Source organism: Macrotis lagotis, chromosome 2 (assembly GCF_037893015.1).
Source record: "Macrotis lagotis isolate mMagLag1 chromosome 2, bilby.v1.9.chrom.fasta, whole genome shotgun sequence".
NCBI lineage: Eukaryota > Metazoa > Chordata > Mammalia > Peramelemorphia > Peramelidae > Macrotis > Macrotis lagotis.
The window spans coordinates 183,595,815-183,884,172 of NC_133659.1; the positions used below are offsets into that span (position 1 = coordinate 183,595,815).

The 288,358-nt window shown below is 37.5% G+C and overlaps 1 protein-coding gene and 1 pseudogene across 6 annotated transcripts; one reads left to right on the forward strand and one right to left on the reverse strand.

The window, feature by feature from the left end:
- Positions 1-4,268: 4,268 nt before the first annotated feature.
- LOC141511320 (large ribosomal subunit protein uL10 pseudogene) lies at positions 4,269-5,239 on the reverse strand (annotated as a pseudogene).
- A 35,697-nt stretch (positions 5,240-40,936) lies between these two features.
- Positions 40,937-209,585, forward strand: SPAG9 (sperm associated antigen 9). Of its 6 annotated transcripts, XM_074223706.1 has the most exons (30): positions 40,937-41,348; positions 78,869-78,989; positions 104,651-104,721; positions 128,901-128,995; positions 144,478-144,631; positions 158,675-158,873; positions 159,328-159,427; positions 161,098-161,219; positions 164,669-164,726; positions 167,041-167,193; positions 167,424-167,475; positions 169,994-170,124; positions 175,833-175,889; positions 176,927-177,100; positions 177,705-177,834; positions 182,316-182,405; positions 182,669-182,836; positions 183,036-183,207; positions 184,354-184,572; positions 185,174-185,366; positions 192,800-192,925; positions 193,847-193,927; positions 194,408-194,475; positions 195,695-195,843; positions 200,030-200,201; positions 202,232-202,345; positions 203,965-204,003; positions 204,901-205,077; positions 205,573-205,773; positions 208,821-209,585. In XM_074223706.1, exons 1-30 carry the CDS (start codon positions 41,046-41,048, stop codon positions 208,934-208,936), a joined length of 4,005 nt encoding a protein of 1,334 aa, XP_074079807.1. In that variant the 5' UTR covers positions 40,937-41,045; the 3' UTR covers positions 208,937-209,585. The 6 variants fall into 6 exon arrangements, with proteins under 6 accessions (XP_074079807.1, XP_074079808.1, XP_074079811.1 ...); XM_074223707.1 differs by lacking the exon at positions 203,965-204,003 and having other exon boundaries at positions 40,938-41,348; XM_074223710.1 differs by lacking the exons at positions 40,937-41,348; positions 128,901-128,995 and having other exon boundaries at positions 78,900-78,989.
- Positions 209,586-288,358: the final 78,773 nt, after the last annotated feature.

Genomic DNA, 288,358 nt, shown 5'->3' on the forward strand with positions numbered 1-288,358 from the left:
GATTTAAAGCACATTAGAGGTCATCTGGTCCAAATTTTTCACTTGAAACTAAGGCTCAGAAAGATGAAATGCCTTGCCTAAACTATATAGGTAATTGTTGGCAGTTAGAATCCAAATCTGGATTCTGTGGTTCCAAATCCAATTGGCTTTCCATTGCACTGTCACTTTCTCACTTAGGAAATCTCTCAACATTCTCACAATCCCTATTCCTTGTGACTGATAAGGGAACCAAACCAGGTATTGCACTCCTGTTCCTACTAGTTCTAAACCCCAGAAACAATCAATTTGGAAATTGTTTCTACAGGACCCAGTAACATTGCATTGTTCATGTATGAGTCTGCCATGGGAACATTCATTCAAGACCTAACAATGATTATGTCATGGATCAGTCCACTTATGATTTGTATGTATATAAACTCTTCCTTTTCCCCAGCAAGATAAGCCCTCTTCCTAGGGAGGACTTTTGTTTGCAAGCTTCCTTTTCCCTTACTCTGAAATTAATTAAAATTCTGTTTGATTCCTGATTTTCTGTCTCTAGCCTAGTTTGATTCTAGCTATTCCACAAAGGCTGGTTCTAGTCCAGTTGACAGGTCCAATACTGAAACTAAATTAAATACTCATATATCATTAAGGAAATTAAATAAAAGGAAGTTATTAAATAAAAGGAAGTTTACTTAGCTGTAGCTTGGAAAATATATTCAACAAAGACACAATTTTCAAATCAGGAAAAGTGTCCTTTCCTTTTTTCCATATGGAAACTTGTCAGGAGCAAGATGTGGGGAGTTGGAACATCCACCAAGTCTGAAGCCCCCTGAATCCATGTGGGAAGACTTTTTTATGCCCTTAATTAAATGGGAAGCCTGAGTCCACAGAAAAATACATCACCAACTAGGTAACTTGAACATTAGCCTCTTGAGCCAATCAAGTTTGGGAGACATCTTTGGCTTTTAGGAGAAAAAATAGGCCTTATCTACATAAGAGAATGGGGGAAGGGTGGAGAGTAAGGAGGAAAGCCTGCCTATCACATATGCCTTCTATAACTTAACCCAAAACACTGATAAAAATGATAAACAACACAAGGCAAGGACAGATACCTGGAGCATTATACTTAATACTTCCCTTCAAGTCAACAATGAACCATCTTTGGGTCAGTATTTTAAAGAGTTCTGAATCTACCAATTATACTATGATCTAGCTCTTATCCCTCCATCTTTTTAATAAAGATAATCTGAGTGACTATGAAATGACTTAAGCATGCTATATATATGCATATATATGTATATATGCATATATATATATAGTAGACCCTTGATCTACCAATCCAATAAACCTGCCAAAAGAAAAAAGGACAAGATTTGCTATTATTCTATAGCTACTTCCCTTACCAAAACTCAAATCCTAGATAATTCCTACCATCTACCTTTTTTGATTCTATTCTGTGCAATGTAATAGGGGTACAAAACAAAAAAAAGCTAGAGTCCCTGCCTTAAAGAACTTACAATCTAATGGAGGAGATGGCATGCAAACAAATATATATATATAAAAAGTAAGTTATATACAGGTTAAATGGGAAATCATTAATAGAGGGAAGTCACTAAAATTAAGAGGGTTTGGGGAAGGCTTTCTATAGAAAGGAAGGTTTTAGTTGGGACTTGAGAAGGTGAGGGAGATCAGTAGGCAGAGCAGAGGAGGAAGCATTCTAGACATGGGGGAACAGCCAAAAAGAATATCTGGAGATGGAGAGTCTTGTTCATATAATAGCCAGGAGACCAGTTTTATTGGATTGAAGAGTATATGATGGGGAGTAAAATAGGAGAAGATTGGTAAAATAGGGATGGCTCTGGCAATTTTTAAAAATAAGACAAAAAAAATGAAATCTGCCTTATCGATTGACTCTTCCTTTCACTAGAACAATCAGATGCCATTGTAGGGTAACTTCAATAATGTTATATCTCAGGGAATAGGAAAGGGAGGGGGGAACTGCTAATGGGTGGGGCACACAACATTTATTAAGTTTCATTCCATCATCATGAGTCCTTTGTCTTAAATTACTGTATTGCTAAGAAGAACTAAATCATTCATAGTTGATCATCACAGAATATTGTTGTTACTGTGCACAATGTTCTCCTGGTTCTGTTCATTTCATTTTGTATCATTCTTACAAGATTTTCCTGCTCATCATTTCTTTTTTGGGGGAGGGGAGAGAGGTTTTGCAAGGCAATGAATGGGGTTAAGTGACTTGCCCAGGGTCACATAGCTAGGTAATTATTAAATGTCTGAGGCTGGATTTGAACTTATATCCTCTTGATTCCAGGGCCAGTGCTCTATCCACTTGACACCTAGCTGTCCCCTACTCATCATTTCTTCTTGCACAACAATATCTCATTATATTTGTATACCACAATTCTTCAGCCATCCCTTAATCTTCAATATTTGCTACTAGAGCTGCTATAAATATCTTTGCACATGTGGCTCTTTCCCTCCTTTTTATGATCTCTTTGGAATACAGACCTGGTAATGGTATTGCAGGATCAAAGATTATGCACAGTTTGTTTGCCCTTTGGGCAAGTTCCAAATTGCTCTTCAGGAGCTGGATCAGTTCACAACTTATTAACAATGCATTAATATCCCAATTTTCTCACATCTTCTCCAACATTTATCATTTCCCTTTTCTGTTTTATCAGTCAAGTTGATAAGTGTGAGTTGTACTTCAGAGTTGCTTCTGGAAGAATTGAGGTATAGGCTATTTGACCTTCTGTCTGGAATACCACCTCTATAAAGCATTCCTGCATTAGAAAAGAAGTTGGACTGGATGACCTCTAAGATTCCTTCTAACTTTAGTCTAGAAACAAAGTACCTAAATAATAAATTTTTTTTTAAATCTTATTTTGCCACTGAAACAGTTCTTACTAGATTTTTCTGAATTCTCCTCTTCCATCATTTCTTAAGGTACAATAGCATCCCATATATTCATATAACATAATTTGTCTAGCTATTCTTTGTTTCCACTTTGTTTCCAATTCTTTACTACAACAAAATTACTGCTATGTTTTCTATGTATGGATCTTTTTACTATGTCTTTGATGTCATTAAAGTATACAACTATTTGTGATATCATTGGGTTAAGGGGTATACACAGTTTAGTGACTTTCGGTGTCATTAAAAAGATGTTTCAGAAAGGATTGAAGAATTCACAATTCCATCAATAGTTTGCTTATCTTTTTCTTGTTCTGACAACAACTGTCATTTTTGCTAATCCAATGAGTATGGGATTTAACCTCAGTTACTTTAATTTATATTTTTCATATTCTTAATGATATGGAACACTTTTATGTGGTTGCTAATAGTTTGTATTTTCTTTTGAAAATTGCTTGTTCATATCATTTTACCATTTATTTACTATTCTTATTCTTAAATATTTTATATGTTCCCCATATATTTTATTAGAAACATTTGCTGTAAAGATTTTTTCCCATCTAAATGTTTCCTTTCTAATTCTGGGCTGTGTTTGTGAAAAAGCTTTGCAATTGTATTTATTTTTAATTTAAATATTTTATTTATTTTTCAATTACATGCAACAATAGTTTGGTTTTTTTTTTAGGTTTTTGCAAGGCAAATGGGGTTAAGTGGCTTGCCCAAGGCCACACAGCTAGGTAATTATTAAGTGTCTGAGACCAGATTTGAACCCAGGTACTCCTGACTCCAAGGCAGGTGCTTTATCCACTACGCCACCTAGCTGCCCCACAACAATAGTTTTCAACAATTTTTTTTTGCAGGATTTTGAGTTTTGCATTTTTCTCCCTCTCTCTCCCAGCTCCCTCTGACAGAAAGCAATCTAATATAGGCTCTACATGTATACTTATGGTAAACATAGAGTCATATTAATCATGTTGTGAGAGGAGAATCAAATCCAAATAGAAAAAAACATTAGAGAGAAAAAAATGTCATACTACATAAGACAACTTTTAAAATTTGAATAGTATAAGTTTTGGTCCCTATTTAAACTCCATAGTTCCTTCTCTAAATATGGGTGGTATTTTCCATCACAAGTCTTTTAGAGTTGTCTTTGATTATTGTACTGCTGAAATGAGCATGTCCATCATAATTGATCATCACACAATGTTTCTATTAGTGTATATAACGTTCTTCTGGTTCTGCTCATTTCATTTAGCATCAGTTCATGCAAGTCTTTCTTTTTTTTCAGAGATAATAAGCATTTTTATTACTTTGTTCCACAAATAAACTGGCAAAATAGTTGTATCCCATGGGCTAATCAAACAGACCAAATCCCATATCTTCATCAGACTCTTCCGACTCTTCCTTGGCTTCTACTTTGGCTGGAGCGGCAGCAGCTGGTGCAGCAGCTGGAGCTGCAGCCACAGGGGCAGCCACTGCAAAGTCTGAAGGGGTCAGCCAGAAAGGCCTTCACCTTTTCAGCAAGCGGGAAACTGTACTCAGTCTCCACAGCTACAGCCAAGACCCGCTTGTACCCATTGATGATAGAATGGGGCACTGATGCAACAGTTGGGTAGCCAATCTGCAGACAGACGCTGGCAACATTACGGACACTCTCTAAGAAGCGAAGGTGCAAGGTCTCCTCTGTGATGTTCAGCACTTCAGGGTTATAGATGCTGCCATTGTCAAACACCTGCTGAATGATCAGCCCAAAGGAAAACGGGGAGATATTCAGCATGTTCAACAAGGTGGCCTCGCTGGCGCCCACTTTATCTCTAGTCTTAATCAGCTGCACATCACTCAAAATTTCGATGGTGCCCCTGGGAAATCTCGGTGGTGATACCCAGAGCTTGGAAGAAGGAAGTCTTCTCAGGACCCAGGCCAGTGTTCTGGGCTGGCACCGTGACATCACATGGGGCGATGGCGCCAGCACAGGCAGCAGCTGGTACCTTATTGGCCAGAAGCATATCCCTAATCTCAGTCAGATCTTCCTTGGTGAACACAAAACCCACATTCCCGTGGATATGAGGCAGCAGTTTCTCCAGGGCAGAGTTATTCTCCAGATGCCCATAAATGGCTTTGCGCATCATAGTGTTTTTTCCCATCAGCACTATGGCCTTCCCATGGAGGGACATCCGGATCTGCTGCATCTGCTTGGAGCCCACATTGTCTGCTCCCACAATGAAGCATTTTGGATAATCATCCAAAAGTTGGATGATCTTGAGGAAATAATTGGATTTCCAGGTAGCCCTGTCTTCCCTGGGCATCTTGAAGGTGCTTCAGGGATTGCTACTTGGGGTTTAAAGACAATGTCACTTGCACGAGGACGCTGGGAGAGAGCTCATGCAAGTCTTTCTAGGCTATTCTGAAGTCCCATCTCTCATGATTTCTCATAGAATAAATGTTCTATCACATTCAAATACCATAATTTGTTCAACTATTCCCCAATTGATGGGCATCTCAATTTTCAGTTCTTTGCCACTAGGAATATAACTGCTATGAATATTTTTGTGAATGTGGGATTTTTTTCCTCTTTTTTGTGATCTGTTTGGGATACAGACCCAGTAGTGGTATTGTTGGATCAAAGAGTATGCACAGTTTTATTGCTCTTTGGTCATAATTACACATTTTTCAATTGTTTTTAAATCAAAATTGTTCATTTAATTTTTTAATTTTCATTTCTATCACTTTTTTTAAACACTGCTCCCTAGACATATTCTGACCAGGAACTTTCCCTGATACCTTGAGCTGTTTGCTTTATTCTTCCAATTTCTCAGGCTTAGAATTTATTGGATTTTTTTCTTCTTTCCTAGGCATCTAACCTAAATCAGCTTTTCCAGATTTCTCTTTTTAGCAGCTATTCTATTTAACTTCATCCTTTCATCTCTTTTCTCACCTTAGTTTGGATTTTCAGTTCTTTCTTTTGTACTTCCTTGATACTTCCTAACCTCTATCAGGTCTCAGCATAGCTATGCTCATTCTTATTCTATCTCCCAACACACCACTTTGGGACTGTCACAAAATAACCATTTTCAAAACCTACATCATCATCAATCTTTTGTAAGATAGGTCTTCAGAGCAGAACAAGCAAAACAAAAGACAATGAGTGAATTCAAAACTTATTACTTACCTATATAGATGTAAAGCTAGGTGCTGGGGATTTGAGGATGAACATTGACTGTCTAAGAATGGACTGGGGGGGGCAGTTAGGGGACTAACCAGGGAAGAATATAAGGATGGTGATGTTGTGAGTGCAGAGGCAGGGAGAGATGAAACAGATATTACTTAAACAAAAGAGACAGAGAATTTTTGAGAATTCACTTGCAATAGAATTGATCCTATTGGAGGATGTCAATAGTCAATGGTCAATAAGCATTTTTTTTAAGGTTTTTGCAAAGCAGATGGGGTTAAGTGGCTTGCCCAAGGCCATACAGCTAGGTAATTAAGTGTCTGAGGGTGGATTTGAACTCAGGTACTCTTGACTCCAGGGCCAATGCTCTATCCACTGTGCCACGGAGCTGCCCCATCAATAAGCATTTATTTAGCAGCTACTCTGTACCATGCACTAAGTATTTAGATATAAAGAAATGTAAAAGTTAATCCCCAGTCTTAAGGAACTCACAGTCTAATGGGGGTGACAACATGCAAACAACTATGTACTAACAATTTGAGGATAGTATAAACTAGAAATAATTACCAGAGAGAAACACTAGAATTAGGGGGATTTGAAAAAGTCTTTCTTTGTGATCATGGATGCAACAAGGATTTTGACCCTTTGTTAGAGGATGTACAACCTCTTGGGCCTCTTGATGAGATACTTCTTCCAAAAAAAAGGTTGGCCAGAAAGAAATATTCAGTAGATTTTAAAAGGATTGATTGCATCCCCTGATGTCTTCTCTCTCCTCTTTTGAGTATTCTATGATCCTTTCTCTTGGACTTTTGGAGGGAGGGGGAAGAGTTCCTCTACTTACCAATCCTGACAGCTATGGCAGATGCTGGAATATGACTGCAGTTATACATACTGCCCAATTGAAAAAACCTGGACCTTAGGCCCTTGACTACCTTTTAAGTTTTATTTTCCTGAGCACACATAACCAAACAACAATCATAAGATGGATTTTAGGTGAATGCTCTCTTAAATGTTTGGGAGTCGGGGGTGGGGAGTAAAAGATATGAAAGTCAAAGGTGTCTGGCAGCAGACAGAGGTGACCAGTAGTGAAAAGAGTATTGGCAACAATGCCCTTCTCAGATAAGACAACCAGTGCCAAGAAGATAATACAAGACATACTCAAGATTGCCAGAATATTTGAATGCTGGGGAAACTGTTCAATCTGTGAAGAATTGAGGTGAAGATGAAATTATTTTCAGTAGTCCATTAAAATGTTTCATGTTTCAATATTTTAACTGTCAACCTCTAGAAAGAAGATCATGTTTTAAGATTTTGTGTATATATACTCATGAGTCTTTTGTGTTTTGAAGGAAAGATACAAAAACAGCAAGGGAGAGACACAGCACAGTATAATCCTGGTTAATTAAATTTATATTCCATATGGGGACCCCGCCCTTATCCTTAGACACCTTTATATCTGGATAGAGAACTGTTCTCCCTCTCCTCATTACTATCACAATTTATCACCTGGAAATCCAAAGCTTAAGAAGTCATCTCAAAGAAGCCTCTTCTCTGATCAAACACAACACCCCATCTCCTCTCTGCGAGGATGGGTTGTTGATCAACGGTCTTTCACTATATTCTAAAGTGCCACAAAGTCCTTTAAGAGCTGGGTCACAAGGCTGGAATAGCCAGAAAGTCTGTCACTCTCAAGGCCCAAATAATAAGTCATCTTATCTTTGAAGTTTCTGGAGGAAATGGAGATAACAAGGGAATGACATAAACCAGTTCTCCAAAGTCACTGTATCCTAGATATCCTGTTCCTAAGGCCATGACAGGAGAAAGAATTGGTTTTAGTGATTGTTGTTGTTTGTCCTTCATTCCTGAAGCGGACCAATGATATTGGAAGAGTGACATCTTGACTTGCAAGTGAATTGGACTTAAGTGAGATAGGACCATGCAAAGTCATAAGCCTCACTCTCTCCTCCATGGTCATCAGAGTCTGTCAACAAGACAGATCAGAATACTGGAGGTGGCTTTGAATGCAATGGGGAACTTCAACCTTTTTAAGCTAAGATATTTCACAGGTCTCAGTTTGTATGAGGCAACACCCATTCAGTAATTTAAGGATAGGTAAGAAATAAAGCAAAAGCTGTCCTGGCTTGCCTGCTTAATAGAATCTGTCTGGGAGGGAATCCAAAGAAGTAAAAAAAGATAGATTGAGGTCAAGGTGTGCTATAGAGAAGGGCCTGCTGAAGTTGGACAACATGATTTCAATATCTCACACAGTTGTGAAACTTGAACATGGTTTGGAGAGGATAGGAAGGAGTCCAGTTCCTGATAAAGGAGGGAAATGATCCAGGGATTGGTATGTAACAATCACCATGATTTGTATCAGATAGACAAACTGAGTTTATTTTAAAGGTGGAGAAGCTACTGATCAATTAATATAAAGGGAGAGTCTGAAAGTAACATTGAAAAGAAATGAGTAAGGGGTGGCTAGGTGGCGTAGTGGATAAAGCACTGGCCCTGGAGTCAGGAGTACCTGGGTTCAAATCTGGTCTCAGACACTTAATAATTACCTAGCTGTGTGGCCTTGGGCAAGCCACTTAACCCTGTTTGCCTTACAAAAAAACCTAAAAAAAAAAAGAAAAGAAATGAGTGAATACTTGTGATGTGTGGCAGAGCATATGAGAAAAGTAACAACTAATACCTTCTAGACAATACCTTCATCAGAAGGGAGATAGGTTTCAGGGATATCTACTAGAGGATTGTAAGAATGAAAGGTCCAGGAACAAGTGGTTTGTTCTTTATGGATCTCAAGTTTCAGAGGGCACAGTGAAAGAAGTGGGTAGTGTTGGCATGAGGATATGGATGGTGTAAAAACAGAGGAGGATAAGGACCAGAAAAAAAATGGGATGGGAAGTTGAGACTTGTTTTTTCTTATATGGATGGTAACTGAAACAAGAAAGGGTAGCAGATGAATAGTGGTCTCCAAGGAGTGTTACAGAGGGTACTGTTCCTGAGTAAATCTGGTATAGGGGTTTAGTGTTGACTTTTGGCAAGGAGGCTACTCCTCAGGCTCATGATGTTTAATTCAGTGAAACTCTCCAAAATTCATCCTTACTGATATGTGATTATAATTACAACATGGTATCTCTCTGAGGCAACCAAAGGTCATGGGCTTTATATAAAATGAGTGAGTTCTTGATCTGCAGCATTTGATTGTTCTTCCTTACTCTCACCCAACATAACCAATAATTTCCAAAATGTTGTCATTTCTATATTCACAAAGGCTCTGTTTCCTTTCCTCAGTCTCCATGTGAATACCAATATCACTGGGTGCAGTGATGAAAGGTATTAGTCTTACCTTGACTCTTCTCATTTATCTGAATAAGGTATTTTCTGAAATCTTCCTAGTTCTATTTTGAGTGGAGAGCAAGGTGGATGGGGGTGGAAGGGGTGGGATATATGTTGACAGATGTGAGTGACAGTTTTTTTTTAACAGATCCTAAGTTACATTTTATATAAAACACATAACTCTGAAGTGATTAAATTCTATTATGGCCTTCTCACCTTCCTCTGCTAAGGTTACCTAAGACAGTATCTAGGGCACTATTTACAGCCTAAATCATATTTTCCCCACAGTCGAAGTCTTTCTCTGTGACTCTTCAGGTCTGGGCTCATTCTGAGAATGTGGAAACAAGGTGAAGAAGGGAGGTGAGAATGGATATCATGGAAACCTAAACAGCCCATGTTGGAGTAGAAACTCAGGTCAACTTTATTTAACTTTCTGCACTTTGCCATTGTAAAAGAAATACCTCAATGCCTAGAGGTCATAAGCCTTTGACTTGGTCCCATGGCAAATGGAAGAACTGAAATTTCTCAAGAGACAAGAACTATACAAGTCTGATGAAGAGTAGTTGTCAAGATCTCTAGAAGTATGAGGAGGCCACAATGGTTTGTCAAGGCATGGTGGCTACCACCTGCTCCTGCCACAGACCTCTTTGCCAAAGTGATTTCAATTGTGATGCCACCACCTCCACATAGTGAACAGATGGGATCAGAGGTTGACCAAGCTAGAAGCATTTCCATTATCACTGTCGCCACCTCAACTAGTCTGAGATATTGAGAAAAGATTTTAACTGAAGCATGACTGATGCACCCCCTGTTGAAAGAGACTGAAAACCTTTCTAGGGTTCTCATGCTGATCCTACATCTCAACGTTTTGTGTCTTTAAGAGTTTGCTTGCTCTCTATATTAGTATTTGTTTTTAAAAGAACTTAGTTTCTATCATTCATTGTGTATTGATGTCCCTGTAGGATTCTTTCTCTAATTGCTGAAACTAGCAGCTGGGGGCTCAAGCTCAAGAGATTCTATTGATATAAATTATCATAGCTCCCTTAATACAAAGAATAAATGAATTTGAACTATTCTGGTCATACAATGAGTTTTCTGGAAGGAGACTATTTGATTTGATAAGTGATTAATTGGAAGTCTTCCTCTTTGAGACTAATCTTTCTCAGTTCAAATCTAGCCTCAGAACTTACTAAACTTACTAGCTGTGTGACCTTGGGCAAGTAATTCAACCTTGCTTGATTCAGTTTCCTCATCTATAAAATGAGCTGGAGAAGAAAATGGCTAACCACTACATAATCTTTTTCAAGAAAACCCTAAATGAGTCATGACAGAACAACAATCTGTTTGAAGCAAAAGCTTCCTATTGTTACTCCCCAGATCCACTTGTTGTCTTTGTTTTCAAAGAGGATCTACAACATCATGGGGTGATGTCTTGACTTGCTCTTAGACTGGATTTAATTGAGACAGTAGCACTAGGATCAACCTCACTTTCTCTTCCACAATCATCAAAGACCAGTGGCAAGACAAAAGTCAGGATGATTGGTGATGGCCCATGCCCAACCAAACTCTTGAGCACTCCATAGCTTTTGCTTCAACCCCTTTCATGACCATTAGAACAATTTGTTCTTAATCTGCCCATTCTCAAAGGGGTAAATCTTCTCATGCTTGGAGCAGACATACCCCTAACTCTCCAATAGATTTGAGACCTGTTAGTTACCCTCAAGGTGGATTAGCCCATTCACCAAAATGATTTTACTGGGTGTGGCCACTGGATATGCTAGAGATTCTGAGAGGTGGGTAGACATCAAAAGTGGATGAGTAGCCCTGAAAAGGGCTTGGAAAACCTTCACATCCCATATTCCCTAAGTGACAGAGAGCCCCTAGCTACCTTAAATGAGGTTAAGTCACCAGGCCCTAAGGGGTTGAGCAAAGGTGTTGACTAAAGGGAAAGTAAAGTCCACAGGGATGCCTGAAAGAAGCTAGGAAAGAGTAGCTCCACCCAGAACAGGTAGTAGCAAAGTCTCCTCTTCAGCCAAACATCTTTTAATTTCCATTGTTGAAAAAGAAAAGGAACAAAAATTATATTTTTCATAATATACAAAAAAGATAAGTAAAAAAATTAGAAAGAGGACGTAGCAGAGTAGAATTGGATGCTAATCAGAGATATTTTTCTGTGGAAATTCAGAAACCTCACAATAAGAATTCATGAGAAAGAAAATAAAATAAGGGAGAGACATTAAGGCTACTGAGTGGTAACAAACTGGACTTTGTTTACTGTGTCTGGGTTTCAAAAACATTGTTTATTTTATCTTTCAAATATACCTAGATAGGTATAAGATTTTGGATGATTGGCCCCTGTGAATCTGAGGATTCATCTAAGCTATAAGTAGAAGTGGCATGGTTAAGACTTAACTATCATTTATTTTGCTGAGAGAAAAGAAGGAACTACGAAAAAAACAGCTGTCATTACTAGTGGAAATGGATTGTAGTGGGGGACAAAAGAAGAGAGATGTTAGCATAGGATTTAAGGCAAAAACTAACAAATGTGAACTTTGTACTAAGTTCTGTTGAGGTAAGAACACCACTTGCTTGAATTCCTACCACATAGATTAGGCTTGTTTTTTCATAGGGAAAAGTTCCTGAAATTTGGTTTGTTCAGAGGCATAGAGCTCAATTTATTTATTTATTTATTTATTCATTCATCCATTTATTTATTTATTTATTTGTTTGTTTGTTTGTTTGTTTATTTTTAGGTTTTTGCAAGGCAATGGGATTAAGTGGCTTGCCCAAGGTCACACAGCTAGGTAATTATTAAGTATCTGAGGCTGCATTTGAACTCAGGTCCTCCTGACTCCGGGGCTAGTGCTCTATCCATTGTGCCACCTAGCTGCCCCTGGATATTTTCTTTTTGAACATATATTCTTGGTGAATATCTTTCCTATGCTATTGTTAAATATACTTACCTTTTTGGTAAATGTTAGTTCTTCTACTGGTGGTTCATTTTGATCTACTCCAGAACCTGATTCACTAGACTAGAGTGAGTCAAGCCTGGTTCATAACAAGGGGATTATTTTATTATCTCAAAATACAACTTCTTTAGTGTTGACTCACTTCTTCAGTGTTGTGTCATCCCAAGTGGCCAGGGAAATTCAGCTCAGCAACCAGAATGTTCCATAGGATGTCCCCTGAAACACATTTCCCCATTTAAAATTTGCTTTCCTCAATAAATCACCTGGGGTGCATTTGACACATTGTGTATATCCCCAAATCTGGAAAGTTCTCTGGGGACCTGGTTCAAGCATTGCCATTTTTAGTGCTTTCCCCCAGTACCTTTTATTAAAGGATTTCAACAAACTAAATATGGCACAATTCCTAATAACTTTCTAAATGGCATGCAAAGTATACCAGTGGTCTATTCAACACAGTTCTTGTTAGATAATCTTACAATTATCAGTTGTTTTGTGAATGGTCAGATGTATTCCATTACTTGGTAGACCTGGAGATGAGTCATTCACAATTATAGTTTTGCATATTCAACATATGGAGCTTTGTATAGTTAATCATAGATTATCAATATTTATAAGAATCTGTTTCAACCCAAGCATCACAGAAACAACAAAAATTGAAAGTAAAACAAAGAAAATAACTAACATATGTGAAAAATAGAGAAAAGGAAAAGGATCATAACAATCTTTACCTCTCATAAGGCAAATCTATTCAAATCTATTCTCAAATGAGTTCGACCAGCATGTGAAGCTCCCCTACTATGGATTTAGGACTGGAAATTGCCCTCTCACCCTCAGATGAGAAACTTCTGTCCTGAGTAAAAATTCCTCTATAAGTCCCTGCAATATGAAAGGCAACCCATATAACCTCCCCCAACAGAACCTCTGCCAATGCAGTCGGACAGAAGTCTGAAATAAGATTTCTCCAAGTGTTCCTAATATAGGAAAAAATCAAGAAAACAAACTCAGAGGAGACCAAACATTCATGGAACTCCCTAAAAAGGTCTAAGTACTCAGTATTGGTTTAGAATTAACCCCTCAGATTCTGGACAAGGTCCCCACATAATTAAAGTCTAGTGCTGGACCAATGGGAGCTAGGACACTTGCTCTCTTTTATTAAGGGGTCTCTAGCTCTGCACTCAGGCACATGAACTAGATCCAGTCTTTGAACAGCCAGGCCACTAAAGAAAAGGGTCAGGATATTTTTTTACAACCAAGAGAAGGATTGCTTTGTCATTTCCAAATGCAAAGTCTTTAAAACTGAACTATGCTACTGGTGGCCCACCCGAAATAGCCCTGGGGGGTTAGAGAAGCTGTATTTGTATTTGTGAGTATTTGGGATGGGCCTTGCTACAATAAGATTTAATGATGTCTGTTTATATATAATTCTAAAAATATATATATATATTCTAATATATAATATAATTCTAAATATAACTCCCAGTCTTTCCATAACACCCTTCCCCCTCCCCAGTGAGCCTTTCTTGTATCTCTACAATAACCCATGTCTGACAATGTATGCCACATTCCACATTCATAGTCTCACTTTTTCAGTGAGAGAAGGGTAGCAAATTCATCAACCATTCTCCAAGACAGAAATACAATTACTCAGATTTTTACTGCCTTTTAATGATCTCTTGAATTATGTTATTGTAGCCATTGTCTTTGCTGTTCTCGCTTAACTTACATTTACTTCACTCTGTCCTCTGTTCATACAGGTCTTCACATGTTTCTTGAATTCTTTACTCTTGTCATTTCTTATAATCTGATAATATTCTGGTGTATTCACATACCACAGTTTGTTTGATTCTTCTCCAACTGACATGTACTCACTTTATTTCCAATATTTTTGCTACCACAAAAATTGCTGCTTCCAAGTGAAGGAAAACTTGGCTTAATTGATAGTTGAGGAGTACAGTGGATGATATGCTAATCTTAGAGTCAGAAAGACATAAATTCAAATCTAAAGTCTACACTTACCAGTTGTGTGAAGTCATGTAACCACTCTCAGCCTCAGTTTCTTCATCTGTAATAATAATAATAATAGCACATACTTTTCAGGGTTGTTGTAAGTATAAAATGAGATATCTGTAAAGCACTCCGAAAACCTTAAAGTATTATATAAATGCTAGTTATGATGACAATGGCTAGTCTAGAACTCAAGACTGCCTTGATTTATGGCCAGCCTCTTGACACTTACTTAGGCAAATTGTTTAATCTCTAAGTTCACAGGCAACACTTACTACAATTACAGAATATATGAAAATCAACATTGTCAAAAGTTGTTTCCTCTTTGGAAGCTCCCTATACCAATGAAATCACAGATCTAGGCTAACAAAAGAGGAAGCAAGTATATTATTTTCTTACCACTAGTAGCTGAAAGACTTCTACTAGTAGACCTGAATATGCATGAAAAAAGTTGAGAATGTAGTGGAGATAGGGTGAGGTATATACTATGGAGCTTGACATATACTCTTGCCCTTTTCTGGGGGACATGTGTTCTGACTACTTATTAAAGGGCATGAGAAACCCAGAAACTCCTGATTTGCTTATTAATAATCTGAGTGAGGTTGCTTCAAAAATGATTGGCAACTGAGCCAAAAGGAATCATTTACTCATTAGGCAAAAGCTTCTTGCTGTAAATCTGGAGGAGAGGCTGGCAGAATCCCATAGCTACACGCTCAAAACAAGGTAGAGAGAGAAAGATCTGTTTCTTCTAAACTCTTCTTATAGACTATTTGTGTGAGTGTATCTTTCTGATTCAGGCCCCAATCATCTTTTTTTTTTAATTATTTAATTTATTTTCCAATTACAGGCAAAGATAGTTTTCAACATTCATCCTTTTGCATGCTTTTGAGTTCCACATTTTTCTACCACCCTCTGTTTCCACCCCTCTCCCCATGGCAGCTAACAATTTGATATAGTTAAAATTGATTTTAACATTTCTATCTTAGTTAAGCTGTGAAAGAAGAACTAGAAGAAGGTGGGGGAAATGTGAAAAAGAAAAAAACAAAAGAAAATTTTAAAAAGTGAACATAGCATGTTTTCATCTGCATTCAGAATCTCTATTTTTTCTTTGGATGTAGATTACATTTTTCATAACAGGTCTCTCAGGATTGTCCTTGATCACTAAACTGGTGAGATGAATTATATCCATCATAGATGATCAACTCATGATGTTGTTAGTGTGTACAATGTTCTCCTGATTCTGCTCACTTCAGTCAGCATCAGTTCATGTAAGACTTTCCAGGTTTTTCTGGTCAGACCAATCATGATGTCATACTGAACAATAGTACTCCATAATATCCATATATCATAGTTTGTTCAGTCAATCACCAATGAATGGGCATTCCCTCAGTTTTCAAATTTTTGCCACTAAAAGAATTACTATAAATATTTTTGTACAACATATGAGTATTTTCTCTTTTTTTTATCTCTTTGGGATATAGACCTAGTGGTATTGCTGGATCAAAGGGTATGCACAATTTTATTACCCTTTGAGACCCCAATCATCTTTGACACAACCCAAGTCTCAGGGACTAATGGATCACTCAGGAGTTGCTGGGTTGTGTATCTTTAAGTGAGATGCCAAGGAAGGAAATAAATGTTTAGTAAGCACTTATTCTATTTCAAACACTGTGCTAAGCTGTGAAAATACAAATACAAGCAAAAAGAAAGATAGCCCCTGCCCTCCAGGAGCATACATTCTAACAGGGAAAGACAACATCCAAAAGGGAAATGAAAAGCTGAGGGAAGGGAAAGGGAAGGAGGAGGATGATACCTACATTGTGGTATCATGGTTTGAAGCCCAGAAAGTGAAGAACAGGGTGGGGAGAAGAATGAAGGAAAGCTGATTTGGATCATTTCACAAAATGGAAGCTTCAGGAAAGATCTATCAATGGTAGAAGGGGCACAGGCCTTGGGAAGGAATATTCCAGAGTGAACAGACAGCAGAAGTGGTAGGTTCCAGAGCAAGGAAGCCCTAGACACTCAGGGGAAGTTTCCAGATATGCCAGCAGTAGAGGAGATTTGGTTTTAAAGTCCAGAAAATACCAGGACTGGGAGAATATATCCCAGAGCATGTTCCTCAGAAAGGGGCTAGGGAACTTTCTAGCACCATTGGAAATGCCCCAGTCTACTACCAAAGTGTTAAGAAAACCCAGATTTAAAAGGGAAACAGTTTATGACCAAGGAAGAGATAGAGAACATCATTCAAAACAAACTAGATAATTTTGACTACATTAAATTAAAAAGCTTTTGCACAGACAAAACCACTGTAACCAAGATCAAAACAAATGTAGTAAATTGGGAAATGATTTTTTGCAACTAGTATTTCTGACAAAGGACTCATTTCTAAAATATACAGAGAAAACTGAGTCAAATTTTCCAAAAAACAAGCCATTCCCCAATTGACAAATGGTCAAAGGATATGCAAAGGCAATTTACAGCTGAGGAAATCAAAGCAATCCATAGTCATATGATAAATTGCTCCAAATCATTACTTATTAGAGAAATGAAAATTAAAGCATCTCTGAGATACCACCTCACACCTCTCAGATTGACCAATATGACCAGAAAGGACAATGATCAATATTGGAAGGGATGTGGGAAATCTGGGACTAATACATTGTTGGTGGAGCTGTGAACTCATCCAACCTTTCTGGAGAGCAATTTGGGATTATGCCCTAAGGGCAACAAAAATGTGCATACCCTTTGATCCAGTAATACCACTACTGGGTCTATACCCTGAAGAGATGATAAAAAAGGGTAAAAACATCACTTGTACAAAAATATTTATAGCAGCCCTGTTTGTGGTGGCAAAAAATTGGAAATTAAGTGAATGTCCTTCAATTGGGGAATGGCTTAACAAACTGTGGTATATGTATGTCATGGGACGCTATTGTTCTATTAGAAACCAGGAGGGATGGGAATTTGGGGAAGCCTGGAGAGATTTGCATGAACTGGTGCTGAGTGAGATGAGTAGAACCAGAAAAACATTGTACACCCTAACAGCAACATGTGGGTGATGATCAACCCTAATGGACTTGCTCATCCCTTCAGTGCAACAATCAGGGATAATTTGAGCTGTCTGCAATGGAGAATACCATCTTTATCCAGAGAAGAATTATGGACTTTGAGCAAAGACCAAAGACTATTACTGTCAAATTAGGAAAAAAAAAGCATTATATTATAATGTAATTTTACTATCTCATACTTTATATTTCTTCCTTAAGGATATGATTTCTCTGTCATCACATTCAACTGAGATCAATGTATAACATGGAACCAATGTAAACACTAACAGAATGCCTTCTGTGGGGGGTGGGAGGAAGGAAGCAAAAATGGGGGGAAAACTGTAAAACTCAAAATAAATAAAATCTTTCTTTAAAAAAAAAAGAAAACCCAGATTTATCTGTTCAGTTGAGCAAAGTTAGATTGCTCCTATGCAGTGTAGTTAGAATAAGACTCCTTTTAATCAAGATTCCTCACTGACTCAGACACTTTCATCAACCCTTTTTTCCCATTAGGGTGGGTATTCTCTCCCCCAAGGTGACCACCATTCTTTCATTTACATACACCTTCTTGCATATATAGGGGATAGCTAGGTGGATAGTAAATAAAGCATTGAATTTGGAGGAAAAACAACCTCAGATAGGGTTGCTGTCATGGACTAGAGCTTCAGAAAGTTACCATTCTTACTTTATTCCTTTTGGTTCAGTTTTTAATCTGTAAAATCTGGAGAAGGGCAAACAACTTTAATGCTCTTGTTACTTTTTTTTTTTGCAAGGCAATAGGGTTAAGTGAGTTGCCCAAGGTCACACAGCTAGTACATTTTAAGTGTCTGAGGCCACATTTGAACTTAGGTGCTCCTGATTTCAGGGCTGGTGCTCTATCCTTTGTGCCACCTAGTTGACCCCTACTTTAGCACTCTTGCCAAGAAAATCCCAAATAAGATCACAAAGATTCAGATATGCCTGAAACAACTCAACAACAACTTAAAAATTTCATGGTTAGTGGCAATAGAAATGGCTAGTAGGAAAGGCAGAGAGTCCATTGTTTGGATTTGTCTCTTGATGCTTCATCTAGGGCTAGAAGTAAGGACTAGATTAAGGTTCATCTCTTCTGTCTTAACATTTTTTTAACTTTGAGAAAATATACTATTTCAGTCTTTGTTCCATTACAGAAATCCCCCCAGAATACCTACTCAGGAAGTAGCATTTGGGTTAAATTCTCAAAAGTGCCTTCACAAGACCTTCTAATTCTGGGTACCATTGATTGACTTGGAGCCTAAAGAGGAGGATTTTTTCCTAATAGTATTTTAATTTTTCCAATTACATATTAATATAGTTTTCAACATTCATTTTTGTAAGAACTTGAGTTTCAAATTTTTCTTCCTTCCTCCCTCCTTTCCCCTTCAAGACAGCAATTAATGTGATATAGCTTAGATATGTACAATCAAGTCAAACATGTGTCCATATTAGTCATGTTGTGAACAAAGAATCAGAACAAAAGGGAAAAACCACAAAAAAAGAAAAATGAAAATAATATGCTTCAATCTGCATTCCAACTCCATAGTTCTTTCTCTGGGGGTGGATGGCATTTTCCATCATAAGTCTTCTAGAATTATCTTTAATCATTGTATTGCTGAGAAGAGTTAAATCTACCATAGTTGATCTTCACACAGTGTTGTTACTGTGTTCAGTGTTCTCCTGGTTCTGCTCACTTCACTCAGCATCAGTGCATGTAAGTCTTTCTAGTTTTTTCTGAAAGCTGCCTGATCATGGTTTCTTATAGAACAATAGTATTCTATTATATTCATATATCACAACTTGTTCAGCCATTTCTCAATAGATGGATATGCCCTCAATTTCCAATTCTTTGCCACCACAAAAAAAGCTGCTATAAATATTTTTGTACTTGTAGGTAACTTTTCCAAGGGTTTTTTTCTGTGAAACTCTATTCAGCCCAGCAAATAGGGCAGGTAATGATTCTGAGAAGACAGTGCAGAAAAAAACAAAAGCCTTAAGGCTCATTTCATTCAGATCTTAACCTTTGGCATCACCTATTTCTTCCCTCTTCTCTCTGGAGATAAGGGATCAGATGAGATATGAGTTTAGATTCTATTCTGCCATTGACAATATGATATTAGAGGTGGCTAGGTGGTGCAGTGTATAGAGCACCTGACCTGTAGTCAGGAGTACCTGAGTTCAAACCCGACCTTAGATACTTAATAATTACCTAGCTGTGCGGCCTTGGGCAAGCCACCTAACCCCATTTGCTTTGCAAAAACCTAAAAAAAAAAATGAAGGATATGATATTAGTCAAACATTTTCACCTCTCTCAGTCTCAGTTTTCTCATTTGTTTAAAAGGGAAAATAATGCTTGTACTTTTCTTCACAGAGTTTTCATGAGACAAGTCTTTTATAACCATAAGAAAAACTATAAAAATGTGAATTACTACAAAAGGGTAAGATTTTCCCTCCATCTTTACACACACTCCTCAGGCTGCCTCTTTGCAACCTTTTTTTTTCCTTTAAAATTGTTCTCATAATTCATTTTAACCTGGTATAAAAATTTCAATAGGGAAAACACAGTGTGATTCTGCCATAGGTTTTCACCTTCATCCCACTAGGGGAACCTCATGTAGGATAATACACAACACTACAACCCTCTAGGATTTCCCTAATCCTTCAGTTATCACTCTATGATCCATTCTTTACCTTAGATAAAAATTTAACTTTCTGTAATGCTTCCACATCCTCTTTTCTGCTACTAATGAGAAGTTGATGTATTAATGTTCTAACCTCAGAGAGTACAATTTTTATTTTTAACACAGGCTTCTGGAAGTGATGCCTACAGTTAAAGGAAGAGCTCTGATGCTGGCTTTGAGCATAGTTTCAATCAGAAAAGTCAGATCTCTGCTCTCATCAGTCCCTATTCTACCTATGCCTCAGATCAGCCCTGCTTTGTCCAGGTAGATAAGACAAGAGCTATTCGGATAGCTGTCATGTGTTCCAATGTTTGGGCAGGCAAAGTGGCAAAAATCACAGAGTCTGAGCAGACTCAACATCTTGTTTCCAATTATTTGTTTTTTCCCCTTACTTCCACCTTCAAGGTTATAGGATAATAGAGCCCATACCCGAGTGAGGTGACTGAGACTTTTCCCCATGGCAAAAATTTGTAGGGTCTTTAAAGAGATCCATTGCTGGGCAAAACATCTCCTCACTAAATTGACTCATCAACTTCTCATCCCCCTTATCTCAAGAACAAAATCTTTTGGATTCATAAGCACTTTTGTTATGTCTTACAGTATTTAATTCAAATCTGATCCCCAGATAATTACAGACATTAAAATTTCTTAACAATTAATCAATCAATCATCAGTTTCACATCACAAAAGCAAAATAAAATGTTTAAAGCAGGGGTCTGTTAGAACTAAGTTCATTTAAGATATAACTTTTGTATATATTACCTCAGGTATAACTTCATAATTTTCATAACCATAAATCACCACATAAAACATTTCTATATCTGAAAAGGGATTTTAATTCTCTTCCCCCTTTGTTGAGGAGTGTTTGTAATGATGGGGGGGAGGGGGTCCTGTTCTATCATCTTTTTCCTATTCCTTAATCAACTGTCCTTCAAAGAACCCCTCCCTTATATACCTCTCCCCATTAATCTATGTACCCTTCTATATCCCCCCATTAATCTATATACCCTTCCATATATCCTCTTATTCTATTTTCTTTACCCTCTAGCTTATTACCCTCTCCATTGTCTCCTCTCATTTCTTTCTAAATTTAGAAGACTTTCATAGCTATATATATATATATAATTATATATATATATATATATCTATGTATAATATAGATACATATATATAATTGCATATATAAGTATCTATGTATAACATATAGATACTTATATATGTTCCCTCTTTAACTCATTCCCAATGAGGGTAGTTTTCCAGAACTACCAGTTTTCCTCCCCTATCTAAATTCTTTGTATCATTTCTTCTTCTCACATCTCATTTGTATAAGATGGTAACTTTTAAAAAAAAATCTTTTCCTAGACCATTCATTTGTAAGAATCTCATCCTACTCAATTCTACCCCCATTTTTCCTTTTAACTACCCAATCTTGGGCATATGGCTTACATTTCCATGTATAGATAGTTAACAGTTTGTCTAATTGAGTCCCTTGTAGTTAGTCTTTGATGTTTAACTTATTTGCATATCAAATTTTCTAAGTTCAGGTCTTTTTACAGCAAAATCCTGAAAATCTGGCAATTTGTTGAATGTCCATTACTTTTCATTCAGGATTATGCTGAATTTTGCTGGGCATGATATTTTTGGCCACAACTTCAGTTCTTTTTCTTTTTGATATGTTGTGTTCCAAGACTTGTGGTCTTTAGATGTATATGCTGCTAGGTCTCATGTAATTCTAATTGTGATTTTGCCACATTTCATTCATTTTTTCTTGTTGATCTTAATATTTTCTTCTTAACCTGGGGTTTTTAGAATTTAGCTTTAGCTTGGTGAATTTTTTTCTATTTCTACTTTTCCCTCTTGTTCTAACATGTCAGGACAATTTTCTTTAATTATTTCTTGTATTATTGTATTGATTCTTTTTTTAGGTTTTTGCAAGGCAAATTGGGTTAAGTGGCTTGCCCAAGGCCACACAGCTAGGTAATTCTTAAGTATCTGAGACCGGATTTGAACCCAGGTACTCCTGACTCCAAGGCCTGTGCTTTATCCACTACACCACCTAGCCCCCTAGAATATTCTTTTTTTTTTTTAAGGTTTTTGCAAGGCAAATGGGGTTAAGTGGGTTGCCCAAGGCCACACAGCTAGGTAATTATTAAGTGACAGGTTGTATTTGAACTCAGGTACTCCTGACTCCAGGGACGGTGTTCTATCCACTGTGCTACCTAGCCACCCCTAGTCCAATTATTCTTATATTTTCCTGTCTTGATCTATTCTCCAAATCTGTTGTTTTTCATAATTTTAAGGTTTTAAAGAATATTTTGGAAGGGATTCAAATCCTGCCTCAGACACTTAAGAATTACCTAGCTGTGTGGCCTTGGGCAAGCCACTTAACTCCATTGCCTTACAAAAAAAAAAAGAATATTTTGGAAGAGAGCTCCTGGGAAATCCTGTCCTCATGCTACCATCTTGGCTCCACTCAAAACTACTGTTTTTTCATTTGAGATGTTTCACCTTCTCTTCTATTTTTTCATTCTTTATATTTTGTTTTTAGTATTTCTTCATTTCTTATAACTTCACTGACTTGTCCTTACTCTATTCTAATTTTCAAAGATTCATTTTCTTCCTTAAGATTCTGGATTTCCTTTTCCAGTTGATTAAACTTTCTTTTCATAATTTTCTTGTTTTTTTGGATTCTCCTTATTTTCCTTTTTTAGATTTCTCTCAATCTCTCTTATTTGATTTTAAAACTCTCTTTTTGAGTTCCTCTATGGATTTTTTTGAGTAAACTACTTCACTTATATGGGAAAAATAGTTTAGCACTTAGCAAAAATGATTAAAACAGGAAGCTGCAATATGTCAAACTACAGAGATCTCCTCAACTCTCTTTGTGAGGCATTCTCCCTTCTATCAATTGAGGGAGATCTGATGGGCAATTGTCTCAGCCTGTAATCTACTATTTTCCTAGGAGGTAAAGAAAACTAGGGTTTAAATTCTTCCTCTACTCTTGCAGAATGCATGACTATGTATAATTCTTTCCCCCTATTTATTACTCAATTTCATAATCTGTAAAATAGAGATAATAGTCTCTATAGTACCTGTAGCCCTTAGCTGTAGGGATGCTCAAATAAAATAATGTTTGTTAAACACCTGGCAAAACCATAAAGTACTATGTAAATAATGGTCAGCAGCTACTAACAAGACACAAATAGTCCCTCTTATTAAGATGCCCACAATCAAATGTGGACACCACATGCAAACAACTATATGCTATATCTATATATCTATATATCTATATAATATCTATATATATATGATATATATATATATATATATATATGATAATTTGGGAATAGACTCAGATGGAAAACATTGGGAAAGGCTTTTTATTTTTATTTTCCAAAAGATAGGAGTTTAGCTGAAACTTAAAGGAATCCAGGGAAGCCAAAAGGTGGAGATGTGGATAGAGAAAATTCCTGACCATGCCCAGAGATAGAGAGGCAGTGCATTGTGTCCAAGGAAAAGCAAAGGAGACTAGTTGATTGTAATTTTTTTGGCAAGACAATGGGGTTAAGTGACTTGCCCAAGGCCACACAGCTAGGTAATTATTCAGTGTCTGAGGCCACATTTGAATTCAGGTCCTCCTGACTCCAGAGCTGGTGCTCTATTCACTGCACCACCTAGCTGTCCCTAGTTGATTGTAAACTGAGGGGAGTAATGTATTAAAAAATCTGGAGAGGTGGGAAGCAGCTAATTTAGGAAGAGCCTTAAAAGACAGAGGATTTACTTGTACAAAAATATTTATAGCAGTTCTGTTTGTGGTGGCAAAGAATTGGAAATTGAGTGAGTATCCATCAATTGGGGAATGACTGAACAAGTTATGGTATATGAATGTTTTGGAACACTGTTGTTCTATTAAATACCAGGAAGGATGGGATTTCAGAAAAGCCTGGAAAGACTTGCATGAATTAATGCGATGAACAAAAGATGAACAAAACCAGAAGTATATTGTACACCCTAACAGCAACATGGGGGTGATGATCAACCTTAATGGATTTGCTCATTCCACCAGTGCAATAATTAGGGACAATATCTGTGATGGAGAATGCCATCTGTATCCAGAGAAAGAACTGTAGAGTTTATACAGAAATCGAAGATTATTACCTTCAATTTATTTATTTTTTATTTTTTTAGGTTTTTGCAAGGCAATGGAGTTAAGTGGCTTGCCCAAGGCCACACAGCTAGATAATTATTAAGTGTCTGAGGCTGGATTTGAACTCAGGTACTCCTGACTCCAGGGTCAGTGCTCTATCCACTGCACCACCTAGCTGCCCCTATTACCTTTAATTTAAAAAAGTTGTCTTATATACTACCTAAGTTTGCTATCTCTAATATTTTATTTCTTCCTGAAGGATCTTTTTTTCTCTTAACACATTCAATTTTGATCATTACATAGCATGGAAACAATGTAAAGATTATCACACTGCCTTCTGTGGGGAGGAAGGGGGAGAGAAGGTAAGGTGGGGGAAAAATTGTAGAATTCAAAATCTTATCAAAAAACTGATAGCTAGAAACTACTATTATATATAATTGGAAAACAAATAAAATATTTATATAATTAAAAAAAGACAGAGGATTTTATATTTGACCCTGGAGTTGAATGGAAACAAGTGGAGTTTACTGAGGATGGTGAGGGGGTGGCAGTATTTTGGGGGGTGTCTTAGAATGGAAGACATGGTCAGAATGGGACAAAAGGTCACAGATGTGATCACCAGATCAAGTAGAAAACTTTTTGAAGACAGCAACTATTTCCCTTTAGTCTATATACACAGCTCTTGATTTGATGTTTGGCACTCAGTAGGTGCTTTATAAATCTTGTTTTACTGAAATATATAACTCATATATTTCATCTAGTCATCTGGTCAAACCCTTCATTTCAGAGTTGAGGACCTAGAAAGAAGACATAATTACTGAGCACACCAAAGACAACAAATGTGATTTAGTTTACTCTTCTCCTGTCCTTTGCTTCTTCATTAGCTTTTTGCTGGATCCCAGAAAATTGAATTCTTTCAAAGGGCAATTGAGTGCTTGGGGCCTATAAGGCAGCTCTGCTTTTCCACTTTTTCCCAAAAGGGAGAAAATAGTGATTTTGGTGGATGATACTATGCTTTGTAGCAGACATAAAGATACCACTGGCTAGTTAAAGAGAAGTCAATGGATCAATAAAAGCTTATAAGGACAGGAGTCTCTTCCTGGGCAAAATTATAATTTATAAAACAACAATTCTTTGGTTGGCCAATGAACCCAGTCTTTATATTCACAAGGACAGCTTACTTGATTGATACATTCCCCCCATGAACTTTGTAGCATGATCTGACCTTCTGCAACTGGTTCCAGGCTGCTGATCATGTGGTGAAGAGGAGCCTTTTTTGACTGCAATCCAAGTCAGAATAGGAATGTTGCCAGCCAGGGCAAGTTCATTGGCTCTGTCTCCTTCTGGCTTGGCTGGTATAGGGAAGGAAGAGAAGCTGCTATGAGCCCCCAAATTGGTGAAGGGCCTCATGACCCTCTCTTATCTCCAAGAGGCAAGAAGCACACTTCTCTGTTGTGACTATTAGTTTCTGTTTTTAGGTGAAGGAGATTTCAGGTGGCTATGACCTTGTAAACATCTGAAGATTTGGCTGGTGATCTACCAGAAGTCTGGGAACTAGAGTCCATGCCAGGATTTTCCAGATGGTGAGGATTGAAGTCCTTTGGGACTTGCGTGAATCTGGCCCAGCAGTAGGTAGAAATGAAAACTCATTGATTCCTCAGACATGCATTTGGAAGTAAGCTTGGTGGGGTGAATGCTATGTAGAAATTGAGATCAGTTTAAACCCATTGTCAACAAAGATTCGTGGTGTAGGGTCAAAGGTACACCTTTATCAAAGTTAATCAGTGTTAATCATTTAAATGGACCTTGGGCAGTAATTACCACTGGTTAACAGAGGGAAGATATACCAGTATGAAGCTTGAGTCAATAATACTCAGATACAGCTGAGTGATATAGCTAGAACCCTGAGCCAATACTGTAGCCAGATTGACTCTAAGATGGTGAGACCAGAGAATCACTAGAGTCATATAATTTGTCTGGAGTTTTCCCATGTTTTGGGGGGGGCTCTTCTCACTTTTTTTGGTATCTCAGATGAGATAATATTTGTAAGGTGTTCAACATAGTGTCTGGCATATATTAGGGCTTCATAAAATACTTAGTCCCTTCCTTCCTTTACAACTTGGCCCCTATCCTTCTCCTCCCAGGTGCACAGTGCCCTCATCCTGCTTTTTCACCTACTATGTGATTTTTTTGGAGTACTGTGTGATTAATAGGGCAACTAGATGATGAAGTGCACAGAGTGCCAGACCTAGAATCAAGAAGACTCATTTTTCCAGGGCCTCAAAAACTTATTAGATGCATGATCTTGGACAAGTCACCCAACTTTGTTTGCCTTGGTTTCCTTTATCTGTAAATTGAGCTAGATAAGGAAATGGCAAACCACTGGAGTATCTTTACCAAGAAAACTTCAAATGGGATCTTGATGAGTAGGACACAATTGAAATGACAACAATAATGTGTGATTAGTATTCCTACTCAGTGCCTTTTACCCCAAAATTATCCCTTTCCTCTTCTCAGTCAAATTTCTTTCAAATCACACTATACAGGCAATCCCTCATTTGTTCCAGTGTACCCCACCCACCCACCCATGTGGATTGGATTGGTCTTGCTGTTTACAATTCATTGGAGGTGAACAGAGGAGGGGGCAGTATATGAGGGGAGAGTAATGGACAGTTAATCTCTCTATCCCTTTACAGCTATGCTGTGTGTACTTCGTTTTCAAAGAGGATCAATGACATGACAAATGATGTCTTGACCTGTTTGTAAATTGAATTGAAGTGAGCCAGAGATGCACAAATCATCAAGTCTCACTTTCTTTTTCAGAGTCATAAAAGTCCAATGGCAAGGCACAACTGACAACCTCTAAGCATCCCACTGCTACAGCAGGGGAGTGTGGTGTCTACACCAAGTATGTGGCCATTGGAACAAATTGTTCTCATCTGTCCATTCTGCCAGGGGAAGTCTTCACATACTTAGTGTAGACACCACACACCCCTAATTCACCTACAAGTTTGAGGCAGGTCAGTTACCTTCAATCTAGTTTAGCTCATCTACCAAGATGGTTTTATTACTCATACTATAGCTTCTTGAAGCTAAAGGAGAAAATTGAATGAAAAGTGGACATCAAAGGTGGATGAGCATCCTGAAAAGGGTTCAGCAAACCCTCACACCAGAGATATTAGTCCTCCCTTAACACCCCATATGCTAGAGTTAGGTGCTGTAGTAGGTAGAACACTTAGCCTGGACAGGAAGACTTAACACTGTGTGAACTTGGGCTAGTCATGTAACCTCTTCCTATCTGTTTCTCCCATTGTAAAAGGTAGATAGTAGCACATACCTCCCAGGATTGTTACAAGGGATTAACTGAAGTGCTTAGCATATGTTAAGAGATATATATATGAAATATTAATGACCATGATTTATTAATGAGTTTGCAAAAATGTGCATAAACATTATTTAATAATATAATAATAAGATAATGTTTTTTAAATTAAAGGTAATAATCTGATCTTTGTTCAAACTCCACAATTCTTTTTCTGGATACAGATGATATTCTCCATTGCAAATACCCCAAGATTGTCCCTGATTATTGCACTGATGAAATGAGCAAGTCCATTAAGGTTGATCATCACCCCCATGTTGCTATTGGGGTATACAATGTTCTTCTGGCTCTGCTCATCTCACTCAGCATCAGTTCATACAAATCATTCCAGGTTTCCCTGAATTCCTGTCTCTACAGGAGAAACCATATCTAGAATGGATTGGTAGCTTCTGTTCTTAATGGAGGCACCTTTAAAGATCCCTCTGAAAAGTTAAACTATCTTGTACAATGATGGTTTCTGAATGACAAATCTGTGGTTTGGCTGAAAAGCAGTTGCTGCTGATAAAAATTCCAACTCAGAGATTCCTATATTCATAGGAAGAGTCCTTGATGAGACATCCAAGTCAATCAGAGACCATAATAATTCTATGAGCACAGAATTCCATTTATTTTAATTCAATAAGAATTAATTAATGCATCTATTATGCCCATGGAATTCTTCTTGATGTTGAAGATACAAAAAGTAAAAAGGGCCCACACTCAAGGATCTTCAGTTCTATGAAATAAACAGAAATAACCATTTCATTTTCTCTTAAAGAACACCAAAAAGTTGAACACTCAGTGAAGAATTTTTCTGGTTCAAAATAAAACATGAAAATAAGTTAACAACTAAACTGTGTGTTTGGGAGGGGGTGAGGGGTTCAAGGTGGAGTACAGTCATTGTAGAGGCTACAATCTTCCCCACCCCCAATGAAATCACAGACTTGGAAGTCTTGTCTCCCACGGACAGCTCAAAGACTAGTAATCATACCAAAATGAGTACATAGAAACATAGTATTTTAGCCCAACTTTTGGAATTCTACCAAATATGCATGGTTGTGGACCCAAGGGAAGATGGGGTGGGATAACCTGAGGTTTGGCCATCAATTCCAGGTTTTTCTAAGCAAAGAGAGGATTTCAGGCTTCCTTTTAGGAACAAACTATTCATGTGATCTCTGGTAATGATTGTGAAAAGGGACAAGAGAACAAAAGTCAGAAGAGAGATTGGGAAGAGCAAAGGATAGAAGATGGTGGAGAACAGTGAAGGTTGGAGCCAGACTTGCATCTGAATCAGCATCTATATGATGAACTCTGTCATTTTGGCATAACAGCTCTCCAATAATGGGGCAAATGACTATTTGAACAGGTGATAGAACCCCAGGAATGTCTATTGATCATCTGAGATGTAGGAAATAAGGGCTTTGGAGGAGAAGATCTTCAAGACTTACTTCCTCTCCTTTACTGGGGAATGGTGATACAAGACTTTAGTCTCTGTTATATTTAACCCTTCCTATACTTTACTTAGAAATACTGCCCCCGATGGAGGCAAAGCACTTTTCTTTTTTTTTTTCCCCAAGGCCATGGGGTTAAGTGGCCAAGGTCACACAGCTTAGGTAATTATTAAGTGTCTGAGGTCAGAGTTGAATTCAGGTACTCCTGACTCCAGGGCCGGTGCTCTATCCACTGAGCTACCTAGCTGCCTGACAAAGTACTTTTCATTCCACCATTATCCATGACAGTAGCCATGGCTTTAAGAGGGGCTATTTCTACAAACTATATCATTTTAAGCATTTTTCTATTTGTAGAAAATATTAAAATCTGAATAATCTCTGAAATCTGTCTCAATTCTGTTTATTTGAATGTTAGTGGTGAGATTGGAAGTAAAGGAAAACATCTAGAAAAAATGATTTTGAAGTTTTTATGAAAGTAATTTTATGAAAGCATTTTTATCAGCAGCTTTTTAGCCAAACCACAGATTTGCCATTCAGAAACCATCATTGTACAACATGAGAGGGAACAGCTTTCCATTGGATGTGAAGCTAGAGCAGGTTGTGCCTTTATAACTATCAGACATGTGTCAGCTAGGTGGTGCAGTGGACAGAGCACCAGCCTTGGAGTTAAGAGAACTGGAGTTTAAATCTGTCCCTAGACACTGAATAAAATTGAATAACCTAGTAGACTGTTGGTGTAAACAGGCTATGGGTTCAAGCTGCATGTTTAATTGAGTGAATTAGAGGAAGAAATAAAATAAAATAAAAACCATAATAATAAAGATCAGAGACCTCCTGAGATAGAGCTGAGTGGTTTACTTCCACTTTCAAATCTGGTTTCCATTCTTGGCTTTGGGGAAAGGTGGGAGGGGAGGAGGAAAGGACTTAGACCCGTCTTCAGAAGGGGAACTATTCCCTTGAAGTAACTAAAAGAAATTCACAGCCCAAGAGGAAGTGAGAGAGAAGCAAGTTTTACAGGCATGATTAGTCACTCCAATGGCTCAGTGGATGACTGACAGTTCAGTCTGTCTGGCTTGATATTGCCTCCAGCTGCTTCGAGGATCACAGATTTAGAACAAGGAGGGACCTCTGAGGTCATGAGTCCTAGGCACCTGAATCAGATTAAAATGTGAAAGGGATATTTAACAAAATAAATAAAAATACAATAGAACACAGGTAATTCTCTGCCAATATGTGGCTGGCAGGGTCCAATTCTATTTGTTTGACACCACTGATCTAACCAAATATCATTTGACAAATGAGAAAACAGATGCCTAGAGAGGTTAAGTGACTTTCCTAATGTCATATAGGATATTTCCTTTTTTCTGAAAGTCTAGACTATAAGAGAATCCTTCCAGTAAATCTGAGCTACCCCCCTCCCACCAAAAAGCCCCCTAAACACAACACTTTGTTTTAAATCTTTTAATTGTACTTATTTTGTTTATATGGGGTAGAATGTAAACTCAGTGATAAGAATTAATTTTCGTCTTTCTGTATCCTCATTGACCAACAGAATGTCTACTTAACTAATGCTTATTGATTGGATTTCTGGTGTCATATGTCCAAGCTCTGTGATGGGTGGGACCCTATCTACCTGCACACCTAGAAGGTAGTTATTATTTATTGAATTCCATTGAATCTTTTGGATTTGGAGTTTGGGGACCAGAACTAGAAATCTGATTTTTGCTATTTTGTAACCTTAAGAGAAGTCTTATGGCCTCATTTCCTCATTTGAACTATAGAACTAGATTATTATCTTTAAGGTCACACCCTAGTCCTAAAGTCTAAGTCTTTCTCCTATCAAGTTTCTTGACTTTGCTTTAGATTACTCTAGATATACCAGAATTAGGATTTATGGACCTGTATTCATTCCTCAGTGGGAATGGGAAGGTTAGGACCATAAATGTATCCAGTGGCTCTTGGATCCCATAGAAATAGTCTAAAATACTAGAATCTCAAACTCCATACCATATCGAAATTCTCTCCCAAGCCTTTTCAGTCTTACCAGAGCTCAAAGTAGACAAGGCTGCCAGGAGGCTGTCTTTCCATCTCCAGCTCCATCTGCTCCTTTACATACTTTGTCCCTTCCCCTTGGCACCTCAACAATTCCTGCAATAGAAGGATTGAGAAGGACTCATTCCTATCACTTCTTTGAAAGGCCTCAGGCCACAGTCAACCCCTAGAAGGGCTTCCATATTTAGCTATGGTCATAGAGGGGCTCAGCATCATCCTGTGCTTTTTAGGTAGCTCCCCAGGAACACTCCTTTCTTTGCAGAAAGAAACAAGACTGGAGTTCTAATCTGGCCTCAGACACTTAATAATTGCCTAGCTGTGTGATCTTAGGCAAGTCATTTAACTCCATTGCCTTAAATAGATAAAATTAAAAAAAAAGAAACAGGTCTGGAAATTGTAGAAAGAAAATTCATTGAAATGATTGATAAGGTTCCAAGAATGTGAGAAATTCTTATCTGTAAAATGATGAGGTTAGACATGATGGCTTCTAAGGAGGCTTCTACTTTGTAATGTTTGCTGCTATGAGTGATTCCTGTCTTTATCTAATTATAATTATTGTGCTCACTAATCTAGCAATATGTACTTTGATGTTGATGCACACCTAGATCACTCAAGTTAGACAAAACACTCACATGGCAGATACCAGGGACCTGCTTCTGGGCAAAGACAGTCTGAGTTTCCCTACTACATGGGTGGGAACAGCTTTCCATTGGATGTGAAGCTAGAGCAGGTTGTGCCTTTATAACTATCAGTCATGGGGTAGCTAGGTGGTGCAGTGCACAGAGCACCAGCCTTGGAGTCAAGAGGACCTGAGTTCAAATGTGACCTTAGACATTTAATAATTACCTAGCTGTGTGACCTTGGCCAAGTCACTTAATCTCATTTCCTTGCAAAAATCAAAATAAATAAATAAACAAAACTGGACTAGACAGATTCACCACAGCTTGGGCACTATGAACAAAGCTTGGCATTCATTAAGGCCCCATGGCCTCAAAAAGTGGATTTGGGATTTTGGTCTATTTTGTTTGTCTTTTTTAATTCTAGGTGCGGGTGGTGAAGTCTTCTGTCCCAATAGTGCTAGCCATGGTGACCTTAGAGGTAGAATTCCTTAATGGATGTTGCCGCAGTCCTGAGAAACAAGTGTACTAGGAATACAAACCCAAAGAACTATGGAGTTGGAATTTGGTGGAACTATGCTACACAGGAATTAGGTGGGCCCTTTTCTCCTTTTTTAAAAAAATTTATTTAAGGCAATGGGGTTAAGTGACTTACCCAAGGTCACATGGCTAGGCAATCATTAAATTTGAACTCAGGTCCTCTTGACTCCAGGACCAGTGCTCTATCCACTATACCATCTAGCCGTCCCTTCTCTTCTCCTTCTATGCAACGTCAATGGTGATGTCATCAGCTCCCATGAATTTAATTATCATCAGTTTGCTGGGGATGCCCCAATCTCTCTATTGACCTCTAATCTGGCATTGCCAAATGTCTTTCTGACATCTCAAACTAGACATCTGATAGATAATATATAGTACATTCTATTTTGTATATATATATACAAAATAGAATGTACTATTTTACCCTCTAACCCTCATTCTTTTTTGATTTCCCTGTTACTGTTGAGATAATACCACAATATCTCTCTAATAAGCTGCTTCTTATCTTCTGATTTTATCATTACTCTAGTTCAGGCCCTCTTCAACTCATGTCTAAATTATTGTCTGATGACTGATCTGCTTGCCACAAGTCTCTCCTCACTTCAATCAATTCTACATTCAGCCACTAAAGTGAGTTTCCTAAATTACAAGTTTGCCTCCCTACTCCTTATTGCCTCTAGGATCAAATGTAAAATCCTTTTGGCATTGGAAGACCTTTATAACCTAGCTCTCTCCTACCTTCCACTCTCCTTATACTTTACTCCTCAACATCAATGCACTTTTCAATCAAATGACAATGGTATCTTTGTTGTTATATAAACTATACACTCTGCCTTTTGACTTTGGTACTTTCTTTGATTGTCTTCTATACCTAGAATATTCTTCCTCTCCATCTACACCTATTTGTTTCCCCTGACTTCCTTTAAGTTCAACTAAAATCCTTTCTTCTACAGGAAGCCTTTCCCAATCCTTCTTAATACTAATGCTATCTCTCTTTTAATTATTTCCTACTTATTCTGTAATATAGCTTATTTGTAAAATTTATTTTTTTCTCCATTAGATTTTGTACTACTTAAGGAGAGAGAGAGAGAGAGAGAGAGAGAGAGAGAGAGAGAGAGAGAGAGAGAGAGAGAGAGAGAGAGAGAGAGATGAGTTTTTTGGTCTCTTTTAGTATCCCCAGGGCTTAGCGTAGTGCTAAGGAGCACATTTAGCACATTATAGGTGCTTATAAATGTTTCTTGGTTAACTGAGTTTTAGCAGTGAATCTATTCCCCTTCTTCTACAGAAACTGAATTGCTATAAGGATTGATTTGCCCCTATATGTTGGGAGGGGAATTTTTGTATATTTGTTCTCATTACATATTTGGGGTAAATATTCCTTTGTAAAAGCTAACATAAGTGATTTAAAGGAGCTGGAGGTACAGAGGACTCCTAAAATTGGAGAGATACCATAAGTGTAGTGTGTGAACCAATACGAGAGACTAGGTACTCTCCAATCACCTTAAGTGTATTGGAGAACTTTGGGGGAGGGATGATATGTAACATACCTGGTCTTTGGGCATTAGAAGCCATGGAAGTCATATTTATTAATTAATTTATTATTTACATTTATTAAACATCAATCCTTTTAGGTGCTAGAGATAGAGACAAAACCCAAATGGCCTCTGATCTCAAGGTATATACATATATGTATGTTACAACATGTATATAAATAAGAAATACAAACTATGCACAAATCAAATACTGAATTTTTAGCTTAGGTTTGGAGTGAACATTAACAAGCTGGAAGCTCAGAAGTTAAACTTGAAGGAGGGAACACTTTAGATTTAGACTTAGAAAGGACAATCTTTCCGTTTGCCATTCTAAATAGGCTAAGTAGTGGAGATCAGAATTTGAATCCAGGTCTTTCTGACTACAAGTTGGGTGTCTTTTTTTTTTTTTTAAGGTTTTTGCAAGGCAAATGGAGTTAAGTGGCTTGCCCAAGGCCACACAGCTAGGTAATTATTAAGTGTCTGAGGCTGACTTCAGGGCCAGTGCTCTATCCACTTTGCCACCTAGCCGCCTAAATTGAGTGTCTTTTACAAATGGCTATGCTGACTCATTTTATAATTTTTAAAGGAAACTAGAAATTCTAAGAGGTAGATGTGAGGATGAAGCATATTTCAAGCACTAAGAGGGGAAACAGAAAACAACAATTGTGAAAATGAGAAACAACAGAATGGCAGCTTTGATGACATGAAGTTCTGACCTTGGAGATGGGAAGACCTGAGTTTATTTCCTGTCTTAGACACTTAATGGCTGTGACTTTAGGCAAGTCACTTAATCTCTCTCTCTCTCTCTCTCTCTCTCTCTCTCTCTCTCTCAGTCTCAGTTTCCTCATCTGTAAAATGGGTAAAATAATAATATCCACATCCCAAGGTTTTTTCTAGCATCAGATGAGATTATATAAATAACGGGTTTTGCAAACCCAAAAGTGCTTTATAAATGTCAAATACAATCATCAAATATGCCAGCTTGCCCACAATATGGGTGGTTAAGACAAGTAACATGTGATAAGACTAGATAGGTAGGAAATACTGTAGAAAACTTTAAATGCCAAATATGGGATTTTATATTTGATTCTAGTGACAAGAGGAAGTAGGAAGGAAACTGGTGGATAAGGAATTGAAAATGAGTGGTGTTTGGGGGTGGACAGCTAGGTGATGCAGTGGATAGAGCACCAGCCCTAGAGTCAGGAAGAACAGAATTAAAATCTGGCCTCAATTATTTACTTGTTGGTTTGGAGTAGAGAGCAGCTTCCATTTTTTTTTTTCCCTTTAAAAGTATTGGGAAAGTCCTCTGATGAGAGGGAGGGGTGATGATGGGGTAAGGAAGGTGACTGGAGAAGAGAAGATTCTGAACAACTACAGTGAGAAGTGGGATAGATAATTAATCAGGGAAGTGCCAGAGGATAGGTCTGTGACAGAACCTGCCCTGTAATCCTTCCTACCTGACTTTGTCAGGGAGCCCCACCCATAGAATTGTGGTCCTGAATATCTCAATCCTGTGAGGATGGGGTGGCCAGGAGTGGAGGAAGGAAAGAATCAAGGTAATTAAGAGGCAAAGACAGATGTCTGGCTTCCTGAGTTTGAAAGTTTAGCTTTTCCCTTCTCAGTATCCTTCCATCCCCCCACCCTTAGTTGAGAAAAACTACACATTCCAGTAGCTCCTGCTGCTCGTAGAGGTTACAAGAGGCTTGCTCTTATGACCAGGAACTGACCTGTATCTCCTCAATGGCATTTAACCCAATATTTGTCTAGCTGAGTCACCTCCCTTCTAATTATGAGCTTACTAAATAGCAGCCACAAACCCTTATGTCCTTCCCCTATTCCCTAACCATAACTTGTCCCTATACTGTATAACACAAGAAATTTTTCTTCCATTTTTGTTTACTCCTAGGGAAACTGAGGCACAGAAAGGGAAGTTGGCTGAAGACTACTAAAAGAGGTCAAGCTAGGTAGGGTAATATCTTTGGATCTTTTTATTGACAGAGACTGGGAAATCAGAGAGTGGGTACCTGAGACATGACACCAGACCAGTTGATCAGCATTTCTAACATTTACACACACACACACATACTCACTCTTATCCTATATTTACTTATTATCTATTATGTACAAGTCGTTGTATTAGGTGCTGGGGCAGCAAAGGTGAGATGAGCCTCTGTCTTGATTCTCGAAGAGCATAGAGCATATAATATAATAGGAAGGGCAAGCCATGGATACATCTAAGGATGATACTTCTAAGTGCAGAAGAGTGGGTAAAAGTGATATTCAAAATTTGAGAGGAGGTCACTTTCAGCCAGACAGAGGGCTTTATCAGGAGATAGCCCTTGGTTTGGACTTTAAAGGAAGGGAGGGGAGTGCAACAGATGGTAGGGATGGAGGTGTTATGGGAGTCCAACTACTGCCAGTTTGTCTGAATATGACTGAAGGGAAGAAAAGGTAAGATGACGTGAGAAAGGAACAGAATTTTGTACATAGAATGCAATAAATGTTTGAATTGGAAGGCAGGTTAGAACCAGATTGTGACAGGTCTTTTGGAGGTAAGGGTGATGATTGGAGGAGTCCTCAAACAATTTAAATGAGTTCCTTAATCACCTAAAATAGGTTATAGGTGATAAGACCTTTGCTTGAAGGCATCAAAAGAATATTTTCTCCAAAGATTTTACAGCAAATAATAAGCCAGCATCCCTCCAAGCTTCTGGGGTCATAAGGAATGCTTCTAATCCTAGGACTGTCTCCCAAAGGTCATTTTTTTTTCTGGTTTATTACTCTTAGCTGGAGTTACTTTAAACTAAGAAAATTGAGAATGGTCATGGTATTCCTTTTTATCTAGGAGTCCCCAATTGTGGGAAATAGAGTCTTCCAGAATCACAGAATTTGAGAAGATCTCCAACTCATACATGAAAGGAAATCTCCCCCCTCACCCCAACTAAAATACTGGACAAAAGATCATTGGGTCATTGCTTAAAAACTTCCAAGGGCAGAGCTGGGTGGAAACATGCTGCTTCTTGAAATAGCATTCCATTTTTTGAAGAGTTGGGAACTTAAGTTTTTTCAGATACCAAGTCTAAACTTGCTTTCAAAATTTTTTCCTCCTGCTCCTGGAGCTGCCCTCAAGGACCAGATAAAAAAAAAGGCTAACTCTTTCCATTGCAATTGTCTTTTAGCAAGTTTTCTGACCTTCTCTTCTGTACTCGTATCATACTTGTGAGTGTCTTTTTTTTTTTTTTTTTTTATTTAGGTTTTTGCAAGGCAAATGGGGTTAAGTGGCCTGCCCAAGGCCACACAGCTAGGTAATTATTAAGTGTCTGAGACCAGATTTGAAACCCAGGTACTCCTGACTCTAGACTGGTGCTTTATCCACTGTGCCACCTAGCCGCCCCTGGGTTTATGTCTTTTGACTCTTGTTAGGTTGTGTTTTGAGAACAGGGACTGTAGCTTATTTCATCATTCTTGTTCCAGTATTTAGTACAGTCTCTTGTTCATAACAAATTTAGCAAATATTTAATTTTTTTAAATGTATGATTGTTAGGAATGTTGATGTCTGAATGTCAAGTCCCAAAATTCCCTCCCATGCCTTTCAAGTTCTTAGCATAAAGATCTAAGATATTATTTTGGCTTCTGCTAACTTTCATCCAGTCACTTCCCTCACTGTACCTAAGTTGCCCAAAAGAAGTCTGAAGAGGAGGAAAAAAATCCCTATATCCCCTTGTTCTACACAGTCCCACACTCAGGGTACAATGCTGTGGTTTAGACTTGCCTCACCCCACTCTCAAGTAAACATACATGGTGAAGTTACTTAACAAGCAAAACCCTGCCTGAAGGACCTGACTGCACTAAGTCACTGGTTGATTCTCCAAGCAAAATGCTGTACAGGTACTATGTAAATTATCCTCTTTTTTTTTTCTTTGAGGAGTATGATGCATCAAGAAATTCCCTTCTCTTTCACTTGAATCCCCCGAAACCCCTAGCTTGGAAATGCCCACACTTGGGATTGAATGGTCATATATTTAATCTCTGCCATATTATATTCTTTAGCACGAAATTGCTCAATACACTAGTTGCTTCCATCTCTTAAGCTGGGGAAGTCCACTGTCAGGTTTCTGGATTCAGAAAAGAAAAGAGAAAGCAGGTGATCAAGAACTCAAGGTCCAGGTACTCCTCTTTGCATGGGCACAGGTTCTCTATTTCTTTCCCCCTGACTTGCCAGTCGCAGAAAGTAGGTACATGATGCTGTACTCAGGTAGAAAAGAGTAGGGATGAAGAAGTGTGGGGGATGGGAGGGCTAGGTGGCGCAGTGGATATAGCACCGGCCTTGGAGTCAGGAGTACCTGAGTTCAAATCCTGTCTCAGACACTTAATAATTACCTAGCTGCCTGGCCTTGGGCAAGCCACTTAATCCCGTTGCCTTGCAAAAAGTGTGGGGGTTGAGGAGAGGAGGACAGAGAAATAGTGACACACAGAGAGACAGATCCGAGCAATCTATCTTCATCCCAGTGTCTTAACAAAGTCACAGAATTCTCATTAGATAGAGGTCATAAGGTTCTTGGTCCAGAAACTCCCTGATATCTAAAACTTCTTCCTTTTCACTGTAGGAGTCTTGCACAGGAGCCCAGCATCCAAATTTCTTCCTTTTCTCTCTAGGAAGCTGAGTTCAGGAATCTCTAGGATTATTGCCCCCAAATTCCCTTATTGCCAAGTCCATCCCTCCCACAGTAATTCAAAGTCCCAGACTAAGGCCTTTTTTTTTTTTTTTTTTTTTGCAAGGCAACGGGGTTAAGTGGCTTGCCCAAGGTCAGGCAGCTAGGTAATTATTAAGTGTCTGAGGTCGGATTTGAACTCAGGTACTCCTGACTCCAGGGCCGGTGCTCTATCTACTGTGTCACCTAGCTATCCCAAGGCCTCTTCTTTTAACTTAACAATGCTGCCCTCAATTACCCCTGGTTACATTTTGTATGTTTAAATTATAGTAATATATGTATACATCAATTTCTCTCTTCATATTCTCACTAGAATGTAAACTTCTTGAATTAAGAATTTTTATCTTTTATTTTTGTATCTCCATGACCTTGAACATTTTTTAAAACTGAAACTGTAAATTATACAGGTATGAGCAACTCCTAATGAAGAAACTCTATTTTCCAGTGAATCTCAACAACTCAGCTTTAGAGTTATTGGGGGCACTGAGAGATTCAGAGATTTTGCTTCGGATCCCACAGATGGTACTTGTGAGAGATAAGACTTGTATCAGATAGTCCTGACTGGAGACCATTTTTTTATCTGTCAATGCCATATTTCCTCTCAGATTTCCATGCGGTAAGAATTTAATTTGAATTGAGGTAGCTGGGTCATGACCAGAGAGGAGAGGTTGAGGTGCCAAGGTCATCATCTTGCAATATATTAGAGATGACTGGAGGAGAGCCCTATCTTCTGCAGATACGAGAGGAAAAGTAAAAAAGAAAAAGTAAAAGGTAAAAAAAACCCTCAAATCAACTTAAGAAGCATTTATTAAGGTTTTTTTGGGGGAATACAAGGCAAAGCAAATAGCTACCACACTCAAGGAACTCACTGCATAATGGAGAAAAGAACAAACATGCAAACAACTGTCTAGTTAAAAGAGAAAGCCAGGGAACAACACTGACTTTGCACTTGCTCCGTGTAAGGGTGCTTGACAAATCTATAAAGACATAAAGCAGGATAAACTGAGATAATCACGGGGGGGGGGGGGGATATGTACAGGATAAATTAACATAATCATGGGGGGGTACATATACAGGATAAATTGAGATCATGGGGGGCATATAGAGGATAAACTGACATAATCACGGGGGGACATATACAGGATAAATTGAGATCATGGGGGGCATATAGAGGATAAACTGACATAATCACGGGGGGGACATATACAGGATAAATTGAGATCATGGGGGGCATATAGAGGATAAACTGACATAATCACGGGGGGGACATATACAGGATAAATTGAGATCGTGGGGGGACATGCAGGATACATTGACAATCACGGGGAGGGGCGTGGAATTAAAGAGGCTCGCGTAAGGCTTCTAGAAGAAAGTGGCGAGTGTGGACGGAGTCCTGCCAGGCCTCGGAAGAGATGGCCGGCAGGGAGGGCGGCAGTCCCAGGGGAGGGCGCGGGGCCCCTCCACTTTGGGCGTCTGGGAGGGCGCGGGGCCCGCGAGGCCGCCGCCCGGGCCACTCCCGGGCTTTGTGCGGGCCGGGTGACCTTTGAGGTCTCTTTCCAGTCGGGTTGCATCATCCCCGGGCCGGGCCGCAGTCCCAGCCGGGAGCCTCGGGCCTCAGGGCTGCTCGGTCCCGTTCTCCCCCGGCGGGCCTCTTCCTCTGAGGGGCCCCTCCAGGGAGCCCCCGAGACGCCCTTTCCTCCGGAGCGTTACAGGAAAGGGCGGAACGGAGGGCGCGGGGGCGAGGAAGCGGCACGGCCCTCCCGGGGCGGAGGGGATTCACCCACTCAGCGGGTCACCATTTCCGAAGGAGGCCAGACGGGGTGTCACCCTCCCCGCCCACCTCCGGGGCAGCCGGGGCCTTCCCCACACACCCCGCTCCCCTCCCCCGGGGCGCCCAAGCCCCGCCCCTGCGGCCGTCCCTCCCGCCTCTGCCCCGCCCTCTCCGGGAGCCCCGCCCCCTCCCCCGTGGAATTTCCCCCTCCTCCTAGTCGACCTTCCCGACTCCGCCGGCCCTCCGCCTCAGCCCCGCCCCTCCCCCAACCCCGCCCACGAACGCGGTCGTGTGACTCCTCTTCTGCAGACCTCGGCGCCGTCCAAGTCCCTCCCACGTGCCCCGAGCCGGGCGGGGGCGGGGGGGGGGGGACGGCTTAGGACCGCCCCCTGCCCCCGGCCCCTCCTCCTTCCTTCGCTTTCCCGATGACGTCAGGCCATTTCCGCCCCGCCCCTCTCGCCTCCCGGGAAAGCCCCGCCTGGCGCGGCCGCTGCGGAGGACCGGGGCCCCGCCCCCCGCCCCCCCCCCCGTGACGCGGCCCGGAGCCCCGCCCTCCGCCGGTGACGCGGCGCCGCGCCGGGGGCCGGACGGCTCGGGCAGTTGGCGGCGCTGCGGCGGAGGCGGCGGCCGGCGGCGGAGCGAGCGCCTTCCCTCCCCCCCTCTCCCCTCCCCTGCCGGGACCGGGCGGGCTCCCCGGAGTCGGGCTGGGCCGCGCCGGCACCATGGAGCTGGAAGACGGCGTGGTGTATCAGGAGGAGCCCGGCGGCTCCGGGGCCGTGATGTCGGAGCGGGTGTCCGGCCTGGCGGGCTCCATCTACCGCGAGTTCGAGCGCCTGATCGGGCGCTACGACGAGGAGGTGGTGAAGGAGCTGATGCCGCTGGTGGTGGCCGTGCTGGAGAACCTGGACTCGGTGTTCGCGCAGGACCAGGAGCACCAGGTGGAGCTGGAGCTGCTGCGGGACGACAACGAGCAGCTCATCACCCAGTACGAGCGCGAGAAGGCGCTGCGCAAGCACGCCGAGGAGGTGAGCCAGCCGGCCGGCCGGGGAGGGAGCGCCCCGCGGGGCGAGGCCCGGCCGGGGCCGCGGGGAGGCGAGCCAGGCCCGAGGCGCGCGCCCCGCCCGGCCGCGCCCGCCCCGCGGCGCCCCCCGCCCGGCTCGGGCCTGCTGGCGGCTCGAGTGGGCAGCCCGCGGGGCGCCCCGGGCGCCGGGCTGGTCTCCGGGCGGCGCTGGCGCCGGGGCAGGGCGGGCGGGCTTTTTGTCAACTCCTGTGCGGAGTTGCGGGTGCCGCGCCGTGCAGCCCCCGGGGGCAGGGGGTCACCTTGGACAGTTCCCCGCTCCACCTGTTGTGGATCCCGAGAGGCTGGGGCAGGGCCGGCCGACCCGTGCCCTGCCTGCCCCGCGCCTTCTGCAGCCTCCAGCTGAGCCGGCCCGGGCATCTGCCTCCGCGGCCTTTTGTGTAACTTAGCGGGGCAGCTAAACGCAGCGAGTGCTAAGCGCCTGCTGCATGCTGCCCTTGGCCCGCCGGCCCCCGGAGCTCCCCGTCTGAAGGAGCAAATAACGAGAAAACAACCCCGTACGAGCAACACGTAACCGGAATAAATCCAGGGAAGTCTCCAAGGGGAGGCTTTAGGGTTGTAAGGATGTCTGGGAAAGGCTGCTTACCTTTGGGAATGAAGTTAACTTGCAGGAGGAAAGAGCCTCAGCCTGGGCTCCTGAGCTAACACATTAAGAGCTGGAAAGGACCTTACAGATCATTGACACCAGATTGCATGGGTCAAGCCATAGTGGCAGTGACTCAGACTCTTGTTTTCATGTGGATTCATGGTATACAAGGCTTTGAATCTTTGTTTTTTTTTTATTTTTTATTTTTTAAAGGTTTTGAATCTTTAATTGAACACTCAAATGTATTGAGCATGGGCAAGTCTGAACCTTTCCTAGCCTCACCTTTCTCATCTGTAAAATGGAGATATTTGTACTGCCTACTTTGTAGAATGTTTCCAGAATGTGTACGTTTTTTGTAAACCTTAAAGTACATTAGAACTCCTCTGCTCTGTCCTCAGTTCTGTGAACCTTCAATAACGATTAATTGAATTTCAGGGAGTCTTGAAATGTTTGGAAATAATTTGTATAATACTTTGAGATTAGGACCGTTTCTCCTCTTTTCAGAAGTATAATGATTGCATCCTTGTACCAGCTCAACTTAGGTTAAACTTCTTATTTTACTTTACAAGAGCTTTTATTTCCAGTTTTGGTTTTATTACAGTCATTACTTTTTTTTTAGGTTTTTTTTTTTTTTGCAAGGCAATGGGGTTAAGTGGCTTGCCCAAGGCCAGATTTGAATCCAGGTACTCCTGACTTTCAAGGCTGGTGCTTCATCCACTACACCACCTAGCCACCCCAGTCATTACTTTTTAAAAAATTTTTTTATTAGTCATTTCTAGGAGTGTCATGAATACATCAAAACTAGATTAATTTTAGTTCACTTTTAAAATTTTAAAATAAGAATATCACCTAGCATCTGGGGGTTGGGGGGAGGAAAGGCAGGTAAAATGAATTCAAAGAAGAAAAGAATGCTTCGAATGACAAGACTTAGTTGCTGCTGTCTAGAGAAGGGATAAGCATCATTTTCAAACTCATGCCAGCTCCTTGGAGAGGGTTGATAATTGATGAGTCTGGGCAAGTCTTGGGAAGGAGGTGAAATTAGTAAGGAGGAAGATTTCAGAGTCCACACTATGTATCTAAGATTTCTAACCAAGTCCTGAAAGAAAAGTGTTTCTGGAGATTGTTTGTTTATAGAAGCACTGTTAAAGGCAGACATCCTGTGCAATTGCTGCCCTTAGCTTCAGGTTTATCACAGTGTTTACTGTTATTCATATATGTCCAACTTGACCTGTATGGATCATTACAGTCCACAGTTTTCTTGACAAAGATAATGGAGTGGTTTGCCATTTTCCTCTTCAGTGGAAGTAACTTGCCTAGAGTCAGAAACTTAGTGTCTTAGGCTGAATTTGAATTCAGATCTTCCAGGTTTTACAGACTTAGTGCTCCATCCACTGAACCATCTAACCATAACAAAGGGAGAAGAGGAAGAGGTTGGGAGTATACCCACCTTTCCTTTAAGAACTCAATTGTGTCCTACTTTCCTCTTAGAAACTTTTGTGCTCTATTATGAAAAAATAATTTTACTCACCCTAGGATGTAGAATGTAGTCTAGGAAATAGATGTAGGGTTCCAAAACAAAATTTTACATAGGCTCACTCCTCACTGAAACTTTCTTTTATGACAGGTTCAGTATATGTCTGTCACTGCCCAGAGTCTGTTACACTTTATAATTTGAAAAACAAATGCATATAATGACCCTTCTATGAAAATCATTGAACAACATAAGGTTCAGAATGGTCACAAAGCAGTACACATTGATAAAATGTCAACTGAACTAATTTCTAGTTCTTAAACAAGATTTTGTTGATTCTACTTCCTCATGCAATCTAATTCAGGGCCCTTATCACTTCTCTTCTGTACTAATTGCTAGAGCCTCTTACTTAAGACTCCATGATCCCATTCTTAACATCTTCAAATTCATTCTCCACATTCCATCATGCTTTTTTCCAAGAAACTTCCATGGTACTTTATTGCCTCTAGCATAAAATGTAGACCTCTCCATGTGGCATTTAAAGTCCCTTTTTTACCTTTCTACCTAAATTTCATGTTATTCCCCTTCATATATCTGTTTCCACATCGGTTTATTTGCTTTCTTCCCTGGGGATTTAAGCATGCCATTTCTCACTTCTCAGCTTTTGCACAGGCTGCCCCTTCTGTCAGGAATGAACTCTTTTCTTACTGTCACTACCTAAAATACTTGGTCTCCTTCAGCCTTCACATTTCATAGGTCACAATCTGGAATAAATCTCTTGCCAGTTGTTAATGTTGTCAACTTTTAAATAATAAATTGTGCATATGTCTATCTGTTTATATGTTGTATTCTCTCAACCTTCATTTCCCTGCTCTTTTCCAGAATGTAAGAGCCTTGAAGAAAGCTTCATTTCTCTGTGTTGTCTTTGTACCCCACAGGGTACGCACATAATGGGTATTCACTATATTGATTTCTGAAATAAATTTGGTTGTTTTCTTTACCCCATTGTGATGGGGTAAATTCTGTATGATTCCTAGGGGATACTGTATCTGTACTAGCAGGATTCAGATTAAGGGGCCACTGTGCCACTAGGAATGCTTGGGTGGACTTTGGCGTGTCACCTTTTTTTCAGCCTGAAAAAGTATATTCAGTTCCTTTACTGGAAGTCACAAATCCTCGGCCTGACTTTGGGCCTCAACACGGACTTGTCACTTTGCCTATCCAATTCTCAATTTTCTTGCGTGTGCTTCTGAAGAAAGTACTACGTTTAATATTTCTGATAGTGTGATTTGAGTTAGAACGATGAAGGAATTCTGCTTCTGACCCTTTCTAGCTTATTTGCTTTGACCAAGTCACTAAACCTCTCTAAGAAAGTAGGTATCATACTACCTATAAGTACTTTCCTTAAAGGGAATCTCAAGTGAAATAGCTTGCCTTGCCAACTATTGATAGAAAAAGTAAATTGCTATATGTGTCAGCTCACATTTTATGTATGGCATTTTAAGATGTACAATTATTATTTTTGTTTATACTCACATTATAGGTAAAAAATGGAAACTCAGAAATACTAAATGATATGCTCAGGGTCATATATACTCAATGTCAGATATTGTTCAAATTCAGATATCCTGATTCTGAATTGCCTGCCTCTTTGATTAGTAGGATTCAATAAGATTTCATGAATGAGTCAGGTTGTTAGAACTTTTCCTCTCATAATTCTTACTTAGCAAGGATTTGAAATATTATCTCTATTACAATAATAATTTGACTTTATTTGAACACATTTTCTGCCTGTTGCTCTTATTTTTAAATTCAAGTGGGACTAATTCCCTTTTGTAATGATTGATCCTGAAAATTGTAAATGAGCTGTTTACAGATGATTATTATTCAGAATCCTAGTTTTATCTTTTAATTCTTTCTCACAGAAAACTTGAGAAATTTTTTGAATCATTTGTTTAGAAAAGAGTTAGGTACTTTATACAACCAGAAAATATGTTTCTTGTAATTGTGGTAATTTAGTCTTGTTTCATATCACCGGTCTTACTGAGTAAATATTCTTAGGTATGGGTAAAAAATAAGCATTTTCACTGTTGGTCATAAAAATAATGAGGACATGAAGAAATAATTGATAGGTCTTTTCTGTAGAGTTTAAGGGCTATGGAAGACAGGTAGAATCTAAATTTATATAGTTGTGAATACCTCCCATTTTATGACTATTCTTTTAAAGATTTATATTCTGTGTGATTGAATGTGGTAGTAATAGAATACCTGGGAATTTTTTTTAAAATAATTTATTTATTTTCTTTTTAGGTTTTTGCAAGGCATTGGGGTTAAGTGGCCTTAGGGCCACACAACTAGGTAATTATTAAGTGTCTGAGTCCGGATTTAAACTCAGGTACTCCTGACTCCAGGACCAGTGCTCTAGCCACTGTGTACCACCTAGCCACGCCCAAAATTTATTTTTTTTTAAATGTTTCTTCTATATACTATACTGACTTGAATAAGTTTCTCTGCCGTTTACAAGTATGAATATGGAAGAAATAAGGCAAGTGTGCTGGAAAGCAGAACTTGACACAATTCACATTTGCTCTTCTATATTTGAAATTCATTGATGAAGGTTTTTTTTAAAAATAGAAAACTTAATTAAGGAAGTTGATTTTTTATTAAAAATTTTTTGTTTTTGTTTTCTGAGTCATTAAAAATATAAATATGACAGTGCTTCCATAATGCTGTTCTGCTCAGACTGAATTTGGAATATTGTATTCAGTTCTAGAAATTAATAAATTAATAAACTGGAAGAAGTACAGAAGAGGGCACTTGGTCCTTTCCTGAGTCCATGCCATTGAAGTTGGTTGAAGAACCTGGGGATATTTAGTCTAGAGAAGACCTGAGAGTATATGGGGAGGAATTTTAAATTTTAGCTTTTTTCCAGTGTTGAAATCAAAGTGGGATTAGACTTCATTTGACTTTAGTAGTAGTTGCCAAGAAGCACATGTAGGTTTGATATAGAAATAACTTTTTAACAACTAGAGCTGTACCTGTGGAATGGGCTGCCTGGGGGGATGTAACAAACAGGATCATGGTATCATAGAGATGATTTCCCCCTCATTGAAGGGTCTTCAAAGTCTGGATAAAACTACTCGTCCCAAATATCGTCATGAGAATTTCTTTTGGACATGGGTTGGACTTGTTATGGAAGGTTCCTTTCAACCCTGGGATACGTGATTTTGTGATAAACATAGACACAGAGAGTAGAGATTAATATCTTAATCAAAGATCCTTAAGAAATACAAAACAGACATTCAATCCTAGGAAACTTTTTACAGAGCTGCTACCTATATACCAAGGGTATTCAAATGAGTGGTTCAGATGATAAACATTGCTGATGGTAAACAGATGGTATTATGCATTAAACGTGTTTTCCTTATCACTTACATAAAGCTTTAAAATTGATATTTTAAGTCATATATTCTGAAAATCACTGCCTTTGGAAATTATTTTCCATTTGATGATTTAAAAGCTGACTTTTTTTTCTTATCCCAAGTCTTCCTATATGTTTTCTGTACCTCTTATTTTATGTCACATCCACACAGAGTTAACATCTTGTGTGCTATATTATACTTAAGGCTAGCCTGATAAAATCACAAATCTGGAGGGATCAGATTGATAGATATATCTATAGCTATTCAGATAAAGATACACATACCTATGTATATAAAATCACAGATGAATTAACATTTTTGAGTGACCAAAAGAATTCATCACCTGATAGCTAGCTTTCTGATGTTGAGCCTCTCAGAATTTGTCTAACTCCATGGATAATTGTCATATGCTTGTGACATAATGCTTATTTGAATGGGTCTGGACCTAAGCATTTTCAGCTTGATAGAGGAAGCGGCAGAGTATGTGTTTTGATGGCTTTGAGAACTCTTCCTTTTAATGAGGCATCATAGTAGAACTTCAATAAGAAGAATGCTTTGTATTTTTAACTTTGTCATAGCTTCTTATTATGATGGCATTTTCCTTTGGACCTTTGTTCTGAGGTTTTGACAAAGGTCCCTTAAAAAGGGGTATATATTTATGGACTTTTCTCCAATGAGAGAATAGGCTTATATTGCAGCATGAAAGTGTCAGATATTTTTTCAGTATAAAGTGAAATTTGGTGAAGAAAAGAATTACATTAAGATTTAATTTATTTTCCTGCCTTTAAAAAACTTTTCCTATAGCTCTAGATTTGTTAAGCCATTAATTGTACTTGATCATTTAATTATAATTTTTAGTTAATTTCTCTGGGTATTTTTTGTTAGTGAATAGAATCCTAAATAAGTTATTTAATAGTTTCATGTACATTTCATTCAATTAAAATGAGATAACAGTTGAAGGGAAGATGTGAATATTATCTCATGAATATTTTAGTATTTTAGACCAATAGCAGATAATCTTAACTTGGATACCACAGACATTTGATTTGGGGATAGATGACCCAGGCCTAAATTTTGCTTCTGCTACTTATTCATTACTTGTTTGACATTGGGCAGATCACTTCATATCTTTGTATCTCCAAGTTTCAACTGAATTTAATTTATCTTGAAGGTGTTAGACTTTAAATTTTCAAATCTATATAACTTTTCAACAAAAATGGCATTAGATTTACGAGGCCCCAAATTAGACTTAAACTTTAGTATTATCCTTGACTTCCCTTTCATATTCATTCGACAGATCCTGTCTATTGCCAAATCTTATTGCTTTTACCTTCACAACTTCTCTCATACAAATCTCCTTAATACTCAAACAGTTGTGAAACCTGGGTTATTTCCTCATCACCTCTTGGACTTCTTGTTGGTTTCTCTCTCCCCTTCAGTTCATGGTCATTCAGCTGCCAAAGTGATTTTTCCTAAAGCACAGATCCGATCATGTCACAAAAGTGATTCACCATGACCTGCAGGTTCAAATATAAACTACTGTTTGGCATTTTACAACTTGACCCCTTCCTGCTTTTCCAATCGCCTTACTGTTTACTCTCCTTGATGTGCTTTTAAAATTAAGCAACACTGGCTTTCTTGCACTTCTTTCTTTCTTTCTTTCTTTCTTTCTTTCTTTCTTTCTTTCTTTCTTTCTTTCTTTCTTCTTTCTTCCCTCCCTCTTTTCTTTTCTTTTCTTTTCTTTTTTTCTTTTCCTTTCTTTTTTTTTTCTTTTTTCTTAAAACTTATTTACACATTACTAAAATAGACTTGTAACAGTAAACATAATCCCCCCCCCCCCCCATAAGTAGAGCATTCCATCTTCCAGGGTTTGTTTTTATTTTTGTTTTTGTATTTGCACTGGCTATCTCTAAAGCTTGGAATGTTCTTTCTCCTCACCCTCTGTTTCCTGGCCTCTTTTAAGACTCAGCTCCGGTATCATTTTCCTGCTCATCCTCCCCCACTCCCTTCACTCTGGGATTACCTCGTATATGAATTGTATGTTAAATGTTCTTTTCCATTAGAATGTGAGCTACTTGAGGGAAGGGACATTGTTTTTGCCTTTCTTTTTACTGCAAGCTTGGCACATAATAAGCACTTAATAGATGTTTGTTGACTTGATTGACATGACAAATTGCTATTTTCATTATGATCGAGTATTATTATTTATGTTCTGACTTGCAGGGAAGATTGACATCATTTAAGTTACTAATAGTTGTACTTCGTATTACACTTTTTGCAGCTGTTTACTTATCTGTGACCAGAGTTCTCATTTGGTTAAATTAGAATAGAGATCAGCAGACTTTCAGAAGAGGCATACCATTCATTCAAGTTTAAGGTTTTGTAGAGAGATCTTTAATGCTAAATAAACAAGAGTATATAGTGTTTATATATAAAACTGTATTTACTATTAAATTTAAATGCATCCCTCCCTAAAAGAAAAGAAAGTTAAGATTCACAATAAGTATTTAATGAAATGCACAGAAGGGAAAAGATAGATGTCTAGAAGGAGATGATGCAGCCAAGCAGGAAAGCTTTGGAATTAACAATGCATTAAGTGTGTGTGTGTGTGTGTGTGTGTGTGTATGTACAAACACATATATATTATACATATAAAATACATATATATGGGGCACTAGGTGGCGCAGTGGATAGAGCACTGACCCTGGAGTCAGTAGGACCTGAGTTCAAATTTGGACTCAGACACTTTTTTACCTAGTTATGTGACTTTGGGCACACCCCACTGCCTTGCAAAAAAAAAAAAAGGCAGGATGTATATAATAGACCTGTGTTTTGATATATGAACTTTTTCTGTTCCAACAAAACAAATCTTTAAATGCTGAAAAAAATTTAAATGCCATACACACTAGTATTTATTTAGTAGGACTCTTGTCTCTTGCTTTGCTGGGTTTTCTGAAGTCTATGTATTTGTATACTTGAAGTCAAAAGACATTAAGTGTCTCCCACTATGTTAACTGTAAACTTGAAAAGGGGGTGCTGACACTAGAGCCCAATAGTATGAGATGATCCATTGGGATGGTGTTTTGAGACAAACCAACCAGAAGTAGGTCACATATTCTTTCTGGGATAGCCAGTTGCAAAATGTTTCTAACATATCCATGTCAGCCCCTTCACTAAGGGTGTAACATTCCATTTTTTCCCCTCATTTTCATAGGTGTATGTTTGTTTGATTATTTATTGTCTTTATTTTTTTTTATTTTTTTTGCAAGGCATTGGGGTTAAGCGGGTTGCCCAAGGCCACACAGCTAGGTAATTATTAAGTGTCTGAGGCCAGATTTGAACTCAGGTGCTCCTGACTCCAGGGCCAGTGCTCTAATCCACTGTGCCACCTAGTCACCCCTTCTTTCTCTTTTTTAAAACTTATTTACACATTACTGAAATAATCTTGTAACAGTAAACATAATTCTCTCCCCCCCAAAAATAAAAAGCCTCACAAAAAACAAAGTGAGAGAAAAAGAAAAAAATTGTACTTCTATTTGTGTTTCTATACCAACAGCTTTGTCTCTGGGGTGGATCGCATTCTTTATCATATGAGTCCATCAGAGAAGTTGCTTCCATATTTTTCCTCACAGTTACTATTGCTGGTTGTATTTCCCTCCATCCATTCCTCCCCACTCCCATTTATTCTATTCTCTTTCTCTTTTCACTTTGTCCCTCCTCAAAAGTGTGTTATGGGGCAGCTGAATGGTACAGTGGACAGAACACTGACCCTGGGGTCAGTGGGATCCGAGCCCAAATTCCACATTAGACACCCAACAACCATCCAGTTGCTTGGGCCCAGGCAGGCTACACAATCCCACCACCTTGTAAAAAATAAAAATAGTGTATTGTATGTGACTACCCTCTCTCACCATCTACCCTCTCCTCTGTCACCTCCCCTCCGCCATCCCCTTTTTCTCCTTTTTCCTCTAGGGTAAGATAGATTTCTTTTTTTTTAAGATTTTATTTATTTTGAGTTTTACAATTTTCCCCCAATCTTCCTTGCCTCCCCCCCAACAGAAGGCAGTCTGTTAGTCTTTACAATGTTTCCATGGTATACATTGATCTAAGTTGAATGTGTTGAGAGAGAAATCATATCCTTTTATTTGCTTACATTTTAAGAGAGAGTTTATCTCATTCACATTCAAAGTTATAATTACTCTTTATTGCCCTCCATGCTATCTTCTCTCTGTTTGTATTTTCCCCCCCTTTTCCCCCTTTATCCATATTCCCCAGTATTTTGCTTCTGGATACCACCACCTTCAGTGTATTTGTCCTTCAATGTCAACCCCCCCCTCCCCTTTCTTTCCTCTTCCCCTTTTCCTCTTCTTCCCTCCCTTCTGTTAGTTCCCCTTTTTCTCCCCCTCCCCATCTCTTCCCTCCCCTTTTCCCCTTTTAATACTTGAAAGGTAAGATAAGTTTCTTAATTTAACTGAGTGTATAAATTTAAGCCAAGTGTAATGAGAGGAAGATTCAGGTGGTTCTCAGCTTCTCCCTTCTTCCCGTCTATTACAATAGGTCTTTTGTACCTCTTAATGTAATGAGATTTACCCCATTCAGTCTATTTCCTCTTCTGTCTCCTTACTGTCCCCCTTTTGAAGGAGGTGTTATTTTTTATTTTATTTTTATTAAAGATGTTATTTGAGTTTTACAATTTTCCCCCCAATATTATTTCCCTCCCCCCACCCCCCCATGGAAAGCAATCTGTCAGTCTTTAATTTGTTTCCATGTCATACATTGATCCAAATTGAGTGTGATGAGAGAGAAATCATATCTTTAAGGAAGAGACAAAAAGTCTAAGAGATAACAAGATCAGACAATAAGGTATGTTTTTTTTTCTAAATTAAAGGGAATAGTCCTTGAACTTTGTTCAAACTCCACAGCTCTTTATCTGGATATAGATGGCAGTCTCCTTTGCAGATAGCCCAAAATTGTTCCTGATTGTTGCACTGATGGAATGAGTGAGTCCATCAAGGTTGATCATCACCCCCATGTTGCTGTTAGGGTATACAGTGTTTTTCTAGTTCTGCTCATCTCACTCAGTATCAGTTCATGCAAATCCCTCCAGGCTTCTCTGAAATCCCATCTCTCCTGGTCTCTAATAGAACAATAGTGTTCCATGACATCCATATACCACAGTTTGCTAAGCCATTCCCCAATTGAAGGACATTTACTTGATTTCCAATTCTTTGCCACTACAAACAGGGCTGCTATAAATATTTTTGTATAAGTGATATTTTTACCCTTTTTCATCATCTCTTCAGGGTATAGACCCAGTAGTGGTATTGCTGAGACAAAGGGGGTATGGCTCATTTTTGTTGCCCTTTGGGCGTAGTTCCAAATTTCGCTCCAGAAAGATTGGATGAGTTCACAGCGGAGGTGTTGTTTTTAAATCATTCTATCTGAGTCACAGAAAAGTCATGAGTGTCCATTACTTCTGGTTAAGTATATTTTCTCTAATAGAGTTACAGTTCTCAAGAGTTATGAGAACCTTTCTCCCAAGTGGGTATATAGCCAGTTTCATATTATTGGATAGCAGTTTTTTTTCTTTTACACCCCCCCCCTTTTAAACTTTTCATGTGTCTCTTGAGCCTCCTCTTTGATGTCCATATTTTCTATTAAGCTCTGGTCTTTTCATCAGGAAATGTTGGAAGTCTCCCATTTTGTTAAATGTCCATCTTTTCCCCTGGAAGAGATGGCTCAGCTGTGCTGGGTAGTGGATTCTTGACTGCATTCCAAGCTCTCTGGAATATCTCATTCCAGGTCCCTTAATATTGATGCAGCCAGGTCCTGTGTAATCCTTACTGTGATTTCTTGGTATCTAAAATTGTTTCTTTCTGACTGCTTGCAAGATTTTCTCTTTTATCTGATAGTTCTGGAATTTGGCCACAATAATCCTTGGTGTTTTCAGTGTTTTCATTTTAGGATCTCTTTCTGGAGGGGATTAATATATTCTTTCTTTTTTTTTTAATGTTTTTTTTTTTTGGTAAGGCAATTGGGTTAAGTGGCTTGCCCAAGGCCACACAGCTAGGTAATTATTAAGTGTCTGAGACCAGATTTGAACTCATGTACTCTTGACTCCAGGGCTGGTGCTCTATCCACTGCACCACCTAGCCTCCCCCGATGTATTCTTTCAATAAAAATTTTGCCCTCTGGTTCCATGCTATCAGGGCCGTTTTCCATCACTAAATCCTTTAATATTAATTCCAGGCTTTTTTTCTATTTAATGTTTTCAGGAAGACCTATATTTCTCAGCTTGTCCCTTCTTGATTGGTTGTCAAGGTTTTGCTGATGAGATATTTTCTTCTATTTTTTTATTTTTTGGTTTTGTTTAACAGGCTCTTGCTGTCTCATGAAGTCATTAATTTCCACAGGCTCCATTCTTTTTTTTTTGGAGAAGAATTTTCTTCATTTACCTTTTGCAACTCCCTTTCCAATTGATCAATTCTATTTTTGAAAGAGTTTTCCATTTGACCAATTGAGGTTTTTGTTTTTGTTTTTTTATTGCAAGGCAATAGGGTTAAATGGCTTGCCCAAGGCCACACAGCTAGGTAATTAAGTGTTTGAGGCCAGATTTGAACTCAGGTACTCCTGACTCTAGGGCCAGTGCTCTATCCATTGCGCCACTTAGCTGTCCCCCAATTGAGGTTTTGAGAGAATTATTTTTTTTTTGCATTTGTCCAGTTGTATTTTCCAATGATTTGTTTTCTTGTTGCAAGGTGTTGTCTCTCCCAAATCTTTCAGCTGATTTTTAAACTCCTTCCTGATTTCTTCAAGGAAGTCTTTCTGTGCTGGAGACCAGATCATATTTTCCTCAGAGGTTCTAGGTCTCTCCCAGTTAGGGTCTTTTCCTTCTAGGAATTTTTCTGTTGCCCCTCCCCCCATCTTCTGGCCTTTCTTTATTTTACTAAGACCTTATGTTGGCAAGGGGCTGGTTCACAGAGGCTTGGTGTTGAGATCCCTAGAGGCTATACTCACTGGGTTTAGTAACTCCAAGTGGCCAGGCCAGAAGGCTGTATTGGTTGATTTCTCTGGAGTGTCTGTGACCTTAATTTGAGGCCTTCTCCCTTAAATTGGAGTGAAGTTGTTGAGTATTTTTATTTTTGATCAGTGGTGGATTTTTCCCTAGAGCAAGGTAATTGCTCTCCCTTATTCACAACTGAGGGAGGTCTTCTGCTCACATGCCTGGGGCAGAGGTGGGCTGTAATTGTGTTTGTTCTGGGAAGAGGATTCAGCTGAAATGAAGCACTGGAACTCTCCCTCCAGCTCTGCAGGCAAGTTCCAGACCTTCAGTGCCACAACCAATGCCTCTGCTCCCTAGTTGACCAATCAGGCTTGCCCTGCTTTTAGGCTTTCAGGCTCTAGTACACCCAGCTGTTCAGACTATTGGAGCTCTCAGACTCCCACCCTGTCTCCGATCAGACTGGTTGCACTTTCAGGGTCTCAGGATCTCGCCTGCCCCACTGATCAAGCTAGTTGAGTTCTTTGGGTAGTGGATTCTTGGACCCTGTCCTATGCTCTTGGCAGAGTCAGCCCCTCTGTGCCCAGCTCACCCACAATCCTGGAGGACAAGCCTTGAGGTAGATCTTCTCCTAGTTTCTCTTTCTGGGTTTTGTGGATCGAATTTCTGTTAAGAGGTTTGTTTCATATTATTTATAAAGGAAGATCAGGAGATTAGCACTGTGCCTGTCTTCTCTGCTGCCATCTTGGCCATACTTCTGACCAAGATAGATTTCTATTCTATTAAGTGTGTATGTTGTTTCTTCTCTGAGTCATTTCCGATGAAAATGAAGACTCACTCATTGCAAAAGTTATTGCAAAAGCTTTTTCTTGACTTCTTTACATGAAATATCTTAGCATTGTACCTCTCCTTTCCCTTTCTCCCAGTACATTCCTTTTTCACCCATTTACTCCATCTTTATAATATATAATACTTTCATATTCAGCCCTCTCCTGTACCTTGTCTAAATATGCTCCTTCTAACTTTAAATGAGAAGGGTCATGTGAGTTATTAGTATTTTCTTCCCATGCAGGAATACTCAGTTCAACATCATTAAATACCTCCTAATTAGCCCTTCCTGTCCACCCTCTCAATACTTCACCTGAGTCCTGTACTTGGAGATCAAACTTTCCGTTCAGCTCTGGTCATTTCAATAGGAAAGTTTGAAATGCCCCAATTTCATTGAATGTCCATTTTTTTTTCCCCCTGGAAGAGGCTGTTCAGTTTTGCTGGGTAGTTGATTCTCAGTTGTATTCCAAGCTCTTTTGCCTTCCTGAATATTATATTCCAAGCCCTGTGATCCTTGGAGTAGATGCTGCAAATCCTTTGTTATCCTGACTTCAGTTTCCCGATATTTGAATTATTTTTTCTGGCTGCTTGTAATATTTTCTCTTTGACTTGGGAGTTTTGGAATTTGGCTCTAACATTCCTGGGAATTATTTTGTTTGGATCTGTTTCAGGAGGAGATTGATGGATTTCCTCAATTTCTATTTTACTCTTTGCTTCTAGGATATCAGGCTAGTTTTCCTGTAGAAATTCTTTTAAAATGAAATCAAGACTCTTTTCTTGATCATGACTTTCTGATAGTCCAATAATTTTTACAGTGTCTCCTCTAGATCTTTTCCAAGTCAGTTGTTTTTCCAGTGAGAGATTTCAGATTTTCTGCTAGTTTTTCATTCTTTTGGTTTTGTTTTATGGTTTCTTGATTCCTCACAAAGTCATTGGCTTCCTTCAGCTCTATTCTACATTTGAAGGAGTTGTTTTCTTCAAAGAACTTTCTTATCTCCTTTTCTGTCTTGCCAATTCTGCTTTTTAAGATATTCTTCTCCTCATTAGCTTTTTGGACTGCTTTTTCCATTTGACGTATACTGGTTTTTAGCATGTTGTTTTCTTGGGCTTTTTTTGGTATCTCCTTGACCAAGGTGCTGGCTTGGTTTTCATGTTTTCTTCCTGCATATTTCTCATTTCTCTTCGCAGTTTTTCCTTTCTTCCATATTTGATTTTCAAATTCTTTTTTGAATTCTTCCATAGCCTGAGAGCAATTCCTATTTTTCTTGGAGGCTTTGGATACAGAAGCTTTGACTTTGTCATCTTCTGAATGTGTGTTGTGATCATCCTCCATGAGACCAAAGTAATTATCTATGGTCTGAATCTTTTTTTCCCGTTTATTCATTTCCTCAGCCTATGCCTCATTTTGAGGTGCTTCCCAAGTTTTTGAGTGTTATTGGGGCACCCCTGTGAGGATCTCAGTTCCTTCAAAGTCTTATTCCCTGTGCTCTGGTCTGTGGTTGACCACAAGCATACCCCTCTGCCCTGGAGCTGTGAGGAGGATCCCTGTTCTGCTATGGAAATATGGGGGCCCCAGACTGTGACCAGGGTTGGCATATGATTAAAGCACAAGATTCTTGTTTCAGGGATAGTGGAGAAACCTTGACAGTCTCCCCTCACCCCCTTAACTTCCATGGGCTGAGCTCTCTGGTAGCTGCTGTAGTGTCTGGGCTGCGGGCCTCACTGGCCTGGGCTCCACTCTCACTCTGGCAGTTTTTTCCCTTGTTGATCTTTCAAGTTGTGCTTGATGATTCCTTGATTGAGAGGTTTGGAAACTGCTTTTGCTGTAATGAGCCACTGCCCACAGGGACCCAGGCATCCTGTGGGCTGTTCTTAGAAGGCTGGTTCATCCGGAGCTTGAGCAGGACCCTGGCTGCACTGCCTTTGCACTGCTGTGCCATCTGACCCCAGTGGAACAGAACCTTCCAACTGATCTCCCACGTTATTTTGGACTGGAGAGTTGTTTCACTGGGTCTTTCTGTGGGTTTTGCCTCTCTAAAATTTAAAGTAATTTTAAGGTTTTTGGAGTATTTTGGAAGAGAGCTTCTGGGAAATCCTACCCTCATACTGCCATTTTGACTCTACCATGGTACTTCCTTTTTTTCTGGGTCAATTAGGCTTAGGTTGTGTATATTTGGGGTGTTGGGGGAATCCTAATGGTGCCTGAGTAACTGTTGGAGGTGCTTAGATCATTGTTGTAACCAACCCAAGCACCTTGTCAACACCTGGAGCAGGAGGGGAGTGACTGGCATTGAAACCTGTGGACTTCCACTTCCTACAGTAGCCCTTGCTACCATTGTGACTATTCTACCTTCACCTCTAGTACTGCCAGAACAGAAGTTCTCTTGGTTTCTCAACTGTCATTTTTATAAGAGTGGTTGCCTCTGCAACTCTTGATACTGTAGCTGTCATCCTTGCCATGGACTAAAGTCATCCTGTCCTCGCTTTCCACCATTCTTGGATGCCAGGAATTTATTAATTTTTAAGTATGTACCCAAAGCAATATTTTTGGGTTTACCTTACCCTCATAACCTGGATCTAGTTCCCAACTTCCCTATCCTTTACTTGCAGGCAGCTTAGTCTCAGACTCTAGTCTTATGCAATAGAAAACCTTATTCTTGAACTGTGTGGGATAAAAATGCATTTAAAAATAGAGAGAGTCCTCTGGGCAAAAAAAAAAGTTTATTTTGGCTTTTCTCAAGAAAAGGGCACACTCCAAGTCTGAAAAAGGTAGTGAAGATCAAGACGCTGCGCAGATCCAAGGTATAGTCAAGCCTAAGGTGATCCTCCTCCCTAGCCCCCTCTCATCCAATCCAATTGGTTGAGTTTTCAGAGTTGTAGTCTTTATGCAAAAAAATCTACCCGGTAACAAAGAGGAGAAAAGAATGGTTTCATTTAACTAAATGAAATAATGTCTGAGTATGCAAGGTCTTCTAAGAAAATCTACTATCCTTTTATTCAGTACTTAGCATCAGACAAGAGGAGGTTTATGAGCTTCTTTGGACTGCAAGGTTTTTCCATGGGAATAGATTACTATTCTCCCAGCTAGTAAAAAATAGTTTAATCATAAGATAGGTGGCTAACTTAGAATGTGAGGTCTTTCTAGGAGTAGTCTAAGAATAAGTTTGTTCTTGTCTTAATGTTTCTTAACCCTGAGAGGACTTCACTAGGAAAATTAACCCTAAGAAGGTTTTATTGGGGATATTCCACTCAATTCCTCCTTTCTTTTTCTTTTTTCTTTTTTTTTTTTTCAGGATTTTGCAAGGCAAAATGGTGTTAAGTGACTTGCCCAAGGCCACACAACTAGGTAATTATTAAGTGTCTGAGGCCGGATTGAACTCAGGTACTCCTGACTCCAGGGCTGGTGCTCTATCCACTGCTCCACCTAGCCACCCCCTCTTTTTTTCTTAATACATATACATATATATATTTTGCATCTGAAGTCCTCTCACCCTTTCCTTTATATCCCCCTCAAGTTCTATTCTCTCTCTCTGTCCACTTGGGACCTATCTTCTTCTTGGAACCCCCCCCCCCCCCCAAACACCCCATACACATATAGACACAATGGAGGAAGATGAACTCATCCAGTCCCTCTCTTTTTCCCCTGGAGACATTCAATATCTGCAGAATCCATTCCAATCTCCAATTTGGATGACTTGTTGAGATCTTCTCTTCTGATAAAGGAACTTCTTAACACAACATCTTATCTTACTTAGACTCGTTGTTTTCATCATTAGACCATAAAATCCTAGAGCTATTACAATTCACATTTTGACTTACTCACTGTCACAATGATATACATACTTCACTTTAACAAAAATAAAACTTCCATAATTGTTCCCTTCACAAGATAATTTTCAACACATTCACAAAGTTAACTTGAGGTTATAACATTTACATCATCTTAGTACAAGGAGTGTCTAGCAGGTGATATACAAACAGCCTTCGTCTCTTGCTCTTCATTAAAATAATAAGCCAAGCATTCTTAACAAAATAAATTCTTTTCTTCCCAAAATGTTTCTAAGTAAACTATAGGTTATTCTTCTCCTGATATACTGTTGACTTTCCTTCCCTTCCTAAAATAGAACTTGAAACTACTAGTGCACAGAAGTATATCTTGAAATTAAATAGTTTTTTCTTTTATTCTCCTTATCTAAATATCCTTTTTTCCTAGCATAAAATAAAATTAAGGGATCTTAATTCTTCTCAAAACATATAGCTAACAGCAGAGGTTAAAACTACAATGCTGGCCTATTTAGTTGTTAAACTCCAGTTGACCTAAAATTTCTATAACAGAATGACTTTCAGTGATTTATTATAAAGATCTGGGACATCAAAGGAAAATTCCTTTATAGATATAATTTTGAGTTTCAGTTTTCAGGCAGAGGTCATACCGATAGTCAAATGTCTTAACCTAAATTTTAGATTTATCTGGTGAGACATTATTCAAATATCAACATTTGGGGAAGTCAAGTCAAAAGGGTCCAACCTCAGGATGTACTGAAAAATTGCCCCTTCAACTTTTTATCCCAGTACACTTGTTACCTGTGTAGCTTCCAAACCTTCTTTGGGCTTCCAGGCTTCAAGAGAGCTTTGACTCAACAGCACTTAACTTTGCTAATCATAAGTGATATCAGACACAAAACAAAGGCCAATTAAAAATCCCATGATCTAAAATAGTAATTCCATCTAATTAGAACTCCAAGTGAATTCAGTTCTCATGGACTAAATGCTAATTATAATTTGTATGGGGGGGTCACTATCAATCAGCCCCTTTCCCTACACATGTATCACATATATCTACTCTTGAGTGTCTCTGTCATCAGAATACATTAAATCGGATTACTTTCTAAACTTATTCAAAAAGCAGTCAAGTTCTGGAGTATTCCTTGACATACAAAAATACTCTTTGCTGTTGTGTTCCATAATTTAACTGGACAGGCTGTCCTTCTGGAGGTACTAACTTCTCTCTGACACACATCCCTTTGTCTGAAATCATATCTGTTTTATTTCTGGATAAAGATGGTATGTTAGAGCCCTCTTGGTTAGGATCTCTTCCTTCTAGCCTGCTGTATTACACAATAAATAAATACCTCCTTTGGCTAGGAGATTATTCTCAGAATTCTCATATAACAATTAGCCAGGGATTGTCAAAGAAAAAAATCACAAGTTAATATCATTATTGTCTTTCCCGTGTTGTTTAGGTGCTTTTCAAAGCAACAACCATAATTTTGATATGTGTGTGTGTGTGTGTGTGTATGTATTATATATACACACATACACATATAACCACAAAATTCCAATTTACATATACAATTGGCAAGTTCTTATGTGAATAATTCTCTATAATAAACCTGTTTAATTATTAGCCCTGTTTGAAATACATATCATTACTTTCAGAATTCTTTCAATCCCACATTAAATACTAGATTTCACAAAACAATCTTTCCATTATGATATTTATAACTGGATATACAAATTTAGAGCAAGATCCCACACATTATTTAAAAATTTCAGGGAACCCAAAGGATCATGACCTTTGATAATTTCCCTCATTATCCCTACAAAACAATCAATCATTAATTTCAGGTTTTGACATCCTGGAAATAGTCTACTGTTCTCTCAGTAAAAATAGTGTTATTATAAGATAGGTGACTAACTTAGAATGCAAGGTCTTTCTAGGAGTAGTCTAAGAATAATAGTCTATTCCTAATGTTTCTTAACCCTGAGAGGACTTCACTAGGAATATTAACCCTAAGAAGGTTTTATTTGGAATATTCCACTCATGAACCCATCCAAATTTCTTAGTCAGCTCTTTTATTCTTTTTTACTTATTTAAGGCAATGGGGTTTAAGAGTGACTTGCCCAAGATCACACAGCTAGGTAATGTGTCTGAGGCCTCTCCATTGTGCCACCTAGTTACCTCCTATTATTCTTTTAAAAATTAATTCTTTTTTTTTTCAAACAGAAAGTTTTGAGGATTTATTATACAGGTGTGTTACACTTTACCCACAAGGAACACAACCAGTCCAGAATGACAGGAGTTCCATTAGTGCACGGGGATCTGCATTAAAAGATGGTATGTCCTTTTTTGCCAGGGAGGTGTGTCAAAATAATCCTTTATTGGATGGTAGAGCTTGCAGAGTCTTTCGTAGGGTGGACAATGTCTGTCTCCTGAAGCATTCTGCCTTCCCGAGGATATCACCAAGGGTCATTCCATCTCTGCTTCTGTGGCCTGTGGTCAGCACCGTCTGGTTACTTGGACCTCTGCCTCATCTTTCTCCTTTTGCGTTTCAGCCTATGCATTCGCTTCTTCCTCCACTTGGCTCTCATGGTGCAATGGAAGTCAACAAAATGGCACTAAGAAGAAGCAAAAATTAATTCTTAATGACATTTTCTCTTATTACACTATCCACATTTACTTACATACCTTTTCCCTTGCATCTATCTCTTAAAAAAAAGAGCAAAAAAAAGTTCAGCGAAACTAGCCAATACATAGAAAAGTCTGTTTTACTCAATTTCATATCCTTCCCCCCAACCTCTGCAAAAAGATGATTATTTAATTAATTCTTTAGATGAGTTAGTATGGAATAAAAAGATAGTTAAAAACAAGTGGATTGCAAATCTACCTCCCATTTGTAAAAAAAAAAAGATTGAGCTATTTTTCCTATAAAAGAATTTAAAGAAGAATAAAATTGTTTTGAAATAATCTGGAAAAAAGCTTTGAAATCATTATCAAACTTTATATACCCCTCTTCTCTCCTATCACAGGATATTTAACTTGTGTAAACACTTGTACTTTAGAAAGTGATTCTATTCTCAGTTGGATGTTTTCCTCCAGCATATCTTATTGTCCCTATTAATTCTGTAGATTCTGAGAAGAGTTATGGAATTTTATATGTTCAAAGTCATCTAGATAGAATACAAGCATTCTACTCCAGTTTTTCTTGAAATGTTGTTTTTTTGTTGTTGTCACTGTGCTTATAATTCATCTGCAAGAATTGTTCAAGGTGAGATCAAAGCAATCCATAGCCATATGAAAAAAATGCTCTAAATCATTAATTATTAGAGAAGTGCAAATTAAAGCTTCTCTTGAGGTACCACCTCACACCTCTCAGATTGGCCAATATGACCAGAAAGGATAATGATCATTGTTGGAAGGGTTTTGGGAAATCTGGGATACTATTATTACACTGTTGGTGGATCTGTGAACTCATCCAACCTTTCTGGGGAGCTATTTGGAACTATGCCCAAAGGGCAACAAAAATGTGCATGCCCTTTGACCCAGCAATACCACTACTGGGTCTATATCCTGAAGAGATGATGAAAAAGGGTAAAAACATTACTTGTACAAAAATATTTACAGCAGCCCTGTTTGTGGTGACAAAGAATTGGAAATCAAGTAAATGTCCTTCAATTGGGGAATGGCTTAGCAAACTGTGATATATGGATGTCATGGAACACTATTGTTCTATTAGAAACCAGGAGGGACAGGATTTCAGGGAAACCTGGAGGGATTTGCATGAACTGATGCTGAGTGAGATGAGCAGAACCAGAAAAACACTGTACACCCTAACAGCAACATGGGAGTGATGATCAACCTTGAAGGACTTGTTTCCAGTAGTTTTTTGGATGATTTCTTGGGATTCTCTAGGTAGACTATCATGTCATCTGCAAAGAGTGAGAGTTTTGTCTCTTCCTTCCCAATTCTAATTCCTTCAATTTCTTTTTCTTTAATTGCTGATGCTAACATTTCTAATACAATAGTATTAGAATAGTAGTGGTGATAATGAACATCCTTGTTTCACCCCTGATCTTATTGGGAATGGCTCTATCCTCTCCCCATTGAATATAATGCTAGTTGATGGTTTCAGATAGATACTGCTATTTATTTTAAGGAACAGTCTATTCCTACACTCTGTAGTGTTTTTAATAGGAATGGATGCTGTATTTTGTCAAAAGCTTTTTCAGCATCTATTGATATGATCATATATTTTTTTTTTATTTTAGGTTTTTGCAAGGCAAATGGGGTTAAGTCGCTTTTTAAGGCCACACAGCTAGGTAATTATTAAGTGTCTGAGACCGGACTTGAACCCAGGTACTCCTGACTCCAGGGCCGGTGCTTTATCCACTATGCCACCTAGCTGCCCCTGATCATATGATTTCTGATAGGTTTGTTGTTGATATAATTGAGTATACTAACAGTTTTCCTAATATTGAACCAACCCTGCATTCCTGGAATAAATCCTTTCTTGATCATAATGTATTATCCTAGTGATAACTTGTTGTAATCATTTTGCTAAGATTTTATTTAGGATTTTTGCATCTATATTCAGGGAAATAGGTCTATAATTTTCTCTGTTTTAACTCTTCCTGGTTTAGGTAACAGCACCATATTGGTTTCATAGAAAGTTAGGCAGAGTTCCATCTTTCCCTATTTTTCCAAAGAGTTTATATAGAATTGGCACCAATTGTTCCTTGAAAGTTTGGTAGAATTCATTTGTGAATCCATCAGGCTTTGGAGATTTTTTTTTTTTAGGGAGTTCAATGATGGCTTGTTGAATTTCTTTTTGTGAGATAGGGTTGTTTAGGTATCGAATCTCTTCTTCATTTAACCTGGGCAACTTATATTTTTGTAAATATTCATCCATTTCACTTAGATTGTTAAAATTTATTGGCATAGAGTTGGGCAAAATAATTTCGAATTGTTACTTTAATTTCCTCCTCATTGGTAGTGAGTTCACCTTTTTCATTAATGATACTAGCAATTTGTTTTTTTTTAATCAAATTGACCAGAAGTTTATCAATTTTATTGTTTTTTTTCATAATATCAACTTTTGGTTTTATTTATTAATTCAATAGTTTTTTTTGCTTTCAATTTTATTAATTTCTCCTTTAATTTTTAGAATTTCTAATTTGGTATTTAATGGGGATTTTTGATTTGTTCTTTTAGTTGCATGTTTAGTTCATTGATTTCCTCTTTTTCCAATTTATTCTTGTAAGCATTTAGAGCTATAATATATCCCCTGAAAGTTGCGTTGAATGAATCCCATAGGTTTTGGTATATTGTTTCATTATTATCATTATCTAGGATAAAATGGTTAATTCTTTCTATAATTTGTTTTTTGGTTCACTCATTTTTTAAAATGAGGTTATTCAGTTTCCAATTTGTTCTGGGTCTATATATCTCCTCGGCCCAGTATTGCATATGATTTTATTGCATTGTGATCTGAGAAAGATGTATTCACTATTCCTGCCTTTGTGCAGTTGATCATTAGGTTTTCATGTCCCAGTACATGGTCAATTTTTGTATAAGTTCCATGTACTACAGAGAAAAAGGTATATTCCTTTCTATCCCTGTTCAGTTTCCCCCATAAGTCTACCATATCTAATTTTTCTAACAATCTATCTCCTTAACTTCTTTCTTGTTTATTTTATGATTCGATTTATCTAGATCTGATAGCGGGAGGTTGAGGTCTCCCACTAAGTAGAGTTTTGCTATCTATGTCTTCCTGTAGTTCTTTCAGCTTCTCCTCTAAGAATTTGGGTGCTGTCCCACTGGGTGCATATATATTCAATATTGAAATGACTTTATTGTCTATGGTACCTTTTAGGAGGATAAAGTTTCCTTCCTTATCTCTTTTAATGCTATCTCTTTTTGCTGCTGCTTTGTCTGAGATAAAGATTGCTACCCCTCCTTTTTTACTTCAGCTGAAGCAAAATATACTTTGCTTCAACCTTTTACCTTTACTCTATATGTATCTCTCTGCTTTAAATGAGTTTCTTGTAAGCAGCATATTGTAGGATTCTGGTTTTTAATCCACTCTGCTATTCGCTTACGTTTTTAAGGGAGAGTTCATCCCATTCACATTCAAGGTTATGATTACTAATTCTTTATGGCCCCCCCATGCTATCTTCCCTCTGTTTGTATTTTTCCCCCTCCCCGCCTTTATCCATATTCTCCAGTATTTTGTTTCTGAATACCACCCCCTTCAGTGTGTTTGCCCTCCTATATCACATCCTCCCCTTTCTTTCCCCTTTCCCTTTTTCCCTTCCCTTCCTTTTGTTATTTCCCCTTTTTCCCCCACTCCCCTTCCCTTTCTCTGCCCTCCCTTCCCCTTTTAATACTTGAAAGGTTAGATGTTTTATAAGTTAACTGAGTATGTGTAGGTTGACTTTAAGCCAAGTCTGATGAGAAGAAGATTCAGGTGTTTCTCATCTTCTCCCTTCTTCCCCTTTACTACCATAGGTTTTTTGTACCTCTTAGTGTAATAAGATTTACCCCATTCAATCCCCTCCCTCCTCACATCTCTTTCCTGTCCCCCTTTTTAAGGAGGTAGTGTTTTTTAGATCATTCTATCTGTCATAGAAAATTCTGAGTGTCTGTCCCTTCTAGTTCAGTATATTCTATTGAATAGAGTCAAAATTCCTGATTGGTCGTGAATGTCCATCATTTCTGGCTAGGTATATTCTCTCTGTTAGAGTTATTGTTTTTTCCCCCCCATGCTGGGATATAGCCAGTTTCAACTTAACTGGATTGAATTTTTTTCCCTTTTACCCCCCCCCCCCTTATTTTTACCTTTTCATGTGTCTCTTGAACCTCCCGTTTGATGTCCAAATTTTCTGTTCAGCTCTGGTCTTTTCATCAGAAATTTTTGGAATTCTTCCATTTTGTTAAATGTTCATCTTTTTCCCTGGAAGACAAGGCTCAGTTTTGCGGGAAAGTAGATTTTTGGCTGCATTCCAAGCTCCCTTGCTCTTCGAAATATCTCGTTCCAGGCCCTTCGATCCCTTAATGTTGATGCAGCCAGGTCCTGCATATCCTTACTGTGGCTCCTTGATATTTATATTGTTTCCTTTCTGGTTGCTTGCAGGATTTTCTCTTTTATCTGATAGTTATGGAGTTTGGCTACAACATTCTTTGGTGTTTTCATTTTAGGGTCTTTTTCTGGTGGGGATCAATGTACTCTTTCAATAACTACTTTGCCCTCCGATTCCATGATATCAGGGCAGTTTTCCATCACTAGATCCTGTAATATTAAGTCCAGGCTTTTTTTCTCTTCAATGTTTTCAGAAAGTCCTGTAATTTTCAGGTTGCCCCTCCTTGATCTATTCTCGAGGTCAGTGGTTTTGTTGATGAGGTATTTTACATTTGCTTCTATTTTTTTCTATTTTTTGATTTTGTTTAACTGTCTTTTGCTGTCTCATGGAGTCATTAGTTTCCGTAGGTGCCATTCTTTTTTTGGGGGAGGAGTTTTCTTCATTAACCTTTTGCAACTCATTTTCTAATTGCTCAATTCTACTTTTGAAAGAGCTTTCCATTTGACTAATTGAGGTTTTGAGAGAATTAATTTCTTTTTGCATTTGCCCATTTGCGAATCTGAGAGAATTATTCTCCTTTTGTATTGGTCCAATTGATGATGTGAGAGATTTATTCTCTTTTTGCATTTGTCCAATTGCACTTTCTAAGGTTTTGTTTTCTTGTTGCAGGGTATTAATTGTCTCTCCCAAATTTTTATGCTCCTTCCTTATTTCTTCAAGAAAGTCTTTCTGTGCTGGAGACCAGATTGTATTCTCCTCAGAGGTTCCAGGTCTCTCTGAGTTAGGGTCTTTCCCTTCTAAGAATTTTTCTATGGATCCACCTTTCCACTGACCCTTCTTCATTTTGCTAAGACATTGAGCTGGGGTTCACAGGGGCTTGGGATCTCTAAAGGCTTTACTCACTGTTTGCAGTTCCTCTGGCTGGCCAGTAGGAGGTGCTGGTTGCTTTCTCTGGAGTGTCTGTGACCTTGGTTGAGGCCTTCTGCCTTTGCTTGAAGGGAGGAGGTGGAGCTATTGAATTCTTTTGCCTTCAATCAATGGTGGGCTTTACCCTGGCCTGAGGTCATTCCTCAGCTGGGCTGGTTCTTCTGGTCACACACCTGGGCCTGAGGCTGAATTAGTTTGCATATGTTTGCTCTGGGAAGTCTGAGCTGTAATGGGCCTCAGAGTTCCTCAGACCAGAGGAGCCCAGGCATGGTGTTGGCAGCTCTCCTGTACCAGAACTCTCCCCCAGCCCTGTCCGCAAGCTCCTGGGGGACAGCACCACCACCAGCGCCTCTACTCCCTAGTTGCCTCAAGCCCCTGCCATCCAGTCCCACCACTGATCCAGCAGGTCCAGCTCTTGGGCCCACAGACTCCTGGCTCCAGTACAACTGTTAATCTGGGCTGATCCGGGGCTGATCCTCCCTCTGAGCCCAGACTCATGGGCCCTCATTCGGCCAAAGCTGCTGCAGGAGACAAATCCTGAGGTAGATGTTCTTTCACCTGGCTTTTCTTTCTGGGTTTTGTGGGTCGGATTTTTTTAAGAGGTTTGTTTCATGTGATAGATGGGGAAAGAAAGATCAGGAGACTTTACAACTGTGCCTGTCTTCTCTCCGCCATCTTGGCCGGAAGTCCGCTTTTGCCTTTTTTTAGGGAACTTAGGAGGAACACACTGCTGCTTCTTATGAAGAGGAAAGAGGATCAGAGGATTGGGTGTAGGGCTAGATAGAGAAAGTGTTTTCTTTGGCCTTTTGACTGTTTGACTTCCAGAGGGATCATCTTTGATATCTGTCAGGGGAAAGAGCAGCACTGTCAGTGGCTATATGCATCCTGATAACTCTGCTGTTTTCTACAGTTCACATATTTTCTTTGTTGGCTCTAGTACAGTCCACCCTCCAACTTAGTGACAACTAACCATCCAGAAGTAGTTCATTTATGTGACTGACCACATGCTTGTTTAACTAATCCTATTGTTGAATAGCACTCAGTATCTTCAGATAGCTAGGATCCTTTCTTTATGATTACAGAAAATTGTGCTTAGCTTTTCTAAATGGAATCATATCCTTGTTAAACAAAGTACGATTGCAAGAATATCTAAGCTAGGGGTGGCTATGTGGCATAGTGGATAAAGCACCGGTACTGGAGTCAGGAGTACCAGACTTCAAATCTGATCTCAGACCCTTAATAATTACCTAGCTGTGTGGCCTTGGGCAAGCCACTTAACCCCATTTGCCTTGCAAAAAAAAAAAAAGAAAGCATATCTAAGCCAAACAAACTGACACTTTTTATTTTTATTTCATAATCAGGAAAAATTCAGTTGTGTGTATATCAATGTTATTATATGTTTGTTCTTATATGTTGAAGATGTTTTCTTTTTTTAATTGATAAATTTTGTTCAAACTTTCATCAAGTTATATGTGTACACACCTGTGAATCAGAACCAAAAAATACAGTCCTAGCAAAAACCTAAGAATAATAATAGAATCAAACCAACTGTAGACTTCATAAAATCTCAATTAAAACAATATTAAAAATGTTATCAAATGATTTGCCATGGAAACTTACCATTCTTCAAAAAAAAAGGCTGATCACATGTGTGAATTTTTAAATTAAACATTTAAAATATTCATTTAAATATCAATATTTTGTGTAAATCACCTTCTTTCCCATGCTTCCTTTACCAGTAATGGAATTTCTGGGGCAAAGGGGTTTGAAAATTTTTATTAACCTTTTAATTTTTAACAGATATAGAAACTTAGATCCATAAAGGTAAAATAACTTGCCCTCCATGTCTGTTCTTTTGTTCTAGTTCATGTTTCTTTGTTCTCTCTAGTGGGTCATGTCTTCTATACTGTACTTTCTTATAACATTTTTATTGATGCCTTTTTTTATATCATCACAGTTATCCCCAACATCGTCTCTTTCCTCTCTGAGAGCCATCCCAAATAACCAATAGTATTAAAGAAAATTTTTTTACCCCAGTTGCAAAAGCAAGTTTTTTTTAAGATTTTATATATTTTGTTTTACAATTTTGCCCCCCCATTCTTGCTTCCCTTCCCCCACCCCCACAGAAGGCATTATGTTAGTCTTTACATTGGTTCCATGTTATTATACCTTGATCTCAGTTGAATGTGATGAGAGAAATCATATCCTTAAGGAAGAAAAATAAAGTATGAGACAGAAAAAAACCCCATTATCTTATGTAAATTTTACTAATTTGAACGTAATGCTTCTTGGTCTTTGTTCAAAGTCCATAATTCTTTCTTTGGATACAGATGGTATTCTCCATTGCAGACAGCCCAAAATTGTCCCCTTGCTTGTTGCACTGATGGAATGAACAAGTCCATTAAGGTAGATCATCACCCTCATGTTGCTGTTAGGGCATACAATGTTTTTCTGATTCTGCTCATCTCACTCAGCATCAGTTCATGCAAATCCTTTCAGGCATAAGCAATTTTCAACATTTACTTCTAAAACCTTGAATTTCAAATTCTTTTCCTTCTTCCCACTCTATTCTCCCCATTGAGAAAGTAAGTTACTTGGTGTAGGTTAAAAATATGTAGCCATTACAATAGTCATAATCCCCTTCCTCCCACCCCACAAAAAAAAGAAACCTCAATAAAAATAAAGTGAGGGAAAAAATGTCCTTCAGTCTGTATTCAGACACCATCTACTCTGATTTTGTATGGTTATCAATCTTTATAAGTTCATCAGAGAAACTGCTTCAGTATTTTTTCCTACAGTTGCTGTTGCTAGCTATATTTCCCTTCATGCTATTCTCCCCCACCCCCATTTATTCTATTCTCTCTCCTTTCACCCTGTCCCCCCCTCAAAAGTATTGTATCTGATCACTCTCCTCATGATCTTCCACCTCTTCTGTCACCCACACCATCCTCTTTCTTCCCCTTTCCCCTTTCCCCTTTCTCACATCCCTTTCCAATATTTAGACACGTGACAAACTGCTAACTATCATCTAACATAATGATTCTTCACCTCTCCCCAAAAAATACATCTGAAAAAATGGATTTCATTTATATTGAATAACTCATTGAGAAATTCTATTAAATTTATAATGTGTTTGGTTTTGTTCATAAATCTCCATTTCTTTTAGGCTAGGAATAAGTAAGTCCCACCCTGAGCTAAGCACTTTTACAAATGTTATCTCATTTGATTCTGATAACAATCCTGAGAAGTAGGTGCTGTAATTTCTCTCCTTTTACAGTGGAGAAAAGTATCTGAGGTCAGAGTCCAGCTCAATTCTTTATGACTTCAGAATCAGTGCTCTTAGAGGCAGCTAGGTATCACAATGGATAGAGCACCAGCTCTGGAGTCAGAAGGACCTGATTTCAAATCTAGCTTCAGTCATTTAATAATCACCTTGGACAAGTCACTTAACCCCATTGCCTTAAATATAAAAAAGGAAAAAAAAACTGTTCTTTTTCCTGTACAGTGTATCTGACTTCCTCTGATTAGGAAGCCCCTTCATATCCTAGGACTCCTTCCCCCCTTCTTTTCTTGTTTAATTGCACATTACTCCTTGTCACATTCTCTTTGAATTAGGGACACTGGTCTTCTTGTCCCACAAACAAGACTCTCCATCTGGGCAACCCTGACTGGCCCTGTTTTTGGCACCCTCCTCAATTCTCACTACTGACCTCCCTGGTTTCATTAAGTCCCAACCTCCTCCCCCTCCTCTTAATTCAATGCCTCTATTCCATTAAAAATTTTTTCCAGTTTGTCCTGTATATAACTTATTTTTTTATTTTATTTATTTGTTTATTTTGGTTTTTGCAAGGTGATGGGGTTAAATGACTTGCCCAAGATCACACAGCCAGGTAATTATTTAGTGTCTGAGTTTAGATTTGAACTCAGGTTCTCCTGACTCCAGGGCCAGTGCTTTATCCACTGCACCACCTAGCTGCCCCTATAGTTTATTTTTGTATTATATTTGTGTTCAAATTGTTTCTCCCATTAGATTGTAATCTATGAGGGCAGGCACTATAAGCTTATATTGCAGTGCAATATAAATGTTGGCTACTAAAATCATATCTAGACTACTTGCATCTCCCAGTGGACAGACAAAATAGCTTGCCAGAAAAAGATTTTTTTTTTAGGTTTTTTACAAGGCAGTGGAGTTAAGTGGCTTGCCCAAGGTCACACAGCTAGGTCATTATTGTGTCTGAAGCCGGATTTGAACTCAGGTACTCCTGACTCCAGGGCCGGTGCTCTATCCACTGCGCCACCTAGCGGCCCCCAGAAAAAGATTTGAAATGAAGCAATTAGCTTTTAAAAATTTTCCTCCCTGGGGGCGGCTAGGTGGCGATAGATAAAGCACTGGCCCTGGAGTCAGGAGTACCTGGGCTCAAATCTGGTCTCAGACACTTAATAATGACCTAGCTGTGTGTGGCCTTGGGCAAGCCACTTAACTCCTTTTGCCTTGCAAAAAAAAAAAACCTAAAAAAATTTTTCTCCCCATATTTTGGTTTCCAGGATTTTTTCCATTTCAGAATTGTGTTCTTTAATTTGCAGAACAATTAATCAAAAAGCATTTATTAAGTCCAGGCAGGTATGTTTCAGGCATGATTCTAGGGATAATTAAGACAAAAAGAAAACTAGTTTTGCCCTGGGGAGCCTGGTTGAATTAGACAGTACGGGAATGGGATCTAAGCAATAGATACAAGATAGTTATGGGGATCGTGGGGGTAGCAGCAATGCGTGTGTGTGTGTGTGTGTGTGTGTGTGTGTGTGTGTGTGTGTGTGTAAAACTGGAAACGAGTTGATGACATTTGATCTGGGGATAGTTAAACAAATTGGTTCATGAGGAAAAGGAGTGTTTTTGTTTTATAAAAATTGATGAATATAACAGTGACTAATGAATGAAAAGAACAATTCAGGGCGGCTAGGTGGTGCAGTGAATAGAGCACAGGCCTTGGAGTCAGGAGTACATGGGTTCAAATCCAGTCTCAGACACTTAATAATTACCTAGCCGTGTGGCCTCGGGCAAGCCACTTAACCCCATTGCCTCGCAAAAAAAAAACCAAACAAAAAAAGAAAAGAACAATTCAAAAATGAAATGGAATGCTTTATAATCATTTTTCCCTTGGGATAAGAAAATGCACCTCTTTGCAGAGATGGGGGAACTTTAGGTTTAGGACATTGCATATACTGTAAAATTTAACTTGGTTGATGTTTTGGTTAGTTTTACTGAATTGTTTTTTTCCTTAGGTGGGAGGGGAAGAGAGGGATCTATTTAGAAATAAAAGTTATGTAAAAGAAAATAAATATAAAAGGAGGCACAGAAAAGTGAATTTAGATTTAAAGAAATTTTTTTTGAATTTAAACTTTCTTTCAAAGGAGTTGTATTAGAAAAATTTTGTGTAGTTCAGCACAAAAGCTTACAGTGACTCAGATGATCATAATAAATGTCCTTTGCTCCCCCTCCCTTTTTTTTTTCAAGGCAGTGGGGTTAAGTGACTTGCCCGAGGTCACACGGCTAGGTATTTATTAAGTGTCTGAGACTGGATTTGAACTCAGGTACTCCTGACTCCAGAGCCAGTGCTCTATCCACTGCACCACCTAGTTGCCCTCCCCCCAGCTGCACCCTCCTAGCTGCCCCCCCGCTTTGTTTCCTGTGTCTTATTCTTTTGCATTAGTCCTTCCGTGATTGAATTTTTTTAAGTAAGAAAAGCTTATAAAACTTTTTAGCATAAACATTCAAGGCAGGCACACTTTTTTTTGAGAATTTCATTTTGATCCCATCTGAAACACAAAAGAGAGGTTTGGCTTGGACAGACTGAACTATATGAACTCTCAGGCTTAGTTACCTTGTTTAGGTTCACTTTTGTACTTTTTAAAAAATTTTCTTTATGTACAAAATTCTGGTGTGTAACACTTTGTGATGGGTGTTATTCTAGTATAAAGTATATATGATAAAGGTTTTTTTGCTTTTAAACTAGTAAAAACTATTACTTTTGTTCTAACCATTTAAGGGAATGATGTAATAAAAAAATAATTTTTTTCCTGCTCCTTTAAGAATTCGATCTAATCTACTTTAGAAGGAAACAATGTTGTTGTCATTTATAAAAATATTTTAGGGGGAAAATACTCAATAATGTGATAGATAGACTTTTACTGCTTAAGAAGTTTCAGAATAAAACAAGATGAAACATTTTGCTGAATATATCATACATTAAAGTATACAAAAAATCCTGAAATAAATATACTGTCCATCTGTAGCTGAATAATTCTAATCTATTGTTATACAGGTATCAGTATATCCAAAATTTTATAAATAAACAAAGGTTTATTCATCTATTTTTTTTTGGATGAAAGATCTTGATGCTGGTTAAGGTTTTGCCTCAAGATGATCACATGAACATTATTTAGGAGATCTCATGATAACTCTCCATTAGCCTTTTGAAAGCACTGTTGTTTAGTTTGTGGTATGAACAAAAACCAAAGCACATTACAAATTTATTAGAATTTCTCAATGAGTTATTCGGTATAAATGAAATCCATTTTTTCAAATGTATTCTTTTTGGGGGAGGTTAAGCAGCATTATGTTAGGTGATATTTAGCAGTTTGTCACATGCCTAATATTGAATTTAGAATAGTAGCTTGTATTTCTTTTTAAACTTATGACTTTTAAAATGAATTAATCTTTGATGTGTAAAAAGAAAAAAAAACATACATATATTTCCAATATCTTCTAAAGGTTTGTCTCTGCAAAAAAAAAAAATCTTTGGGATGTTTTTCCTTAATTAAAGGAGTTGTATATTGAAAACTGTGTGTGTATGTGTGACTGTGTCTGTGCCTGTCCGTCTGTCTGTGTCTGTGTGGGTTTTTTTCCCCCCTCCAGTATAGTAGGACCAAACATCCCTTATATGTCATCTGGATTTTTCAGGTCTTTTGCTTCTTCACAAGGCTTGTTCTTTTTAAAATCTTGACATCAGAGTGCATTGTTCTGTTCTGCTGTGCTCTTTTTACAGTATCTAGTTACTTTTATTGAAATGCCTTTGAAGAAATGTTAGTATTGCCATCTTGTCATGTGTTCTTTTTGTTAGTGATAAGAGAAAGAGGTAGTTATTAAAAACATTTATTATAATTACTATTACTTGAAAAAGTTATTCTCAAGTCCCTATAGAGTATACATTTTAAGTGTATGGTCACATATTTTTAGTGTTCATTTTTATTAAGTAACAAAGTTTATTTTATCCCATTTATCACAAAATGCGGGATGTGAAGTGCATAAAGAAAAGATTGCCTAAGGGACTCCATGGCTCCAGGGCCTAGGTTTGAGCCTTTTTGTAGGTTTGTGTCTTCCTTTTTTTGGAATTTGAGATAGAAAATTTAGTTGGGTAGAAACCTGTCTTCTTGTCATTGTGATCTTTAAAAATCTATTGAAGAATAGTATGTAAGAAAATAAGTTTTGTAGGAGGTTTTTTTTTTTGGTAAGGTAATGGGTTGTGACTTGCCCAAGAGTCAAACAGCTAAGTCAAGTATTAAGTGTCTGAGGCCAAATTTGAACTCAGTTCCTCCTGTCTCTCACCACATGACCTAGTTGCCCTTGTAGAGGGTATGCTTGAAAATTTCATTTTCTTTTTAAGTTTTTTGCAAGGCAGTGGGTGTTAAGTGGCTTGCCCAAGGCCACACAGCTAATTATTAAATATCTGAGGCAGAATTTGAACTCAGCTACTCCTGATTCCATGGTCAGTACTCTCTCCATTGCACCACCTAGCTGCCCCCATTTTAACTTTTTATGCTAGTCCATTCCTTCTTAGGTTTCAGTTTACTTTTGTGTTCCAACTCTGGAGACATCAGCAAATCAGTTTGAACAAATAGCATAGCATGAGTTTCAGAAAATCTAAAATGGAAGCATTTCTGCTATCCTCAAATCTTTGCATCATGATTCAGATTTAGAATCCAGCTTGAATATACTAGGAGAATGATCCATAAAATTTTTTGATTATGTACATATGAAACATTAAATTTCATGAAACAAATTTATATCACAGTGAAAGGTATTCATAATGGAAGCATTAGTCAGTTTCCTCATTGATAGGATAAGTCAATCTCTATACATGGAAAGTGATGGAAACAGGTCAGAAGTAAGATAAAACAGGATCATCAGTTTTGATATTACTTGGTTTAGCAATCTTACTGTGATGAGATTTGGGAATATAATTCATTTTTAAATCTGTAAGGGATCATTAAAAAATTCCAGTATCTTGGCTAGCATGTCTTCTTTTAACTAATGTAATATTCTTATTTAGAATTTTAAATTATAAAAGTTTTAAGATATCATTTGTGAGGTCTAATTGTGTAAATTAAAAAAAATATTAGTTGTATCACATTTCAAATTTTATTGTACTTAGTATACTATCTTTTTTTTTTTTTTAGGTTTTTGCAAGGCAAATGGGTTTAAGTGGCTTGCCCAAGGCCACACAGCTAGGTAATTATTAAGTGTCTGAGATCGGATTTGAACCCAGGTACTCCTGACTCCAGGGCCGGTGCTCTATCCAATGTGCCAACTAGCCTTTTTTTTCCCCCAAATGTTATGTGGGAAACTTTTAAGTCAGTTTTTCAAGAACTCTTTTTTCTTTCACAGAAAGTGAATTTTTGCAAATTGAATTCTTTTTTTTCTCATTGATTTCATTACAAAATCACAGATTTATTGTTATGGAAAACATTTTTGACTCCTAGACATTAAGGAAGTTAGAGATTTCATTTAATCTCCTATTTATATAGAGTTTCTATTGCTGTATGCCTTTGAGGATTGCCATAACCACAAAAAACTTTCTGGTACCGAAAACATAGCCATTCCTGAGCTATGTGGGGTCATAGTAGCATTTGAGCCAAGGTGGGTGGAATTTCTGAGTTCTTGCTTTGTGGTCCTTGAGGCTATCTATCTTCTTAAGTATTGGAGTTACTGGAGAAATTGCTTTGGCTAGAAATTTATGTCTGGTCTTGTTTTCACATACTGGTGGATCACTTGAGTTCACATCTAGCAAGAGGCCTAAAACCAGTCCAGTTAATTGTCTTCATAAAGTATATCACTAACAAGGTGAACCCCAGGAAGAGGAGGGCCACCAGGCTGTCTAAAGAGAGATGAATTGGGTGAGGCTAGGTGGCGCAGTGGATAGAGCAACGGCCCTGGAGTCAGGAGTATCTGAGTTCAAATTTGGCCTCTGAAATGCTTAATAATTACCTAGCTGTGCGGCCTTGAACAAGCCACTTAACCCTGTTACCTTGCCAAAAGAGAGAGAGAGAGAGAGAGAGAGAGAGAGAGAGAGAGAGGTGAATTGACCCAGGGTTGAATAATGGAACAGATGAAAAATTTCATTGCCAATGAGTTTTGAGAACAGTCCTTGAGTTGCCTTCCAATTTGAGAGAGATAGAGAAATCTCCTTCTACCAGCCACCCTTGTTAAAAAAAAAAAGAAGAAAAAAAAGAAAAGGAAAAAGGAAGAAAGGAATTTTATTTATTTTTTTATTTTTTAGGATTTTTGCAAGGCAGCCCCAAGAAAGGAATTTTAAAAGGGGGAAAATCCCAGCATTAGCACTCTCTTAATTCTTTCCCTCAATCTGTTTTCCTTTATAACAACTGACACTCTTCAGTAACAAGTTTACTTTGCTAATTAGTGTGTTATTGTTCTCTCATTATTGATAACAAATATTTTCACAATATTGATAACTTCATATTTTATGACACACTCTACAAAGCACTTTTCTCAAAATATCCTTCTGTGCTAAGTAGTACAAATACCATTTCCCTATTTTTACAGATTAAATGATTTGCCCAATGCCACAGCAGATCTGGAATTGGTCTCCATCAGTTTCTGCTACTTCTCCCAATATTTGAAAAACAGCAGATTTAAATCGGCCTTAAAAATACAGAATCTTTCGATGATTAGATAATAGGTAGGGTTTATTATTTTTAGATAATTCAATCTGTATTTTAATATCATCTAGAATTAAAGAAAACGGGGGGGGGGCAGCTAGGTGGTGCAGTGGATAGAGCCTTGACCTTGGAGTCAGGAGTACCTGAGTTCAAATCCACCCTCAGACACTTAATAATTACCTAGTTGTGTGACCTTAAGTCACTTAATGCAATTGCCTTCCAAGTCCCCCCCAAAAGAAAAAAAATGAAAGTAAACAACATTTGTTTAAATTAACTAAGAATGTTTTTGCTTAACCATTTGAGGGGGTAATATACTTTTATGGGGTTGAAAGGTGTAGTGGGGAGTGGAGGATCCCTTCATCTTGTTTGGAAAGTATCTCTGGTAAAACAAAATATGTTTCTGTCTTTAATAAAGTAAAATTGGAAAATAAGAACATAGATGGCAGAGGCTAATGAGAAGCCCACAGACATAGTTAGGAACAGGGAAAGCAAGAAAAGCAACTAACTAATAGAATTATGACACTTTTTAATCAGAAAACACCATTGCAAAAGGAGAGTGAGAAAGATCATATTTGTATTTTGTACTTTTTCTTTATTTAAATCACTGGTGAGAAAACCTGAATTTTTAAAGAAATATTAAATCAATTCATTTCCTTCAACTTGTGTAGCTAATATTTTTAAGGTTAATACCATTTATTCTTGCTTTATGGAAAGACTTATGAAAATGTCTTTACTTTGGAATTTTTTTTTATAACACACCTTTTCTTTGAAGGGAAATATGAAAATGCTATTTTGGGAAAAAAGTAAATTACTCATGGTCCTATTGTCTTATTTTAGCTTTTTTTAAACTAATCTATTTTCCTTTTGGAATCATTTAAGATGATTCAAATACTGACTCCTAGGAATTATATTCATGTTAAATTTAGAAAAAGAAAAATTTAGGGATTCTTTATGTTCTTCATTAGATTTCAGTATTATGAACTTAAAAAATAGCATAGATGGAAAGGATTATAGAGTACTCATAGTTTTTATTTTTTAATTGGGACAGAGCATTATAAAGCCAGTAGACAGATACAAGCCTGTATTTACTTAATGTTTTCTCTTTTATCAGATGGGAGGATAATATAAAAGTTGAAGAGGGTAATACATCCGTGAAAGGGTATTTGGAAGTAGCAGAGCCATTATAAATACTACTGCCCACATCCAGCCCTTTGTGACATACCATTTCTTAAATGACATTTTTGTAACAAAACAAAATCTAAAATGCAAGTTATTTTTAATTGGCTAAGCTCGATCTTATATCTTCTGATTTTCTAAGGAAAAATAACAAGGAATACTATTTTTTAAAAAAGTTAGATTTTTTGGGGGGAGGGGATATTGTGTAAAAGGAAAGCCAGACTCAAAGATTTCTCTATGTGTGTGATCTTAAGGACCAGCAGGATGATTTTTATCACAATGCCAGTTTTATATTTGATGTTACTTTTAAATATTGTGCATGGCTTGATTTATACATAGTTTGCATTGTCTCAGTTTCAGCAAGAAAACTAAAACTTAGAATTAGATTGTTCTTTTCCAGTGTAGAAATTGAGAATAAGTTAATAGAATATTTTGTGACAAATAGGTTTTGACCTTCAAGCAATTCAATTGAATTCTCCTGTAGTATCACTTTCTTTATATTTTGGTATTAAGCATCTTTGCTCATTAAAAAGTAAATAACTGAATTCTTTGAGCTCAAGTTGTTTTAAGCCAAAGTCTGAAAATAAATTCATTTCATTACTAGTGTATTCTTCATGAAAGTGTAAGCCATTATGTATAATTCTAGATCTTGACAATATAAGATATAAAACTTTTAGGCTTCTAGGTAGATTGTTAACCAGAGTTTTAATTCCACAGCATTATTCCTTAACATGAACTTTAATTCCGTGTTTCAGAATTTCCCATTATTTTAGGTATAAATTTGTCAATTATAATATTTATTTATTTAGTAAAATTTATTTAGTAAAATTCATTGCACAACCAATCCCACTCTTTTGTGGGATGCATTCAAAATTCTAGTCTGTTTTGAATATGGCTCAATGTTCAGATATCCTTCTGGGTTCATGGTAGTTGCTGAATTTGGAGCAGGATATGTTTACTTATTTTGATTTTACTTTTATATAGAAAGTTTGGTGATGTCAGCAAAACACTCAACTTTTTTGTCTTACACTTAAATATTCAGGTTATGAGTGTACTTTGGTGAAATTTATTTTAAATGAATTTTGAAAGAAACTAAAAAATTAGCAAATTCATAGTAATAAAATTTATCTCCTTAGAGTTCAGTCTTATTCTTGGTCCCTGATTCCAAGGGTCTCAGGAGTTGAAAAGTCTAAATAACATTCAGTACCTTTAGTAAAAATAATATATGTTCTCTTTTTATTAGAAATTTATTGAATTTGAAGATTCCCAGGAACAGGAAAAAAAGGACTTACAAACTCGAGTGGAATCCTTAGAGTCCCAAACAAGACAACTTGAACTCAAAGCAAAAAACTATGCTGACCAGAGTAAGTAAAAATACCACTCCTCATAAGTACATTGTCAAAAGTGAGTTCTAATGTTTTTAAATATATGCTTCAAATTAACAATTCGTCTTCAAGAGCAGAAAACCAAGTGTAGCTTCTACTTCATATTTTAATCTTGTACTCATGGCGGCATTTGTGTTAAGATTGAAGAGACTGGGCCTTTTCAGCAGTTTTGTCCAGAAATGTTGACTTTTTGTTGCAAAATCAAATTATGGTATTCTCATCACTTGGTATTCTTTTGAATTTTTCAAGATTTCATGAATGAGAAAAATGGCATGGATTATTTCTTCCAAGATAGGTTTAAATTCAAAGGTTTTGCTTCATTTGAAATCTCCTTGAAACTATAAAAAGAACACCATTGGGTTTTGAGATTTTGACCTATTTCCCAGACATCCACAATACAGAATTTCAACTCCTGAATTGTTTTTATTTCCTTTTAATGTACAGATTTCCAAAGGTAAATGTCAATAGGGAACAGAATTAATTGGTGACTTAAGAATTTTATTTCAGATGTCATAATGATATATGTAGCAGATAAATAATTTTTCTCTCTTTGAAGCAGTAGAACTTGCAGAAAATTTTACAAATATGTCTGAAATAGATGGTCAGAAGTTAAGACAAAACTGCAGAATCCTGAATCATAACATTTCTCTTTACCTTTTTTTTTTTTTAACAAGGCAAATGGGGTTAAGTGGCTTGCCCAAGGCCACACAGCTAGGCAATTATTAAGTGTTTGAGACTGGATTTGAACCCAGGTGCTCCTGACTCCAAGGCTTTACCTTTCTTTTTGAGACTTTTTCCTTCAGTGCCTGTTTGTTTTCTCCTTTCTCTACCCCTTAACTGGTTATAGTGGGAAATACATATATTTCACAGTACTTGGTGATACCCACCTCGTCGCACTAGTTGCTCTGGTCAGGCGGTACAAGGGAAAACAAGAAGCATGGTCTATTTATGCTATAATGTAAGTTCCTTCTCCCTAGCCCCCTTCCCCTTATCCCATTGACTGGGCTTCAGGGGGCACAAGCTATCCATGGAAATCTTCCCCAGTTACAGGAACAACAAGAAAAAGAAAATAACAAAGGTGATTTCATGTGCATATTAACAAGATCTGGGCAGAGGAAGGTGGAGCACAGTATATAATGTGTTGCAAAAATATATTTTTTGTAAGTTTAGCTAGCTGCAGGTGTTGTTTTTGCAGGGACAAGTGCATTCCAATGGGACAACAACAATAATGTTGATAACAGCAACCAATGACAATAACAACCATAATAATAATAATAATAATAATAATAATAATAATAATAATAATAATAATAATAATAGTAATAATACTATTAACCCTTTTGAGGAGACCTCACCTTTGGGAAATCACCTCTCATAATTCCCCCCCTCTTATTTCTTACCAATTGAAGTTTCCTCACACCATTGCTGGAATACTTCCTCTACTAAATTTTCCATTGGATTATCATCAGAGTGGTCTCGGATTGATACCCAACCCTGATTCTTTAGAATCATCAGTTTGAATATCTTTCTTAACCAAGCAGGATAGGGAGTCTTGGACTACTTAATGGGAGTAGGATAATTCCACTAAGAGGTATCGGTAACATTTTTCTTGGAGGCCACCGCCTACCATATCATTGGTACTGTTCCATTTGTTAGCATATGATACACAGTCTAACTGGGGTACTTGATCTTCCTTGAGTAAGTCCATTCACATTCATTCTCTGCAAACCACCTCCTTTTCCCTTCTCAGGAATGGGCAGTCAACAAACAAAAGATTTAAATATGGGGGGGGTGCATATATAGGGGTGACACATTTATAGAATCAAGAGGAAAGTTAGATAGCAAAGGGCAGATCCCCTGACCAAAGAACCCATACACATAGCTGCAAGATGGAGAAGATAAACTTTAGATCCTATTTTTTCCCCTGGAAATATCCAATATATTTTTGTATGTTCTGAATGTGTCCCAAAAAGTCCGCTCCAGTTCAGGTGACTTGTTGAGATCTTCTTGTCTGGTAAAGAAACTTCTTAACATGACATCTTATCAGACAAAGACTCATATTTTGATCATTAGACAGTAAAATTCTAGATTTATTACAGTTTATATTTTGACTTGCTGTCATGTTGATTTATATGTATATAATATATATGTATATATATATAAAAATATATATATATAAACTTCTATAATTGTTTTTACTGCACAAATGAATTTGCTGATAACTGTCAGATTAATTTGAACTTTTAACATATACATTAGATGATCATCTTAGTACTAAGGGTGTCCAGCAAGTGACATACAAGCAGTCTTAGCCTTTCTATAGGTGATTCTTTTCCTTATATACTCAACTGACTTAAATTCTTTTCCTTAAGGTAGAACTTGAAATTACTATTGCACAGAATTATGTCCTGAGATTACAAAAATCTTGTATTTTTTTAACCTTAAGTCTCTTATCTGACAAAACCCAAGGAATCTTAATTCTTGTCAGAACATATAGATAGCAGCAGATATCAGAACACACATTATTAGCCCATCTATTAAACTTTGATTGACCTAAATTTTCTATATCAGATTTGCTTATAATGGTTCACTAAAGATCCAAGACATCAAAGGAAAATTCCTTTATAGATACATTTTTGAAAGTCATCTTCCAGGCAGAGGTCATGTGTATAAGTCAAATTTTAAATCTATCTGGTGAGACATTATTCAGATGTCATATTCAGAAAATCAAGTCAGAAAGAGTCCAACCTCAGACTTCACTGAAAAACTGCCCCTTCAATTTTTCATACCAATGCACACACATTCCATGTAGTCTCCAAACCTCCCATGGACTTCCTAGTTGATCATATTTAGTATTAGACAAAGAACAGAAATCAATTAAAAGTCCAATAATCTAAAATAGTAATTCCATTTAATTAGACTTTCAAGTAAATCCAGTTCACAAGGACTAAATACCACTTATAATCATGATGGGGTTCCAATCAATGAGCCCTCTCCCCAATATATACATCTACTCTGAGCGTCCCTCCTGGGTCCCTGTCATCAGAATACACTAAATAGGGTTATTTTCCAAACCCATGGAAAAAGCAGTCAAATTCCCCCAGATCTGGAATATATTCCCTGACATAAAAATCCTCACCACCGATATATTCCATAACTCAATTAGAGGGTCTGTCCCTCTGGGAACTCTAACTTTTAGTCTCCAGACCCATATCCCCTTGTCTAAAATTATATCTGCTCTATTCCTGTATAAAGATGGTATGTCAGATTCCTCTTGGCTAGAGACACCCCTCCTTCTAGCCTATTGTATGACATAAACACCTCCTTTTTGCTAGGAGATTGCCCATAATTTCCAGAGTTCTTAATTAACTAGAGATTGTCACAGAAAAATCTCAAATTATTATTGTTTTTATCTTTCCTATTTTACTCAGGTGCTTTCACTTCAAAGCAAACAATCATGGTTTTGATATATATATATATATATATATATATATATATATATATATATATATAACCACAATAATCCCAATTTATATATGTACCGGAAAAATTCTTAGGGTAAGCACTTCTTTAAAATAAGCCTGTTTAATTATTAACCATGTTTAAAATATAAATCATTACTTTCAGAATTTTTTCAATGTTAGAAGATATTAGAGGACTTTAAATCTTCAATATGTGTTATTAATTCCAAATGTAACAAAACATTAATAAGAGCAACACATTAATTACTAGATTTTACAAAATAATCTTTCCATTATTGCATTCCTACATGAACCTACAGCTCTAAAACAAGTTCCGATGCATTATTTAAAAATTTTAGGGACGCCAGAGGGTCATGACTTTTGATGTTTTCCCTCATTATCTCTACAAAGCAATCAGTTATTAATTTCAGGCTTTGGTGTCATCACAGTAAATTAGCTTATATTTATGAAAGCAGATCACAAAACTGATAAACTCTTCAACATCTTATCAATAAGTCATCTAACTAGAGGCTGCATAATTTTACTTTCTCAATTATTTTTCAGAACCCCTCACACTTATACAATATTATTGGAGGGGTATCTTACAGTCAGAATATGTTTTCCAGTTTTCTATCTACCTTCTGAGTTTGCAATTAACATGGAAAATCCACAATCTTGACTTCTTTAATGTTGTACATTTAATTATTAATCTACATGAAACATAAAGTTTCTCACTGGCACCTTTTTTTAAGGGTTTTTTTTTTTTGCAAGGCAAATGGGGTTAGGTAATTGTTAAGTGTCTGAGACCAGATTAGAACCCAGGTACTCCTGATTCCAGGGCCAGTGCTTTATCCACTCTGCCACCTAGCTGCCCTAGCACCTTATTTTCTAATAACAAAACCAAACAACAAAAATGTTCTCTTAAAGTTCACCTTATAACAAAATTTCTTATACATTTTGTTTTACAAGCTTATTTACCTCTTATCCCAAATAGACTTCTATTTTTCAAAAAGAAAATGAGATTCTCCAAGAATTTAATCTTAAATAGGTAATTTCAAAATCCTAACACAAACTTGTACCTATGCCAGTGTTATATTTACATAGAACAAGATCTCAAATGGATACATTTTATTATTTTCTTTCTTTTCTTTTTTGCAAGGCAATGGGGTTAAGTGCCTTGCCAAAGGTCACACAGCTAGGAAATTATTGTGTCTGAGGCTGGATTTGAACTCAGGTACTCCTGACTCCAGGGCTTGTGCTCTATCCGCTGGGCCATCTAGCTGTCCCTGTTTTCTTATTTTCAGATGACATGTTAAGTAAGCTACTTCGGTTTTATACATATATATATATATATATATATATATATATATATATATATATATGTAAATGTATTATCTTCCATAAACACGAGGTAGAAAGCAAAGTTTCTCACAAGCTTTCTGTGCTGCAAAGACCTTGCGAGACTGTTAACAATGTATTATCTGGTTTTTATATAGCAAAGCTGTACAATTGTGATAGTAAATGAACATTAGATGAAACCTCAAATCATTCAATTTGTTTTATATTACAACACAATTTTAAATTCTCAGAAAGTTTAGTTTGAATTTCTTCTACAAAAGTTTACCTATTACACATAACACATTTTAATTTTATGTATATTTCCCTTTACTCCCTAGAACTTTTGCAACACAAAGAATTCCATTTTTTTTTAACTTAAGGACTCATTTATCCTTGGAGACCTTTAACAATTCCATGGCCTGCCTCTCATAAGGGGTAAGCTCACATGCCTTCTGGATCATATCTCTCACAACTTTGGTGTGTTTGGTCAAACCACCAGGTCCACCTCCACAGGCTTCCCCATAAATGGGAGGAGACTGGATAAAGTGGCCCTAAGGTTTGCTGTCCTCCACCACCTAAAGACCATGGTCTCCCCCCCACCCTTGCCCCAAGTCTGCCCCCAGTCAGGGCCTGGTGCCTCAAGGCCATATGCCCCTGGCAAGTCCCAGGCTCCAGCAAGGAGATCCTGTGTGCATACTAGCACTGGCCCCACTCCCACCCTCTCTAGTTATCCAACACAGAAAATTCTTGCGATCAGATGTTTCTGAAAATTCATTTTCATGATTACAAAATATAAAAAATAAATTCTTTATAAATTCCAAAATAACCTTAAATTATTTTCCTTCAAAGCTTAAAACTTTGGTAGTTCTTATTTTTTATTGTAGCAATTCTAGTTTCTTAATGCTCCAACTTATAAAAGTTTTTTATCCTCACTGACCAATATTTGTTAATATTTAGGAACATTCTTAACATTTAGCAATATCCTAACATCATAATCAAAGTTTTACACTTTTTTGTGCATTTTTTTACAAACCCCTTAATTCAGTTACATGTATTTTTAAATTACTAAAAGACAGAAGATCAGCTCATATAGAATTATCTAATTGAAGAAACAATAGTAAATAAATAAATAAATAAATAAAATTCCTATCCCCCCACCTTGAGTGAGGGGAACCTCTCTCAAGGGAAAAGACTTAGTAATCCCAGGGAATGGGAAATTCTCTTGCTCTTTAATTACTTGCTTCAGTTCTCTCTGCAGCCAGGCATGCAGAGTGGCCCTGGCTCAGGGAGGTTAATCAGTTCTCCATTGTCTGACACTCCTAGTGGGATGGAAGAGGGTGCAGAAGCCAAGTCAAAGGTGGAGCCAGGTGGTACTGGCTGAGGAACATAAGAAAGAGGAATGGCAAGAAGAGAATCCCATGGAGTTGGGGGACCCCCCTTCCCTCTTTTTTCCCTTTGTCTTCTCAAGAAAAAAATTGCCCTACATCCATCAGCCAAAGGGCTGCATATGGACTCTCTTCCTTGTTCTGAGGCCTCCCCCCCCCCCTTGCCTTCACATTCAAGTTTAAATTTTGACAAACCCAGTCTTTGGAAGACCTGCACTCTGGCCAGATGTTTCTTCTGAAATGAGTGCTTTCCCAAATCAAACAATATTTTATCTTTACAAAAACTTTTTATTCTTTCCTTTATAAGTTGGTAAAGCCAATCAGCAAGTTTGGCCCCTAATGGACTATTTTCTGGGACATTTGGAACTATGTTGCTAACCACCACTTTTGACTGGGACTTCCCCATGGTTCACCATATCTTGCCTTCCTCTGGAAAGGAGGATGACTAGATCTTGCTAAGGGCTCATCAGTTCTTGCTTTCTTCCAGAAAGCTTACTGTTTCTTGCCTTCTCCCTTCACTAAGCTCAACCTTGCTCCCCCCTGCTCCAGTCACCCAGTTCTTGCTCCAGTAAAGGGCTTATCCTTGGAGACCTTTAACAATTCCATGGGCTTCCCCTCATAAGGGGTAAACTTCACAAACTTTCTGGATCATATCTCTCACAACTTTGGTGTTTCTGGTCAAACCACCAGGCTTCTCTGTAAACGGATTCAGGGCTCTTTGTATCTTGTCCTCCTTGGTCTGTGCACAAAAACTTATGTGACTGATTAAAATTCTTCAGTGGGTGGTGGTGGTTGTTCCCCTTCGAGGTTTCTGCTTTCAGGCATCTGTCTTTCTTCAGGTCCCTTCCTTAAAAGTTAGAAGGAATTCCCAATCCATTCCAAGTGACCTGTAGGCGCCTGTCTTAGGATTTGTTGGGAGGCCCTTTCCCTCATAAAGGTGTTTCTGGGCCAATGCATCAGTTCTATGGGGTACACAAAGCACTACTCAAAACTCAAAGACTTAGATACCTTGAAAGCAGAAAGCAGTTTATTGCATTCTCCTGAGAAGGCAGTATCCCTATCATTGCACTAGTTAAGAAGCAAGGTGTTTTTGCCCTAATGCAAGTTTCTTCTCCCTCCCTCTCTTCTTCTTATCCTATTGACTGGGCTTCAGGGGGCCTAATCTATTCATGGAAATCTTCCCAGCAACATGAACCAAAAAAAAAAAAAAAGAAAATAACAGAGGTAATTTCATATGCTTATTATTAACAAGATGGGAGGAGGGGAGGGTGGAGCACAGTACATAGATTGTTACAAAATGTTTTTTGTAAGTTCAGCTAGCTGGACAACAACAGTGATGATAACAGCAATCAATGACAGTAACAATAATCATTATAATAATACCAGTAATAATACAGTTAACCCTTTTGAGGAGACCTCACCTCTGGGGAACCACTTCTCACATGATGAAATAAACATTTAATACAACTTTCCTACCCTGTGAGTAGTAGGGTAGTTGGGCAATATCTCCATTTTGTAAACTTGAAATCAAAGGCTCAGAAATGATTTGCCTACTGTTGACATAGTTTAAAAAATTTTCTGCCTCAAAAGTTTAGTTTTCTATATTTAACTGCTTCTCTTCTACCCCATTTTTTAATGAAGGACTCTAATTTCTATATGTAGATAAATAAATAGATAGGTGATAGATAATAGATATTAAGGCTATAGTAAAAGAGATGATAGATACAGATAGATAAATGATAAATAGATAAATATACACACTCATGCAAAATTTCTTCTCAAAACCTGATCTGCACTGCACAACATCAGGGCTCATATCCTTTTTTTTTTTTTTTTAAGGTTTTTTTACAAGGCAAATGGGGTTAAGTGGCTTGCCCAAGGCCACACAGCTAGGTAATTAAGTGTCTTAGACCAGATTTGAACCCAGGTACTCCTGACTCCAGGGCCGGTGCTTTATCCACTGCGCCACCTAGCCAACCCCGCTCATGTCCTTTTAAGAGAGTAGTTTCTCACTCCTCTGATGCATTCTTCACATGCTACCAAAATAATTTTTCTGTAACATAGATCTGGTTGTGACTTTCCCTTCCTTAAGAATGGCATCAGTTACCTCCTGGATAAAATGAAAAAGCTTCAGCTCGGTATTTAAAGCTCTGTGTCATCTTATTCCAGCCTAGCTCACTCTAGCCCCCAGTCCCAATATGTGGGACAATTTTTTTTTCTTTTATTAAAGATTTTATTTGAGTTTTACAATTTTCCCCAATCTTAGTGTCCCCCCCCAGAAAGCAATCTGTCACTCTTTATTTTGTTTCCATGTTGTACATTGAGCCAAATTGAGTGTGATGAGAGAGAAATCATATCCTTAAGGAAGAAACAAAAAGTATAAGAGATAACAAGATCAGACAATAAGATATCTTTTTTTTCCCCCTAAATTAAAGGGAATAGTCCTTGAACTTTGTTCAAACTCCACAGCTCTTTATCTGGATACAGATGGTATTCTCCATTGCAGACAGCCCAAAATTGTCCCTGATTGTTGGGACAATTATTAATTTTCTCTTCTGCAAAAGATATGCTTATGGCAAAAAAGACTAGCAATTATACAGTGACAAATATTTGAAGCATCATGCATTATTCTGATTATATTCTTCTGAGAGATTTATACTTAAAATACTAAACCTTGGAACAGTAAGCTCCACATTACTAAGCAAATCAATATCCATATTTTTTTTTGCAAGGCTAGGTTATCACTTGGGTTCATCCTTCATGAGGCTGTCATCTTTTCTTCTGAAAAGACTTATCAGAAGTAATCTGCATTGCACCTATGCTTTTTTTACCTTTCAAACACTTTGAGATTTCTGCTAAGGCTGAAATCTCTGTTGGGGCATCTCTGTTCGAGGAAAAACAAAAAAGACTAGTTTTGGTTGTGTCTAGATCAGCACTTGTGTACACATTTGTTGTTTCTTTTAGGGGAGAGAGAGAAGAACTGCATTTTTCTTCACCCTATTCTCCAAAATAAGAGCAGAAAAGGGAGCTTGAGAATCTAGATGTGTTTGACAGATAAGAGAGTGCTCAGTCTACCTTTGCTGATTTAATTCATATTACTTCCTTTCCTGTCTTTGGTTACAGTCAAATTGGTTTACCTTCTTGCCTCTAACTCTAGTGCACCATACATATATGTCTCTGTGCCTTGAACCAGACTATTGCTCATGGCTGCAATGCCCTGACTCCTCACTTCTCCCTCCTAGACTCCTGGCTTCCTTCATAGTGCTGCTCAGGTGTCTCCTCCTGTATGACTTTTTCTAGTTAGTATTCTATTTTCCAATTGTAATTACTTATCTGTTTATGTGAAAGATCCTCCCACAAGAATATAAACTCCTTGAAGGGCAGGTACTGTGTCTTCGTTTCCTCATATATTATAGATGGCAAGTACTTAATAAATATTTATTGAATTCATTTATCATTATAACCACTCTTTTCCTTTCACATGATCATCAATATTTACATTTGTATATATCCCTATTAGCCCTTAATCGTGAAAGACTTATATTCTCAATAAAATATCTTATGGCACATTTCTTTTTTGAAAAGTCCTTTAAGCCACCCAAAATGGAATTTCTTTCAAATTCTTGTCTAGAGGATTTATCTGCATTCACAAAGGAGAAATCTAGGTTCAGGTGTTGATTATTTGAGACAAAGATAAGACTGTAATATAAATTGAATTAGATGTATTTGACACGATTTGATGATTTGATATAGATATTGATAAGATGACTTCACAATATATCTATTAGAATTCATGTGTGCTACAGGGGGAGTTAAATTTCAGATTTGATTGCCGCAGTTTCCATTTTAGCTGATTGGGTGGGATAGGTGGGTTTGGGTCTTGACTTGAATCATAGGAAACTGTCTTATATCATTGCTTCATATTTCTTGAAAATTTCTATTAGTAGCTAACATCCATTAAATCTTGAGGAAGTCTTTATCTCTGTTTTAAGGTAGAATGAGGAAATTGGTTGAAAACTCACTTCATTATATCATTTTTACTGGAACCAAAGAGGCTATTTTATTAGACTATAATGTTTCTTTTCTTTAGTGGTTTGAATATGAATGAGTTCTGATTTTTAAGGTTAAATTCTGCCCCAAATCAGACCAAAACAGTATTTGTTTTAATTCAGTTCCTGTGTACTGCTAATGTGCCTAGGTGCCTATAGGGATACAAAATAAATATATATCTGCTTTTTATAGCTCTTAGTCTGTTGAGTAGACAAGAAATACATACACGAAACTTTTCAATTTTCCTATATCTCTGCTGATACTTAAGTACTTAAGTTACCTGAAAAAAATTAGAACATTTTCTCCTAAGCAGTAGACAAATACAAAAGAAATCTGTGATTTTTGTTTTTGTTTTTGTTTGTTTTTGTAGGTTTTTGCAAGGCAAATGGAGTTAAGTGGCTTGCCCAAGGCCACGCAACTAGGTAATTATTAAGTGTCTGAGGTCAGATTTGAGCTTAGGTATTCTTGATTCCAGGGCTGGTGCTCTATCCACTGTGCCACTTAGCCACCCCATGATTGTTTTTTTAACTTTAAGTTGACCAGATTTTATTTCCTTTCCCTCCAGCCTCCCTCAATTAAAAGGAAAAAAAATAAAAGAGCAAAAGTCCTTGTTAGGAAACATGAATAGTTAAAATAAATTCTATTTTATAAAAAATATTTGTCTCATTTTGCATTTTGATTGAATAACCACTATTAGGTTAGTTCTCTTGGTCATTGCATTGATTAAAGTTATTGGTTCTTTTCAAATTGTTTATCTTTATAATGTTTTTACTATTGTATAAATTATTCTCCTGGTTTTTTCACTTCACTCTGTATCAGTTCACTGAAGTCTTCCTAGTCTTTTTTTGTTGTTGTTTTTTTTTTAGATTTTTCAAGGTAATGGGGTTAAGTGGCTTGCCCAAGGCCACACGGCTAGGTAATTATTAAGTGTCTGAGACCAGATTTGAACTCAGGTACTCCTGACTCCAAGGCTAGTACTCTATCCACTGCGCCACCTAGCCGCCCCCCTAGTCTTTTTTGAAAGCATTTCTGTCATCAGTTTTTTTGTAGCACAGTAACATTCTTTTAAATTCATGGATCATAATTTGTTCAAACCATGATTTATTCTTTCGTGTTTGAGTTACCTCTTCGTTTTCCAGTTCTTTTGTCAAAGCACAAAAAAAAGTTGCTATAGGCATTTTTATACTTATGGATCCTTTTTCTCTTTTTTTTGAATCTCTTGGGGGCATAAACCTAGGAGGGGTATTCCTGAGTTAAGAGTTATGTACAGTTTAATAGCAATTTGGTCCAGATTGCTTTCCAGAATGGCAGTACTAATTATCAGCTCTTCCAGTAGGACATTTAATGTACTTGTGATTCACTCTGGTAAAAAGATCTATTGGTTTTTGTGTAAGAAGGTGTTGTATTTAAATTTTGCCCAAGTTTTGCCTTCCATTTATTTCAGTGAGAAGTCATTATTAGAATCAAGTACTTGGTAGAAAAAATTCTTAAAAGTTTAAAATGATTTATAATTGAATTTTAAAAGAAATTTATTTTCTTGTACCTTGTCCTTCCTTTCTTACCCATCTCCCATTCTGCATTAATTTGCTTTGGAAATAATATATTTTATCTTCAATGTCCAATTTTTTAGTATAATGGTCCCATTTTTATTATGATTAAGACAGTAGTAGCATATTGTAACATGCAGGGGGCAATATCATTCCTAGACAGAGCAAAAACTGATGATTGGTTCTGTGCATATAATTTGTACTCTTAACATTTCGGAGAGAAGTATTTTTAATTTTTAAAACTCAATCACTTACAGCCTCCACCATGAATGAGAATTACATTAATCTACTCCCACCTTCCTTTGAACCCACTAAAAGGTCATTGAAAAATTTAAAAAAGGAACAAGAATATTGTATCTGTCATGGATGTGTCTAATAAGTTGACTTGAAGGGATAGTTTGTACCTCAGGGAAAAATGACTCAGTTAAGGAAATTGTTTTATATTGGAATTTATTCTTAAGGTCTGAAAGCTTTAACTTAAATGTTTCTTGCCAATATCTGTCTTTTAAATACTTAAGTTAATTCAACTCCCTTACTTTTGGTCTTTATAAATTTTTACCTGCTCTTTTATAGTATTTAAGAGATTCTATGGGTGGCTGCTCAGATAAGGATTTAATTGTGCATTTAGCACCTCAGTAGGGTTACTAGGGTCTGTCTGGTGCTCAAATTTGCAAGGTCAGAAACTTATGAAGTTTGTCTGGACTCTGGGAGGTATCTTTACACTAACTTAACTAACTTGCAGAAGACAGTTTGTTGAATCAGAATGACTGTTTATCAGTTTACATAGAGTTTACATAGAGCAGGTAGCTTTGAATACATATTTCATTTGAGCAGAGTATTTTTTTTTTCCAGGAAGACTTTAGGACAGGTTCATGGATAAATTAGCATTTGCTGTCCTATAATTAATTAGACTTTACCTTAATTTATATTTAAACTTTAGGTAAGTTTGGGGTATGCCCTAATTATATTTGCAGATTTCTTTTAGTGTGTGAAGTTAACCTTATTCAATTTCTTTTAGTGTGTGAAGTTAACTTTATTCAATTACTTTATTTATACATTTTTTTCAAGTTTCAAATGGTGACTTTACAATTTTTTTTAAAGTTATTTAAAATTTTATTTTATTTTCTTCCTGGTTACATTAAAAATAAGTTTAAACATTCACTTTTTTTTTTAAAGTTTTTTTGTGGGGCAATGGTGCTTAAATGACTTGCCCTCACACAGCTAGTATGTATGAAGTGTTTGAGGTTGAATTTGAAATCAGGTCCTCCTGACTCCATGACTGGTGCTCTTTCTACTGGACTACCTAGTTGTACCTCCTAACATTTCACTTTTAAAGCCTTGACTTCTGTATTCTCTTCCTTTTCCCCACTCTAATCCCCCCTCATTGAGAAAGCATTTGACATAGTTTAAAAATGTGTTGTCATGTAAAACATTACCATAGCAGGCATGTTGTAAACATAACTCTCCCTTCATCTCAAAAAAGAGAAACCTTATGAAAAATAAAGTTAATAAAAAGTATGCTTCAATCTGTTATCCAGACACCATTAGCTCTATCTTTGGGTTGGATAATATTCTTTTTTTTGTTTGTTTTTTGTTTGTTTTTTGTACGGCAGTGGGGTTAAGTGACTTGCCCGAGGTCACACAGCTAGGTAATTTTTAAGTGTTTAAGGTCTGATTTAAACTCAGGTCCTCCAGTCTCCAAGGCTGGTGCTCTATTCACTGCACTACCTAGCTGCCCCCATTGGATAGTATTCTTTTTTCCTAAATCCTTTAGGGTTCTCTTAGGTTCCAGCATTGCTGAGAAAAGGTAGGTCCTTCACAGCTGATCATCCTACAACATTGCTGTTACTTTGTATATAGTACATCTGCTCATGTAAGTTTTTTTGAGAGCATTCTGTTCATCACTTCTTATAAGAAAATAGCCTCTCATCTTAATCACATGACAGTTCATTCAGTCATTCCCTAACTGATGGGCAACCCCTTAATTCTACTTCCTTGCTTCCAGAAAAGAGCTGCTATAAATACCCTTATACATAGAGGTCCTTTTCCTTCCTGTTTTTCATCTCTTCTGGAATATAGACCTAGCCGTGCCACTGCTAGTTCCAAATTGCACTAAAGATTTGTTGAATCAATTAACAACTCCTCCAAAAGTATATTAATTCTCATTTTTCCTACATGTTTTCCAACATATATCATTTTCTTTTTTGGTCCTATAAACCATCCAATTAAGAGAGAATCTCAGAAAATTCTAACCTGCATTTTTAAATTAGCATTACATGGTGATTTTTTTAAAAAAACTTTTTCAAAAATTAAAATTTATAAATACAATGGTATACCTTATTTGTGTCCTATAAGACATAAGCACTTATTAATATTATAGTTTACATTTTCTGTTTTAATTGAAATTCTTGTTCATGGCTATTTAATAAAAATTAGTTTTATAAAAGACAACCTTAGGACTGTTAAGAATGTATACCCTGATTTAAAATATATATTGGAGGAACAGAATGGGCAGATGTTTTATAGCCATTTTCTTTTTTTTTTAATCTTGAGCTGAATATATGTGTATGTCTACATGTGTATATATATATATATATATATATATATATATATATATTTGTATTTATGTATGTGTGTATGATAGAAATTATGTTGATACGTGAGACCAGATTTTATTCCTTTTTTCCCCATTGGATATCATATATGTTGGCAGAGATGATAATTATTTTTGCATATGATGGTTTTGCATTTTATAATCTATATAATTTTGATTAAATTTCATTTTTTAATTTTTCTATATTTAGTGGTTTTTCAATGTTAAGACTTCATTGTTTTTCCTGTATATGCTGATCATTGAAGATTGGTGGCAAAGATTTCAGAATTCTGAAGACATTTATCTAATTGTTAGCTTTCTGACTGCCTGTTAATATTTGGATATTTAAATCTTTATGCCTTAAATGGGGAGGGAAAGCCTTGATTTTTAAAGAGAACTTAAAGCCAGAGTTTTTTTGGTATGGAAAGTTGTCTTTTGAGATCACTTTGAATGTATTGTGGTTGTGTAGCCTTGAATAGATTTAGTTACTGCAAATAGATGAAGGTTTTGGAAGAGAAGGATGCCATGCAGTTGTTCTGTATGTTTGTGTAAGACTTATAGATAGATAAGAGGACTTCCGGTGTAAAGCAACGGAGAGTATATGGTTGGTCATAAAAAAGGTGATTTTTAAAAACTGAACTGTGCTACTGAAGAAGGTTGTAGAATATTCAGAGACCTTCAAGAAGGAAAGTTCAGTCCACCTTCCATCTTAGATAGTTTGAACTATTCTAAAAGCAAAGGGTCTGGATCACATGTTCTCTAGAAGTTCCTCTCAGCTTTTTTCCAATAATCTGATTTGTTAATCTGTGCAGTCATTTCTTGAGTATTTATTGTTTCTAAGGTTGCATCATTAGGTTCCTACTTTATAAAGTCAAATCACTTTTCCTTAGGCTTACAGACTGTGTAAAGGACTTGTGTCTGAGTTTTTAATTACTGTTTTGTTTTGGTCAGAGTTTTCCTTAATCTTTAGGGCATTTGATGCTAAATTGTTGAAGGAGAAACTTTCAAAGACTTGTGTCAATCCTTTGAGGCTTAGTAACAGCTGGATTGTCTGCCTTCCTTAAATAGTAAGAACTGAAGATTCTTTGTGAGAAGGCATATGAGTTGGATTTGGCTTTCTAGCAGGTCTGTTTCTCTTTCTTCCCCCATAGGCCTATCAGCAGTCTGATTGGGTGGAAGACAACAGAGAAGGAAGGTGTTCCAAACTTGGCAAAGGCCATCAATCTAAGGAGGTAAGCTCTGATTTTGTGTAGGCAGAGCAGGTAGCTCTTCCTGCCTTAATTTGATCCATCTGTTCTTGGAAAGATGAAACCTTCCCCCAACTATTAGCCATTGCCCTCATTGTCACACATTGTTGTGGCAGGCTAATTTAGAAGAGAGACAAAATTTTCTCTTGTGGCTCTGTTCTGATGGGGGAATGTATTAGTTTCTATTTTCTACCCACTGTCTTCCCTATTCCTGTAAAAAATGTTTTTAAATGAATTGGTTTGTTCTGTTCTTCAGAAAATTGTGGGTATTTTATAAACAATAAGTTAGGTTAAATGAAGCTATCATTTGGTTTCTGCTTAATCTTAGGTTGTAGCTTATTTTGAAGAATAAGGTAGTGACAATCTTTAGGTCTTTGGATGAGATTCTTTAGGGGTTTGAGTTTGTGTGTGAATTATTGTTAGAAATCCTTTGTTTTTACTGCTTTTAGTTATAATATATTAATATAATGAAGCAAGTAGTACTTCTATATTGTATGTATATTCAACAGAAATTAATTTCTTTGAGATTTTTCTGTATTTTTGTATTACCTTTGATATCCATCTCTGCGCCTGATTATATGGAAGAGGGGAGAAGGTGGGAGCTGGAGGAAAGAGCTTTTTATCTTAAATCTTAGAATTATCTTTATTGGTACAATCATAGTACCTCAATTCAAATACTTTTGATATTTAGATTAAAGAATAACTTCTGGGTGATCTAAATTGTGATGTTTAGTGATATTTTTATATTCTTTAACCTGAAACCTAGTGACAACCAGAATTGGACCCACTTTTCTGGAAAATTTATTCTAGATAATCTACTGGGAGTAAAATAGACATTAAAGGGCAAATCTGGGAGAGAATTAGAGATTTTCTGATTTTTCTTCTTTGTGAGTTAACTGAATTCTTTTTATCTCAGTCTTCATAGTAAGGGAGAACTACTTTTTACTGTTGTCCTATTAAAAAATTGAATAGTAATATGCTATCATATTCAATCTCACCAAAATCTTTTTAGCCAAGTGATAATTGTCTACTTATAATTAAATTTAGGGTGAGTATAAAGTTGGTAGTTAGCTTTGAATGCTAAACTGTGCAATCTGACCTGGTGTTGTTGATACAAGCATTGGAATGTTGATCTTGAGTTCTAAAGTTTAATACACTCTTTTTTTTTTTTTTGCAAGGCAAATGGGCTTAAGTGCCTAGCCCAAGGCCACACAGCTAGGTAATTATTAAGTGTCTGAGGCTGGATTTGAACTCAGGTACTCCTGACTCCAGGGCCGGTGCCTTATCCACTGTGCCACCTAGCTGCCCCTTTAATACACTCCTGAGAACACTTGCATGGGGGAAAAAAGTTATATAACATGCCAATAACATTGAGGTGTCAATTTTTTTTTTTTACTGAAAGTGAATTCTGAATTTTAGTGACCTGTGTATTTCTAAACAGCTATTTGTAACTATAAAGGGAAGCCCTTGGAATAATTAATAAATGGGCAGAATTTTTTTGGCCCTAATTTCAAGTCTCTTTCCAGGTTTCTTTTCTTAGAGAAGGTTGGCACTAGGAAAGAACAGTGATTATTCATACTTTTTTTTTTTTAAGGTTTTTGCTAGGTAATAGGGTTAAGTGGCTTGCCCAAAGCCACACAGCTAGGTAATTATTAAGTGTCTGAGGCTGGATTTGAACTCAGGTACTCCTGACTGTAGGGCCGGTGCTCTATCCACTGTTCCACCTAACCTCCCCCATACATTTTTGTTATATGTTTTGTGACTAATGTAGGTAAATGAGAAGCCTTTTGGTTCCATAAACATAGGACTATGTGAAGAACATTTAAAAAAAAACCACCCCAAAACATGGTATCATTGTAGATTTGACAAATAAACTTAACAAATTAAGTACAATCCAAAATTTATCATTTCGTAAGAAAGTAGCTATTAAGCAGCTGTGTGACAGTAGGTCACCTGATCATTCTACGCCTCAAATTTTTCATCTATAAAATTGGGAAGGGTGACTTAGGTGATTTCGCAGACTTTCTACAATCAGAATTCCATAATTGAACAAAAAATATCTCCTTTCTCCTGTAGATAACTAAAATAAGAGAAACTAAGTTGTTGTAACTTATCTAGATTAGAAGTTTTTTCCTAGACATTAAAAGCTTCATTGCTTCAATCTCCTATTTCACACAACTGACTTTGTTAGCTACCATCTGTTTTAAAGCAGTTGGCACTGAGTAGGAAAACTTGGAGAATTCAGATTTTTAATTTGGTTGTATAGAGTGGGTGGAGTCAAAATTGAATCAAAGGCATTTTTAGTTTCCCTTTCTTTAAGATAGCAGATTTGAATACAGAATTTCTGTCCTAAGGATGTTTGGAACTAGCTTAAGCCAGGGCAGTGATTCAATTACAGTCTTGGAATGTAATGGAACACTCATATACCACAAAATTTAATAAAAATAAATTTATTTGGAAGGTGATTAAAAGGGGCAATTGAACAGACTCTGTTCACTTCTGCCTCTCATTTGTCAGTCTGGCATTTCTGGATCAGAGAACTGTCCCAAAGAGTCTTAGAAATTTTGTTAAAATTTCAGCACCTTGGCTCTCCATAGTCTGGAATTTTTATGCTTAAGGTATTAAGGATACAACATCAATGGCTCCACCTCTATTCCTTAAGACCAACCAAATCCAACAAAAAAAACTCTTGAAAGGGATACCATCCCAGCTACCTTCCAGTGACAATACATCTGACAGGTACTGAGACCTACCTTCCCATTCCCATCCCTATCCTCATTATCAGATTTGTCTGTAGCAAAGAGGTCATACGTTCCATATGCAACTTATTTTGAGACCCAAGTTGATAATGGGACTCTTTACTTCCTTAGCTACCTTTTTGAGTGCTCTATGTTCCACCAACCAAAACCTTGCTTTCTATAGGACAGTAAGGGGGATATGACAAATCTTTGTTCCTTTAGATGCTTCAATTTAGGGACTGCCACTTTTTTTCTTTGGAGGATAGATAAATGACTCCACCCTCTCACCTTTATCCAGGTACTTGATTGCCACCAAGTCCCCTTTGTTCCAGTTGAATATCTATTTCCCTGTAATTATTTAACCACAGCAAAATCTAGAACCTTTTCAGAAAATAGGGTACCTTCATCAGAGGTAATAAATACAAGGAACTCTTAAAGTAGAAGGGTTCATTCTGTGAGAGCATTGGTAGTGGCAGATACAGTCTACCAAATCTATTTCTTTTAGAAAATTTGCCCCTACCATTATTGGTCTCTAGTTAAGATAATAAAGGCCAAAGGAATTATTTTTTTTGGGACCAGATTCTCAAAACACTTTTTAGCCTTCTAAAAAGGTACAATACAGGGTTTCTAACTAATTTATCTTGCTTTGCAAAAGGAAATCTGTGATCCTACAAATTGAGAGAACTTTGCAGCCTGGAGAAGCTATGAGGTTGGACTGAGTTGACCAACTTTTGTTGTAAAAACTTATTAGGTTGTTTGTTTCAGCTTCAGTGGTGAGATAGCCCCCTCTCTTATTACCCCTTCAAGATTTCTGATTCTCACTTTCATTTCCACTTCCATTATATTCTCCTAATGCTCTAATCTCAGAATGAGCCTACAGAATCTTCCAGTAGGAAGATACCAGTCAGTCAGGGCTTGTTATTGAGCATTGTGCCAGGCATTGTGCTAAAAAGGTGGGGCTATACTTAAAGGTCAAATAAACCTGCTCCTCTCTGAGGGAGTTTTTTGTCTTTACTTTACCTGTCAGACTTGAGATCCATGGGACTAATCCTCTATACTTTTATCATTGAGAAGACTCACTCCTGGTATACTAATTTGCATTGTAAAGAGAGTTTCTATACCAGTTAAATTATAGATTTAGTTAAAAAATTTATGAAACATAGTAGACATAGTCTGGTTCCATTTAACTTTATTAAGCTGATCTTAAGTCTGTATGAAGTGATAGTGTTGAGATCAGTAGTAAGCTGAGTTGGTTGACACCATGCTTCTAAATAAGTAAGTAGCTGTTGAGTCCCGTTCCACCTGTCCTGAACTTGTGGACCATATTGTCTATGGGCTCTTCTTGGTAAAGATACTGGAGTGGTTTGCCATTTCCTTCCCCAGGGGATTAAAGCAAACAGTTGTTAAATGATTTGCCCAAGATCACATGGCTAGTAAGTTTCTGAAGCTAGATATGGATTGAAGTCTGTGCCCAGTATTCTATCCACTTCATTATCTAAAGCCATTATCTGTAATTATGTAAAATGTATGCAAATGCCAATGACAAGTATAGATTGTTTTTTTAGATCAGTGTACATTTTGAAAAAGGAAGAAAAAGAATGGATAGGTGTTTCATCATTTATCACTCTGAGGTGATTGGGTTTGTTTTTTTTGTTTTTGTCTTTCATTCTCAAAGAAGACCTCTAAACCAGGGAGATGATGCCATGATAAGCATATGAATTGGATTTGAATGAGAGGGTGCTGTGCTAAGTCACCAATCTCACTTTCTCCTCCACAGTCCTCTGGGTCCATTGACCAGATATAAATCAGTAAGACTGAAGATAACCCTGGATGTGAGGCAGTCGGGGTTAACTTAAGACTTGCCCAAGGTCACACAGCTAGTAAGAGTGAAGCTTCTGAGTCCAGATTCAAGCTCCTGTCCTTATGACTCCAAGGCCAGTGCTCTATGTGCTGCATCACCTAATTATCCTTGAGGTGATTATAAGACAATTCAAGATTAACCAAGTTAGTTATCACTCTTTCAAATTTCTTTATCTTGGTAGATCATTTACTCAGCAATCCTTCAATCAGTTTCTTATTGACCAGTTGACTTACTGCTAACATTCTCATTAAGACACAATTTCCCAACAGTTTTTACAATATAAAGAATTCACTCAAATTTATAATAATGTTATTCCCCAACTGATAAATGATTAAAAGATAACAGATAATTTTCTGATGAAGAAACTAAAGACATCTATCATCATATGAAAAAAATGCTCTAAATCATTATTATTTTTTTAAGAAATGTTTTATTTTGAATTTTACAATTTCTTCCCCAATCTTGTTTCCCTCCCCCCACTCCCATAGAAGGCAGTTTGCTAGTCTTTACATCATTCCCATAGTATGCATTGGTCTAAGTTGAATGTGATGAGAGAGAAATCATATCCTTAAGGAAGAAACATATAGTATGAAATATAACAGAATTGCTTAATAAGACATTTTTTTTTTTAAGTTAAAGATAATAATCCTTGGTCTTTGTTCAAACTCCACAATTCTTTCTCAGGATACAGATGGCATTGTCTAGCACAGATACCCCAAAATTGTCCCTGATTGTTGCACTTATGAAATGAGCAAGTCCATTAAGGTTGATCATCAACCTCATGTTGCTGTTAGGATGTACAGTGTTCTTCTGGTTCTGCTTATCTTGCTCAGCATCAGTTCATGTAAATCCCTCCAGTCTTCTCTGAATTCCCATCCTTTGTGGTTTCTAATATAACAATAGCATTCCATGAGGTACATATACCACAATTTATTCAGCCATTCCTCAAATGATGGATATTCACTCAATTTCCAATTCTTTGCTACCACAAATAGAGCTGCTATGAATATTTTGTCTTTAACCCTCTTCATCATCTCTTCAGGGTATAGACCTGGCAGTGGTATCACTGGATCAAAAGGTATACAATATATTTATTGGCATAATTCCAGATTGTTCTCCAGAAAGATTGGATGAGTTCACAGCTCCACCAGTAATGTAATGGTGTTCTAGATTTCCCACATCCTTTCCAACATTGATCATTGTCCTTTCTGGTCAAATTGAGCAGTCTGAGAGGTGTGAGGTGGTACCTCAGAGATGTTTTAATTTGCATTTCTCTAATAATTAGTGATCTAATAATTTTTGATTAGAGAAATAGAAATTAAAAGAACTCTGAGGTATTACCTCATACCTATCAGTTTAGACAATATGACAAAAATGTAAAATGATCAATCTTAGAGAGGATAAGGGGAAACTGGGACACTCTTGCATTATTGGTGAATTTATGCACTGATATAGGCATTCTGGAGAGCAATTGCAATCTTTTTTTTTTTTAGGTGTTTTTTTTTTTTGCAAGGCAAACGGGGTTAAGTGGCTTGCCCAAGGCCACACAGCTAGGTAATTATTAAGTATCTGAGACCATATTTGAACCCAGGTACTCCTGACTCCAAGGCTGGTGCTTTATCCACTACGCCACCTAGCTGCCCCTCATTGCAATCATTTTTGTAGTGGCCAAGAATTGGAATTGTGGTATATGAATGTGTTGGAGTACTAATGTTCTTTAAGATTGAGTGAATATCCATCAATTGGGGGAATGACTGAACAAACTGTGTTATATGTACCTTATGGGAACACTTTTGTTCTATTAGAAACCATAGGGGCAGCTAGGTGGTTCAGTGAATAGAGTACCGACACTGGAGTCAGGAGTACCTGGGTTCACATCTGACCTCAGACACTTAATAATTACCTAGCTGTGTGGCCTTGGGCAAGCCACTTAACCCCATTGCCTTGCAAAAACTAAAAAAACAAACAAACAAACAAACCCTGAAGGATGGGAATTCAGAGCAGACTGGAGGAATTTGCATGAACTGATGCTGAGCGAGATGAGCAGAACCAGAAGAATTATTGTATACCATAAGAGTAACATGGGGTTAATGATCAACCTTAATAATAGACTTGCTCATTTCATAAGAGCAACAATCAGGGACAATTTTGAGGTATCTGGGATGGAGAATACCATCTGTATCCAGAGAAACAATTGTGGAGTTTGAACAAAGACCAAAGACTATTACCTTTAATTAAAAAAAAATATTTTATTATGTAATTTTGCTATCTCTTATATTGTTTTTTTTTTCTTAAGGATAGGATTTCTCTCTCAACACATTCAATTTAGATCAATGTATAACATGGAAACAATGTAAAGACTAAGAGACTGCCATCTGTTGGAGGGGGTGAGGTGAGGGAAGTGAGATTAGGGGAAAAACTGTAAAATTCAAAAATAAATAAATTTTTTTAAAAAAGAAAAGAGCAAAGAAGAGAAGACTGAAAATATTCTATGATGTTAATACATTTACCTAATAGAAACTAGAATTGAATTTTATAGAATGGAATTATTTGCATAAAACATAATAAAAATTCTTTCTTTGAAGGATCATTCTGATCTTCCAGTGAGGGATACAATAAAAAATACCATCAAGTATACAATTTTCACATTAGGAGAGCCTCATGGGCCACAGAAGAGGGTAAGAATGTAAGATTACCACCATAAATCTCAGTGCATCTTCTAATTTGAGTTACTGGCAGTTAACGGCCCACAGGAAAATTGTGATTTTGTATGATACCATTTGTAATTGTAAATCCAGATTTGATTTGATTTTTGTCCTAAAACTAAATTATAATACAGTCTCACTTAAAGTGAAATATGTTCTGTTAGGATAATAGTGACATTTTATTCTCTATAAGTAGATCAGACAATAATGTAAAACATACTTGATATTAGGCATGAAGGTAATATGCTTAGAAACTGCATGAATAAGAAAAATTTAATTCCTTCAAAATTTCTTTTCAACTAAGTTTTAAAATTTAATTACTATAGAACTGATAGATTCTACAAGTTGATATATTTTTATTATTGTTAGGCTTTTAAATTTTCTTATTATGTGATTTTTGGGGAACTTGTTCGTCAAAAAAATGTTGTGAATTTGAAAAATGATACATACTACAGAGTGAAATAATAAAATTCTTAGAAAGTTAAACAAAAAAAATGAAGGACAAACATTAAACATCTGCTATTTTATATGCTTTGTTTTTTCCATGTCTTAGTCTTTCAATTCTTCACTTCAAAGAGTTCATCTAATCTTTATCAGCTACTACTTGTTATGTCAGATTCATAGAACCTGACTTATCTATGTAAATATAATACCATAATTTTAGCTACTTATAGTACTTTTTTTTTTTTTTTTTTAGTTTTTGCAAGGCAATGGGGTTAAGTGGCTTGCCCAAGGCCACACAGCTAGGTAATTATTAAGTGTCTGAGGTTGGATTTGAACTCAGGTACTCCTGACTACAAGGCCAGTGTTAGATCCACTGTGCCACCTAGCCGCCCCTGATATAGTACATTTCTAATTAGATTTCCCATCATCTCCTTAAACTTTAGCATATGTAAAATTGAACTTGAAACCTCTTTGTCTTCCTTATTGGTTTCCTTTCTCATCTTCATTTGTTTCAATGTTATTACCATTCTTCCAGTCTCAGACACCATTCCCTGCACACCCCCGCCCTAAATTCAACACATATTTATCAGGTGCCTATTCTGAGGGCTTTGCCACTCAAATGCTTTTCAGATTTGTATCCTTTTCATTTCCACTGCTATCATCCTTATTCAGGCTCCCATTATCATGTTTGAGTTACCACTACTAATTGTTTTCTTGGTTCAAGTTTCTTCTCCAATCCATCTATCATATTGTTGCCAGGTTATTCTTCTATCTTATCCTCTTAACTTTTTAAACTGCTCTCCCACTCTACCCTCCAGCATTTACCCCTGTCCTCCTGCCAAGTCTTTGTACTGCTCTCTATATATCATACTTCCTTTTTCTTCTATTTTTGTGCTTATGTAATCTGCCACCTTGAAAACTCTTCTTACCTGCTTGGTTTCTTAAGGTACTGTTTGATCCCCTTCTTGATCATACAAATCTTTTCTGATTGACCTGCTTGGATTAAATTCCCCATCTGAGCTTTCTTTTAGCATTTGGCTTATTACGGGTATCTTGTATAATGAATTATTTACAAATTATAAATATATGATGTTTATGTATAGATTATATTTTGCACTAGCTTGTGTTTTATATTAATTGTTTTGTCTGAGTACATCTTCTCTTTCTAACTATTTATTGTTTCTCTTTTATGTCCCCCAAAGTTCCTGGTATAATGCTGTGTGTACACAGTTGTCTAATCCATTCTTGTTGACTCCACCTGGCACATTCCATTTTAGGAAAGGGTACCTAATCATTTTAGACAAGAACGTTTTTTCTTATTGAAAATAAATGAAATAAAGTTAAACATTCTGCCAGGATATTTATTTTCTATTTATTCATTTATTCATTCATTTATTTTTCTATTCATTCATTCATTCATTTGCATACTCCTTCCCTCCCTCCCTCCCTCCCTCCCTCCCTCCTTCCTTCCTTCCTTCCTTCCTTCCTTCCTTTCATTTTTCAAGGCAGTGAGGTTAAGTGGCTTGCCCAGGGTCACATGGCTAGGTAATTATTAAGTGTCTGAGGTCGGATTTGAACCCAGGTACTTCCGACTCCAAGGTCAGTGCCCTTTCCACTGTGCCACCTATCCGCCCCCTATTTATTTTCTTTATAGGTCTTTCTCTGTAGAGTGCAAATGCTTATTAGAAAATTTCTGTGGTTTATTTTTTTTTAACTTTGTTTTTAGAGAAACATTCTGTAGTAACAAAGGACTGACCCAAAGTATAATGCATTTACCAAGAAGCATCAGCAGAGGGAGCCAAATTTGCAGGAAGATAAATTGAGAGTGTAAAAGCATGAGAAGAAAAAACTTATAAAAAATAAATTTTGTTACTTTCATGTGTCATTACATACTGAAAAAAGGTGACTTTCTCGTGTTTATATATTTTTTGGTCTTCGAGTTATAGCATAGGGAGATCTCCATCAGAATTTTTAAGAATGGTTTGATAAAACAGATGATTTTTTTCAGAGGCATTAAGTATATGACAAAGTCAATAAGTTATTTTATCCTAAATTACATTAAGTAATAATTTTTTAAAAGGTTTTTTCCTCAAATTTTGGATGAAGAAATTAGATCATTCAATCCTTGCTGGAAATCAAGTAGAATATTGGGTCTTAGACATGATGAGGAGTTGGTAAACCTGATTTCTGACTTCAAAATTGACTTTTTTCCCCAGGTAAATTTTATATAATTTGGTGATAGTGATCTGTCTCTACCTTTCTCCATTTTAGTTAGCAGACTTGAGGAGCGAGAATCTGAGTTGAAGAAAGAATACAATGCATTACATCAAAGACACACAGAGGTAAGTCTCTAGATTCCTTTGATGTTATTATTTAAACAAAGAAATTTACCCTAGTTCATATTAAAGCCCCTCTGGGAAACAGTTGAATCTTAATGTTTTTTATCTATTAACATATGCCATTTCTTCAGATGTTTGGAATTAACTTAGCATGCACTGAGTTTTGTATGCCACTGGTTCATAGCACTTACTTTAAAAAGTACGACTTGCTTGGTTAGGCAGGGTAAGTAAAAATTTATATTGGGAAGCATATGTCAAAAATTGTATTTATGAAAGAGTAGGATGGACTGATAAAGTTTGATGTGAACTCATTTATGATATTAATTTTTATGTCTAATAAATTTGGTCTGCTAAGTGAAGAAGTCTCCAAAGCAGGTTGTTTAGAATTAGTATATAGAATTAGAAATAGTATGTTTTGTTTCTTAGCTTATAGAGTCCTTTATGTTGTCAGGATTATGAGACATTGTAGAATTTGGTGTTCATTGCTTTATGTGAGAAAGAGAAGCAGTAAGCTCAGCTACATTTTAAAGCAAGGGAATAAGTGTTTATTTCAGCCTCTTTAGGCATGTGGCACTCTGCTAAGTGCTTTTAGAAATATCTCATTTGATCCTCACAACAACCTTGTGACAAAAGTACTGTTATACATTTTACAGTTGAGGAAACTGTTGAAAGGGAGATTTGCACTCAGGTCTTTCTGACTCTGGGGCAATTAGAAAAATTGCCTAGAATCAGGGAGACTCTTCTGAGTTCACATCTGACCTCAGACACTTACTAACTCTGTGATCCTTGGCAAACCATTTCCACATGCTTTGCCTCTGTTTCTTCATCTATAAAATGAGCTGGATATGTAAATGACACAGGATCTCTTCCAAGAAAACCCAAAATGGGGTTATGAAAAGTCAAATATAAAAGAAATGATTGAACAGCAACTGAACTTTCTGACTCAAAGCCCAGGGCGGTATGTTATGATGCCCATATTTTTATAATGAACTTTTTGGTGAGTAATCAAGGCTCCTGAATTCATTGTTCTTGCCTCATACTGATTTTAGTGCCTGTCCCAGGGTAAAACATTTAGTAATGTGTATTGATGCTAGATTTGGGGGCCTGAGGACTGGTCCTTTAATCTCATTGTTTGAGGAAACTGTTAGGTGAGGACATGTAGGTTGGGACCTTTTCTGCAACTTGTGACCTTGGAGAACTACCCAGATCACAGTGAGCCTATGTGACTTGGCCAGGGTCGAACTGCCAGTCTGGGTGGTATGGGAGTTCCTTCTTCTTGGCTTTAGGCCAGCCTCACTACACTGCTCTGTTTTATTGAAAAATTCATTGGAGAAATATGTTAACATAGTGGGGCAAATTAAAATTGACTACCTAGTACTTGCATGTTTTGGGCAAGTCAGCTTAGCCTCTCAGAGTCTCAGTTTCCTCATCTGTACAACAAATAAGTTGGATTAAATGACTGATACTATGGCCTAATGTAACTTATTCATGTGTTGTCATTGCATTTCTGTAATATACTAAAAAGGGTGGATTGTTTCCTTTTAGTATTTATAAAATAGATGTATTGTTGAAATGTTTTCTGAAAAGTGTGATATAATATATTTAATCCCATTTGTCCATTGATTTGCACATTGAAATTGAAGTTATGACCCTACCTCTATCTCTACTCCTCTCTTCTTCCATTTACCTTCCCTCCATATCTCAAGTATCTTGCCATTCTTTAGCATTGTTTTACAGTAAGATGTTATATTATAGGGAAAAAAAAGCTATATAGAAATTTAATCCTACTCTAGTTCTAATTCTTTTGTTCTAGAGTAGCTAGTTAGCAGGAATAAAAGCTTCCTGATTTTAAAGAACAATGGCATTTAATTCCTAAACTCTAGAAAATTTTTGGTGAAGCCTTCATTAACTCTTCAAATCATTTTACATATACTAGCTTGTTGTTTAAGGGAATTCTGGTTATAGATATAATCATCTTTGATGAAGACATTGGAGAGGTTCCACTGTGCAGGCTACTATATGAAACACAATGGTCTAGAATAACCTGAATCAGGGTGCTGTGTACACAGTAGGTACTTGGTAAATAACTGGTGAATGAAAGGGGAAAAAGAAATCCTCAGAAATGGAAACCAGCAAGATAACAGACAAACTAGTTTTTGACCTAAGTGCTCTTAATTTTGGTTTTTTTTTTTGTTTTTTTTTTTAGGTTTTTGCTAGGCAATGGGGTTAAGTGGTTTGCCCAAGGCCACAAAGCTAGGTAATTATTAAGTGTCTGAGACCAGATTTGAACCCAGGTACTCCTGACTCCAGGGCCAGTGCTTTATCCACTGCGCCACCTAGCTGCCCCAGTGCTCTTAATTTTTAAGGATTAATTTATTATTATCTTCATTTTCCAGTATCATCTCAAACTGTTCTTTTATTTATATTTATATTTACTAGATAATTAAAAAAAAACCTTTAGTGGCAGGTGGACCTTACCAAAGAAAGTAAAGAAATTGGGGCAGAGGAGGGAGTTGGGAGTGATGAAGCATTAGTGAATGGGTAAAAGGGAAATGAGTTGATGGTGACCAAAAATAAAAAAAAAATGATGCCATATCCATGGTTCTCCTAGAAGAGGTTGGGGAGGAAGAATTAAAGTCACAGGAATGTTTTAGGCCTTGGATAGGGAAGAAGGAAGTCAAAATTGGAAAATCAAAGCTATTCTTTTAAATGAAGGCTATCTGTTCCCTTCTGAGATTTCCTCCATAGGACCAAAATGTCTCCTAATTTCATTTCATTTTCCTTGGGGAGGAAGGATATGGGGCAGTGGGGTTTGGTTCGGGTGGCTTGCATGTCACATGGCTGGGTGATTGTTGGGTTTACCAGGCTGGATATGGACTCAGGTGCTTGTGGCTCCAGGGCTGGTGCTTTGTCCATTGCGCCACCTGGCCACATCTATAATTATTACTATTAATTTTTTTAATTTTAATTTTTTTTCTCTCCCCTTTACTTTTTTCGCCCAAGCCAGTCTATCTGTATTCATGGGGGGAGGGGTATTTTGTTTACTTGTAAACAAGAATATTTTATTAATGTAAAAAACATTTGTATAAAATGAGAATAAAAAATAAATTAAAAAATAATGTGAGAAAACAGCTTGAAATCACTGGTAATGAGAAGAATGTAAATCAGGTAACTCAGAGTTTTCACTTCATATCATTCACAGATGAATAAAATGAGAATAAATCAGTTGGCAGAACTGAAGAAAGACAGGCACATTAACATTGTTTTTGATGTGATTGGAGAATAATATGGAATTACACTAAAAAAGTGACTATGTCCATTTCCTTTGAGACCTAGAGATTATATGAAGTTCAAAGACAAAAAGGGAGGGTTTCATAAAACAGCATCTTTTGTTTCATAGCAAAGAATTGGGAAAGAGTAGATACCCATGAATTAGGGAATGGCTACACAAATTATAGTACAATTGTGTTATGAAATACACAAGAAACTATAAGAAATAGTGACTATGAGAACTATGGAGAAACTTAGAGAAACATGACCCAAAGCAAAGAGAAATAGAACCAGGAAACAACTGTAATATTTTTAACCAATGTAAATTATAATGAACAAATTTGGCCCCACAAAAGAAATATTAGTGTCTGTGGATATAGAGCTTCAATATGTGACACATTGCATTGGAATGACATACAGTTTTGATTTGTTGAGTTTTGTCAAACTTTTTCTCTGCTTTTCTTTCTATATTGCATGGTTCTGGGAAAGATAGATTGGAGCCAGGTTACAAAGGACTTTAAATGCCAAATAGCAGTGTTTTTATTTGAAGGTTCTAGAGAGTAACCAATAGAACATGCAGTAAACATTTATTAATCACCTCCTTTTGGCCAGGCACTGTATTGAGTGCTTGGATATTAAGGTGTTGTCTAAAAATCATTTAGGATGCTGTGCAGAGTAATAGGTAGGAGAGGGAAAAGAGTGGAGTCAGGGAGACTAATTAGGAGGCTGAGCTTGACCATATGAATTAAGTGAAGGATTGGAAGAGGAGGTATATTGGAGAAAGAAATAATACAATTCAGCAACAGGTTAGGTATGTAGGGAGAGTGAGGTGTTGAAGGTGACATTGAAATTTTAAGCCTAAATAACTAGAAGGTGCCTTTGATAACAATAAGGCACTTCAGAAGAAAAGTAGGTAGTCTCGGATAGATAATAGGTCTGTTTTGAAAATACTGAGTTTGAAATATTTTATTAGACATTGTGTTTAAAATAATCAATATTTGGTTAGTCACATGACCAACAAGATAGACTTTTTTTGTAGTCCTTACTAAATCCCAGAAACTCTCCCTAAAGACTTATGAATCAGGGGAAAATCAATTACAGCTATCTCTAAAAGCCAAGATAGCAAAGAAGCCTAACCAAGGTAGCAACAGTCTTATAAATTAATATTGGAGAACATTAATTTCTAGTACTTCCCATTTCCTGTTAGTCTCAATTTGCTCTATCTATTGGCCTACTGTCTAGGATCCAACATTTTCTTTGCTATTGTTATAGAGACTCTGCCTTTTCATCTTGTCCTCACCTCTACCATTTGTGACACTGCATCACTTCTACTCTTGCCACCTAACTTATGGAAGAGGAAGAGGTTTAGGAAGGGGGGGGGCTTAATTTTTCCAATGGTGGTAGCTTTTAGCCAGAGAATTAAGGAACAGAGGAAAGTGGACCACAGTGTTAGTATGTATCATATTTTCCTGAAAAAACGACCTAATCAGAAAATAAACCCTAGCATGATTTTTTTTTAAGGATGCTTATAATATAAGCCCTACCTTAAAAATAAGCCCCAGTTAAAATCATCAGCCAGATGGACTTGTTTAGTACATCCATTGTAACACACAGTGGACATATTGAACTATAAAATAGCAATATATAATTAAATATAAATAAATAATATTGCCATTAATACTTAATAAATGATAATATAAATTATAAGTATTTGTAAATACCCAAGTGGGAAGAGAGGTAACTGCCTATGTAAACAGATGAATTTATTGCTGAATGGCCAGCTGGAGCACAGACATAAAATCCCACCTGTAATCTTCACTCAAGGCAAGAAAGATAAGATTCAGGCATTTATGTTCTTGAAACAAAAAAGCCTGGCACACAGAAGCAGTTATAAAGAAATAGGTTGATTTAATGCAGCCACTTCTTTTGCACAGTGACCAAAGAGGTCTAGGATTCAGCCAATACTCAGAGCACTAAAGACATGAAGAGGTTCCTTGTAGAGAAAAGAATAAATCAAATAATAATTCCCACAGGAAGAATCCCCTGAAAATAAGCCCTAATGCTTCTTTTGGAGCAAAAATTAATGTAAAACCTGGTCTTATTTTTGGGGAAATATGTGAAAAAGGAGAATCTTCAAGGCAAAGTCTACCAGTCAATGCCAGGAATCACCTAGAGGAGAGAATTGATATCTTAATAGATTTTGTGAGGAATACAGAGAAAAGAGAGTGAACAAATAATTATAGAGGTCATGAATGAAAGGATGACAGTCTGGAGTAGACAGAGGTTGTATAATGAAGAGAGTGAGAGAACTTCTTTTGGAAAGGGGCACAAATGAAATTTGAAAAACTGACTAGTCCATGGGATGGTTAGGAAGAGGTGGTGGTGGGGGAATCTACTTGATTTAGAAGGAAAAAAGATGAAGAATTATATAATCACATAAAACCTAGAGAGAAGAAAGGAACTAATAATCAAAACCTCAAAAGGAAAGGAATAACAAATGAGGAAAGGGTTTGAGGTTAGAAGAGAGCCATTGGAAGAAGATCACTTTAAATAAATATTAAAGTAAAGTAACTGAAGCAACATAGTACTATACATGTAGCAGAACAGAGAGAAAAAAATCATAATGCGGGGAAAAAAAACAAATTCAATATTGGAAGAAGGTGGAAGAAAATATAAACCAAACTAACTTTAAATTGAATAAAAACAGACAGATTACTTACAAGGAACATACTTAAAAACAAAGATAAAAGCAAAATAAAACTGAGGAATGGAAATTTTTTTTTTGTATATCAAGAGAATTCAAAAAAGCAGAAGTTGCATTCTTACTGACAAAGTAAAACAAATCTTTGTTTTTATTTTATTTTATTTTATTTTTAGGTTTTTTGCAAGGCAAGTGGGGTTAAGTGGCTTGCCCAAGGCCACACAGCTAGGTATTTATTAAGTGTCTGAGACTGGATTTGAACCCAGGTGCTCCTGACTTCAGGGCCGGTGCTTTATCCACTGCGCCACCTAGTCACCCCCAAATCTTTGGATAATAACAAGGGATAAACAGGGAACCCATATGATGCTGAAAGGAACTACAAATAGCAAAGTAATAATAAACACATTTTCCTAATGCCTTAATGTCCAAATTTGTAAAGGAAATCTCTGAACTACAAGAAGACATAGATAGCAATACAACAGTGACAGGAAACTTCAATATCTAACAGAAAGATTAAAAAGAAAAATATGGAACTGAGCAAATTGCTGGAAAGACTAGAGACTTACGGCATCTTTTAAATGGGACCACAAAAGAATATATATTATATATTATACACACACACACATATTTCTCAGGACTGCATATTACTTCAACAAAAACAGTAGTAACAGTATTCTAGGGCACAGAGATATTGCAAATAAATATAAAAAGGAACAAAAAGTTAATATATCCTTTGTGGATCAAAGTACAATAAAAATAGAAATCAATGCAGGGGTCACAAATAAAAGATACGTTCTTAACCCAAATATTACAGTGTATACCAAGATAAGGTCAAAATGGGTACCTGATAACCAAAAGCAGATTAGGAGAGCATAAAATGGTTTATCTGTCAGTTCTATGGATAAGGGTAACTAAAGGAATTTAGAAAGATAAAGAGGAGTTAAACTGTCCCTGTTGGCTGATCATATGGTGTTTTATTCAGGAAAATCCTAGGGAAATATTAAAGATACTAATTGAAATAGCTTCAACAAAGTTATAAACTACAAAATAAATCCTCAAAAATCAACAGCAATTCTAAATGAAAATAGCAGAACACAAGAAGCAATAATTGAAAAGGAGTGTCATTCCAAATAGTTGAAAAATGCATAAAATATCTGGGGATTGACCCACCAGAATATTACTGTGCTATACAAAATTGTATGTGCAATGAATATAGAGAAATATGCTAAGATATATATGAACTGATGCAGAATGAAATAAGGAGACAAGAAAATATACTCAATAACTACAACAGAATAACTATATGAAAATTTAAAAGTAAATATAACAAAATTATGAATATTAAGAGGATACAAATGAAAAGTTATTCGAAGACATCTCCAGCTGACTCCTCCATGGAGGTCCACAGGTATTATACTTAGCACATGTTCCCATACTTTTTCAATGTATTGATCAGTTGTGCTGATTTTTCCCCCCCTTTCTCCAAAAAAATACTACTTGTCATATGGATAGGCTTTCTAGGAAGAGGAAGGAGAAGGATACTTGGAATGACTATGGTTCTATAAGAAACAGAAAATATCAATTAAAAATTAGTTTAAAGAAAATAACAAATCGGTAGGGAAAATATAAAAACAGAAGAGATAATGGCTACATAGCTATCTAAATTAGGGCATATATCTCTAAATTATTATTTCAAGACAAAGGAAATTGAACCAATACCTGAAAAACAGAGGGCCCTGTGATCCAAGAAAATTTGAAATCTCAGCAGAATGTTTCTCTGAAAAAAGAAGCTGAAAGGAACAAATGGTAGAATTTATGGCCTTGACATCAGAAATAATTAGCCAAAGAGAAAAACTCAAATCCATTTTGAATCCAATGGAATTTAAAGATGTAAAAGAAAAAAATTACCAAATGCTAATGAAAATATTCTAGGTGAAGGAAAATTTGGAAGAAATGGAAAGTCCAAAAAAACAATTATACTGTAGAGCAGAAGACAGATTGCATAGAGTGAAGATTGAATCATGAGATAAAATTATAAGAGAGAGCTAATTGAAAGAGAAGTGAACAGTGACCAGGACAGAGTTCTAGTTATGGAACATTATTTGGAAAATGATTAAGTAAAGGAGAGGTACAGTCAGACAGATAATTAGGATAACCAAGAGGAATAGTAGTGTTATGAAAATCAAGAAGGAAAAGATTATCCAGGACAGGAGGATGATCAACAAGGTCATATGCTGTGGAATGGTCAAGAATGATGAGATTTGAGAAAATGCCATCAGATTTGTCAATTAGGAGATGATTGGTAATTTTGTAGAGATATTGTACACCCTAACAGCAACATGGGGGGTGATGATCAACCTTAATAGACTTGTTCATTCCATCAATGCAACAATCAGGCACAATTTTGGGTTATCTGTGATGGAGAATACCATCTGTATTCCAGAGAAAGAATTCTGGAGTCCGAACAAAGATCAAAGACTGTTACCTTTAATTTAAAAAAAAAAGGATGTTATCTTATTATATAATTTTGCTATCTTTTTACTTTATTTTTCTTAAGGATATTTCTCTCAACACATTCAATTTAGATCAGTGTGTGCAATGGAAACAATGTAAAGACTAATATACTGCCTTCTTGGGGAGCAAGATTAAGGGGAAAATTGTAAAATTCAAAATAAATTAAAAAAAAAGATGGACTTTTATGTCAGGGAACAAGGAAATAAGTAATAAAATGCTATATTGTCGTCCCCCCCCCCCCCAAACATTTTAGACTACCTCTGTAGTAACCTTATCCATAGTTGTGATACTTTCTTCCTTGGATACAAAGGTATTCAGTTGATTTAGTCCTGATACAATGGCACGCTATAGTAGTCTTTTAGAAAAATTTTCCCTCTTTACTCATGTATGAATCTAAGTGAGCAAAGATCAGAAACTATAAGCAGTGCATCAATCTTTATGAGTATTTTAAAGTTTATGTTATAAGCTAATTTACATTATTTCTCATGGCAAGAATTTGAACATATTCTAGTGGTTTTTTCCTTCCTTTTATGTAGTCTCAAAGAAACTCTACTTTGTCTTCTTAAAGTGCTGGAATAACACCTATTCACCTTCCTGTTTTAGAATACCTATTAATTTCTCAATGATTTCTCTTCTTTGATTCACTTCTTCTTTTTCTTCCCCCTTACCCCCATGACTTAGTAAAGATAATCAGCAATGGTTCCATGATTTTACTTGCTAATATTTGCAGGTATAATTTTTTTGGATTTGACGACCTGAACTTAATTAAAGAACCTAAAGTTTTATTTTTGTTTTAAAAATTATTTTCATAACTATTTTAGCTTCTTCTGTTTGGCAATTAGAGTTCTTCACAAGCTCACCCCTCCGCCCCCGGCTATTCTATAGTTCACATATTGATCTACTTTTTGTCCCCTTACATGTGCCCCATCTCCTTTGCACTACTTTTCCCCTACTACTAGTGACCTACCTTTACAACTTAACTGGTATTTATTTGGTATGTATTCTTTATGTATTTGTATTTGTACATATTGTCTCTCCAAAGAATGTTACCCCTTTCGGGGCAGGCACTTTTTCAATTTTGTCTTTGTATCTGCAGGATTTAATGTGGTACTTGGCCCATACTAGGCATTTAATAAGTGTTGTTCCTTTTGATTATTTCATTGTTTTTTGCTAGTGTTCATTCTGCTCTTTACATTTGGAAAATTCTTCATGAAAATATCCTGTAAAGAGTTGGAAATATGAAGCTGGAGCTTTGATGAGAGCACAGAGATGAGTATGATTTTAGATTCATAAACAAGAAGTCTTACTTCAGAAAGTCTTGTTCTGTTGCCTCCATCTGCTCCATGGAGATGATCCTGGGTTCCTGGAGACAATGTAAGTGGAATGCATGTCCTGGCAAGTTCTTCAATCCTAGAAGACTTTGTGTTTGGCCTTAGAAGCAGACTGCATATGCTTTTCAAGGATCATCCTAACTAAGTGTAAAGAATCTCATTATCATGTAGACTGGCTGTTTTTTATTTTTTATTTTTTATTTTTATTTTTAACGATTTTATTTGAGTTTTGCAATTTTTCTCCCAATTTTACTTTCTTCCCCACCCCCACCCCCCACAGAAAGCAGTCTTGTTAGTTTTTTATTTTGTTTCCATGTTGTACATTGATCCAAATTGAGTGTGATGAGAGAGAATCACATCCTTAAGAAATAAACAAAAAGCATTAGAGATAACAAGATCAGACAATAAGATATCTGTTTTTTTTTCTAAATTAAAGGGAATAGTCCTTGAACTTTGTTCAAACTCCACAGCTCCTTATCTGGATACAGATGGCACTCTCCTTTGCAGACAGCCCAAAATTGTTCCCGATTGTTGCACTGATGGAATGAGCAAGTCCTTCAAGGTTGAACATCACCCCTATTTTGCTGTTAGGGTATACAGTGTTTTTCTGGTTCTGCTCATCTCAGCATCAGTTCGTGCAGATCCCTCCAGGCTTCCCTGAAATCCCATCCCTCCTGGTTTCTAATAGAACAATAATGTTCCATGCCATACATATACCACAGTTTGCTAAGCCATTCCCCAATTGAAGGACATTTACTTGATTTCCAATTCTTTGCCACCACAAACAGGGCTGCTATGAATATTTTTGTACAAGTGATGTTTTTACCCTTTTTCATCATCTCTTCAGGGTATAGACCCAGTAGTGGTATTGCTGGATCAAAGGGTATGCTCATTTTTGTTGCCCTTTGGGCGTAGTTCCAAATTTCTCTCCAGAAAGGTTGTATGAGTTCACAGCTCCACCAACAGTGTAATAGTGTCTCTGATTTCCCACAACCCTTCCAACAATGATCATTATCCTTTCTGGTCATATTGGTCAGTCTGAGAGGTGTGAGTTGGTACCTCAGAGAAGCTTTGATTTGCATTTCTCTAATAATTAATGATTCAGAGCAATTTTACATATGACTATGGATTGCTTTGATTTCCTCATCTGTAAATTGCCTTTGCATATCCTTTGTCAATTGGGGAATGGCTTTTTTTTTTTTTAAATATGGCTCAGTTCTCTGTATATTTTAGAAATGAGTCCTTTTTCAGAATCATTAGTTGTAAATGTTGTTTCCCAATTTACTGCATTTATTTTGATCTTGGTTACAGTGGTTTTATCTGTGCAAAAGCTTTTTAATTTAATGTAATCCAAATCATCTAGTTTGTTTTTAGTGATGTTCTCCATCTCTTCCTTAGACATAAACTGCTCCCCTTTCCATAGATCTGACAGGTAAACTAGTCCTTGATCTTCTAATTTGCTTATAGCATTTTTTTTATGTCTAAATCCTGTAACCATTTGGATCTTATCTTGGTAAAGGGTGTGAGGTGTTGGTCTAATCTAGGTTTCTTCCATACTAACTTCCAATTTTCCCAGCAGTCTTTATCAAAGGGAGTTTTTAATCCCATTAGCTGGACTCTTTGGATTTATCAATTTATAATCGTCTCCTGCTTTTGCACCTAGTCCATTCCACTGATCCACCACTCTATTTGTTAGCCAATACCAAAAAATTTTGATGATTGATGCTTTATAATATAGTTTTAGATCAGGTAGGGCTAAGCCCCTTTCTTTTGCATTTTTTTTCACTAAGTTCCTGGAAATTCTTGACTTTTTATTTCTCCATATGAATTTACCTACAATTTTTTCTAGCTCATTAAAGTAAATTTTTGGAATTTTGATTGGTAGGGCACTAAACAGGTAGTTTAGTTTTGGTAGAATTGTCCTTTTTATTATATTAGCTCAACCTATCCATGAGCAATTGATATTTGCCCAGTTATTTAAATCTGATTTACTTTATGTGAGAAGTTTTTTATAATTGTTTTCAAAAAGTTTCTGAGTCTGTCTTGGCAAATAGACTCCCAGGTATTTTATATTGTCTGAAGTTACTTTGAATGGGATTTCTCTTTCTAGCTTTTCCTGCTGTATCTTGTTAGACATATATAGAAAAGTTGAGGATTTATGAGGGTTTATTTTATAACCTGCAACTTTGCTAAAATTGCTAATTGTTTCCAGTAGTTTTTTGGATGATTTCTTGGGATTCTCTAGGTATACCATGATGCCATCTGCAAAGAGTGAGAGTTTTTAGTCTGGCTATTTTGGTAACAAATTTCTTGGCTCTGACAATCCACAAAACAAAATTAGGAAATGGTCTTCAGCATGTTTGGCTTCTTTTGCTTCAGACTTCAGAGCCAAAGAAGTAGGAAAGGGTTCGGAGCGTGCTAAGAATCCCATAGTTTTTAGGCTATAAATGTTTATTTTTGGCCCTCTAAATGTGGGATCTTGGTCTAGTAAAGAAGTGGACAGACTGCTGGAGTTGCATATTGTCATGCATATTTGTTCTTAATGACACCAGAAGGAAGAAAGAATGGATCACATATGTCTAAAGGCAGCACAGAACAATATATAATATAAAATGTGGTCATCTTGTTTTGCTTTATTGATGATAGATATTTGCAGAAAGACCATTGTGAAAATAGTGCAGTTTATGCACCAGTGATAGTGATAGAAAAATGTAATGATATGATAACATCTCCAATTTACTTCAGTAAACATCAATCAGACAGAAGTTGGGGAAAAGACAAGAATGGTGAGAAAAGCATTTGGGAAAGAGGACGAAAGATGGAGGAGAATAAAAATTTATAGATTTCAAAGAAGTTTCACACCTTTATATTATGAACACAATTCATGAAAGATATTGATAGACTCTACAAATGACAAGGAACAAATATTTTTACAAAAATATAAAACTTGATTATATTTTTGATAGTCTGGAAATTTCTAAATCACTTAACAGTTTACAATCAGACCATTGTTTTGCCAGGACAAAGGACTGAAATTAGTAAAAGAGCAAGAAGAAAGAATAATGAGAAAAAGATGGTTTATCATTGAAACAACTCAGTCCTGAATTGTTTAAGTAAGTAATCAGCAAATGAAAATGGAAAATGAACTTAGAATGATATAAACTTGTTTTTAAAACTCTTCAAAGAGTGATTATGGACAATCAGGAATAGCATTATTTCATAAGTAGAAACAGTACAGGCTAGAATATTTTAAAGAAAACTTGATGTGATATATATAATCAGTAGAGTTATTCTAATGATACCAAAATGGAAGGAATGCAGAATAAAAATGAAAAAATTTCAGAAAAATTGATATGACAGATATGTTTTCACCATGAAGGTCAGTGGAACTATTGCAATTGAATCCTGATATCAAAACTACAGATGTAGTTATCTGGGTGGTAGAAATAACACTAAAAAAGAACAAAGATGGGAAAAATAGCCAGTTTATATCAATAGAGGAGTTGCTCTAGATGGTAAGGTTTCTAGATGCTTCAGTTTGATGACATTGCACTAGTTTTATTATGTCTGTGATCATTAGAGAGCCATTTAAGAAGCCAGAATGACAACTAACCACTGAGGAAAGATCAAACTGGTTAAGAAGGTCTATTGCCCAGACTAGGACATGGCATCTATCAGTTAGGTATACTCGGCACAGACAATACTGAAGAATGATGGGTTAGGCTTGTAATTGAACCAGAATAGGAGAACAGGCTTTATTGCTTTGGAGAAATTAATAAATTTCTTTAACCCCAAGATTTCAGTGAAATTAAAAGCCTATCTTTTTAACTTGACCATTTTCCCTGTGTTGTATCAAGGTAGAGTAAAACTATCTCCAGATAATTAAGAATGATTATCATATAGACAGCAATGGAGAGGCACAAGATGGATGTGAACAAGCTGCAATATATAATGAATGAAGAACTTTGAAACTTAGAAATAGGAGGTGTGACTAAGGAATAGATGATGACCAGGCAGCCAAAGTAATCCTTGGAATATCAGGAAAAATCAAGGCAGTCCTTTAGGACAATGGATAGAACCTCACAAACTCGTGAAATACATGAATAAGAGTTGCATGGGATACGCAGTAATGGATTATGAAATGCATTATTAGAGGGCTTTCCCAAATTGGTGAGATGACAGATGTTTGATTATTTTTTTTTGTTTTTTTGTCAAGCAATTGGGATTACGTGACTTGCCCAGGGTCACATAGGTAGTATGTCAGGTGTCTGAAGGCATATCTGAACTTACGTCCTCCTGCTTCAGAGCTGATGCTCCATCCTCTGCCCTGATCTGTTTGATTTTTGAGTACATAAGTAGATGAATTCTTGTAGGGGATGGCCATGAAGGCAAGAACGAACTTTGAGTTCCAATTATCAATTAGAACCTTGAGACAGTTGGGATCAGTGACTTGTTTGAGTGATTGATGACTTGTAGCTAGGAGAGCACTGAGCTGTGAAGAAGTTACAAGTCTTGAAGTGGTGTCCTCGATGTGTGCCCTCCCCCACACCTTGGAGCAAGTTCATTTAAAGGAGGGATTTGAATTAAAAGATCTCGTAATGTAGCTTTCAGTTCTCATGTAGTGTGAATAAAATACTGTGAATCTGTTTTACAAGGTGAAGAATTCTTTTATAAAGCAATTATCCCTTAATTTATTGTTAGTGTAAATAATAGCTCACATTTACATGACATGTGAGGGTTTACAGAAAACTTCATATATTTTATCTCATTTGAATCTTCACAGCAATTTATGGTTAGTAATACTTTTTATCTTCCTTCTACATATGAAGAGACTACTTTGCCTGGGTAATTATGTGTGAGTCACTTCACCTCCTTGGATCTCATTTTCCTTATTTGTAAAATGAAAGGGAGGATTAAGAGAGTTCTAATGTCCCATTTCTACTCTTATTTCATCATCCCTTGAGGCTCAGAAGGCCCAGAATGACACATGTAGTAGATAGGTTTTAGGATTTGGAATCAGGACTGCTTAACTTGAATTCAGAATTTCATTTATGGGTAAGTTTTTAGTATAGTCACATTTATTTTAGGCAGAATGTTTAAATAAGGACTTATATCTAAGTACACCTCCTTTTCATCCCAAAATTGCAAGAAATACCTCAAATAAAGTAAAAGAATGAGAAAAACAGAAAAAGGGAGAAATCCTCAGAAGGACATTTCCATGGTAAAACAAGTAGAGGAAGTGAAGAAATGAGTAGATATAAAGAGTTCAAAATAGATACGAATTATAGAAGGATGAAAGGAGAAGTTATTGAAAGTTCTATAATCATTACAGCCAAGCCCCAGAAAAATGAGAAGGGAACAGGAAGGACATAGACAAGCACACAAGCATTTATACTTACTTACACTGCACCAGCCAGTTTGCTAAGTGCATTATCTTATTTAATCCTCATAACAACCCTAGGAGGCTGGTGCTATTATTATCCTCATTTTATGGTTGAGGAAACCGAGACAAACAGATTAAAGTAAGTAACTTGTCCAGGGTCATACAGCTACCTAGTACCTCAGACAGGATTTAAAATTTAGATCTGTGCCACTTAACTGATACCATTTGCAAGTGGAGGGGGGGATTGGAGAGACCTATTGCTGAGGTTTGAAATGTTTTCAAAGGAAATCAGGGAAACTTTAGAAGCAGAGCTAAGGGGGTAGACTATTCTAAGCTTGGGAGATAGCTAGTTCAAAGGCAGAGATATGAGGGATGGAGTTGTCATATCCTTAGACCAGCCAGTAGACCATACTATCTGAATCATGATGGAGGCATGCAAGTCCCCTTTTATCCTAGTCCCCAACAATCACATCCCCCTGGCCCGTTACCTATTGGCTAGATAGCTGGGCTCACAATCTTTCTTTGAGTATCTAGCTACTAAGTAAAGCCCTGTTTGCATAATTATTCAGATCCAGTTTTATGCTATCAGAGAGATAATTCTATCTTTCCATATGTGGGGTCAATCAGCTCAGTGCTGTATAATCTTTTTTTTTATCACGTGACCTTGGGGAAGTGGAAAGCAACTCCTGCTGACATGACCTTGGGGAAAAGGGAGGGTCATCAAAACCAGGAGGGAGGCTTCACTCAGTTGTAGCCTCACTCAATGATTTTTGTCCTTCTTTCTAGACAAAGATCCTGACATCAGGGAGATGATGCTATGATAACATAAAGATTGGATTTTAGTGAGGGGGTGCTATGCTACACCAGCAGCCTCACTGACTTTCCTCTAGAGCTATCTGGATGGGAGGCAGTCAGGGTTAAGTGACTTGCCCAAAGTCATCCAGCTTTGTGAAGAACTTTAAATATCAAAGGGAACATTTCATATTTGATTCATTCTCATTTTGTACAAATGGGTTTTTTTTACATTAATAAAATATTCTTGTTTAAGAGTAAATGAAATACCCCCCCCCCATGAATATAGACTTGCTTGAGTGATAGAGTAAAGGGGAGAGAAAAAAAATTAAAATAAAAAAATAATAATAATTGTAGGTATGGCCAGGTCAGGTGGCGCAATGGACGAAGCACGAGCCCTGGCACCACGAGCACCTGAGCCCACATCCAGCCCCATAGACCCAACAATCACCCAGCCATGTGACATGCAAGCCACCTGATCCCCACTGTCCTGCAAAAACCAAAAAGAAGAAAAAAAAAGACCCAAAATAAAATAAAATAGTAATAATAGTAGGGGTGGCTGGGTGGCAGACAGAGCATTCGTCCTTGAGCCAGGAGCACCCGAGTCCAAATCCGGCCTCAGACACCCAAAGATCACCCTGCTATGTGGCCCCAGGCAGGCCACCCAGACCCATTTGCCCCGCACTCCCCCCCCCCCAAATAATAATAATAAAAAATGAGCTTCAGTCTTTGTTCCAACACCAACAACTCTGTTGCGGGTGGATCACATTCTTTATGGTAAGTCCATCGCAAAAGTTACTTCCATATTTTTCCAACGTTGCCATTGCTGATCGTAACTCCCTCCTTTCTTATTTCTCCACTACCATGTACTATATTTTCTCTCTCCTTTCACTCTGACTCTGCTGTAGGGTATCTGAGTTGCGCAGCAGACAGATCCCTGGTCCTGGGGCCAAGAGGCCCCGAGCCCCCCTAACACCCCTTAGGCCCAGAATCCACCTGGTCCTATGGTCCTGGACAGGCCTTCCAATCCCAGCCCCTTGCAAGAAGTAAAAAAGAAAATGTGTTATTTCTGACCACTCTCCCCCCATGGTCCATCCTCTCCTCCTTCATTCACATCCCCACCCCTTCCCCCTGCTCCCCCCTCCTTCTTACTCCAGATGTCTTTACCCCATTGAGTGTATATACTGTTTCCTCTCCTAGCCACCTCTGATGAGAGCAAAGGCTCCCTCATTCCCCCTTGCCTCTCCCCTTCCATATCATTGCAATAGCTCATTGTAATAAAGAAAAATCTTATTATATGAAATATCTTGGCCTATTCCCCCTCTCCTTTTTCTTTCTCCCATTACATTCCCCTTTTTTTTCCTATTGACTCCATTTTTACACTATATTTTATCTTCGAATTCAGCTTTCTCCTGTGCTTCAACTATAAAAGCTCCCTCTACCTGCTCTATTAACTGAGAAGGTTCATATGAGTATTATCAGTGTCATTTTTCTATGCAGGAATACATGCAGTTCATCATCATTAAGTCCCTCATATTTCCCCCCCCCCTCTCCTTCAATCTCCTTCACCTGAGTCCTGTATCTGAAGATCAAACCTTCTGTTCAGCTCTGGCCATTCCAACAGGAACATTTGAAATTCCCCTGGTTCATTGAAAGTCCATCTTTTTCCCTGGAAGAGGACATTCAGCATTGCTGAGTTGTTGATTCTTGGCTGCATTCTAAGCTCTTTTGCCTTCCGGTATATTATATTCCAAGCCCTACGAGCTTCCAATGTAGTTGCTGCTAAGTCCTGTGTGATCCTGACTGCAGCTCCACGATATTTGAACTGTGTCCTTCTGGCTGCTTGTAATATTTTTTTTGACTTGGGAGTTCTGGAACTTGGCTATAATATTCCTAGGGGTTGGCTTTTTGGTATCTCTTTCTCGGGGGGATCGGTGAATTCTCTCCATTTCTATTTTGCCCTCTGCTTCTAGAATATCAGGGTAATTTTCCTGTAGTAATTCTTTGAAAATGATGTCAAGGCTCTTTTCCTGATCATGACTTTCAGGTATTCCAATAATTTTTAAATTATCTTTCCTAAGTCTGTTTTCCATATCAGTTGTTTTTTCAGTGCGATTATTTCACATTTTCTTCTAATTTTTCAATTTTTTGGTTTTGAAGTATTGATTCCTGATTTCTGATAAATTCATCAGTCACCCTGAATTCTATTCTTTGTCTGAAGGATTTGTTTTCCTCAGAGAGCTTTCTTATCTGTTTTTCCATCTGGCCAATTTTTCTTTTTAAAGCATTCTTCTCCTTAATAACTTTTTGAACTGTTCTAACCATTTGACCTAAGCTGGTTTTTAGCATGCTATTTTCTTCAGCATTTTTTTGGATTTCCTTGACTAGGCTGCTGACTTCATTTTCTTGTTTTTCCTGCATCTCTCTCCTTTCTTTTCCCAGTTTTTCTTCTAACTCCCTCATTTGATTTTCAAAGTCTTTTTTGAGCTCTGTCATAGCCTGATCCCAGTTTCTGTTTTTCTTAGAGTCTTTAGATGCAGGAGCTTGTGTTTCCTCATCTTCAGACTGAGTATATTGATCCTTCTTGGGATCACAGATAATGTATTTCTCAATGGTGTTCTTCTTTTTTCTCTGCTTGCTCATTTTCCCAGCCTAAGCCTGTTTTGGGGGTACTTCCTGAGCTTTTGGGGCACTCCCTCAAGGGTCTCAGTGTGTGAGGCTCTGTCCTCCCTCCTGATCTGTGAATAACCATATATGCTCCGTCTGCCACGGGCCTGAGATGGCAGGGGCCCTGCTGTTCTATTGGGGGGGCCTAGACTGTGATCAGGTTCTGAATGTGTTCAGAGCTCCAGAGTCCTGTTCCAGGGGCAGAGGACAGAGCTCAGAAGTCTCTCTCTCTTCTCTGCCCTCCCTCAGCTCAATGGGCTCATGCCCTGGGGGCTCCTGCTTACCAGCTCTGCCTGCTTCTGTTCCTGGATCTGGGCTGGAAAGACCAAGCTGATTGCTGTGTGCCCTGAGGGCTGGGCTCCATGTGCTGGCTCTGGCAGAGGTCCCCCACTTTGTGCTTGGTGCTCCCCGGGGTATAGCTCAGGAGACTCCCCCTCTGTGATATTTCACATTTTCTTCTAATTTTTCAGTGCCCTGGGGCTGCCTCCTGGAGGCTGAAGTTAATTTGCTGTGGTGGGCCACTCGTCTGCCAGGCTGCCCCTCCGACCCTGGGGAGCAGAGCCTTTCTGCTCTTTTCCAGGTTACCTTGAGTAGGAGAACTGCCTCACTGGGTCCCTTTGTGGGTTCTGTCTCTCCTTAGTTCAGAAGTTTTATAAGAGAGCGCCTAAGACTAGATCCTTTCTTGTCACCATCTTGGCTCCACCCCCTAAGATTTGTTAAGATAACAAGATTTACCATTATACTGAGTAGGATGAGTAAGGAGGAGAAGTCAAGGGTGACATTGAGGTTGGTCTTCAAACCTTGGGTACTCTTGACTACTAGGAAAATTTTGTAAAGGGATATATTTGAAGGGAAAGATAAGTTCTGTTTTGGAAATGTGCCTCTGGGATTGCCATTTTGAGATGTTCAAAAGAGACCTAGGTGATGCATGATTGTGGCTCAAGAAAGAGAATAAAGATCAATCATGGAAGCTCAGTATATTGTCAATTAATAATCATATGGAGCAAAAAGAAAAGAGAAACAGGAGAGACTTTGAGGGACTTACTATTAGTAGATGTGGTATGATTGAAGAACTATCAAAGAAGATTGGGGAAGAGTATTTGGGCAGATAGAAAACCAGGAGAGATCAGTATATTTAAAAAAACAACACTATCCAGAAGATCTCCTGTGAGATTGAATTAGCTTTGATACTCTCACCATATCAGTACCTTCTGCCTCTTTTATTGGAGGGTGGAACAAAGAACTTTTTTCCTAAAGCCTCTCTATAAAGAGGGCTCCCAATAACTATTGTTCTGTAAGAAATGTTGAACAGGCAGATTTCAGAAAAAACTGGAAAGACTTAAATGAACTGGTGTGAGTGAAGTGAGAACATCATTATACACAGAAAATTGTACAGCAACATTGTGTGATGATCAACTATGATACTTTACTCTTCTCAACAATAACAGTGATCAGACTTTTTTTTTTTTAGGTTTTTGCAAGGCAAATGGGCTTAAGTGGCTTGCCCAAGGCCACACAGCTAGGTAATTATTAAATGTCTGAGACCAGATTTGAACCCAGGTACTCCTGACTTGGTGCTTTATCCACTGTACCACCTAGCCGCTTATCCACTGTGCCACCTAGCCGCCCCATTTGCCACCTAGCCGCCCTGTGATCAGACATTTCTAAAAGAATTGTGATATAAAATGCCATCCACATCCAGAGAAAGAACTATGGAGTCTTAATGCATACCAAAGCATACTATTTTCACTTTTAAAAAATTGTTTTCCTTTCTTGTGGTTTTCCTCTTTTCTTCTTTTTCTTTTTTCACAGTGTGACTAATATGAAGATATGTGTAACATGATTGCACATGTATAACCTTTATCAGATGACTTATTTTGGGATGAAAGGAGACAGAAAAATTTTACAAAAAAGGTTGAGAATTATCTTTACATGTAATTCAAAGACCAACCATCTCTTCATTCCCTGTAGACTTTGGACTAGATTCTTAGCAAGCTTCCTTCATCATTTCCTCCCCCTTCCCCCCCCCCCCCCCCAAGCTTCCTTTTGCATGTTGTCCTCCTCCATTAGATTTTTAAGTTCCTTGAGAGCAGGGCTCTTTCTTTTTTCTATATGTATTCCCAGGGCAGCAGATACTGAAATGGGTTGACTTGCAAGTCAGAAAGACCTGAATTCAAATGTGACCTCAGACACTTGTGAGTGGTGTAACCTGGGACAAGTCACATAACTCTGACTGCCTCACATCCAGGGCCATGTCTAGTCATCCTGATTCATATTTGGCCTGGATGGCTCTGGAGGAGAAAGTGAGGCCAGTGACTTAGCACAGTACTCCCTCACTCAAATCCAGTTCATGTTCTTGTCTTGGCATCACCTCCCTAATGTCATGGTCTTCTTTGAAAATGGACAACATTATTATTTGTATTCCCAGTGCTTTGAACAGTACCTGGCACAGTGCCTGGCATGTGGTAAATGCTTAATAAATATTTATTGACTTGACCAACAAGGTGATCAGTCTTAAATGTTTTTGATAGGTTAAGAATGAGAATTGAGAACTGAGGCCTTTACATTTGACTATTGAGAGAGTTGGGGGGCAGCTAGGTGGCATAGTGGATAGAGTACCTGCCCTGGAGTCAGGAGTACCTGAGTTCAAATCTGGCCTCAGACACTTAATAATTATCTAGCTCTGTGGCCTTAGGCAAGCCACTTAACCCCATTGCCTTGCAAAAAAAACTAAAAAACAAAAAAGAACGAGAATTGAGAACTGAGGCCTTTACATTTGACTATTAAGAGAGAGTTGGGGGGCAGCTAGGTGGCATAGTGGATAGAGCACCGGCCCTGGAGTCAGGAGTACCTGAGTTCAAATTCGGCCTCAGACACTTAATAATTACCTAGCTGTGTGGCCTTAGGCAAGCCACTTAACCCCATTTACCTTGTAAAAAAACCTAAAAAAAAAGACTTGGTAAATTTGGAGAAGGAAATTTAATTTAAATGATGTAAGCAAGGTTGCAAAGACTGTCTCCTTATAAAGTCTTCAAGAATTTCTGAATGACTTCTTGCGAGTACATTTAGTGATAATTCCTTTCAGGTGTAGGTTGGACTTGCAATGCCCATTGACATGGTCTTTCAGCTCTCAAATTTTGTGATTCTCTGATAATTTGGAAGCCAAACTGGATATAACATTGTGGATAAGTTATTTTAAATGAGACCTTGAGAGTAACTGTTTGAAAATAACATTTTGGAATTCCCCATTTTGCAGTTGCTTTTGTTTTAAATTTCAACCAGGAGCTTTTCTGATTTCACAGATGAGCAGCTAAGAACTTTGATGTCATAATTGTAAAGAAGATTCTTCTCTCTTCACTTAAGATGTGCATAAACTTTAACAGTGCCTGGGATGCTTCCCTCCTCATTGTCACTTATTTGATTCCTTAGTTCCCTCGGAAGACCTACCTTAAGAGTTACCTCCCGGGCTGCTAGGTGGTGCAGTGGATAGAGCACCAGCCCTGGAGTCAGGAGTACCTGGGTTCAAATCCAGTCTCAGACACTTAATTACCTAGCTGTGTGGCCTTGGGCAAGTCACTTAACCCCATTGCCTAGCAAAAACCTTAAAAAAAAAAGAGTTACTTCCTATCAGAGACTTATTTTGATTTTTTTTTTTTAAGAAACTGTTAGGTAGTCTGTATTTCCTTATTTGGAACATAACACATACTCCTTGAAAGAAGACACTTGTCTCTGTTTTCATTTTCCTATCTCTAGTGCTTATCGGTGCTCAGCTCAGAGGCAGTTAACAAATGTTTTTTGCATGACTACTGTATTTTTAGAAAATAGTTATTAATAATGAAAGAGGCAGGAAATTCCTTCTTCATTTTTTTAATAGTTAAAGAAATCCAATTTTTTTTTCCATTTGGATTCATCTATGAAGCTTAGAAATGGTTGACTAATATAGCTGACTGAGTTAAATTTGCTTTATTTTTAAAGAAGCTTTACAATTTTTTGTATTTCATATCCATTCAAGCACTGAATAACAACCCTTAATCTTTATATTGGTTTATGTGTTGACTGTTACTGATAGTGTATTTTGGTGATGATGGAACAGTATAGTACCACAGTAGATTTAGATAGGAATAGTTACAACTTTTACCCAATCTAAACTGAGATATAAATTATAACCCATTTTCTTAGGGTCTCAAAAGGTTTTCTATTTAGAAGAAAACGACTAAATTACTCCTAAGACTATCTGGACACAAAGTTGTCAAAAAACCCTTGTGACCATAAACACTGCCTTTTTAAACTTAAATACTATAGCTTTATTCTAATATTTTTAATGTATTCCCTCTACTCCTGTTGGTTCCCCATCCCTTTCTTCTATTTAGAAATAGCATCATGGATTTTTTGATAATTTTTGTGCTATTTTTTGACATGTCAGAAAAATAAGGACATATTATTGGTTGGGAAGAAAATATAATTTGATCAGTAAATTGCTCTTAGTGAAGTATTTGGGATGTGTCTTAATTGTGAGCATATTTTCTATAATTTTTTCTTTAATAAATATTTGGGTTTTTTTTGAGCATTTAAAAATTAGTTGTCCATTTTCATTTTCTTAAACTATATAGTTTTCTTTCAGTATAGTCAAAAGATGTGATGCATATTACTAAATACTTACAGCAGTGTCCACATTTACATCATTTCCTTCAAATAAGTAAGGGAATGCTCCACTTCGAAGAATATACTCAGAGTTTGTTTCAAAATAATTTATCTACTTTTTAAAGTACCTTGTAATATAAAGCATATAATATGTGACTGCTTGCTTCCTATACAAATGTCCTAACATGGACTTGAGTCATGGTCCACTCTTTTTCTAACTAACACTTTTCAATATGAGTCTTTTAGATTCTAATTTTTTTAAATGTGTAATTGAAATACATGTTGAATTATGTGTCAGATGAGAAATGTTTTCCATCCCTATTGTTATTTAAGATCTTAATGAAATTTTTTCCTTTCAGAATTGGAAATAAAAAAAATTTTCATTTTCTACAGAACTGAATTAAAATTACATATAATGATTCTTTGTATATACTAAATTGGAAATTATTTTTACACTTCCAAACTATTGGCTGAATAAAAAATCACAGCAGGATATTGGCTCCTTTCAGGTTTCACATGTTTCTTTCATTTTTTTTTCTTGATTTATGTTATGGGTTTCCAAAAATGTTAGCTTCTGCTCTAACCAGTGACCTTTTGTTTTCCCTCTCATTCTTATTTTTCTGAACTACTTAACTAAAGTTAGTTGTAGTAGTGATAACAGTTATGAAAAATGTTTTGGTATGTAAAATAAAATGTTGGTTTCACTAAGTGCCATTCCTAAACTTGTATGCTTGTAATATTCTTTTGCATGTCACTGAGTTCTTAGAAATAAAGATATAAATATGCAACTTATATTGAAATGAAATATTCCTATATGTAAATACTTTAATTCTGAGTAATGTTCATTTTAATTCATGTTTTTTCTTTCTTTTTTTTTAAATAGATGATCCATAATTATATGGAACACTTAGAAAAAACAAAACTTCATCAGCTATCAGGGAGTGATCAACTAGAATCCACAACTCATAGTAGAATTAGGTAAGCTTTGTTATACATTTTGCCTTGAAAATGGGCAAAAAAAGTCTATTTCGGTGTTGCTGTGTTCTTCAATCCTAGAACAACAGTCAGGCTGATTCAGAAAAGTTCTATTCTATGCTTGGAATGTTGTGGGAGAGAATAGAGTAGAAAAGAATGGAAGCAGCCTTGACTATTAAAACTTAAAAGGCTAAAGGAGATAGCCAGATAGGCAGCTTTGAGGTATTTGTGATTGTTAAAAAATTTGATAAAAGTGTTTGAGTTTGGGGTTTTTTCTAATTATCAGAATTTGTGGGAGTTTGAAAATAACTTTCATTTCTCTCTATCATCGTTAGTCTAATTTTTGTTGCCCCAACTTATTGGATTGAAAGGATTTTTAACTGGATTTCTATTTGTTGTGGAATTGTGAATAAATTATGTAAATCATCAGGCTTTGTGACCAATGAGCTAAGCCAGGACAATTCGGGGAGGGAGAAAAACAGTTAATAAGCTTCCTGTCTCCTGAGGTTGCTGCACAGATGCTAAGAGCGGCAGCTCTATGGTTGTGAGGTGGGGAAAGAGTAGGGTGATGTCATTGACTGGGAGTCGCTGCCGCCGCTACCACCGCTGCTGCTGCAGAGCCTAGTGGAGAGCTGCTGATGGCATTGTTTTTGTGGTGCTGGCCGCTGAATGACAGACTTGCACTACACAGATCCCGCCGTGGTCCCTGTTCCATAGCCTTCTCGCTCCTCTCAGCGGCGGGTCACCATGCCAGCACAGCGCCATGAGTCCTGGATGCATGCTGCTATTTGTGTTTGGCTTCGTTGGCGGGGCGGTGGTCATTAATTCAGCTATCTTGGTGTCGCTCTCTGTTCTGCTTCTTGTGCACTTTTCTATTTCTACCGGTGTGCCAGCTCTGACGCAGAACCTGCCCAGGATACTCAGGTACTCATCTCCGGCTGCTGCTCCTCCTTTGCCTGCTTCCACCCCCACCCCCTCGGGCATCTTTCTCTCCCTCCCACCTTGCCTCCCTACCTCTGTACTTCTTCCACTGGCCCTTAGCTAGGGAGGCAGTGGGCAGCGTAGAGGGAGAAGCTACCCCACCCCCTCCTCCTGCTAGCTTGCTCTCTGTTGTGTTTCTTAGCTTGCAAAATGAAACAATGGGGGATGGCTCGAAGCTAGGCGCTCTGATTGTGGTTAAAGTGATTGTGGAGCTAGGACCTGGGGAGAGGAAGCTTTATGGGGGGTCCCCTGTTCACTTTGGACAAGGACAGCGTGGTCTTTGAAGGAAGCTTATGGCAAAGTGAATGAATAAGAGGACAGTTATGGAGCCCGGCAACCCAAGTTTATCCTGTCTCAGTTCATTAAGTGCCCAAGCCTTTACCTAAGCTTTTAGATTCTAGATTTTGAAGCTTACATTCCAAGAGTGAGGAGCGTTTTGTTTGGATTGATGAACATTCTTAATACATTATTTCTTACTACATTATTTCGTACTACAATTCATAAGAACTGGCAGATCTATTCTTTTCTTCTTTCTTTTTTTTAAAAAAAGGAGCCCTTTAAATCAAAGGGGTTTTGAAAAAAAATTTTGGGGACTGTGAGCTCATTTTTTCCATTATTTAGGCATTAAAGCTGTGAAAGCTTTATAAAGCCTATTCACTATTGTTTTGTCAGATGTTACCCTTTCTTTTCTTTGTAGAGACTTGGGTGGCAAATAAATGTTCATGCTTGTTGGGGGTTGGGGTGGCGCTGGAACAGCATTTGTTAATCTCCTTACTTTGGTTGCAATTCAGTTAGGAGTTGAAAAAAAATTAACTCCCCATATTTTGCTCTGGACAACTTTAATAGTTAAATTTTGTTTCAAACAAGTTTACAGAAAGTACCCTAACAGTGAATTTAATCCATTGAAAAAGAAGTAATCAGAAGTACCAGTTAGTTGAGGGCACTTGCATTATATATATCCGCGGTACAAATTATTCAAAGCTATCTTAAAACTAAAACGTAAAAACATTAAAAGAATTTACATTTATATTAAATATTCATGGCAGTGATGTTTTTTCTTTGTTTCAGTCTGATACTAAGATTTTATAGAACGTGTTGTTTTTGAAATTTAACATTTAAAGACTTTTAGCCCATGAACAGAGACTACTGTTTTGTGTTCTCCATATTTTAAAACACCTTCTAAACCTCCTACTATGTCTATGCAAACTCTCAGAAAACATGCTGAATGTTAGATAAATTACTTTGGTATTTTAGTTTTTTAAAAACCCTATTTTTAAAATTTTAATTCAGTTGAATAAAAAAGTTACTGATCTCTGCTTTGGTCTCCAGTAAAATTTTAGACTCCTTAGACTTTTTTGAAGCAGGCTTCTTGTAACTGTCAAAAATATAGATATAAGAATTGCTTGTTAACGATTTCATTTAAGAATTAACTTTATAAGTCTACTTCAAAAATGTCAACATTATTATTTGCCACATGATAGGAGAAATGGCATTGTTTTAGGACTCAGAAGTTCTGGGTTTAAGTCTCAACTCTCACTGGCCATGTGACAATGGGAAGCCATTAACTCCTTATCTCACTTTTTTTCATTGGTAAAATGGTATTAATAATGCCTATATTTCTCAAATGGTTGTTGTGATGGACAACTGAGATAATGAGTATGAAAATACTTTTAAAATGAAAATGTTTCATAAGCTTAAAGTAATATTATAATTATTGTACCTTTCTAATTAGACCTTTCTAATCTTCTCTATATTTAATTTTAAAATAAACATATTTTAAACTCATTGAATTATTTATATAATAAATTTTAGCTTCAAGGAGTTACCATAATTTTCTTATCTTGAGAGTAACTTAAGTTGGAATTTAATTTTTTTAATGTTATGTTATTAGATTTAAATTCTAAGATTGAATGCATTTTATAAAGAAGAAGATAATCTGGTTTATCTAATTATCTAGCTTAAAATTATCAGTTTTATATGCTTTAGACATAGTTTAAAAAAACTTTTATAAGAAACTGGTTAGTTTCTCTAAATTTTCTGCATTTAAATAATCATAAAGCATGTAAAAGATGAAATTAAAATCTATTGGAATTTTATTAGTTCTGACCTTTTAAAATGAAGTTACTAAACCATTTCTGCATTATAAGGAATTGTGAAGGGAGATAATTTTATTAGGCTTTCAATTGAAATTTTCTAAATAGCTTTATATAGTGCATGAAAATGAAACTAAATATGAACTATATCTTTAAAAATTGGTATTTTAGGTCAGGTCCTTTATTTAAATAATGATACTTTAAGCAAGTTTCACTTGAATATATTATATTTCATCTTTTAACCTTTTTGAGTTCTTTAATTCTGCTAAGGAAGCCATTTTGTTTCAAGGAAACCACAATGCTTCAAATATGCACAATCTTTGGGCTTTGAATTTTTATTCCAAAGTGTAGGACAATATAAAGAGAGGGTGAATATTTAGTAATATTATTTTGATGGGGTTGTAGTAATAGAAAGTGAATCATAATTCCCTCTTTGGCATTCAGATATTATCATTAACCAAGTCTCTATCAGAGCATAGCTTTTGCAGGTTTGATAATAGTGAAAAAGCTAAATAGTATATATCTTAAAATATTCTTTCCCTAATTAATGTAAAAATAATTTTTGACTTTTTAAAATTTTTGAGCATAATCTCAAATTGATCTGAAGAATGTTTAAATCATTTTACAACTCAACAAAGGCACTTTAATGTTCCAGTTTTCTCATATCTTCTCCAACCTTTGTCATTTTCCCTTTGTCATTATTAACCAGTCTAATAGGTGTAAGGTGATATTTTAAGAGTTTAATTTGCATTTATTTAATCAGTAGTGGTTTGGAGCAATTTCTTCATATACCCAGAGATAACTTTTATTTCTTTTTCTGAAAACTGCCTGCTCATATCCTTTGATCATTTATCATTTAGGGAATGACTTTGTATTCTTATAAATTTGAGTCAGTTCTCAACATATTTGAAAAAATGATGTCTTTGTCAAAGAAACTTGCCGTAAAAATTTTTCCACAGTTATGACCACTGTTTATTTCCCCTCCATCCTATCTTTTCCTTTATTGATCTCTTCTCCCCTTTTCCCTTCCTCTCACCCCTTCTCTCCCTCCCTTTCTTGCCCCCTTTTCCCTCTCCCTCTCTCCTTTTGTCACATCCATCATCCTGTCTTTCTTCAAAAGTGTTTTGTTTCTTTCCATTATCTCCTCCAGTTTGCCCTTTCTTCTGTCAGCTCCCCCATTCTCTTTTCTTCTTCCTTTCCTACTTCCTTGTACAGTAAGATAGAGTTCTATAGCCAACTGAGTGCATTATTCCCTTTTTTTTAAAAGTTTTTGCAAGGCAAACAGGATTAAGTGGCTTGCCCAAGGCCACACGGCTAGGTAATTAAGTGTCTGAGATCGGATTTGAACCCAGGTACTCCTGACTCCAGGGCAGGTGCTTTATCCACTATGCCACCTAGCTTCCCTATTATTATTCCCTTTTTGAACTAATTGTAATGAGAGTGTGGAGTATCTGCTACCACTTCCCCCATCTTTCCCTCTACTGTAGAAGCTCTTTAACACTTAGAATGTTTTTTTTTAAATTTTTTGGCTTTTTGCAAGGCCATGGGTTACGTTACTTGCCCAAGGTCACACAGCTAAGTAAATATCACATTTCTTTTAATATGAGATTACATTCTGACTCTTCTTCCTCCCCTTTCCCAGTGGATCTCTCTTGTCCCTTAATTTTTTTTTTAACTATACCCTCATAGTCAAATCAAAAGCATTCCCTCTGTCTATTTTTCTTAACTGTCCGAATAATGATAAAAATTCTTAGGACTTGCAAGTATCATCTTCACATGTAGTAATGGAAACAATTTAACCTTATTGAATCCCTTATACATTTTCTTTCCTATTTACTTTTTTATGATTTTCTATTCAGAGCTGTTCTTTTCAGCAGGGATGCTTGAAAGTCCTTTATTTCATTAAATGCCCAATTTTCCCTGTGATGGATTATACTCAGTTTTACTGGGTAGGTTTTTCTTGATTGTAATTCTAGCTTCTTTGCCCTCTGGGCTATCATATTTCAAGCCCTCTGATTCTTTAATTAGAAACTAATAGATCTTGTCTTATATTGATGTGACTTCATATGTTTGATTTCTTTCTTTCTGTCTACTTGGAATATTTTGCTCTGGAATTTGACTGTAATTCTGGATGTTTTCATTTTGGGAACTCTGGTGAGGTAATCAGTGAATTCCTTCAATTTCTATTTTACCCTTTGGCTCTAGGATATCAGAATAGTTTTCCTTGATAATTTCTTGAAAGATGATGTCTCAGCTTTTCTTTTTTGAATGAATGATCTCTCCTCTGTTTCCAGCTCATTTTTTTTTTTTTAGGCTTTTGCAAGGCAACCAGGGTTAAGTGGCTTGCCCAAGGCCACACAGCTAGGTGACATTATTAAGTGCCTGAGGCCAGATTTGAACTCAGATTCTCCTGACTCCAGGTCTGGTGCTCTATCCACTGTACCACCTAGCCACCCCTCATTTGTTTTCTAAAAATATATTTCACATTTTCTTCTGTTTCGTTTCATTCTTTAAATTTTGTTGTATTGATTTTTTTTATTTCTTGTTGAGTCAATTCTAAATTTTATGAGATTATTTTCCAATGAACTTGTGGTTCTTCATTTTCTTTAGCCAAGTTTGTTATTTAAGGAGTTCTTTTCAGTAGATTTTTGTGCTGCTTTTACCATTTGGTCTATTCTGTTTTTTTAAGGTATTGTTTTCTTATGTATTTTTTGTATGCTTTTTTTTACTAAACTGTTGATTCTTTTTTTCTATGATTTTTCCCCCCCTCTATTTCTTTTAACAATTTTTCTCTATGTCTCTTATTTGAGTTTTAAAATTCTTTTTGGGTCTGAGAGAAATTCATATTTTACTTTGGGACTTTGTATGTAGCAGTTTTGATTTTATTGCTGCCTTAGTTTGTTTTGATCTTCCCTGTCTCTACAGTAATTTTCCATGGTCAGGTTCTTTTTTTGTTGCTTGCTCATTTTTCCAGCCTGTTTCTTGATTTGTGACTGTTAAAATTGGGCTCTTTGGGTAGCTTAGTGGTTCAGTGGATAGAGTAAGGAGGACCTGAGTTCAGATCCGTCCTTAGATACTTAGTATTTAACTGTGTCATCTTGGGCTAGTTCTGGGATTCTACAGGTTTTCAGTTCTTGCAAGGTGTTGTCTAAAGAGAGGTGTCATTGCTTTCCTGGCCTGTGCTCTGATGTGTTCCACATTTTAGAGCTGTGACCAGCCCCTTGTAGCCCTGCGGCTACACCTTCTGGTGCACTTGTGCTCCTTTTCACCCTGGGACTGTGACCCAGAACTGAGTATAGGCAAAACAACAGAGTGCAGTGCTTGCAAAGTAGTCGTTGTAAGCTCCTTTTGACCAATTGCTGATGCCCTTATTGTTTGTGTACTTTGGATGACATGCTGCCAATTCGGTGGCCCCTGAGACCTGTTGCTGGCTTGCTGTGGGCAGACCTGCACTGAAGCAGGCAGCTCTGGATTCTGCTTTCTCACCCCAGTGAGACAGATCTTTTCTTCTGACCTTCTAAGTTGGTTTAGACTGGAAAATTGCTTCACCCTGACAATGGTTCTGCCATGCCAGTATTTGTATTTTATTACAGAATACAAATTATTGAGGCATTATTTTAAATTTGTTTGGATGGGAGTTTGAGAGTGCTCAGATGAGTTCTTGCCTTTATTTTATTTTTTAGGTTTTTGCAAGGCAATGGGGTTAGGTGGCTTGCCCAAGGCCACACGGCTAGGTAATTATTAAGTGTCTGAGACCGGATTTGAACCCAGGTACTCCTGACTCCAGGGCTGGTGCTTTATCCACTGCACCACCTAGCCACCCCTTGCCTTTACTTTCTTGACTCCCTGGTGTATAATTTCACCAGTTTCTTCAGATTAGTAGTATTTAAGTGTAGTTTCAGAATGATAAGGAACTTTTAAATTTTTCAGTGTGAAATACATATATTTTAAGTTCTTTATCTTTTTATTTTAAACATTTTGCTCTAGTTTTACATACGAGTTTAGGAAAACAAGAAACTTAACAGCACCTGAAAAACTGAAGGGAGGATTCAGAAGCCAACCCTGAACCTCAGTCAGTCAAATGATAGTTTATTAGAATGAATCTTCAGTGTTCCAGGCACTATGCACAATGCTGGGGATATAAAGGTACCAAAAAAATGAAACAACCTTCCTTCTCAAGGTTCTTACATTCTATCCTGGGAGACTGCATCTGTACATAATAAATAAATATGAAAAGGAGAGATAGGTAAAAGAACTGGATTTGTAATTTCATTTTTAGGGATTAGGTATATTCACATACAAAGCAAATATAACAGAATTAAGTGAAGAAAGTTGGAGGCTAGATGTTATGAGGATCAGAAAAAACTTTACCAAGAAAGTTATACTTACTTATACTTTAGAGAAATTCTACAAAGAGGAAGTGAATGCCAGGGTTGGGGGGATGATGGCCAGGGCAGAGGCTCAGAGGTGAGGGAGATGAAGGCCAATATGTGAAATATGGAGAGGCCAGATTGAATGAACTATTGAAGGAAGAAAGGGAAGTAGTTATATAATATCTCTAAAAAGATAAATTCCAGTTAGGTTGTGAAGGGCTTTGAAATACCAAGAGGAGTTTACAGTTTATATCTAAGGGGTGAAAGGGAGGTCTTTGGAATTTACTGAGTAGTGGAAGTGTCAGGGTCACTTCTGCAGTTAAGGAAATCACTTTGGCAGCTCTTTGAAAGATGGACTGGATCTCGGAGAGATTTGAAAAAGACTCTTGAGGGAAGCCATTGTAGTAGTCCAGGCAAGAGTTGATGAGGAATTAGATGGAAGGGATGTTGAAATAGAAACAGCAAGATCTGGTGGTTAATTGGAAATGTAGAGTGAAGGAGAATAAGGATTTGAGGAGAAATGTCATGGATACAAACTTGGGAGAGATAGGAAAAATGGTTATGCCCTTGACAGAAGTATAGAAGGATCAATTGGGAGATGGGTTTAAGAGCATAAGATAATGAGACAATATCAATAGCACAGTCATTTCCATGGCACATTATTGGTCATCCAACCTTTCTTTGAAGATCTTTTAATGAAGGGCAACCTACTTCCTTCCAAGTTATTCTATCTTTGGATCGCTGTAATAGTTTAGGAAGATTTTTCCTTAAATTTTTGTTTAACTTCTACTTGTTATTCTTTTTTAAAATTTTGTTTGTTTAAGGCAATGGGATTAAATGACTTGCCCAAGGTCACACAGCTAAGAAATTATTAAGTGTCTGAGGCTGGATTTGAACTCCTGACTCCAGGGCCGGTGTTATATCCGCTGTGCCATCTAGCTGTTCTACCTTGTTATTTTTAATTCTGTTCTGTGATGCCAAACAAAACAAAACAAATCCTTCACTATACTTTTGAAGACATATTTTTTTTTAGGTTTTTGCAAGGCAAATGGGGTTAAGTGGCTTGCCCAAGGCCACACTGCTAGGTAATTATTAAGTGTCTGAGACTGGATTTGAACCCAGGTACTCCTGACTCCAGGGCCAGTGCTTTATCTACTGTGCCACCTAGCCACCCCTTTGAAGACATATCTTAAACTATTTCCAATTTCTTTGACTTTTGATCATGTATGATTGCTTCAAGATATCCATATAGTCTGGTTTCCTTGCTTTGGACTCTGTTGAATTTAGCATTGATAATATACAAAGCCTGAAATTCCCTCTACAGACCTCAACTAATCTGGTTAGGCCTCTTAGCTGTAATACAGGGAGGAATTAGAAAAGAAATCAAGTGAGAAATACTCAGGTGTCACAGAATCTTTGACTCTTCCATTATATCCCAGGCAAATGATTAAGCAGCTTCTGCTTCAGAATCTTCAATGAGAGGGAATCCCATTGCTGCTGCTGCTTCTATTACTCCTCATCCTCCACCCCCTTTATTTTTTTAAATTCAGTTTTATTTTCAACTCCAAATTCTTTCCCTCTCACCTTTCCTTCTCCCTGCTCTAAACTGAAAAAAGCAAAAATATCCAAAATCCATTACAAATAAATCCCCACATTGACCATTTCCAGAAATTTAAAAAAAAATTTATACTCATTTTGTACCCTGAGTTGATCACCTCTATCTGGAGGTGGATAGCATGGTTCACATTGAATCCTCTGAAATTGTGACTGGCTATTGTATTGATTAGCAATCTTAAGTTTTTAGAAATTGTTTATCTTTATAATGTCATTGTATTAACTGTTTACCTAGTTCAGCTCACTTCTGATATATATATATAATATATTATATATATATATATCTACTCACTTACAATGTTCATACAAGTTTTTTCATGTTTCTTCTGAAACTTGTCTCCATTTTTTCATAGCCCAATAGTATTATATCACATTCATGTGCCATAACTTGTTCCTCTATTGATAGATACCACTTCAGATTATGATTTCATGGTACCATTATTAAAAGATCTGAGATAAACATTTTTGTACTCATAGGTCATTGTTTTTGTTTGATCTCTTTGAAATATAGCCCTAGTAGTAGTATTACTGAGTCAAAGGAAATGTACAGTTTTAGTAGTTCTGGGAAATAGTTCCAAAATGCTTTCCAGAATGACTAGACTGGTTAGCTCACAGCTCTATCAGTAATACATTAATGTACCTGTTTTCCCACAGCTTTGGAGCATTTGTCGTTTTTTAAAAATTTGAAAAAAACTTTTCTTTTTAAAAAACTTTGCCAATCTGATAGATTAGGGATGGTACCTGATAATTGTTTCATTTGCATTTCTAATTATTAGTGATTTAAAGTACCTTTTAAAAATAAGGCTATTGATAGTTTGGATTTCTTCTGAAAACTGCCTAATTTGTATTTGTTGAGTTTTTATTCATTGGGGGAATGGTTCTTACTTTTCCCTATGTATCTAATAACTGAGATCTTTATCAGAAATTTGCATCAAAGATTTGTCCCCAATTTCCAGCTTTTCTTCTAATTATTGCAGTATTTACTTTATTTGTGCAACATTTTAAATTTTTATGTGACCAAATTATCCATTTTATGTGAACTTCTCTGTCCCTTGTTTTATAACATCTGACATGTAATTTTTTTCCATATTCTTACAATTTGTGAATTTGTGTCTAAATCATGTATACATTTGGAGATTGTGGAGAAGGGTGTGTGTGTGTGTGTGTAGTGTGAAATGTGGGTTTATATATCTAGTTTTCACCAGACTGCCTTTTTGATTTTATCAACACAGTATAGTGACAATAGTCTCATTGTCTTCTGTATATAGTTTTCAGAATCTTTTTTTTTTTTTTTGCAAGGCAGTGGGGTTAAGTGGCTTGCCCAAGGCCACACAGCTAGGCAATTACTTAGTGTCTGAGGCTGGATTTGAATTCAGGTACTCCTGACTCTAGGGCCGGTGCTCTATATACTGTGCCACCTAGCTGCCCCTGTATATAGTTTTGTATGTATGTATTTGCTTCTGTATATGGTAATTTGCTTAGCCTAGCCATAAGCGATCAATATTTATTCAATTATTTAGTTATTTTGTAATTGTATTCCTCTGTGTATAGTAGTCAGTTGAAATCTCCTTTATTTTAGTTTATTTTATATCCTATAACTTTCTTGAATCTGTTAATTGTTTCATTTAGTTTTTTAGTTAACTCTAGAAATTCAGTGCTGCTTGAGGCAGCCAGTGCTTGTAATTTTTTAGAAGCTGTTATTGTTTAAAGGATTTCCCCTATATATGTATGTTATGGAACACTATTGTTCTGTTAGAAACCAGGAAGGGTGGGAATTTAAGGAAGCCTGGAAGGATTTGCATGAACTGATGCTGAGCGAGATGAGCAGAACCTGAAAAAAAACATTGTACACCCTAACAGTAACATAGGGGTGATGATCAACCTTAATGGACTTGCTTATTCCATTAGTGCAATAGTCAGACACAATTTTGGGATATCTGTGATGGAGAATACCATCTGTATCTGGAGAAAGAATTGTGGAGTTTGAACAAAGACCAAAGTGTATTACCTTCAATTTAAAAAAACCCAAACAAAATTATCTTATTATGTAATTTTGCTCTCTTATACTTTATTTTTTTCCCCTTAAAGGACATGGTTTCTCTCTCATCGCATTCAACTTAGATCAGTGTGTACCATGGAAACAATGTAAAGGCTAATAGACTGCCTTCTGGGGGGGGGGGGAAGGGAAGCAAGATTAGGGGGAAAATTGTAAAACTCAAAATCTTTAAAAAAGGGGGGGGCAGCTAGGTGACGCAGTGAATAGAGCACTGGCCCTGGAGTCAGGAGTACCTGAGTTCAAATCCAGCTTCAAAATACTTTATAATTACCTAGTTTGCAAGCCACTTTAACCCCAGTGCCTTGCAAAAACCTTAAAAAAAGAAAAAGCAAATTTACCTTATATCAAGCCTATCTTTTTGCCTTCTAGACTGAAACCAAAAAACCCCACAAAAAAACCGAACCCTCAAATATTTAAAGATAGATTGGCTTTTCCTTCTTACTCTTCCCTCAGGTAAACATTCTGCATTCAGTCTATCTAATTCCCTTATTGCCATCCTGGTCATTCTTTTCTGGAAATGCCATAATTTGTCAGCATTTTTCTAAAAAGATGAGACCTAGAACTGAATAATATCTTACCAATGTGCAGAGTATAGTGGAATTACTTCCTACTTTAATTTGGATGATTTACTTCTCAGTGCAACCTATGATCATGTATACATTTTTGAGTCTGCAGTTCACCTACTTTTTTTACATAAACCATTGTCTAATTGTACTTTCAACCCCTATTTGTGATTAATTTTTTAACTGAATTCCATAATTTTACATTTATTCATATTAAATTTTATCTTATTAGTTAAAACTATAGTTAGCACATTAAGATATTTTTAAGTTCTAGTGTCACATTAAGTGTGCAGCTTCCCCAACTTCTTGTCAACTGAATATTTGATAAGCATGGCATCTACTCCTGTATTGAAGTCAGTGATAAATGGTAAAGAGCAGATCCTTTGGGTCCTATACTTGAAACTTTTCTCCAAGTTGACCTGAACCGATAATGATTACTTTGGGTCAAAACATTCAACTATTTCTGAATCTAATTTTGCTATCATGTAAATCATGATTCTCTATCTTCTCCACAAGAATAACATGAGAGAATTTGACAAATGCTTTACTGAAGTCTAATTTTACATTAGCAGCTTAATTACCCTTTAGTTTACTAGTTTGTCTAGTTAATCTGTTTCATTTACTAACTCGTCTAATTCTTAATACTTATCTTTTATTTGGGCTTGTAGCATAGGGAAAACGATTGTGATCCACTCTGGTGTTTTAAGTTTTTATTCCAGGTTTACATTGCATTATATTGTATTACCCTCATTCCCCTTGTAAAAAGTAGCATATGTTTGTGACCCAGATCCTTAGGGTTATGAGTATAGTTGATATTCATGGTCCGGATTTGAACTCAGGTACTCCTGACTCCAGGGCTGGTGCTCTATCCACTGCGCCACCTAGCCACCCCTAATAACTCTTTACTTGCAAGAATAATTATAATCACATTCATAATATATCATTTGTAGTACTTTACAAGGTACTTTTATATATATTTTGTTGTCATTAGATTTTTCTTCCTCTTCAAAAAAACAAAAGAAAAAGCAAATTGACAAATTGACAAAAAGCAAATTGACAAAAATAATGACAATAATCTCTGATGTTTTATAGAAAAGGGTATAAATTTCTCTCAATCCCTTCAATTTTCCCTTTAACTCTTTGTACTCTGATAAAGGTGGCAGTATTTTGGCATATGGTATAGTCTTTTGCCTCAACTCTGCATTGATTTGGTCTTCAAAGCAAAGTTGTTATTTATGTATGTTATGGTATGTGTGTATATTTTTGGATGATTTATCCTGTAGTACAGGTGAGGAAACTGAGCTCAGAGTGCTTAAGTAATTTGCTCAATATCATACAATTAGGGCTCACATCTTTTGACTCTGAGAATAGTGATATAAATTCAACTTCATGCTACCCTTAGAAGCATCTTAACTTCATTAATAATTTCCTAAAAATATAAAATATTATAAAATTGGGTCAATAGGGTCTTTTTTTTTAGGTTTTTTTTTTGGCAAGGCAAATGGCTTGCCCAAGGCCACACAGCTAGGTAATTATTAAGTATCTGAGACCAGATTTGAACCCAGGTAATCCTGACTCCAGGGCTGGTTCTTTATCCACTGCGGCACCTAGCCGCCCCTCAATAGGGTCTTGAGAATTGATCTCAGATACTAGGTTCATCATAAAAAAACTTTAAAATCTGTAGTTTCCCCCAAAGCATAGAGAAAATAACTGTTTACCCAGCAGTTTATTGTTGTTTAGTACTTTCCAGTTATTCATATTGGAGTCTTGTAGATCATATCTTAGATGAGTATATTTATATTAACTATGTTTTGCCTTTCTAATTTAATTTTTTCTAAGTAAGAAAGGAGAAAATACTGCAAATACTAAAAAAAAAATGGGCAGTTGACTGCTTAGATAGTATTAAGGAGTTTTTATCTTCTCATCCTTACATATATGACTATTTTGGATTGTTGGCTGTCAGTTTATTAGTCCTTTCTGATTATTTAGGAATTTGTGTGTGTGTGTGTGTGTGTGTGTGTGTATGTCTCTGTGTGTGTGTGTGTATTTATATTTATATATACTTTGTGCTAATTGATTAATATTAATTGCATACAAATGATTATATTAGCATATATTAATAGCAATTTATTTTCTTTTAATGTACAAGTAAGCTTATAAAATAAAGCTTTTATCAAGCAAGCTTTAATTTTAGTCTGTCCAAAGTGGTTGCTTTTGTCAATTTTTATTTAAAATCCTTTTTTTTCTGAGTCAACTTAAGTTCTTTGGGGCAAAAAGATTTGGGTACTTGACCCCTGATGTAATCTTCTCTTTCCTCTTCCCTCTTGTGAAGTGATTATTATACTTTATGATATAAGTAGCTTTCATTTTCTTTTGGCTTACACAGAGGGCATTCTAAGAAAAATATGATTCATTGTTGAAACGATTGTTAATAAACCATACTTAACATTCTTCTTTTGAGACATTCAGCATTGATTAAACTTTGAGTTAATTTTTTAAAACTTTTACAGTTATTAGGCTTTTTTGAAAAATTAGAACTTGGTTTTCTTGTGTATGTTAATTTTCTTCCAGGTTTCAACTAGCTGATATTTCAATAACAACTCTAATTTGGGGGAAAATAAGAAGTGTGTGTGTGTGTGTGTGTGTGTGTGTGTGTGTGTGTGTGTGTGTGTAACAATAGTTATAACACAGACAGTAACTAATTTGATCTATAAGATTTTGAAATTTGGTTCTGACCCCAATCACATTTTAGTCTTTGATCCATTTATGTATGTGAACATGCCATTTCCACATAGAAGTTATGTAGCTTAAAGTAGTTCTCTTAGTGTATAATTAGTATACTAAATTAATTATAGACCTTAGTTTGAGAGGCTCATTATTTATTATCTTTACAGGAAAAAAGAAATTCCAGAAAATAAATATTGTACTTCAGTAATATTTTACTTTGTAGTAGGATTTAATTCCATTTTCATTTTATTTTGAAAGGAGAAATTGTTATATTATTCCTTATATGACTTTTAATATTATCTTTGTAATTGGTAATTAAGAGAGCCTTAAGTACAACTAGGGCTATCCTTCCCCCTAGGGAAATCATATACACTTCTTGATTTAGTAGTATCCATCTATCTGAAAACCCTCTCATCAGCCTGACATGATTTTTGAAAATTACAGCATTAGATTCATCTTCATTGGCTTCAGCAAAGATCTTATTAAGTGTAAATGTTACCTGGATAGGTAATTAGATCATTGCCACCTATTCATATGATTATGATGAGAAATTGTTTATTAGACTAGGAAGCAAAGAAATTAGTCCCTTTTGATGGAGAAGAAAAATGATCTGTTGCATGGAGTTAATGCCCAAGAAGAGTCATGTTCCACATTTGAAATTTTCCAGGTAGCAAAGGGTTAGTGTAACAGCCTGGAGTATCAATTTGAGAAATTAGGTTTAGGATTTTTCTCCTGAAGTTAAACTTAACAAAGAACCAAGAAGAGATAAGGAAAACTTAGCCTTCTTCAATAAAACTAAAAGCATTTGAGAGAAGACTTTTTGAGACCTATCATTGCCCCTAGTCATTTTCCTAAGGTTCATTTTCTTGATGGGAAACTTGTATTTATTCTTCTGTCATCTTAGAGGTTCTATGTCCATAGATGTACTTGAATAGTTCCATGTCGATAATGAGATTTAATTGAAGATATTTAGATCTAATTATAAAATAATGAACAGGGACTACTTTCCTCTCACAAAACCAATTTCATTATTTTTTAGTTAATTGTATTAAAAGTTCTAACTTTTCCCCCAAAACAGAAAAGAACAACGTCCTATATCATTAGGAATCTTCCCACTGCCTGCAGGAGATGGACTGCTTACCCCTGATACTCAGAAAGGAATTGATACACCAGGATCAGAACATTGGAAATTCCAAGAATTAAGCCAACCTCGTTCTCATACCAGTCTTAAGGTAAGAATTATTTTGCTTAACTCTCTCTATGCAGCCCCTACTTTGACCCCTTTATTTGTTTATTTTAAGAATTACAGTGTCGATCAAATAGTGGTCACTTAATTAAGTGTTCATTTATTGATTAATTCTTAACCAGGTTTGTTATAAGTATTGGATCATAGTTTTTAAAAAATTATTATGAATTGAAGCAACTTTATTTTTTCTTTTAGAGCAGGGGCTGTCCAACCTTACCTTTATTATTTTATTTGTTTTCCAATTATATACAATAGTAATCTGTACCTATCATTTTTTGTAAGGTTTTGAATTTTACAACCCCCTCCCACAGAAGGCTGTCTGATAGTCTTTACATTATTAACATGCTATACATTGATGTAAATTGAATGTGTTATAAGAGTAAACATAACACCCCCAAGACAATGAGAAGCCTCAAGAATAGTGAGAGAGGGGGGAAAAATGTACTTCAGTCTATGTTCAGATTCCAATGGCTCTGTCTCTAGGGTGAGTTGCTTTCTCTATCATAAGTCCACCAGAGAAGTTGCTTTAATATTTTTCCCACAGTTGTTGTTACAAGCTGTACCTCCACTCTATTTCTCCTCACTCTCATTTATTCTATTCTCTCTCTCTCTCTCTCTCTCTCTCTCTCTCTCTCTCTCTCTCTCTCTCTCTCTCTCTCTCCCCCCCCCCCTTTCATCCTGGCCCTGTCCAAAAGTGTGTTGAATTGAAGTATCCTCTCCCTCAATCTTTCCTCTCTTCTATCACCTATTCTCCCCTTCCCTCCCCCATTCCCCCTTATCCCATCCCTTTCTTCTTATTTTTCTCTAGGGTAAGATAGATTTCCTCACCCTATTAAGTGTGTATGTTATTTCCTCTCTGAGCCATTTCTGATGAGAATGAAGGCCTCACTCATTCCCCCTTGCCTTCCCCCTTTCCACTCCATTGAAAAAGCTTTTTCTTGACTCTTATGTGAAATTTCTTAGCTTCTTCTTCATCTCCTTTCCCTCCCTCCCTCCCAGTACTTTCCTTTATCACCCTTTGACTCCATCTTTTTACTATATATATATATCAATCATTATATTTCACTCCTTCCTATGTCCTGTCTATATATACTCCTTCTAATATCTCTTATAAATGAGAAAGTTCATATGAGTTATCAATTCTTAGCCAGTCAGGACCCATTGATCAGAGCCATAGTGATTTGAGGCCCCAAGATAGCTTGTCAGGGTTTGATGATCAAAATTTACATTCCACTGGACAGAGCACCTGTAGGTAAGGGTATGATTCCCCATGTGGACAGAGAAGAGAGGAGAGGAGAAAGAAGCTGTGTTGCATAAATGGCTAGCATTGGGGCATTTCCTATTTTATTTAGGTTATATTGGGGTATTCTTCATTCTCAGAGGACAATGACATCAGAGATGTGATATTATGACATGTCTAGTGAGTTGGATTTAAGTGAGGAAGAACTTTGCAAAGTTATTAGCCTCACTTTCTCCAGAGCCATCTGGGTTCAGTGACTCGATACGATTTAGTTCAACTTGAAGTGACTCTGGATGCAGTGAGAGACTTTGATTTTTTAGGGTCAAATGTAAGGGCCTTTTAATTGCTCTCAGTTTTGACAGAGGCAATGCCATCCATTCGATGATTAAGGCTCACCTCAAATCATTCTGGTTCTCATCGGTTGGTCAACAGTAGGCCAAACCCCACTTGATGTCAGGGTTGTCTTCGAGAACAAAAGGACAAACAGCAACAACATACATATATATATATATGATATATGATATATGATATATTATACATATTAAATTTAAGTGGTTTTCTGTGTAGGAGTGGTATTACTTCAGTATCCAAACTCATTTTTTTTATCACTATATGGCAGAGGTGTTTAATCTGGGATCTTCTGGTTTTTTATTGTATGTTAGTAAAATTGGTTTACTTTGTAGAAATCCTAATTTTATTTTATAAATTTAAAAGCATTGTTCTGAGAAGAGATTCCTAGGCTATACTAGATTGGCAAAAGGGTCCGTCCAGGACAAAAAAAATGGATATGAACCTCTGGCATCAGGCACTTGTAGGGGGAGGAAATTTACTTAGACAATGCATATGTGCCACTGCTCTGCAATGTATAGTCTTAGAGTGTTTTCTATAGTCAATGTGTTGAGAGAGTTTCCCATGGTCACATAACTAATAGGTGACCAAGGCAGGACTTGAACCCAGACCTTATAAATTCCTGTATATCCCAAATCTCATCATATGAATGTATTTTACAGTATACCTTCTACTATACCAGATCTATTCAGAAGTCCAAATCTCATCCTTCCTGCTTATTTTTTGTTAGGTTGGGAACTAAGAATGATTTTTGCATTTTTTAAAGCACATAATATATTTTAAAAATAAATTTTACATTTTAAAATTTATTCTTAGCTCTTGAACTGTACAGAATGTGATCCACAGACCCCTACATTATAACATTTTGACTGTTCCTTAAAATGTTTATACATGTAGTATGCAAGTCAATTATACCCAGGGTTCCAGTGTTATATAAACTTTAAAATGTGCAAAATATGGAGTGGCTAGGTGGTGAAGTGGATAGAGCACCAGCCCTGGAGTCAGGAGTACCTGAGTTCAAATCTGGCCTCAGACACTTAATAATTACCTAGCTGTGTGGCCTTGGGCAAGCCACTGAACCCCATTGCCTTGGAAAAGCCTAAAAAACAAATGTGCAAAATTCACCTTGACCATATTTACTTAAAACATAACGAACATTAACATGTATTAGTAATAATTTTACTTGCCTTCTTAGACTTCAGTTGTGCTTTTGAAGGATGATTTGGGTTTTCTGGTTTATTTAATGAAACGGTATAGGAATTAATACTTTCTTGTAGAGATATATTTTCTTGTAGAGATTTTCAGAATTATTGGCTAAGCTCAGATACTACTTATGTGCTCGATAAATACTTTTTCTTGGCAGCGATATTGTGGCGTGATTCTTCCTGAAATGCTTTTTGAAAGTAAAGATGGACACAGTCTTTGTCCCTTCTCTGCCTCTCATGTTCAGGTCTAGATGTGCAGTTGCTTATTATCAGGTCAAAGGAAGATTATCAGAAAACAAAGATCATTGTCAAGTCACTTTTTCTTATCCTGCCCTGTCACAACTTGCTCTTGATCCATTGTGTATTGTTTGAGGGTTTTGCTGCAACAGGTTTGAATATACTGACCATGTTTTCTCCCTTCTCTGTCCCATAATTCTTCCCCAAAGTAGGAACAGAAGTCCTGGTAAACTCTCCCACTTTTTTTTTTTAAGATTTTTTCAAGGCAATGGGGTTCAGTGGCTTGCCCAAGGCCACATGGCTAGCTAATTACCAAGTGTCTGAGGTTGGATTTGAACCCAGTTACTCCTGACTCCAGGGTCAGTGCTCTATCTACTATGCCCCCAGCCGCCCCTCCACTCTCCCACTTTTGAGCTGCACCCCACAAAATGAATAAAAAGCGATATTTTTTTTTAGGTTTTTTGCAAGGCAATGGGGTTAAGTGACTTGCCCAAGGTCACACAGCTAGGTAATTATTAAGTGTCTGAGGATGGATTTGAACTCAGTTCCTCCTGACTCTAGGGCCTGTGCTCTATCCACTGTGCCACCTAGCTCCCCCATAATAGACTTAATAAAAAAGGAATCATCAGACTATCTTTTGTTAAAGAATTGCCAAGACAGGATCCCGACTACCCATAAATCTGCTTTGCAGGCTTCAGATGCCCTGAAGTATGGACTGATGGCTGCATTGCCCAGATAAAGGCTATGAAAAGGGGTAGAAAAAGTCTTCTCTCATTTTAGATTGAGCAGAGCAGAAAAAAGGAGAGGGAATGGTTGTAATTCCTGACTTTGTAACAAAAAATGTTTCAATTATTGACTGTATTATTTTACTTTTTTTAAGTTAATAGACTTTTTTTAACTTCTGAATTTTGATTCTGCTTCTCCACTGAAACAGACATCTCTTTTGGAGACCCTGTTTCTTGATTATTTAAAAAAAACAATATTATTAAGTTATTTGACCTTAGGTCACAAAATTCCCTTAGCACTTAGTTCTTTTAGGTGTAAAATGATGGGTTAGTTTAAATCCTTTCATTACAACTCTAATGTTCTGCACAAAGATTCTTTGAATTAATTATGTGCTGTGAAGTGGCATCCCATTTTACATGTATGTGTTCTGCCTTAAACTAGAAAGTCTCAGACAAGTCTTTTTTCAGTGTTTTTCTTTAGCCTAGTTTTTCTATGAAATGCTTGAGATCTAAAATATTCTGGAAAAAAGCAAAACAAAGCTGACCAAGAATAATCAAGGGAACTGAGAGCTAAAGAAAACTGTGATACAAAAAGATATTGGCAGCACAGATGACTTGTCAATTAATACAAAGCTCTTTATTTCTCTGATTTTCCAGTTGAAATTTGCAATTTAGCAATAGAGTTATATTCAGATGATATTGTAAAGAATGCATATTGCTGTATCTTCAAATAATTAGTGAATGGCAAAAAATGCATAGACTCACTCTATGAACACTGAACATATTTTATACCTTTACACAAACTAAGAAAAAGATGCCTATCTCTGATGAAGGGGTAACCAACCCTTCTTGCCACAACTTAGTTGTTTCTCTGTATCCTCTCTCCTCTTGGAGTTTTCATGACATTGCCTTCCCCTCTTCCTCCTTCCTGTCTGAATATTGCTCATTTTTGTTGGCAGGATCTTTCTCCAGTGACCCAGCCGCTAACTGAAGTTTCTGCCCTGAGCTTCTTTCAGTTTTTTCTCTATATTTCTCTTTGTCCTAACTTCAGTTATTATCTCTATGCTGATGATCTCTCTTTTCCTTTCTCTTTACCTACCTAATCACTTTCCTGAACTATTCCAGTAGTATCATCTATTGTTTGGATATTTTGAAATGATTGCTCTATAAGCATATCAACAGAAAATGTTCAATATAGAAGTCAATTTTTTCTCAAAATCTGTTCTTCTCCCAAACTTTATTATATTTTTCCAGTTTTCAAGTTTTACAATCTTGACATCATTCTCATTTCAAGTCTTCACTTTTACCCATTTCATATAACCAGTCATTTGCCAAATATTTTTGTTTCTACCATATCTCTTCTTCTTCTTTTTTTTTTGCAAGGCAAATGGGGTTAAGTGGCTTGCCCAAGGCCACACAGCTAGGTAATTATTAAGTGTCTGAGACCGGATTTGAACCCAGGTACTCCTGACTCCCAGGCAGGTGCTTTATCTACTACACCACCTAGCCGCCCCCATATCTCTTCTTAATAAACAACCACCACCCAATCATCTTTTTTTCTGGACTGTTTAAAATAGGCACCTATAATTGTTATTGCTTTCTTAAGGTTCTCCTCACTCTACTCTATCCTTTACACAGCTGCCACAATGATTTTTCTAAAATAACCTTTCTGACCACATCATGTCTCTATTCGGTAAACTCCAGTGACTTTATGTGATTTCTAGGATCAAATACAAAATTACCTGTTGGCATTTAAAGCATTTAATAATCTGGTCCCTTCCCATCTTTTAAAATTTCTTACACACTGTTTCCTGTCCATGTTCTGCATTCTAACCAAACTGACCTACTTCCTATTCCTTATACAAGATGTGCATCTTTTCTTTCTGTTAATGAATATGGCCTAGGCATCCCAAATTCAAGATGTGTAAAACAAAATGGAACCCATTATTTTCCTCACTAACATTATCCCTTCTCCAGACTTCCCTATTTTTATTTATTGTACCACTATATTGGAGTGGAACTTCCCATCATATGCATAATGGTGTAGATCTTACCAGTTTTACAGAGAGAGGCCATCCAGGAGTTTAGAAGGATTGCTCTTTTTCTTGGAGCTTCTTAGACTTGCTGAAAATATGTTAACTTGTGGGAAGCAGGGCTCTCAAAGTGTCCTCAATTTAACTATTGCTGTTATCTGCTGAAACTAAAACTTATCAATTCCAGTAAGATCAGGGATGAAACTAGGATGCCTTTTATTACCTCTACTATTCAATATAATGTTAGAAATGAGAGAAGAAAAAGAAATTGAAGGAATTAGAATTGGCAGTGAGGAAGAAAAGCTTTAACTCTTTGCAAATAGTATGATGTTATACCTAAGAGAATCCTAGAAAATTAGCTAAAATCATTTGAAACAATAAATTCTGCAAAATAGCAGGATATAAAATCAACCCACATAAATCATACATTTCTATATATGAACAACAAAGGCCAAGGAAAAGAGATAGAAAGAGAAATTTCATTTAAAGTAACTGTAGACAACATAAAATACTTGGAAATCTTTCAAGACAATCCAGAAACTGTATGAACACTAGTACAAAATATTTTTCATTCCAAGTCACATCTAAACAATTGGAAAAAAAAGTCAGTTGCTCTTGGTTTTAGATCAAGGTAATATAATAAAAATGACAATTCTACCTAAATGAAATTACTTATTCAGTGTTATATCAATCAAACTACCAAAAACCTATTTTACAAAGCTAGGAAAAAAAGATAATGAAAGTAAAGCTGATCCTCCTGAGTGCTTCATTGTTCAAGAGAAAAGAACAGATTTAACTCCTCATCCTTGGCATATTGTAATTGTCTTTAAAAGAAATGAGAAAAAATAGCAAAAAGTAACCCAGAAGATCTATTAGGTAAAAGGTAAAAGAATCTTATTTTCTTTAAGCTAGTGCTGGCTTATACAACTCTACGTTTAACTTTTGTCTTTGACTTAGATTACTTTTTGATTTTGAACATACAGCATTCTTTAACATTTGATCTTAAGCTGTCTTATATCTCATTGTAATTTTTCCTACCTGTTTAGTACATTTTCTGCGCACTTTTTTTACTCCTTTTTGAATACTTTTCCCTGTCCAATAATTTTTAATATTCTCTTTTAAAAAAATTATCTATTTCATTAAATATTTCCCAATTATTTGTTGGGAACATTTAACATTCATTTTTAAAAATTTTGGGTTTCAAATTCTCTCCCTCCCACCCCCTTATTGAGAAGGCAAGAAACTTGATACTGATTATACATGTGAAGTCGTGCAAAACATTTCCATATTATCCATGATGTGAAAGAAAACACAAAATAAAGAAACTTTTAAAAAAAGGCATATTCACTGCATCCAGAGGTGATGGCATATTTCATCATGGGTCCCTTGGAATTGTCCTTGATTATTGTCTTCATTATGTATGGTGTTCTGCTTACTTCATTTTACATGAGTTCATATACATCTTCCTAGGTTTTTCTGAAACCATCCTGCTCGTAATTCTTCTTAAATAACAGTATGCCAACAATGACTTCCCTAAGAAAAAAATCCCCAGGACCAGTTGGATTTACAAATGAATTCTATCACACATTTCTTTATATTTTTTTTTCCAATTACATGCAAAGATAGTTTTTTAACATTCATCATTTTGCAAGTTTTTGAGTTCTACATTTTTCTGCCATCCTCCCTTCTTTCCCTCCTCATGGCAGTGAGCAATCTGATACAGGTTTCTACTATCCATTTAAGGAATAGTTAATCCCAATACTATATAAACTATTTGGAAAAAATTGGTAAAAAAGGTATCCTTTCAGATTCCTTTTGTGACACAAATATGGCTTTGATACCCAAAACAGGAAAAGCAAAAACAGAAGGAAAAATGTAGACCAATTTCCCTAATGAATCCTGATGCAAAAATTTCAAATAAAACACTAGCAAGGAGATTACAACAATGTATCACAGAGATCATATACTATGAGCAAAGATCGGTATGATTTATACCAGGAATGCAGGGTTAGCTTTCTATTAGAAAAAAAAACTCAGCATAATTGGCCATATCAATAATAAAATCAATAGAAATTACATGATTATCTCAATAAATGCAGACAAGGCCTTTGGAAAAATATAGTATCCATTCCAATTTTTAAAAAACTCACTAGAAAGCACATTAATGTAGTTTTTCTTGAAATGATAAGTAGTATCTACCTAAAACCAAGAGCAAGCATTATCTCTATTAGGAATCAGAAAGCCTTCCCAGTAGTGAGGCAAAGATGTCTATTTTCCCCATTATTATTATAAAGTATACTAGCATTGCTAGATATCATAAAAGACAAGAAAAAGAAATTGAAGGAATAAAAGTAAGGAATAAGGAAACAGCTATTAATATTTACATATCATACTATGGTATTCTTAGAAAGCTCTATAGAATCAACTAAAATTAGTTGAAATGGTTAACAACTAAAGCAAACTAAAGCAGAATATAAAACGAGTCTACATAAATTGTTAGCATTTCTATATACTACTAGCAAAACTCAGCAAGTGATAGAGAAATTTCATTTAAAATAATTGCACCCAATATGTCTTGGGAATCTACTTGCCCCAGTGCAAACCCAAGAATTAAATGAACACAATTACAAAACACTTCACATAAATAAAGACAAATCTAAACAACTGGAGAAATACTAGTTCATGCTCCCAATGCTCCATGGGGGAGGCCAAGTTGGTATAATAAAAATGACAGCTCTGCTTAAATTAAGTTTCTTATTCAATGCCATTCAAATCAAATTATCAAGGAATTATTTTACAGAGCTAGAAAAAATAGAAACAAAATTCATCTGGAAAAACAATGTCAAGAATACAAATGAAATGGGGGGGTGTTAAGGAAGTTGGCCTAGTAGTTCCAGTTTCAAACTATTACAAAGCAGTATTGATCAAAACAGTCCAGCAGTGGTTAAGAAATAACATGGTGGATCAGAAGAAAGCACAATAGTAAATGACCATAGTTATCTACCTACACAGAGTAATCTAGTGTTTGATGAACCCCAAAATAAAAGCTTTGGGTTGCAATTTTACCAAAATTTTTGGGAAAACTAGAAAGGATTTTGGCAGATACCAAAGCCTAATTTGTAATTTTTTCACAAATTTTGACTTATTAGAATTTTCATTCTGTGTTTTACAGGCCTTTTTTGGTGTATTCCTATGATAGTATCTTTAGCTCATTCTGTTAACCCATACACAGTTTGCCTAAGATTGCCTGATTGTGAGATTCTTAGAAGAAATTATAATAGGATAAAAGAAGATTTGAAAATCTAGGTATAAAACTTAGTGTTAAATTCAATAGAATTACTTGTGTAACTTTCTTGTATTAACCTTTCTTCCGAGATGAAGATCAAAGCCTTTTTCATGTATACTTTTCCTTTATCTAATGTTAGATTTTAAAATTTTTGGATCTAGGAAAAAATAAAATAAATTCCATTCTTCTTTTGGGCTCTCTAATATTAATGTTTTAGCAGCATCAGTAAGTTTTTTTTTATGCCTGTGACTTTGAAATTCCCAGTATTTCCTAGTTATCAAAGTAGGAGAAATGACTAAAGTAAAGAAAAGGTGTTATTTCTTAACCTTTGACTTTTTGTTTTAATCATTACTTGAATTTTTTGTTACCATTCACTGAAGTATATGAAATGTTTTCAAATTGTTTGAGGATGTAATTTAAAAATTGCTGACTTTGAATTGCTGCTGCAAAACTGTTAATAGAAAAATCTGATTTGTTAGTTTTTGCATGTGTCAAGTTAATGGGCAATTTGTGCTGCATTCTTGTGTGGATGTGCTTAGAATACAGAAAAGATAATGTCTCAACAGAACTCAATCACCTTGAGAAGTTTTTTGTCTCTACTTGATTTGAATAAGTTTAGAAATGATTACTGTTAGATTGAATTTTCTCATTTGAATCTGTATATAGTAATTGAAATCTTATTCCTACTGCACTACAATGAATGATTATTATTTATTAAATATATTTTGATCAGCATTATTAAAAATTTAAAGTATTCAATTAACACTTCTTAAATGGGGGGGTATTATGGCATTTCTAATTGTATTTTTTATAATAGCACCCTCTCATATATCACCCTCCAAAAAACTCTCACATCACCAAATGAAGCTCATTAAAAAAAATTGTCTTGAAGTTATTTTAACTTTGAGGATTTTTTGGCATCATTTAAAATAACCAAAAATAATGTATGACTAATACAAAAATAATTCGAAAATATACTATAATAATAAATATGGACGTAAAAATGAGAATTTTATTTTTTATTTTTGCCATTAGAAAAGTTTTGAATATTACCAGTGAAGGTTATTTGAAATATTTCCTATGTATTTTCTGCCCATTTCTCATGTAAAAGGGAGATATAGGCTTTGGCTAGGTTGCACAGTGGATAGAGCACTGGCCCTGGAGTCAAGAGTACCTGAGTTCAAATATGGCCTTAGACACTTTAATAATGACCTAGCTGTGTGGCCTTGGGCAAGCCACTTAACCCGATTGCCTTGCAAAAACTAAAAGAAAGGGGGGGGTTGTGATATGCGAATTACTTGAGTAAAATTAATTAGATGTGGTTTTATTTTGTGAAAGCAGTGGTCATATGTGTGTACACATAAGTTCATTTCTGTGGACCATCAATTAACTCAGAATGATTTTTTAGTTGAAATTGGATTGAGTTGATTTCTTTTTCTTTAGTTCTTTGTCATTTGAGTGTTAGATTTCATGTCATAAAGTGTTTTAAAATCTGTAATTTTTAAGTATGTCTGTCACTCTAGGGAAATATAAAAAGAAGTTAGAGGTAATTATGTGACTATTTGTGTAGTAGACAGGTCTAAAGTTTCCCTTGGATCACTCAAGTCCTCAATGAAACTGATCTCTTACACTGATGCACAAGTGAAATATGATTAAAAAAAATAATAAGAACTGACAAACTATTCCTGCAAAATTTCCTAATCAATCCTCAGGAAACTAAAAGTTATGTCCAGTCACTCTTCAGCATATCTCTTACACCATTGTTGCATTTGCTCTTACATACATGCTTCTGAATGAAGGTGGAGAAAATCACAAAATGGTTCTGATTCCTGTTTGTGTTATACAACCTCAGCTTCGCCCTCTTACCTGCTAAGCAATCCTGCTGTACCTTCCCTCCCAACTTACTGTCCCACTCTCTTACAGGCACTCTTTCAAACCTTCCCATCCCTCTTTAAACTCCCTTCCTCCACTGTCATAGCTAAGAATCTTACGTTATATTTAGCAGAAAAAACTGAGGCACTTCACCTTCTTCCTCATCTCTTATTAATCGGGTGACTTCTGCCTTCACTGCCATTGACATTTGGAAGTGGCCTTGATCCTTATCACGACTAACACCCCCCCTCCAACCCTCCATTTGATCAAGTGATCACATTCTGTCTTGTCTCTTCCAATAGATTACCCTCCTCTCTCCAACAATATTTCACTGGTTTTCATCTCCTTCACTACTTGCTTATTCCCTACTGCCTACAAACATACTCATGTCTCCTTAATCCAGAAAAACTCTTAACTTGCTCTTCCATCCCTGCTAAGTATTATCTCTTTTGACCTTTGTAGCTAAACTTCTCAGAAAGGTCTAGTGGCCTCCACTTTATCTCTTGATTCTCCTTAACCCTTTTACAATCTGGTTTCCATCCACAGAAACTTCTCTCATCAAAATTACTAATACTCTCCAATGGCTCCTTCTCTATCCATTCTTCCTGAGCTCTCTGATCACTCTCTTCTTGATATTCTCGTTTCTCTAGATCTTCAGGAGGACATCATTCTCTCTTGGTTTTTTCCCCTACCTAATCTTGACTGCTCTGGATCTTGACCATGATCCTGCTCTCCAACTGTAGGTTTCCCTCCAGATTCTGTCTGGGCCTTCTTTTCTTCTTCTACATTACTTCATTTGGTAATTTCATCAGATCCCATGGATTTAATTACTGTACTGATGAATCTCAAATCTATTTTTTCTGCCCTGACATCTCTCTGTGGACTTCCAATCTCACATCTTCATCTGCCTTTCAGACATCTTAAACTTAACATATCCAAAACAAAACTCATTTGTCTTTTGCAATACCATCATCAGACCACCTTCAGACCTGTAGTCATCACCAACTCTTCAATAGTCCCCTCCCCCAGCTGTTGTTAAGGCCTATTGATCTCACCTTTGCAACATTTCTGGAATATTCCCTTCTCTCCTCTGACACTGCCATCAATCTAGTGCATGCCCTCATTTCCTGATGCCTTGATTACTACAAAAGCTGGTAGATCTACTCTCCCTACTTCACTCCATCCATCAGCTACTAAAGTGAGTTTTCTAAAATATAGGTCCAGGGGCAGCTAGGTGGCACAGTGGATAGAGCACCAGCCCTGGAGTTGGAAGTACCTGAGTCCAAATTTGACCTCAGACACTTAATAATTACCTAGCTGTGTGGCCTTGGGCAAGCCACTTAACCCCATTGCCTTGTAAAAACTAAAAACTAAGATAAAATAAAATATAGGTCCAAATGTTCAATGTTGGAAGGAATGTGGGAAATCTGGGATACTGATACATTGTTGATAGAGTTGTGAACTGATCCAACTTTTCTGGAGAGCAATTTGGAATTTTACCCAAAGGGCAATGAAAGAAAAAGGGTAAAAAGGGTACAAAAATATTTATAGCAGCTTTGTTTGTAGTGACAAAGAATTGGAAATTGTGTGAATGTCCATCAACTGGAGAATGGTTGAACAAATTGTGGTACATGTATGTTATGGAACACTATTCTTCTATTAGAAACCAAGAGGGATGGGATTTCAGAGAAACCTGGAAAGACTTGCATAAATTGATACTGAGTGAGGTGAGCAGAACCAGAAGAACATTGTACCACCCTAATAGCAACATGGGAGTGATGATCAACCTTAATGGACTTGCTCATTCCATCAATGCAGTAATCATGGACAATTTTAGAGTATCTGTGATGGAGAATACCATCTGTATACAGAGAAAGAATTATGAAGTTTAAACAAAGACAAAAGTCTATTACCTTCAATTTAAAAAAAGTTGTCTTATGTACTACATAATTTTCTTCAAGATTTCAGCTGTCTTCTTCCTCCATTGATACAGCCTTCTTCTCCCACTGGTTGAGTTCCTCCTAGAATCTGTCAGTTATTTTTGTGCTTTATATTTAAGGACGATAAATTCCTAATTTTTGCTAGATATGTGTACTTGTGTGACTTTCAAGACTGATGACATATAGAAGTACTTTCCACAAGCCTACAAGTTGTCTTTGGTTTATAATTGGCACCAACTCCAGATCCTATCATTCTCTATCTAGCCCATTTGACTTTTACTCAGTCCTTGGCCTTAAAATCCTACTGTTTTGATATATGTCAAACTATCTGTATTACAACTGCTTCCTAGAATTTGGCAGTTTAGCCCTGTCTCTACAACAGTACCTCTACTGAGCCCATTTAAGCCAAGTGTTGATGATAATTAACAGAAAGTATGGTAAATATTCATAGAAATTCTGGAATTGCTAACTTTTTTAATACCAGTTTCTATATTTGACACCTAATTCATTTTTGCAGTATTGACTTCCTTTTAAGAGAATATATCTATTATGTACATCTAATGAGAATGTATTTATTTTCAAATTTATGTATATGTATGATATGCATTATATGTATGTAAACTACACATATATAATAATTTGATTGAATTGAATATGTGATCTTACATACTTCAAATCTGTGCTTTTGTTGGAATGGCTACTTCCTCTCATAGAGTATGCAGATTTCATACTATGCCTTGTAATTTTTTAGGAACCTGGGACATAACATCCTATGAAATTACACAGGGAATTTCCCTCCCTGTGATAGGATCATGTATCTCTTGACCATTATATGGGCACACTAAATATTGATGATGATATGCTAGAGAGTCAGCCCATCTCCTTTTCCAGTATCTTTTACCCTACTTCTTCTATAGAATTAATCATTCAATAATGTGCTGCTCATTTATTGATTTTTTTAAATCTCTGTATATTATTTAACTTTTTTCAGTTTTCAATTATCTTAATTACATAATTTGGTGTATTGAAATTTTATTGGAGAATTCTCTGGATAACTTGACTTTCTAGCATTTTTATGTACCCATTCAAAAAATAAGACCAAGTTATTCAAATGTATTTAGAAAGTATGTTTACAATTTTTAGGATGAACTGTCTGATATTAGCCAAGGAGGTTCAAAGGCTACAACTCCAGCATCAACAGCTGCTTCAGATGTTGCAACAATTCCTACTGACACTCCTTTGAAGGAGGACAATGAAGGCTATTTGAAGGCTGCAGATAAATCCGAGACAGGCAAGCATATTGAAGTACAGGTAGCTCAAGATACTAGGAGTGTGTCGATTGGTAAGTGTCTCTTAATTTTGTTTCTTTAGCATTTGTAGGTTGGTTGTTTTGTTACCTGCTTTGGTTATTGTTTGTTTTAGTGCTAAACAAAGACTTATTGTACCCTGTAGTAAGCAAAGTCATGATGATGAATAACAATCTTAAAAATGACAGAGGTGTAGGGAAAGGGAGGAGAAAAGAGAACAGCCAAGAAGAAAGCTTTGGCCTGATATATTCCAGCATTTTTTACTTATGACAAAGCTATATAGAGAGGCTGTAACTTGTGTTTTTTTTTCCCTCTGTTTTGATCTCATCTCGGATAAAATATGCCAAGGATATTCTAACTCTTTGTGTTCTTTGGAATGTGAAAGTTCAAGAGATCTCTTAAAATATTTATAAGTTAATGATAATGCACAAACATAAGAACGTGACATATTGATGGCTAATGCTTATACAAAAATTTGTCTTTTCTCAGGCTCTAATGAAAATGAAGATAAATCAGAAGTGCAAGCAATCATTGAATCCACTCCTGAGTTGGATATGGATAAAGATCTTAGTGGATATAAAGGCTCCAGGTATTTCAGGATGTTGTTTCTATTAACTTAGCCTTTCGTTTAAGTGAAACAAAAACATGAGATGCTTTTTTTTTTCTACAAACATCATAACTTCAGTCAATTTGACATTTTTAATCCTATTGTGCTACATGGGGAATTCAGGTACTTTGTTGTGGACTAATAATAATAATAGTAGTAGTGGGGGGGGTGGGGATTGAAGTAGCATAATGGATACAGTAGTGAGCCTGAAGTCAGGAAGATGTATCTTCTTGTTCAAATTTGACTTTGGATACTTACTAGCTGGGTGCCTCTGGACAAGTCACTTAATCTTGTGACCTCAGTTTTCTCATTTGTAAAATGAATTGGAAAAAGGATATGACAAACCACTCCAGAATCTTTGCCAAGAAAACCCCGTGGGGTGATGAAGAGTTGGATGCAGCTGGACAGCAACAGTAATAGCTCTATTTAATACCTTAAGGTTTGAAAAATGCTTTACATAAGGTTATTTTGTTTGATCCTTATGGCCATTCTGGGAGACAGGTGGTATTATTTGCCCTTATTTTACAGTTAAGGAAAATGAGATTGAGAGAAGGTTACAAACTTGCCTAGGGGCACATATCTTGGGAGTATTGGATGCAAAATTCAAACTGAAATCTTTCTGAGTATAGGTTCAATATTATCCACTGTTAACAGCTAGATACCTAGTTTTAAATCAAGTTAATGAATGCCTGTTGCTCTTGAAACTGAACTTTTTGTAGTTTAGAAAATTTGGCCTTACTTATTTCATACTTTTTTTAATACTATAATTTATCATTTGACATTTCCTAGTGGATTTAAGGACCAGGATGTTTGTTTATTGTTGTTCTGCAGTTTATCCAATTTTTCATGACCTGATTTGGGATTTTCTTGGCAAAGTTACTGGAATCATTTGTCATTGTCTTCTCTAGGTCATTTTACAGATAAGGAACTGAAGCAAGCACAGTTAAGTGACTTGCCCAGGGTCACACAGCTAATAAGTTTCTGAGGATGAATTTTTACTCAGGAAGTTGGATCTTCCTAATACCAAGCTCAGTGCTCTATCTAATGTACCACCTAGCTGCCCCTTCCAGGACAATGTAGAGATGTAGAAAATGATAATTAAGGGTTAATTGTAGTTGCTATGAAGAGAAAAGTGGTATTTTGGAGAGCACTATTCCTTGGCTCCTTCCTTAGACCTAAGAGATTTCATGACTTCCCTTATCTCCTTATATAATTATCAGTGATAATCATAATTAGAGATTAACAGGGGAAAGACATTATCTTATGTGGCACTCTCCTGTGGTAACTATTTGTGTAATTGATAAAATGAGAATTAGTTATCTACAGCCTGGTCAGGATATTTAAAGTTACACTAAAATTCAGGGCTAAAATTACACTAAAATTAATTTCTTTCATTCATTGTCTATTTTAAAGCAAGTATTGTGATAGATTTTTGTCGAAACCTCTTTATCTCATTCTTCCCCCCCACAAATATTGATAAATATTTAATAATCTCTCTGAACAGTAAGCCTAAACTTAAAAAGAATCTGTTAAATAATCATTTATATTATATTTAAATTAAATAATAGTTTTATTCCTAAATAATATAGCTCAGATATCCATTTTACAGTGTGGTAAAAAGACCTTAATTGTTTTGCTATTCTCTTGCATAGCACTCCTACCAAAGGCATAGAGAACAAAGCTTTTGACAGAAATACGGAATCTCTTTTTGAAGAACTGTCTTCAGCTGGTTCTGGCTTGATTGGAGATGTAGATGAAGGAGCAGATTTACTGGGTATGGCAGCTTGAGCAAAGCATTATTTTTTTACTGGTTAGAAAAAGAATTTCCATGTTTGTTGATTTATAAAAACTTCCCAAGCCTGATTACTTCCTTTAGAGGGCTGCTGCAACTGTCATAACTTACTGTGAAGGTGAAATTGGTGATTATAGAAATCTTAACCAAAAGATACTTTTGAATAAATCCAAAGACTAGCTTTATTTGAAATTGTATTTGTACTTATTATCTTATAAGAGCTTTGATCATTAAAGCTTATACATATTTTAAATATGTAATCTAATTTTAAAAATTTGCCTTCTGAAAATTTAAATTTTCTTTAAGAATAATTATCCAAGCAACTTAAATCATATAGCCAAACATTGTAGTTTGTTTTGTGAACAAATGTTGCTACTGTTGATTTTTTTTAAAACATAAGAATCATCCCACATTATCATTTAGCAAATACTTTAAAGGGAAAAATATATAATAGCTGGCCTCTATATTTTTATTTTCTATGGCTCTAAAAAGTTGTGTGATATTTTATCAGTTTTTTTTTTTTGGTTAATGAGCCTAATTTTCCAGATGGTTGATAAATAACAGTTCTTAGATTTTAGTCTTTTATACCATCTCTTAATTGATAGACAAAGATTGGTTTAAATAAGAAAATCAGAAAGTTACCTATCATTATTTACTATCTGATTGATTGATATCAACCTGTCTGCTCCCTGCCTGTACTAGTAGTCTTCTAAATTTCCTTAAACACCAACTCCTTGTAACTCGGTCATATATCTTGATCACTTTCTAAAAAAAAAAAAAGTCACATGAAAATGTATTCTTTATCTTGATTCAAATAGTAGATGGGTGATTTTACTCTGATTAAGTTTTTGTAATTTTAAAAGTTATCAGATTTTCTCTTTCAATTTTATGCAAAGTAGTATTTTTTAAATATTCCTTTCCACCTTCAAAAGTGAATAATTTTCTGCCAACCAAAGCCAAAAAACAAAGCTAAGATACTTAGTTTAAGAATTTTAAGGATAGTTGGGTTATTCAAATTCTCATTTAGGTTTTTATAGCTATTAGAATGGAAGAAACATTATATTTCATGTAAAACTAGACTTTTCTTTTTATTTATTCATGTTAATCATATCTTGGTTCTTTAGTTGGGACTTTTTATTTCAGGAGAAATCTTTGTTGGAAATATGTATTAACTATTTTTCAGAGAATACAATTTAAAAATTTATGTTTTCTATATAATATCTTTAATTCTTTAGTACTATAGTGTTATATGTTTTTTAATATCTGGTTTGGTTAACCATTTCTTTTCTCTCATTTGAAATTAATGTGAGCTTAGTTATTAGTCTCCTAAAACAAGCTAATTGAGATTCTCCAATATCTTTTCTCTTGGGCTGCTTACCCAGGAGAATATTCTGGTGTGTATGTTTTTAAATGCATTCAAATTGCTGCTTCTACAGTTAGGCGTTCTTGGCTGCTGTTGTCATTCAATGCATTCTCTTCATTTTTCTGCTCACTGATTTTTTTACCCTGCATATTTTTTCAGCTTTTAGGCCTTTTCTCCCAATTTGTGTAAGTTTCTGCAAACATGGTTATTAAGCTAGAGCCTATTTTTTCCATGTATGTACTTATATTATCAAATTTATTATTTTATAAAGAAATTATTTAATATTTAATATGTTAACTTCTTTATATATTTAAATATTAACTAGAAGACTTAATTTTTTCAGTATCCAAAGACAAAACATTTCTAACAATAAATAAAATAGATTTCAAAGTAAATTATTTCTGATTTAAAATTTAAAATTGTTTTAAAAATTTCTTTTAAAAAATAATTTTTAGGAATATCGGAAGTTTGATCTTTTATGTATTATATTGAATGGGAAACCAGTTGAAGGAAATAAGCATTTATATAGTGCCTACTTTTATGTCAGGCATTTTACTGTATGCACTTTTTTACAATTGTTATCTTTTTTGATCTCAGTGAATTCCCTTTCTCTCTGAAGATGGATTTTTTTTTGTTTTTGTTTAAAATTCTTTTAAATCATTAAAAATATTTTCCTCGTTAGGGACTGGCTAACTTAACTACAGTTTTCTTAATTATCTCTTTATGGTATATTCACCCAACTTAATCTGCTAAATGAGAAATTAGAAATATTGCAATTGTCATAGTCTTTGTTTCCAAAATCAGTAGTATTGGGGTATGGGTTTGTGTCTCTATTTCTCTGTCTATATGTACATGAGAAAGAGATAAAAAGCATACTGTTTTCATTTGCTTTTTTAAAAATTTGGGATTTATATGAGTGAATACATAATTTCACCTCCATTTTTCTTAAAATGCTTTAAATGGAAACTTATTTCCCACAGTGTTATCTGTGAAAACTGTTGCTTTGAATGTCTTGCATGTAGATTTTTTTAGCGTTTCCTGAAAATTACTGATCCAGATCATTATCAGTTTGACATTTAATAAAAAGAACTTCAAATAATTGATTGTGGACTTAAGCTTATTTATTTTCAATATGAGGCCAAATTAGAAAAATTATTTGTTTGGACTTCAGAGTATGCAGTTTTCTTGGAAAGGGCTTATCAATAGTAGATCATCTTCCTAAGCTACAAAAGGCCTCTTCCATCACTTCTTCCTGTCCTCACATCAGAATCCTCCAACCATACCATCGTGATTCCCAGTCTTTGTTATTAGTTGTGTTTTTCACAAAGTTCATAAAACTTTATAGATAATCAATCAATGCTCATATTGTTTCTTACATGAAACGTTTCTTGTTCTTTGTTTTTGCTCTACACGGAATGCATGGGCTTTAAGACCATAATTTCTTGGGTAAGGTGCCATCTGCTTTGGGGTACTGCAAAGCTTTTTCACTTTCTTTGTCTTTTGTTTATACATCCACTCTATTTGTAAACTCTGTTTATAAATGTATTATCAGAAGCATAGTCTCCATTAAAAAAAGATTTGGATTAAGCCCTTTAATTATTCTATATTTCTAATTTTGATGTAAAGCATATTATGTAAAGTATATGAATATATTATAAAAAGTTTAAAGCTTTTCAGATTTCTACTCCTTTCATTTCCTCATTGATATTTTTAGTAATTTAAATTGATTCATGTTTTTACACCACCTTCATTTCATTGAATTTTTAATTGGGTTGAGTGTCAGCTCTCCATAAGCCAACATTTCCTGTTTTGGTATTTAGCAGAATTCCTGATTTTTTAAAAAATAGATTCTCTTTGGAAAAGGAAGAAAGCATTAGTTATGAAGGATAAAACAATACAATTTGTGGCCTCATATTTTTCTAGAAATTTATAGGTTCTTAATCTGTGGGGATGTTTGCCAAAAGAAATTGAAAGCATACTGATTAAAATTGTAAAATAACTAGCATAGTTTTAAGTTGATCATCTTTTTTCCCCAAATTCATTGTCATTTTTTTTTCTTATTTTGAAGGAATGGGTCGTGAAGTTGAGAATCTTATTCTAGAAAACACACAACTCTTAGAAACCAAGTAAGTATTCACAGAATTTTAATATTACAGCTTATATTCCATCATTATTTCCTCCTCAATCACTTTATCCAACCAGAGGATGCATTTCCCAAGTTCCCTTTTTTTTTATGTACATCTAATTAGAGTGCATGCTATATAGTCCACATATCTTTGGTGTATCCTAGTTCTTGATTTCCTTTCTGGGCTCTGTATGCATTTCTGATTATATTCTGAAATCTTTTGTCAGTCACTTTTTGGGGGAGTTTGTCTTGTTGGAGACCAAATGATGTCTTTACCCAAAGCTTTTTAGTTTTTGACACATAATGAAAAAAAAAAGCAATGGCTTGCATTTATATAACAATATTAAGGTTTGTTAAGCATTTAATATATGCTATCCTATTTAGTCCTCACAACAGCCCTCTGAAGTAGATATGATTCTTCTCATTCTACAAATGAGGAAACTGAGGCTTACAGAATTGTACTCACATAACCATAATCACATAACTATTATGAATCTGAGGCCAGGATTTGTACTCAGGTTTTCTCAGCTTCAAGTCAAATGCTTTATTCATTGGACTTTTTGGCATGTCATATCTAGTTTCATTCTTATAACAACACTGTGAGGTAGAAGTGTTACTGTAATCCTCATTTTACAGAGGGGAAAACTGAAATTGAGAAAAGTTATGTGACTCTATTCCAGGTCTAGTAAATATTGAGGATAGTATTCTAACTTGTCTTCCTGACTTCAGTTTATTACACCACCTTGCTGCCACATCCTAAAGAGAGGATAAGTCAATTTCTTAGTTCCATAACATTTTTAAATTTGTATTCTATCTTAAATTTTTTTTCAGATTTTACTTTTATAGTTGCTTTGTTTTCCTTGTTTACATTATGCCTCTTATTTTATATCCTGTTCCTCTGTGTGGGAAGAGGACAGAATATACACCAGAATTTTCCTTTCAAATTATAAATAATTTTTCTGTTTGCAAAAACAGAAATGAGTAACCTTTAAGTTTTCCTCTCTTTTTACCATTTAGTTCCTTGCAGTTAAAATGCTAAGAGAGCAACATCACTTTGGTTTCTTTGACTGTTACACAAAGAACCTAGTGAATGACCTGAATCCTAGCTCTTACAGTAAATTTTGGGACTTTGAGCCAGTGGTTTATCTTCTCTTAGCCTCAGTGTCTTCATAAGATACATATCTTACATGGTAGTGTTGTGTGGGAGGTACCTTTTCTATATTAATGTGATTTGTGTAAATAGCATTCTTATTTTTTCCTCTATTTGTTAAAATACAGAGACTTTATTCATTTTTCCCCCCCATTCCAAATTCTCTCCGATACCATACCTCCACCCATTGAGAATACAAGAAAAGCAAAACCTACTTCGAATATGTGTAGTCATGGAAGACAAATTTCCAGATTAACCATGTTCTTCTTCATGCTCCCCTTGCTAAAGAAAAAAAAAGAAAAAATATACTTTAGCCTGCAATTTTGCTTCATTTCTCTTATCTGAATGTAGATAGCATGTTTCATGAATCCTTTGAAATTGTGGTGTGGATCATTGGGTTGATCATAGTTACTAATATCTTTACAATAAAAGCTGCCACTGTATAGATTGTTGTCATTATTTCATCCAGGTCTTCCTAGATTTACCTGAAGCCATCCCCTTCATTTCTTATAACTTAATAATATTCTGTCATATTCATATGCCACAGTTTATTCAACCATTTCCAGTTGATGAGCATCTTCTCAGTTTCCAGCACAAAAAAGAGATGCTATAAATATTTTTGTTCAAATACATAATTTTATTCTTTCTTTGAACACATTGAGATAAAAGCCCTAGAATAAGTACTGCCAGGTCAAATGGGGACATGCATAGTAGTTTTATAGCTTCTTTGGCATGGTTTTAAAGTGCTATCCAGAATGGTTGGATTAGTTCATAGCTCTATCAAAACAGTAACATTAGTTAGCATTCTTGTTTTCCAAAGTCCTTTAGAGCATTTGTCATTTTTCTTTTTTGTCATCTTAGCCAATCTGATGAGTTTGAGTTAGTGTTTCAGTGTGTTTAATTTTCATTTCTCTATTTTTTAGTGATTTAGAGCATTTTATATAGTTTTTGATTACTTTGATTTCTTCTGAAAAATGTCTATTTTTGACCTTTGGCATCTATAAATTAGGAAATTACTCTTGTAATTCATTTGGTTCAGTTCATTTTAGAAATGAGACCTTTATAATAGAACCTTGCTGTAAATTTTTTTCAATTTCCTGCATTTCTTCTCATTTTAGTGCAAAAACTAGCATTTATATTGTTAACTATGATTTTTGCTATGCAGAAATGCTTTGAATGTAGTGAAGAATGATCTAATAGCAAAAGTGGATGAGTTGACCTGTGAGAAGGATGTGCTTCAAGGAGAACTTGAGGCTGTGAAGCAAGCCAAACTGAAACTGGAGGAGAAGAACAAAGAATTGGAAGAAGAGCTTAGAAAGTGAGTAACTATTTCTTTAAATAACTTCACTTTAAATTGAATCAAATCATGGAATTTGAAACATGGGCATAGCATTAAAAATAATAAGCCTGAAAATAGTTTTATTGAAAGTTTTGCTTGAAAACCAATATCATAATGACGATTCTTGAGTACCTAATCATTATTTTGTACTCTTCAAAAAAGATTCCTTTAACTCAGCTTGAATCACATTTATTTATTTATTTGTCTAGAGCTCGAGCAGAAGCAGAAGAAGCAAGGCAAAAAGCAAAAGATGATGATGATGTAAGTATAACATTTTATGTGGTCTGTACAACAAGCTTTTTTCCCATTGCACTGTACTAGTTTTGTAGAGAAAGTTGGTTTATTTACTTTGAGAGTGTAACATTTTAAATGTGGAGTAATGGTGTTAATCATTTCAGTTGAATCTGAATCTTTGTGTAACTCGTTTGGGATTTTCTTGTCAGAGATATTGAAGTGGTTTGCCATTGTCTTCTCTAGCTCATTTTACAGACAAGAAAGCTGAGGAAAACAGGGTTAAGTGACTTGCCCAGGATCAGATAGTGAATGTATGGGGCAGGATTTAAACTTGGAGAATTAACCTTCCATAGCCCAGCATTCTATCACCTGTGCCACCTAGTCATTGTGCTCCATATAGGGAATAAAAAGCCCTGTAAAGAAAAATGGAATCTGTTTTGTTGACAGCATAGTTGAAGAGTCTCTTGTGTCATCTTAGCATTCCTCAAGTAACCCTATAGTTGTCTGTTAATGTGACCGAATTATAGAAATCAACTGATGACTGAAATCCTTTAGCATATACTTGTTAATTAATTCCTTCACTGCCTTTAAAGAAAGGTGACAATTCTCATTCTCTCTCAATATGAAATGTGCTTTGGGGCAGAGGTACCAATTTGTACTAATATGTTCCTGTATGCTAAGAGATATTGGTGTACTGGAGCTAGCTCATACAGCCTCATGAGAGCCAACTTTTACGTTTTCTTTGTGTGAGCATTTATACTTAGAAATTGAAAATACTGCAAATGAGGGCTTGATTTATTGTTTGTTGATTATTTAGATTTAGGAAAGTGATGGAGATAATGTTAATAATAAAGAATAAACATTAAAATGCATCATGTGCACACTCTCTCTTCTCTTCGCCCCAGCCATTTGTTAAAATTTATCATTGCACTGCAGCTAAGAATCCTCTTCATCTTAGTATGATTGTGTAGGACAGTTAGCTGAATTTAAGAAGAGGTCACTTGATTATGGAACAGCAAAGCTAACTATCCTACATGGCAATCAATCCCTCCTTGGCAAATTAGCAAAGTGACCTAACTAACTATACCAAAGTAATGTTTACTTTCTCTCCATATTCATTATTGTTAATTTACAATAAATTGTGACTTCACTAGGTCTGTTTTTCATTCCTGTGGATACAGATTGCAGTCCATCTAAACCCTATCCTATAGGACTTTTGTCCACAATCCCCTGTAAAACCTTTAGAGGAGGTGTATCTAATACACAGTCTTCAAAGCCCATAACTTGCATTTTCATTATCATACTTTCATTATCATTTTCATAATTGCATTTATTTTCATTATCATACTTCTTGGTAAGATGAGTTACATAGTCATAAGTAAATATTAAATTATATATGCAATCCTTGATGATTTTTTGTTGGGCCCAGAAGAGCTCTAAAAAGTTGGACATCCATGCTCTTAGAGCAATCCATCCAAAGGCTTGGGTCCATTCTCCCTCCCTCTTGACATTGTGTGAGCAACAGTAGAGCATCTGGGTTTCTCTTTTAGTATTCTTTGCTCTTCCTATAATATGCATTATTACTGAAAAAAAGGGGTTATTTGTTTGTGAAATTCCTCCATCTGTATTCAGAATGCCTCAGGATCCAATGGAAGAGTTATTTTTAAATCTTTGGCATATAAATAAAACTTTTAATTTTTTATGTAAAAAATTTAGTGCCTTAATTCTTAATTAAAGGCTTGCATTTGGAGTCTGATCACCTAGATCAGACTTAGCTAACCTGTTTCTTTCTCTCTAAAATGAAGTAGGTGACTTGGAATATTTCTTTTAGCTCTAAAGCCCTGATTCTATAATTCTAATATTGTAGCAGTTGGTTGTTAAAATTTTGCAGTTTTTTGGTGTTTTGCTGTTATTTTTTGCAGTTACATTGTTGGTGGCATATTATATATCATTTTAGTTGAACTTCTTAGTTCCCTGCCCTATAGAAACTCTTGTTCAAAGAATGTGGACATTGTAGGACATCTTTTGCATATTTTATATTATTGCATAGTATTTTAATTTCTATCTTATTATTTATACTTTGTATCACTAACTTTTTAAATCTTTGCCCCCACTTAATTATCAATATCTGCATAATTTCTTTGTCCCTATTCATCATTAATAAGTTAGTAGATTATAATTATTTTATATGTTGAAATTTAGAAATCTAACATGGTGGAATGGATAGAGATAGAGGCCTTAGAGTTATGTCACACAGACTGGCTCTGACTCTAGTCAAGTCATAACTTGCCATTGTGTGAGCAACCCTCTGGGGAATCTGGCAGAGTAGTGGGGACACGTGCGCGTGTGCACGCGCACACACACACACACACACACACACACACACACACACACAGAATGTTTGACCAAATATTTGAAAAAGTGACAAAATTCACTTTTGTTTTCGTTTTTGTTTTAATTCTGTAAGAATTGAAGAATAGATCTCTTCAAATCCATTGTGAACTTAAATAGTGATTATGTTGTTTTTTTTTTCCTTTTTTTATAGAGTGATATACCCACAGCTCAAAGAAAACGGTTTACTCGAGTAGAGATGGCACGTGTCCTCATGGAAAGAAACCAATATAAAGAGAGGTTGATGGAGCTACAAGAAGCTGTTCGATGGACAGAGATGATAAGGTTTGTGTTGAAAGGATCCCATTTTTTGTGTTCCCTGTTACTGTTTGATGTCTCATTCTTTCAGTCTTTAGATCCCTGCTTCATTGTTTCCTTAGTCCAGCGAGTTTATATTCAGTTTATATTCAAAATAATGCTACCAACCTAGTAACAGAATTGCATCAATGAGAGTTGTTTTCATAATGGCCAAACTCTTGTCATCTTTTTTTGTTTTGTTTTGCTTTTTGCAAGGCAAATGGGGTAAAGTGGCTTGCCCAAGGCCACACAGCTAGGTAATTATTAAGTGTCTGAGGCTATATTTGAACCCAGGTACTCCTGACTCCAGGGCTGGTGCTTTATCCACTATGCCACCTAGCTGCCCCACTCTTGTTATCTTAATAGCTTAGCAGTAGTTGTCAGCTCATGAGGAAGTACTCATCATCCCATGTGATACAGGACTCTATTATTCATTTAATCTTTACTGATGTCTTTTTTTTTTTTAAGTTTTTTTTGCAAGGCAGTGGGGTTAAGTGGCTTGCCCAAGGCCACACAGCTAGGTAATTATTGTTTGAGGCCGGATTTGAACTCCGGTGCTCTTGACTTCAGGGCCGGTGCTCTATCCACTGTGCCACCTAGCTATTTCCCATATTACTTTCTCTCTTTTATTTTTTATTTTTTTATTTTTTCTCATTTTGTACAAATTTTTTTTTACATTAATAAAATATTCTTGTTAAAGAGTAAACGAAATACCCCCTCCCACCATGAATATAGAATTGGCTTGAGTGATAAAATAAAGGGGAGAGAAAAAAAATTAAAATAAAAAAATAGTAATAATTGTAGGTATGGCCAAGTGGCGCAATGGACAAAGCACCAGCCCTGGAGCCACGAGCACCTGAGCCCACATCCAGCCCCATAGACCCAACAATCACCCAGCCGTGTGACATGCAAGCCACCCGATCCCCACTGTCCTGCAAAAACCAAAAAGAAGGATAAAAAAGACCCAAAATAAAATAAAATAGTAATAATAGTAGGGTTGGCTGGGTGGCAGACAGAGCATTCGTCCTTGAGCCAGGAGCACCCGAGTCCAAATCCGGCCTCAGACACCCAAAGATCACCCTGCTATGTGGCCCCAGGCAGGCCACCCAGACCCATTTGCCCTGCACCCCCCCCCCCAAATAATAATAATAATAAAAAATGAGCTTCAGTCTTTGTTCCAACACCAACAACTCTGTTGCGGGTGGATCACATTCTTTATGGTAAGTCCATATTTTTCCAACGTTGCCATTGCTGATCGTAACTCCCTCCTTTCTTATTTCTCCATTACCATGTACTATATTTTCTCTCTCCTTTCACTCTGACTCTGCTGTAGGGTATCTGAGTTGCGCAGCAGACAGATCCCTGGTCCTGGGGCCAAGAGGCCCCGAGCCCCCCTAACACCCCTTAGGCCCAGAATCCACCTGGCCCTATGGTCCCGGACAGGCCTTCCATTCCCAGCCCCTTGCAAGAAGTAAAAAAGAAAATGTGTTATATCTGACCACCCTCCCCCCATGGTCCATCCTCTCCTCCTTCATTCACATCCCCACCCCTTCCCCCTGCTCCCCCCTCCTTCTTACTTCATATGTCTATACCCCATTGAGTATATTTGCTGTTTCCTCTCCTAACCATCTCTGATGAGAGCAAAGGTTCCCTCATTCCCCCTTGCCTCTCCCCTTCCATATCATTGCAATAGCTCATTGTAATAAAGAAAAATCTTATTATATGAAATATCTTGGCCTATTCCCCCTCTCCTTTTTCTTTCTCCTATTACATTTCCTTTTTTTTCTATTGACTCCATTTTTACACCATATTTTATCTTCGAATTCAGCTTTCTCCTGTGCTTCAACTGTAAAAGCTCCCTCTACCTGCTCTATTAACTGAGAAGGTTCATATGAGTATTATCAGTGTCATTTTTCTATGCAGGAATACATGCAGTTCATCATCATTAAGTCCCTCATATTTTCCCCCTCTCCTCCAATCTCCTTCACCTGAGTCCTGTATCTGAAGATCAAACCTTCTGTTCAGCTTTGGTCATTCCAACAGGAACATTTGAAATTCCCCTGGTTCATTGAAAGTCCATCTTTTTCCCTGGAAGAGGACATTCAGCCTTACTGGGTAGTTGATTCTTGGCTGCATTCTAAGCTCTTTTGCCTTCTGGTATATTATATTCCAAGCCCTACGAGCTTCCAATGTAGTTGCTGCTAAGTCCTGTGTGATCCTGACTGCAGCTCCACGATATTTGAACTGTGTCCTTCTGGCTGCTTGTAATATTTTCTTTGCCTTGGGAGTTCTGCAACTTGGCTATAATATTCCTAGGGGTTGGCTTTTTGAGATCTCTTTCTCGGGGGGATCGGTGGATTCTCTCCATTTCTATTTTGCTCTCTGCTTCTAGAATATCAGGGCAATTTTCCTGTAGTAATTCTTTGAAAATAATGTCAAGGCTCTTTTCCTGATCATGACTTTCAGGTATTCCAATGATTTTTAAATGATCTTTCCTAAGTCTGTTTTCCATATCAGTTGTTTTTTCAATGAGATATTTCTCATTTTCTTCTAATTTTTCATTTTTTTGAAGTATTGATTCCTGATTTCTGGTAAATTCATCAATCTCCCTGAATTCTATTCTTTGTCAGAAGGATTTGTTCTCAGAGAGTTTTCTTATCTTTTTCCATCTGGCCAATTTTGCTTTTTAAAGCATTCTTCTCCTCAATAACTTTTTGAACTGTTTTATCCATTTGACCTAAGCTGGTTTTTAGCATGCTAAAGTTTTTCCTGCATCTCTCATTTCTTTTCCCAGTTTTTCTTCTGACTCCCTTATTTGATTTTCACAGTCTTTTTTGAGCTCTGTCATAGCCTGAGCCCAATTTCTGTTTTTCTTAAGAGTCTTTAGATGCAGGAGCTTGTGCTTCCTCATCTTCAGACTGAGTATTTTGATTCTTCTTGGGCTCATTTGCAATATATTTCTCAATGGTGTTCCTCTTATTTCTCTGCTTGCTCATTTTCCTAGCCTGGGCCTGGTTTTGGAGTGCTTCCTGAGCTTTTGGGACACTCCCACAAGGGTCTCAGTGTGTGAGGTTCTGTCCTCCCTCCTTGTCTGTGAATGACCATAAGCACCTCCCTCTGCCAAGGGGCTGATGTGTGTGTGTGTGTGGGGGGGGGGCTGCTGTTCTATGGGGGGCCTAGACTGGGATCAGGATCTGAATGTGTTCAGAGCCCCAGAGTCCTGTTCCAGGGGCAGAGGACTGAGCTCTGCAGTCTCTCTTCACTCCCCTACCTCAGCTCAATGGGCTCATGCCCTGGGGGCTCCTGCTTACCAGCTCCGCCTGCTTTTGTTTCCTGGATCTGGGCTACAGAAAGACCATGTTCCTTGCTGTGTGCCCTGAGGGCTGGGCTCCATGTGCTTGCTCTGGCAGAGGTCCCCTGCTGTTCCCCCACTTTGTGCCCGGTGCTCCCTGGGGTGTAGCTCAGGAGACTCCCCTGTTGCTGTGAGCTGGGGCTCCCAGTGCACTGGGGCTGCCTCCGGGAGGCTGAAGTTCTTTGGCTCTGGTGGGCCACCCCTCTGGCAGGCCGCCCCTCCGACCCCGGGGAGCAGAGCCTTTCTGCTCTTTTCCAGGTTACCTTGAGTAGGAGAACTGCCTCGCTGGGTCCCTTTGTGGGTTCTGTCTCTCGAAAGTTTAGTTAAGAGTCCTTAGTTTAGAAGTTTTATCAGAGCATCTAAGACTAGATCCTTTCTTGTCGCCATCTTGACTGTGCCCCCCTCCCATATTACTTTCTTAATCTCTCACTCCAAAAGTAAAATTTTAAAGGGGGGCGGGGAGAACAGTTCAACAAAACAAGCCAATTTGTTGAGCCCATATTCCACATCCATAGTCTTGACAGGACTTTTTATAAGTGATGTCAGGAAAGAAAGTTTTATTTTCCCTTTTTTAGAATTGTTAAAGCTCTTGATTGAATTCTTCCCTCTCATTTCTCACACAAAGTACTTCTTCCATCACCTAATAGTGCCATCTGTTGGTCAGATGTACCTAGCACAGGTCAACTAGACTAGTCAGTATAACAAACCAGGCATATTCCTAAAAAGTTGAATGTTAATAAAATTTTTTTGAATTCTGTCTTAAAAAACAAAAGGAGTTTATTATTTAAAAGAATTCTTTTATGTCAATAATTTTGTAAATACTGTTTCTGCTATGCTAAATCATTAAACTTTTTTTTTAATTTTTCCAATTACTGGATTCTCTTAATAGCATACCAGTTTATTTGGTTTTAAAATTATGTAGCATGTTTTCTTTCTTCAATATTGAACTTTCTTGGTATTATATGTTTTTATATAGGAAAATTATGTTTTCCTTGTAAAAGTTATAGATTTTAGAGTTATTTAAATGCTTCTGAAAGAATACCATTTTCTAATCTCTTTAATGGATGAAAAAATTATGTTTTCAATATAAAGTATTAAATAGTTTATATAGCATCTATGAAGATTAGGGATAAAAACTTGTGATTTTATTGTTCTAAGGCAATGGTATCAAACTCAGTTAGTAACTGGGGCTTCTTGACTGTACATAAGAATCCCTAGTGACCACATATTGACTTAGAAAGCCCCATTATCAATATTAATGTTGTTAAATATTTTCCAACTTTATATTAATCTAGATCAAGCAGTATTCTGCAGTATAGTAGACCAGATACAATCAAAGGTTGCGGGAAATCTCTGGTTTAGGGAACTCTCCTGGGTAAAGGAGTTCCCTCTATCAAATGCAGGTCAGCATCTTCTCTAGGCCATTTAGATTACAGAAAGGTTAAAGAACTTGCTATCATATGGGTCCATAGGTATGACTGTTTACTACTATAGGTTTTCTTCTTTTTAGAAGTTGTAGTATTTTAGCTTTTCATGAAGCTCATCTTCCATGCACATTTTGTTAACTCTCAAAGAAGTTTTAGTTTGCTTCCAGGTCATTTTAGAATTTCTAGCTATTCCTTAAAATAAAAGTTTGACTTCGTATTTTATGAATCTGCTAATCCCACCAGTTCCCACCATGTTATTGGGTTTAGACTGTCCATTTGGCTTCTAAACTAAACTTCTGAACCTTTTAAAATTATTATTTTTTAATTAAAAGAGTGAAGCTCCTGACTTGCCAAAGTGTTCATCCTTTCAACCAGTTTTCAGGGTCAATATAATATAATGAGCTGTCAAGAGAAGGGACTACCTTGTGGTCTAGAAAACTGGAAACACGTTAAAGCTTCTGAGTAATCCTAGTGAAATTGGGCCCATGATGGTTCCTGCCCTTTAGCTTAGGTGAGATAGAGAAGATCCTTTCTTTCTTTTTATTTTAATCTATTTTAAAAATGCTGCAGGTCACTTGTTCTGAAAAAAAAAAACTTTTGTAAAGTTGTAAAGCACAGGTCTGGAAGTGAGAAAGTCCTTATCTCTCTGAGCCTGTTTCTTCAAGATATCATTTCTTATAGTATTTAACTAAAAAGATTGTTGTGTGGGGCCCAAATGAGATTTTGTATGATGTTTTGTAAACATTGAAGCACAGTCTGTCTGTTATTATTTTTTAAAAAAAGCTCATAAAAAAATAAACATACATATCCACTCCATGTTAGCATGATTTCTCATTAACATTAAGATTTTATTCATGCTCAACTTTTTTTTTTGCTTGACTTTGACTTTATATATGCATATTTTACTTTTTCTTTAGGGCATCAAGAGAAAATCCAGCCATGCAGGAAAAAAAAAGGTCAAGCATTTGGCAGTTGTAAGTATCTATAAACAAATCAGGATAATAAAGAACCCTTTAAAGTAGAAAGTTATATGACTTGTCACTGATAGTTTTTTTGCCTTTTCAATTTTTCTACTCCATTGTCATGTAAAGATTGCTAAATAAAACCTTTTCTTTTTGACATTTAGCATGCCAACTGGGTAAGGCTGTTCTTGAAGACAGAAATAGGATCTCGTAAGCTGCATCCTCTAGTGTTGGTTATGCACTTAGTGAAGTAGTGAAAAATCTATGCGTAATTGCATTGAAGTGATAATGAAATGGATGACTAAATGGGTTCCTCTTAAGTATTTGATCTATTGGTTCAGTGATTGATTATAAATTTTCAATTTAATATGGGAAACAGGGTTTGTGGGGTTTGAGTAGTGTTTGTGTGTTGAACTTTTGCATATGGTTATGCTATGATGATTGTGTTACTGTGCATATGACATGTTCTTTTCCAATTAATGTGTTATCTTTAGTTGTATTTTACTCGATGTTCAATTAATTTATTTCAATTTCTGTTTAATCAGAAAAATGAGATCAATGAAAAATTGTTTTATCACTTTATTTTAAGAGTTGGAACATTGTGCCTAGACTCAGATTGAGTGCTGTTACTCTATCTTGCTCCTCACCAGTACCCACTTTTACATTATTTTGGTACCATCTTATTTAGAATCTAATCCAAACAGCAGAGTTGTACTTCCTAAGATGGACCTTCTCATAGCGTACATTCAAGAGAGTGAAGGAGATGTGTTCCATTATTTTAATTTAGAAATATTCATCTCCAATTCTCTAAGGAGAGGACCTGCCATGCTAAGTGTTACTTTTTTTCCCCCATCTTTGTGTATATCTGAGACTGGTTTTCAAGTGTTTAGAAGGGCTACAAATTCATATAGATAATATAGACAATCTTCCAGTTCTAAACATCATGCATCAAAGCACTTTGTTTGGCTTTGTCATAATCTAAAAGATTTGGTATAAAGCTAGGATTGGTTTTTCAAGTTAAATATGTCATTTTTGTTTTCTCATTTCAGTTTCAGCCGACTTTTTAGTTCCTCAAGTAATACCTCCAAGAAGCCTGAACCCCCAGTTAATCTAAAATATAATGCACCAACCTCTCATGTTACTCCCTCTGTGAAAAAAAGAAGCAGCACTTTATCTCAGCTACCTGGGGATAAATCAAAAGCTTTTGACTTCCTCAGTGAAGAGTAAGTGCCTATAGGCCATGGTTGTAGAGACTCTGATATGGTCATGCTCTGTGGGTTGGAAAACTTCTGCAGAATATCATATTGCTACATGCCAGAAGTTTTGAACAATTAAGATAAAAATCTACAAGGAAATGGCTTTTTAATAGAATTACAGTTTGGCCAGTTTTCATGCAGAAAAAGGAATCCAAAGAGGAACACTTGAAAATCTTCTAACATTTTTATATTTTATAAGCTTTTATAAGCCTTTCTTTATGCTGAATTTCTCAGGCTTATGACCTGGGAAATGGGAAAATTATGTTTTTTAAAAAGTATGATTAAAGTCACCTTGAATTTTTGTCCTTTTGAAGCAAAAAAAAAAATTTAAGTTATTTCAGTTGTACATATATGCTAACTGATTAAAATAAGCTTGTTAATCTGTATTCATTATACACATATGAAATGGGTAATTTTAAATAGAAAATATCTTTCAAAACAAATAGCATTTGAGTTCAAAGAGAATCTATACTTCACTTTTTTTCATGATTAAATAAATGGCAAATTAAAAAGAAAACAAGATAGTAGTCATACAAATTGTGTTTTATTTTTAAAATTTCCTCTCATCTAGAACTGAGGCCAGTTTAGCTTCCCGAAGAGAACAGAAGAGAGAACAGTACCGCCAGGTGAAGGCACATGTTCAGAAGGAAGATGGTAGAGTGCAAGCTTTTGGCTGGAGTTTGCCCCAGAAGTATAAGCAGGTATGCTAATGATGCTGAACACTGGAAAGGGAGGGGTATGAGTGTTTGTATACTTAGCCTGCTTTTGAAAATCTATGTGGATAGGTGATGTCCATTTTTAGATTTTTAAGCTAATTTAAACTAAAAGAAAAAAATATTTCCAAGTGGAAAGATCTTTTTTCTGCCTTTCAAAGTCATCATAAAATTTTTCAAAACCAAAATACTTTATAATACTTTTCGTTGGGTTCACTATTTTATTTTGGGAAGGAACTTGTAATGTTTCTACTTGGGCTGTTATTTGTGTGTGAGTTTAAGGTATACACATGTATACATCTGTTCTGAGAAATAACTATGTCATATAGATATTTCCAAGTTTGAGAAGGAGAAATCAAATGCTTCTTTTCAAAACAGAATCGTTCTCTAACTTACTTACCTGGTGAAACTAAAAGACTATTTTATTAATTGTCTAGGAAAGGGAGATTTTGGTTATAATCAAATTGTTAAGACTAAGCACTTCCTCCTTTTGACCTCTCCTCTACTACAACTCAGAAGAGCAGGTAGTTGGTGACCAAGGAGGATCCGAACACCCTTGTATTCTTAAACCTTTCTGCCTCCCAATCCAGAGAAGTAGGGAGGTTGGTTAAGGCCCAGCACTCCTAGCCTTTGCCCTGTACACGACCTACTGAAGACTATAGTTATACATTTTGTTCTCCTTATCTCTGAATGACTTTCTGATTAGATGTAAACAATCTTCTACCCATACTTTGATCCCCATTTTCCTTGCCTTCCCATGTCTTACTCTAACTCAGCCCTTGGGAGTTCCCCATTTCATAATTAACAAACTTGCCTCCCATTTACTTGTTTTCACTGAGACCCTCATTTTCCCAGATACTTTGTCCAGCACTGACTGAGTCTCACACTTCAGAATACTCACATACTAGTCCTGGAGAAAGAATCAGACTCTTCTTTCCATTAACATTGCCAGATTCTCTTTATTTTATTTTATTTGTGGGAGGGGGGCAAGGCAGTAGGGTTAAGTGACTTGCCCAAGATCACACAGCTAAATAAGTATTAAGTGTCTGAGGCTGGATTTGAACTCAGGTCCCTTTGACTCTAGGGCTGGTGGCCTATCCACTGCATCACCTAGGTGCCCCTGGATTCTTTTTTTTTCCATCATCATTCAGAACCTTTTCTTGAAATTCACACTATTAATATTTTTTGTCCTATGACAATTGTTGGGACCGTTGTCTGCTAAGCTATAGGTCATCTCCTTTGTTTCTCCAAAAATACAGCACCTGGGTCATTCTTTCTTTTGCCCTAACCCTATTCTGTCAACACCCTGGATTTCATAAACATTGTTTTCTTAATAATTGATAATCCTTGATATGACTATAACCTTTCTTCATTCTGTCTCTCCCTATGCCTAAACTCCCTTAAAATCTTGTGTTTACTTTCATCATAATCTCCAGTCTGCTGCTTCAGTTCTTTTTTACACCATTACTCATCCCCTGACTTCATTTTCCCCCTTTCCCAGTCTCAACCCTTTAGTTAACCAGTTGAACTCCACATGTCCTCTGTTCTTAAATTCATCACCCCTTTATCTTTGGCCACTTAACCTGCTGCCATTCCTCAGCCCTGGATATCTTTCCTTTCCTACTCTGATGCTGATAACAGACCTGAAGAAAGTCATACAATTGTGATGACTGGGTCCATTACAAATTTGTGCTAACCTCAACTGGGCCCTCACTGAAGAAAGTTTATTCCTCCCTAATTGATTCTCCCACAGATGTTATTTCAAAATTTCTCTTCTTTCAAGTCACCTATACTTCTCCTATCCCTACCCTATCAGGTGAGTATTTCATCTCTTATTTTGCTGAGAAAATTTAGGACTTTCACTGTGAGCTTTCTCTTTGCCCCTCTCTTTTTTTTTCTCTGAAGTACTCCTTGTCATCTCATTATTCTGTCCTTCTGATCTGATCATTTGGAGACCCTTAGTCTCCACTAAGGCTAACCCCTCTACAACCCCTGTACTTGAGCCTATCCCCTTTTATCTTCTCCAACAGATTACATCTCCCTTCTGATTTTTAATCTCTTCCTACTTTTTCCTTCCATACTACTTTCGACTATACCCAAGTCATTTTAATCCCTCCTTTTTTAAAAGTCTTTCTTATCCTTAAAAATTGTTTCCTTGACCCTAATAGCCACTCAGACTTTCATCCTATATATATCTGTCTACTCTCTTTCTTAGGAAAAAAGTTATCTGAACTCTCTGGTTTCCCATTCTCTTGTCTCAGGACCCAGCTCTTTGCAATCTGGCTTTTGATTTCATCACTCAATTCCAAACATAAACTGTTAATTCTTTTCTTTTTTTAGTTTTTTTTTCCAAGGCAACGGGGTTAAGTGGTTTGCCCAAGGCCACACAGCTAGGCAATTATTTAAGTGTCTAAGGCCAGATTTGAACCCAGGTACTCCTGACTCCAGGGCCGGTGCTCCATCCACTACACACCCAGCCACCCCATAAACTGTTAATTCTTAACTTCCTAATCTGATGGTCTTTTCTCAGTCCTCTTCTTTTTTTAATCTAAATGCTGCATTTGATATTATTGACCAATCTTTTTGTATGTGAATGATCTTAGTTATTCTTCAGCTGCTCCTCAGTCACTTTGCTGTCTCACCATCCATTTCCTTCCTCCTAATTGGATGTTACCCAAAGCTCTGTCCTGGACTATAATTGTAGTTTTAAAGAAGAAACCAAAAACTTAGAAACTACCAATGACTTAGAAACTACAAACTACAAACTTCTACTCAGAAGTAGACGCTGAAAAACTTTTTTGTTAATTTGTTTGGTTCTGTTTTGTTGTTGTTATTGTCAATGGCCATCAGGTTTACAATTTAAAAAAAATTAATGGAGAGAAAAAAGTCTACAGTCCATATTGAGGTCCATATCATTCCCCCATGATTGGAAAATCCACATAAAATCTATGGTCCTTTAGTACTAGAGAAGATGTCTGAATTATTATGGTATTAAAAGATAAAACATGCTATTATATGATACTATCTATATATTTTATGCATTTCTGAATTTCTAAACTTTTTCTTTGTCATCTGTGGGCTTCCATATGTGTGTCATCTGGGTTTTAGCAAAACTCCCCAAAAATTCCCATTTAATTTTTTCTGCTGACCTGGGATATATCAAAATCACATTGGGGAAAGTTGCAATGTGGAAAGGATAACTACTCTTAAAATATACCTTCTATCCATCTCCTACTACACTGTCATCACTGTAGTTTAGGCCCTATTCCCTCTTGCCTAAACTGTTAGGATAGACTCCTATTCATCTCTTATCTACTCTCCAGACTCATCTCCCTTTATTCCCTATAAGTTTCTTAGCTACATGTTCCAGACTGGTTTACATACTGTTCCTCCAAAGGCCCATACATTCCTATCTCCATGCTTTTGGTCATGACATTACATTCATCTTAAAAAAAAAACCCATTCCCTCACCCCAGCTCTCTACCCAAAATGCCACCACTCCAGGAAATCATCCTTTGTCTACCTCCCTACCTGCCCTCTTATCCAAATATGGCATGACTTCACCCTCCTTTTCCCTCCAGACTATATGTCTTAGGTCATTGATCTTATCAGGCCTTTATTTTATTGATTTGCACATGCATTTAATATATTTTTATTTTCCTCTTATAAATATAAGCTCCTTGAACCCTTTTTTTATAAGTTTTGTATTTTATTTTAACAGAGAAGATGGTAAATGTAAATAAGTTTATATTTCCTAATGTACTTCATTTCATATTTCCTTATTTTATAATGTAAATGATGGCCTACCAAGTAGCCACGTCATCTTTCATTCAAAAATAATGTGTTGACTGTGCTGGTTAGTTGCTCAGGGAGATAGAAAACTTAATTATGATCACTGGCCTCATTGACTTGCTAATTAGCATCATTCTGGTGGATTCTGCTTAGGCTCCTGCTCCTCTGTTACTCCAAAGATTCAGCTTTCATTGCTAATATTTTTAGTGTTTTAGAGGGTAGAATTACAACTCTTAAGTATTTTATTCACTCCAATACTGCTATCTCAATGTTTGAGAAGGGAGAAAAAAATGATAGTCATTTCTTGATGTTCCTATAGAATTGCCAGTTTTTAATTAGTCTCATACCATTCATCAGTAACTGCTTATATGACATTAACTTGAATAATTTGTTCCTTAGTTTGATGTATTTTGCCTCAAAACAGCATAATTCATAAAAACTTCATTCCTCATTAAACAAGAAATAGACATTTTTGTTAGCTGATGAAAATTTCTTTATTTCAAATCAGAACCAGAGCTGAATTGGACTTGGGGAATAATTAGAAAGCTCTAAACACAAACAAATAACAAAGAACTAATCCTTACTTTGAAGTTGTGCTTATATATTAGTGACTCAGTAATTACTGATACACTTCCATTGCTGGATCCTGTTTCATACTGAAATTTTTTTCCCCATAGGTAGCAAATGGTCAGGGTGAAAATAAAATGAAAAATTTGCCTGTGCCTGTCTATCTTAGACCTTTAGATGAAAAAGATGCATCAATGAAGGTAAGCATTTTATGAAGCTAAGCATGATTCCCTTATACTAGGCAACTTTAATCTTGTAAAATAGAAAATGATTGGATTTCTATCCATAAGAGGATGAAAACTATAGTGAATGTACTAACACCTTGTGTAGAAGGTTTCTTTCCTTGCTATGGTCTTAAGACTGTGGGTTCAAGAAATCTTTCTAAATAATAATTACACTAGGAAAACATTAGAAAGATATAAATATTTGAGAAACTAACTATTCCTCTATTTTTTCCTCTCAGCTGTGGTGTGCTGTTGGTGTCAATTTATCTGGTGGGAAGACAAGAGATGGTGGCTCTGTGGTTGGAGCCAGTGTATTTTATAATGATGTGACAGTTCTGGATGCAGAAGACAACAAGCAACGCAGTGCCTCTCAGAGCAGCTTAGACCGCTTAGACCAGGAGCTTAAGGTGAGCAGGGGAATCAAAGGGCTCCCGGGTACTATTTTAAAGGGACTCATTTTCCATGTTTTCCTAATACCACAAATAATTCCAAAATTAATCTGAGATGACATTACCTTGCATCAGAATAGTTACACATGAGCTTCTCAATGTAGTAAATATGCTTCTTAAAAGCCACTGCTTCCTCATCTTGCTTTTTCCCATATAGGAGCAGCAAAAAGAATTAAAACACCAAGAAGAATTATCTAGTCTTGTCTGGATCTGCACCAGCACTCACTCAGCCTCTAAAGTACTTGTTGTTGATGCTAATCAGCCTGGCAACATCCTCGACAGTTTTAATGTTTGCAACTCCCATGTTCTTTGTATTGCAAGTGTCCCAGGTAAGTTGAAGGTGTAGTGGATACAGAAAAACTCATTACTTTATTTATTGTATTAAGTTCTGTACACAAGGAGAAGTATTCTGATATTTCAGAGAATTAATGTTATAAGAAAATGAATAATTGGTGACAAGAAAACAAATTGAACTGTAGCCAACACAGTCTGCCTTTGATTTTGGATATTTATTTATTTATTTATTTATTTGTTTGTTTGTTTTAGTTTTTGCAAGGCAGTGGGGTTTTAAGTGGCTTGCCCAAGGCCACACAGCTAGGTAATTATTAAGTGTCTGAGGTTGAATTTGAACTCAGGTACTCCTGATTCCAGGTCCAGTACTCTATCCACTACACCACCTAGCCTTTGATTTTTAATCCACACAATACTGATTCATTTTGAGTTCTTCTTTATCTGTAGGAAAGAGGAAATAAAGTGATTAACCTACACACTACTGCGTGGTCCTACTCTGATCATGATCTGCATATAAGACAATGGGTTTGTGGGGGGCCCCCAACAAACTGCATACTCGTTGGTATATTCCAAGCAACTCCACCAGACTAGAAGAGTCAGAGCAGATGCACCATTGGTAGAAGGTGTTCCTCACCACGGGCTTCTTATAACATTGAAATTACTTGTCCAGTAAAAAAATCACCAACTAGCAAAGGAGCACTCCCCAAAAACAGGGTTAAAAAAAATTCATTTGGCTGAGTTCAAGGGAGTAGTCTGTAGCAATGGAGCAGAAAAACTGACCTGAGGAGTCAGTCCCTCACCTTGGCATCATTAATGTGGTTCACAGTAGCTAAAAAATCAACTTGAATCCTACACTTGAAATTTAGGATTACTTGCTTTATGGGGGGAGAGAAATAACTGTGAGCAAATTACATGTTAGACTTCTTGGTAATCATATAAAATATAAATATAAGATATAGGAATGTAAACTATTAAAATGCATTTAACATGTGTAACATATCAGATTATTTGCTATCTTGGGGAAAGGGGGAAGGAAGGGAAGGAGAGAAATGTGGAACTCAAAAATTTTACCCCAAAATGTATGTTGAACATTATCTTTACATGTAAGTGGGAAGAAAAAAAATTTTTTTTAAAGAAATGATACTTTGTATCACAAAATTAGGTGTATCTTTTAATTTATTTAGGGGCTCGAGAAACAGACTACCCTGTTGGAGAAGAAACTACAGAATCTAATCAAGTGGACAAAGCATCCTTGTGTGGAAGTATGACCAGCAACAGTTCCACAGAAACAGACAGTGTGTTGGGAGGCATCACAGTGGTTGGTTGTACTGCAGAAGGTGTTATAGTACCAGCTGCTTCACCCAATACCAGTGGTTCTTCCCCAGTGATAGAAAAGCCACCAGGTATGTAAGTACTTCTCCATTACATTGGTAGAAACTCAAGCTACCTTTGGATTTCTCTGTTATGAGAGGTATCAAATTTAAAAAATTTATAAAGGGGAACATGAAAGTGAACCAAAAGAATTAGGAATGAGTCAGCTTGGTTTGGTGAATAGATTGTGTACCCAATTAAGTACCTAAAAAAGCATCCCTTTAATGCCCTTTGAAAAATTCATAAGAAGAAAATATGAATAGTATATAATGACATAGGGCATAGCTGGCTACGGAATTGTCATGATGGGGTCAGGTCTGTCCTTTTCCACATGTTATTGGCTGACCATGAGAAAGACACTTCACCTCTTAGGACCCTAGACAACTCTTTCAAACTAAAATACAGATGAGTTGCCAATGGCAGCAAGAAACTTCTACACACATTCTTTTGGTGATGATGTCACAGGTCCAGATTATAAAAATGAAGAATAAAAACAAAATAAAAATGAATAATAAAAACAAAAATGAGTCCCCCATTTGAGAATAGCAAGACTCAGAGAAGTATTATACAAGGAAAATGGAAGTTAACAAGATCTAGTTACCTATAAAGTTTGCTTACTTTTTTATATTATAGAAACAGAAGCAGAAAACAGTGAGGCAGATGAAACCATTCCAACAGCAGAAGAAGCAACTGAAGCAACAGAAGGAAATGCAGGATCAGAAGATATTATGGATCTCAACCAACCTGGAGTCTATACAGAGCATGTCTTTACAGATCCCTTGGGGGTACAAAATACTGAAGAAGGATCTCCTGTATATCACTCAAGGTATTCAAAAATAGACTAATATGTTAACTAATATGTTAACATAGATATAAATAGCCAAAAATTCTCAAGTTGCATAAATCCTACTAAATTGACTAGTTAAACGCTCTCATCTTTGATTTCCTCCCACTGTGTTTCAGTTTATTTCTTTCTCTTTATTCTTTGTGTGGACTTTACTCTCATTTTCTCACTTCTTCTGAGGTCTTAAAATTTTCTCTTCTTATTCTGGTATTAAAAATTGTATATTTGTCTTGATCATCTTGGTCATTTTTTCTCTATTCTGACTTATAATTTACATTTTCCTTCTCCTATTTTGTCAGTATATCCTTATTGTTTCAGTCATTTTTTTTGCCATTTATATTATTACCCATTTAAAATTTTACCTTTTTATGTATTACCTTTTGGGGTTAATTTTTGTTTCATTAAAGAACATTTTGAATGATTTTGTGCATTATTTAGAGAAAGGAATTCTTTCATGGTCAGAAACATTTTCCAGCAAATATTTTCTCCATTTTTCAGGAGTGGAATATGTCACTGTCTAAATTGGATCTCTTTTGAAATAAATTTAATCCTTTGGATAGGGTCTAGGTGATAATGAAAGAAAGTAACATCTCTCTTTTTCCCCATGTTTGACCTGATCATATCTTCCAAATTAACCTCTGCTCATTTTAAAGATATGGGATCTCTGGACAAAATTTATTTATTTCATTTGATTCACAAATTTGTTTTTTTTTTGTTTTTTTTTGTTTTTTTTAGTTTTTGCAAGGAAATGGGGTTAAGTGGCTTGACCAAGGCCACACAGCTAGGTAATTATTAAGTGTCTGAGGCAGGATTTGAACTCAGGTACTCCTGACTCCAGGGCAGGTGCTCTATTCACTGTGCCACCTAGCCACCCCCACAAGCTTCTTTTGAAGCATTTTGCAAGCACCTATGTAGTTTCCTTTGTTTTTAAGAAATGCCTTTATTGGAGGCAAAGTCAACATGATGGAGAGAAGCAAGGAACTTCTCTAAGCTCTCCTGAGTTTTCCCCAGAAGCAATGTTAATCAAGCTCTAAATGAATTACTTAGTGACAAAAGTACAAAGAATAAAACAGGACAATAAAAAACTATGGAACATTTTCCAGCTTTAAGATATCGGGAAAAGATTTGAGAAAAGGTCAATCTCATTAGGGTAGAGACACAGGGTATGACGCAACACAGGAAGTGGAGTGTATTGTAGGAACCCTGAAAACTAGAGAGCAGAGAGCAGAAGAGGTCAGCCTGAGGCTGCCAGCCACAGCAGAGATCTGCAGAGGAGGCCCCTGATCCCAGTTCATTAGACCAGTGGCACAGCAAACCAGCTGGGAGGGCTTCTACACAGGTATCTAGTGTTCAGCGAGCATGAATGGGTTACATAGACCCAGACCAATGAGCAAGCCATTAGTATTCCCATTGTGGAAGGCCTGTGAGCAGGCTTTTCTCTCAGCACAAGGGAAAGTACCCCTGTGACCCAGGAGCAGAGCCCCAAAGTAAGCAAAGTCAGAGAAAAGCCATGCCAATAGAAAACTACTTTGAGGGTAAGGAAGATCACAAAACCATTTCAGAAAAGGATGTCGGAAAAAAGTACTACATGTATAAAGTTCCAGAGGAGAATATGATGAATTGGTCTTTAGCCCAGAAAGACTTCTTTTATGAACTCTAAAAGGATTTTAAAAATCAAGTAGAAAAATTAGGAAAAGAACTGCAAGAGAAATTCAACTTCTGGCAAAAGGAAACACAAAAATTGACTGAAAAATAAATCCTTTAAAAATACAATTGAGTCAAGGGTAGCTAGGTGGTGGCACAGTGGAAAGAACACCAACTGTGGAATCAGGAGGAACTGAGTTCAAATTTGGCCTCAGATATTTAATACTTAGCTTGTGACACTGGGCAAGTCACTTAACCCCATTGCCTTGCAACACCCCCCCCTCCAAAAAAAATTGGGTTAAATGGACAAAAATAAGAATTTTTTTTTTTTTAGGTTTTTTGCAAGGCAAATGGGATTAAGTGGCTTGCCCAAGGCCACACAGCTTAGGTAATTAAGTGTCTGAGACCGGATTTGAACCCAGGTACTCCTGACTCCAGGGCTGGTGCTTTATCCACTGTGCTACCTAGATGCCCTAGAATTATTTTTTAAAGATAGAATTTACCAAGTAGGAAAGTTGATAGAAAAGCGAATTTACCAAGTAGGAAAGTTGATAGAAAAGCTAACAAAAGAAACCAATTCCTTGAAAAATAGAATTGGGCAAATCAAAGCTAATGACTCTATGAGACATCAAGAATCTGTCAAGCAAAATAAAAAAAAAGTAAAAAAATAGAAAATATAAAATACCACATTGGAAAAACAACTGACCTGGAAAATTAATCCAGTAACAGAAAGATTGGGGAGGCAGGTGGCACAGTAGATAGAGGACTGGTCTTGGAGTTAGGAGAACCTGAGTTCAAATCTGGCTTCAGACACTTAATAATTATCTTGCTCTGTTATCTTGGGCAAATCACTTAACCCCATTGCCTTGCCAAAAAAAAAAAGAATAAAAAAAAGATAAGTTATTAGACTGCCTGAAAACCATCATCAAAAAAAGAGCCTGGACATATCTTTCAAGAAACCATCAAGGGTGGGGTGGTTAGGTGGCACAGTGGATAGAGTACCGGCCCTGGAGTTAGGAGTACTTGAGTTCAAATCCGGCCTCAGACACTTAATAATTACCTAGCTGTGTGGCCTTGGGCAAGCTACTTAACTCCATTGCCTTGAAAAAAACCTAAAAAGAAAAATATTTGAAAAAAAAAGAAATCATCACGGGGAGCAGCTAGGTGCCACAGTGGATAGAGTACTGACCTTGGCGCCAGTAGGACCTCAGTTCAAGTCTGGCCTCAGACACTTAATTATTAAAGTAACCAAAGGCAACATAAAACACTCAAGAGTCTACCTATAAAGACTAACCCAGAAACTAAACAAAAACAGTTACAAAACACTTTACACATACATAAAATCAATTGTGCATAGGTAGGTCAAGTTAATATAATAAAAATAATAATTCTGCCTAAATTAAGTTATTTAGTGTAATATCAAACAAGCTAAAAATTATTTCATAGAGCTAGAAAAAATTATAACAATTCATCCAGAGGAACAAAAGATCAAGAATATGAAGGGTTTTAATGAAAAATAAAATGCGAAGGAAGGTGGTCTAGTTGTACCAAATCTAAAATTATATTGTAAAGCAGCTGTCAGCAAAACTGTTGGTTACTGCCTCGGGATCAGAGTGGTGGTTCCAGGGAATAGATTTAAGTACAAAAGAAATTGTAGTAAATGAGTATTGTAATTCACTGTTTGATAAACCCAAAGATTCTAACTCAGGTACTCCTGACTCCAGGGCCGGTGCTCTATCCACTATGCCACCTAGCTGCTCCCCCCTCCTTTTTTTTCATCTTTGTTCTTTATTTTTTTTTAACATTTTAGCATTTTATTTGTTTTCTAATTATATACAATAGTAATATGTACCCATCATTTATTTGCAAGGCTCTGAATTCCACAATTTTCCCCCAACCCACCCTTCCCTCCCCTCTCCCTCACAGAAGGCTGTCTGACAGTCTCTACATTGTTTCCATGCTATACATTGATGTAAATTGAATGTTATGAGTAAATAAGCATAACCCTCCCCCACCAAGAAGATGAGAAACCTCAAGGAGAGAGAAGTTGCTTCAATATTTTTTCTTACAGTTGCTGTTACAAGCTGTACCTCCACTCTCTTTCTCCCCACTCTCTTTTATTCTGTTCTGTTCTGTTCCGTTCTGTTCTGTTCTGTTCTCTCTCTCTCCCTCTCTCTCCCCTGTCTCTTTCTTCTTATTTTTCTCTAGGGTAAAATAGATTTCCTCACCCTATTGAGTGCATGTTATTTCCTCTCTGAGCCATTTCTGATGAAGAATGAAGGCTCACTCATTCCCCTCTTGCCTTCCCCCTTTCCACTCCATTGAAAAAGCTTTTTCTTGAATCTTATGTGAAATCTCTCAGCTTCTTCTTCATCTCCTTTTCCTTCCTCCCTCCCAGTACTTTCCTTTAATCACCCATTGACTCCATCTTTTTACTATATTATACCATTATATTTCACTCCTTCCTATGTCCTGTCTATATATACTCCTTCTAACTGCGCTTAAAATGAGAAAGCTCATATGAGTTATCAGTATCTTCTTCCCATGCAGGAATACAAACAGTTCAACAACATCAAGTTCCTCATAGTTAGTCCCTCTCTTCCACTCCATCTATGGTTCACCAGAGTCCTGTACTTTCTGTTCAGCTCTGGTTGGCTCATTAGGAAAGTTTGAAAGTCCATCTTTTCCCCTGAAAGAGGATGTTCAGTTTTTCTGGGTAGTTGATTCTTGGTTGTAAACCAAGACCTTTTGCCTTCCAGAATATCATATTCCAATCCCTATGAGCCCTTAATGTAGATGCTGCCAGATCCTGTGTAATCCTGACTATGGAGCCTCAGTAGTTGAATTGTTTGTTTCTGGCAACTTTTAGAATTTTCTCTGATTTGGGAGTTTTGGAATTTGGCTATAATATTCCTGGAAGTTTTTCTTTTTGGATCTCTTTCAGTAGGTGACCGGTGAATTCTTTCAATTTCTATTTTACCCTCTTCTAGGATTTCAGGGAAATTTTTGCTGTATCATTTCTTGAAAAATGAAGTCTAGGCTCTTTTCCTGATCGTGACTTTCAGATAGCCCAATAATTTTTAAATTATTTCTTCTGGATCTGTTTTCGAGGTTGGTTGTTTTTCCAATGAGATATTTCACATTTTCTTCTAACTTTTGGCTTGTTTTTTTGGAAGAGTTTTATTTCTTCTTGATTTCTTGCAAAGTTATCAGCTTCCTTTAGTTCCAGTCTGCATTTGAGGGAGTTATTTTCTTCAGAGCTTTTTTATCTCCTTTTCCAGCTGGCCAGATCTGATTTTTAAGGCATTCTTCTCCTCATTTGCCTTCAGTTTTGCTTTTTCCATTAGGCCTAAACTTGTTTTTAACATATATTTTCTTCAGTATTTTTTGTATATCTTTCGCCAAACTTTTGATTTCATTTTCATGATTTTTCTGCATTGCTCTCATTGCTCCTTCCAATTTTTCCTCCACCTCCCTTAATTGCTTTCCAAAGTCTTTTTTGAGCTCATCCATTTTCTGTTTCTCTTGGAGGTTTTGGATACAGAAGTTTCGATTTTTGTCATCATCTGAGTATGTGTTTTGATCTTCCATGAGAATAAAGTAATTCTCTATGGTCAGATTCTTTTTTTCTGTTGTTTACTCATTTCCTCAGCCCAAGACTAATTTACAGCACTTCCAAGGCTTTGGGGTTATTTTTTTGGGGGGGGGGCACCCCACTGGGACCTTTATTACTCCAAGGTCTTATGCTCTCTTGCCTTTGCTTTGATATGTAGATGACCCCAGCACTTCCCTCTGCCCTGGGGCTATAAGGAGAAATCCAGCTTGGTTATTTAGTATGGAGTGTAGGCAAACAGCAGAGTTCTGCCAGGAGGGAAAGCACAGAAATCTCTGCAGACTCCCCTTACCGTCTCTGGGGGTGCAGGCTGCTTTCTCCTGATTCTTACTGCATATTCTGTGGCTGGTTCTTTTCACTCCACACTCATTCTGTTGGAGCAGCCTTCTCTCACTGCCCCTTCAAGCTGTTTCCAGTGATCTCTGGGCTGGGCTGGGCTGGGCTGGACTGGGCTGGGCTGGACTGGACTAGACTAGACTAGACTACGCTGCCGATGGCTTTTTTCCCAACCCTAGGTCCTGGTGAAACACACCTTTCCTGCAGAACTTCTAAGTCATCTTGGACTAGAAAAATGTATCACTCAGTCTTTCTGTGGGTTCTTCCCCTCTAAATTTTGGCTAGAGCTATTAATTGTTTGGGGGGGGGGGGTTGTGGGGGGGGTTGGAGTTCCCGCCAAATGCTGCCTTCTTGTCGCCATCTTGACTCCGCCCCCCCTTTTTAATTTGAAATTTTAAAGAATTCATTTCTAAAATTTATAGAGAACTGAGTCAAATTTATAAGAATGTAAATCTTTAGCCAATTGATAAATGGTCAAAAAATAATATGCAATTTTCAGAAGAAGAAATTAAAACTATATAGTCATATGAAAAAATATTCTCAATCATTATTGATGAGAGAAATGCAAATTAAAGCAATTCTGAGGTACCGTTCTCATACCAATTAGATTGGCCAATATGAGGAAAAAAGGAAAGTGATCCATGTTGGAGGGGATGTGGGAAAAACTGGGACACTAATGAATGCATAATTGGTGGAGTTGTAGACTGATCCAAACATTCTGGAGAGCAATTTGGAACTATGCCTCAAGGGCAACAAAATTGTGTATACTTTTCCATCCAGCAACTCCACTACTAGGTCTGTATCACAAAGAGATCTTAAAAAAGGGGAAAGGATACACATGAACAAAAATAATTATATTTTCTTTGTAGTGGCAAAGAATTGGAAATTGAGGGGATGCTCATCAGTTGATGAATGGGTGAACAAATTGTGGTATATGAATGGGATGAGTCTTATTGTTCTATAAGAAATCATGAACAAACAAACTTCAGAAAAGCCTGGAAAGACCTAGCTGATCTGATGCTGAGTGAAATGAGCCAGAACCAAAACATTGTATACATTGATAGCAACACTGTTTAATGATCAGCTATGAAGGACTTAGTTTCTTTAAGCAGTTCAGTGTTCAAAGAAAATTAATTCTAAAGGACTTGTGATGGTAAGTGCCATCCACATCCAGAGAATGCAGTATCGAGTCTGAGTGCAGTGCCAAAGCATACTATTTTCCATTTTAAAAATTTATTTGGGGGCAGCTAGGTGGCGTAGTGGATAAAGCAGCAGCCTTGGAGTCAGGAGTACCTGGGTTCAAATCTGGTCTCAGGCACTTAATAATGACCTAGCTGTGTGGCCTTGGGCAAGCTACTTAACCCCATTTGCCTTGCAAAAAAACCGTAAAAAAAAATTATTTGGGCCCAGCTAGGTGGCACAGTGGATAGAGCACTGGCCCTGGAGTCAGGAGTACCTGAGTTCAAATGTGGCCTCAGACACTTAATAATTAACCTAGCTGTGTGGCCTTGGCCAAGCCACATATAACCCCATTGCCATGCAAAACAAAAACAAAAACAAATTTATTTGATGCTTTATGGTATTGGGGGTGGGGTGAGGTATTGTTTGGTTTTTTTGTTCCTGTTTGTACTGATTATTTTTTTACAGTATGATTAAAATGAAAATATGCTTCACATATCTATACTTACATATCCTTTAGATTTCCTGGGCTTTATTTTTAGTGTTCTCATTGACAGACTAAGAATGGAAATAATAATTTTCTAGAAAATTTTATTTATCAACTGCAGATCTCATAATTTTTATTCTTTTTTCCCCTTCCCAGCAATGAATCAGATATATATAAAGATCAAATAACAGTATTGCCAAGTGAACAAGACCTGGTGCGAGAAGAAGCTCAGAAAATGAGCAGTCTTTTACCAACCATGTGGCTTGGAGCTCAGAATGGATGGTGAGAGCAAAAGCTTCATAATAGATTATTTGTGGCTCTTAATTTTTATTGTTAATCTCCTCTTAAAATTGGGACAATAACTTAGGTAGCAAAATGACAGCTGTACCTGGTTTGCTTTGTTAATGAAAGAAACTTCACATATGTACGAGGATTGTGAAGCAGCTGGTTCTGTAACTGTATTTGCTCTGATTCTAAATGGTAAACCATATGACCCTTTGTCACAGAATGTTCCATTATTACTTAACAATATTCTTGGAAAAGGAGGCAAGTTAAACATTAAATTGGATGATTGAAAATTGGGAGATTTTAAACACGAGAAGTGAAATTCCTAATGCAAAAGGGACTTATGTAGGCTAGAATGGGAATAGGAAATATCAGAAATAAAAGGAATATATTTAGCAGCAGGCTCAATCCCAAATAAAGAACTTTTAAAATGATTTTGAAGGAAGGCTGAAATTAAATTGTCCAGCTTTATGGGGTGAACAGTTTACAGATTGCAAGGTTTATTTACTTGGTAGTAGTGAGGTCTCTTGGTCTATGATATTATGCTGTTGCCCAAGCAAGGTTAGGCATGGAAGAGGTGCCTCCTTGACATTCTAAGGCTAGTACTTACTTTGTCATGGACAAAGACTTTATAGTGGGAGATAAAAGAGAGTCTTAAGGCAGCTAGCTTGGCTTCTCCCTTCTATGTTGTCCTGGGACTTCTGTTGGCATCTTGCAGAATGCTGTGTTTAGCTGGGACATCGTCCACATCATTGTTTCTTTATCACTGTTTGTAATAGCATTATAGTAGCTGTCCTTTATTCTTAAATTTTCTATTGTTTGCCTTTTTCCTGAGTTTAGTTAGTTGTCATTGATTTGATATGAATAGTTCCTTGGAACTCTTTATCTGTCTAATCCCTCCTGCCTTTGTTCTTGCAGTTTATATGTCCATTCATCAGTGGCCCAATGGAGGAAATGTCTCCATTCCATTAAACTTAAAGATTCAATTCTCAGTATTGTGTAAGTTTTATTTTATGAAAACTTTTCTTTTTTAAAAAAGGTCTATTCTTGTTCACAATAGAATATAATAATCACTGTAATATTTTTAAAAAATCAATGTCTAGCCCAAATAAACTTCAGTTCAGTGGTATTAGATCAGTAAAAAGTCATTTTCATTATGTGTTGAGGTCACAAAAGAAAAAGGGAATAATAAGTTTTTAAAAGGGAGACAGCACTGAGCATTTTAAATAAAAGAAAATTCACTCCATATATTATAAATTCTTTGTTATTGTATGAGAAAAAGTGTCTCTTAAAAGTTGTAGACAACTTCTGTGGGGTTTGCTTTCAATCCAGTTTTTGGCATTGTCATCTTCTATCAAATAGCAAAAATCATACCTCCTCACTTGAACATCCCAACTTAAATAAGGATTTCAGAAATATTTGGTGCCTTTTGTCCACAGAAATTAAGTGTACTTAATTCTTTTCCCTTTATTTTTGCAGACATGTGAAAGGAATTGTATTGGTTGCACTGGCTGATGGAACACTAGCAATTTTTCATAGAGGAGTTGGTAGGAATTTTTACTCATTTTCATATAAGATTCTTACGAGATACTTAAAAGAGAGTCCATTGTAATATTTAAATATTTAAAATGTTTCCAGACCTATTGCATCGTAGACTATTTTCTCATGCAAAATACCCTTTTCATATTTTAAGAGACATTAATAGGGAAAAAGCAACCTAGAAATAATAATATGCTTGAATTTAAGTCAGATTAATGATACTTTATATAGCATTTTATCAGAACAAAATTATTTACATTGTCTCTAGTTTTACAACCAGATATTCAGTACTTTAAGGACAAAGAATAGAATCAATATTTCTAACATAGTCAGCTCTTGGCATTGTGGAAAGAGTGGTAGACTAAATCAGAAGTACTGGCTCTTAACTTCCTGGCTGTGAGAGTCTTGGCAAGCCTTTAAGCTCTCTGCACCCAGAAGGCCACATCATATAGTAGAAAAAGCATGAATTTTGAAATCAGTAGATAGACCTGGCAATAAATGGCATCTCTAGGACTAATGGGGGGGGGCATGGATATGTTATCTGAGCTTCAGTGTAAAATGTAAAAGAGAATAATATTTCTAAGAGTTGTAATAAGGAAAGCACTTTGTAAACTTTAAAAGACTCCAGAAATCTGTTTGTTGAAAATAGGTCATGTCCAGCTTGGCCTGTCTGTGAATCTGAACTTTTAATCATTTAAACATTATATGAAAATCCCATTGTCCAAAGTTTTTAACAAAAAAAGTCCACTTTGGAAAAAGTTAGATTTTGGTTCATAGGATGAGTTTTTATTATTTCATGTCATGTTTCAAATAATAAATTATTCATATTCCTTTTGAGTAACTCCAGTTACCATCCAAGTCTAAAGGTTGAAAGCTTGTGGTGTTGGTGGAAGGAAAATCAGCCCTGAACTCACAGGGTATTACTTCATGGATTACTTTGTAATAGTCTGAATAAGTGAAGATCAACTAAAAGGAATTTCTCTAGAGAGTAAATGGTGCCAGAAAAAGGAGGGATATGTAATTAATCATATGTACTTTGTGATGCTTCATAACATTAGAGTTAGAAACTTAAGTGGAATTTTTCTGTTTATAAATAGAATGCAATTTGCATGGAAGCTGTGCATAAGATAATGGCACATGTGCCACAAATCTGCATTTTGATATTTTTTCCCATAACAACTTAATTATTTAATTAAACATTGTTTTGTTCTGTTTCTTATTTTAAAGATGGTCAGTGGGATTTGTCAAACTATCACCTTTTGGACCTAGGACGGCCTCACCATTCAATCCGATGCATGACTGTGGTACATGATAAAGTCTGGTGTGGCTACAGGAATAAAATCTATGTGGTTCAACCAAAGGCCATGAAAATAGAGGCAAGTTAAAAACCCATTGTTTGCTGATGCAGTGTCTTTTATTTTTATCCTCTATAGAATGTGAGCCATATCACTTTTCTCTTACTTCAGAATGCTTCAAAACTATCCTTTGTACAGGCTGGGCTTTTTCATTGTAATCTTTGCCAGTTCCCCACCAAGGATGATAGCATTCATAGTAACTTGGATTTAGAGGAGATTAGTTTACATGTGTATATTTAATTCCATTTATATGATGAAATATAGAGCATTAAGGGTGAGTGGGTGTGGAGATGTATTGGGAGGCAGCATGGTGAACTTGGAGTCAGGAAGAATTCAGTGCTTGCTGCCTACTAACTTGTATGATCTTGGATATGTTACTCTCTTACCTGCTGTTTCTTTACATGTAAAGGGTGTGTGTGTGTGTGTGTGTGTGTGTGTGTGTGTGTGTGTGTGATAATAATAGGGTTTTTGTGAGGATCAAGGGACATCTGTAGCGAACTTACGGCAACAAATAAAACTTCCATATGCATGAGAAAGTTGTAGTTGAACACTCCTGCTTTTTAATTGTACCAGGAAAAATTATCTCCAAGTTCTCCATTTAGATTCACAGTAGTACCTGTGATTGAAACAAGTTGGGAAATACAAGTTGTTGGTGTTCCTGAGTTCAGAGCCATTGAAGTGTTTATTGATGATAATCGTCCCCAGTCATTGAGAGCACAGCTCATCTGGGCCTTCTTATTGCATAAGATCCATCGATCATCCAGAGGGCTCTGTCTGGTCTTTTGGTGAAACTTGCTTTCAGGTTCTTAGTAGTACCTGGATTCAGGTGGGGCATGATGAGCCTCCCTGTCACTAAATATGTGGCATGCTTCCTTTCCCTTTGTACTTGATCAATGATATCCTTTAGGCTGCTCATACTTACTCCTGCATAGTAGTAGTAGTTCATCCAGATTCATCTCACAGCTTTTCATTTCCCTTTGAGTGACCCATGACTTTAATTCTTTGGAGACTAATATTCCCAGTTCACTGTTATACAACACAACAGAGCAGACTGGTGCACAGATGTTTTACAGTAAAGCTTAGGTTTGAAAGCACTGAATAGTTCTCCAAAAGCAGGTCCATTAATTCTGCTCCCATTCAATTCTCAGCCCTGTCCATTGTTCATTCCCAGTATCTACCTAATGTTATAAATCAAACTAATCAGTTGCCTATCATACTTCTTCCTCATTTTTCATTTAATCATTTCTTGATCTCATTTAGGAAGCCTCGCAAAGTTCTAGAGTTTGATACAAATAGCACATTATTATCCACAAAAAGGAGCATCTGGATGACCTGGCCTTCTTTAGGGACTACTTCTTTTCATTTGGACTCATTTGCAATGGAACATTACCATGGTGGTGGTGGCAAATTCCTTTAACTAGCATGTTTCTCCTTATTTTATGTCTCACTTGATATTAGTGATCACAGGCTACCCAACATGTTACATCTGTTGTGCTGCATCTTTTTTGTATGATTGTGACATGTGCATATGAGACACTTTTGAGGAAAACCTTTAATCACATGTATCATCAGAGACATTCTGTATGAATATACTTATTTTTTTTTTAATTTTTGCAAGGCAATGGGGTTAAGTGACTTGCCCAAGTTCACATAGCTAAGTATTAAGTGTCTTAGGCTGAATTTGAACTCAGGTCCTCTTGACTCCAGGACTGGTGCTCTTTCTGCTGCACCATCTTTTGGTCCATGAATATAGAAATGGAGAAAGATATATAGATTGCTAGTTAATTGATATTTTCTCAGACTACCTTTTTGGACAAATATTAAGGCTTAGAATTTTCCCCTTTGCTTTTGGTATCTCCTCTTTAAAATATCTTGAGGATCAGTCTTTATTGATATACTCAAAATAGAGTTGCCTTCAGCATAGGCCTATTCTTTATGTGGTCAGTCTGTTGTAGCTATTTCTTGCCTCCAGATCTTCCTGTAGAATTTATGGGACTGTGATGATAGAGTTCTCAAGTGGAAGCTATATTGTTCTTAATGATGAGGAGAGTTTATGAAATACAAGTTTAGAATACTTACATCTTTTTACTTATTGTTTTCCTTGAAGAATCATCCTTAGGGAGTGGGGTTAGGGTTAGGTTTTTTGAACTTGTTTTTCCCCTCCAATTACTTCCCTGTGTCTTGGTAATTACACTTCTTATAGTCTTATATCCTCTGTAGGGTTTTATAAACAGGTTTACATTCTAAGCTGCTATTGCCATATTCTTTTTCTACCATCACAGTCTCATTTAAATGCCAGGTTGAGTTGATTTCACATTATTTTTTTCCTCATTTTGATTCCCTTTATTGATTTTGGTCTTTGCTTTATAATAAATTTGTAGTCTGTAGATGTTCATGAACAGCTAGGTGGTTTAGACATGACTGTACATCATTAACCAATCTTTACCTCCTCATTAAAAATTTAATAAATTTCACTTTTGGTATTCTTTGGTGTTCATTATATTAAGTACCTCTCAGCACTGTTTTTGAAGAAAGTATTTATGATGGATAGCTGTGAGGTCTCTGTGTAGTTCCATCTTGATCCATGGTTTCCAGCATATTTTTCTGCAAACCTGTGCCTACCTTTGCATGGAAGTGATTCAAATATATGTTGATCCAATTTGGAGGATTTTACTAAGTTTCTTTTTAGAATTTCTGTAGCTCCTCCTCTTCTGTAACAGGTGTTGCATAAGCTGTAGTTATATTCAAGTTGATTTTTTTCTTTTTTTTTCTTTGCCTGGGGAGTCTGGGAAGAGTATGAATGGTTAGGTTGGAGCAAATGCAGAAGCTAATGATAAAACATGGACATTGTAAAGGAAAATGACCAAATGCTCCATGAAATTATTTCTTATTGCCTTTAAGTGAAGAATAAACCCTATTTTATCTTCATTTACCTATTCAGGGAGAACCTGTGAGCTAACCTCCTTCCCTTTTTTAGTATGTGATGAGACCAAGATTTATATGATTCTGTTTCTCTGTAATATATCTACTCCTTAGATATGTATTTACCATTTAGAATATACCAATGATTAAGTTATAATTGTTATAAAAACTGATATTCTTAGTATCCCATATTCCATTTTTGTTGGGGATTTTCACTACTCTCCCCAAAACACACATTTCTCTCCATACACACACACACTTAACAGTTCACTGAGTTGATTGAGTTTAACCCATTTGACCATGGGGTTGATCAAAGAATTCTATCTCGGGGGCAGTTAGCTGGTGCAGTGGATAGAGTACTGGCCTTGGAGTCAGGAGTACCTGAGTTCAAATCCGGCCTCAGACACTTAATAATTACCTAGCTGTGTGGCCTTGGGCAAGCCACTTAACCCCATTGCCTTGCAAAAAAAAAAAGAATTCTATCTCATGGTAGCCACATAACTAGAGATAAGATTTTCCTTGCTTGACAGGCAACAGATAGAAGGCAGTTGTAGGCTGGAATTATACTTGAAGACCCTAATGAAGTACAAATATTCTACCAACTTAGACCATAGTACAATTCATAAAGCCATAGGTGTGACTGTGGCAGGATTTTTTCCCTCCAATTTGTGTCAGTGAAGTAAATGACATTGTCTCCTCAAGAATACTCCCTCTTTCCCTCTCCCCAGAGCAAGGTTATACTGTGGGCCTGAATTGGGGATGGCAGTGATTAAAAAGAGGACTTAGCTGAACATCAGAAGACCAGAGTTCTACTCATGAGTTTTATTAGTATTAATCTCAAAGTCTGTGACCATTTCATCTTTCCAGAACTCAGTTTCTTCCTGTAGAGTAGCCAGAATGTGACTGCATGATTGCAAAGGTCCCTCCATTTTTGACATTCTATTCTTCTTTGATTATCATGCTCTGGATATCTCTATGCTTGTGTTTGTTTGTTGGAGGGCTGAGAGATATTATGTCTCACAGTTGAAGGAATTTTCTTTTAAATCCTTAATATGGTTTTCATATCTTTGATAAAGTACAGTGTTGAGATATCATGCAGTGTCCATTTGTTACCAATACTTAAGTTGTGTTCTTTCTTGGAGCAATTATGTATTAGAACTGTAGCCTTTTTGTAAATGATAGTTTACCACTTTCAGAGCACAAGACCAACACTACTGCCTTGAAAATATTATAAAAATGAAATTCTTTATAGCCAAACTAACTATGACATTTGAATCTTTCCTAGAAATCATTTGATGCCCACCCACGGAAAGAGAGCCAAGTGAGACAGCTGGCATGGGTTGGTGATGGGGTGTGGGTCTCAATTCGTTTGGATTCTACCCTCCGTCTCTATCATGCACATACATATCAGCATCTACAGGATGTGGACATCGAGCCTTATGTAAGCAAAATGCTAGGTAAGTCTCTTATTGTTTTATCTTGTAACAATTCCCATAAGAGCTGAGCAGAGAAAATATTTTGTTTAATTGTTTGAAGTCCTATGTGGAGAATCAAGGTATATGAATTTGTAGAAATTCTTCTTATAAATAGAGCTTTAATCTTATAGTGGGAGAAGACTTTTATAAGACATTAATTCATGCTTTCTCATTCAGCTGAAATTACTATTTCTGAGGTCAGCAATGAACTCCTTATTCTAAAATCATCTCCTTTTCTCAACCCTTCTCTCCCTTGACTGCTCTGCATCATTTGATGCTATAGCAATCTCCTCTGTCATGATCCTCTCTCCTCTCTGAGTTTTCATGTCAGCCATCATGCTTCTCTTTCCACCTGTCAAGGGATTCTTCTTGGTTTCTTTTGTAGGATCGTATTCTATGTCCCATGCTGTTCTGTCCTAGACCTTATCAGCTGTAAGAAAGTGACATCCAACCTTCATTTCTCTCCTGTATCTCTACTTGGAGGCTCATAGGCATCTCAGACTCAGAATGTTTTTTTAAAAACAAAATACTTCTCTATGAAGTAAAAAGTAATAGTCCTCACCTCATTGAAAAGAGCAGAAAAAATGTGGTAAATTTGAGGAAAGGAGAGAAGATTTGAAATAAATTCTGGAAGAAATGAAATAGAGAATAAAGTGGGGAGGAATAAAAGGATTACCTTGCTTTGGTAAAAATCTAATTGAGGGAACAAAGTGGAAATAGACTCCATAGTAGAAGACAGGGACTAACCAAAAGAGTTAATTTGGAAATAAGATCACTCAGAGCAGGGATAATGATCTGATTGAAGGTCTAATGAAGGAGAATAGGTTTATAAGGTAGGAGCAGTGGGGAAATGGATTGAGATTCATGGGTCTATGCAGAGACAGGCGGCTGAGTGGATAGTCAAGTGAACTGAATGACACTCCTAACTTGCTCCTTAACTGACCATGAACAAAGCACTTTACCTCTCAAGGATTCCTCTTCCTCATCTTTAAAATGAGGGCCTCTAAAGTCCCTTTTAGTTCATTATCTGGGATTCAGCCTTTGAGTCACTCATGTTCCCAATATCATAGGCATCCTCAACTCTTCCCTCAGCCTGACCCCTTTCCCATCTTCTTAGCCTCTGATCTAGTTCTACCAAACAAAACTTGTAAATGCTTCTTCCTTCTTTCTCCACCCTTCTATATTCATCCAGTTGGTAAATCTTACTCAGTTCATTATTTATTCCTCAGCATCTCTTGCATCACCCGTTCTTCTTTACTTTAATCACAGCCCAGTTCATGTCCTCATTTCTTCTCTATAATCCGGTCTCCATAAAATAGGCAAATCAATATTCCTAAAGTATAAATTTGTTCATGTCCCTCCTATGCTCATGAAGCTTCAGTGGATCCCCACTGCCTTTAGGCTAAAGCACAGACTGCTCTATTTTTTATTTAAAGCCATTCACAATTTAGCTTCAATCAGTTTTCTACCCCCCACCTCAAATACCAGCCTTATGGAACTACTTTTTCTTTTCACATGCTTTTGCAAAGGCTGTTCCCCAGTCCTGGAACACTTTATTTCTGCCTTCCTTCAAAAAGCTTTTGATTTCCCCTAGGTAGTGCTCTCCTACCTCATCACTGTGTTTGTTTTCCATATATCCGGCATATCTCTGAAAATGTATCTACCAGTAGAATAATATAAGTCTCTTTTTATTTTATTTCATTTTAGGTCTTTTTTGCAAGGCAAATGGGGTTAAGTGGCTTACCCAAGGCCACACAGCTAGGTAATTATTAAGTATCTGAGACCGGTTTTGAACCCAGGTACTCCTGACTCCAGGGTCAGTGCTTTATTGACTGCGCCACCTAGCCACCCCTTGAATATAAGTCTCTGGAAGGAAGAAACTGTCTCATTTTCTGTTTATATTTTTAGCATCTGTCACAGGTCTCATAAGTGTCAACTTATGGGCTTAATAAATGTTTCTTGCTGTATTGATTTATGCATTAATAATTTTGTTTCATTTTTTATTTGTATAGGTACTGGAAAATTGGGCTTCTCTTTTGTGAGAATCACAGCTCTTATGGTATCTTGTAATCGTTTATGGGTGGGGACAGGAAATGGTGTCATTATCTCCATCCCGCTAACAGAAAGTAAGTAAATTTTGGATTACAGTAGGAATGGATATAGGCATGTTTTAGAAAATAGTCATCATCTTAAAGTGTTTCCTTATTTCAGGTAAAGAAAAGCCTTTTGTGGTCCTAGTACATTTGTAGGAACTCCAAAAATAAACTGCTGGCAAAAATCTAGCCATTTTCTATGTATAGTTTACATGTACCAGAATTCATATTTTGAAATGAATATATTTTACTATTAGAAATACCTTCCACTTAATTCAGGATCTTGTTTTTAAAGAGTTTTTTCCTTTAGGCTATTCTTTTTCTTTTTCAGTTATAAAACTTGAAATATGCATTTTAAAATATTCCCTAATAAAGTTTTTGTTGTTTCTCATATGCTTTTTTTTTCTTTGCAATGCAATGGGGTTAAGTGGCTCACCCAAGGCCACACAGCTAGGAAATTATTAAGTGTCTGATACTAGATTTGAACTCAGGTACTCCTGACTCCAGGGCCGGTGCTCTATCCACTGCACCACCTAGCCGCCTCTGTTTCTCATATGCTTAAACCTAGGTTAAAATATATATATAGAGAGAGACACATATAGATATGCATATATATACATATATATATGTATATAATATGCGTATACATAAACTCTTGAAAACAGTATAATGAAATTTCTGAAAAAGAAGTCAACATTGAATTTGAAAATATGTATTGTGTGCAGTTTGGCAAGATGTGATTGGAGAGCTTTTGTGAACAGCACATGCATTGCATGTTTCTCATACCGTGTTCCATTACATTGCTCATCCATTGAATAAGTGTTTTTATGTTGCATGTTCAATAATGATTCCCAGGGAGGAAGAGAAGAAAGGCAGCCAAGTACCTCATTCTGTAAAATAAATAAAGCTAACAAGATGATGTTTTAGATTATAAATAGATTATTATATCTTTTCTTCTTTCCTTCCTACCTTAAAAACAAACACCCAAAACCTTTAGGATCCTGATGTCCCTGCCTATTGGTAGTCATAGATTTATAGTGCTGAATTATTCATTTTTCTGTGAAAAATAAGGTGTTTAAACACAGTAAATACTCTTTGATAAATTGAGTGTACCATCTGCAAAAAATCAGTACTTTGCTCTGTGGCAACTGAGCTAATAGGGATCATGTGATCAGGGCAGTTGATTAAAGCCAAACCTTGTGACTTTAAGTGTTACTTTAAATGAAGCATCTTCTATCCTTGGTAACCATTTTACTTTTTGTAAGGGATCACAGATTTTGTCTGTCTTAATACTTTATAGGGGACAATTTCATTTTGGAATAGTCTTAATCCAGCAGCATTCCTTTGTAAAAAGAACGAAAACGGAAAAACTGGTATAATAGAAAACCACCTGTGTTTAAATTCCTAACCTTCAATTCAGATTCATTGAAACTAGTAATGTTAAAGATTTTTTTCTTCTAGGCTGAACTTTTGAAAACAAGAACCTCCCATTTGTTTTGCTTTCTCTTATTCCTTTTGGGATTTTATTAATTTAGTAAGGAGCTTTAGAGCTCCAATTCATCAGATACCAAAACATGAAAGTGACTCACATTCTTCTTCTCCTCTACTGTCATATACCTATCCATTTCCCCCTTCCTCCTTTCTCACTGTAGCTGTAATCCTCCACCAGGGACGTTTACTGGGGCTGAGGGGTAAGTGCAGATCCTGAACCAAAATCTATTTCCGGGCTGCTAATGGCCACTATTGAGGCTGTTTCACTTAGAATAAAATACCCCTTCTCTGTTCCTAATGCCATTCACTCTCAATCACTACTCTGCAGCAGTTTTCTCTTTGTTTGTTTGCTACATGGCCACCAAATCTGCTCAGCAGTTTAGTCTGTATCATCTTTTGTTGCAGCTGAACTTCCATCCAGGCTTTGTTTTTCTTCCAGTAAAAACATGAAACCATCTCTTAAAACTATCATTAATCTACATTGTTTACTCCTGTTATCAGTCATGTTTCCTTCACTCATTGACTAGTCTTTGGAGTGGGGGTGGTTTGTATGTCTAGCTGATTTTAAAGTTACTCAGCAGAAGTTCTAGCCAGAAAGAGTAGCTGGATTGTTTTTTACATTCCTTTCTGGCTAGAGGAGGGACGTATTCTGCTTGTGACTGAGGGGATACTCATTATATGAAGCGATCTAACTCTAAAGACAGATTTTATTTTCAAAAATACACTTGGCCATTGGAAGTCTGCTTTTTTAGGCTACAAAATTGGTTTATTTTTCCAAATGAAAGAACATAATTTCAACTATAACACTTGAACTCTTTAGTTTACAAATAGTATTTTTTACACGATTTGTTTAAAAATTAAGTTTTGATAACTGCTAGACTGGCAAATCCCCTAATCCATATACTGAGGTACTTCAAAATAACTAGCATGCTCTCTTTTCCCAGCTCTGTCTTGAATTGGCATTGCTGCCCTTCTGTTTCATTTTATCTCAATGGCTGTAGCTTTTTAGATGATACCTTAAGGATTAACCAATAACCTCTCACACCAGCAACATTTTTCAAGGGAAAACATTTGGTATTTGGTTTTCTTTTTTTTAGCAAATAAAACCTCTGTAGGACCTGGAAACCGTCCTGGAAGTGTAATCCGTGTGTATGGTGATGAAAATAGTGATAAAGTAACTCCAGGAACATTTATACCATATTGTTCAATGGCTCATGCGCAACTCTGCTTCCATGGACACCGGGATGCTGTCAAATTCTTTGTTGCAGTACCAGGTGAGAGGGATTCTGCTTGCCAGATTATCCATGTGATTATTTTCATGTTGCTTTTGGATCCACTATTTTGGCTTTTTTTTTATAGTTGGTCAACTTAAAAAATTCCTACTTGTAAGCAAACTTACAGACTTATTTGAATGTAGACACACTTACTTGTGAAAAGCTATGGGGGAAAAAACAAATGAAAAGCTATGGGGTCTGTTACTTCATGGAAATCATCCCCCCCTTTTTTTTCTTCAGTATTTACGGTAACATAATTGGATTGAAGAAATAGCTAGGAAAAAACCTAATCAAAATCCAGGTATTAAATATATTGTTAGGTAGTCAGTAACTGCTTGTTGAGTTAAATCAAATTACCAGACTGGTAAAAGAGAGATCTTAATTGAGAAAACCCTATCGATGACATTTGTGCATGATCTGAAAACATCTAGCTTTTCTGTGTGATGTAAATCAATTGATGTATGTAACATTTAATTTTGTTCCCCTCTGAAACAGGTCAGGTGATCAGTTCACCAAGTGCTACTGCTGGTGGTGGCAGCAGTGGTGGTGGGGTCGGTGGTTGTGGCAGTGGCAGTGGCAGTGGCATAGAACTAGCAGGTGAAAAGCCAGGACCACCTGTACAGGAATCCAGCCAGAATCCCTTGAAGTCCATGCTTGTGATAAGTGGAGGAGAGGGATATATAGATTTCAGAATGGGTGAGTATATCAATCACTTGGGATTTCATGTGCAGGTATGGTTTGGGCCATCTTCTTAATTAGAACAGGGAACCATTCTCCTTAGGAGATCTCTATAGCATAGGATTATAGAGTGATAAATAAAGCATTAAAAGAAACATTGGAGGTCTAGTTTAATTTTACATTTTTTTACTCCAGCTTCATGAAAAAGCAAGTCTCAACATAGTGGGAGGGAAAAGAGTGTGCTTCAGTCTCCATTCAAACACCATCAGCTCTCTCTCTGGGATGGATTGCATACTTCATCATAAATCCATCAGAGAAATTGCTTCAATATTTTTTTCTACAGTTGCTATTGTTACCTGGATTTCCCTCCATCCTATTTCCCCCTCCCCCATTTATTCTATTCTCTCTCCTTTCACCCTGTCCTCAAAAGTGTGTTGTATCTGACTACCCTCTCCAATAAGCTTCCCTCTTCTATCCCCTACACTCCCCTTCCCCCTCCCCCTCTCCCTGTCCTTTCTCCCATCCCTTTTCTCTCCTATTTTTTTTTTAAGATTTTTCAAGGCAATGGGGTTAAATGGCTTGCCCAAGGCCACACAGCTAGGTAATTATTAAGTGTCTGAGGCCAGATTTGAACTCAGGTACTCCTGACTCCAAGGCCAGTGCTCTATCCACTGCACCACCTAGCTGCCCCATTCTCTCCTATTTTCCTCTAGAGTAAGATAGATTTGTATCCCCAATTGAGAGAGAGAGAGAGAGAGAGAGGGAGGGAGGGAGAGAGAGAGAGAGAGTGTGTTATTTAGGAAAACTATGTTTTTAGAGTGTACATTGATCCAGAATTAAGGATTTAGAACTTTGGGAGTCATATACCAATGCCATTATGTCACGTGATCACAGATTCTAATAGGAAAATGTCAGGGATTCGAGTTGATATTTCAAGTGTTCATTGTAAAGCTTGGTGTAATGTTCTGGATCTCAGAACGTTGTCATGGTAGGAAATATGGTAGCTGGTCAGAAGTAGAAAGCCAGACAAAGGAATAAATGAATAAAATACTTTTAAAAATAATTAAAAAATTTTTTTAATGTGATTTTCAAGTTTCTTCTTTAAGGTGAATATTCCTTCTCATACTAAGTGGGGGAAAAAGTTAATAAAAAATAAATTAAGATGTTGGTAGTATTTCATGAAGATAGACTGGAAAATAGGTCATTTGAGAAATGGTGCTTTTTAAAAATAAATACTACTTGATTTCTTTGATGGTTGTAGTTAAAGCTTTGTTTTGGATCCTAGAACACATTGTTTTTTAAATTGCTTTATAAAATGGGAAATTGATCCTATATGGCCTCTTTGTTTCAGTAACTTAAGTCAAGGTGACTGGAAAGATTTTTTTCTTTAAGTTTACTTTGCTGTAGTCATTTTTATGTATTATTTTTCTTTGCTAGTTTCCTAGTTAATTTACTTGGTAGTAAATTTCCATGATTTTCTTTATTCATCATAATCATTGTTTTTTTTTAACAAGCACAGTAATATACCGTTATATTCTTGGACCACAGCCTGATTAGTTATCTTCTAGTTGTTGGACATCTATTTTGTTTTTAGTACTTTCATAAGTGTTGCTATAAGGATTTTTTGGTATGTATGTGGCCTATTTTCAAATAGTTTTCTAAAATGGTTTTTACCAGTTCAGCACTCCATCAATATTTCATGAATGTGCCTCTCTTTCCATAATCCCTCCTATTCCCATCTCTTGTCATATTTACCAATTCAGATCCATTGTTTTAACAGGAACAAAGTGTAGAAAGCATAACATGCTCCCCCCCACACACGTTTCCACAAAATTTATTTTATTCACCACGGCTTTTAAAGTATGTAACTTCTATATTCACACTGACTTTATAAAGATCATGGTAGAGATGTATAGAGCAGTGCTGTGTTTAAAAAGAGTTCAAATATTCTTTAGATGCTCCCATCTCACTTTTGGTCTTCAGCTCCTTCAGTGCTTTCTTTTGGCCAACTGTAATCTCCAAACACTATAGCACATTCTAAGACTCGTAACTTCCCAAACCAAGCAAGTAAGCAGCATCTTTTTATCCCCAGTGTCCATTAGTGCAGGCCTTTTTGGTGAGCTTGCTGGAACTCCTGGCATCATTAGAAGCCAGTTATCATGAGGTTATTTCAGAGTTACAGTGTTGTATAACATCAAGATTAGTTGTATCAATCATGAGTCAGTATGCTAAGCATACAGTGATGTGAGTATATAGAAAAGAGTAGAGAAACTCTGCTCATGATCTTCTACAAACAGCATGGTGCCTCAGTTTAAAAATGCACCAAGTGCTTTAAAAAGCATAGGACTAAGTACATAGTAGGAATTTAACAAATGCTTATTGATCTATTGACTTTGTTTTCAGCAGAAATTACCTTAACTGCATTTTCACCCACCTTTCCCCCATGCCTATTAAGTCCTAGACTATTAATTAAAGAACTAGAAGTCAGAGGAGGAAAATCTAAAGTGACTAATGAGTGTTAGGTGGATAACAGATTTGGCTTCATATGGAATTGGAGGAGAATACTGAAATATCCTTTTTCTAATCTGCAAATCTGACCTATTAGAAGACCCTCATCATTGCTGATGAACCTTCACAAATTTTGTGAAGTGATTTGTCTATATCTATAACTTTCTCATTATAGCAGCTTTTGTGTCACAGTTTGAGAGTCTAAGAAGTCTGTTCATGTGAGACATGTACAGAACTAGTCTGCTTAAAGGTATTTGTTTTTCTATAGATGTCAATGAGTCACTGTTTTAGATTACTTTCCAACATTCTATAATCAACCACCTTTCACAAATCTAGTCTAGAAAATGACTTTGCTCTTTTTACAGTTTAGTAATGGCTTGTATTAATAGTATTTATTCTTCATGTTACTTTTGTGTTCACTAAGGTGAGAGACAAATTTGTGCCTCAGCTTATTGGATTGAGCAGGAATGACAGGTCTGCTGAGCTGGCAGCACTTCTCCCTGCTGGTGTTTGGCACATCCAGCTCACTTGAGTCTGCCTTTTCTTCTTTCCATCAGGTGATGAAGGTGGAGACTCAGAACTCCTGGGAGATGCCCTCTCACTTGAACCCTCTGTGGCCAAAGCTGAAAGAAGTCACTTGATAGTGTGGCAAGTGATGCATGGCAGTGAATGAATACGGCAGAAACAACTGGGGAGGAGAGAAGTCTCTTCTGCATGGTTCCCCCCCATCCCCACCTTATTTAATGCTCTTTTTGTGGAATCAGTTTCACTCCATAATGTTTGAGCATTTTTCCTGTTAACTTTATAGTATAAAATCTGTCCTACCATAACAATGCAGGAATTAGCTGTTTTACTACACCAGTGTTATAGGCAACTTCAGTGTATTATGAACAAATCAAAGAATGTTTACTTTCTTTAAACTGGTGAACTGTAATAAGCAATCCACATGTGGTTTTACTGTACCACAGTCTAACATAATTCACTTCTTTTGATGGAATCACTTTTTAGCTGTCACTAATAGTGGAGTTGATGGAAAACACTTGATAAATTAAACTCACTGTACTATTAAGTAAAATAGTAAAGTTTTCCCCAATGTATTATAAAACTGACAAAAACTAATAACAGGTGAAATCATCTGGATTTATCTAAATGTCCTTGAAGGGCAAAAAACAAAGTGTAAATTTAACTTTCATTTTCAAATCTGACAAATCTTGTTTATATAGTATATAAAACTTTGTTGTTTCCATCAGATTTTAGGGGGGTGGGGTTTGTATTAAAGAAATTAAGACTATGTTATTTAAATAAAAGTTTCATGTTTCTGACTTCTTAGAGCTCTAAAATTTATGAGGACTGTTGCTCTGAATATCCTAAATTGTTTGAAAAACAGCCTCTCCCACTTTCATACTGATATGTCCCAAAGGTGTGTTATTATAAGGCTTAAAAAGAGATTCTTCAGCACTGAGATGATTTTGAAAAGGAAAATTGTGTTTTGTATTCCTTGTACAGGGGGTGGTGGGGCATTTTTTGGTTGATTTTTTTTTTTAGTTGATTTCTTTCATCCCATGTAAAAATTCACCTCTTTTCCATTTGTTTTGTAAGAGGTCTTAACCTGTTAATAAGATTAAAGCTATAATATTAGTGGAGTAGAGCCTAATCAACTGGGAGATCTGATTAGAGAAAGTATTTTTTATTGTATGTGTAAAACTATAGAACAGCTAGCACTTGGCACTCTAGATGTAAATAACCCAAGTTTTTGCACCATAGGGAGATGAAAAAAGGCCATGGTTAACGAAGAAAGATGCATGAGGGAAACCAAGCCAATATGTATTCCTGATTTAATATATCTCTTCATTCACTGTGGGCATCCCTCTTTCTTCTCTTTTAACCAGATTAAAGATTCTGGTTCTAACACCAATTTTTCTCACTTGATTGGTTTTTAAAACCATAATGCTGCAATAATGATTCTCACCTTAACTTTTTTAAAGTGTATAATCTCTAGTTTTCCTTCTCTGTTATTTTAAGCAGAGATAAATTAAGTGATAATTTTTTAAAATGTAAAACCTATAGTGTAGATATTCGAAATTCTAGGAACTGCTTCAAAAAAAGGGAAAAGCAGAAGAATGTATGAAACTACCTAAGCATTCTGAACAGACAGGGTTTTTTTTTCCCCTCTGACCTATCATGCAAAGAAGTTTCTGAAAACTACAAGAGAGTGCTGTGTCTGCCAATGTCTTGTTGCACCAAAATGCTTAGGTAAGTTGCTATTTTAATAGCCTGAAGGGTCCTTGGAAACCCATTTTGTTATTGATATGTAAGCAGAATAGAGTCTGTACAGTAAAATTATCACAGAATTAAGAAGAACTATTTTAGTAAAAAGTTACATTTTTCAAAAGGAACACACTTTTTTTCTTTCTAGATCACCTAGACTAAGGCCATTCTTTCACAAGTTGTTTGGTGAGACCTTGTTTTTAAAAACTAAAACTTCTTGTGAATTGTTCTGGCACTTAGTACAAAATTATTATTCAGTGAAGTTGTACAAATGTATGAAATGTTCTGTATTGAAATCTGGGGTCTTAGGAAGTGAGTACCTCAGAGTTTCACACACCCCCCATTTACTGATGATCAGGCAGTCATAGGTTTTCATGACAGAATCAAATTTAGGAAATCAGGGTTCAAAGAGAAATGTATTAAAAAACACTAATGATGGAAAAGGCAGTTATTGTGATTTACTTCTCTTTTCTGTTGTAGGCTTTAATATAAGAAATGCAAGTTTCTTAAGTGGTATCCAAAGCATTTAGCTGATTTAGTGCTAAATAATCTTAGATATTGGTGGTGGCAAGGTTAGGGGTGAGGTCAAAGATTTTCTATTGGAGTTTTAAATTTCATTCAGAGACTATGTGACTTTGACCCAATGATGGCTTGTTCTCTGTAATGTTCCCCTTGTGTTGACAGTCTTTTGGAAAGAACTACAAAGAGAAAGAATTCTAGCATGGACCAAAAAGGATAAAAACAGTACCAGTGAAACTGCCACATGGTTGTTTATTACCTTGGGTGGTTTTTTTGGTTTTCATGACAATAACAACTACAAAAACCCTGTTGAAAGAAATGAGGGATAATGGATAATTTTTTTTTTTTTGTTACACTGGGTGAAATACTTATTGCCTCTTGATGGCATTGTGAGTCTCCAGGACCCATGTGGCATATGGAGCATCTATCTGCTCTAGGGACTACACAGTCTTTAAGGGTATGTAGATGAATATCAGTGATTTAAATTTAAAAGAAAGAGGGATGAATATCTTGATGGTTACAGCTTGTTGATGGTGTGAAAACATTTGGAACACAAAATATGCAGCACATAGCTTGTCAGAATGAGTATGTTTTGCATGGCAAAGGTGAAAATGAATTCTCAAAGCTGCTGTATTCTTTTTTTTGTAAAGGTCTTCCTGCATTTGAACAGATAAGAGTTGACAGAGAGTAGACACTTTAACATGGGCTGCCTTAGTAACAAAACAAAAACTTCTGGTTTATTTTACTCACTGTTCAAATGCTTGTGTAACTGAATATTTATTTCCCTGTGAGTATTATGAAAATTACCAAAGGATTCAACCTTATTTAGGATTCTTCTTGATGGACCCCACTGAGATAGGGACAGGTTGAGTCCCTTGTCTAAACTTTGGGAAGAATAGGAGAAAACTAAGTATAGTTCAGTGGACACTGGGACATGTTTCCACAGAATTACGCCTCCTGCCCCTGTCACCACTGGTGCTGCCCCTCAAGAGCATTTTCTATACACTAAATAACTTTTTCTTTCTCAACAAAACTGTTAATTTTGTTAATTCAGTTGCATATTTCTCAATCTTGTAAAACATATTTTAAACATTTTATGGTCTTTTTTTTTTTAGTTTTATCCTGGACATCTTATGCTAAGTTCTACTTGCCTCTGTAACCTGACATGTACTGCTATCATACAGCGGTTTCTGACTGTGTCATTTGAGGTTGAGGCTTTGTTTCTATGAGCAAATAGTTCATCTAGTAATGTAGTTATTTCAGTATTTATTTCTATTATTGAATCCTTGGGGTTCAGAATGTAACTTTGTACATGAAATATATGTATATAAAACATGCATGAGTGTCTTCTTTTGCATTATACCAGAGGCCGAGGTCTAGCTCCTTTTTGGAAAACCTAAATTTCCCTTTCCACAATGAACATTATTTCTGAGGGACAAAGCTGGCTCTTTGGCAGTGACCCAAAGGGAGGGGTAGAGAAGACTGGTTTGAATGATGTCAGTCTGGGTCACATGTTCAGTTGATATGAATAACAACGGACAATTAGGCTTTCTAGCAATGTGGTAGCTCTGAGTCACAGTCCACATATGAAACTAAGACAAGCCATTTGCCAGTAATAACAGGCAGGCTGTAATGTCAGTTTTAATAATATAGTAGAAAATCCCAAAGGACAATCAAAGCCAGCCATCATGGAGCTCACACTGTAAAACCCAGTATAGCAAATTTAATTTGGTACAATTTGTGTGCTATCCACTATAACTTTGTTACCCAACCTATCCTGTGACATATTAGCCCATTGTTGCCTTCACTGCTCTGTTGCTAGTCAAAACCATTTAATTCTTGGGGCAGCTAGGTGGTGCAGTGGATAGAGCACCAGGCCTGGAGTCAGGAGGATCTGAATTCAAATCCAGCCTCAGACACTTAATAATTGCCTAGTGGTGTGACCTTAGGCAAGTCACTTAACCCCAATGCCTTAAAATTTTTTAAAAATCATTTAATTCTTGTATGGGTGACCCACCCAGTGAATTTGGGGTGCTCCAGAATGTAAAGCAATAATGGGCCTTAGTCATTCCTGGGCTGGACTTGATCTTAATTCCCAATCATCTTCCCAGTGCCTGACATTGTTTGGGGGGTTAATATATATCATTACTCACTGAATAGTCAGTTCCTTCCTGACCGGACCAGCTACTGGAAAATAAAACAAAAAAATTCCTTAGGGAATTAGAACAAGCAGAAGTGACCTTCACAAAGCAAGCCCAGTTATAACAATATGATTTAGATTCCTAAGTTCTCTCATCATTATATCCTCAGGATCTTAATAGCTAGTTTAATTTTTATCAGTTGTTTCTATTAGGGAATGTATTTCTTGGTTTCATTGTTAAGGATTTCTCAGAGTACAGTCTTAGACCCTGTTTATTGGATAGTATACCTGATGACAAACCTAGGGAGTTAATAAAAAAATTTGATTTCTCCTCCCCTTCCCCCATGACCAGAGTTGCTACCAAATGGCTGGAATTAGATTTTTCACCTTGCTTTAAGCATTTCCAGAATGACTTCAAACTTAGGGGCCAGGTTCCAAGGCATTGAGTCCAAGACACATAAAGAAGTCATGACTTTTTTTCCTTCTTTGGGAGGGATGGACAGATACTACCTGCCCAGCTAGGTTCATGAGCATTTAAAACTGGAAGCACAGCTTTGCAATGTATTCTTAAAATCAGGATATAATGAGTAGGTACATGTATCCTTAACATAGGATAAATTTGATATACTTGGAATAAGGGCAGCATATTGGACTTCAAATAGGAGATTTTCATTTTTCTTTTGCTATTCTCACAGAGTGACTCTCTTAAACCTCACCTTCAAGGAAAATTACTGCCAACTCCATGGACTTGAACTTGGAAATCCTCCTTTCCTGCTACCTCTCCTTCTGCCTCCCTGCTCTTCTACTGATTCTTCATCCTTCCTATGAGACTTCTTGTCTTTGTCCTCCTCTTCTCCCTATCTATCCTGCTCTAGCCTCACTCCTTTCCTTTGGTTTTGACCCTTTACTTAACTAGTTCTAGTCATTATCTTTCACTCTTGTCTCCTTGCCCTTCAACTGTACATGGGCTGCCAGTGCCTGGATCCCCACTGTTTTATATACTTTCTCTGTCTGTTTCTAGGCTTTGGGATGAACAGCCAACTGGATCTTCTTCAAACACCACATAATAGAACCTCAGCCTCACATAATAGGCCCTTAATGCTGTGCATAGTCCTTTTATTCATCTGATTGACCCAAGTACTCCCTACAGTGGTGTGTCTAGACCTTTTCCCTTCTCTTCAAGCCCCTGGGTCACTCCCATCACCTTCCTCTCTAGGAGATGGCCACACGCCCTGCTTTGCTGAAAAAATAGAGGATTCTCATCGAGCCTTTTCAGGAAGATGTGGGGACCCTTATTGCCAAGACTTGACCCACTTTGTAATCTGTTGACTGATCCCATCTCTTGACTGATCCCACCAGTTTGTCCCATACCACTTTGAGGGTGGCCCAGGTAGGTGTCGGAGGAGGGTTTCGAATTCACATCTTCCTAACTTCAAGACCAGTGTATTCTACACTACTGCCTAACTGGCAAAAATGGTTCCTGAAGTTCCTTCTAGCCCTAAAATTCTGTGATCCTTCTTACTAGTGAGCATAGACCAAAGCATTAAAAAAACCATCTGTGGGTTTCTCAGTGAAATCTTGTAGAAAGGGCCCTGGATAAGGGTTTTGAAGAACCTGGAATCTCTTCCTGAATCTGCTATTTGGCCATGTGGCTTTGAGTCACTTCTCAGCTTCAGTTCTGTTTGTAAAATGAAAATAAAGATGCCTTCTGTTAAGAGGATTGTTGTTATGAGCATCAAAATCATGTATGTGAAATTCCTTTGTCAACTGTAAGGCAGCCTCCAAATAGGAGGTGTCACTTTCTCACTACCAACTAGCTTTTTTTTTTTAAACTTTTGTGAAGAAAGGCTTTGGACATTGCATATCTGCCTACTTGGAGAATCCACTCACTGTTAATAAAAGGTTACATTATTTTTACTGATGTTGAGTTGTGTGGTTTATATGTTACAGGAAAAAGAACTGACTCCTGATTGGAGCCTTCTGCGGCATCTTAAGTCATTCTTGCCCTTCTGGAGAAGTGAACATTGCTGTTTGAGGTGGAGCAATAGCTGGTCTGATGCAGGACATTTTTACAAGGATATAGGAGAGAAGAAGGATCCCTTTGTGGGAAAATTCCAGGATAGATCACAGCAGTTTGGAGAGTGCTTGATTTTGACTTAATTGCTACTAATAGCTAGCATTTCTATAATATTCTACCCCACATGGTGCTAAACATTTTAACAATTATTATCTCATTTGGTCCTCATAACAACCCTGGGAGGTAGAGGCTATTATCATCCTCATTTTATGAATGGGGAAACAGAGGCAAATAGTGATTAAGTGACTTGACCAGGATCACACACACACAACTAAGAAAGATCTGAGGCTGGATTTTAATTTGGGCCTTCCTGTCCTGGCCCTGCTGCCTTTGGGGGTGGGGTGGGGGAAGGGGGGACCTTTACAATACTACCTGGTGGTGGGAGCTTCAGGGGGTGTACTAGGCAGCCAAATAGTCTAGTGGATAGTGCTGGACTTTGATCAGAAAGACCTGAAATCAAATCCAGCCTCAGGTGCTTACTAGCTTAAACAACCCTGGTAAAATCATTTAATCTCTCCTAATCTCAATTTCCCAAACTGTAAAATGGGGAAATAAAAATCATAATAAAATATCTACCTCCCAGGGTGGGTGGTTGTGAGGAACAAATGATAAATATTCTATAAAATTCTTTGCAAACCTTAAAGCACTGTATAAATGCTAGCATTATCACTGTCACTGACCTCTGGAGAAAACTTCCCTTAGCTAAACAACTTATTTTATATTGAAGGATGGAGAGCATACCTTATTCCTTTTTAGTTTTAGTTTAGGATGGGGAGTTGTCCATGATTGGCCCAATAAGGAAGTTCTCATACAACCAATGTGGGAAGCCACCAGAGTAGCTTCCATGGTCTTAGCTCTGAGCAGCCCAAATGATAAAAATTTGAGCAGGAGATTGTGACAGATGCAGTAGTTGTTCAGTCAATGAGGTGCTCTGTGGATATAGAATGAAAGGGGGCAGAGCAGGGTCAGGCTTGCTGCCCAGTTAAGTGGGTGGAAGTTGATGATATCTTCCATAAGGAGCTTTGGGTTTGGCTTCTGAAACATGGGTTGATAAAAGAGAATTAGTTGCCCTTAGGAGCATCTGGTGATACCTGGAAATGGGATAATAGTGTGTCCTTATGTTCTAGACAAAGTTAAAACATCCCATAAACCCCTGCCAGCTTGTCAGTCTGGTGCTGCCGGTCTCTGCATCCAGACAGGGACTTCTGGGATAGGTCCCATTAACACAAAGGCCAAGGTTTCCCCCCAAAGCTTAGGTCATCCTAGCTGTGAAAGGACCAGAATCACAGTGACTTGGAAGGGGAGGTTCTTCAAGAAAGGAAGCTACTTGTTATCATATTACAACCACAGCAGGGGCACTCCAGTTTCCATCTGGCATTTGAAGACAGACTAGAAGAAGGGCATTCTTGCACAGGTGGATGGGGGTATAGGACTCTTCTCCCACAATCTATGTCATAGTATAGTGGGTAACTTGGGGGAATTAATGGTTATCCTTTTGCCATCAAGAGGATGTATCACAGGTTGGCATAAGAAATTAATTGGGAATTCAGGGGGTAGTTATGCAGAAGCTGCGGCTGATGTGCTAAGGTCAGTAGATGATAGAAAAAGTTTGGAAACTCAAATACATAAAATATCTGTAAGAATATTGTATAATAGGGGCGGCTAGGTGGCAAAGTGGATAAAGCACCGGCCCTGGAGTCAGGAGTACCTGGGTTCAAATCCGGTTGCAGACACTTAATAATTACCTAGCTGTGTGGCCTTGGGCAAGCCACTTAACCTCATTTGCCTTGCAAAAACCTAAAAAAAAAGAATATTTGTATAATATCAACCCAAATTTTACAATAAGAGCACATAGAAAGAAAAAGAAAAAACAGGTTTTCTTCTCTGGTATGAAAGGAAGGCCAAAACATTTTCCAGATTGTGGGGGCACCACACCCCTAGCCCACAGGATATGAAAGGTATAATTCTATGAAGAGCTCTTGGGAATCAATTGGGGCAGGTAAAGGGAGGTGCTAGGGAATACTTCTTTCTTAGTGTTAGAGATGAAGAAAGTCAGAGTACTTTGCAATACTAACAACATTATGTAGCACTTGATACTTTTTTAAAAAAAATTTTAAATTTTATTTAAGGCAATAAGATTAGGTGACTTGCCCAAGGCCACACAGCTAGGTAATGTGTCTGAGGCCGGATTTGAACTCAGGTCCTCCTGACTCCAGGGCTGGTGTTCTATCCACTGTGCCACCTAGCTGCCCCCCTATACCCCTACACCCCCCCCTCCCCCAGCACTTGATACTTTATAGTGAATTATAGGAAACTTGTGGATACTGTAGTCATGAATGTGATAAACCTGGTATCCCTGGCTCAAGGTGAAAATATGACGGTTTTTTTACTTCACTAGTGCCTCTATATCTTATCCTGTGTCTGGTTAAGGGAAGCTTATTTTCACATGGGAAGGAATTCAGTATGCTTTCCTTATCCTCTAGTGTTACCTAAAATATTCCTCATTACCCTAATCTAATGAAATTGAATTGAAAGAGACCACACTTCATGAATGTTGCTGTCCACTATTGTGTTAATAATGTGATTGGTTGGGGCAGCTAGGTGGCACAGGGGATAGAGCACCAGTCCTGGAGTCAGGAGTACCTGAATTCAAATCTGGCCTCAGCCACTTAATAATTACCTTAGCTGTGTGGCCTTGGACAAGCCACTTTAACCCCATTGCCCTGCAAAAAAAAAAAACTATAAAAAAATAATGTGATTGGTTTATAAAGTTATTAAATATATATTGGGTTACATAATGTTGATTGCATTATACCTGAACATAGTGACAGTAGCCCCTCATATGATTACTCATATGAGAAATAATATAGATCAATTCTAATAGCTCTAAGGATATCATGTTTTGAGGAATATGGTTGATGAGAAACCAGATGGTTCCAGACATAGTCCAGAACAAGCTATTAATATTAATCGTCCCAAAGTAAAAAAACGCACTCAGAACTCCCATGTTTCTACCTGATAGCTTGGTAATCCCCACTTATTGAGTCTTCTGCATGTCTTTCTCTTTGAAGTGGGACCTAAAACAAGCTATATAACACTGGAAGACTTAAAGCTAACCATCTTCCAGTTTCTTTCCCTGGATTCTTAGGATCCTTTGGGGCCCATATTTGTTCTTGAGATCTCTGTCCATAAGGATAAGACTGATTGATGCCTTTGCTTACTTAGGAGTGATTGGATTAAACAGTTTAGACTTATGAAGCAATAAGTGTCCCAGAGTAGCCATTTATTCTTAACATTTTGAAAAGTAGTTACTCATTTTTGTGGTGGTAAAGAACTGGAAAGGAGCAGCAAGGTACTGCAGTGGATAGGGCACAGGTCCAGCCTGGAATCAGAAAGACTAATCTTCCTGAATTCCAATCTGCCCCGAGATACTAATTGGATGACAATGGGCAGGTCACTTTAACCTGTTTGCCTCGGTTTCTTCTGTAATGACTTGGAGAAGGAAATGGCCAACCATTCTGGTATCTTTGCCAAAAAAAAATTCAAAAAGGTTCATGAAAAATCAGACACAATCTAAAAATGACAGCAAAAAGAGCTGAAAACAAAGTAGATGCCTATCTACAGAGAATGTTTTAAAAAAATTAGACATAAAAGTAATGGAAATTTCTTACAACACTAAGAAGTGAGAAATTTGTAACAGGCATGAAAAGACTTAAATGAACTGATGCAAAGTGAAATCAGAGTAGGTGGAAAATATACACAATGGTTAAAACAGTGTAAATTACCACAAGACAGTGTAGCAACTACAAGACAGTCGAAGAATTTTGCATAATTGTAAGAAACAAAACCTGACCCCACAAAATATATAAGACACCTTTGTAGAAGTTGGGTGACTGGAGTCCATAAATATAGAACATTGTATACAACTAGTTTAGGGTTATTTTTTTCTGTATATTAAGTATGTTAATTTTTTTTTCTTTTAAGCGTTATTATAAAGGATGGCTCTGGGAGAAGTGAAGGTGATAAGGGGTAAATTCAGATTATAAAAAAATATTAATTTTTTATAAAATAAAAAGTTGCTCTCCTGTTACTAGACCCCAGTTGCCACTGAACAGAAGTAGTATCCTACTATCACTCTCCATTTAGAACTGCCTTTTATGAGTTGAGTGATGCAAGATGGTAAATCTAACAAAATGAGTAATGGTGCACAAGGGGCTACTATTGTTAAATGGAAATTTTACATTCAAGACTGAGCCCACCCTTTGGTCTTTTGGGTATTAATTAGTGCTTTTCATGAATAGGCTGCAATCCTGCCAGATGCTGAAACCTTTAAACTGAGCACCAATATCTTGTCTTTCACTAGTGAAGTGGTCCCCTCCCAATGATTTTCTGGCTCTCAAAGAATGCTATTTTGCCTGGTTCACTAATGGCTGTACCCTTTACAAGAGAGGCATGAACAGCAAGACTTTTACAGTCATTAATGGGAGATATACTGAAGGATGAGCATTCCAGCAAGGTTGCTCTGTGAAAAAGCCTTGGAGGATGGAATCTTCATCTACACTGATTTCTGGGTAATGGCTATGCATCTAGTCAATTAAGCTGGAGTCTGAGTAGAAAAATCTAAAAGACTTTCTCCTTTGGGATCAGGGCAAGTGGATTAATGTTGTTTATAACTCTCCTTTATAAAGTTGTTTGATGTATGTCAGTGCTCATCAGACATAAATGACCTCGAACAGGTTGATAACCAAGACTGGAAAGTTTGTCCTGTGTCAATATGCTAAACTCTTTATAATGTGTGTGTATGTGTTGGGAGTGGGGATTTGTGGAGCACTGGGGCTAAGTGACTTGCCTAAGGTCACAGAACCAATAAGTTTCAAGTGCCTGAGTTCAGATTTGAACTCAGGTCCTCCTGACTCCAGGGCTGTTCTACCTACTACACCATCTAGTTGTCCCACTTTCTGACAATGTGAATATGGGAACCATGCTTTCATGTTGTAGTTGGCATTGGACCACATTGACCCTTAACTAAGGAGTAGGCAACTACTTCTCTACCCAATAGTGCTAATTGGGAGTTCAAAAAGACCAATATAGCATGATCCACAGGGTTTTTATCCTGCCTCTGGCAGACAAATTGATTATATTGAGCCTTTTCCTCTATCTCATGGCAAGAGATTTTTCCCTTACTGAAGGTAATACCTAATTCGGGTTATATCACTGTGATAAAGGTCAAGTTTGCTACCCTTGCAACCAAGATCAACAGTCTCACATAACACACCCTCTTCCCTCATGATGTCTGGGGGTTAGGTCACCTGCTTCTAAAGGTCCTGCCACTATCACATCCACCAGGTTTCCCAATTCCCATGTTTATTCTCAGGTGTGAGAATTCCCATATCATTCTCAGATGAAGAATGCCAGAATGGGTTCTTGAACCAACAACTTCATCACCATTACCCTAAGAAAAAAAAGCAGGCAAAGAGAGTCAAGTGACTTTTAGATGCCTAATAACTTGATTTTTCCCTGATGCTGCAAAGCCCACTTTCCCCTCTCTGCCTAGTTTTTCTTTATTTGCCATGAACAAGATGAATGTTCTTCTGACTTCTCTTTCCCAGAATCCTCTAAAAACAATCCCAGAAAGCCAAGTTCAATGATGTCACCAACTGGCCAACTCAGGGATAGCATCTGCCTGAGTTTCCTATCCTGTCTTCATAGTGGCCTTATAACACACGATGCTACATTCCTCACCAAGACCAGAAATTTTGTTACCTATAAAAATCAGCCAGAGAATACTTGAAATCAGCAACTATTCAGTACAACCATCAAATAGACATTATCATCACTTTAAAATAATGGGTGCTTATCCTAACCTTCCAGGTAGTCAACCCACAGTATCGTTCAAAGTGAAGCAGCATTAACAATTTACAATCAAAGCATTATTTTATGAGATATGTGAATTTCTAGAAGTAGGACTCAATCAAATAACTGCCTCCTCTCCCCTCAAAACCCCCCACCAAAACTAACTGCCTCTAATAATAGAACTATAAACAGGACCCTAAGATAGGAACTGAACCTGTAATTTCATTGATAGAAGAAACTCTTTGATGGGGATATTCCTTTTTTCGATGTGGGTGAGCATCTTCACAATCAGAAAGTTGCCTGGGGACCAGAGATGCTAATGGTCACTTACCCAGAACTTGTCAGAAGTGAAACTGCTTGAACCTAGGTCTTCCTGACTCTGGGCATGCTCACTAACTACTACACTACACTGTCTCTACAGAAAGAACAAAAATACATATAATCATTAGCATATGGGCAAAAAACCAAGGAACAAAATTCCATAATAGATAATGCTATACTATAAACACAAGCACATAAGCAAATAAACATAAAAATAATAAAGCATAAGCAAAACCCAAACATGCAGCAATGTGTATATCAATAAATCATCTTGTTCACACATAGAAAAAAAAGTAGAGAGGGCCAAGTGGAGATAAAATTACATGCAAGACGTATTTTGCAAGGGCAAGTCTCATAATATCACTACCTGTTTAAAGGCAGTTACTTCTGCTCTGTTGAAATTGTTGAAATTGAGAATGTTTTAAAAAAAATTAGACAAAAGTAATGGAAATTTCATACAACACTAAGTGAGAAATTTGATGTAACTGAGAGGCATGAAAAGACTTAAATGAACTGATGCAAAGTGAAATCAGCAGAGTAGGTGGAAAATATACACAATGGTTAAAACAGTGTAAATTACCACAAGACAGTGTAGCTATTACATTTCAAAAATTTCAAAAATGTTGAAATTCAAAATTCAAATTCAAAAATTCAAAAATGTTGAAATTCAACTATTCCTGTCATAGGTTGAATAGGTTATAGGACTCGTGATTTGACACTATATCTGATCAAATTGATGGAAATGGATTACTTGTTCTTTTCATTTTCTTGTCATTGTAACTATAGGCCTGCTCCCCTAATCCTACACTAGTGACAGGGCCAAACTGGTGATGCTTGTCATTCATTCTCAAAGAAGACCATGACATCAGGGAGGTGATGCCATGACAAGAGGGGGCACTGTTCTGAGTCACCAGCCTCACTTTCTCCTCCAGAGTCATCTAGCTTCAGTGGCCAGATATGAATTAGGATGACTGGAGATGGTCCTGAATTTGAGGCAGTCAGGCTTAAGTGACTTGCCCAAGGCCACAGAAGCTAGTAAGTGTCTAAAGCCAGATCTGAACTCATGAAGATAGATCTTCTATCTCCAGGTCTTGCGCTCTATCCACTGTGCCACCTAATTGTCCAATTATTATTTATCCACTATTTATTAATGCTTGTTATTTATTCACCATTTATTAATTTTATGGAGACTTCCTTACGGGTTACTATGGTACAACTTTGCATGTTTGCTTTTATGCTTAAATTAGCATAAAGAGTCTTAGATATTTTAAATATGGGTAGGCTGAATTGGTGGAAAAATACTGAAACCATATAGATATCAAAATGCTTACAGCTCTCTTGATAGGAGCAGTCCCAAAGTTTTTGTTGGTTAATATTATAAATATATTAAAAAGAAGTAGTGAATATTTGGAGGAATGTAAAGTCGGGGCTGCTATGTGACGCAGTGAATAAATTGCTAGGCCTTGAATCAAGAAGCCCTGAGTTCTCAGGCGGCTAGGTGGTGCAGTGGATAAAGCACCAGCCCTGGAGTCAGGAGTACCTGAGTTCAAATCCAGTCTCAGACACTTAATAATTACCTAGCTGTGTGGCCATGGGCAGTCCACTTAACCCCATTTGCCTTGCAAAAAAAAAAAAAAAAAACCTAAAAAAAACCTTAAAAAAAAAGAAGCTCTGAGTTCAAATTTGTATTCAGATACTTGCTGTGTGACTAGGGGCAACTCCTTTAAAGTTAATAGCTAATAATAATAGCTAACATTTATATAGAGCCTACTCTAGTATCTCATTAGATCCTCACAACAACCCTGGCAAGAAGGTTCTATAATTATTATCCTCATTTTACAGATGAGAAGACTGAGGCAAACAGAGTCAAATGGTTTTTAGGAGCTTGATGTTAACCCTAACTTGATTCCTCCCTCATTCTGTAAATTCTGCTTCTGGGGTCAGGTTTGATCTCAGGTCTTCTTGATTCTGAGCCACCATGATAGTCAGCTTCCCCCAGCAGCTAATCACACTTGCCAAAGAAGTAGTGGTCACTGGATTTTCTTTTGATTTTCTTTTTTATAAAAGAGAAAATGTAAGACCTTTTACCTCTGAGTCCCACATGTTCTGGAACTTCTAAAGAGCTCTGGACCATGGTCCTGAAGATGGCCTCAACTGAGCCATTCCCATGCAGGCTCCATGGAGAGCAATCTCTGCTAAGTAATAACATTAATAAGGGACAAATCATTTGTAAGAAAACTGCTGCCTGAGTGGGATATGTTCTTCCCCCCCCCCCATTCCTCACTGAGCTCATTCCTCTTCCAAAGACACAAGAAATCATCAATCAGCTTAATGGAGAAATTTAATCCCCTTTAATTAGGGTGGGGAAGGGGAGCTCCTCAACTTTTGATTCCCATCACCTGGGAACTCACAGGGGTGTGAAAGAATAGAGGCAGCTACCTGACCTCTCCTGCACACTTCTTCTCAAGTGATGCCAACAAGATGGATAGTCATCCTGTTTTTTTCTCCTCCAGAAGTCATAGCCTCCAGAAACACCATAGAAAGCCAGGTCCAAAGATATCCCCACCTGATGAGCTCTGGTTGGCTTTTCTCCCATCTCTTTAGCAGTTCTCCCAATGCAGGTGCTATACCTATGTATATATACATACAGACACACCACACACACACACACACACACACACACACACACACACACACACTTGCTGTCACCTTGGATAGAATGTAAATTTCTTGAGATTAGAGATTGTTCCATTATTTTGTACTTGGGGCAAGTAGATGGTGTAATGAATGAATAGAACACCAGATCTGGAGTCAGGAAAATCTTAGTCCAAGTTCGACCTCATACAATTATTGGCTTTGTGATTCTGGGCAAGTCACTTAACCTTGTTTGCCTCAGTTTCCTCATTTCTCAGCTGGAGAAAGAACTGTCAAGCCACTTAAGTTGCCAAGAAAACTCCAAAATGGGGTCATGAAGAGTCGGGCACAACTGAAATAGCCAAACAATAACAGTCCCTAGCTCCTAGCATAGTGTCTGGTATATGACAGGTGCTTAATTAATGCTTGCTGATTAATTGAATAGAAAATCCAAGAAAGTAAAGTTAACTGCTTTACGTAGAGTCATCAGAGGTTGAAGACAATCTGGTCATCCTCAATTTCTCATTCTCCATCTACCATCCATTAGTTTATCTAAACCAGAAGTACTGAACATTTTTTAATTTGTCTTGGATTCCTTTGGGAAGCTCTCAAAAACCTAGAGACCCCTTCTCAGAATAATGTTTATGTTGTTGTTCATAACTGAAGCATGTGCTAAATTTCAGCTAGAGGTTAGTAAAAATAAAATTATGATTTTTTTCCCATTCTATATCAAGAACCCCTTGAAATCTATTCATAAGACTCTTCAGGGGCTTATGGATCCCTAGGATAAGAACCCCTGATCTAAACCATTCAACTTTTCTATATCTTTGGTTTACCACAACTCTAGAGATACATTTTTCTCAGTTTACAACTGGCTGTGTAAAATAGTAACTAGTCTTTTTGCCCTTACACTTTCTAGCGATACTACTTAAACATATAATATATTTTCAATTAAGGAAGGAATCATATGTTTTAACAGAGTTCTAGAACTGGGAATATTTCAGATACCCTCTGCTTCCTACTCCCTTTTGGAACTGAAGCTTCTGCTCCCTGGGACAGGGCAGAACCTGGCTTGGGCTGGCAGAAGAAAAAGGGTTACAGTGTAAGGTAGAATGTTCAGGTATTCTCTACTGAGTATCCTATTAAAAGTTGAATGAAGGGAGCCAAGATGGCCACAGGAAAGGATCCTGTCTTAGGCGTTCTCTCATAAAACTCATAAGCTAAGGACTCTAAATTTTCAAGAGACAGAACCCACAGAGGGACCCACTGAGGCAGTTCTCCTACTCAAGGTAACCTGGAAAAGAGCAGAAAGGCTCTGCTCCCCAGGGTCGGAGGGGCGGCCTGCCAGAGGGGTGGCCTGCCAGAGTGAAAGAACTTCAGCCTCCCGGAGGCAGCCCCAGGGCACTAGGAGCCATGGCTCACAGCAGCGGGGGAGTCTCCTGAGTTACACCCCGGGGAGCACCAAGCACAAATTGGAGGAACAGCGGGGGGACCTCTGCCAGAGCTAGCACCCAGCCCCCAGGACACACAGTGAGCAGCAGCTTGGCCAGCACAGCCCAGATCCAGGAAACAGAAACAGGTGGAGCCAGTAAGCAGGAGCCTCCAGGGCATGAGCCCATTGAGCTGAGGTAGGGGAGTGAAGAGAGACTGCAGAGCTCTGTCCTCTGGCCCTGGAACAGGACTCTGGGGCTCTGAACACATTCAGATCCTGATTGCAGTCTAGACCCCACCATAGAACAGCAGGGGGCCCCCACCTCAGCCCTGTGGCAGGGCGGGGGGCACATATGGTCATTCACAGACCAGGAGGGAGGACAGAGCCTCACACACTGAGACCCTTGTGGGAGTGTCCCAAAAGCTCAGGAAGCACCCCAAACCAGGCTCAGGCTGGGAAAATGAGCAAGCAGAGAAAAAAGAGGAACACCATTGAGAAATAAGAGAAATAAGAAAAACAGAAATTGGGCTCAGGCTATGACAGAGCTCAAAAAAGACTTTGAAAATCAAATGAGGGAGTTAGAAGAAAAACTGGGAAAAGAAAGAGAGATGCAGGAAAAACATGAAAATGAAGTCAGCAGCCTTGTCAAGGAAATCCAAAAAAATGCTGAAGAAAATAGATAGTAAAAACCAGCTTAGGTCAAATGGATAAAACAGTTCAAAAAGTTATTGAGGAGAAGAATGCTTTAAAAAGCAAAATTGGCCAGATGGAAAAAGAGATAAGAAAACTGTCTGAGGAGAACAAATCCTTCTGACAAAGAATAGAATTCAGGGAGATTGATGAATTTACCAGAAATCAGGAATCAATACTTCAAAACCAAAAAAATGAAAAATTAGAAGAAAATGTGAAATATCTCATTGAAAAAAACAACTGATATGGAAAACAGACTTAGGAAAGATCATTTAAAAGTTATTGGAATACCTGAAAGTCATGATCAGGAAAAGAGCCTTGACATCATTTTCAAAGAATTACTACAGGAAAATTGTCCTGATATTCTAGAAGCAGAGGGCAAAATAGAAATGGAGAGAATCCACCGATCCCCCCGAGAAAGAGATCCCAAAAAGCCAACCCCTAGGAATATTATAGCCAAGTTGCAGAACTCCCAAGTCAAAGAAAATATTACAAGCAGCCAGAAGGACACAGTTCAAATATCGTGGAGCTGCAGTCAGGATCACACAGGACTTAGCAGCAACTACATTGGAAGCTCGTAGGGCTTGGAATATAATATACCAAAGGCAAAAGAGCTTAGAATGCAGCCAAGAATCAACTACCCAGTAAGGCTGAATGTCCTCTTCCAGGGAAAAAGATGGACTTTCAATGAACCAGGGGAATTTCAAATGTTCCTGTTGGAATGACCAAAGCTGAACAGAAGGTTTGATCTTCAGATACAGGACTCAGGTGAAGGAGATTGGAGGAGAGGGGGAAAATATGAGGGACTTAATGATGATGAACTGCATGTATTCCTGCATAGAAAAATGACACTGATAATACTTATATGAACCTTCTCAGTTAACAGAACAGGTAGAGGGAGCTTTTATAGTTGAAGCACAGGAGAAAGCTGAATTCGAAGATAAAATATGGTATAAAAATGGAGTCAATAGGAAAAAAAAGGAAAATGTAATGGGAGAAAGAAAAAGGAGAGGAGGAATAGGCCAAGATATTTCATATAATAAGATTTTTCTTTATTACAATGAGCTATTGCAATGATATGGAAGGGGGGGAGGCAAGGGGGAATGAGGGAAACTTTGCTCTCATCAGAGGTGGCTAGGAGAGGAAACAGCATATATACTCAATGGGGTATAGGCATCTGGAGTAAGAAGGAGGGGGGGGTACAGGGGGAAGGGGGGTGATGTGAGTGATGGAGGAGAGGATGGACCATGGGGGGAGAGTGGTCAGATATAACACATTTTCTTTTTTACTTCTTGCAAGGGGCTGGGATTGGAAGGCCTGTCCGGGACCATAGGGCCAGGTGAATGCTGAGCCTAAGGGGTGGTATGGAGGCTTGGGGCCTCTTGGCCCCAGAGCTGGGGATCTGTCTGCTGTGCCACTCAGTGACCCTACAGCAGAGTCAGAGTGAAAGGAGAGAGAAAATATAGTACATGGTAGTGGAGAAATATGAAAGGAGGGAGTTGTGCTCAGCAATGGCAACAGTGGAAAAATATGGAAGTAACTTTTGTGATGGACTTACCATAAAGAATGTGATCCACCCGCGACAGAGTTGGTGGTGTTGGGACAAAGACTCAAGCACATTTTTTATTATTATTATTTGGGGGGTGCAGGGCAAATGGGGCTGGGCCGCATAGCAAATGGCCGCATAGCAGGGTGATTGTTGGGTGTCTGAGGCCGGATTTGGACCCAGGTGCTCCTGGCTCAAGGGCCAATGCTCTGTCTGCCACCTAGCCACCCCTACTATTATTACTATTTTATTTTATTTTGGGTCTTTTTTTCTTTTTCTTTTGTTTTTTGCAGGGCAGGGGGGTTTAGGTGGCTTGCATGTCACATGGCTGGGTGATTGTTGGGTCTACTGGGCCTGATGTGGGCTCGGGTGCTCATGGCTCCAGGGCTGGTGCTCTGTCCATTGCGCCACCTGGCCATACCTACAATTATTACTATTATTTTTTTTAATTTTAATTTTTTTGTCTCCCCTTTACTCTATCACTCAAGCAAGTCTATATTTATGGGGGTATTTTGTTTACTCTTAAACAAGAACATTTTATTAATGTAAAAAACATTATTTGTACAAAATGAGAATAAATATTAAATAAAAAAAAAAGAAAAAAGTTGAATGAAAATGGAGAAGAATCCAGAGGATGTCTTTTTGCAAGGACTCTGGACTCCCCTAAACTCAGAAAATATGAATCTAGAAAACTCATGCTGAAAGTTCAAAGTATTGTGGGAGGGGGAGAGAAAGGCATTTTGATAAAGAAGACAGTTGTAGGTTGAGAAATGTGCAGAAAGTTTACCATTTATATATGGAAATTTAAACCACATGTCCAAGATTGATATTAGTAATTGGGAAGTTGGAAGGAAAGATTGGGGTAGAGCTGAGTGGGATAGGATGTTTAAAAGCAAAATAGTAGGAAAAGATTTTTTTAAAAAGAGTTTATCTTATACAAATGAGGTGTGAGAGGAAGAATTGATACAGAAGAATTAGATGGAGAAGGAGAACTGGTAGTTCTGGAAATACACTCATTGGCAATGGGTTAAAGAGGGAACGTGTGTGTGTGTAAAATCTTCAAATTCAGAAAAAAATAAGAGGAAGTCATAGCGAGGATATTTAGAGGGTGAGGGAACAGGTTAAATGAGTATATAGAAGGGTGTGTAAGGGAGGGATTCTTAGAAGGACAGTATGTCAAGGAATAAGAAAGCAATGCAGCAAGTAGAAGCAAAGTAGAGAAGTGAGGAGGGATTGTTTTCAGGAAATGCTCTAAAAATGAGACACAAACCAAATATATAGGTACTTATGAATATGTATGTGTCTGTGGTATTTATGTATCTATGGATATATATATGTCTATGAATGTGTATATATCTGTAGGTGAGTATGTATACATGTATAAGTATGTATATATGTATATGTATGCATATATCCATGATTAATCATAACCATCCTGGGGAAGGGGGGAGGGGGAGCAGATAAAATAAAGCCTACAGGGCATCCTGAGAATAGATGAAAACCTACAAGGAAGCAAAGACAGACAATTTTCAACACCTATATTCAAGTTTTGTATTGTATAGGCTTTCTTGAAATGGAAATTTATTGCTTTATATTATGACTCCTCTCATGTTTTGCTAAGCATGTGACTGTTTTTTTCTTACTTTTGTATTTAAGTTTAAAAAAAATTTAAGAAGGTAATAAAAAAAAGAGAACTTTATAGAAAAACTGTCAAAGGTTTGAGTTTTGCCCTTTAAGGAAGAGAAAAGAGAGGAATCTGTGCCAAGGAATGACTGAACAATTCTGCCTTGTGAACACAAGATGGCACAATTTGGGTACTGGATGTATATACTGGCCTGCAGAGAGGGTCAAGAATGCAATAGCTGCCAGGGCTGTCCATTCCTTTCCCACAGGACCCTCTGTCCTCCCCCATGGAGAGAGATGAAGGTTGAGAATAGATACATAAGACAATTAAATGACAAATCTGGAAGGTATTCATAATATTATCATTATAGTTAGTATTTATATAGTACTTTATAAATATTATCTTTTTTTTTTTGGTTGGGTGCCGTTGTTATCACCATTTTACAGATGGTGAGGCAGACAGGGATGAAATAACTTGCCCAGGAACGCATAACTAATAATTTTATGAGCCTGAATTCAAACTCGGCTCTTCTTGGTTCTAGGTCCACAAGGTACCTAGCTTCCTATTTTGGGGGATGAAGAAACAGACCCAGTAGAGGAATCAACTTGTCCAAGCCAATAAAAGAGTTAGGATTAGAACCCAGGCCCCCTGACCCCCAATTTATTTTAAAATAGGGCCTTCAGCAGTAATTTCACTGGTGGTAGGGAACTTCTTCTAGCAAAGCAGGTTACACCTCTGCAACATAAAGTCTTAGCTGCCTAAAGCATTGAGTGGTTAAGTGACTTGTCCAAAGTCAAACAGCTAGTAAATGTCAGAAGTCAAATTTGAATTCCGGTCTTCCTGACCCCAAGTACAGAGGCAGGTATGATAAAGGTCTGACATCAGGAAGACCTGAGCTTAAATCTACATGTAGACACCTATTATCTCTACGACCTTGGACAAGTCACTTAGCCTCTGCCTGCTTCAGTTTCCTCAACTGTAAAATAAGGCTAATAATAGCACCTACCCCCTAAGGTTGTAATGAAGATTAAATAAGATAATATTCGTAATTCGCTTATCACAGTATCTGGCACACAGCAGGTCCTTAATAAATGTTTCCTTTCCTCTATCCACTACACCACACTGTTTCTCTGATTTTCATTTCGCCTTAATTTTTGTTAGGAGCTTTCAATCTCCTCCAGGCCTATTCATCACATCATTTTTTTCCTCTGGTACCAGAGGCCACCCTTCCTCCCTCAGGCTCTCAAAAGGCTGATACTGCAGATTCCCCACCCACCCACACATCCACACAGCATCCCCTTCGCAGAGGCCCCCACTGGTCCCTCCGTGATTCTAGCCTAGTCTGATTTGATTTCCCATGAGGAAGAACTTCTGACCCATGGGAGAAGGAGGGAACCCGGCAACTCTTTGTACAACCTAGCTCTCGGCTTTGAAGCCCCAGAGGAATTTCTGGGGCTGCATTTTGAAAGCGGCCCCCTCCAGAGGGAATGCTACCAAATCAGCAAGTTCTTTCCACAGAGACTTCATAGAAGGCCAGCTTTAAAAGGAAAAAAAAAAAAGAGTTATGTAACCAGCAGGTCAGAGCACCAGCTAAGCCCTTTCCAAGTCTGGAATCCATGCTCATTTCCTGGATTTTAGAGCTCCCAATGAAAAGAAGGGAGGTTGGGAGAGTATGGGGAGGGTGAGCCAGCCTATGTGACTGGCATAAACCTCCAGGGCCCATGAAGCAGATTTCCCTAGAGCCCCAATCTTTCTCCTCTCCTCTCCCACATACAGGGAACATCTAAATCTGTTTTGTGGGCTTGCCCAGAAGCGATTGACATTTCCTACACATTCTGAGGCACAAATAATAGTCAAGGATAAAGGAGTTGGAATTGAACAAAAAGGGTCTGGGTCTTTTGGGGAGAGAAGGGGATGGAGTGCAACTAGAAAACCTGACACTGTTTGGGTTGCAAGGAGCTCTATTTTCCTCTTGAGAAAATGTTGACTCCCCTTCCCTTGCAAGGATAAGACTGGTGGCCTGCTGAGGCTTTGGATTAAGGCAGGGGTTCCCAAGCCGGCATTTGCTATTCTTAATCCAGAAGGTCCTGATGTGATAATGAATCACTCTGGGTTGGCATTAATTACCACTCTATGGGCAAAAAGCCATCCTTCCTCAGCAGAATAGAAGGTACCTAACTGTCAGCTTTCATTCTAGTAGGTCCTAGGTCCCTTTTTTTATGTCCTGGACCCCTCTTTGGCCATCTGATGAAGCTTATGTGCTATTTCTCGGAATAATCTTTTTAAATACACAAAAGAAAACATTACAAAGAAAAATGAAGATGTATTTTTCCCCTTCCGAGTTGATGGACCTATTGTAATCTGGCCATGGAGCCAAGGGTGGGGGTGTAGGGGTGGAAGATTCTTTTTTCAGAACCGGGAGATCTCTGTATAATAATGCAGGAGGCAGGAGAGATCTTGTTGTGATGTGATGTAACTCAGGCCTTACTCTTAGTGTAATTAAGGTGGTTGGGGGCAGAGAGAGACATCGTCTTAACCTCAGGCACAAGAAACATACTCTGGAAGACTTCGACATAACTTTGGAATGGGGATAGGACCAGAGAGACACTGACCTAGCTTCTGGGGAACCACCTGCATGAAGGCAGGAACATAGTGTGTTGAGTCGCCCCCCAGGAAAAACCTCTAAACTTTACACTGAAGTAACAGATACCCTTCCATCCCTGTCCTTAAGATGCGTAGAGTTCCCTGCGCCCTAGTTTCTAGAGCATCCTATTAGTCCAAATGCCCTTTTGGTCAACCCTCACAGGGGAGTTGAGGGGATGTGGGGGACTGAGGGGAATGAAGTTTACAGGGGGAACAAGAATGCCAGAGGATGTCAGAGCCCAGATATTTCGACTGAACTTGACTGCAGAGAAGAGGAGTAAGGCTGATTGGTAAAACAGCAGCATCCTGAAGGAGCAGATGGCCATAGGAGAAAGAGCAGGGAAAGATGGACCTATTATTTTCCAGATCAGGGAAATCACTGGGGTTTTGACAGTACTTTGGGCTGGGAGAAATCACCTAAGAGTTTGGACCTCTCCTCATTTGTAGATGACTTTCAGACTCTTCTCCCGTTCCCACCGTCCCTCCCCTTTCCATCTCTGCTTCCTCCTTATCATTTCTTCCACTTATCCCAGTCAACTCTGAGCCCACCTTTAAAGCCCTGAGAGCGTTGGGAGGTATTGGGGAAAGTTTGGGATTCAGGAGACCTGGATTCTAATTCTGCCACTACCTCTTGACTGGGCGTGAGTTGGGCAAGCTAATCCTTCTGTTTGGGAACAAATCAGATTAAAAATGAGGGGCAAGGGGAGGGGGGCAGAGATCAGCTGTAAGATTCTTTCCCTCTCTGATAGTAGGAGGTTTTATGACTGTCCAGAGGTCTCTGGGATTCTAGACAAGGAAAGGCTGAGGTAGTTACTAAGTTAATAATACATTGAGTCAAGTAGGCAGGTTAGTCTCCAGAATGGAATGAAAAGTATCAGGAAGGAAGGCTTTATAAGTTAGACGAAAATTCCTTATGATAAAAGGCATGCACCTGCATTTGGAAAGGGTGTTTCCTCTTGTCGAGTTCCTTATACCAATGAAATCACAATTCCAGGCCTTGGTCTTAATAGATACTTGTAGAATTGTCCACCTTGGAGATCTTCCAGCAGGAGTCCATCACCTTCTGACCAACCTGGATTGGCATTAATTACCACCCATATGGACCCAAAGCCATCCTCACATAGCAGAGTAGAAAGTGCCTGGTCATCAGCTTCCATTCTTGTAGGGCAGGGACTCCTCCCTTTCTTTGTGTCATGGACCTCTTTTTGGCCATGTACCCCTTCTCAGAATGTTTTCAAATACAGAAAGCAAAAGATATAAGGTTATAAAAGAAGGAGAATATTATTTTCAAGTGCACAGAATAAAATATATCACATTACAAGGGAAATTAATTATACTGATAAATGATTTTCAAAATGATGTTTAAAAATCCTAAAATTGTAGACTCACAGTTAAGAACCTTCTAAAGAGCCTCCTGTTATATAAAGCAATTTAATCTGGAAAAGGTTATGTTGTATGTTTCCAAATGACCTCTCTGTCCCAGCTCTGGATTCTGGACCTAGAGTGATACATGAGTAACCTAAATCAAGTCAGAGGACTTGGATTCACAAATTTCCTCTGAAGCTTACTGTTTTTGGTTTCTTTTTTGAAAGGCAATGGGGTTAAGTGACTTGCCCAAGTTAATACAGTAAATATCAAATGTCTGAGGTCAAATTTGAACTCAGGTCCTCCTGACTCCAGGACCAATGCTCTATCCATTGCACCCCCAGCTGCCCTATGAAGCTTACTTCTTGCTTGGTCAAGTCACTTAATTTCCCTGGGCCTCAGTTTCCTCATCTGTAAAATGATGGGATTGGATTCAGTGACCAGCAAAATCCATTCCAGCATCATATCAATCATTCAATAACTGTTTCCTTATCTCCTTCCATTTCTGTCACATCCTTTTTTCCAAACAGAAACTTGTCTGAGCTTATCAGCTGGGTCTCTGGAGAGAGAGAGAGAGAGAGAGAGAGAGAGAGAGAGAGAGAGAGAGAGAGAGAGAGAGAGAGAGATACAAAGTCCACTCACTAGAGAGAAAGACACACACACACACACACACACACACACATAAACACAAACAGTCCATCCACCTTCTCCACCCATCATGAGGAAAGAGTCCCAGGTGTGGAGTCATGAGCCTCCCCTGGGTCTCAGTTTCTTCTTTTATTAAAAAAAAATTGGAATAAATGGCTTCTGAGATCTTTTCTTATCTCATCTCTTTCTCCTGGCTTCCTTCAAGACTCAGTTCAAATCCCATTGTCTAGAGAAGGTCTCCCCACTCTTCCCCAAGGCCCCCAGACCCATACACTGCTTGTGCCTTTCCTCTCTTTACCCTCCACCTAGCCTACATGTCAGAGATGTTTAAATGTTCTCTCCCCTGTTAGACTGTGAGTTCCCTGAAGGTAAAAATCTTGCTTTTGCCTTTTTTGTAACTCCAGTGTTTAGTCTTGTATATAGAAGGCATTTAATAAATGTTTGGTGGCTGTTTTCAGCTCAAGGCTCATGAACCCTTATTTCTTAGGAAGGTCAGTACCTTTCTGCCTCAGTTTCCTTGCTTTAGGGCAAATACAAAGAGGCCTTGGCTCATGACCATGAAGGTAACTGATGCCTTATCCTGTTTGTGCAGATGTCTTTCTTCTTTATTGCTATTGGCTCTTGAGCCTGAGGTTCTTAGGTTTCTGTCCAAAGAGGATCCTTATTCATGGCAGTCCTCTCCTCGAGTGGCAAATGAGGCTTTGATCACCAAGGCTTTGATCAAGACTTGAAGAGGGACTTCTTCCTTTATTCTTCCTACCATCCTTTCATGGAGACCAGAGTCTCTGATAAAAGGATCTTCATTTTGTCTCTTATTTTTTAGATTTTTTAAATTTTTTTCTATTGCTAAACATTTATTTGTACTCCCTCTCCCTAATATTAGCTCTCATTAGTATATCACATGTGCCCAGGCACTTTATAATGTGCTTCATAATTATTATCTCATTTGATCCTCACAACAACCCTGGGAGGTAGGTGCTATTATTATCCCTATTTTATGAATGAGAAAACTGAGGCAAACAGAGTTTTAAGTGACTTGCCTGTGTTACCCAGCTTATAGAACAGCTAGGTGATGCAGTGGACAGAGCACTAGTCCTGGAGACAGGAAAATTTGAGTTCAAACATAACCTCAGACACTCAGTAGCAAGTCACTTAACCCTGTTTGACTCAATCTCATCATTTATAAAATGATCTGGGAAAAGGAATGGCAAATCACTCCAGGATCTTTGTCAAGAAAGCCCCAAATGGGATCACAAAGAGTTGAACCCAACAAAACTATCTTCAGTCAGCCTGAGAGAAACCCAGTTTGAGATTGGATTTGAACTTGGGTCTTCTCAACTTCAAGACTGAGACTGTACCACCTAGCTTCCCCCATAAATAAGCTCCTATCCTCATTCTCCTACTCTCAGCACCCACACCCCAGATTTAGAGGGTATGGTGGGATTGGTGGTTTGGAATTTTAAAGTTTATGGGGCTGGAGAATTTCAAGGAGGAAAAAAAAGAACCAAAAAAACTTTAGGCTAGTTTTAGGTGGTGAGAGGAAGCTGGATTGAAAAGCAGAATCCCTTGGTTTCCTCCCAAACCTACCCCCAGGCAGAAGGAAAAATGAAGGGAAGCTAAAAGAGGCTAGTCTCTGGCTTGACTACTTCATACAAAATTCACTCCAGGCTGGAAGGTGGGTGGTGTGTGTATGGGAATAGGTGGATGGGTAGGGGGTTCTTTGTGTGTGTGTTTGGTCCTGATCAAAAGGAGTGACCCACTGTCAGAGCCCCTCTAGTCCTCTGGACCCCTCCCCTCCTATCCCTGGGACCCCTCCCCTCCTTGTGTGGCCAGTGAGGCACAGCTCTATACATGCCATTGGGCATGTGAGACATGGCTGTGGGGAGCCAACACATCCTAAATCATTCCTCACCTCACAGACGGGCCCACATGACTCACGGCAGCTTCAGCTCATCCTGTCAGACCCATCATGAAAAATATTTGCAAAATATATGACCTGGTTCAGTGACCTCAGAGTGAATGATGGCACACCTGCCTAAGGCAGAGGGCCAGCCTGCATCTTCTTAGGAGCCACATCTGCCTCTGATGGTATAATGTATTGGGTACTGGGTTTGAATCTAGAAGACCTGGGTTCAAATCAAGAACTTATTAGTTATATGACCTTGACCAAGATATTTCACCACTCAAGGCCTTACCTTTTTATCTTTTGTTAAAATAAGGGAATGGGTCTGGATTTCTAAGGTTCCAGCTTTAAACCTAAGATCAACCAACCAATCCACAAACATTTGCGTATTTCCTAAGGTTTTCTAGAGACGCAAGATAAAAAATGGAACAATCCCTGCCTTCAAAGAGCTTTTAGTCTATGGGAGGAGGGGAAGACAACCTCTACATATATTAATTAAGTAGGTGCAGGAAAAAAAGAAGGTAATTGGAGGAGGGAGGGAGGGAGGGAGGACATAAGTAATTGGTGGGATTGAGGGGAAAATCCAGAAGGGCTTCATGGAGAAGTCTGAGCTGAGTTTTGAAAGGTGCTGTGGAAGGGACAAAACCAAAATATCAAATTCCCCATTCACCTGTAATAAATATGAGCTTCATATCCACATGAGTTAGATTGAGCCCTTCCCTCACCAAAACAAAACAAAATAAAAAACCAGCCCAGTTTCCCCTCCCTAACCCCTCAACCCCAAAACAAAATCTCTCAATTTCAACAATCTCAAATTGTCCTACCCTATAACAGGCTATATTGTATGGGTCAATATAGATAAGAAACTTGCTGACCTCACAATGTTGAACCCGAGTCCAGATCCTGACCTTACTATTCACTACCCACTTTCCAGGCCACAAAAGAAATTGGAATAGATGATAATCTCGAAGGTTTCTTTCTGACTATAAAATCTATGATCCTAAGGACAGTTAGTTGAGCAGTGGAGAGAGCACTGGACAGGGATCTAGCCTCAGATACTACCTGTGGAGGACCCTGGGCAAGTCACTTAACCTTGTGTACCTCAGTTTCTTCATCTGTAAAATGAGCTGGAGAGAGGAATGGCAAACTACTCCAGGATCTTTGCCAAGAAAAACCCAGTTGGGGTCTCAATGACAACAAAGGATCAAGGATGTGGTACAGAGAGTCAAAAGACTATGTTTTTGGTCTTTCTTTTCTCCACAATCTTATACCTTTGAATTTTCAACTGGAAGGGCAGCAAGATGCTGGGAGTATAAAAATGACCATTCACAGGAAGAATACATGCACACAGATCTAGGTTTAACCAGACATGACCAGGAGTTTCTGGTCCTTCCAGGATCTGGTTTTTTATCGTTCTGTTTCTTTTTCTGGGAACAGGTCACAGATTAGTGTCCTGAGCAAGGATATTTCTAGCCTTGGGGGAGTTACTTCATAAGTAATCTTTCATTTATGGTTCCTTGCATTTGAGTTTCTGGCATGGGGAGATTTCCTTAAAGGTAATAATTGAAGAAGAAGGACTGGTCTGCAGTTGAATGGGTAAAAGTCATGCCAAGAGGAGCCAAGAGATGTGGACTTTGCCAATCTCCTCAGTTATTGTTGGGAGTTCTAGGTAGGGAGCCCTGGTGAATGAGAAATATTTGTTCAGCAGTCCCAGAGAACTTTAAAAACCTTGGGGAGTAGTGGGGGTGGGGTATCAGGACCCCTCTAATGGGCTATTTATTATACTCAAGTGTTTGATTTTTCTATACTTGTTATAGCCTCTGGAATAGTCTTTTGCTTCAATCATTTTCTGTGGTGGGTGAAATCAAAGCTCCCTGGAGGTTGGGGGTGGCTCAGCAACTACCCTATATGGGTCTCTCTGGGCCTCTTTTAGAAAATAATGGTGAGGGGCAGCTAGGTGGTGCTGTGGATAAAGCACCGGCCCTGGAGTCAGGAGTACCTGGGTTCAAATCCAGACTCAGACACTTAATAATTATCTAGCTGTGTAGCCTTGGGCAAGCCACTTAACCCCATTTGCCTTGCAAAAACCTAAAAAAAAAAAAAAAGAAAGAAAGAAAGAAAAAGAAAATAATGGTGGGAGGTGGGAGAGAGGAGGGAAGAGGAATAGCTGGTTCCTTCAGTCTCTTAACTGTCTACATTTCAATGTTTGGGTGAAGGGTCAACTACCCGAGTCTGTCCCCAGTTTGCACTCCTCACTGACCACTGGGTGTCACTACTTCTGCACAGAGACTCCCAAACACCCAACGAGAAGACAAACACTCGTGTTCCTTTATTTAGTTCCATTTCCAAAGAAACCCTGGGTATCTGTCAGTGTATAGGTCTGTGAGGAAAAATCCCTAAACTTCCCCAAGCTGCAGGGAGAAGAATTGGCCTGGGGTGCTTGGGTTGTTCTCATAATTTTATGTTTGGATTCCAATTTGGGAAAGTCAAAGGGAGTGAAATCCTAGCTCTGTCCTTATCTTTGTGTCTCTGGGCAAGTCATTTGAGTTCTCTGTGACTCAGTTTCTTCATTTATAAAATGAATAGTCTGCACTAGATGGCCTCTAAAATTCTCTAATCCCCAAATACCTGCCCGCCCCTTGCCTGTTCTACCTGTACTAACCCACCCCTCTCTAGCACTTCACCCCTGCCTCTGCCTCTTCCTCCTCCCCCACTCCCATGTTCCCCAGGTTGTGATGTCGTCCTTTCTGCCCAGTGACTTATTAACTTCAGATAGTTTATTGAACTTGGGGGTGGGGAATAGCTAAGAAGGAGGGGCTGGAAATAGCAAAGGAGAAGGAGCCTGGAGCTTCATGGCTAACTGCGCCTTATGAGTTGCACCTTGCCCCAGATCCAGGGAAGGAACCAGCTGTTTCCTATCTCAGAATCAGAACTCTGTGAGCTCTGGGCTATCCCTGGGGTGGTGAAGAAGGAGATTGGGGGGTAGCTTTCATTTGGGCCTTGCCAGTGTCCCCAGCTGTTCCAAGTAGTGCCCCTTTCCCTGACCATTTGCGTCAGCAAATTGACCCTTGACTTTCAGCACCAGGAGCTAGGAGCTCCTGGGAACCAACAATATGCTTTTTTAAGGGGAATTTGGGGGGGGAGGTGGCAACCACAAGGACAAATGCAGCCCCAGTCACCAACAGTTACACTTTCCTTTATCCCTAATTACCTCTCTCACTCCCCCACCTCCTCTTTCTCACTTCCCATTCCCTCACTTCCATGAAATTATAGGATCTATAGGATTATATTTTGGAAAAGTTAGGAAAAACAGAGAAGGGAAGGCCACTCTAGTAGTTAGTTTTCTGAAGAAGATAGGACACTTAAGTTCCTTCTAGGCTCCAAATTTACCTTCAAACTTTCTCCTTCCATGCCCACCCTCACCCCCTGCCTCATCAGAGGGAATCATCCCAAGAAGGAGCTCCTGGGAGCCAAACCTTATAAAAGTGCTGGAATAAAGGTAGTCACCTTAGACTAATTGTACAATGCTGGTCAGAACCTCAGAAAACTTCCAATCCAACCTCTTCATTTATCTGAGGCCCAGAAAAGTGAAATTACTTGCTCAAGGTCACCTGCCTGGTAAATTGCAGGATTAGGACTTGAAACCTGGTGATATGAGGTAATCTAGTTACCACTGGAAAACAAATCTGGTGCTTTTCCCATACCTCCTCTCTAGACCTACAGCTCTAGGACTTGTGGGGAACTCTAGTGTCATCTCTTTCTGGGCTTAGATAGGCCTCGAAGTCTCCCTCTCTCTCTAATCCAGGCCTCCCTGAGTCCCTTCTAAACTGCCAAACACATCAGGTCTGACTTTGATGCTCCCCTCAGTCAATAAACTTCGGTGGCTTTTTATAAATTCTAGGATTCAGTATAAAATATAAAAGTACATGTTTGACCTTTTCCTAAATTTCTTGTCATCTCACACCTTACTCCTGTCCACATGCTTCTTTTGTTGTTGTTGAGTCATTTCAACTCTTCATGACTCCATTTTGGGGTTTTCTTGACAAAAAATACTTTTTTGTGATTTGCCATTTCTTCTCCATTTGACAGATGAGGAAACTGAGACAGATGGGGTTAAGTGACTTGCCTAGGGTCACACAGTTAGTGTCTGAGGTCAAATTTGAACTCAAATCTTTTCGACTTCAGGCCTGGCACTGAGTCACGTTGCCCCTATTTCTCTACAGTCTGGCACAGATAAGTCAACCCATCTCTCAACTCTGCCTTTTGACTAGCTGTTCCCATGTCTGAAATGCCCTTCCTCCACACTTCAGACTCCTGGCTTCCCTGGCTTCTTTCAAGAATCACTGAAATCCCACCTTTTGAAAACACCTTTCCCAGGCCCCCCCCTCCCCATTTTTACTGTATGTATTTTACTGTATGTACAGTTATGTACATAATTAGAATGAGGGTAGGTGAGTTGTTTTTCTTTCTTTTTCCCTCAATAACACAGGAAGAGCCTGGTAAATTCTTGTTGCCCCAAAGAGAGGCAGCTTTGGGCTTAGGGGACATGAGGGAGGGAGGTGGGACGGTCTGAAGCTTGAGAGAGAAGCTCTCCCTCCCTCAAACACACTGAATCCATACTCCAAGTTTCAGGGGGAAAGGATAAGAATCTGACTGAGGAGTGAGGAAAGAAGCTAGTCATCTAAGGGAGTCTGGGGGAAGGGTGACTCTCCCTGAGAGGAGAACTGGGGCTCACCCGCCTGCCCCTGTGTCTGTGTGTCTGCTCTATATTTGGCTAATGCGTTATTGTCATGCCAGCTCTTGTCCCTGCCAACCCCAAATCCATGACGTCTCCTCTGGTCTCTGACTATTTTGGCTTCTCCCACCCCCACCTTCCACTGAAACCAGCCTCTTTTGGGATGGGGAGGGGGTGGGAAGTAAAAGCTGTATTTCCTTCTTTAGGGACTGCAGGTCCCCACGATATTTCTGAAGGAGGGGCCTGGGTAGAGGGGAGGAGACCCATAAGGACTGGATGTTGAATGTGGATTGAGTTTCTTCTGTAAGATCCAGTAGATTTCTTCTAAATGAAAAAAAGGAAAACTGAAAAACTGAAAGACTCCATTCTGTGTTATTCTACTGTAAGTCTTCCCCTTCCAAGTATGAGGAAGAGTGAGGAGTGAGATGGCCACAGGGGTCTCTGGATGAATACTGATGGGAGAATTCAGAGCCTCTTAAATCTGGTCCTTGATACACAGAGTGAAGTTTTTGCCATTAAAATGAACTAAGTTATAAGAACCATTGAGGTCCCCACCCCCAGCTTAGATTTGAGAGTTGGAAGGGATCCTAGAAATCATGATAGAATCCAAACTCAGTCATTTAATTTCTTAGTGACCTTGGACCAGTCCCTTAGTCAAGAATACTTTGATCAAATTCTATGTTCATGACAGTATGCTAGGTGAGGAGAGATACAAAGACAGAAATTTTTTTAATAGTTCCTGCCCTCAATAAGCTTACCGGTAAAAAAAAAAATACAAAAGTAATTTCAAGGGCAGTTAGCTGATGCAGTGGATAGACCTCTGGCCTGGGGATAGGAAGATCTGAGTTCCAATACAGCCTCAGACACATACTAGCTAAACCGTCTTCCTCTTTTCTTTGCCAAGAAAATCCCAAATGGGGTCATGAAGGGTTGGACATAACTGAAGACCTATTGGGGGGGGAGGGGAGAGAGAGAGAGAGAGAGAGAGAGCGAGAGAGAGAGAGAGAGAGAGAGAGAGAGAGAGAGAGCCAGAACTAATAACTGGGGGAAAATCAGGAAAGGTCCTGTGTAGGAGGTGACCCATGAGCCAGGGAGCTGGGACTGTATGAAGCAGAAGCCATTTCAAATCTGGAAAAAACTTGTGTATAGATAGGGAAGAGAGATATGAAATGTTTTATAGATAATGGGGAACAGCTGGCAAGAGACTAAAACAAAGAAGTAACTGAAGGAGAATTATATGAAAAAGGACTGGAAGGAGAAGGAATATTGTTTAGAGATCATCTAATGTCCAATTATGAGCCTCAGTTTCCTCCTTTGAAAAATTAGTCTAGCAACCAGCCATTGTTATGAATATTTCCATGTAAAATGTTTTATAACCAAATATGAATTGCTATTTAACGAGTGTTCAATAAATGTTTGGTAAAGGAATACATGAATGAATGAATGAACAAATGAAGTGCAAATGACACTAGATTTGGAACCTACCTTCAGTCCCAGTTCTGCTATTTACTACCTCTGTGGCCTTAGGAAGACCTCTTTATTGCCTCATGTCCTCAGTTTCCTCATTTGTAAAATGAAGAAGTAGGACTAGATGACTTCTAAGATCTTTTCAAATTCTAAATCCAAAGATCATTGGTGAATTCTTTTGCCCTTCTCCTTTCCCTTGTCCTTCCCTGGACTCCCTTTCCCATGGGGAATATCTAGGGGTTAAGTAAGAACACTCCCCAAACTGCCCCCCTCAAAACCTCTAATCATAGCATTAGGGCCCAGTCAAAGGCCCCACCTCTTCTCAAATCCTGAGGTTAGGTGTGGAGGAGGAAGCCCCCTGGTTTCTGGTTCATGCCAACCTCTCCACTCCCCCCCACACCTCCCCGTCCATCCCCAGCTGCTTGGTCCCTTTGCCACTGACAGGGGCTCTTCCTATGAAGTCATTGCCTCCTTTCCCAGCCTGGCCCTTTCCTCACCCCCATGGTCGGCTCCCACCTGCTCCTTCCCTCCTCCTCCCCCCCTCCCGAGAGTTATAGGATCTCTCTGCTGACATCCCCTTTGGCAAACAAGCCGGAAAACCTGCTGACTCCATCAGACCCCGAGTTCACTGAGTGGTCAGAGTGAGGATGGCTTGGCTGGGTTGGGGTTGAGGAAGGGGAAGAACAACTTTGCAGAGTTAGGAAGATGTCCTAAAGAGTTAACTGTCCCCCAGTTTTCTCCTCTGCCCCCAGAAGCTCAAACCCATCCCCTTGGGTTCCATGGCTGGGGAGCAGCCGTCTGCCCTTGACTATGATCTCAGCCAAGTCACTAAAATATCCCTGGGCCTCAGTTTCCTCATTTGTAAAATGAAGGCGATAGGACTGGACTAGATGGTGACCCAAGTCCCTTTTCAACTCTAAATGTATGCGTTCGTTCCTCTGGTTTCCAAGGTCTTTGGCAGCTCTAGATCCTCTCTGTAGACGTGTCCATAAAGGTTAGCTTTCACCTTCCTCTTTTCTAGCTACCCCTCCCTCCCAGAGCAATCAGGGAGGGTTTTTGCTTGAGGAGAACCCTCTGATGCTGGGAGTGGAGCCCCTGGAAGTTGGTTTCCAGTTTGGGAACTTGCTTTGGTTCCCCCTTTCTTCTCCTTCTGCCCTGTCCCCCTCCTCTTCCCCGTCCCCCCTCCCTCCCCCTCCCACGTGGCAGGACCAGCTCCTAAGGGAGCTGCTCGGAGTACTGAGTGAATGTCAACATCCTGCTTCCCTTAGAGGCTGCTCATTGTCAGCCTGTGCCCGGGGCCAGCTGGGGAGACAGAGGTGTGTTTGTTCTGGAGTGGGTGAGACCATGATAATCACTCCCGATTGCTGGGGCTGGAGCTGAAGGTCAGGAGGTAACTCAAACTGGAGATATAAATAACTGTGCCCGGCTGCTGAGAGCAGCAACATTTGATCAGCACCCCTCTCTGACCAGGAAGATGGGGACGTATTGATTACCAGCAGCCTGCCTTCCTTTCTCCCCCCTGCCTTCAGAAAAACAAACCCCCAGAGGCTGTGGGCCGGGACCTTGGGGGAGGGAAAGGGGAGGCTGCTGGGGGTAGGGGGGGAGTAGGAAGAAAGAGGTCAGACGGCCTTGCCTGGGCCCGCAGCCACCAGCCTGCCCACGTGGGCCAGCCACGCAGCACAAGGTCCCCACAGACTCAGGTCACCCGAATCTCCTCCCCCAAAGGAAAAGGCCAAGTATCTCTGGGTTCTCTTCTTAGGGCCTCCGGGACAAGACCATTGCCCTCTGAGAAAGGGCCTTGGATTCAGGGAGGACAGAGCTCAGGAATTTACAAGCTGGGTGACCTTGGGCAAGTCATTTAACTTTTTCATTTCCGTGTCCTCACCTGCAAAAAAGGATGATAATAATGTCTTACAGTGCTGCTGGGAGAATCAAATGAAATGCATGTAAAGGGCTTTGCACACCAATATTAACTGACCAGGACCTTAAGGGACATCTAATCCAATTCCTCTGTTTTATAGATGAGGACACAGAATTGTGTTGCTGAAGGTCACACAGGTAATCCAAGTCAGAAGTAGGATTTGAACCCAAGTCCTCTGTGATTTGCTAGAAGGTCATACAAGAAATACAAGTTTGAGGTAGGATTTGAACCCAAGTCCTCTGTGACTTGCTGAAGGTCACACAGGTAATGAAAGTCAAAGGTAGGATCTGAACCCAAGTGCTCTGTGCCTTTCTATAGGGTTACACAGATAATCCAAGTTAGAGGTAGGATTTGAATCCAAATCCTCTGTAACTTGCTGAAGGTCACACAGGTAATCCAGGTCAGAGGTGGGAGTTGACCCAAGTCCTCTGTGCCTTTCTATAAAGGCCACACAGGTAATCAAGTCAGAGTAGGATTTGAAGCCAAGTCCTCTGTGACTTGCTGAAAGTCACACAGGTAATCCAGTTAGAGGTAGAATTTTGCAAACCTTAAAGTGTTATTTAAATATTAACTGACCAGGGCCTTAAGGGACATCTAATCCTCTGCTTTACAGATGAGGACACTGAATTGTGTTGCTGAAAGTCACACAGGTAATCCAAGTCAGAGAAAAGATTTGAACCCAAGTCCTCTGATTCCTCTTTCTATTTTTTGGGAGGAAATAATTAGGGTTAAGTGATTTCCCTGGGGTCACACTGCTATTAAGTGTCCAAAGCTGCATTTGGGCTCAAGTCTATCTACTGTGCCATCTAGCTACCCCCTCCTCTTTCCACTGTAACAGAATGAATCAGTATGGAGGACAGTGGAGAACAGAGGGGGAGCAAAAACATCTTCTGGACATCCATCTTTCCACGATCCTGATGATGCTGTGGAGAGAGGTCCTGGAAAGAATCCAAATGAGAGAATCCTACCCCAAATCTCTGGTTGCATCTCCTTGGCATCAGTCTTTTCTTTCCTGAGGGCATTGTGTGTGTGTGTGTGTGTGTGTGTGGTGCTGTTGAGGAGGGGGAGGGAGGGACAAGTACTGAGTTGGGGGGCTGTAGCTGGCTACTTACCAGCTCATCCCAGCCACACTTTTCAAGTTATAGTCCTCCTACTGTTTTCTTCCCCAGAACCTGTCACAGAGATGCCTGTGAAAACTCAAACAGAAGAACCAGAATGGAATAAGGGATATGAGTCGCAATTGGTTCCCCTCAGGCCCGTGCTTCTATTTCTTTGGGCTTGCCTCCTCCTCCCCCCAATTTCTTTGGTCAGTGATTGGAGTCAAATCCAACCTTAAGGTCTGTCCAGGTTCTCAGGATTTCCATTTCTGGGTCTCAGAGGATCCAAACTCTCTGGGATATTCTCAGGCCTGGAAGGAATAGCAAACTTGATTCAACGGTGCTGTTTTTCCAAGATTTTCTCGGTACAGTTTCCAGTCCAGTTGGGGTTCCTCCAAAACAGGTGAAGTGATGCAATTTCTCTGAAATGGATCTCAGCTTCCTGAGGCATGGCTTGGCATCACCCAGCTGAGATGAATTGGCTCTCAGTAGCATCCTAACCTTCTCCTCTCCTCCCCCCTCCTCCATTCACATCCACAAGTTGAGACCTCTTGGAATGAGGTTCAAGGTACACTGTGATGCCCTCCACATTTTTAAACTATAACTCAAGAGGCCCCACCAATGTTTTTCATCTTTAACAGCCAGAGAATACAACTAACTCAAAAAAAGATATTTCCTGAAATGGCACAATAGTTATAAAACATTTCCCCCATAAACTTGGTTACACCCTTCCAAAAATACACACACAACCTCAGGGGGGGAAAGTGGGCACAAATGAAGAGTCAGCTAGTAAGAAAACACATGGCCAAGACAGGTCTGACACCTTTGGCACTTCAAGGCCCTAGTGCCCTCTCTTTTCTCCTGCCCTTCCCACTAGGTGAGACATTTCTTCAGGGCAGGTGACTCACTTGGACTCTTGGGACCTTATCCTCTCAAAAAACACAATTCTACTCCAATTAAATTTTCTGTTGGATCCAGTGTCTCCACAAGTTTCTACATTAACAGGGAGGAGAAAAGAGAGAGAAATCTCCCCCTTCTCTTGTGATTGTCTGGAATCGATCTAAAGAGAAAAGGCAAAGAGTAATGACCTCCCGGGATCAGTGTTTTTCTATATCTGGCTCTTTTCTCAACTGCCAGGGATGACTCTCTTCAAAGAACTTGCTCTGTTTTTAAAGGTCATCAGAGGGTACGGATGATCCTTCAGCCAGAAGGTGACCAGCCCCTTATAAACCACCTAGGAGATTGAGAAATTTCTCTGCACCTAAAGGGAGAAATAAAATAGGAAAAACTTCTCAACACTTCCTTTACCCTGGACCTTCCAGGTCTTCAGAGTGAGTTCTTTGAAAAGTTGAAATGGGCCACTCAGAATGTGAGCCACTCAGAATTTCCTGTGCTTTGCAAGCTGTGGATGCAATCAATTAAAGACCTGAAATGGACAGAATCTTAAAATGTTATTATCTCTGTTATCTAACCCTTACAGCCTATAATTTCATCATAGGTTAGGGGGAGTCAGTTGGACAGAGAGAATTGAGATCAAGGGATCTTAACTGAGTTCAGAAGGGATGACCAAGGTTAAGTTCATCTTCAGCAGCAATTTTCTGCAACTTTCCCCTTCTTCTATTTCTCTTTTCTTTGAAGGTTTTTTATTTTTTATTTTATTTTATTTTTTAATTTTAATTTTGGTCCCCCCTCCATTACATGCAAAGGTAGTTTTCAACATTCATCCATTGGAAATTTTATGAGTTTCACATTTTTCTACCATCCTTCCTTCCCTTCCCCCTCCCCATAGAAGCAACCAATCTGGGAAAAGTTATATATTAGTCATGTTGTAAAAGAGGAATTCGAACTAAGGGGGAAAAAACACAAGAAATAAAGAAAAAAAAAAGAAAATTTTAAAAGTGAACATAGTATGTGTTGCTCAGTATTCAGACTCCATAGGTTGTGTTTTTCCCCTTTCTGGATTTTGATGCCATTTTCCATAACAGATTCCTCAAGATTGTCTTTGACCCTGAATTGTTGAGAGGAGCTGTGCCCATCAAAGTTGATCCATCTCACAAGGCCACTGTTAGTGTATATAATGTTCTTCTGGCTCTGGTCATTCAGGTCTTTCCTGGCTTTTCCAAAGTCTGGCTACTCATGATTTCTCACAAAACTGTAGTACTCTACATCAATTTCTCTTTTCTAAGTAGTCAATAAATAAGAATATTCCTTCCAGAAAGATGACCAGTCACTTCAGAACAATAAGTCAATATACAAATATTTCTGTACAAATTGGAAAAGCGGAAGGCCAAAGAGAAAGGAGGTCTTTCAAAATTATGGTACTAATAGAAAGAACATTTAGAATTGTAAACCTTAGGTTAAAATCTTGGTTCTACTATTTAATATAATTTAATATAATACCTTGGGTTAGTCACTTCTCTCTGGGTTTCAGATTCCTTATCTTTAAAATTTGGACTTTGGGACAAGAAAATCTTTAAAGTTCCTTCCAATAGTAAATCCTAGGATCTAATGTGGTAAAGTTTCCAGAGTGTCCCAATTTCCAGCCATTGTATTATATGCATCTTATCCTTTCCCAGGACCTGAAATTAGTTGTAAGTAGCTCAAAAGTAATTTGACCTTTGTTCTTCTAGATCAAGGTTCTTATTCTAGGGAATCCACAGATCCCAAGAGGATTCATGAGATTGAATGGGGAAAATTTAAATTTTTATTTTCATTAACATCTAACTGAAATTTAGAATCACCTTCCATTAATTAAAAACATTAGTCTCATTATTCTCATATTTATAGACTGCCCAAAGGGTTCATGGGGTGAGGGTAATAACCATCCCTTGCTAAACACAGCCAGGTGCTTTGTTTAGCTCTTTATGAGAAATCCTGAGATTAGATGCTGTTATTATTCCCCTTTTACAGTTGAGAAAACTGAGGCAAACAGAGATTAAATGATTTACCTAGGGCCACCCAGCTGAAAATATCTGAGATTGGATCTGAACTCAGGTCTTCCTGACTCCAGGCCCAGTAGATAGTCTCCTACCTACTGTGCCCTCTAGCTGTCTCTAGAATACAAAAAAAGATTAAGAACTTCTACTCTAGATGGAAAATGAGGCAAACAGTTTAAGTGACTTGCCCAGGGCCACACAGCTAAAAAGTATCTGAGGCTAGTTTTGAACTCAGTTCTTCTGGACTGATTGAACCGTATCTGAATAACACCTTATTTATTGTTGCCCTCAAGGACACAAAAACGGTTAAGAATACCTAGTTTAGAAGGTTATTTGTGATCTTAAATATTCCTCAATGCTGGAGGGCATTTTGTTCATCTATCCATCCATCCATCCATCCATCCATCCATCCATCCATCCATCCATCCATCTATCCATTCATCCAACAAACATTAATTACCCACTATGTACAAAGCCTGGTACTAATTAAAAGATAAAAAGCCTACATGGTCTCTGTCTTCAAGGAGTTATTGGGGAATTTCTCAGCCTAGTTTCTTTGGAGCCCAGGGAGACTCTCACCGTTACCAATAGGTCTAAAAGACTGAGATCCAATAAAATGAGTCACCAACTCAAAGGGCAAAGAAGTTTATAGGCACTTAGCTAGGGAAAATTACTGGTAACAGCTTCACTTTTCTAAGGAATAGATTGGGTTTATAATATTTTTTTTTCAGTCCTATCCAGAGCATACAATGGACCAGCAGTCTGTGGTATTGGACTATAGGAGGGTTAAATGGGAAAGTCTCTAGTTGCATGTTGGGGGCAATGCTTGTGTGGGAAAGGACAACCGGAGAGGGCTCTGTGCTATCAGCTCAAGGTAGTTGGAAGTAGTTGAGTCAGGTTTTGTTATTTAGGCCAAAGCAGATTAAGGAACAATTCAAAGTGCGTCTACTGCTAGATAACAGGGTTGTTTTTTTTCTCCTCAGAGCTTATTATGGGAATAGGACACGTATACCGATAATTATGATAAGGATGGAATGTAATAGGAGCAAAGAAGAATCCAGACAAAGTATTCTAGGAAAATCTCAGGAGGGAGAGAATACTTTTACCTAGGGGACTTGGGGCAGTGGGTGGGCACCTGAGACAGGTCCAACTGGAGAAATAAAAAATCGACCTTATCTTTATACTCAAAAAAAAAAAAAAGAGAACCAGACATTCTGTTTTTAACACTGGGAAATGTGTACTGTGACACTAATTTAGAGAAACTAGGTTAGGAAAAGGTTATATAAGAGATGATGTGATAAGTTTACATGGCATGGTAGAAATTATGCAGCAATGGTTTTCCACTGTGGGGGCTATCTGCGACCAATTCTTCTTCCTTGGCCACCCATTCACCCACCCACCCCAACATGGCTCCCCTCATTGGTAAGGAACCCAAACTCAATTTACATCAGCTACTTTTTAAATGTTAACTCCTCGAGTCAGAGACTATTTTGTTTTTAATTTTCCTATACTTTATTTTTAATTTTCCTTTTCCACAGGGCCAGGTATATTATAGGAGTTTAATAAGAGCAATATTTATTGCAATAAATTATTGCAATAGCAATTGCAATAGCAAATAAGTTGAATCACAACCAGTCATTAGAAGGGGAAAATTTATTTTGATTTGTATTTGCTTTTAGATGAAAAAATCTGACCTTAAAGAATATCATCCCAGATCTTTCACTTTATAGAAGACCCTGAAACTCATAGAGGGAAGGTTAATATTCAAGGTTACACAGTAAATTAATGGTAGACAGAACTGCAGATCAGAATAGTAGAACAGAATGGCAGATCAGAACCCCTGGTGCTAAGGTACTCATTCTATTGTACCACACCACCTTTACCCCATAACATCCAATAACTCTAAGGCCAAAAAAGCAGGAATGATTAAATCATCTCCCACATTGTATTATCTTTTAAAATAAATTAATATTTTAAAAATATAAACAGTCATCAACAAACAAGACAGAAAAACTTGCATGTGAAACAGTTTGCATGTAAAACAGTGAATCTATCTTACACAGCTTTTTTGGGGGTATTTTTTAAAAGAAATATACATCATATTTAACACACTAGGACCAATATTATTCTTATTGCCTGTGCTCCTTTGTGACCTTCCTTCTGCTTTCTTCTGTGTATTTTGAAAATATTCCATTGATATTTTATTTCTTTTCTGCTTTCTCTTGGTGTCAGTATCACTACCTCCTTAATCCCCTCCACAATATCACCACCTCCCCAAATAAAAGCCCTTCCTTGTAACAAGTCAAGAGAAATAAATGTGGATTACATTGATCCTGTCTGAAAATGTTTGTCTCCAGGAGGTAGGTGGCAAGATATGAATTCAAATCCAACCATAGACATGTACTAGATGTGTGACCTTGGGCAAGTCACTTAACTCCAATTACTTTCCAAAAAAAAGAAAAGAAAGAAAAAAGAAAATGTATGTCTCATTCTGTACCTCTTGTCCGTCACCTCTTTTCCAATACATAAAGGAGCTTCATTATCAGTCTTCTGGGGTCCTGACTGATTATTGAATTCATTAATCAGAGTCAAGTCTTTCAAAATTATTGTACTTTTTACAATGTTGTAATCAATGTAATAAGTTGTTCTCCTGGTTCTACCCACATCTACTCTGTATTAGTTTGCATAAGTCTTCCCAAGTTTCTTTGAATCTGTCACTTTTGACATGTCTTATGATACAATAATATTTCTTTATATTGGAATACCACCAATTGTTTAGCCATTCCCCAATCGATAGGTACCTCCCTTTTCCTTTGCTGTAATAAAAAGTGCTGCTATGAATATGTTTGCATTTCTGATCTTTTTGGAAGTGAAAAAAAGTAGAGGTATTGATGGGTCAAAAGGCATACAAGTTTAGTGACCTTTAGTGTATAATTCTTTTTTTTTGTTTTCCAGAATAGCAGCAACATTATTATTCATGTTCTTACCGGAGAAGGAAATGGCAAACTACTCCAGTACCTTTGCCAGGAAAGCCCAAAATGGGTCCCAAAGAGTCAGATGAAAAATGACTAAATTGCTGAAAAATGACTAAATAACAACTTTTCACATCATCTCCAACAATTTTCCTTTACCTTTTTTCCCCATCTAATGCCAATCTGACAGATATAAGGTAGGAAAGTGTAGTTAATTTGCATTTCTCTTACTGTTATTGATTTGGATAATTTTTTTCATACAATCATTGATAGCTTGGCTTTATTCTTTTGAAGACTGCCTGCTCATTTTTTGACTATCTATTGGGAAAAGAATTTTGTTCTCATATGTTTCTATCATCTCTCTATATATCTTGGAAATCAGACCTTTCCCAAAGAAAATTACCACCAAGTTCTCCCCAGTTAACTACTTACCTTCTAATTCTAATTATGTTGATTTTTCTTATGTAAAAATTGGCATACCATCTGTTATATCCTAAATTATCCTATTTCTCTCCTGTGGTCCTCTTGATCCCTCTTTTGACCAAGAAATTTTTCCCTTTTCATAGTTTCAAAAGAAACTTCTTCTCTGTTCCTCTAATTTGTTTATAATATGAACTCTTTTAAGTCTAGTCATTTGGAGATTTTTGTGGTATATGGTTTCGGATTTGAACTAAATGTGATTATATTGTGGTATATGGTTTGTGATTTGAATTAAATGTGGTTTCTACCAGATTATTTTCCATTTTTCCCAGTATTTTTTCCAAATAGTGAGTCCCTTTTCCAGGAATTAATATTCTAGGATTTATTAAACATATATACTATTTATGTTGAGTTGCTTCTGGATCTTGGGTACCTAATCTTTTCCACTGATAAACTTTCCTATTTTGAAAGCAGTATAAAATTGTTTTTAGGATTAGTGTTTGTAGCATAGTTTGAAGTTTGCTACTTTTAGACAATCCTTTTATTCTATTTATTTTCTTTCTTTCCCTTGAGATACTAAACGTTTTACTTGTCCAAATGAACTTTGTTATTATTTGTTCTAGTTCATATAGTCTTATAGCAGGAATTAGATAGGATGTTTTTTTCCCCTAGTTTTGCAAACAATTTCTAAAGTTTAGAATTAGATTTTCTTTAAATGTTTCATAGAATTCATTAGTAAGTCCATATGATTTGAAACTGATTCTTAGGTTATTCATTTTCTTTCCTGAAATTAGGTTATTTAAATTTTTTTATATCTTATTTTGTCAGTTTCACATTTTTGTAAATATTCATCTATTGCATTTATCAATTTTTGTTGCATATAATTAGGCAAAACAGTTTTATTAATTTCTTTTATTTCTTTATTATGAATTTTCCATTTTCAGTTTTGGCAATTTGATTTTTCTCTCATTTTGTAGCTAACTAACAGTATATCTATTTTGTTAGTTTTTCCTTCTCAGACTGGTTTTTACTTAAAAATTATAGATTTTAAGTTGATAATTCAAATAAATTTTCTCATTTACTGACAAATATTGTTTTTCTTTTCATTTCTTTTCAATTTTTTACTATTATCATTTTGTATTTAGCTGGGGTGTTTTGATATACAGATTTTCTAGGTTTTTTTAAAGCTGCATACCCAATTTATTGATTAGTTCTTTCTATCTCTGTCTTATTCTCTATCTTTTTTATTTTTCTAAAGGAGATTAGAGATAGATATTATAACATAAGAATTGCTTTGTCTGCATCCCCAAAGTTTTGTGGTGTTGTATCACTGTTGTTATTTTCTTTAATAAGATCATCTGTTGTTTCTATGATTTGTTCTTTTTTCTCCATTTAAATTTGAATATTTTCTTCTAAGTTTCTTGATAATAATTTTTTATTGTATTGTAAAATTAATATTTATACTTTTTTGCTTTGTTTATGAAGTTTTTTGCTCTAATACATGGTCATTTTTGTAAAGGCTCCATGTACAGAATAAATATATGCACATATATGTGTATTCCTTTTAATTATTTAATAATTGTCAGAGATCTAACTTTTCTAAAATCCTATTCAGGTCTTTACATTTTTAAACTTTTTTGTTTATCTTTTGTTTTAATTTTTCTAAATCTGAAAGGGCATACATTGAAGTCCCCAATTACTATAGTTTTATCCTCTATTTCTTGCAGTAATTTATTTAGTTTTTCCTTTAAGTATTTAGAGACTCTGCCAACTGGTGCATATGTCCATTATTGATGTTATTTCATTATCTATAATGCCTTTAAATATAATGTAATTTCCCTTCTTTCCCTTCCTTCTTTGCCCTATTTTTGCTAATTCTTTGTGTGATATCATGATTGCCAGTATTGGTTTTTAAAATTCATTTAAAGTAAAATAAATTCTGTTCTAAACTTTCTTTTTAAGTCTGGGTGAATGTTTATGCTTCAAGGTGGATTTTTTTGGTTTTGGTAATCAACATATGTTGGATTCTGCTTTCTAATCCACTCTGCCCTTTCCTCCATTCACATGGAGAATTGTGTTTCCCCCTTACTTTATCCTTTTATCCTTCCTTCCTCTTTATCCTCACCTACAGTAACCTATAATTGAATTGGTTTAATCCTATTCTATTGCCCCTCCTCTCTTCACAGGGGTAGGATCTTGATTCCTGGTTCTTTACACTTTTATCTCCTTTTTGACCTCTCCTTTGTGAACCAATCACTAAAGCTAAAGTTTGTTTTGCTTTCCCTACCAGACTCAATCTTTCCCTTAGCCTTCACTCCCTTTTCCCTGATTCTACTTGTTTCCCTGTCGAGTGTAATGAATCACTACACCAAATTACTTTGTGAGCTCAACCCACTTTGTCCAGTTCAGTTTAGAGACATGTCATGAAATATTCTCCCCTCCCACCCTCTTTAATATGTTTATGTTTATATATTCTTCTTAAGTATCACTATTATGGGATAGTAAATTTCTTCATCTTGTTCCTCATTTCCTAGAATTTTACTTTTATTATCCTTTTTTATTTCTCTCAGTATCATAGAATCTAACCAACCCTAATCCCTGTGTTTATTTTTCATACTTCTTCTGTGACCCCAGAAGCCAGTGGGTTTCCAAAGAGACACTTGTTTCTTCTCCCTCTGTTAGAATTTAAGCATTAAATCATCATTGAGTCATTTTTTTTGTGTTTAATATTTTTACCTTTCTCTAATTGTATGTTTAATTTTTTTTAACCTTTTTAGGTTTTTCTCGTTTCTTGTCATTTCATTCTATTCAACTCTGGGTAGAACATTTCATCAGAAATATTTTGTTGGGGCAGCTAAGTTGGGCAGTGGATAGAACACTGACCCTGGAGTCAGGAGAACCTGAGTCCAAATTCCGCCTCAGATACTTAATAATGATCTACTTGTGTGACCTTGGGCAAGTCACTTAACTGCATTGCCTTGCCAAAAAAAAAGGAAAGAAGGAAATATTTTGTTGTTTAGTCTTGTCTTCTCTTCGTGACCCCATGGACAATAGCACACCAAGGTCTTCTATCCTTGTATCCTCCACTATCTCTCAGTCTGACCAAGTTTCCATGACACTCTCTATCTTGTTCTCTTCTATCCCCTTTTCTTTTTACCTTTCAATCTTTCCCTATAAATCCCGTCTTCTCCTTATGTAATCAGATTATTTAGGTTTCAGCTCCAGTATCTGACCTTCCAGTGAATAGCCTGAATTAATTTCTTTAATAGGCTGACTGATCTCCTTGCTGTCCAAGGTATCCCCAGTGTCTTCTCCAGCAGCACAATTCAGAAGCATTGATTCTGTGGCACACATCTTTCCATATAGTCCAACTCTCACCAGCCATACGCTGCTACTGGAAAAACCATAGCTTCCAGATATATGGGCCTCTGTTGGCAAGGCAATGTTTCTGCTCTTTGGTATGCTGTTCAGATTTCCCATAGCTTTCCTTCCAAGGAATAACTATCTTTTAATTTCATCACTTCAATCACTGGTTACAGTGATCTTTGAACCTAAGAATATAAAATCTGACACTGCTTCCATTTCGTCTCCCTTTATTTGCCAGGAAGTGATGGAATCAGTTGCCAAGAGCTTAGTTTTTTGATATTAAGCTTCAAGCCAGTTTTTACACTATCCTCTTTCACCATCATTAAGAGGGTTCTTAATTCCTTTTCACTTTGTGCCATCAGAGTGGTATCATCTGGTTATCTAAGATTGTTGATATTTTTTCCAGCAACTTTAATTACAGTTTTTGATTCATCCAACTTGCATTTCACATGATCTACTCTGAATATAAGTTAAATAATTAAGGTAACAATATCCAGTTTTGTTATATTCCTTTTCCGATCTTAAACCTATCAATTGTTTCATATTTGGTTCTGTTACTTTTTGACCTGCAAAAAGAAATATTTAAATGTCTTCTATTCTAAGAAAGGTATTTTTCACTCTGTAGGATTATACTCATTTTTTTAAAAAGTAAGCTATTCTTGATTATATCTTTATCTTTTAATTTTTAAAATATTGTTTTCCAATATTTTCTCTCCTTTAATTGTAGTAATAGCTAGCATGTTTATAGCTCTTTAAAGTTTGACCAGTATTTTACAAACATAATCTCATTTATCCTCACAACAACCCAGGAAAGTGTTATTATTATTTCTACTTTACAAATAAAGAAACTGAGGCACACAGAGGTAAAGATCATGTAGTTAGTAAATATTTGAGGCTAGAGTTAAACTAAGGTCCTATTGACTTCAGGTTTATCACATTATCCACTTTACCACTTACTTCTAGTAGCAGCTGTTGCCAAGTTTTATATGACCTAGGTGCAGACTTTGTAATTTGAACATTTTCTTTCTGGAGTCTTGCAGTATTTGTTCTTTGGCCTAGAATCTTTGGATTTTGTCTAGGAAATTCTAGGGTATATATTAAACTTGGACTTTCTTTCAGGAACTGACCAATGGATTCTTTCTGTTTTTAACTTTGTCTTCTGGTCCTAATAAATCTGAGTGGTTTTCTTCTATGATTTCTTGCAATACAGTATCCAGGTTTTATTTTGTTTGGGGTTTTGGGTCATGGTTTTAAAGGAGTCTAATAATTCTAAAATTATCTCTTTGACTTGTTTTCCAAGTATACTGTCTGTCAATAAGTCATTAACCATTTATTAAATGCCTATTTTGTGCCAATCTCTGGGAACAAAAAAAGAGGCAAAAGATAGTCCTCCTTAAGGAGCTCACAATCTAATGGTGGAAATAACAAACAAATATGAACAATCAAACTATGTATGTCCTTGATTTTTAAAGAAGTCCAATAATATCACAGGGTGAGGTCCTGACTTGTATGTGTATTGGATTTAAGTGAGAAATAGTTGTGCAAAGTTGTCAGCCTCACTTTCTCTTCCTGAGTCATCAAAGTCTAGGTGGCAGAAAAAAAAAGTCAGAATAGACCACCAATGATGGGCCTGGATGCAGTGGATGCCCTTGGCATCTTGGATGTCTGATCAAGCTCTAAGGCTTCCACAGGGCTTGCTTCAGTTGCCTTCATGATCAAAGAAACACATGGTTCTAATTGGTCCAGGCTTTGAATGCCAAACAGAGAATTTTTAAAACTGATTTTAGAAGAGTCATAGGAGTTTATTGAATTGGTATTTGACATGGTTGAATCTATATATTAGGAAAATCACTTTAGTGCCTGAATTAGATGAGACAGGCAAGACCCACCAGATAACTGATCACCCATAATAGCTATCTTATAATTGATAACTGAGAGTAGATGTCTTACATTGTCTTTGCTATTTTTCCTGTTTTCAGTTTTCAGATTTTCTCCTGATATTTGCCTAATGGAGTTATTAATTTATGATTACCTTATTTTTTCAGGGTGCATATTATTTAAGCTTTTTTACCACCTCTTCTAAGCTCTTTATTTTCTTTCCATTCTTTTTTCTTTAGAGCCTTTATTTGGATTCCATTTTAAAAATCTCTTACTCCATTTATTTCATTCAATTTTGTAGTCATTGTGTCCAAACCATTCTTTTCTCTGAATTTCTATTTGAATTTGTTGTGGAGTTACTCTTTTATTCCACCTTTATCTTTTGGACTTCTCTCAATCCATAGTTTTTTTTTTTTAATGGTGTTTGATGTTTTCTTCTGCTTACTTATATCTTCAACCTGTATTTCTGTATTGGGAATTTGTTCTTGTATCAGTTTCTTCTCCATTCCTATTGTACTAAGGTGTTCAGGCCCTACTTGGTCTTCTTCCCTATATAGTCTGGTTGCCTTTGCTGTTCTGGTTTGGCCCTTTTCAGGAATCTTTTGCTTCTGGTCCAATATCCTGATGGCTTCACTAGAGTTTTGGCTCCAGCCCCATTTCTATCTCCTTCTCCCTGCACAACCCCAGACTGGGAGTTGGCTTCACTCTTTGTTCTGGTCAGGACAAGTCCCAACCAGATGTCCTTGATTACATTGGTAGCAGGAACCTCCTTCCAACACCCAAAGACCGTGCTGCTCAGATACAGTGCTGGCCTTGCACTTCTACTGGATCCTCGGGGACTACTTGTATTCTGTGGATTTTGCATCTCCTGGCTTGTCTCCCCTTAGAGTGTTTGAGAAGATTCCTTCTAGCATTCTTTTTGCAAAATCTTGAACTGAATGGAGGAGCTTATGGCCATTTCTTTTTTTTTGTTGTTTTTCTTCATAATGGTTCATTCTGTTGCATTTGTAGAATTGCGGGGGGGGGGGTCATTTTTGAGAGCTGGGATCTTCTAAGTGTCTAACCTTTTAGTTTTTTGGGACTGCATCACCCAGCAAAAACTTATAAAGGGCCACATAGAGAATTTAATATTTATTTATGATTACAATGTAATCCATCGTACCAGTAAGTGGAATAATTAAATATAATAACCCTGCATGAATGGGCTTTGAGGGCTGTAGGTTGAACCTTTCATGTTCACCATGAGGTCTTCTCTCTTTTGGGGATAGCTTCTCTATTAGGGAAAGCTTTGTGGACAGGAACTTTATGTAAACTGAAATCTCTTTGAAACATGCAAGGAGTGTTTCTCTGTCTAGAATAACTTTGTGACTAAACTTCTCATAGAGTGAAAGAATACTTTAGTAAAGAAAAAAAATCACTTAACATTTGATTTATTCTTTTTCAGTCACATCTGACTCTTCCTGACCCCATTTGGGGTTTTCTTGGCAGAGACACTGGTTTGCCATTCCCCCCCACCCCCTGGCTCATTTTACCCAGTCCTTGGTCACAATTTCAAGATAGAGAGGAACAGTCATGATCATGAAGGACTGGGGTCCTACCTTTGTAAGGGGCAAGGAACTTGTGTGGCTCTGAGCCTAAAGGCAGAGAGAGGACTCAGCATTAACCTTATCCTTGTACATAAGCCTTAAATTGAATAAATCAGAGACCAAAACTAAGGGGAGGTATCAATAAAATCTTTCTACATCTGCAAAACCTCCCAGAAGATCCTTAGTGACTAAGATCAGCAACAGTTTATGGAAACTCAACTCGAACTGGTTTGGATCAGGAACTTAAAGAGTACAGACCAGAAAGGGCAGCAAACAGACCCCTCCCAGGATCATTCCATTTTGGAAGCATGGAGTCGTGAAAACAGTTTGCTGGCAGCTGAGCACAGCGAGGGTCTAGCAAGCCCCTGAGGAATGACCTGACTGACCCAGCCCAGCAGCAGATTGATTCTGTGGCCTGCCTCAGCAAGTGATTAACTCCTACCTCTGGCTATGCTGCTGCATTGGGTTTGTGAGATTGTTGGAGAGAATGCATTAAAACAATTAATTAAGTTTGGTTATACTTCCCCTTGGACTGAGGTATAGAGGGGACAGTGTTTTCCCTGTGTTAGAAGAAAATGTTTGTAATTTCAATTCTTGTTCTATTTTAGTAAACATCTCTTTTAAAAGTGGATGGGGGGGGGCGGCGGCTAGGTGGTGTAGTGGATAAAGCACAGGAGTACCTGGGTTCAAATCCGGTCTCAGACACTTAATAATTACCTAGCTGTGTGGTCTTGGGCAAGCCACTTAACCCTATTGCCTTGCAAAAATCTAAAAAAAAGAAAAAAAGTGGATAAGGGCTAGAGTCAGGAGTTGCAATCAGACCCCAGACACTAGTTGGATGACCCTGGGCAAAATCATGTAACCCTGTTTGCCTTCATTTGCTTATCTGTAAAATGGACTGGAGAGGGAAATGGCAACCACTCCAATGTCTTTATCAAGAAAATTCCAAATGAGTTCATGAAGAGTTGGACAGGACTAAGCACAATAACATCAAAAAAGTCAATTGAGGTTAATTAGTTAAATGATATTGGGGAGCTAATTACTGGGTCAAACAATGATATAAAGAAAATATCAATTGAAACTGTAGATTAATATTGGGAAGGACACACAGAAATGAAAGTTGAGTTAATAATAATAAAGATACCCCCAATCCCTCATAGGTACCCCCCAGACCTCTGTGGGATAGATGTAATTAGCTTGTCTCTGGGGAACCTGAATCATCAATGTGATTGGTAGTTGGAAAAAAACTCCCAGTGTCTATATAATACTACATTTGAAATAAGGGAATCTGATTAGATAATCTCTAAAGTCCATCCAGCTCTAACCAGATGATTTTATGACCTGGGTGTGAAACCTGGCTCAGCTTACTATATAACTTGGGGAAAATCAGTTTCTCCCTCTGGCCTTGTCCCTTCATATGAAAAATAAGGAGATTGAACTCAATAATCCTTTTTAAATCCTCTGCAAGTAAATAACATGAACTCCCCTCTCATAGTATTTATGCTTTTCTGGGAGAATTTATTATAGCCTCTCTTTTAAATCCCCTGTCCTAAACAGTCCCCATGATTAGTTGAACAGTATTGTATATTCTTGGTTCAAACATTACCCCAGAGTTCTGTGGTATTATTTGGGGGGTAACTTATTGTCGGTACCTGATTTATTGAACTTTAAGTTCCCTGAGGAGTTCCCTGAGTAAATTTCTCTATATCTATTTATATACCCAGAACATGGCAAGGAAAGGGTTAAAAGATATTGAATTGAACTGAGTTATTAGTTCAATTACCAAGGGAATATAGGAATAGAAAGTTAATGATAAAGTTTAATTTGTATAAAGTCGATAGATCTTCTATTCCACCCTTTTTGCATTTCTTCTACCCTTTTTCTTGATATCCTGGGTGGACTACTGGGGCCATGACTAGATTCTCCTCCAAGGATGTGGTCAATCTGGGACAATAGCTATTGCAATGAATCCTGGTGCTGGGCCTCTTGCCAGGCTACCAGCTGGCCCGGTACGAGCTGTCCCCATTGTCCTGTGTAAGTCATATTCTATGAACAGTAGGAATGGTGACCTGGGAAACATAGCTCTCACCAATTCCTAGAGCAGGGGCTTCCAACCTTTTTTTTTGATCTCTATACCCCTTGGTTTTTAGCAAACTTTACCATGCCCAAATATGAAAGGAAATAAAGAAAATAAATTCAATATGAAAAGAAATAAATTCTAGAGTTTACTCTGCATATGTACATAAGAAATAAGAGATTATTTTTTCAGAAAAGTGAGAAACAGATATGCTTTTCTAACAGTATAACAAAAATTTCTAATTTTATTGATATAAATTAATTTTTAAAGAAACCAAATCAAAATATTCTTATAGACTCTTGACAAACTTCTCATAATAAAACAAGCTTTTCATAAAGGCTCAAATGAAATAATAGATGTAAAGTGTTTAACAGTCCTTGTCATATAGCAGATGTTTAATAAATGCTTTTTCATCTTCCCCTTTCTTATAACCCTATAGAGTGTGTGTATATAAAAAACTATATATATATATAATATATAAATTCACACACATAGACATACATATATACACACATATATGCATGTGTATGTGGTTTGTATAAACATACCTACAGAACCTTGGTTTGGGAGCCCCTTTCCTAAAGCAGAGCAGAGTATCACTGGCAGCCCAGTATAACCTGTTGACTTATTCTCACCTTTGGCCATTCCCTCCCTCCCCTCCCCTCTAGTGACATGGTTAGGATTGTCCTGCCTGATCGGTCCACCTAGAAAAGTAAACAAAAAATCTTGCAAAATGAGAGTTTCCTAGTGAGTAACACACAGGGACTGCTGTAGTTATGAAACTAGAGTCCACCTTCTCACTCTAAAGGGAGCCCTAACACTGGACTCTCATGGAGATTGGGTTCAGTTCTGGCAGAAGACTAGCCACTAAAGAGTAGAATCAGCCCTGGAGTCAGGAGTACCTGAGTTCAAATCCAGCCTCAGACACTTAATAATTACCTAGCTGTGTGGCCTTGGGTAAGCCACTTAACCCCATTGCTTTGCAAAAATCTAAAAAAAAAAAGAGTAGCATCAGATCAGACTCCTGCTCCTGAACTCTCTGCCTCATTACATGTAGCTCCTAGAGATAATCACTTACAGCTTAGTTTAAAGTCATGTCAAGGATCTTGCCAAAAAGTGAAATATAAGGATATTCAGTGAATATATAACAGATCAGTTATAGGACAGATATTTTTTCCTCTTTGCAAAAGAATCACTTAAAACACTAATTCATGGGCAGACTTTGATAAATATTTTAATTACTTCTATACTCTTCTGGAACATTGATTTTTTTAAAATTAAAATAAGAAACATTTGGTGGGACTGTTGGAGAAGAATTTCACCTTCACTTTGAGTCTAGGTTAATTGAGTGGTCTCTTACTCATGGCAGCAGCCATATAAGAAGTGCTCTCTATGACTTCACTAATGCTTTTTGGAGGAGAAGATGACTATTGACATGAGAATGAACAAAACTCTTGGCTAGGTTGAGGAACACATAGTCTGTGTAGTAGCTTGGGTTCATTATGATTTGGATCATAATGCTAATCCAACCCTAAGGACTCTCCTAGGTGGTGAATTGAAATAACAAAGTTTAAGGTGGATATCAAGTTTGCCTTGGCAGGGAGGAGAAGGAATTGACTCAGCCTCTCTCATACCCAGAAACCCATTTTTTTTTTAGGTTTTTGCAAGGCAAATGGGGTTAAGTGGCTTGCCCAAGGCCACACAGCTAGGTAATTATTATTAAGTGTCTGAGACCGGATTTGAACCCAGGTACTCCTGACTCCAGGGCCGGTGCTTTATCCACTGTGCCACCTAACCGCCCCTAGAAACCCATTTCTTAAGGGATGTTGTAGCATTTTTTCCTTCTCTTTCCTCACTCCTTTTTTTTTCTTTTTCTTTTTTTCCCCCTCTTATTGATGTTGTAGTATCTTGTAAAGAACCCTGAAATTGGAATCAAATTTGGGTTTGAGTCACAGTTCTCACATTTCCTAGTTCAGTGACTATGGACAAAACACTTAACCTTTGAAGCTGCTAATACTTGTGCACTGAGACTGGATTCACTTTCCTTATTTGAGGTCAGCTATATCCTCACCACCTCAGGGTTCTCACATTCCCCTCAAAGGCAGTGATATGACTTTTTTTCCCCCTAGTATAATATGCTTGGAGTCTGCATTCCAGGTGTGGCTTTTTCCTTGCTGTTGGCTGCTAGTAATTAGCACCTGGTTCCAGGTAACCAATTAACATAGATTAGTTTTAGAAAAGATACATTTATTGTGAAGAAATCCCAAGAACAAAAGTTACAAATATTTCTCCCTGGCAAGTTGGGGACACACACTCCCCTTTACCTCTTGGAGAGAGATGAATGTTTCTACATAGCATTTCCCAACACATTATCTTCCAAATATGTCATAGCCTCTGTTTTTTAATTTTTTTTAATTTTTTTCAATTACATGTAAAGATAGTTTTCAACATTCATTTTTAGTAAGATTTTGAGTTCCCCTCTCCCTTTCCTCTTGACAGTGAGTAATCTGATATAGATTATACATGTACAACCATGTTAAACATATTTCTATATTTGTCATGTTGTGAAAGAAGAATCAGAACAAAAGGGGAAAAAACCATGAGAAAGAAAAAAACACAAAAACAAATTTTAAAAAGTGAAAATAGCATACTTTGGGCTGTATTCAGACTCCATAGTTCTCTCTCTGGATGTGGATGACACTTTTCTTTGCAAATCTTTTAGAACTGATATGACATAGCTGGGTCAAGCAGGTTATTTAAGTACTTTGATTCTCAATGTCAGACTTCTAGAAAATCCCAATATGGATTCCAGCTCTAGAGTCTCTAATGGCTTACAATTCTGACTTTTCAAAGCTCACCAAATCAAAGTTATCTCCAATATTCCTTTACCTAAAACAGGAAAGGGTAGATATAACAGAGACAGAATCAACAACAGCAGGACCATGTACTCATGGGTCATATTGCAGTGCCTTGAGGGGTTGATAAAGATATCTCTTCCCCCCAAAGTTCAGTGGTTTTCCCCTTTTCACTGGAACACCCTTATGTAGGAAAGAGAACCAACCTCACTTTTATCCATCTAGTCTGCTCAGTACCTTTTGAATTCACTCTAACTCTGGATACTTAGTCAATCAACACTTCATCTTTCCATCATGTGCTTAGAAGACCAGAAAAGTGACAGAATGTTTAGGCATTCTCAGAAGGAGGATTCTAGACACTTGCATTATACATCATCTTGACTTTCTGGAAGCAGGCTTTCTAGGCCTTCTCCTGGGAATTGCATCAGTGGATTACACTGTGCACACTCACCAGCTCCACATTACATGAATTGTAGCTTGACAATGTGGGTAGACTGGTGGGGTCCACCTCTTGCCTCTGTTACTATATGCTGTGTGACTAACCATAGGTAAATCATCTAAGCTCTGAAACCCAGTCATCTCCGCTGTAAAACAAGGTTAATAATAGCTATACAACTTACTTTACATAGTAGGTAATCAGGTTCAGAGGTGATAATACACATGAAGTGCTTTGCAGATTTTAAGTATCAGCTTTAATTATATTATTATTGTTGTTGTTGTTACTATTACCCCCTTGCAGGGTTGGCTACCTGGGCAAATATGAAGGGGAAACCTTAGTATTATTTGCTGTTCAGTTGTTTTAGTCATGTCTGACTTTTCCTGACCTCATTTGGGATTTTCTTGGCAGAGATATTGTAGTGGTTTGTCATTTCCTTCTCCAGTTCATTTGACAGATGAAGAAACTGAGGAAACAGGGTCACACAGGTAGTAAGCATTGAAATTGGATTGGAACTTGGATCTGCCCAATTCCAAGGCCAGTGTTCTATAAACTATACCAATTAGCTGCTTCTTTGGTATTATAGGAAAGGAAATTATCATTATTCAAAATCTAGCCACCCAGGGCCCTCTCCAGAAAAAAAGAAAAAGAGAAAAATACTTCCCCAAGATGGTTCCACCCACACTCTGCTAGACATCTTTGTGCTGAAGATGTAAATATTTGAAGGAATATGCAGCTCCTTCTCGACCTGCTGGGTTGTTTTTTTTTTTTTTTTGTGAACAGCTTTACACAGCTGATTTATAAGCAGCCTTTCAACATCCCTTTAATCTGCTCATTCCTTACTCTGCCTCCCCAGACATATTTGCATGAAAAAGGGGCAACTTGGTTTAATTGCTTTAATACCCAGTGTCTCCCTAATAGAAATAGCTAGAATTTTCTTCCTGTGCTGGGAGGGTTCCAGATCTTTCAAATATGTGATTTCTGGCACCTGCTCCTCCTTCTACCATAGGATCTTCCCCAGGTGAACAAGATTGCTTTTCACCCAGCTGATTTTCATTTTTCTTGACATGTTAAAAAATTTTTAATGATTCTATTCATAAACAAACAAATGAATAAATTCCACTTTACCTTCTGTGACCATTTCCCAAAACTTTAAAATGATAAAGGAGATACCATCACTATCATGGAGGGATGGACAGTGCTTCCCTCTGTCTGTCTCTGTCTCTCTCTTTATCTCTGTTTTTCCTCTTTCTCCTCCTCCTCCTCCTCCTCCTCCTCCTCCTCCTCCTCCTCCTTCTTTCTTGCTTCTCTTTCTCCTTTCTGTTTCTGTCTCCTCTTTTTTTCCATATCTCTCTCTCTGTGTATCTGTGTCTTTCTATATATGTCATCTTAATATCTTTTTTACATCACCTTCACTTTCAAACATATCCCTTTTTCTTCCTCTTCTAAAAAAAAAGAATTAAAAGAGAGAGAGAAAATCAACATATAGTATTTGACTCCAAAAGAGTATGCAGTGGTTGTTGTGATTCACCTCAGTAAAGGAGGAAGGGAGTTGCATTTTACTCATACCTTCTTCTGGACCAAATTTAGTCATTATGATTATGGTGCTCAGTTTTGTTCTGTCAATTTCTATTCTATAACCTCTGTTTTACATATAAAGAAACTGAGGCACAAGGAGAGATAATGATTGACCCAAGTAATCTTTTTCCATCACACTTTTCAACCTTGTAAGGGAGATGAGTTGAGCTTAGTATTAGGAAAATGGGTTTTTTTTTTTAATTGGGTAAAATGCAAAACAGTGGTGGTGTTGGGTATAGATCAAACCAAATTAGACAGTGTCAGGTGTCAGGACACTTCTCTGAGTGATATTTCTTCCCCAATCAAGTCTTGAGATTGAGTAAGGGGAAGAAAATCACTCAAGGTCAATATGTCAACCTTAAAGCCCTAGGTATCCTTTTCATGAATTCATGAATTCCAGATAGAGAAGACCTTTTTTTTTTTTGGCTTTATATAATGTCTTAATATTGTTTTTGCAGTTGAGGGCAACTAAGTGACTTCATAGTGCCTAAAGTCAGGAAAACTCATCTTTCTGAGTTCTAATCTGGCCTCAGAATTTACTAGTTGTGTGACCCTGGGTCAGACCCTGTTTGCCTCAGTTTTTTCATCTGTCAAAAGTATTGAAGAAGGAAATGGCAAACCACTCCAGTATCTCTGCCAAGAAAACCTGAAATGGGGTCAGGATATGACTGAAATGTCTGAACACTGTTGTGCTTATTTCCTGGCATAATTCAGGATTACTGAATCTTTGAGTTGGAGGGGCCCAGTTTTGCCCATCCTTGACCCTCTCCAACATCCTCAGCAAGTGGCCAGTCAACTTTTGCTTCATGGCCTCTAGTTGTAATATCTATGTCATGGCTATGTAGATGATAATTAAATGACCACCACAGGGCAGTCAGACCAGTCCAGATGAAGACAACAAGACAACCCAGGGGAGAAGTGGAAGGCAGGCAATTCTGCTCCAGACAAGTCAAAGCAGCACCTACACCTTCACCACCATCTATCTCTCAGCTCCTGATGGAGGTAGCTCAGGATCCTCTTCCCAAGACCCTTGCCTTCCAGCTCAGAGCCATCTTCCTTAGATACCCAATCTGGCAGCTACTCCTGAAGGGGCTAAAGACCCCTAAAGAAAGTTCTGGTCACCAAAACTCTTGGTATTGTCAAATGGTTCAACATCAGAAATAGATTGGATTTTTATAAATGGAAATGATGTGAAAAAAGCATTAGGACTAAAACCTTTCATATGTGTCTTCTTTGTTAGGAAGAGTTACTTGAAGGTAGGCATTGTCTTTTTTTTTTGAGTCATTTTTTTAAGTCACTTGCCAAGAGCCACATAACTAGTAGTGTCTGAGGTCAAATTTGAACTCAAGTCCTCCTGACTCCAGGACTGGTGTACCACTTAGATGACCCTGTGTATCCTATGTTTAGCACAATGCTTTATATATAGGAAGCACTTAATAAGTACTTCATTCATTCATTCATGCAATGACACTGGCCTCCATCTTTCAACTCTGAGTACTTTGGTTGTCTCCATGCCTGGAATGCTCTCTCTTTTCAATCTCACCTTATGCTTTCCCTGGCTTTCTTTAAGTCTCCCCTAAAATCTCAAATCTTCCACAGGAAACCTTTCCCAATCTCATTTAATTCTAGTGCCTTTCCTCTGTAAATTATCCTGTATATAGAACATTTGTTATATTTGTTTGTTTTCTCTCCCTGTTAGATTATTACATAAACTGATGCAAAATGAAATAAGCAGAGCCAAGAAAACAAAATATATAATGACAACAATAATATAAATACAACAACCACAAATCAATTGGAAACAAAGGGGCAGCTAGTAGCATAGTAGACAGAATGCTGGGTCTAGAGCCATGGAGAATGGAATTTAAATCTGACCCCAGGCACTTAACTAGTTGTGTGACCCTGAGCAAGTCACTTAACATAGGTTCTGCTTCAGTTTCCTCATTGGTAAAATGAGGATAATAATGGTGCCTAACTCCTAAAGATGTTGTGAGAACCAAATGAGTTAATAATTTAAAATGCTTGGCACAGTGTCTGGCTCATCATAAGCACTATATGTTAGCTGTGATGATGGCGATGTAAAATTGTAAAAATAAGCTTGATCCCCCAAAAGAGAACACCTTACCTCATTCTTTACAAAGGTGGAGTGAATCCAGGGGTGTAAAACACTGCATATAATATCAAATTTTTCTCTTTTATATTAATATTTTGCTAAATTTTTCTTCTTTTTGGAAGCAGTTGGGATTGAGTGACTTGCCCAAGATAACCCAGGTGGTATGTCTGAGCCCACATTTGGACTCAGGTCCTCCTGACTCCAGAGCCAGTGTTCTATCCACTTCACCACCTAGCTATCCCCACCCTTTTTTAAAAATGTGTGTTATAAGGACTGGCTTCCTAGGAGTGGGAGGGAAAAGGATGCAGAAGGAAAATCTAGACAAAGTAAAAACAAAAGACATCAATAAAAATCTCTTTTCAAAAAAAAGAACAAAGGAATTCTTATGGGAAAATGGTCTGGAGCTCATCTCGACTGTTGTTCCCTTCCTAGCTAAGGAAATTCTTTATAAGTCTCCAGGAAATACAAACTGGTTCTCAGGTTTCCCTAACCCTCTTCAGGAATGACTATCCTCTTCCATCATTCTCTATCCCTTCATGCCTCAACCTAAGTCCTTTCTTCATAGTCTTAGTAAAATGTTGCTGGTTTGGTGATTTGTCCCCAACTAAGTTTGAGTTATGAATAATACCAAAATGTTTATTAATTAAAAGAATTTATTAAATAACTAATTACACACCAAGTACTGGGCTATGTGATATAACATAAATCTCTAGGAAGAATGTTGTACCAGAATTATACCTACTTATGTATTAAATATTTATAGTTATTTCTCAGGGTAAAATAATGGGATAGAAAAAAAAGATATTTTCCCTTATTGTTCTCAAGGAGAGGTTAAAACTTGGTTTACTGTTGCTAACCTAGCTGTCTCCTATTGTTAGTTACACAAAAGACCATTCCAGATAGTTAGTATACCTCTTTATCAAGTAAGCAGTAAAGAGAAATCCAGGAAATTTAGATTAGAATAGGCAAAAGAACCTGCAAATAAAAGAGAACTTTGGCTGGGAGTGAGAACTCAGCTCCATAAAGGAGAGAGAGAACAATCCCACCAAGGAGGAGGTTTTGAGAGCCATGTTGGGGACTGACTCCCTATATATTTGTAGTTCTGAATGTTCCCTATAGTTTTTCAAAATTTTGCAATTATCAGTCAGTTGCTTCCCAAAATGCTCTCCAACCATATGTGAAGAAGTCCTTTTTCCTCTTTATGCAGGTTTGTGGCATCAAAGTTTATTTTTCTTTCAACTAATCAAGAGTCATATCTTCCTTCACCTCTCCTCTCCTCTCTTCTCTTTTTTTCTGTTTCCCTTGGTAGTCTCATCAACTCTCATGAATTCAATAATTATCTCTATGCAGATGATTCTCAGATTAATTTCTCTAGTCTTAATCTCTCAGTTGTTTTATATCTTCCATTGCCTGTATTACATCTTGAACTGGATGTCTTTATAAATCTTAAACTCCTCCTGTTCAAAACTGAACTCATTAATCTTCTCTACAAATCCTGGCCTCTTCCTTACTTCTCTAGATTCTACCTCCCTTAATGTCTCTCATCTATTCCCTCTTTTCTCCTCTGATATAATAGCCAACTTGATGCAAGCCCTCACTCCTGGTAATTCTTCCTACTTTAAGTTTCTCCTTACTCCCATCTATCTTCTACTCAGCTGTCAAACTGATCTTCCATTAAAAGCTGCATTAAAAGAACAAATCTGATCATGTTACTCCTCTGTTCAATGAACTCCAGTGGCTCCCTATTGCCTCCAGTATCAAATATCAAACCTTCAGTCTAGCTTTTAAAAAGTCTTTCGTAACCTGAGCCCTTCTTACTTTTCCAGTCATCCTACATCTCATTCCCCTCCATGTGCTCTGGGATCTAGTAACACTAGCCTTCTAGCTATTCCTTCAACAAGATACCCCAACTCCTGACTCTGTGAATGTTCCCTGTGTTGGACTTCTCTCCTCATCTCCATGACTTCCTTCATGTATCAGCTAAAATTTAGCCTTTCCTAGTTCTCCTTTCCAAGAACCTTCTCTCAGTTGAGTATCCTTAACTCATCCATTTATATCTTGCTTTTACATGGTTGTCTGCCTATCATCTTCCCCATTAGACTGTGAGACCTAGATAGCAGAAATGACCCTTTCTTTGTATTTCCAGCATGGTGCCTGCTTCTTCCTGACCCTATGGACCACACTCACTGATACTGTCCATGGAATTGTCCTTGGCAAAGATATTGGAATGGTTTGCCACTTTCTCCTCCAGTAGATTAAGGCAAACAGGGTTAAGTGATCTGCCCACATGGCTAGTAAGTGTCTGATACCAGATTTGAACTCAGTTCTACTTGACCCCACCCCTCTATCAACTGAGCCATCTAGCTATCTGACATAAAATAGGAATTTAGTAAATGCTTGTCCAATTGGCTTGACACCCTCATCCAGCCAACTCAGCATGGTTACAGGGCTGTCCTTCTGGACACCACCCAGTAAGTGGGTGGAAATTACATAAATATATGGAATATGAGTACAAGGTAATTTTCAGGGGAGGCACTAGCAGCTGGGGGGATCTGGAAAGGCTTCCATTTGAACTAAATTTTGAATGAAAGCAATGATTCTATGAGGTAGTGATGAAGAGGAAGTGTTTCCCAGGCCACTGGACCTCAATGACTCTGGGAGAGGGGCCAATGACTTTGCTTAACTCTGCCTCACTTAGCAAGTCAAGACACCACCTATCATCCATAATTTTACCCCAACATCATGATGGCATTGGTCCCCTTCAGAAACAAAGGACGAACAAAAAGACAAGTGTTACAAAGTCATTGAGATAGGAGTTGGAGTGTTGAGTGTGAAGATCAAAAGGAAAGGCATTTTGACTGGATGGCAGCATACACAAAGGAAATATTGTATAACAAGGTGAGAAAGATTGGAATCAAGTTAAATGCCAGAGATTTTATTTGCTCCAAGGTAATAGGGAGCCACTGGAGTTTGTTGAGCAGGGGAATGGCAAGCACAGAACTATTCTTTTAGGAAATTTTACTTTTGACACTGAAATTTGTCCTTCACTCTGTATTCTCACTTTGCTGGGTAGACAGCATTTCCCACAGCTGCCCATTTGTATCCTTGGCATGCCAGGTCACCAAGAAGTATTTGGGGGCCTAGAGGTCGCCACGGATTAGTCCCTGCCAGTATGCATTTCTGGGATCATACTGTTCCAGTTCCCATTGGCTCCAGACCCACCTGTCTTTCAGGGGAGACCAAAAAAAACCCCCGAGCGTGGTGAGGTGCATTAACACCCGGGGAGGATCGAAAAGCACTGTGCCATTTTTAGCGCTTCTAGAGCTCAGAATACATGCCTAATCACCCTGGGAAACGCTGCCATAATATTTTTGGTTACATAAGCAAACCAAATTAGAAATCTGGAATGCATTCAAGAGCTTTTGATGAGAAAGCGCTGTAAGCGCTGAGAAGAAAGAACACAGACAGATGGGGATTAGGAGAGTTGAGCATCAGGAAAATAATTTCCTCTTTTAATTTGGGTTTTATCAACATATAAAAAAACATTAGCAGCCCAGTTACATAAGCAGAGCCAGAGACTAGCTCTGAAAAGCAGCCACTTCAGAACCTCAAAATGAACTTGTCTATAGGACCCTTCAGGAGTCAGGGGCTCAAGTGGCCAGGGGAAGGGGTTCTGAATGATGTCCATTAGAAATTTAGCTTGGGGACAATGGCAAAGTTGATATTTGAATACAGCTGCCTCCCTGACTTGGCTTAAAGCATATCCTGAATAGGCAAATAGAGAGAGCTATTTATATCCATAGGCAGAGAGTCAACAGTTACCTTCTATTCTCTGGGCATGAAAGGTTTTGGTTCATCAAATATTCAGGTGAGTGAAGAGTTGCCACATTTCTCAAAGATGGGTGACATGTCATTTTCAAGGAATTGTAGATAACCACAATATAATTAGTTCTAAAATGAGACTGAGACCAATCTCTCTGTCTTTGATGATTCAGAAGGCCCACTATTGGTTCCCTTAGGACTTCAGGAACACCATGCTGATGAAACATGGAGCTGTTGGTTTCCCACTGCATTTGGGGCTATCTCTAGTCATTTTGATCCATGTCTCACCCCTGGACCCAGATAGATTCAGAGGAGAAAGTGAGTCTGGTGATTTTTCTCAGTGGCCCCTCACTTAAATCTAATTTATTTTCAATCTGTGGCATCACCCCCTGATGTCATGGTCCTCTTCAAGAAAGAAGGACAAACAACAACAAACACATAATGAACTCGTGCTGACTGTTAATTAGTCACATGACCTTGATCAAGTCACTTCCTCCCTTTGATCCTCAGTTTCTTCATCTCTAGGAGCAGAGTGTTAGACCTGGATGATCTTCGAAGTTCCTTCTAGCTCTGATATTCTGTGATTCTATAATAATTATGCAAATTTCTTTTTTAAGGTTTAAAAAGTGCTTTCTAAAAAAAAAATGCTTTCTGTGTATTTTCTCACCTGATCCTTTTAACATGTCTATGAGATGTTATCTCCATTTTACAGATGAGAAACCTGAGACTGAGAGATTATCGAGGATCTGGGTTAAGACTTGAATTTAGATCTGTCCTGATTGGAACTAATCTCTATATAGTGAGGTGCCTTGTTGGTTCACAATTCATGTTGTTCAATCATGTCTGACTCTGTGACTCCATTTGGGGTTTTCTTGACAAAGATACTTGAGGGGTTTTTATTTCCCTCTCCAACTCATTTTATGATGAGAAAACTGAGGCCAACAGAGTGAAGTGACTTGCCCAGAGTTATAGAACTAGTTAGCTTCTGAAACCAGATTGGACTCAGGAAGAGATGAGTCTTTTTTGACTCTAGGACTGGCTCTCTATCCACTGAGCTACCTAGATAAAATATTAGATAAAGTTTTTTCATGTAAAGAACTCTATGAGAAAAGTAGTGTTACTAGTCTTCTAGGCGATTCCATGAAGAGTGTTCTGGTTCTGCAGTCAGGAAGAGTTGAATTCAAATGTGCCCTTACATACCTACCAGTTATGTGACCTTGGGAAAGTCACTTAACTTCTATCTTAATTTCCTGCAACTATAAACTGGATATAGTAACAGCACCTACTTCATAGGGTTATTATGGAGATTGAATAGGTAATATTTGCAACAGAACTTAATATAATATTTAATATACAACTAGTAAATAATACTTATTCCCTTCTCTAATGATTATTTTCCTCATTTTACAGATGAGGAAACTGAGGCAGACAGGAGTCAAGTGACTTGCTTTCAGTTACAGAGCAAGTTAAGTATCAGGGAAGAATTAGATTTGTCTCAGAATTCCAAGTCCAGAAATCTTTCCACCATTTTGTTGCTGTTGTTCAGTTGTCTGACTCTTCCTGACCCCATTTGGAGTTTTCTTGAAAAAATATTGGAGGGGGTTACATGTCCTTCTTCAGCTCATTTTACAGATGAAGAAAGTGAGGCCAATAGGGTTAAGTGACTTGTCCAGGGTCACATAGCTAGGAAGTGTCTGAGGCCAGATTTGAACTCAAGAAAATAAAGCTTCCTGATTTCCAATAATGATAATGTTTGCTTCAACAATCTTGTTCAACTTTTCATGCTCGGGTTTTGTAGTGGAATAAGCAGAGAAGGGTTGTTTTGTTGTTAGATCAGGATGAGGATTGGGATTTGAGACAGGGGGAAAAGGACCCTAAAGCTGCAGATCTGCCCTTGGGACAAAAAAAATTGGCTTTAGAATTAGACATGAGCTTGGAAATCCAATGGCCTCATTTTGCAGATGAGGAAACTGATAGTAATCCTAATTGTCAATGGTCTTTCTTCAAAATATTTTGTATTTATTTATGTTTATAAATTGTATTCTCCTTAAGGGCAGGTCCAGATTTCCACCTAAGACCTTTCATAGTTATTCTGTTACTATTCTGGTCCATTTACCATGAGGTAAGAAAAGGCTTTTTTCAAGCATTCATTCAAATGACCCTAGTGACCCTTGTTCTTTTCTTTCCTGACTCTGTTAGAGCGATGAAGCAAGGACTACTCTAAGTCACTGTCTGGATAGGGAGAGGCAGCTAGAAGCAGCAATCTTATTTTCCCCACTAGATCTGACAGAAGCACCAATGATTCAGTAACTGGAATCTATGGGAAGTGAAGCCCCAAGTCATCTCCCTGACCCAGCTCAACAGGGAATCAACACCAACATGTTGGTTTCTGTGAGCAAGGGAGTGACTTAGTCCATAGGCTAGGCTACATTTGGAAGTAAACTTAGTGAAGATGAATACCTTTTATAGTAACCACTTTATGTTCGACCCCACTTTCCTACCTGGTGGAGAAGAGAATGCCCCTTAGGTATTGGGGTGGGGAGGATATTTTGTACTTCTGTTCTTGTTAGATCTTCTCCATAAATATATCTTTTGTAAAATCTAATTGAAGTAAGCTGGTTAAAAACAATCTTGATGGGGGACAGCTAGGTGGCCCATTGGATAGAGCACCAGCCCTGGAGTCAGAAGGACCTGAGTTCAAATCCAGCCTCAGACACTTAATAATTACCTAGCTGTGTGACTTTGGTATCTTTTTTTTGATGTTTGTTTTTTTTTTGGGGGGGGGGTTGCAAGGCAAATGGGGTTAAGTGGCTTGCCCAAGGCCACACAGCTAGGTAATTATTAAGTGTCTGAGGCAGCATTTGAATCCAGGTACTCCTGACTCCAGGGCCGGTGCTCTATACACTTTGCTACCTAGCCACCCCTTAGCTATGTGATTTTGAGCAAGTCATTTAATCCCATTGCCTTGCAAAAAACAAAAAAACAATCCTGGGGTGCCAATCACTGGCAATTGATATTGTGGAACACCTTAGAAGAGGGGGCAGGAGACAATAACAATGAAACAACAACCGTCAGGGGGTAGCCCTAGAATCCTGAGGGAAAATATAACCTTGTTCTGGGAACTCAACTTGCCAACTTGGGGTAAGAATCCTAGAATCTCCAACTAGTTGTCAATGAATCTCCAGGGAGTCAGGGTGAATATTCCCAGGGTTTATATGGACCACATCTGGTATATAATATCCAGATTCTAGAAACCCAAGCTGCAAAAATTAAACTAGTTACTATTTTTAATTAACTTTTTTCAATTAATAAGCATTTTCTTTAGTCCTTCTTCCTGTTTCCTTGCCCTGACCCTGAGGAAAAAAAATAGAGCCCTTGTAATAAACTTTAAACCTTTATAAAGGATGGCAAAGAGATTAGCCTAGTTGGAGTAGTGCAATCTTGTTGAGTAATCCTGGGACACAAATGTGAATGAGGGAAAGATGGGTGGGGCTAGTGGGTGGAGGGATTTGATTGCCGACCTGGAGAGGTTGGATTTGTCAAAATAGGTAATAGGGAACCAACACAGGTTCTAGAACAAGGGAATGCCTTGACAAAAACACGGTTTAAGGACGACTGACTGATCTAGCATCTGGGTGTAGTATATATAGCAGCAGAGAGATCAGATAGGAAGCAGAGGGAATCTGGGGCATAACCAGGGGAGGTCAAAAATCATTCCAAAGTTGTCAGTGGAGGTCGGTTGGAGACCAGCCTCTACTAGTAGTGATAAAGTGGTTTATTGTCAGCAACTTCCCTTCTTCACCATGGGCACTTTGTGTTCCTTTATGGTAGTGTTCAAACCATTAATAGTACTTAGGATCCCATGATAGTCTACCTCTTCCCCTTTATTATCCTGATCTTTCCCAGCCCATAGCTCCCTCCCTCCTTTCTTTACATGTTGCCTCTTCATAATATACTCATTAAGTACCTCAAATTAATATGATAGGGTCGGCTAGGTGGTGTAGTGGATAAAGCACCGGCCTTGGAGTCAGGAGTACCTGGGTTCAAATCCGGTCTCAGACACTTAATAATTACCTAGCTGTGTGGCCTTGGGCAAGCCACTTAACCCCATTTGCCTCGCAAAAACCTAAAAAAAATTTAATATGATAAAGTCTACCCATCTAGTTATATTTTTAATTTAAGGTCTTGGGGTTAAGTGACTTGCCCAGGGTCACACAGCTAGGCAATTAAGTATCTGAGGCTAGATTTGAACAAAGGTCCTCCTGACTCCAGGGCTGGTGCTCTATCCACTGCACCACCTAGCTCCCCTTTACTGAGCAGTTTGACGCCCTCCCAGGTAATACTTTTGCCTTAAAGGAATAACACTTTAACCGAAGCAAGTGTCTCCAGTGTGACAACATATGATTTTGAGGGAGAGATTTGGGTTGAGAAATGCCTTTAAAACTACCGACTTCATTTTAGGAAACATTCTATATTAAATAGAAAGCTCTTTAGTCCCTCTGTCCTTTATCCTACAGAAGGACTTAATGGAGTAATAGATCATTATTGTGAAATAAGAAATCAGGAATTCAGAGAAATATGGGAAGTTTTGTATGAATGTATACAGTGAAATAAACAGAACCGGGAGGACAGTTTGCAATGACTACAGTGATTCAGAACTGCATAACATCCAACCTTGTGCTGATGCTTAGGTGTGATTCCAGATTCATGAGAGAATGATTACTGGCTGTGTGCCTATGGGAGGGGTGGAGCTGGAATGAGAGATTTTCAGAGGAGAAACCTTTATACGTCAACAGCAGCTCCTACTATATACCACTATATACCAAACCCTGTACTCTGTTTAGTCATGTCCTCCTCTCTGTGGCCCCATGGAGCATCGCATAACTCCATGATCTTTCCAAGTCTGTCCAAGTTCATGTTTGTTGTTTCCATGTCACTATCTATCCCTCTCACCCTCTTCCATCTCCTTTTTCCTTTTACCTTCAATCTTTCCCAATATCAAGGGTTTTTTCCCCCAATGATTCCTCTGTTCTTATTATGTGACCAAAGTATTTACACTTTAGCTTCAGTAGTTGACTGTCCAGTGAATAATTTGAATGTATGGGTAAAAAGAAAGGCAAAAAAAGTCCCTGTTCTAAAAGAGCATAGTTTAATGGAGAATACAAAATGCAAATATCTAAAAATAAGATATGTATATATAAAATAAATTGAAGGCAATCTCAGAGGGAAGGCACTAACTTTAAGAAAACTAGTAAAGGCTTCTTGTTGAAGTGGGGACATTAGCTGGGTGGTAACAGAAGTTAGGGAGGCCAGGAGGTGGAGATGAAGAGGCATAGCCAATGGTTACTATACATAGTCAGGCAATGGTAGAGAGACAGAGAGAGAGACAGAGACTTGGTTACAGACTTTCTCAAGGAGAGACCCATGGAAAGAGAAATGACATTGAGAAATTTTAGGGAATTTCCCTGGGGATACTATGGAAACTCTTGAAACATTCTCTCATTTTTTCTTCTCTATTTCCTCCCTCCCTGGTCCTGTCCTTTCCTGTTTTCTTCTCTCCTTTCTCTTGTATTTTTTCATAGATTTTAACTGTAGATTCTTTGATTTCTATTCACTATTTGCCAGAGTTTATTCATTATTCACTATTTGTGATGGGCTTATTGTGTAACTAGCATTTGATAGGAAAGAGTCAACTCTGGATTAAACTTGGGAGTATCCCCTTTAAAGGATAGTAACCAAGAGAGGGTTTAAACAAACTAAAAAGAAATCCCCCTAGACCAGAATTATTAGGGGGAGGGAGGAAGACAGTCAAATATAATTTTAGTTTAGGACCATTTTTCTCTCAGAGGAAGAGAGAGAGTGACTAGCCTCATGGTCTCTTTTCCTGCTCCTCCCCAGGCAGGAATTAGTTTCCCTTGGAAAGGAATGGGCAGGATATCAGGACTATCCAACAGTTCCCTGGGAACTATGTTTTGATAACCATACAGACATACAGACATACATCTATCATGTGTCAAACACATTTTACATGTGGAAGTACATATCTTACATTAACATGCCTTATATATACACCAATGAAAAGTTCACTAAAAGGAAGCTAACCTTTGAGAAACAAAAATCTAGAACAGATAAGGAAATGTACCTCCCTTTTAGTAGAGAAGTAGATGCTACTGGTGCAAAATGTTACATTCAGTATAAGATGAGGTGCCTTTATTAAAAGGGAAGGTGCAATTGGAGGGGGGAATAAGGAGAGGTATCATAAATGTCTGTAATATAAAAACAAAAGGCATCAATACAATTTAGTTTAAAAAAAAAGATAACATGGGGCAACTAGGTAGCGCAATGGATAGAGCACCAGCCCTGGAGTCAGGAGGACCTGAGTTCAAATTTAACCCCAGACACTTAATAATTAACCTAGTTGTGAGAACTTGGGCAAGTCACTTAACCCCATTGCCTTGCCCCCCCCCCAAAAAAAGACAATCATTGTTTCTAGAATTGGGACTCACTGTATCCACTTCTAGTTTTGTAGTCTATGCATTTAACTTGGACTGATTCAGTCCTGGAGAGCTTGGGCCTAATAAGAGGGAGTATTCTTTTCTCATGCTCATTGGCGCATGAAGTCTATTATCCTGGTGATAATTTTACTTATTGGCTCATACCTAGGACCGTCCCCAAAGGAGGAAATTTAAAGAGACCTTGAATGTAGAATATGAATCAGATAGGGGGCAGGTAATTTATTCCTATTTAGGACAACTTAAGTGTTACAAGGGTCAGAGTGCTGAGTCAGAGACAGTTCAATCTGGTCTCAGATTCTACTACCTGTATGATGCTGGGCAAGTCACTTAATTCTGTTTGCCTCATTTTCCTCACCTGTAAAATGCTTTGGAGAAGAAAGTGGCAAACTACACAGTATCTTTGAAAAGAAAAACCCCAGATGGTTTCACAAAGAGTTAGACACAACTAAAAACTGCTGAACAACAACAATATATCCCTATACATAAACATTCAATAAGCATACAAGTAAGCATTTACAGAACAAGATTAGTAGCTTAATTTATAACTGTTGTTATAGTCTGCTGGGAGGCTATTCTTAAAACTTTATTAGAACAGAAAGCAGTTGGCAGGATAACTAATGAAGCAATTTTTATTTCACTTCAGCAGGACACAGTCCAGACAATCCTGGGACGTATCTTCCATTAAAACAACCAGGCAGGGACCGGTCTTCCTGTTGCTGACCGTCCCCTTTCATGCATTAGCTTCACTAGCCACCATCTCTACAGTGGGTATCAATACCATTGTCTTGGTGGACACTGCTGCCAACACATTCACAGATATCTAAGCCTGCACATATCAACCTTAAAGTTGTTAATTGTCATCTATTGGGGGTGGAGCGGATGGATGGAAGGGGGAAACATAAAAGATTATGGCAGTCATGGACCTTGTCCCAAGCTTGTCTGGTTGAATCTTCCTTCACTAGCTGTCAATCCAGACTCATTTCCTATGATGGGTCATCTGCTCCTCCCTTACTGGATTCTCAGGACCCGGTTTGAAACAGTCCTGCACAATTCAAAGCTGGAAAGGAAGAGAGAGTTGAAAGGGGTAGGCTGCTTCTTTTTAGTCTTATCCATTGAGTCACCAGAGTTCTACTCTGAGGCCAGTAATGGGAGTCTTCATCATCTCAGGTACAAATTTCTCAGCAACAAATCACACATAGTAGTAGATTCCCCCAAAGCTTCCACAGAGTGGGTCAGAACCACATTTTACATACACATACACACATATACACATACACACACACCCATATTCATACACATGCACATAAATATTTTTAGCACAAATATTTTATTATGTAGGGAGCTCCCAATGAAGAGACTCCTTTAATCAGTGTAAAGCCTTTCATTGAATTTATGGTTACTGACTGATATATCCTTCCTTTCTTATATGTTAGGGTAGCTACCAGTCCATGATCCGTTTGCAGAAACCTGAGGCATTCACCTCTGTACATTAAAGATCATGTATTCTAGCTTAAAGATAATTTAGACTAACCTCCTCATTTTTTATAGATGACCCTGCCCGAGGCCAAGTGACTTATCCAAGGTCACACAGTAGTATAGAGCAGAAGCAAGATTCAAACCCAGATTCTTTGATTTCAAATCCAGGACCCTTTCCCAAGGGATGTAAAGGTGGTGTTTTTGAACTTCTGGAAACTCCAGAAGTTGGGGAGGGGGGATTTGTTAGCCTTTTAGAACCTAGAAGCTAAAATTACTCATGTGGATCTTAGATTTGTAGCAAGAAGAGAATTAAGAGATCTAACCTTTTTAGTTTTCCTATGTCTTGAGGAAACTGAGGCTCAGAGATCTTTCCTAGGTCAAACAGGTAGGAAGTGACTGAATTAGAATTCAGGACCTGGGACTTCCAAATCTTGCCATCATTCCACAGCAAGATGCTGAAATTCCACATCTCATCTTTGCCCTCTTAGAAGTTATTTCTATTACCAATTAACTGTGGGTTATATACCTGTGAATTATTCTCTGAGCATCTGTCATACAAGGACATAACCTCTTCCTTTCCACACTATTCCCTTTCTAGTACCAATTTAGGCTCCCCACCAATGCTGAGCCACCCCCTCCCTCTGCCTTGCCTCTCTCCATTCTTAACACTCCCACTCCTATAGTGGAATATATATATATATTATATATATATATATATAATATATATACATACATACATATATATATATATGTATATAGTCAATAATAGTGGGAAAACAATGAATTAGATCCAAAAAACTGAATTGCTGGCTCTGCTATTTACTGTCTCTGAACCCCTGATCAAGTCATAACCTTTTGGGGCCTCAATTGCTCATCCTTGAAGAGGGTGTTAGACTCTAACTCTCTTTTCAGCTCCAAATCTCTAATTCTAGGTAATTGAATGCCATGTAAATTTTTTTCCCACCAGGGAGAGGGTGCGCAAGATGCCTCCACCTCACTCTCTTAAACATTACAAAAGCAAATTGAAGTAACTTTGGAATTCTCCTGCCTGAGATTGGTTTGTACCGAGAAAGGGGAGGTGATACCTCCCCATCATGAAGAAAAGACTTTCTTCAGTGTCTGCAAATGTGTACAAAATAAAGGGCACTTGTGAGCATTTGTGAGTTGTAGCATAGTGGCTGCCCTTAGAAGCTCTTGCCCAACTGATATCTAGTTACTCAATGTTCTTTGGAAAGGGTCAGAGTCCTTCAGAACCCTTCAGTTTGAGTCATCCCATCATGGCTCAATGTTTCCATCACAGGCAGCCTCACACACCCTCCACAGGGCAATTAGGAGCAATATTGACCAGTTACCTTGGAACCTCAAGGATCTGTCAGGGTGTGGTTCTGTCCAGAGACAGAGGGATGGACTAGATGACCTCAAGGAAGACCCTGCCTAAGAGGCTTTCAAAACTTTAGCATTTTAAAAAATGGGTTTTAAAGTGTGTCAGTTAAAACAACAACAAATTAAATCATAATTACTGATTACTTCCAAGAGGGCGGGAGACTGCTTCTTTTCTTGTTTCCTTCAGAACCTGGCACATTGTTGAACACATAATGGTCACTCAATAAATACTTGAATAAATGAATGAATGAACTACAATGATTGGAGACTGTATATTAATTAACTTTTTGATCTCCCAAGATGGATGAAAATAACTCACTTAACATCCCTTGAATCATTTACACAACTTGGATCCAGTAAAATGGGCATCCATAATAATAAAATTCATTTTTGTGAAGTATTTTAAGGTTAACAAAATGCTTTTTTTTTTTAAACAATTATGTGAAGTATATTGGGCAAGTGTCCTTGTTCCCTTTTTATAGATGAGGAAACTGAAATTCAGGGAAATTGGCTGAGGTAGGCCACATAGTTTAGAATGTCTCTGGGCAGGGATCTGATCCCAGTCTTCCTGCCTGAATCCAAGTCTGGAGTTCTCAACAAGTTTGTCATAGTGTCCCTAGTTGTTTTTAGTTATTTGTTTTTATTTAGTCAAGGAGGAAAATGCTGAAAGAACTTATAATGAAAAAGACATTGGAACTGGAATCAAAAACCCTGGGTTTCAAGGTATGTCTGCCATTTTCTGTCTGACTTTGGGCAGGGCACTTTGCTTTTTTTGGGCTTCCAGCCTCATCTATAAAATGAAGGAATGGACTAAAATGGCTTCATAGGCCCCTCCCAAGGTCCCTCCCAACTCCAAGTTCCATGATTGGCTTGGGAGATATAAGGAAATGTGAGCAGGAGGTGGGGTATTAGAAAGGGAAGTCACATTAAAAATAAGTACAAAATGCATTAAACATTTGGGAGTCAATCTACTGGAGTTCACCCAATATTTTTACAGATACAATGACAAAATACTCCTTAGAGAAATAAAGAACAAGTCAAATAATTTGAGAGTTCATTGACTGGGCTTTGTCAATATAATAAAAACAACAATACCTCCAAAATTAATTTACAAATTTCAAACTCTATCAATCAAAATAATTTACAAAATTAGGCAAAATAATACCAAAATTCATTTGAAGGAACAAAAGATCTAGATTATCTAGAGAAATAATATTAAAAAAGTAGTACTGATGGGGAAAATAGCACTTCCGGACCTCAGACTATATTATAGAATAGTACTCAAAACTCTTCGATACTGGTTAGGAACACAGAAAATTGAACAAATTATTTAAGGAAGAATCAAAAACTAATTGAGCTCAGTGACAATTCAGTAACTTGAAAACATAAGTTATCTATTTGAAGAGAATTGCCAAGAGACCTGAAAATAGTCTGGCTGAATTAGTTCTAAACAATGAATTCTTAATCCCAGATCCATAAGGTCTATCAGTAAATTTTGGGGTAAGGGGGTGAGTGTCTGTGAACTTGGAAAAAAATTTTCATTGTAATTGGTTTGCTTTGTAATCCAGTGTTTTTTATTTTATTGAGTTAAAGTCCTGCTTTAAAGAAAGGTTTTAATAATACAAATAAACAAAAAAAGGTTAAGAACCTCTGATCTAGAACATCTTATTCTATGTCCTATATATTGTATTTTTTCTGTTGCATTGTAATTGTCATTTTTATTATAGTGTCATAGCCCAGTCAATGAAACTTCAATTATTTGACTTGTTCTTTATTTCTCTAAAGAGTATTATAATTTTATCTATACACATATCAGATGTACTTTGGTAGACTGACTCCCAATAAATTCAAAATGACTTGAATATTAAAGATTGTATCATAGAAAGTTGAGAAAAACCTAGATCAAGTACCTTTCTCAGCAATGGGGAGGAAATGAATTCTTAGGGGAAAGAAATGATCACAAAAGACAAAATCAATCATTTTAGTTATATGAAATTAAAAAAGCTTTTACTTGAACAAAATTAATACAACTAGGATCAGAAATGAAGTCATCTGGGAAAAAAAGATTTATGTCAAATATTTCTAATAAAGTTCTGATATACCAAGATATATATATACTATATATATATATATTATATATATATGCAACTAACAGAGATATGAGACCAAAAACTATTTCCTAATAGATAAACAATGGAGATAAACAAATAGTTATCCAAAGAATGGCAAACTATTAACAACCAATTGACAGAATTGTCATTGTCACAAAAATCACAAAAAAATAAATTTTTACATTGTCTGAAGTTTTACCTTATAGCTAGACAATTGGCAGGTTAGAACAAGATGGAAATCATCAATCTTGGAGGAATTATGAGAAGATAGGTACAGTCAAAGTCTTGTTTGTAGAGCTGTAAAAATTGGCTGCAATTTAGAATTATGTGAAGAAATTGACTAAAATGTCCATGCTCTTTGACCCAGAAATTATATTAGTAGGCAAGTAGCCTCCAAGGAGGTTAATAATAAAAAGGCTTCCATATGCAGAAATGAGATGAATTGTTTAAATCTCAGTTCCATATAGCTTTCTCTTTCCTATTCTTTACAAGTCACTATACTGTGTTCCCCAATCCACCTAGGCCCTAAAATCAGAAATTAAACTCTAAAAGAGAGCCTAGGGTCCCTTTCCTCTTTTGCTACTTGGGAAGAAGTAGAATGTAACAGAGCCAAAGGAAAGTGGGCTTTAAAATGACGCAAAAGGAAAGGGAGTTAGCAGAAAGAACCTTCCAGCAATACAGTTCAGCAGGTACCGGTTAGGTAACAAGGAGGAATGACCCTTCTTGGAGAACTCTAAGAATAGGACAGAAAGAACTCTGTCTCTTCTGCCTAGGCGAGGTGCCCCAAGGCAACAGGGAAGGACTCACCAACCTTAGAAGGTCTTTGTGATTACAGCTAGAGATGATAAGGGAACTGGAGGCCTGAGAAGTCAGAGTTATAAACTGTTCTTATGTCTCAGACCTTTTTTTTTTTTAACATACAGCAAATGTTTCTGGATTTTTATTAATGGAAGGAAAAGATGTGTTTGATGGGGGAGAGTACCAGAAAAAGATTAATCAGGGAATCAGCTTTTTATACAATGGAGAGAGATGTAAAATCAAAACTGAAGGCTGTATAAAGAAGTATGTTTAGTCCTAAGTTAGAGATCTGGGAATCACCTCAGTCATCCTGTCTTTGAGGAGGTGGGTACTATGGAGGTGAAATATACTTTTGGACAGATCTAGTTGAGATATTGGTTATTTTTATTGAATGACTTTTTTTCTCCCTCTTTTTATTTTTTACACTAAGGAAAAGTTTTAAAGGAGGCAGAAAGATATATATATATATATATATATATATATATATATATATATATATATTGGAAAATGAAGGTCATATGAAGATAAAAGATCTCAATTAAAAAACCCTAACAGATGGGAAAGATGAGAAGACTATAGAAGGGAAAAGGGAATAAACATTTATTAAACTTGTGCCAAGAACTTTACAAATATTAGCTTATGTGATCCTTCTAGCAACATTGGGAAGGAGGTGCTATCATTAGCCCTTTTTAACAGACCAGGAAATCGAGGTAGATGGCAGTTTATTGATTTGCCCAGGGCTATAGAGCTAATGTATCTAAGTCTGGATTTGAACTCAGGTCTTACAGACTGCAGATCCACTGGCCACCTTGCCCAACAGAAGATCTGTACTAGGGGAGGCAGTGCAAAGAAGCAGAATAGAGTTGATTTTGGAAACAAAGGACATAGGTTTGATCCTCTGCAGCTCTTTACTATTTGTGTGAATCTGAGCAAGTCTTTTTCTCTAAGTCTTGGTTTCCTACTTTGTACAATGGTAAAATTGGGGATGGGGGTGGGGAGTGGAGAGGAGTGGCTAGAGAGGAGAAAAAGCCAGTTGGTATTTGAGATCTTTTTTGACCTCTAAGTTTATGATGGAAAAACTCCTTAGTTCAACCCCTTTCCTTTTACAGAGTAAGAAACTGGGGCTTGGAGAGGAATAGTGATTTATACAAGATCCCAGAATAAGTGCATCAGTGGAAGAACCTGATCCAAAATTCAAATTCTGGGATTTTTTGACCAACACTCTTTACCCTCAACTGTTAGGAAGGGACACCGGATTTGGAGTCAGGGAGTTAGGATCATATTCTCCCTCCCACCATTCCATACACTGTCCTGGGATAAGTCATTGTAAAAGGAGTGGGGGTGGGGGCAGATGACCTCTAAGTTCCCTTCTAGCCCTAAAACTCTGAACTAAAATACAAACTTACTAAAGCTTCTTTTGCTTGAGCACTTCGGGTTTAGACTAAGAAACCTTGTTCTGGAAGCTGGACAGGGAATTATGAGGAAGGAAAAAGAAGCCAGGCATTGATCTTAAAGAGAATGAGGTGACTCTTGTCCTGTTAGACAGGTCACCCTGGCTCTGTCTCCACTGTTGAGCCTTGACTCTCTGCCCAGGCACCTGGCCATACAGGCTCGTCCAGTAGGCTTTCTGCATTGTTGATGTATCATAGCTGTTGCTAATGCTAGGGCCAAGGGGATTTGCCAGCCTCACCCTTCAGGCAATACTGGCTCACAGGCTGCCCTGGTGTTGTGGAAACCACATATTGCAAAGTCCACACAGAGGGAAACCAGAGGTAGGGAGAGAGATGTGGAAACAGAGAAAGAGACAGAGAGACAGAGACTGAGACAGTAAACCAAAGTTAGAAAGATACGACGAGGAAAACAGAGACAAAGAGCAGAAACAGAGAAACAGAGAGATACCGACCAGAGACAGAGAGAAAGAGACAGAGAGAAAGTGAGACAATGAAAGACAGACACACAGAGAGAAACAGGGACAAAAAGAGAGACAGAGTCAGACACACAGAAAAAAGAGCAGGAAGACAGAAATAGAGACAGAGAAACAGTGAGAGATAGAGAAGTGAGACAATGAGAAACAGAGCAAAAAAGAGAGAAATGAAGAGGGACCCAGAGACAGTGAGACAGAGGCAGAGACAAAGAGAAATAGAGACAGAGTGAGTGAGTCAGAGATGGAAACAGAGACAAAGAGAGACAGACAGAGAGGAGGCAGAGAGAGGAGAAACAGAGACAGAGAGAGATACAGAGAGAGAGAGAGAGAATGTTTCAAAGGAGAGTTTCCATAGAAACACTGACGTCATGCTTGGCAAACTGGATCGTAAGGTCCTTGAATGGGAGGTGTTTTGGTGTTACAGGCACAATGAAGCAGCCAAACTGAATTTGCAGAGCATGAATTTGGAAGAGAATTTGGATTACAATCTCATCCACACACCTAGAACCAGAGCCAAAAATTTGGTTCAGGTCTTTGGGCTCTAGATCTCTGCTCTTGCCAACCCCCTGCACTAAACCTGGGGCTAAGTAAGTGTGGGATGTGGCACTTGCAGAAGACAATGGGAGGGGGATGCCAGGTTGCCAGGACTCTCATCTGCCCTTTTGGAGGACATAGGCTTTCAAGTTGAAAGGAGTGTTAACCACCAACCGATCCATGACTTTCCTTTTACAGAGAAAACCACTGAGACCCAGAGAGACTTATTCAAGGTCACATAGCTAGTAATCAGAAAAGCCGAGTTTTGAGCCTGCTCTCTCTAACTCCAAATCTGATGTCTTTGGAGCAGAATTTCAAGTTAGAGCAGCAATATCCTGAGGCCCTGAATACTCTACCTAATGATGGGCTATTCTGTCAGTGCGTGTGACTAGTGTGGAAGCAAAAAGGAAAATGCTGGCAGCCACTCACATCTCTAGTCAGACAACAAATGAGAATTGGCAGTGTCTGGATAATGGTGATGGGGCTCAGAAGGACCACTTCTGTTCCCCATATTTGGTAATAACACTGAGGAGCTACTTGAGCAGAATGGCCCCAGACCTTTTGAGTCTCAGGGATGACCAGACCAGGTTATTTCAGATCACATGCAAGTATTAGAAACATCACTGTCCTTGTTAGTACAGAAGTGAGTATCCCTGCTTGTCACATGGAAAATTGGGGTTTGATTCCCTGATGGGGAAGTGAAATTAAATTGAACTAGAGCACAACTTTAGAATCAAGAGCAAGAAGGGAAAGGGTAGCCCAGAAATCAGGTGGCAGGACTAATAAACTGAATAAAACTCTTCTTTCTTTTACTGTCCTCCTGGCTATGCTTAAGAATTTTCTGGTGGACTCTAACAAGATGGGACATTCCCTGGGTAGCTAGGTGGCACAGTGGATAGAGCACCAGCTCTGGAGTCAGTAAGACCTGAGTTCAAATCCAGTCTGAGAGAGCCACTCACTGTCTTAGCTGAGTTCCTGAGCAAGTCACCTACGTACAAACACACAAAAAATGGGACATTCCTCAAATGAAAAGCTCCCTGTCCTATTTGGTTCATAGCTCTATACATTTAGAGCTAGCAGGGGTCTCAGAGGTTTTCTAATTCAATCCTTCATTTTACAGATAAGGAAACTGAGACCAGGGAGGTTATAACTTGCCTAAAAATCACAAAAGAAGGAAGTAGCAGAACTAGGATTTGAAACCAGCTCCTGTGACTCTAATCTTTCCTCTATGCCATAGGTTGTAAAAAATACACTTTAGACATCATCTAGTACAACCATCTTAATTTACACCCAGATTTTCCTCCGATCTCTTCCCACAATTACCATGCTTGTCTGAATTGGGGCGGGGGAGTAAATCTTCACTACCAGCACTCAAGGGGGAGATAAGGAGGAATGTCTCCTCAAAGATCATGTTCTTGGTTCAAAACATTAATTACTCACTTCCAGGTTCTCTTTTTCACTCCTCATCTTGTCTTCTTTCTGGGACATCTTACTTTCACCCTTAGGCTCAAGCTAAACTCTGTCATCAACTCCTAAAAGCTCAGATCTGACCAGGTCACCCACCCTCTCTCCAAACTCCTCAATAAACTCCAATGCATTACCTTTACTATCAAAATAGCATTCTCTGCTTGTCTTTGAAGGTCAGACTTTCTTGTTGAAAAAGATCACACCTAAGTCTGCTGAGACATTAAAACTAATAAACAATATTGAGATCATTAAGTAATCTCTAAGAGGGAGCAGTTAAGAGGCTCAGTGGCTAGAGCACTGGCCCTGGAGTCAGGAGGACCTGAGTTCAAATCAGACCCAGATACTTAATAATTACCTAGCTATGTGACCTTGGGCAAGTCACTTAACCCTAAGGCCTTGCAAAAACAAAAACAAAAACAAAAAAAGTAATCTCTAAGATTTCTTGTGACACTTTTCCTGATTCATGCCCCTTAAACTTCAGGATCCTGGGCCTCTGTTAGGCAAAAGTCAAGGAGTACCTTGGTCCTCAATTCATTGGATCACAGGAACTAAGTTGAAGTGCAGAACAGAAGGTTCAGATTAAAGGTTGAGAATTCAACTAAATCACTAATAATTAAATATTTATCATTTGTGCTGTTTAGAAGGAACAATACAAAATCCAGTGTGGGGAAAAAAATGAGCTACCTGGAAATTTACAACCTAGACAAAATTATACAGAGAAAAATATACATGGTAAAATATTGTAAAAAATCTCATATTTCAAATAAAGATTTGCAAGGCTCTTTGTTCAAGCTGTTTTCAATGTGTTTTTTTGTGAGGTTCTCCTAGGGGTTTGAATACATTTAACCACTGTGGCTGTGAATCAATCCTAGGGCCTGTCTCCAAGAATCAGATCAAGCACTGGCATCTTTCTTCCCCTATATTCATATTAAGTTCTATAACATAAATATCACTATATTCCTATT

Excerpts from the sequence above, each read along its gene's own strand:
- SPAG9 (XM_074223706.1), top strand. The coding sequence starts at position 41,046 with ATGGAGCTGGAAGACGGCGTGGTGTATCAGGAGGAGCCCGGCGGCTCC. Across the intron at positions 161,220-164,668 it reads TGAAGGAGCAGATTTACTGG|GAATGGGTCGTGAAGTTGAG; the intron begins GTATGGCAGCTT and ends CTTATTTTGAAG. Across the intron at positions 195,844-200,029 it reads CAAAGGCCATGAAAATAGAG|AAATCATTTGATGCCCACCC; the intron begins GCAAGTTAAAAA and ends AATCTTTCCTAG.